Genomic DNA, 218034 nt, shown 5'->3' on the forward strand with positions numbered 1-218034 from the left:
ATAATATATTTAGAGAAAAATATTGCATTATTATTGCACTAAATATTATTTCATCTAATTCAGAGGGAATCTCACTTAGTACTATGTGTTTCAGAACATTTCATCTATATTATACAGTAAGAGTAAATATTCAGTTAGCAATCCTAATAATTATATATATTTTATAATTATACCTAATTAAGAGAAAAAATTCTTATTAATATGATATTTTCATATTGTATTTTTATATATATATTTTTCTTATTATTGAGAATAAATCTCACTAAGCACTATGGATTTCACAACATCTCATCCGTATGATGCAGAACGAATAAATATTCAGCAATGTAATTAAATCCATATAATAATATATATGTATGGTAATAAATCTTTAATTTAATTACATGTCCCATTGTTGCAGTTGTCTCTAAACATCTACATTGTAATTCTCAATTATATTTCAGATCACCATGAAATAAAATTGAAAATTAGACGAGCTTACCTGTAAGCGAAGTCTGATTATAATTTTATGAATGGTGATCTGAAATATAATTACCCACCCTCCCAAAATCAAAACCCATACTGCAACAATAAGAACAAGAGTCTCCTAGATATAGACAGCATGCATATTATCAAGGAGACTAAGTTGGAAATGATAGACTCTAAATTAAGTGAGGAATCCGGAGCTGTCACTGTCATACGCAGTGTCAGTGGTCTTTAAACTTTTTTTGTTTTTAAAGGCTAAACAATCGCGATGCCGACGAGTGGGAAGAAGGATACTACATTGTAATTCTCAATTATATTTCAGATCACCATTCATAAAATTATAATCAGACTTCGCTTACAGGTAAGCTCGTCTAATTTTCAATTATTCCTGGTTATCAAACGAAACACGATTCCGGACACGCGGGCCTGTGCGGAACCGGTCGCGTGGACGCCGGCCGGAATCGGACGCGTTCCGGACCGTTATCCGAGACCGTTTCCGGACAACACTATCGTTGGTATGCTTCATTCGGACGCACCGCGCAATTTAAAAAATGGTAATGCTAAGTTTTAAAAACGCGTTGAGTACGTTCCATTTAAATATTATTATCATAAAATGTTCAACTTATTAAAAATGTGCATTGATAACATATATATTAACTTTTTTTTTAATTATACGTTTATACTTTATTTAAATAGAATAGTCATATAGTCAAATTTCAACGGCAAAAAAACCCGAAAACCATTTTACCCAAAAACGTCCACAATAAAGTTTCAGTTCGAAAAAATGCATCCACACGTAATTCACTGGAAGAAAACAGTACTAAGTACCAACAACCGATATGTAAACTAAACTTACTACATTCTAGTGCACAATACTAACAGTGTGTGTTAAAGTGACCACCTGTGGAAGGGCTTACAACAACTTTTATACGTATATTTATCATATTACAACCTTTGTTTTACAAATCACAATTAGGTACATTACAATTTACTCGTACCACCAAAACCATTCTACACAGATTTACATGGGTATGTTTATTTAATTTATTAATGTTACCGCACCGCACTGCACTTTCTGCTTATTAATGCGGATTGCGGGTTTTGCATTATGCTGAGTGCTTGTGCGGCATATTATATGTAAAATATTAAAAATAAATTACGGTACACAGGATTTCTAACCACTTTACTGTATCTCGTCCTCTTCAAAATGTACTTTACATAATTTTATTTTGTTGTAATCAGTGATATAATAACTTGTAGCATTATTTGTAGTATGATTATTATTTTATTCTGAGCTTAATAAATCTGAAGATCTACCGTTGCCGCTATTTAATTGTTTATGTTTATTTTTTATACGAAAACAAAGTACATAGTTATATACTACTTCGAAAAAATCGTTCATAGAAATGAAACATAAATAAGTTAAAAAAAGTTTTTTTTTTACTTATTTAATAATTTAATATTCACTTTCTCTTATAGTTACTTAACGGATCAAAATTATAATCATCTAATTAGCAAACGAAGATAATTTGAGAATTTAATGATGTGATAAATTTCTACACGTGTTTGATGATAGCATATATAGGTAATATGTTATTTTAAGAATCTTATTATATTTAAACAGTGACTAACACATTCTACTTATTCATATTTTGTTTTATACAGGAAGAATATATCGAAGTTAGCGATATAGACGTATTGGCGAAGCATGTTTGCAGATGACGGATACGAACTCAACTTATGGGCTCATAAATATTCATGCTTATGATATTATAAGTACGTATCCTTACAGTATTTTATAAAATATCAGCACCATTTCCCCATAGAATGTAGGAAATATTAAACAGAGTAACGGCCATTTCCAGTTTTCGAGATTAGATTAGTTACTTTAGAGTGCAACTGAAGGGTTCGTACACAAAACTGCGATGCGACGTCGCATCGCAAAAATCTGCGAGCTCCCTCGACGCATCGCAAGAACTTGCGAATTGATTCGCATCGCACAGTGGTTGTTGTTGTTGGTCACCCTGAGAGACGCTACGCCGCACGATATCGCATCGCAGCAATTCGCATCGCAATTTTCTGCGTTGCGAATTCGCATCGCGTCGCATCGCAGTTTTGTATTCGAGCCCGAAAGGCAACAATTAATAAAAAGCCTTGTACCACTCGCACTCGCCGTTCAAATACCAATTTGAATATAAAATGTATTTTTATAAAACACAACTCCATGCGAGTTCGACTCGCACTTTGCCAGTTTACAATTTACCTCTTCACGCTAGCATTCATTACAATTTTCGTAAACAGCTCATAAATTTAATGGGAGGAAAAATATTTCAATATTCTAGACGCAAATTTTTCACACAAACTTTTTTTCGTTTTTCCCCACTTCATAATAATTTACGCACCTCACTTATTACGCTAACTCGAGCTACATTACTATACACTCTATTAAATTACGAACAAGAGGGCGATGGTGAATTTTCCGCTAAACATTTTATGGTCGTTCAGCGTTTCCGCTTTCTTTCAAGTTCATAACTAATGCACATAAATTACGAGCTCGAAGGGTACTTAGCGGTATATGGCGTGCCGTATGCAGCGCATGTGTAGCGTTATTAGGAAGAGTGAAAATTGCAATAAGGGCTGCCCTCGAGTAGGCACCACGTAAGGCTCCGTAATGTGATGAGGCTCTCATCTTCAACTTTTCAACGCTATTGCGTTACAAGACCATATAATCAACTTGTTTACATTTTATAGGTCGTTTGTTTTATTACATTACTGAGGATTCTACGCTACGTTGTTCCAATAGGTATTGGGGGAAATAAGGTTCGAATTAACGGTCAAACTGTATTGCATGTTCTCAAAAGCAAGATATCCTACAAAAGTTACCGACATACATCCAATAAAATCTTATTCCTTCTTCCTTACCTTCACTAAGTTGGCATTTTGAATACTGCCATACAATGCCACCGATACTTACCGTACTAGCTAGTTAACTTATTTTGATACTACAGAATGATGGTCAGACCAGTTGCTCCCAACTTACAAGCCTTGAAACGGACAGGCCGAGAAACATTTTATTTTATAATATATAATAATTAATTTGTATATTTTATTTTGGTACAATTTCTCTAAAAATTTGCATATAAATATGGAATATAAATGTCGAAGAGCAACATCTCCCTACCTTTAAAAAATGTCATACGAAAATTGATTATTGATACCAGTATTAGCCAACGATTTCATAATCTAAAGTTTGTATTGGCGTAAATTAGTTAGCGTAGTGTTCCCAAAGTGCTTTTTCCGATTAAAAGTTAGAATTCCAGTTTTAGCCGTATAAGTGTAAGTGAATAAGTTTGCATGTTTAAAAAAGCGTACCGTTCGTAGTTCCGTACTCCAGTTTTCAGCTGAGCAGTAATTTATAAAGCCCGGAATTCGCTGCTGGAGTGTTATTAATTAGCTTCGATGGAGCCGACGGTAAGAGCTTTCGATGTAGATACGGCACGGCAAAAAGTTGTACGAACGAAACAAAATTCAAACTGCTTTCTATATACGCAAGGTTTTGTTTCGTTACTTTTTTTATGCATATTCGATTGTGGATGCTTTTGTTTTAATCTTCGGTGATTTATGTTTCGGTGTATAATTATTTGGTTTGGTTTTAGTGTGTCGGTAATAATGTTAGCGATTAGGATATTTGTTTGGAATTGTAAAACCGGGGACTATTATACCAAAATAAAAATATAAATTTGTGAATCATGTGAAATCGTGTGTCTTAAAGGTGTACACCGAACCCGGTGTCCATTACAGTTTAGATAATTATGTTGATCAATTCACAAAGCAGATCAGTTAAAAAATAATCGCTTTTTTAAATAAAAACAGATTAAAATATCATAGAAAAATATGTGCTGATTTATTCTAGAGTAGGTATCACTTTGCCTACCATATTTATATACTTAATCTCAAAATATCTTGTGACTATTCATGTTTGTACCATAAACTATAAGCGCTTCACTCGAACAACATTGTGTAATGCGATCCTCAAACCTTCGCTGAGTAGAAGGCGAACCGCAACCGGAACCTACAGTAATCTAGATCACCGGAAGGGCCTCCAGAGGTTGTCTTGCGCAATTTAGTAACATGAGTGTTAACCATTATGTTATATTTCCTAAGTAGTGTAACACTATCCTATTCTTTTCATATGAACATTAAAAAACTATTTTAAGTCTAACATCATTCATGTATTGCCTCTCATGGACAAAAAAAAAGGACAAAAAGATTCATCAACATCTATATTACAAGTGTAATCTGACCTGATTGAACCCTAAACTCTGTGTAGCAATCTGATTTTACCACGTAGTAGTAGTGCACAATGTAGACTGCAAACTACTTGGCTATAGATTTGGTATAATAACATCGGAACAAAATTTATTTTAAGCTCATCATCAAAAACCTAAATCCATCCATACATTCCGACTAAAAAAAGGAAAACGAATCTAAAACCATCTAGTACGCGACCATTCACCTATCTAGAAGAGTACTCGAAAAAAATATCTGAATCAACTTGTTTAGTTATTACTACTAAAACTATTTTACACAACCGCAGTCCGGTATTTTAACAAAAAATATACGTAAACCATATTCCCCTTAGTCCAATAGATACTTGAAAAGATACGCTCTAATTTGAACCTCAAGCATCGATATGTGCAATCGAAGTTTTTACCGCCAGGTAATACACTTTATTACTACTTTTCGACTAGCTTGTACACCCGGCTCTGCCTCCGTGCAAAGGGTTGTTAATTCCAGCACCTAGCTCGTATTAAACTTATGCAAGTTTAACTTGGAATGGTTATTGTACGATTTAGTATAGTAAAAATAATAATTAATCCGCATTAAATTGTACAAATATTGTACATTTATACAAACAAAAACTTAATCTTCATTTATTTATTATAGACTCTAGCTTAGTTTTTTTTTGTAACTTTGCCCAGTTTAAATGAATCTAACAGTTTCAATTCAGCTCATACAGACAAAAAAACAGGCAGTCTTACTAACAAGCACATTAATTTAGAAAATAGCGGTTATCCTGAAACAAACAGACGCCTCAATTTGATTTATATGTACAGATAGAGAAGGATCGAAGCGCCCGCTCCCACTAATTGCCACTTGAGATAACAACACGTGCCGGATTGCAGGATGCGGATCATTCGTTATTATTTTATCCTGTTACATTCGTTTTCACGTCGAGCGGGCTTTGTTTGAAATAATTGGTTGATTCTGTTTTGTACAATTTTGAATTATGTCCTCTGAATGGAGGAGTTTTATGAGCTTCGGCTAGAATGAGATTTTTACGCTTGATATTCGTGTTTTGTTTTTTATTTGTTGTTTAGTTAATTTTAATGAGATAGAAATAGCGAACGAACATTCCACTTGGTATTAATTTGCTGCTGAAACAATGGTACCTAAATCTGTCGATACATACTCTATAATGTTGATACATTTCATAAGGATCTAATCATAAAATTTCATATACGATACATTGTACAATGTATGCCTAACTTAACTCAGTACGTACGAGTATATGAAACACATTTACTCAAAGACTTTTATTCAATATTCTCACAATTCGACGACCGAATAAAGCGGAAATTGGCATTTTCAGCTTTTAAATTACAGCCCGCATATCGCTCGCACGTCTTGCCGACAGTTACCGAATTTTCCGATTCAGCGGGCGAACTTGGAGCAAATTCTCTGACGGACCACTTTTTATTATGTGAAAGGTTGTAGGATGCTCGAATTTACATAATTATTTCACAGGTGGCGACTTAAATCTTTGAGAGCTGAAGGGGTTAGGTAAATCGATAGTAGGTATAGTGTGAGGGTCCTACAATTTGGGATTTAGCTACCTGCCTTTTTCGCTCTGCTTTTATGAGTCGCCGGGGACAGATAGCGGATGCATTGTTAACGAGATTAGGCCCCAGTTTTATACTGTCCTAAAATTAACCTCGACTTCAGATAGAACAGTAAATTTTTTGTGCAAACAAAATGTGAACCAGAAAGTTTAGTTTTATTTGTTTTATGTACGAGTACCTATCTTACCTTGTGTGATATTGCATCCTGTACCTATTAGGTGTATCTTTAATATCTTTCAACCGTTATATTTAAAATCATGTATTAAATGTATATAATACGAACAGATGTTAACTAATAATAAGGTCACATTCAAAATCAATTTCCTGAACATTCATCACAACTTATTAGGTATAAGTCACCTAAAAGAAAAAGTAGTAGTATATAGTAGAGTCAAAAGAAATGAAAGTGATGTTCAATTAAGGCTCAAACATATAATTCAATTATCCAATAAAAATATTGTATTCCAACGAACACAGGACCCGAGTTTAGCTATTATTGACCTGCTTTGCCTCCCGTGCAATTTAAAATTCATACGCGCTTCAGTTCGACCTCGTTCCGACAGTTTGAAGGGTGCTTCACAGAGTTTTGTGTGGCAAAAGGCAAGAGTCGAGTACAGGACCCTCCAGCCACTAATCGTCAGTCCTGGCACGTGTCACAACCGATATGAATGACAACAATGTTTTATAGTTTTCTATTTGAGTACCACTGGACGATGGGTTGTTTGACACATTTGTCGCAAGTTGAAAGAATTTGAATGGTAGTTATTCGATGTTGACTCTTGACACGTGTTTTAAACTTTTTATACTAATGCATAAAAATAAAACATACACAATAAGCTGGTAGAGTAATACTTAAGAACTTTATCGAGAATATCGATATGTACGTTACTTTATTTATTTATTTTATAAGTTTTTGTACACAGAGATAGCAATTTTATGATTAAAAGGTATGGTTGGTATGATAAAAGCGTCGTTATATTTAACATGTATTAACTCTAGGTTTAGAAAAAAGACATCCAATATAGTGACTATCACGTCAGCTATATAAATATAAACCCTTTTACTTAATAATAATAAATAGAGATACTACCACGCTGGGAGCATGCTACCAAGTTGCGCAAAAGCAAAAAGGTAATCTAGTCTAAAGGAAATCCCCTTTTTTGTATATTTATATTGTCATTGAATATAAGAACTATAAACATATATATTTACACGCATTCGTCATCGCATGCTAATGATGGCAGTCATGTCCACACATCGATCTTATTATGCAGTGCAATTACATGGATAATGCCGGTCATTGTACGCTAATCACATCGTCTACACATGTCATTACGCTAGTTGTATGTACATAATATCTATGTAGTGCAGCGCTTATTAAACTGGCTTGTTTCCGTTACTCTACCTCGAATGTGACTTACTTTTATCGACTATGGTTTTATTTTTATGCAAAAGGTAGAGGTAAATGAAATCCGTATTATATTACAAATGAATTAGAGAAATGTTATAAAATGAAAAACCCATTTGTTGTCCAATGAAGCCTAAGTATGTGACTTACAATTCAGACGAATCCACATCCAATCCAATGACGACAAGCGGTGGCGGAGCGGTCACCATACCGGTCTGATGCGCAGACAGTCCCGGGTTCGATCCCCGGCCAGACAGATTTCTGAATGATGAATTTAGGTTTCTGTTTCTGGGCTTGGTTGTTTGTGTATTTGTCTCTGTGTGTTTTCATAGCACACAGAGACAAATACACAAGTGTGACTGTGAATGTAGAAAGCGTCTTTTTTATGTCACCGCGTGTAAAAATCGATCAAGCCGTTTGAGCTGCAAGGCATACTAAAGAATGAACATACATACGCTCGATAAACACTACACTTTGCAATTGGGTATAAACAAATTCTGTTTAATGCCTGTTTTCTCGGAACCGATTTTGAGGAAACACATGAAATTATTATATTTCATGAAAATCCCCTCTTTATGATTATACCCTATTTACATTAATATGAATATAATTTAACATTAGTCTTTGCAAAATTTACATCTAAGAGTATGAAATGTGGAACATGTTATTAATTCATCACACAAGCAAAATACGAAATTGCCTGTTTTAATACGTCATAGCTACAGCTGTTACATAAAAATATTTATCTTTTATATCAGAAATGTTTTAAATATCACTAATCCATAACATTGATTGACATACGTATGGTGTTTCTTTCGAAGCTTCTTGTCCATAGCAAAACACCTCCCGAAGCGGTGGTAGTTTGTTGATGTTAAAAAAAATCTTTATGAATTAATTTTGAATAAATAAAATTTGAATTTCATTTATAACAATATCAACTAAAAGGCGCTCAAACAACAAACAAAAGCTATCAACAACCAAAATGATTTTAAATGCATCGTGCGAATAAACTCTACATATTTATAAAGTCTAAGTAAAGTTTTTAAGTGCCTACACTATAATACGGTCTGAAAGCGATGTTTTGGAATCATTCGGATGATTGAATTAATGAGACGAGCAGACGGGTGGACTGGCACGCATGATCAGCTTAAAGGACCTTTAGTACCTTTTAGGACCTACTTACTTCAGTTAACATGAGACAATAGAAAATTGACAACAGAAAATTGAAAACTGATTAGAAATTTTGACTTTTTAAACACGCTATAGTGACAAAATTGAAAACAAAATCTATACTTGACTATTACACAAATTGCGAATTTAAGAAGATAGTATTTAACGACGAAAATTGAGAAAAAAAGGATATTTGAGATATACTTAGTACTAAAACCTGCTGGTCTGCTAAACAATAAGTTAATGAGTTAATAACAGCCATAAAACAAATACGCATAAATTAATGAGTTAGCAGCCTTAAGCCATGTACGTGCGAACGAAGGTTAAAACGAGCTTTGTTTAAAAATTATTCGGGCAATGTACAAGCAAATAAATCCGTTGTTGAGTAATAATGATGAAGCTCGTTAGCATTATTGCGTTAAGCGCATTATTTCGAACAGCTTCGCAATTCGCGCCCAATCAAATAATGGAATATTACGATTGGTGCGGGCCGCGGGCTGTATTCAGGTCATGAAACTCCTTATTATTGTACGCATTTACGTATTTATAATTAACCTTTATGATGTGTTAAGAGTTGTGTTACTATATTGTAATTAGAACCCATTGAACCGCTGTACCTGTTTCTCTGTAATAACAAAGCATTATTCTGGTTTGTGTAAGTGAAAGATACTTATACGCGGCGGTACAAATTAGTAGCCAGAGGTAGGAATATACGGCCGACGTCAGGTAGGTCTATTTTTTTATTTCTTTGTATGGCATCATCTAAGCTACATTTAAAATTTTAAACCATTTTAACGGCGCCTTCAATGAAGTCGGTTTAAAAAGGAAGAGAACTTTAAATAATTGTTTTTTCTGAATAAATAACAATCCTTTCACTTTTACATCAAATTTATACCGAATTAATAACTGTAGAACTATTTTCTAACATTCTTTGTCAACGACGTAGACACTATCGCTTTACAAGAAACTTCCCACGTGTACCTAATTGAACGTCCCAAAATAATTATCCCTTTACATTTTTGATACCTGAAATTGATATATTAACTGTATTCTAGGCTCGAACAAATCTTTATATCCTTTCTGAATATTTTACCATGAATTTTACTATTAATCTACAGCAGTATCGTTTGAGGGCCGCCAATATCGACAGTGTTAACGAAATATATTGCCAGCTGACGGAAACGAACTGAAGTTATGGGCTCATAAATATTCATACTCGTACTTACAATATTTAATCCTCAGCCATTTTTATTTTATACGCGGCTTAATAAATGCGTATATCATTTTGTATCTCTATACGAATATTGCAAAAATAAGTACGTAAATATGTGAGGAAAATATTGTTTACAGTAACTTACAGATTTATATTCATGGTTCGTACTGAAAAATATAACCCGTTATCCATCTAAAAAATAATTGATACACTATAGTGAATACACACAATACTGCCTTAACGCCACACTACCACATCCAACAATTCCAACATTGGTGAAACTGAAAACTTTGCCAGCTTGCAGGAAAGTGGCACTGATTTGATAAATAATTGGTCTACGTGTCAGAAAAAAAACTATTTGGTAATAAATATTGCTATACCTCCAAGGCCTAAATTGTTAAGTCGTAAACATTAATTGCACATTAAAAAATTACGTTTTTTTTTTCATTATTTCATTTATTGCATTAACTTCATACTTACCGTTCATTTCACATTTAGTATAGAAGGGAGTAACATAATTACTACAGTAATATCAAAAATGTTCCAACAACCGTATATTTCCGTAAAATAAACGTCAGCAGAATGAATTTGCAGCGCTCAGTTACTTTATAGCCGAGAATTAAAATTCATACACTGTGACGCTCTGAATTTGGAAATAGAGCCTTCCTTCACGGGTGGGCGCGCGCACTAAGCTGATATACTAGCCAAAGAGAATTGGGGGAATGAATACCTTTCCACGTTTTTTCACTTGATTTTTTTTTTTGCATTATTCATACGTCGAAGTCACATTTTTGTCGATGTTCAGTGTTTATCAGTAGTTTGGACTCTTACAAAGATTTCTAATTCGCTTAATTTCTAACTAATATTTCCACTTATTACAATATTTCCATGAATTTCGAAAAAAACTATCTTCATTATGAAAACTTTTACTATTTAGTACTACGTACCCGCTTTGTGCTAGTATTATTTCAGGATATAGAGAGTAAATCAATTAATTACTAAAAATACAGTACCTAAGTGTGCATTATAGATACCTACGGCAAAGTCGATAAACTCCAACTCCAAATTTGATACTTTCAAGTATTTATCACTTTGGTTCCATCAAACTAGATGCAGCCGTTTTCGAACTAAACTGATTTAGCTGTCACATTAATAAACTTAGCTAAATCGTATAATAGATCCTCATAGACATTTCCATTACATGAAAACCGATCAATTACCAATGCGGTAAGTAAACATAAGATAATTTATCATCGCTTCGAACACGTCAGTTACAATAATGTTCATTAGTATGACGCTGTTCCAGACAACCTCTAATTAAAGTTAAATTCGTGTTACATCGAATCTAGTTCTATAATTTTCATCTTAAAAAGTCTCAAAGTTAAAAAAAAACTCAACTCAAGTCTACCAGTTGCCAGTTGGTTCGAACCCTCTACTGTTCGACACCGCGGCACCAATGCCACACCTATTTCTGCCTAGTAATAGCAGTTTTAAGCGCTGCTGTGTTCCGGTTTCAAGGATGTGGTAACGGAAACATACTTTTCCGAGGCATTCTTATACTTTGACGACCCGCGTGGTGGAGCGGCCACCATACCGGTCTGACGCGCAAAGGGTCCCGGGTTCGATCCCCAGCCAGACAGATATGTAAATGATGAATTTAGATTTATGTTTCTTGGTCTGGGTGTTTGTGTATTTGTCTATGTGTGTGTCCATGGCACCCACGACACAGGGAATCCTAGTGTGGGGCTGTGAGTGTAGAAAGCGTTTAAAGCGTTTATTATTCCACATTAATACTCAGGGGTAACGGCGAATATGTCTGAGCCGATCTCTTGTAGGAAGCTAATCTTATTTGAGGTTCATTACGGGTGTATATGGGTGGCAGTAGGCACTTACCATCAGGTGGACTGCATTCTCGTCTGCTACTCCTAAGTCTGTATGGTAACTACTGCGTCTCTATGGCATAATGTAGCATGCCCGGTATCTACATTTCCTGTTAACGCCAGTCAAATTTACATAGGCATACGATAAATCAGATTATAATACGTAGAATACATAGATATAATAGAGTAGCTTATACTATAAACATTATAGTATCCGCATGCGTTGAGCCGCGGTTGTGTGGCCTCGTGGTCGTATGTGTGTTAGTATGGGGTAACCGCAGAATTGATTTTGGTCTGCTCTATTAATTGCATGCCTGCTTCTAATTTTCCATCCAATATCAAAATAAATTGTACTTTAATTGCTCAATGATAAAGTCAACATTGTGTTTATCTTTAAAAGTAGACACAATCACCGCACCTATTTTTGCCTCACAACAATAGTGTGTAGTTCAGTTCTTGTTTAAGTTTTTAGTTAAGGTTTCGAAGGTGATAGATATGTTTGTGGTTCGACTCCGGCGGCACCACCGCCACACCTATTTCTGTCTAATAACAGCTGTGTGTTCCGTTTTGAAGGGTGTGGTAAGGGAGGCATACTTTTCCGAGGCGTTCCAGCTTAGTCCTCAGAGGTAGCGGCGCATCTGTGGCCGATTTCAGATAGGAATATATAATTCTATCTGGGGTTGATTACAGATGTTCATGGGCGGCAGTAGCCACTTGCCATCAGGTGGACTGCGTGCTCGTCTGCTACTCCTATATTATAAAAAAAGAGAGAGACTTACAAAAGACACAGATAACGTATCTGTGACCGACATGAGTTACTGCTCTAATCATACCTGGGATCGATTAAAGATGTCCAAAAGGGGAAGTTACCACTTACCTACCATCAGACCTGTATGCTCATTTGCTATTTCTGTAAAACAAATACATTACAAGTACATTATACATACAACACATATATACAATACATTACAAGTATCTTATCCTATTTTTCTATAAGTTCGACCATTCATGTTTCTTCAATTTGTCCATTCACGCGCTTTACTTACAAGTATAAGTACTTATAAGTCGTAAAATTCCTAGTCTTTCCTTTTCATTAACTTACCAATTTTAATTTCATCCCTCGTTAAGGTCAGGACGACGAGCCACGTAATTAGTATCCTAGCCAATATGATATGCGCTATAAAGCGCGAATCGAGTGTATTTTAATGAACTTTTTAATTATGTACGTTATAATAATGTAGGTCATTGTACAACATATTAATAATATATCCATATCCAACATGCTAATAATATATCCATTATCGTAAAGGAATATATTATGTAACTTTACACAGGGAAAAATACATTTAAATTACTGTAGTATATACTTGTAGGTACGGTGGTGTTTACGTCACATAGTATATGTATTAGAGAAGTGAGAATACCATTTCAGATATTATTGTGTAAGGTAATAATAATAGCGAATAGCTTCCGGTGACATCTATCATTGTTTCCGTTGCGTTACCTACCTATTCGTGCTATTTCGTGCACAGAATACCAGCGTTTGAGGTGACTAAGCTTACCTGAAACATTAAAGCTGAGTGGAGACCTTTTCGGTTAAAAAAAATATGATATTTTTTGTATGCAATTTTAGATTTGTGTTTATTGTATATTTTTGCCGAATAAATTATTTTCTTTCTTTCTTTCTTCACGTGGAAAATGAGTCACCCAACTGACTAACTTTATACAAAAGTCCAGTAAAGCTACATAATTAGGTTCTTGTTCTGGGTTTCGGTCCGGTTGTATTCGTCTGTGAATGTGTCTATGACCACGACAAAGGGTACCCTAGTATGAGGCTGTGAGTGTAGAAAGTAGGGAGCAGTTTTGCAGACTTGTACCTTTATACTTCGTGACACAGCATGTTCATTTGCAACTTATATAAAACAATAAGTGAAAGTACACTGTAAATTAACAATTAGCTTAATGTACCCATAAGGTACCAAGTAAATAAAATTACGCATTTTTTTACATAGAATCATAATAGTTAATTAATTTATTAATTAATAACTTAAGAAATAAAAGAACTTTAATATACTTTACCTTTTTACTTTTCATTTTTATCCGGTTTATTTTTATGGTCCAATAATTACCTTGATAATACTCATAAATCATACACGTAAAGCTTCATGTTATTATGTTATCAATGTCCAGCTGATAACAGAGTTTCACGCGCTTCCGGCGACACCTGGCGCTTCCGTTGCGCTATCTACGAGCGAATTTCCACAGATAATGTCCAGCCTACTCCGATAACCCAATAATGCGTGTTTTATTACATTGGCAATAAACAAAACCTGACGACCCACATGGCGAAGTGGACATCATACCGGTCTGACGCGCTGAGGGTTTTCCGGGTTCGATGTCAGACAGATATGAATGATAAAATAAGTTTCTGTACCCTTACCATAAATTTTTACGTTTTGAGAAATATGACTGTTTTGATATTTGTTTACGTATTTGCCCATACAAATTCCAATCAGCGCCCCTAGCGGATTTTACCAGAACTATAGTGTCAGTAACGTAACATTAAATGTCTAAATTGACAAAATGGCGTAGAAATCCTAGATTATTATAGACTAAATTATTCCATTATATCTGGTTTCCTTATTTCGTATTTTAGAACAGAAATAGCAAAAGATACTAATTTTTAACTTTACCAGTAAATACGGTAATGGTATTAATAAACTCCTATTTAATTTGCAACTGTAAATAGAGTTCCATAAAAAATAAATTTGTTATATGTGAGTATAGAATATAAAATATAAGAAGATATGCACTAACACTGTCGAGCACTGATACGAGTAAAAGCCAGGTCTGTGGTAAAAGCGGTTCGCGCTTCCGCCAACACCTGACGTTTCCGTTACGCTATCTACGAAACACTTTCCATGGATACTATTCTATGCGGTCCGATAACGACGTTATAAAAAATTATATTTTCATTTCATTATTTTGCCTTTATCATCATCCACCTATTACTGTCCCATGGCTGCGCACGGGTCTCCCCTTAGAATGAGAAGGATTAGGCGCATAGTCAACCGCTGACCAAGTGCGTATTGGTAAACTTCACATACCTTTGAGACTACTTTTCTTATAATTTCTCAGGCATTCAGGATTCCACACGATGTTTTCCTTTGCCGTTTAAGCAGGTGATAATTAATTTCTAATTTTGTCTTAGAGATAGATTTTTTTCTAGATAGAAATTATTACTCAATGATAACTTCCAACAAATACGGTATTTTTTGCGTTGAGTAGTAGTAGTTCGATAGTTTGATAGTATATGTTGTATGTATATATTTACCTTAATAAATATATCCATGAAATATGAGCGAAGGTGTGATACAGTATGCAGTAAATATGAACTGTCCGGTACGATACGAGAGTAACAGCGGTTCGCGCGCTTACGGCGGTATCCGGCGTTTCCGTTGCGCTATCTATGACCGCATTTCTGCGGAGTTCAGCCTCATCTGACAACACGATAATACATGCTTTTGGAAATTGTGCTGTTTTTTTCATTTAACAGAACGTTGAAGATATACTTATTTTATGATAATGAAGCAGCATATGAGCATAATGTCACATAGTAGATCGCTTACAAGTATAGAGTAGTAGTCTGCAAAAGTACTACCTACAGTTTCAGATTTAAAAAGACGCTTTCTAAACTCACAGCCTCCTACTAGCTTACCCTGTAGCGTGAGGGGGCATAAATAGATATATGTATGTGTAATCGCCACAAACACCCGAACCCAGGACAGAAATATAAATCAGATATCTGTCTGGTCGGGGATCGAACCCGGAACTCTTTGCGTAGACCGCTGTGATGACCGGTGCACCACGTGGGTCGTCTTAATCGACTTAGTCTTTCGTACAAAGCATACCTACCAAATTCTGCCAATATGCGTAATATATATACAATATACACGTCGCCATTCAAAATCATCCACAGAAGTGCAAATTATACTTCAATATACATAACGTTACATTATCTTCAATTTTTATCTGAGCTTACAGAACGTACTCATACTATACCTATAGGGTACACGATAGCCCTGTATAATACTGATAACAGCGGTTCCCACGCTTCCGGCCATACCTGTACCCTTACCATGAGTTTTCAAAACATCCCACAATTTTACGTTACGTTTACTCAATCCATTATTCTGTTCCGTTTGCTTTCCAAAAAAGAGAGACAAAACATAAAGCGCATTATTGTCAATTTAGACATTAAATTGACAAAATGGCGCTTTATTAATGTTACGTTACTGACACTATAGTTCTGATACAATCCGCTAGGGCGCTGATTGGAAATTCTATGGGCAATACGAAAACAAATACCAAATCAGTCATATTTGTCAAAACGTAAAAACTCATGGTAAGGGTACTGACGCTTCAATATTATCAAAGACTGCAATACAGGATAATCCGATAGCTCCACTGATAAGCGCTGTGTGCAGACTATAGACCATAGGATCTAATGTTAATACTTACGTTACTTAATGTGGAACTACTTTTTACGTGACGTCAGCGGGTAATGTTTTCCGAGCGTATATAAGTGTGTTTCATTATTTGCCACTACTTATAGCCCAAACAGCTTTTAAAATACGGGGTGTAGTTTCATACGGCTAAATTGTGTGACGCAAGCTACATAATCACCCTTTTCAGATTTTTTTAACGAGTCTGGTTTTTTGTTATTATAATAAGTTAGTTTACTTAATTTTGTTTTAGCGTTCACTAAAAATAAAATAACTGATTCAACGCCTTAAAACCCTTCCTTCCCTTTTTGAAAAATCTTTATGGGTAGTATGTCACGGCTTTATTTAAATTGTTCCGAATATGGCTTTTCTAAATATCATATAACTTCCTTGGCTTCTTTTACATTTAATATAACTTCGAGATATTTAACAAAAACTTCCTCAACTCTCAGTAACTAATACATAATTAATGGACTTACAACTGTCATTAACTAACTCCAATTTCGTCGCTATCATTTTCTCAAGGGCGTCACAGTTTGCCACAAGTTATTGATTGAGTTGCCTTCGACATTGAAAGTTACAACAACGAAACTTCTGAAACTGCGATTAATCGCATCGGACCCGTCACGTAGCCAATAAGAGTAAATAAGCAAAGAAGAGGTTTATACTAAGGGTTAATGCCTATATTGTTAAGGCTGCTTGCATTGGGATAAGTATCTATAAAATACATATGCGCTTACTACAATTCAAGTTTTATGTTTTAAATATTACACAAAACCAATTCTTTTTGGTACTTGCTAATTTTATCACCATAAATCTCTCATAACTAGCAGCTTCTGTAGCTGAAGATAGCTAGATTAAAAAAAAAACTATTTTCGCACTTAGAAGTTATAAAAGTCAACTTCCACCATGAGTGGACATAAATTGGTTGGGATCACAGATAACATAACGAAAATGTTTATATTTCCACAAGCCACGTTTCTACTAATTTATTCGATAATTTCTTAAAGCACTTTGAAAGCTTTATAAAATCTTAATTTATTATAAAATGTGTTTATAACAATTACCTGTTTATACTTGTCAAAACAATTTCGAAAAATCAGTTCTATCTACAAGTCAAGTATGAATTTCATTTTCTGCGGATATTTATTCAAGTGACGTAGGTGACGCAGAGCGAACTTGGTACGCGGTGCGAAAAACTTTGCCGAGAGACACGAATTCGCTTTTAAGGAGCCAACGATTCAGATGCTCCGTATGCCCTGAGTGTGAACTGAATAGAAAACTCCTCCTAAACTATTTACTTTAAAGCTTAAACAATATAAAGAGCGGTTTATCTCGAAACTGCACTTTACTGTGCAAACCCCGACTCTATACTGAAGCTGGAGTGGAGGAATTTTAGTTAACTTTATTTTATTTATCGCGATATATTTTCTCCTTGGACAAAGTAAAATTTATGAGAATTATATATAAAATATCTATAATTATTTGTTAGTAATTCAATTTACAGAGTGAGTAATAAAGTATTTTTAGTAATTAGGTAGGTATTTATCACTACGTCACGTCACTACTACGTTTGTAAACTAGTAAACCTTTTGAAAATAAGCATGTAGTAAAAAGAACAAATTGTAAGCAACTCACAATAATATATCATCATTTTTGGGTGCAAAAATAACTAACATCACTCATTTTAAGAATAGTCATAAACTAACTAAAAACTTATACCTATTTGAACTTTACCAGACGACTGTCGCAAAATAACTAATATTACGGCGTAGACTGTACAGACACTTTGTTATTTATTAGACAAAAAGGCAAAGGTCCTTTCCTGAGTAAGAGATATTACTTGTTTGCAAAGCAGACGTTTCTTAAGCAAGCTTTATTTCAGGCTTCCAGGCGTCTGCTTCGCAAAGATCGTGCTTTGTGACAAAGAACGCGAATTCTTTAACAAAAAATGTTGCTACGGTATGCTTACAATTTTAGCATTAAACGTTAAATAACGAAATATTTTCCCCTTAAAATCCTTCTATATGTAACTAAGTATTTTATAGAAAGCAAAATAGTTGTTAAGAACGTTATCATGTTAAACAACTATATAATTTTAAATAACTCCTTAACATTATAATATAATATAATAAAAATAAGAAGCAAGTTTACTTTTAAAAAAATAACATAAAATGTCAAGGAAACATATTACAATAAGTAAGTTTTTACGTAACGGCATTTTTCAAACAATTTCAAGTTTTAAAAATAAATCTTGCGATGCAAGATTTATTTTTAAATAATACTTTTTATAAGTAGTTCTATTATAAAATGAATCTAATTAAGGTTCAAGAAATTGTTTGGTGTACTATTATTTGGTGATTTTAAGGGTAATTCATGACTTACTTACATTTATTAAAAATTAATATACAATAGAGTACTTGGTCGCTGCTCAGGCTACGGAAATTTCCGACAGGGCTTTGGAGATTTCTAATGGCCTCTATTCAATCCGCAAGGAATCCCTGGGGAATGTATGAAAACATGGTGACCAAAATATAGTTATTGTAGCTTTTAGTACATACTCATCTGATGATAGAATTCTTAATATAGGGTTCGACAGCAGAAGATGGATTCATCACTATTGCCTTTATAGTTAACATGTGATTTGTTATGAACATAAGTTATGTTAAGGTAGATTTAATCAACTGTAAAATACCGTTGATGTGTCATTTCCATATAAAAAACAATTTGCATAAAAACTGTTATTACTGCAGTATGGGCTAAATGATATAGTAAAATAGACTGTACTAATTCTCTGATATGATATCTCTCGCAGGTGTGATAAACAATCTTCAAACCAAGAGAATAGTGTTATTTAAAACATAAAACTTTGTATACATACGCTACAGTGAATTGACAAAGTATTTCGGTAAATATTTACATTATAGGTGTTCTTTATAATTGTAAAAAAGTTACAGAAAGTATTCAAAAATTTGCATAAAACTTGTAGCTTTTTCAGAAAAATCCGGTCGCCCTAAGAGGTCCTAATGACCACTTTTCACTTTGTAGTTTGTGGTCCTGCGAGCATTACTTATCCTGGAAAAAGTAGGTCGAAGCATTGTTATGTCGTTAAAATAGGTTTTAAGTATTTTTGAAATCAGTAGGAACTTTGTATTTTTTTTACCTTATGTTTCACTGTACAGTTTTTCAATTTACAAAGGCACCCTTTACAAGTTCTGATCAAAAAGCGATGTAATAAAAATATAATATCAAGAAGAAATCATTACGATGTATTCGATGACAATTATGACAAGTAAATTCTTCTAAAAATGTAGTACATACATGCCACCCCATAGCTTTCAATATAAGCTGAGTTTTTTTTAGAAAACAAGTGTATTTTTTAGGAAAACAAGCAGACACGCAGACATACGACATACACAAATTCAAAAACACAATTTCTTTATTATCTGAATGTCAATTACCTTTAATTCACAGGTATGCAATGCAATTTCACTTATAGACACCTATATTACTCTAACTAAAGAATAAGTGATCAGAATAAAATATACGAAAAAGCGTTATTTATTATTGGTAGAGCGTGTAAAATTCTTTAAAAATAGCTACGGAAGTCCCCGGTCGCTATCGGAGGGCCCTAATGGCGTCTATTCACTCCGTCCTCTGAGTGTCACTCGGGGAAATGGCGCATTGTCCGCGTGAGGGTGAGGAACTGAGGACCAAATATACGGAACATGATATTTTGTAAATATGGCTACTGGGGTGATAATAGACCCTTAAATGTCACGTAGGATGTGAGATACCCGTAACAAGTCAAGAATTGTTATAATAAATTGAATGAAATGTACAGTAATAGGTACATAAATTGATAAAACGAAAGAGTAGTAATTTATTTGTCCTTAGACAACTCTATCTTGATTTATATTTTTGTTGTTACTAAATTGTTAAAGATAATAATATAATTTTATAGCACGTATTATTTTATAACTATAATTTAGATCTAGATTTAGACATGAGGTTTAATTTTATTAAATAATCGAAAATATATTCAAAATAATAAAGTGAACGTACTTTCCCACGCTTTTGTAATATAGGAAAAAATAATAATGTTGACGTAAAAGAGAAAATCATTTATAAATCTCTAATAAGAACATAAATCACCTTAGAGGTGTTTCAAAGTGAATCGACTCACAATTTCTTTGGCATACAATTTAGGTAACCTACATTTGCGAACCAAAATCCTTCAAATAGGCATATGCCGGCCTTTTCGCGCCCGTCTACTGAACTCCTCGAGGGAACATAAAAGAGTAAGCCCTTTTTACTACAAGTCAGAAGAGCCTTTGAAAATCCATTTCTGTGGTGTAATACCTGTTTATATTTTTCTGCGCGCTTTTTGAATGAAAATGAGCGAATAAAGCTTCAAGTAAAATATGAGTTTACACTCCATTGCTATATCATATGATATATTTCTTGTACTTTTAAACTTTGTAGCGATCTTTACTTATTTTTATTATTTTCTAGATTTTTTTAAATACATTTATTTTAGGATAAAATCCAATGTCACTCAGCAATAGCTCTATAAACACGACATGTAATACGAAAATTATTTTATACAAAATAATACTAAACGATTCACTTTCACATGAGCATAATTCTTAATAAAATATTTTTTGTTACAATACCCAGCAAAGACACAATCGTCTGTGAACGTTTGCAACACCAGAGAAGATGCTGATGGTTTTGATGGTTGGCTTTCAAGAGTTATTTTTGTAGGTCTTTTGAAGAATTTTGAATAAAGGCATAACGCTTCAGAATCCTCAATCATTTCACATCCAAACCCAAACCAGACCCACGTCTCATATTATTATTTTTTAAACTACATAGGAATAAACACGGTACAATAAATAGTCTTTTTGTGTTTCGTGAAAATAAATAAACGCATGTAACTAGGTACACGTGATACAAAATATTACATCGCATATAAATATCGACATTTAATCTCACTGGCACAAAAGTATTGTATAAAAAGAGAACAAAAGTTTCGCATCCGGAGTGCCGTCCAGTCAGAATTCAAATTAACCACTTCATGTCCCGGATGAAACATCGCTAAAACATTCATACGACCGCACGTCGGAACACTGGTACGATTTTGTCTTGTTTCAACGCAAGCTGATGATGTACACATTTTTAATGACGTGATGTATTGAAGGTGGTAGAACTCTTTGTGGTTCGACTCCGGCAGCACCACCGCCACACATGTTTCTGCCTCATAATAGCAGTGTTAAACGCTGCTTGTTCTGGTTTGAAGGTGGGGTAAGGGAGACATCATTTTCCAAGGCGTTCCAGCTTAGCCCTCTGGAGTAGCGCCGCCTCAGGCTAACCTCAGGTAGGATCCTTTCTGAGGTTGATTAAAAATGTCCACAAATGTCCATGGGCGGCATTAGCCTCTTACCATCAGGTGGACTGCATGCTCGTCTGCTATTCCTATATTATAAAAAAGCTTATTCCTGTTTATTCATTGTAGGTTAATGCCTAATTACCTAATACCTAATAAATATATTTAATACGGCTAATGCCGTATTAGATATATTAATATTTAAGTCGAGAATTGGCTGTTGAATGTGTGAACTTATTTACGATTATCCGTTTTAAACCTTTTCCCCTTAAAACCATTACAAAAAAATATATTCTTAACTTCATATCACTCATTCTTGAAGTAAAAAAAAAACAAGATTCTCTCATAAATAACGTAACATATGACGACATGTGGCGTTTGAATATTTGCATCCCGAATAGGATGCAATCCCGGATAGGATTAAAGTTCTGCGATTGAAGCCACTACACTTAAGAACTAACGAGAACTAAGTTGGAATGCCTTGTTTTAATCTCGTATTTTACGTAAATTTACTCTCAAAATTTTCGTAAAATTTACCAAAATTGTGGGTGTAAATTTCAGTACACAAAGTTAAATAACACTTTTATTACCCATCATGAAGTGGCTCGGAAGCTACAGAAAGTTATGTAGAGTCGCACGGCGCGCGGAACAAAGGTGGTCTTTGAACAAAACTGGTATTTTACAGCCGAAAGCCGTTTGCGAGTGAGACATTAGCACCTAGATATGTAACATTAAAAATACTGCTTCGCTTATTATTTATTATCTAACCTTTTTATAACAGAACTTTAACCAAAGCTGATGTTTTGATGTTAAGACGTGCCCACTCGTTGTGAACTATAAACAATTTCATCTAGAAAAGGAGTATCTGCTTTTACTTACCCTTTAAAATTACCTATATAATGCTTCGAACCTGCTGAGGATGCCACTTTAGTCCTATTGCTAGGTGTCGTCTACGGCAACTTCTTTTGAAAAAGTAAATTATCAATGAAAATAAGAGTATTCTTACAACACTCACATGATCAGGTTAAAAAATATACTAATTTTAACAGGAAACCACAACGGATTTTCTCTCAAAATTAAGATTTTGGCTGATCTTCTCATAGATAGTCGAACCGCCCAGTGCAGTTGTATACGTAACAATCAATTACTATTACTCCTCAAAATAACTTAAAACCTCAAATGGCCACAAAAGTAGAAAAAAGTAAAGTGCGAAAAATTCTGAGTATAATCCGAAATATACGGACGGATAAGCACCAAAAGTGAAGATGTGAATGCCAGTCCGTAAATATAAAAAGCCAAATAACACTTGGACTTACTTATCACGAAATGGCTCTCGGAAACGGCAGAAAGTTGGTTGCGAGGAGTCGCGAGGAACAAAGACCGCCTTTAGGTACGGCTGCTTTCAACGCCCGCCCTCGCGAAAACTCCCTTTAGAAATTATTAATGAACGAAATCATTAGCACTTCAGTTGAGCACAGAAACAAAAATATTTTTCGTTGGAAAATTTTCATCAATCTTTCGCATCGTTATCTAATTGAAAAAACTCCGGCGTCAAACGAAGTTAAAGAACCTTTTGATCATTATTATGAGTTTTTCAAGACGTTTTTCGAATACGAATTCCGTTTTTAGGTACATTGTTTAATCAAGCTTCGTATTTATCTTTAACTTCCTCTATTATTAAGTATTCAATTACTCGCATAACTAAACCTAAAAAATAAACGGCTACGGGAAATACGAACCACTTAAGATAAATTAGACATATTTAGCATACGGTAGGTACAAATTATTTGCAAAATCCTTTTGTTTTAAAGGAATATTGCCCAAACTATGACATCATGTTGTACGTTGCTAGTGGCTTTACCCACAATTTAAAAGTGGTGATAATGCAACGGTATAAGTCGTTTTGTCTTTATTTTCACAAGCAGCAACGCATAATTCACTTCAAATAGGAGTAGGACGTACTTGACCTAATTGGAATCGGTTAACACGTCCATAATGACCATTTACCATCACCTGGACTGCACGCTCGTTAACCCATTGCATAAAAAAGAATTGAATCGTTTGTTATCATCATTACAATTCTCAATTTTCGAAACGAAATAGCGTCAGTCATCATTTATTTTCAGTATCATTTAACACCGTGAATTGAGTTCACAGTCGAAGCGGACAGGATACAACATGATAAACTGAGCAAACATTGTCGATAAAAATAAACGTACGTCCGAATAAACTTGACCGATGTTATCTTGTGCGAAAGTTTACTTGAACACTATGAATATTTATATTTAGGGATATAACTGCGCGGTTTCAAACGCATTTCGTCTAGGATAGTTATTTTTCATTTAGAAACCTTACGTACGAGTATATACATGAAATCTTACGGCCCTATTCCGAATAAACAACTCGACAATATTGATAATGTACCTAAGTACCTATCTAAAAAATGTATTTTTAATAACTATTTCTATACATGAAATTTGTATGTTTTTTATACAAAATATACTTAAAGGAATACACAATTTTGTAGTACATGCATGTATTTTCATTGGATTTACCTGGATAGTAAACACGCGGTCAATTTATAGATATTTGCCTTGTTAGCTGTATGTGAATACTTTATACAAATAATATCACTCATAATTCGTAATATTTATCTTTCTGTACTGTAGGTAAAATATTTGAAGATGATAGAAAACAGTCTCAATTGCGGTTGCAACTTAATTGTTTGTAAAGTGACATTTGCATGTGAGTGCTATTTGAAGAGGTTTCCCTGGACGGGAAAACGAAGTGCTTATAAATACTTTAATATAACCTACATCTATATTTCGCAGGGTAAAAATATCAATTAAAGAAATTCACCAGCACACAGCAGCGCTTAACACGTCTAGAGAGAAATGGCGGTAGTGCTTTCGTTGTAGAGCCACAAATGGATGTATCACCATCCATGTTTATTAAAAATAATAATTATACGATATGAACCTAAATAATTTTGATGCAGTATACACCTAATATATATCATATTTTATTTGGTTCACCTACGTACACTAATTACAACTGCCTATAATTCCTATAGCTTCAACAGATAAACCCAACATTACTCATAACTTTCTTATTGACTTATACCGTGATATTGTACAAATTATATGAAAATCACTAATTGCTGGTACAACAGTGGTTTTTACATTATTATTATTCTTTAGTATTTTGGTTCAAAAAACAACAACATTGACATCACTACTTAATCACTGCCAATAAATAGATATGAATCTTGGTTTCATTCTGTTTACGTTAATTAGCAAGTCGGTCTGAAAAACCTATATATGTATAATACAAAGGCAAAATAACGTACAACTTCATTCAGTCGTGAAAATCTGTTCGTGCTAAGTAGCTTGATCATGGGTATCGAAGTGAGTTTCACAGTCAATATAAAAGTATCGACTATTTTACTGAATAAAATAACAACGTATATTAAATTTTTTGAGTGAAAAAAAATCTTTATTTTCTGTCTATATCCTAAATTGTAAACTTAGTGAATGTAAACATTTTTACAACACAAATGTTAAACATAAAATTTTTGAGCTATAATTATAAAATTAAATCTAATTTTCAGAATATATTTACCCTGGCTTGCGTCATAATATTGGTGGGGTATGAAAATGTTAATGCTACCGAAAACCAACATAATCCTAGTGAAACAAAGCCTACGCAGTTTAATCCATTGGAAGATCTAATATTGAATCAAAAGCATCATGACATTTTTGACAATAACTTAAACAAAGATCACGGACTCGCTCTTTCAAGAGTAAAAAGACAATATGGATATGGTTATGGATATCCATATGGCAGGGGTGAGTTAACCACGTTTTCTTCCAATTATATATAGTAAATAATTTTATGTTGAATTTTTTTCCTTAACTCAGGTAAATTATTTTATAATAGGTATAGAGATACGGCAAATGTACATCGGTCCACTTGATGATAAGTGATCACTATCGCCTATGAACATTTCCAATAAAGATCAGATATGATTGTATTTCTACTACTTAACTTTAAGTCGATTGAAGTTGCATTGCTACCTACTCCTGAAAGCTAAACTAGAACGCTTCATATCATCAGTGTACGACATCAGTGTATCTTGCTTACCGCACTCTTCAAAGCAGAACACAGCAACCCTTAACACAGCTGTCTTAAAGTAGACAAGTGTGGCGGTGTTTCCTTCGGAACCGAACCAACCTTTAAATGAAACTAATGCTACAAAAATGTATAATATGGCCTCATGGATACATTTGTACCTACTTAACTTGACGGAGTGTTAGATTGCATAATTATGTAACAATATTATTTTTGAAAAAAATAATACTTACATTACATTGTTAATTAATTTGATTTTGTTGTTCAGGTCGATACTATCCGCTACCCATATTCGTCGGTGGTGGTTTCGGATACTCGGCGTTCGGTCCACGAGGTTTTGGAGGACGTGGCTTCGGGGGGAGAGGTTTTGGAGGTCGGGGCTTAGGAGGAAGAGGATTCGGAGGGAGAGGAATCGGAGGAAGAGGCTTTGGAGGCCGCGGTGGCATTGGCGGAGGGCGTGGTGGGAGAGGGTAGTAGCGTTAATTTGTATAATTTACTTTTGTATTCCTTATACAATATAAATTTACAAAATAAAAAATTTATCCGAACTGCAAAAAAACGGACATTATAAATGTTGATCAAGCTAATTTCTATGAAATTATACTTCTTTGGATAGATTAAGTAAACTAGAGAGAAGAATGACTACAGAAGTATGAGAAACGACTGAGACTTAAATTTAAATAAAGTCGCGTAAACCATCTAACAACATAACAGGTAATTTCAATATTGATCATAAGTGTTACTTTATCGCTTAATCAAAGATAAAAATTATATTATAGGAGACTAGTTTTACCATAACGTTTATTTAACTATAATAATGTTTTACATTTAGGTACGTGTACTTACAATAGGTGCATAGTGAATCAGCACAGTGATTCACAAATATTTTTAGAATCGATATTGACCCTATCTGTTATAATTTAGCCTATCTTGCATGTATTTTTTATTTGTTCTTTTTATTTACGAGTTCCCATTACCTCCCGCTATATTTCGAAAGTAAAATAATAAATATTTATAAAATAATCACAACGAATTTAATTTAGATATATTATCCCGTGAGTACCTCGCAACTTAGTAATTTAATTAGTTGTTCAATCTATTAGTCTAGCCAGGCGCATCTAATGTAGCTTCTTGAATGTTATTTTGACTTGGAAGCCCAGTTATATGTATAGTCCTTTGAATTTAGTTCCAATATCAGCTTCCTAGATTAAAAAATCACCACAGCCACCAAAATCAACTCAACGTATTATACTGTCTATAATTATCGATGTAGCGTCAGTAGACGAAAATATTGTTTTCCCTGTAGTGCATGGACATGGCATGGACTAGTATAGAGTTATGGTATCCCCTGCCTGTCATAAGAGGCGACTACAGTTAACTTCCGGGGTTGCAGGCGGCAAGAGTAGGAGTTTGAAAACATTCCATTTTTGAGACGTAGGGTATGTTACAAAAACAATTACAAAAACAACCTATAGGTTGCCATAAACAGAATCATTTCAAAAAGGTTGTAAGATGTTATATTAAGATTATAATCGTGTGAATATTTAAGTGATTATACCCGCGTAAAATATTTCGGTGGATATTGGTACGCTATGTTAGGATTTTCATATTTAAAAAAAACATATTTTTAAAAAGCATTTTAACGCTTTATCCAACCAGGGCAAAATATATGAAAACTTGGCAACATTAATTATCGCCTCATGTCATGCAGACTTATTATTACGTCAGTGTCGTCAGTTGACATTATGTTTGTCATTTGTAACGTAAGTGTGTTTGGTACTTTGGGTTTAGTTGCACTCGATTGGTGTTGCTGTCGGCTCAAAGAATATAATAGTATAGTCGGCCTATACATATAACAGTCTATTATAATCTCGATGGAACATACAATACATACATACAGTCGCAAACTCGCAAGTACTATGTTCCTTGAATAGTTGTGTTTATCATCGTTATCGACAAATCGGAAAGAGCTAAGTTATCAGACAATACAATGCGGTCTCCATCAAATAAAGCAAGGTGTTCATGAAAGCAATAACTTTATAGTTTTCATAATAAAAGTGGCAGTAAATAAAATATTATGTTCTTAAAATGGTAAATTTAAATTATAAGTGCTCGCCATTGAGATAATTTTCGTAATAACCATAGAATTCCCATTAGCAACTTCAAAACTAGTTTTTGTTATAAATTAACATACATAACGTCTTCGGAAAATTATTGTGCAACGACATGTTAATGCCTAAATGTCGGATAAGTTCACGCTCGACTTGTTTCGGTTGACAAGGCTTCAGATATGGAAGGCGCTTACGACGAAATTATTTCCGATAATCCGTTCTACAGAGAACTTAAAAATGAATACACAAGTTTATTTCAACATTGTATATCGGAATCGTGGATAATTTGTGTGCCTCGCATTGGAAGTTTGACGACAAGAGTGTTCACTGTGGAAGACTTCTGCGCCCACGTCCTTGTGCCCAGCGATGAGCTTCCCGAGACACACTACAGTACCTTGACTGAGAAGCAAGTAACTGTCGTCAACAAAGTCATCACTCTCGAAGTCACAAAGGGCCTGCCCCTACAAAGTCACATATTGTTCGAAGAAACCTTCTACACTGAGGACTTTATTAAATACAAAGTATGGTGCATAGAGAGCCCACTCGAACCCACTGCTAATACAGGTGATAATATAGTTACAAAGGAATACCTTTTGTCAATTAATGATTGCATAGATTTACTGTGGACACAAGCAGCAGGCCGGCAAGTTCTAGACCAAATAGAATTGTGTGTACAAATATTTGTGAAGAAGCATCCAATTTTGCCTTTAGCTCTGGCCCCACTGAAAGATGCTGTCAGTGAACTCTACACACAGTGCCTTCAGGTCACCTTACAGAACCGAAGACTCAGAGAAAAATCCAAAGCCTCCAAACATATTTTAGAAAATATAAAAATAGCAGTGGAGTGTTACATGCAACATTTGTTATTTGATAACTTGTTTAAACCTATTTGTACAAGCTGTGCTTATGAGGATTCTCATCTTAATAAGAAGATTAGGAACATGTGCGACATTCAACTTAGAGACCTTGACATTAAAAAGGATTTGTATCATGCAGTGCCCAAAGCAAAGCAAGTTCTTTCCAAAATAGATACCTACAACACAGTTTTAGAAAAGGTTTTGTGTTTAAAACAGGCCTTAAATGCAATTAACAAAGTGGATAGCAGCAATAATGTTGTTTTTCTAACAGCTGATGACTTATTGCCAGTGTTTGTATTTCTACTCATTAAATCTGGTTTACCAAACTGGTACAGCCAGCTCACATACATGAAAGAGTTCCGGTTCAGTGGAGTTGGTAAGGGAGATGGAGACGAGAGTTCCTTCCTCATAACAACATTAGAAGCTGTTATAGAGCATATACAGTCTGGTGCCTTAACAGGACCACCAGATCCTGAAGCCTATTACTATGAAAGCAATTTAACTGAAGATAATTTAGAAACTGGTTCAAATCAAAGAAGGAGCAGCTTAACTGAATCAATGTCAACATCAGATACCGGCACTAGGGAAGAAACTCTTGAGTATGTGTTTGACTTAATCAAAGCAAATCATGTAGAACAAGTACAGGCAATATTAGAAAAAAATAGAAGGCACCTCGACCGCATACAACAGAATGAAAGAAGTGCTCTCAAATTCACATTGCATGATAATCTTGATGAAGACGATGATGATGATGACAGTGAAACTGAAATATATCAGAAGCTTTGTCACCCTTTATGTACCTGTAAGAAATGTTGCTGCAAAATATCTAAGAAACTCTTGAAAACTTCACCAACAGTCACTTCAAGGGATAGCCATGGTTTAACACCATTACATATGGCATGTATTCATGGTAAAGCTGCAGTTGTGGAAATACTTATTGATATTGGTGCAGAAATTGATGCTACAGATTTAAATGAGTGCACTTCATTACATTATGCTGCTGCCAGAGGTCACCAAAATGCCTTACTCCTGCTACTACATTCAGGTGCCAACATCAATAAACAGAACATTGAGAAAAATACTCCTATCCACCTGGCTGTCAACAATGGTCATTTAAGTTGTGTTAAGGCTCTCATATATTTTGCAGAACATGGCAGGAAAAAGATTAACCTTAATTGTGCCAATGAAAGTGGTAACACACCATTACATATGGCTTCTAAATGGGGCTATGAGGGCATCGCTAAGATATTAATTGAGAATGGTGCTGAGCCTTCATTGCAAAATCGTCACAACAAAACGGCATTTGACTATGCTCATAATTTAAAAATACTTCACGTCCTAAAGTCCTGTACACCAAGTTTATATGAGTATATACATATAACAAATACAGATGTGAAGACTTTGAACTGTAAACCTGATAATCCAGTTACTTTGAAATTACAAAAGATTACTATGAAAAGCAATGACCCCAACAATGCATCCAAGGTAGTTGAAAATTTGAAGAGAATTGAAAGAATACTGCAAGCAATATCTTATGGGGATGTGAAGCTTGCATGCTTTTATATGAATATTAAATATGAAAATTATAGCAATAGTAGCACTGAAAGTACAAATTCTTGTCATCCTCTCTGTGAATGTGCATCATGTATGAGAAAATGTGAAAATAATATGTTAGACTTTGATATAAACTTCTGTGATTTAAATGGTTTTACGGCATTACATTGTGCAGCTCGCTATGGACTTGATGAACTTTGTAATATTCTAATCTTAAACAATGCAAATGTAAATAGTACTAATAAAAAGGGACAGACTCCTTTGCACTTGGCATCTTTACATAACAAATCTCAGGTCATAAGTTTGTTACTAGACCATGGAGCTTTTATAAATGCAATGGATGTGGCAGGCAACACGCCACTCCATGATGCAAGTGAAATGGGAAATATTGGCGCATGTAAGACTTTGCTTAGTTACAACCCTGATATAACCTTGGTGAATGGCTCAGAAGAGTCTTCATTGGATGTCGCTAAGCAAAAAGTCCATTTAACCATTATAGATTTAATACAAAAGTATTCTAATACTCAATTGGCAACTTTGCAATGTAACAAAAAAATTAACACAATGTGATTAAGAATTCCTGTTCCATAATGACATTCCCAGAATCTTGTCTTAATAATAAGAAGCTTGAGTCACATTTTAAGGTTAATTTTATATACAATCTGGTTGTTTTTTGTTTGAAATATTGTACTACTTTTATATTCATACTGCCAATTAACAGATGTTCAACATATACTTTAAGGTATAAACTATAATATAATTTTATATTAGTATAAGAAAAAACACAGGAAACCATAATGAAACACAGTTATTAGTAACAAACCTTTTATTTATCATTCATTGGACAATTAATTTCAACTGGTTTCTGCTTATTCACAAGTTTTGTTTGTGCCATGCATACACAAAAGCAACTATCATAAGACTGATATTCATAATATTTTTTTTATTTTTATTTTGTATTTTACTTACTAGATAATCACAATCTTCACTATACCATGAAATATTTTGACAATAAATATAATATAAAAATGTGTACAATCTTTCATTCCTTTATTAGACCTTGATTTATTCACATATATTTTATAAGTACTAGTTATAATCTAATCTAAATAATATTTACAAGTACTGTGTTAGTTTTACTAAGTAGTATAACAATATAAAAATTTTGAGCATTTATATGCAATTTCATGTAATAATGATGTAATTAATGTATTTCAATAGAAAATAATATTTAATTTCTAAAACTTTCATACATGTATTTACAGTAAAATATCAATTTATGTGTACTTTTAAAATATTTACAAACTATCTGAAATTAGAACAAACCATGAACATAATATTAAAATTGGCTTTGCATAAATTCTTCGTTTCTTTAGCTAAAATACTTATTCGCAAATAGAGACATAGCCATACAATCCTCTTAGACATTATTATATACTATGGATATATAAAATGATATCTCAAAAATTATGAATCTATAAATATGACCGTTTAATATTTTAAAACATTTTAGAAGCATAATATGATACTACGACTTAGCACATTGCATATTGAATAAATACAAATAATTATTTTGCATAGTACAATAAGACAATCTTAATTCACTAACCAAAATAATTAGTATTAGATGTCGTAAATACTACTGATAAGTATAAAGAGTATCTTGATTTTTAGAAGTATAGATATAAACAATAAAAAAACTTCCAAAGTTGGTACTTAATTTTACTGATTAGTAAACACGATATGCAGGAGACATCCATAACCAATTCAAAATACTTATGATCTGATCTTGCATGCAGAAATATATGAGATCACGGTATTCTTGTATTTTTAAATAAAACACTGGCTTACTATACTCTAAAATATGTCATCTTCCTAATATAAATATTTATTCATATTTAAATTAAAATCACTACGGAAAGTAGCCTACAATTAGTCGTAATATGTCTTAAAGTTAAAAGTAATAATATGCCTGTGCATTTTTTAGATCTCTGTGATGATGTGTGATGTTATGAACAAAATCTTAGCCCTTCTATATATACATATATTTTATATAAAACGTCAGTTCTGTTTACTATCAAAAGTAGGTCAATGAGGCCAATGAATTTGTGCGTAATTATATACAACTGAGATAGATACATACTCAGGGCTGGATTTGGAGGATGGCAAGCGCGGCTACAGCCCCGGGGCTACCACAAGAGTGGGCCCACTACAGAGATAATAACATTCTAATTCCGACGGGTCAGAAACTTTCACTATTTTCAAACAGTATTTATTTAATTTTACTGATAATACTTGCACATGTTGTTAATTGCAGGAATTTTAAGACTGGAAAGATTTTTTTTTTCAGATATAAATTGGGGGCTTCCGCTCCTTTGTTGACCTAGGGCCTTGACACCTCCAAATCCGACCCTGTACATACACGTACATGTTTATTTAAACCTCAGTATTTGAATTTTCTTTTACAATATTCAAAACAAAAACAAAGTTTAACAAATTTAGAAATTGAAACAATCTAAAAATCACATTTAACTCCGAATACTGCTTGTAAATAGCAAATAACTTTTAACCAAAAATCGATTTAACAATATGTAAATATATAAATAATTTTACTTTATGTAAACAACAAACTAGTCCTTATTATTATGATTGCAACAAAAACGTACAGAAAGTATACTATAAGTACTTATAAAATGAAAAGTACTTTTCTCTAAGTCGCAATAACTGTATACATTAGCACCATTTTATTCCGGAATGTTACCATCTACACCTAGCAAACTACTATGACTACATACATAAACCATCAAAAATATTAAATGCACTCCAAATCGGACTCTAAGAAAATACGAGCCCATCGCCTTGGTCCCTCACGGTATTTGAAACAAACTCGATATTTAATTCGATATTAATATTCTACCTTCATCGGTGCTATAAGTATGACCAAAACGTAGTAATACAACTCTACGATAATACACTGTGTATAGAGACCGGCAAACTAAAAACAAAAAATATATAAAAACACAAAATCTCTTCTCATGGTATTAAATTAATAAAATAATAATTTACTTTACAATACAAAAATGTTATTGCTTCCATTAGATGATTTTTTTCAGCAAAATAAGAAGGAAACTGGATTATTTGATAATTTTATTAAATTTGTCACAAGCACACGAAATGTTCGTATAACTTGACAAAGTTATATGAAATTATCGTTCAAATTGAATTGATTGCCGGTCTTTATAAACATTATAATCCTATGCATATTTATGCAATAAAATCTCTGCTTTCTAATATTAGCCTAATATTTCACTAATCCACATTTTTCATTAATTACTTATTTTTTTATCTAATTGTTTAGTATATAAATTTAATACCCCTAGTCGCCACTAGAGATCCATGTCAAAATAAAAAAATACGTTTTACATACTTAAATAGAATTCATTTCTTAATCTATATTATTCCATAATAAATTAAACCACAACATAATTGGATGCAGTTTAAGAGCAAGTATACTTAATATAACTTTTAACCAATAACCTCAGAATACTAAGTCTGACTAGCAAATATTCTGGTGTTGTTTATTAAAAACACTGTTTATCTTATAGTTTTCATGAATTTATTATTTTGTGGACTACACTGGCACAATTTGGGGAAAGGAGAGTAACTTATGTAATGAAATTTTTGTAGAAGTTTAAAAACTACAAAACACAATATATGCATTGAGATAATATGAAAAAATTATCTGTTTTTTAAATAGACTTATCCCATTTTTTTCTTTTTTTTTAAACAGTTAATGTTTATCCCCACCACATACAGAAATAATATATTACATATTTACAAATACACTAAATATATCTCTCAAAGCAATTTCAATTCCTTCTTTAATGCTATCAATTATATGTGCCTTTATTTCTGTAGTACATTTGTTATATCACTTACCCGCTCTATTGACTTCACTCAAGACAGCATCCTTAACACTCCCTAATTGTGCTTATTACACTAATTTAAACCTAAAATGTTAGTCAGTTAAAAATCCCAACCACACTGGTTTTAGCACTTTCACTTACGACTGTGGAGGTAATCTCCATACAGGCATGTCTTCTTTTTTCTTTTCCTTCTTTTTATAAATATGCCTATCTCTAAGGTTGACGTCATTTTGTTTTCTATTTTCTAACCCATCCCTTCCGGCTTCGCTTCTCCAATTTTCATTCTCTATCCTCTTCCGAGGTGAACCTTCATTTTTGAAGAACTTATTTTTCTTATCATCTTCCTCATAATACACTTTACTTTTGAGGAATAGTTCATTTTTCTCCGGATCGCAATCTTCTAACGGTACCTCATCTTCATAGTTTTCATCGTCTAGTTCCACTACATCTTCTCTACTAAATGTAAATGTATGTGGATAGTATCCCTGCAGGACATCCTCTTGCCTGAACTGCTGCATCTGGAGCCAAACATGTGGTAGTAACAACGGAAAACGTCGGAGCCAGTAACCAACAAAACCATTAGGCAGTTTTCCAAGTTTCTCACGGACTTCCGGGTCCAACTCTCTGTAGTGATGTTTCTGTAAACATGAAAAATAATTAATTCCCTTAAAAAGTATAATCATTGGATTTCATACACAGGTCATATTAAAATAAAATGAACTTTTTGAATTAAATAAAATTATGTAAAAACAGGTGATGCATTACTGTATCGCATAGGTATTAAATTTAATTCCATGTTACTAGTATTCACAAATACCACAAATGAAAATCTGTTTATGCAGCTTTTTTAGGTAACTTATGAATCAATATCTTTAAAAAAATGTAGCGCTGCACCCGGCTCGCAGCTCTTCACGTGCAAGTGCTAATCCCGCACTAGCCCGCACATTGAGCCACGTACGTACGCACATTGCGCTTGTACCGCCCTGGCCCGTACCTTGCGCGCACGTGCATGCGTCAGTCCGCCTTAACAAGGTGCTAGCTTGTGTGCACGAGCACGGGATCTCCAATGGAACACAACCGGAGTCCTTATAACGCGATGCCCCTATCGGGCTCTGCCCTGGGGGGAGCAAAGTAATTTACGTTCTCACATCACCTGGTGATTACAGCTTGCTCGATGGTTTGAGCTCCCACTCTTACCGCCCGCAACCCCGGAAGCCCCCTTTTAGTGGCCTCTTACGACAGGCAGGGGATACCGTAGCACTATTCTGGCCCGGGACTACACGGACAATGAGGTGCCGCCCTAGCCCCACCTTGTTCCGGATGGCGCGCAGCAGATGCGCCAGGCGGTCGCCGCGGTAGGTGCGCCGCGCGCGCAGGTCGCCGGCCACGGCGCCGCACACGTGCGCGCGCCGGTGCCGCCCTAGCCCCACCTTGTTCCGGATGGCGCGCAGCAGATGCGCCAGGCGGTCGCCGCGGTAGGTGCGTCGCGCGCGCAGGTCGCCGGCCACGGCGCCGCACACGTGCGCGCGCCGGTGCCGCCCTAGCCCCACCTTGTTCCGGATGGCGCGCAGCAGATGCGCCAGGCGGTCGCCGCGGTAGGTGCGTCGCGCGCGCAGGTCGCCGGCCACGGCGCCGCACACGTGCGCGCGCCGGTGCCGCCCTAGCCCCACCTTGTTCCGGATGGCGCGCAGCAGATGCGCCAGGCGGTCGCCGCGGTAGGTGCGTCGCGCGCGCAGGTCGCCGGCCACGGCGCCGCACACGTGCGCGCGCCGGTGCCGCCCTAGCCCCACCTTGTTCCGGATGGCGCGCAGCAGATGCGCCAGGCGGTCGCCGCGGTAGGTGCGTCGCGCGCGCAGGTCGCCGGCCACGGCGCCGCACACGTGCGCGCGCCGGTGCCGCCCTAGCCCCACCTTGTTCCGGATGGCGCGCAGCAGGTGCGCCAGGCGGTCGCCGCGGTAGGTGCGTCGCGCGCGCAGGTCGCCGGCCACGGCGCCGCACACGTGCGCGCGCCGGTGCCGCCCTAGCCCCACCTTGTTCCGGATGGCGCGCAGCAGATGCGCCAGGCGGTCGCCGCGGTAGGTGCGTCGCGCGCGCAGGTCGCCGGCCACGGCGCCGCACACGTGCGCGCGCCGGTGCCGCCCTAGCCCCACCTTGTTCCGGATGGCGCGCAGCAGGTGCGCCAGGCGGTCGCCGCGGTAGGTGCGTCGCGCGCGCAGGTCGCCGGCCACGGCGCCGCACACGTGCGCGCGCCGGTGCCGCCCTAGCCCCACCTTGTTCCGGATGGCGCGCAGCAGATGCGCCAGGCGGTCGCCGCGGTAGGTGCGTCGCGCGCGCAGGTCGCCGGCCACGGCGCCGCACACGTGCGCGCGCCGGTGCCGCCCTAGCCCCACCTTGTTCCGGATGGCGCGCAGCAGGTGCGCCAGGCGGTCGCCGCGGTAGGTGCGTCGCGCGCGCAGGTCGCCGGCCACGGCGCCGCACACGTGCGCGCGCCGGTGCCGCCCTAGCCCCACCTTGTTCCGGATGGCGCGCAGCAGGTGCGCCAGGCGGTCGCCGCGGTAGGTGCGTCGCGCGCGCAGGTCGCCGGCCACGGCGCCGCACACGTGCGCGCGCCGGTGCCGCCCTAGCCCCACCTTGTTCCGGATGGCGCGCAGCAGATGCGCCAGGCGGTCGCCGCGGTAGGTGCGTCGCGCGCGCAGGTCGCCGGCCACGGCGCCGCACACGTGCGCGCGCCAGTCTCCGCGCACGACGCGCCGCCCGCCCGCCTCCAGCGCCTCCGCCGCGCCCGCCGAGCAACTCTCCACGTGGTCGCTCACGTCCTGCAAGATAGTAGTAAACATTTGTTAACAGAGTTAGTTATGCAACCGGCGATGCATTGGGGACTCCTCTGGTGTTGAAAATGTTCACAGGCGACGTGGACTACTTTCCATAAGATAGCACGTACGTTTTATAGTTAGGCCCAAATATACAAAAAAAAAAGAAAAAAAAATATGAACACTGACGTAAAAATCTTTACGTCAGTTCCTTTCTCCCTTGAAAGGAACTGACGTAAAGATTTTTTTTAGCGATAATCGTAAATCAACCACGATAGTAGCGAACTTGTCGCTGGTCATATACCGTTACCAGTACGATAAACGGTCATACACAACTTAGCGTGGACGACCTCACTGAGAGATTTACGATGTGAATAAGACGGTACTCTTCTCTGCAACCAGCGGACTCGTTGCAGACAACACAAAATGAATTACACCCACAATTGTGATGCCAATTAGTTTTAATTATTATTATATTAATTTGATTTAATTATTATTATAAACAGTTTAACGTGTGCTCTAAAACACGATAGCTTACCTGCAAAAAGTTAAGTATGCTCTGCCGTCCCCAAAACATCGGGTACTTGAGAACGGTCTCGCAGGGCGGGCGAGCGTTTGGCCGCGCGGATATCATAGCACGGATTAGTATCTTCGTTATTAACACTTCCTCTTCAGGTAACACTTTACTGAAATCATTGAAAAATATTAATAGTTCGGCATTTAATGCTTATGAACGTCGTACATCATTCCTAATTTACAAAAGAATTTTCAAAAAAAATACTAATGGTTTAAAAAATTAAACTGACTTTTTTAAAATTGACTGATGAATGGTGATGAAAAAACTTGATTTTGATGATATGCATCTGACTTTTTCATCACAATTTAGACTTACTCTAATTGATCTAAATTATAATCTCCAGTTAATATATTTGCTTGTCTCCTCAACACGTCGCCGAACGGATGGTGACCGCTCGACAGAACGTAGTAGAAAACGCATCCCAGCGAAAACATGTCCACTGATGTAGTCTGAAATATAAACGAAAATAATGATATTACACAAATGTGTATAACTGAAGTGCACATTTATTATTTTAATATAAGTATTATTTTCGAAACATATTGAGTTTGGAAAATAATAGTTATTGGTATTTTTACAAAATTGAAATACCTGATGAACCTCCTAGCCAAACGATTGAAGACTCGAAATACCTAGTAAAAGTATCTGTGCCCCTCTAACAAAAATACAGTAGCGTATTACTTATATTATGTAGATATTGCGTAGCATATTATAGCTTATTACTGAAGTTATAGGTCTGGCAATTGTGGAAACTAAAAAATGCTTCGAAAGTACTTGACCGCTATGAACAGGCTTAAATTATCCACTTCAACCCCTAAGTGTATCCCTATTTGTAACCGGAGGTAAATATTCTCTTTAATAGTACACATACCGTTCTCTCTCCATTAATCATCTCTGGCGCGATCCATCCGTCGGTGCCGGTGACGCCGGACCGCCTCGAGAAGCTCACTTTGCCGATATTCAACTTCTTGGACAGCCCGAAGTCGGATATCATCGCTCGCACCTCACCCGAACCGGTCGGCATTGATAGAAGCACGTTGTGTGGCTTTATGTCTCTGTGCACTGGAATATATGCATATAGGTTAAAAGAACACAATACAAATAGTCTCATAAGACTATCACCTAGAGTCGATTAGAAGAAAATACATTCTTTGAATAGTGAAATAAATAAATAATGGAAAATTCCACTCCCAAAGAATATTCATTAGAACTGGTATTATTAAAAAAGTACATAATACTGTTTATTGTAAATTAAATTAAGCTGAGTCTTATTACGGTTTGAATCTCGTCATCGTAAATCCATTACTGTTCCACTGTTAGGCACTGGTATCCTCTCAAGAGCGAAAGGGGCTTAGACCATAGTCACCATGCTGGCCAAGGGCGAATTGACTTCACTCATTTGAGAACTTTATTTTTTAATAACTCTTAGGTGCGTAGGTAGTGTTTCATTATCATTACTAATCAAGCGTGACTGTTACCAATTAAATCGAAAAATAATAATAATCATGCATTTATTTATCTAAATGCATGCGTGCACGCATGTGTACGCCTGCGTGTCTCTACACGTGCTTAACACACACATGGAGATACTCGCTATCAGGTTACAGATAATTTTACAATTGATAGGTTGTCCGCCCCGTTTTATATCACTAAATCGGAAATTACGAAGGCCGACATATTATCGTCTTAGTATTAATTAATCCATCAAAAATTACGATAGATATCAATCATAATAAATACGACAAAATAAAATGAACTGGGACAGATAAATGGAAGTAAAAAATCTAGAATATACGATGACGACGAAGAATGTACATGATTAATATTATTATACATACATACATACAATTACACATGTCCATTAAAATGTCAGACTTCAAAAAGTAGGTTCTGTACGCGGCCGCTATGTATGTACGTCTGCGATTTTCTCAAAAACTACTGGTTAAATTTGAATGTGATTCTACTTATTGAAAGCACAAGCACAAAGTTGTAATATTATTACATTGCAATTTTTAATAATATTCTTTAACAACATAAATACTTCAGGCACAAAAAAAAAACAAAGTATTTACAAGACACATACCAATATCCATAGAATGCAAGTGCGATAGGCCCATAGTCGCCTGCCTCAGCACTTCCACCGCATCGATACTACATTCGAAGGTCAGTTTCTTTTCCACGTAGTCCTGTAACGTAGCCGAGCATAACTCTAGGGCTATGTACCTGAAAATAATCATTCAATCCAAGTTACTCATTTATTACCAGAAAATGTATATTATATTTATTATTTATTATAATATAATTTTTTGTTGTTGTTTAAGTTCTTGAAATAAATAATGTATTTATATCTTGTATTAGTGGTTTACTTGATTTTTTCAAATATTATATAATATATTGACGTTGATATTTCTACTTAATAACTCTAAAACCGAACTAGCTGTAACTCTATAAATTTATCGTAACATACATAATATTCCTTGTATTCGATTTATTATTATAAGTCCGCTCTGAATATAGAAATGAGTCGTATCACAACAGCAAATTGTAGATATCAGCGGAACGAAGACAACGCGGGACCCCTTCCCCCTTAACTCGCCCGCTGCCCGCTCTCGCCCGCCGGTACATACTTGCGTTAGTGCGCCCTTATTGTTGCTACGGAGTATATGCTTGTATTTGTGTTCGACGCATTGGCTCTTTGACTACATCTGCGCGCAACAACTTTAGAGCGGACTAGAAGTTAGGCGCGGACTATAATATCTTAACATTTCGTACCTAAACTGCTTGTCCCGCTCGGTGCAGTAGTACCGCACAACGTGCGCATGCGCGTCCGACTCCCGCAGCAGCGCCACCTCGCGGTCCGCGAACGTGAAACACTCGGGCAGCAAGCGCTTCACCGCCACAGCGCGCTTGTCGAACATGCCCCTGGAAATGTGACATGTTATTGTAAAATATGTGTAATATTGTTATGTAAAATAAGTACCTGCAATTAGCAGTCTTAACTTATTTATTTCTCATTTTAATCATAGTATTCCGAATGTCAAGGTAGAACAAGCAAGGCAAATAAAGAGGAAATATTTGATTGTAATATATTAATATAAAAGAACAATTATTAATTTTTAAAACTACATCTAAATTTAGAAGCTGACTCGGCCTTATGGCCACAAATGCACAAAAAAACAATAGTCTAAAAAGAAATAAAACATAAAAAGAGAGATTTTTGAAATCATAGACCGACACTAACATACACATTGTAACATTTATAACGCAATACAAGTCGACGCCTTCAACGGTCACCCCGCCTCACCTATACACGAAGGTGCCTTCACATCCCTTCCCCAGTACTTGATCAGTGTGGAAGCTGATCCTGCCGATCTTCACCTCGCCGTCACCAATCTCCACCAGCTGGCCTGTCACCTCGCCGTTGGACGACGTTGAAGCATTCGAAGTTCTAGAACCGCCTTGCGAGAGCTGCTGGAATTCTCTAGCCTGGAAATTTTAAAAACTTTTTAGTTCTCATAAATAGTCCATAGTTTTCCCAAGTAATAGTATTTTTAAATCTCATAATAGCACGTGAATTTTTACAGGCTTGATATGAACGACGCCGATTTCGCTGAGGTTTGTAAATAATAATAAAATAAATAAATTCCCTTACATGACAGCAAAAGTGCTATAAATAGTAATGTATAGAATAACATTGCATAAATAATACATAAATAACATGGAGCGCTGCTCGGGAATTAAGATAAGCAGAAAATGCCGCAAACATAAAATTAATTATCCGTGACACGGCGATTACGTCGACGTTGTACAACTAAATCGAAAAAAAACGATTTAGATTTAGTACAACGTCGACTATTAAAATCGTAAAATTTATTATTACGATTAATACCATAAAGTCAATATAACCCTATCTTCGGCCGTTATTACCTAATATTTAATTTATCTAATTGTTTGCCCACCAAAGATCTAAAATTGTCAATTTCTGCCTACAAGACATTGGAAATTTTCGATATATGATACACTAGCTGACCCGGCAAACTTTGTACCGCTACAAAATCTATTTATCAAATATCATATAAAATATAGCCTATGTTACTCGATGGATAATGTAGCTTTCGTATGGTGAAAGAATTTTTAAAATCGGTCCAGTAGTTTTTGAGCCTATTCATTACAATCAAACAAACAAACAAAGATTTCCTCTTTATAATATTAGTATAGATAAAACGCACGGATTCATATTGCCAGAAAACTGCAAAAATATCGATAAAAGATACTAATTTCAGTAATGTTTCCCCTGATGCTTCAACAAAGAAAAACGATCATCATTCTAAGTATAGATAACGTTTTTTTTTATATAATATAAGAGTAGAAGACGAGCATGCAGTCCACCTGATGGTAAGTGGCTACATGATGGTAAGTGCCGCCCATGGACTTCTGTAATCAACCTCACATAGGATTGGATATTCCTACCTGAGGTAGGCCACAGATGCGCCGCTACCCCTGAGGACTAAACTGGAACGCCTCGAAAAAGTCTGTCTCAACGTATATCAAAACAAACATATATCAAAAATAATGTTTGTTGTTATTATTTTGATTACATTACATGGCGAACTGAACCAAAATATAATTAAATAATACGAGTATGTGTCATAGTTGCTAGAAAAAACTGAACATAATTCAATTCCGGACGATAAGATTAAATCAATTTATTAGGGAAATCAGTAGTAAAATATTTCCGTTTCCCATGTTCGTACTTCTTTTGTATTGTAGAAGTCAATTTTGAAAATAGCTCAACGCATAGGCAGTAGTTTATAGACAAACTAGAGAAAATTATAGGAGGTACAACCCCTAAACCCCTAAACCCCTCTCACTCACACAGGAGACGAGCTCACAGTAACACGAAAATAATAGGAGCATGAATCGATTAAATGTATAATAATTTAATTTAATTTATTAGCACATATTTAATTGAAATTTCACTTTATTTTAAACATTCGTTGTTGCACATTTTTTGCGATATTAACCGTATAGAAATATATTGAAACCGTGAATAATACGTAATCGTAAAATACACACCCGTCCATGCATAATCGAAAATAACGTGTATTCTCTAATGAAAATACCGGCTATCAAATAAACAGAAATGTGTGTGTATGGTATAGAAAATCTTTAAATTCTACAATTTTTGGAAACGAAAATATTCTATAACTATAAATTTATATCTTGCCAGTACATACAACACTTTAGAATATAAGTATCGGACTTTTCCTCTTTGCAAATTAATTCAATAAAATGTAATGTTACAATTAATGTTATCTGTTCAAAACAATAATATTGAAGTGGCAGTTGCAAGTTCATATTGTACGACACTAAAAGATAAAAATCAGTTTATAACTTACTTGATTGATCAATTTGCTTAATTCGACACTTCAATTTAAGTTACGTTAATAAGAATAATAACTATAACATATATCACTCGGATGTGTATTGCACTATCACACAAGAGAGACCACGAGCATACTTCACCTATATTCTCTAATACAGATTCGGGGAAAAGGGGTATAGAATCAGTAGGTATAGTTTACCAAAGAGGTACCGCCCTCACACCTATTGCTAGCGTTAAACAGCGTTCTTACCGAATAACTTGAGTCGACCGGTATAATCCTTAGGAATAGGAATAGCCAACCCGAATATTTTTCAGAAGCTACTCGTACTAAAGCCTACAATGTTAAACGATAATGCTAACCACCTTGACGAAATATTATATTAAATAAATCTAAATACTATGATTCAGTTTCAAAAAAGGCTAACGAGTGTGATAAAATTTTGAAATATGAAGGTTTTTTATGATCAACTGACTCAAATATAAAGATATCAACCCGGAAAGATTCATTATACTAAGTCTAACGAATATTAGTAAGATTGTTAGACGGATGTTCCCAGGCGTATATACGCAAAAAAGATACAATCACACTTAAAAAGGAATTCAATTGAAACGTTGGCAAATGCTTTGGTACGAAACGCGTGGAATTCGACGGATGATGTTATTTACAACTACAGGTGCAATTCTACGCATACGTTGTACAAACAATCAATAATGTAACTGCTATCAATTTGCAAATATTTTTCGCGTCACCTCCGTACCTAGGTGTGTACGCGCGTAGATAGCTACAGATAATGGGCAAAGATTTTTAATTAACATGACAGAGATCTGAAGTATACCAGCAAAAAGTAACTGCTTCTTCAACAGTATAAAAATAGACATACATACGATATAATATAATCAGTCTTAAGAGAAGGGACGCCAGTGATTGGGTTCAAAAGCTTCTTATTCTATTTTACAATTGTTTTTATAGGACTAGATTAAAAACGTAACTGTCAGTGAAACAAACTGTGTTGTTTTCGATTTAGATTTCAGATTTACCACCTATTCAGCAATAACAACTGACACTAACAATTTAATATGTAGTGAGAATTGCAACATCAGTGGTTTGGTTTTAAATCATATTAATACAAAAGAAACTTACCTGATATCGTAGATACCAAAACAGGGTAACAACTAGTCCCATTAGAACAATAAGCAGCACTTTAAGCGCTTTATTCTCCTGCTGGTGCAACCACACGTACGCTTGCTTGTACCAGAGATCAGGCCTGAAGTGGAACTCCTCATACGACAGCTCCGTTTGTACCGAAACAGAGATCAACATGGATCTCAAATTCGTTTCGTTTTCCACGTCGTTCTCTGTTTGCGAATGCTCTTGGCCGTTTATCAGTTTGATCCCATTATCATGTGTGGATGGTACATTTAAGAAACTAGATTTTGGTAGCTTCGGCATCCAGGCGGTGGTGAGTTCTGGCACTTTGTAATGCCCTAAGAGTAGATACGGCGGCGATACATGTAGATTTATATCGCTGAGTTTGTAATGAATGTTCTTGAAAGGCTCATAATTCGGTTTTTCAGTGTTCGGTTTCTCTTTTTTCTCAGTCGCCGGGCCCTCTAAGAGCAAAGACTGGCTATGTCCCGTCGATATTGTGACTGTATTTTTATCTACTAGCGACGATAAGGCGTATAAGCCGTGATTGTGCTCTCCAATGTATAATGTAGGACTGAAATACATTAAAACACTTTGTTGATTTTGGATAAGACAAAAGAAGGTTAATGTAACTATATTAAAAGCCTTTAGCTACAAAAAATAAAAAATATTCAAAATCGACAGGCACTGTTACTTAACAAAAATAATAAGAAAATGCCGAAGCACCCGTTTTATGGTTAATCATATAATAATATGGTTAACATAATATAAACTTATCGAAAAATATTTATTACGTTTCGTCCTGTCATCATTCATCGATATATAATCAAAATTAAATCGCAAACTATATTTACACACAACCAATCAATCACAAATATTTGTAATCGGAACTGAAAATTCGATTTACTTATCGCTTCTGATTATCTGAACTATTTAGGTACTTACTACAATTCTATATTAGAATTCTTGATCCCCTGTCCATTTCTGAGTGTCGACGCATCTTCCATGATATGATCTAATGTGTCGTCTCCAATTGAGTTGAAAGGAACGGATATAAGTCCGTCTCTGTCTAACAAGTATGCTGCTACCACTGGAGTCTCGAAGTTGTGAGACCACACTAGGTCACCAGTCTTTCTGTCGAATGACATGATACGTCCATTCGATGTTGATGTGAAATGAATTGTACCTGATAAAAAAGGGAATGAAATAAGTAACATGTATTGTGTTTATTATAAGGATACACGATCGCATAGTCTCGCTAACTAATCTACAAAGTTTAGCGACATCGCACGGTCAATGTTAGGAAGGGGGGGGGGGGAGGTGTATGTTGCGCCTGGCAAAAATCATGCGCTTCTATGCTTCAGAAGGCACGTTAAGTTATCAACTATTATAATTGAAAGCAGGGAGTCAACGCCGCCGGGGGTCATATACGCAATCTGGAATCAATCCATATGACTTGGCCACTAGCATTTCATTCTAAGAATCCGCATTAGACTAGTGTGAAGTGTCCTCCAGGACGGTCCCCACTGTAAGAGACATAAAAAGGGTTCCAACGAAACTGAATTATAGCACACATAAACACATTCACGCTTCACATCACCACCAACCTGTACCATAATGTTAATTTTCCCTATAGACAGATATTGTTCGAGATTCGCAACACCGAGATGGGTTCCAGATAACAGTTACACGGTCAACGTACTTTACAAGTTCATTTCACATTATGTAAGCGAGTATCATAACGCCGACATTGAACAAATAGTTATGACTCAGTACAAAACGTGTTAGCGACTTTTTTCGTCACTCGTGAGTCGTGATGGCTTCGTAAGTACATAGTAATTACATACCGTGTCTATACTGTTTGAACACTATATGAAAATTAAAGTGTATGTTATTTACAATTAATTGCTATTTTTTTTTTATATTTTTCGCTAAATATAGTACATACGCAATTTTTTAACTTTCCTTGAAAATAACTGCACTACTGTGAGGAGGAATGGATGTTTTGTTTATCTTAGCAAATATTTAAGGGTATTGGCCAGAAATCGAACCTTAAACCCCGAAGCTACCACAGTGACAGCCTGGTAGCACAGCGTCATCGCTTATCGGTCGTCAAGGGCAAAATATTTTTAATTAATACGATAAGACAGTTGATTAGCATTTAGGCAATACATGTTTATAATATTATCTGTAGGCCGAAATAAGACTAGGTTATCTTTAGTGCTCTAATCAATATTTCCCCAGTACCCGTATTTTTTACACAAACCTGATTATAAATAATCTCTGTCGCTTACAAACACGTATTACTTGCGAGATGTCATCAATATGGTATGGATTTAAAGGAAAACTCAATTTCGTATGAATCTGCTTGAAAAGCGTTTTAGGAGTTTTTATATGTTATAGCCTTATAGCAAACTTTACACGCCCGCAGAGTGACATCTTTACACGGCCGCTAATAAAACAGTGTGTCTCCTGAGGACTCCTCTCCAATTTTTAGATTAAATTGCTATGCTCGTATACCCTTGTAAGGAGACCTAGAATATACTTTATCTCTCTGTTGCAATGTCAAAGAAAGGTAACGGTGATAACGATAATAGATAATATTTCTATTCAAAAAAGATCCTAGAAGATTACCCACAAAGACTTATTCTTAACATCGAAATGCTGGGTGAATAACTTATTGAACTTCACTCACCATAATCATTAAGCATCTCCTTGGCCATCGCATGGGAGGTGTAATCGAAAAACGTGACATTCCATTTGTGGTTCTCATTCTTAGAATCGTGCATCAGAATATTGTATTCTGTTCGCGCCACGTAGATACCTCTCTTCTTGTCCGGCATGCAAGTGTTTGACTCTTCACTCTTGAATATTTTGGACTTGTCGAAACCTTTTGACAAAAGCCATAACATAATAAAAACATAATCATACAAATTGTATAAAAAAAAGTTTTCAAATGTATGTGAACTCTACCAATACGCACTTGGCCGCCGCGGTGGACTATGGACTAATCCTTCTCATTGTGATAGAAGACCAATGCCTAGCAGTGGGACAGTAATGGTTTAATGATGACATTGAATCATACAAATTAGTCTAAAGATTAGGAACATGTATCTAAGTCTACCAATTTGCATATGGTCAGCGCGCTGGACTCTGGCCTAAATCCCTCTCACTCAGAGAGTAATATATTGGCAACGATGATTACAGAATTACTTTTCATACTTACAGTTTTAAAAAATGTAAAATATTAAAACAACAAAATGCAAAAAATAAAGAATTCTGTCAACATTGTAAAAGGTGTTCTCATGCAAAAAGCTTTGATTCATGAAAGCAATGACGTCTCTCACGTTGCACAGAACAAAGTGACTTTTAACCTAATTCCGAAAAGAAAAGCCCATTGCTCCTCTTTCACGATACGCTTTTAAAACGGATTCAACACAAAGCTAATAGGTACATAATGTATAATACATAAATAATTGTAGGTTTCTACTTCGGATAGTGATATTTAGATACAAATTTAATACACAAAAGGCCAATATTTTATGATAATAAGTATTTATAAGAATAGTCTGCGCGGTTCATGTCTGGATGTATCTGCGCAAACAAATTGCATCAAAATGTTGAAATACACACATTGTATAGAAGAATGTTATTTTGTCTGCTACGGCCTGTGTCCTTAAGTTGTAGGCAATGTATTTCAGACCAGCTTAAATGGTTTCTGTATTAATGTTATCGACTATCTTATATCTATACATATAAAAGCGAAAAGTATACTCACATTCAAAACGTATTAATCAAGGTTTATCCGAAACTACTGAAGCTACAATCATGAAATTTGAAATATAGCTTCATTTTATAATGTAGATGCGCACTAATAACGGATTTTTTGATATTCCACCGTTAAGGGGGTTAAATGGGGGTTGAAAGTTTGTATGGAATTCCTCCAGTTTTGATGTAAACTCTATGAAAATCGGTATTTGGGTTATCGATTAAAAATAATTAAATACCTATTTCACCATTTTTGGAAAATCAACTCTTAAGTTGGTAAAATAAGGGTTGACAGCTTATTTTTAAATTTGCCAATTTGAAAGCCAGAACTATGAAAGTTAGTCATTGACTTTCTGATTAGATATAGTGGAACTTTAATTATATTGTTTATGGAAAATCAACCCTTATGTGGGTTACCCAAAATATGTTATTTAGTATTTATTTTTATTTGAAAAAGAACGAATTGACCGAGGTAGGGGAGCCAAGTCCTGAATTCCCGCTTAACAACTCAGGGAGGAGGGAGTTGCTGAAAAACAGCGCTCCATGGGATCGTAATCCTGTGGTAGCAATAGCTGTGACACTTCCTTTTGCCTAGATTAATTGCCAATTATTATTATTTCTTTGTTTTTATCTCTTTTGTGTATTTTTATTATGTTATATTTAAAGAAAAAACATGTTTAATTTTAAGTTTCGATTATGTTGTTGTAATTTTTAAGGCAATAAAATGTTTTATTGTTATTATTTTTGGTATATATTTCTTTTCTCTGGGTTTACCAGGGTATATGAAATAACACGGGCACAGCCAAGTGTTAATTCAAAATGATAGTGTTGGTTTCATGTAAGGTGTTATTATCAGTATCTAATTGGAGGAATTTTCGAACTATCCTGCATGTATTTAATATTGCAGCTTTCTGTAGTGTAAGGTATGTGAATTTCAGGAGATCTAACGTTTTAAGGCTATGGAATAATTGCTTTGGTATAACGCCGGTGGTGGAGACAACTATAGGAACTATTGTTACAGAATTCATCTTCCATATTTTCTTCATTTCTTCCTGTAATTCTGTGAAATTCCGGTCTTTTCAGCGATTGTTGGTTGTAAATTGTTTGTATTAGGTGCTTGTAGGAATTGACAGATGTTATATGTAAGTTATTATTCGCACAACAAGCCATTTTGTTTAATGAGAGATATAATATAAAAATATATTCTAAAAGATTAAATCTTACTCATACAACTTTAATACAACACAATCACAAGAACAATTACGATTACAAATAGAGTCTGGTTGATTATACTATGAAATATATGTAGGTATATGTAAAAAAAACTCAATCTATTTAAATAAGATTTTATTGTTTCTTTCCGTCAGTGTTCATCAAAATGTAGATCGCGACCCCCTGGTTAGATCTGGACCACATAATTCGCGTAGTATCCGTAAAAAAAATAAACAATAAAAAGTAAAATGATAAAAACACTGCTTTCCAGCAAACATTTTGCTATGTGAACATGCTATGAAATCATTTAGGATACATATTAGATATTGCAAATTTAATAGAACATTCTTATGTACCATCTGATATTGGAAAAGCTACAGTGATTTTTTATGGTTTTGTTGTTACTAAGATGCCACCATCAGGACTTGCATTTGAACAAACACCAATTCCTATATTACAAGCCTGAACAGTAAAGGAATAATTTGTAGATGCCTGCAATCCTGTAAGAGTGACTCGTCTTTTTGACACATCTCTAAATGAAATGACATAATTTTCTTTAAATTTCTTATCATAGTTATATATTACATATTTCCCGATAATACCATTACTTTTAAGTGGAGGATCCCACGAAATTACTAATGAATCACTTTTTATATCAGACACAAGAATATTGACGGGGCTAGTTGGAGTGTCTTCTAATGTGGCAAATACAGCAGTGCCATCTTCAATATCTTTTTTACCGTAAACAGTATTGACGGATAAACTAACTTGATACGTTGTAAATGGTTGCAAATTTTCTATGACAACATCCATTTTTTTGGGGTCTGATATGTACATATGCATATTTTCAACAGATTCATCGCAGTAGCCACTCGTGTGTTCTCTTGGACAATAAGTTATGTCGTATCCAGTAATTATACCATTTTGAAGAGCACAGTCCATCTGAAATTTTAGGCGAACGGATGTTTTCCCCGGTGGATCATAATGTAAGCTAGCAGGAATTCTATACATCGCAAATCCATCTTTTGAGATATCGCATGTAGTCCAAACCATACCAGTAGAACTTGTACCTTTATTGGCAGATATTGCAAATTGATATGGATATTCTTTAGGTAGCTCAATCATATAATTATTCTTTTTAGCATCCAGTACAGTGAAATCCATGCGACCAGAACATATACGTGAGACAGTGCGGTGGCACCAAAATAGTGTGTAATTATCTACATTTTCAACACCATCCCAGAATAACTGGTAAGTGCCATTTTCATAAGCAAGATTACTAAACGAAGTAAGTCTTAGGGGATCTCTTTTCTGTTTCGATGGGATGTACATATGGCTACTGGTAAGAGAAGATCCTTTTGTATTCCATGACGAAACGTAAATATCTAACGCTTTTAAAGAAATATCTGTGATGACAACATAGCCTTGACTCTTTTGCTTATTAGGACTTACAATCGGAAATGTTTTATCTCCTTGGATGTAGAGTACTTTGTATGTAAAATTGGCTCCTGCTTCTTCGTATTTTTCAATTTGTTTCCAATATATGTATATAGTTCTCATTCCTTTCCACACGGCTTGTTCAAAAGCTCCCGCGATCATCTCAGGAGGGCTATTTGGTCGTTCACTAGCAGTATAAAACACTACGTAACTGAAATCTGACCAAAATTCACGTTTTACAGACTTTTTTGTCTTAATATATATTCTCGCTTCATATTGCATGTACGCATACGGCAAATTGCTTAACTGAAATGTATATTCTCTCTTGTTCTTAGAAGGCAACAATGAAGAATCTACTCGGTGGAAATGTGTAACATTATCAATTCCAGCTATTTGGTACTCGATTATATGTTCAACTCCACATGAGAGTAAATCAAACATATTGCTAGAAATTTTCCACTTTAGAGTTACGCTGTGTGGTTCAATGTTAACGACCTTCAAATTTGCCGGTGGATCGGGTTTTACAATGGAGTAGTGGTCTACTGTGAAATTCTGATTATTGCATCCTATAGCATTACAAATCTTCATTAAGAAGTAATAGGTCTCCTCCATCTGTCTATATCCGGGCGAACTGAGGGTATCCCACGTACAATAACTTGTTCCGATACTCGTAGACTTTGCTATACAGTACAAATGCACAATGTTATTACGTAGCAAAAATGTTAGTGTATAGTTGTTAAAGTGGTATGAGGGTGGGTCGGTCCATGAACAATTTAGTAGGTCAAGATTCTTCGATATACAGCTGAAGTCTGTTACGTCAGCAGGAGGAGAATCTACGAGCACACGTGTTAAACATTTTTTTGATGTCTTCTTGTTTCGACAATAATACACTCTAAGTTGTTTTTCAGGATTTGTAATATACAACCTTCTGGTCGTTTCGTTGATCTTCTCCGACTGCAAACTTACACCCAATGACCCGAATTCAATGTCGTCGGAGGAGTAACCATCCGCTGTACAAAACATCTCTAGCGGGTCCCCGTGCCGGACGACAATGTCACCCTTAGGATGAATTGTCAGCGTCACATTTACACCGTAGCAACTCGAAAGTACGCCAGGCACCGCAACCCAGCACTGTATCAGTAAACACCAGCCCCATGATCGAAGCAGCCGCCCCATCTTCGAATCACTGCACTTCGATCGTTTACAACACGAATCGCGATCGTTTTCCATCACCGATGAAATATCACTAAGCGTCTATGATTTACCACATTATTAATAAAGACACAGTAGGCAATCATCGTATTCGTTATCTGAGTTCCCGGAAGGCAGAGGTCAGAAAAAAAAAAGTTTGGAAAATCCAAAAGTGCACGACTCATAATGCTCATTTAATTATGAAATATAAAAAAAAAGAAAAAAAAAACTTAAGTCGTTCAAAATTAATTGCCGAAAAAACAGCTGTAGTAGGAAGAAGGTACTGCACAAGCGCCCCTGGTGGAATAAATGTACATAATATCTATAGATATACAGTCTTGTAGTTTTCGTTTTTTATTAATTGCAATTAAACGACACTGAATTAATTAATCATTCGCATTCAGTGACCTACAATCGTCGATTAGAATTAAAAAAAAAAAAATTAACTCAAATGATGGATTTTTTCACAAGTTACAGTGTTTTCAGGTTTCACACATGACGGACAGGAAAATTTTTTGACCTATTTTGGTGTTTTTTTCCAATTCTATTGCAGTAAATCAATTTTTAAAAAGTATGGAATTAATCTCCATTAAATTATCTCGACAATAGTATGCAAAATATCTTGATTCCGTGAACTATCAAGGCTATAATAATAAAAATAGCCGCCAAAATGAAGCGAAAAAAATTTTTCGATCGTAAAGCACTCTCTGATGCTTCGCATCATGAGTCGTGCAACACTTTGTTATCGGGTAAACTTCGTCACTTTTGAAGAATAAAGATCTATTTAGGGTAAACGTAGTAGTAATTGACATTGAAATTAGAGTTGTAAGTTTGTATGAAAATCCCCCAGTTCTGATCTAGTCTCTATGAAAATCTGTATTTAGCTTTTTGGTACAAAATAATTGAACACCTATGTCATCGTTTTTGGAAAATCAACCGTTAAGTTGGCAAAATAGGGGTTGACAGCTTATTTTAAATTTGACAATTTGAAAGCCAGCACTACGAAAGTTAGTCATTGCCTTACTGATTAGATATAGTGGAACTTGAGTTCTACGGTTTTTGGAAAATCAACCCTTATAAGGGTTAAATAAAGGTTGTAAGTTTGTATGAAAGTCCCCCCAGTTTTGATGTAAACTGTATGAAAACCGCTATTTGGGTTTTCGATAGAAAATAATTAAACACCTATTTCATCATTTTTGGAAAATCATCCCTTAAGGTCGTTAAATGGGGGTTGGAATTTTATTTCAAACTCCGTTAATTCGGAAGCAAGGACTATAAAAATTTGCATTTGGCTTTCCTTTTGGAAATAATAGAACTTTTTAACACCATTTATGGAAAATCTACCCTTAAGAGGGTAAATAGGGGTTGAAAGTTTGTTGGGAAGTCCGCAGATTTTGAAACAAAGTCTATGAAAATTGGTATTCAGCTTTCTGATTGTAAATAATAGAACACCTATTTCACAGTTTTTGGAAAATCAACCCTTAAGGTTGTTTAATAGGGGATGGAATTTTATTTTAAAAACCGTTTATTTGAAAGCAAGGACTGTAAAAAATGTAATTGATTGGGAATGATAGAACTTTTTAAACACCATTTATGGAAAATCTACCCTTAAGAGGGTATAATAGGGGTAGAAACTTCGTTTAAAAGTCCGCAGATTTTGAAGCAAAGTCTATGAAAATTGGTACTTTGCTTTCGGGCTGTAAATAATATATCACTATAATATCATTCCATTTTCACACAGAAAATCGACCCTTGACAACCCTCAAAGGTTTAACCACTTTTGAGGTTAAATAGGTGTTGCAACTTTATTTTATAATCCGTTAATTTTGAAGCAACCACTATGAAAAAATGATCATTGGACTTAATGAAGCACCTGAGTCACTGTTTTTTAGGTCAACCCTTAAGACGGCTATAAAAGGGTGTATGCATTATGCCTTTCTGTTTACACATCTGTTTCAGCATTTTTAGCAACTCAACAATCAACCCCATTAGGGTGCTATAAGTAAAGAAAGTTTCTTTAAAAACCGTTATTGAAGTTACCCCAGCCAGAGATCCTGGAAAGAACCACTGTATGTAAGGTCCCATATAACATGGACGGTTCCTATGGAATAGTGTAAATAATAATTATTGTAGCCTACATGTAATTTATATTTTAAAGAAAGTTTCATTACAGTCCACTAATTAGAGTTTTAGTGTATGTTTCTGAATAAAGCTTGACCAATTTAGGTACACAGTGAAAAAAAAAACGCTTTTATTAATTAAATATTAATGCTACTTTATCGTTAAAAATGTTGAAGGTACAAATTTACAATTACAATGATTTGTATGTCATATCATATTTTTTACGCGGGCGAAGCCGCAGGTTCTGCTAGTTATTACTATTTCTTACCAAACTAACATACAACTTACCAGAGATATGTTCCCTCGTTCCCGTTAAGGGATCTAACATGAACCAGGTGTCACTCTTCTTGCCAGTGTACAGTATACCGTCTGTTGACCTGCAAGGTGCGTTGGCCACCAGCTCCGGTATAGTGAAGGGTAGCTTTTTCAGCATTTCCTTGTCACCCCTCGGCCCATACATGTAGAGAGAGCCATGACGCGGGTCCGGCAGGAATTGGGGCATCAAGTTCGCATGCTGGTTGGGAACTTTTACGACCGGTTCTAAAATTAATGAAAAAATAAAAATATCGTTAGGAATTACAATATAGGATAGATTTTGGTGCTGTCGTTTTCTATTGACGAAGTACCAAAGTAGATGTTCATTTTCCATACGAAAAATTGTGTTTACCCACAGTATGCGGGAATAAATTCAATCTTCTGAAGTTCAGAAGACTGTACTTAGATTTTCTTCTCTATCTCTATACTTACTACACCTAGTAATTAACTACTTTCTATAACAATTACCATAAAATAATTATAGCTCATGACAAAGGGTCGATTGCTCTTAAATATTAAAGTGAATCGGACGTCCAGTACTCTATTACTGCATTTAAATACGACCTTGCAACTCGCCATTGAGGGTCGAAGTTAATACTACGGTGGCATTTTATACAATAACGCGCATATTTAATATTGAATACACGATATTGAACAGCTATTAAATATTGATAATCGTGTATATCAACGCTATACATATAATCCTGTTATTATAGCCGCGTATGTTAGAGGTCCAAGTTTCATATCCGAGACGCACCTTATATTTCCTTGTGACTTGTACTAAGAATTTCTGAGTGAATTCATGGCCTTAAAGATGATTTAAAAACCATTATCTGACCTGATAAAAGCGATAAGCTTTAATTAATATTATTGAATGTGACTTTTACTCTCTTATATTATTCGTTCATGTTTTTCCTCATATTAATCTTCTGACATTGTTAGTCTCTTTGTAAAAAATGGCCTAAAAGGATTCTAGATATACAGAAAATATAAGTTTGTTTGTTTCAATGTACCTATAATTTAATAAATTACTTAGTGAAGCACATAGTGGCTAAAAGATAATGCCATACCTAAGGGCTCCCACAAACTACAGACATAGTCGACCGAGATCAGACCAAATCATTGTAATGTGCGCGCTTACATACTTCCTCATACTGAGTAGGTAAAGGTCCCCAAAAAGTATCTCCCGATTAAAATACTGTCGTTTGCGTGGGCTCTAAAATACCGTCCTACCTATGGCCCACAACTCCTATAGACAGAAACAAATGTGCCGTTGGTACTGGCAGTTGAACCATACTATACTATGGTATATATAAATAAACTAATACCTTCAATTCAACACTGAAATTTAAATTAATTTAATAAGAGAAAGATTAAAGTAAGCCTACGGTTATGAATAATATTAATAAATGACGTAATACGTCACTTTAAACAAGTGTGACCTATTTGTCATGGAAATTAGGGGAAATTAGCCTCAAATTACAATAAAAGAATTCATGTAATACCAAGCTACTGTATTAAAAGTATTGTAATCTACATTGATCATCTCACAAATTTCTTAACAAAATTGATCCCACAAGCTTTACTCTTTACTTACTTTCATTTATTGACTATTCACATGACATAAATTAATGTGTTATGAAGACATGATCCCACAAGCTTTACTCTTTACTTACTTTCATGTATTGACTATTTACATGACATAAATTAATGTGTTATGAAGACATTTTCTTTTATACATTATGCATGTTGACTTTGTGAGCAGATGTGTTATTACATGAATACAATGTCATACTATAATTACACAAAACCCCTTTTATTAAAGTATTTAAAAGTATTTTTTGCAATCGTCTCATTTTTAATGCATGACTAAATAATTAAATTCAACGAATATGTACCATGCCAAATGGAGATACAACGCCGGTATGTGATAATCGAATGAAACACCCATTAGAACCCGATAACAAACACATGGCCCAACCTGGCGATGGGAGAATGTGCGTAATGCGTATGCCAGATAAATGTAATAATTAGCATTTAATCAATTTGTTTATATTCAGAGAACTGATAATACGTGAAGGCGTTACGCAAGTTTTGTATGAAAATCGGTGACGCCCTCATCCACATGGCTAGGCACGTGTCTCTCCCATTGGCTGGCGTAAGCCTAAAGCATAGGTACTCCGCCGTGTTACTAGAGGTGGGCAGAGGGTTTAAACCCAATGGGTGGATACGGGTTTAAACCGGGTATTTTGGGTGAAATAGGGTTTAAACCCAAATAAACACCCAAACAGCGGGTGTAAACTATTGTCATTCATATTTTTATTTTCTTCGTGTAATATCATTTTTAAAATAATATTGTAAACAATTCACTAAATATGCGCTCTAAAAGCACATATTTCATTTAACTACGCTGTTATAGTCATGTTATAGTCCATTCGGATGTGTTACATTTGGGTTGCAATTTTCGAAGACCCGATTTTATTTTATAGATGTGAATGATTAGTGTAAAGGGCTTAGTGTACAGTTAAATTCTAATTTGTGGAGTCCCAACTGTTGTCCCTCGGCCGCCATCTTGAAAAAAGGGGCACTAAGCGTTTTTACGCTCTACCAGGCAAACTATTCGTCGAACAGAAATTTAGTAAGAACAATTATGGTTTCAAATTGATTTATCTATAATTTTAGTTCTATAACTTTTTGTCGTTTAACCAAAAATAACAAAGATAATAACAATAATAGATTAAACTTGGGGAAGACTTTTTTTAACTTTTTTCTAATTAATTTACAGAAAATGACATTGAAACATTTTGATAGAGGAGTTTTTATAGTCCGGTCAATTTAGACATAAAAATAGTAATCAAATAACATAAAGCTAAATTTCCGTAGATACCTTGGCTTTCCCATCACAAGTAGAGTTCTAAAAGTCCTCATCGATGTGTGTGTCGGCACTTATTCGGGGTCAAACGTCAAAATTTTCGGCTTTCTGGATTTTTCTCGAAAACGGTAAATTTTATCGAAAAGTACCTTGGACCAAAGTTGTAGCACTTAAAATTTTCTATAAAATAATGTTTATATTTTTTTTCTTAAAGCTATAATTATTAAGATATTACGTAAGAATTACATTTTACATTATATGCCCATATTCCCACACCACCTGTGCAATAGTATACGAGAGGTATATTTATTTGTTTTAGTTGTGCGATATTTGTTTCGTCAAACAAATAATAATTAAAAATGTAATAAAAATAGATGAACCCCTAAAAATGTTATATTTAAAAATGTAAAAACATTAGAAATACAGTAAAAACCTATAGTATATCTATTAAATAAACATTTGAACTATTTTAAAAGCTTTGTGTAGATTTTATTAACTCATTTTATAAACACCCAGATAAATACCCAGTGGGAGGAAATAAACGGGTATTTATTGGGTTTAAACCCTGCACAGGGTTTAAACCGGGTTCTTTGCCCATCTCTACGTGTTACTCATACAAAGTACATGCTGCATACTAGCAGTATACAACTGTATGTAGGTTAATCATGAAAATCAAAAGCATACTATACCGATTTTATGAAAAAAATAATATTTTTTTACGTCATTTATATTCATTTAAAATTACAACATAACTCGAATTATTTTTTTCATATACGCAATTTTTATTCATTTACGTCAAGTCCTTGATGGTGTTGCAATATTTTTTACTATCTTTTTTATGCTTTGATTGGTTGGTTTGGTTTAGTAATATATTATTTGTATAAATACACAACATATGAGCATATAATGAAGGTTTTTAAGCATATTAAACAAAAAGACGAGTGTGAGATTAGGCAATGTGATATTGATTTTAAAAATGCACAAATGCCTTTGAGCAACTATTATTTGTAAAAGTGTTAAAATAAAATACATAAATATTCAGCCAGCATGCCCTATTTGCACTTGATATATGTCCTGTACTAACCCATATGGATATAATTGATATGGGTATTATCTGCTCTGTGAAAGTTTAAAATGTAACTGTACCTAGAAAGTTCAAAATATAACTGTACCTAAATGCTACAGTTTTTTGTTCGAAAATTTACCAATCTTTGTAATTTTAAAACACGTTTGTATATTTCCTAGATTGGGGTAGAGTGCAACTTGAGATATTTATTTGTGATGATTTTGTATTGAATAGAAGGTCAAGTACTAAACCAAGTATTACCTTTTACAAGATATTTTCTATATTTAATGGGAAAGTATAAGCCTATATTTATTTGCAATTTAAAATAAAATTATATATGCCTATGTGGTTTTAATGTAGTTTTGGACCAAAGGTAAATTTCTGGCCGAAGCCAATGGATCAGCTATTGTCACATGTTTTGGCCAAACTAAACTATCCACCTGATTTCTGATACTACTATAAAGCAATAAAACATCATGATAACCTAATGTACCACAATACCCACTTTATCAAATACATAATTTATTGAAACTATGTTTATTTACCAATAAATAAACTGTAAGAATTAAACCATTACAGCATAACACTTGAACATACAAGTCATAGTAATTAGATATTTTTCATTAGAACATAAATTAATTACATTCAAACAAATTGGCTGAATTATAAGAGATTAATAATGCATCTTGCCATTCTATATAAGAATGATATTTTGTCCAAAATTTTATCCAAAATATTCTTAAAGTTTAAAAATCCTAACAAAATATTGTTTCACTAAAATTTAACTAACCAAGTAGTGCGAAAATTATTTCTTCTTATTTACTTCATTTTTGATGTGAAACATCTATAGCCGCACGTAAAACCGATTTCTGGTGTGGCGACGCATGCCGTGCCGTCGCCACGCTATACGATTGTATATATATACAGTCTATATGCAGTAGTGTGTACGGTGTGGCGACTCGTCGCCATGCGCAAAAATCGTAATATTTTATTTTATCATTATGACATATTTAGTTCCTATGACAATATGTTCTTTCCTGCATATTACTTTTACAAAATAATGTTGATGTTTCACATCTGCCAGGCGTCCCGTGACGGCTCACATTGTTTTTTAATAATGACCCTTATTTTATTATTAAAACATGATGGTTAATTTTTAGTAACTATGATGAATTGTAAATTAATATGCACGCGAAAATTACAGACAGAAAAATCAATTATTTTCAATAATATTGCACAGATAGTAGAGTGAATACTTTTTATTACAAAGATAGCACTTAGCTACATAGGTCAAGGTAAACATTCAGATTGATATTGTTCATGCAACTTGTAAAGCAATGAGATAAATTTTACTAATCAAGATAATTAATTTTATTCACTGAAATTTTCCATTGACTTTTGATAGAGAATTTTAATTAGATTTCATGTTTAATCAGATGTTCTCAATCTTTGGGCTTAAATGGTCTCTGTAAAAAATTTTGTCCTGCCATAGACATGTTTGACTAGTTTTGGTTAGATGCAGAACAAGGAAACATATTTGCAAGGATGAATAAAATATAATTCAAAACTTCACAGATCATTCTTAGTCCAATTGCACTTAGACCATCAGATATAAAATTATGTCTTAAAACTTTTAATTCTTTAATATTACACAAAAAGTGTTTTTTTTCTGAATTAGTTATATAGGTGATGGTCAATGGCATAACTATGCCATAGGAGACCCATTGCATATTCATTGCATGGGGTCCTACAACTTTTTGAAAGGAAAACTTTTTTTGCTGATTTATGTGTATGTGAGCTCACATGGGAAAAAATGTATTTCTTTTCTCTTTTAAGGTCACACCCTCTCAGGCCAGGGGCCCCATCACGTCAGGAAACCATGGCATCTTGCCAGTCCTGTCACCCTATAGTTACACCACTTGTGATGGTAGATTACATCAGATACTTTGCATCTGTCTTAATTTTGTGTAAATAAATAATGAGTTACTTCATGAATCATGATTGCATCAGAAACCTGTGTTTGTTATGATTTTGATTTAAGTTTATTTATTTTAAGACTAAGATGCATATTTTTGTCTTACACTTGATACGTAAATAATAGAACGTACTAGAATGAGGTAGTATTTGGACATTCTCCACTAGGTGAGGTATCAGTAAACTTAAGCTACAACTTGTGAATTACTATTACTAAACAATGACTAAAATGACTAAAGATTACCGTCTTTCAGCTTCCAGATAACGTTTCCTGAAAGCGGTTCGACGGCGACCATGCCGCCACCCAACGTCGTAAACAACAGAGGCCGATCGTCTAAGGCTCTCGACAACTCCGTATTTTCCTACAAAAACAAAACATTTAGTCATTCATTTCACCTTGCACTTCACGTTTTAGCCGACTGGAGATCACATTATCCTCACCTTTCTATCTTTATCTACAACGGATCCAAAACCATAAGAACCAAACAAAAATAGCACTAGCAACATAAACTTCATTTTAATTCCCTTTTAGTGCCCACTGAACATTAACCACATTATTCCCATTTAATAATGCGAACGGAGAACCTATTTATCAATACACGCCACAATGGATTTACAGAACAACTTGTCGGTGAGTGAAATCATGAAATGCGACAATATCTCAATAACGCGAAAGACAATAGTAAATGGAATGGGCCGAATGTCAAATGTCAATGTTATTTGTAAAACACAGATAATGTAGCAATCAAACAATCTTACGTTTAAAAACCCATGTTATGCAGAATCATTGTCAAGTTGATTTAAAAATGGATTGCATAATAAAAACGTTAGTTAATTTTTAAATATCAGTGTAATATTAAATACACTAAAGTGCGAAAACAATTATTACTGTATGTTTTAAATAATTCATGCACCTTGCATGAGTTAGTATTTATAAAATTATATACTCATGGGAAAACAGCACTTATTTTCTATATATTAATCTCAGAGATTCGCTTAAAAATATATCTATTATAGACAAAATTTGTAAAATATTGTTTTTCTATGCAAAACTTACAATATTATTTTTGCTCGCAAGAACATAAAAATATTAAACTGAAAACGATTTGACAGTGACATAACACAAGACGGCAAATGAAATATGTCAGACTCAGATGTCGTGTCGTGAGTTTTGATTTGCTCCGTGCCTATTAAATATCGAGAAAATAATAAATAAGACATTAGCAGTGAACTGTGTAGTTTTAAACCTTGAAGAACATAGTGATACAAATATTGGTCCGGTAATGTAGTATTAACACACAAGTTATGGAGGTGTCCGGTACAGGTAAAGAATGATAGTTTATTATTTTGTTAACTAAATAATTTCGACATAAATTTTATGAATTACTCACCGGGCAGCTTGAATAATAATATTCTATTTTGTGTGTACGGTTGGGGTTTCCCCGTTTTTATCAGCGTTCATTTCGAAGACGTATATTTGTTACTTTGACAACAAAGACTCAACATACGCGACGTAGCGAAATTGGTCTTTGTGAGTTAATTCATATCACGAATGATTATATTTAACTCTCCCAGCTCTATTTTTACTAAATTGATACATATGACGCAAAGCAAAATATGTATTTTCCTTATTGGAATCTAATTATCCTTATGAACGATCAAAATTTAAGTATATTTGGAGCTGTGTAACGAAAACATGATTATATACATTACAAGTCTGTGTTGATAACAATGAATTTTATTACAGGGAAGTCGCCAAACACTTCCCTGTCATTTAGATACAATGCAAATAATGAAGAACTGGAGGAGCTCTTCCAAGCTTGTGAAGATGACCCACCCACTCCCCAATGTGAGCCACCGCCTGTTAGAAGTGAAAGCGCCAGTCCCAAGAGAACAGACAAGACATCCTCCATTCTTGACAAATACTTCAAGTCAATAAGGACTGAGAAACCAGAAAAGTCTATAGATAAACCTGAAGATGTTAAAGCAGAGACTAAAGAAGAAACAAAGACTGCACCTCCTCCCAAAGAGGTGACATCGTCTCCCATGAAAGAGTACTTAAACCGCTTGGGCAAGAGAAATACATCTGAGGGAACACCAGAGCCAAAAGAGCCAAAGGAAGCGAATGAAACATGGAAAATATTCTCTGATTTCAAATTCAAAATTGCTCAGGCAGTTGAGGATATGAAGACTCGCTCAGTTGAAGGTAAATTGATTATCTTTATATTATCATTTTGAAATTCTTAAGATCCCTATTTCAGTTTTTATGAAAAATGTACTTTTAATAAGTGTATGAAGATACATACATTTAAAAAACTCAAAATTATGATTTGCTTAACCTTTTGTTTTACAATGATAACATTCAAAACGTGTTTTAATTAATATGATTGATTTATTCATATTAGTATTTATGTGTTTGAGATATATTATTATAATACCACTTGTATAAAAAGGATTTTAATTTTAAACATTAAAAGTTGAGTGACTGGTTTCACATAATTGTACCTTATAAATATCAATATATAACATTTTATAACTTGTTTTCTTACATGTATATTAGAAACAAGAGAAAAGTCAATACCAAGAGAAAATTCAACTTCGGACTCTGAAGAAAGTTCAGCCATCAAAGATGATCAACAAAGTGTAGGAGATACTGATAATCAGGTAATGACATCATTACAATTCATTATTTTATTACTAATTGCTCTATTTAGATACCTATAAGCTATAAAAAAACCTATAATTAGTTAATAATTAATAATCTTTTAATCTAAAAGCACTTAAATTTACATTAACTAGTGGTTTAAGATAAGTAATGAATGATTACTTGTTTACATAGTAAATATTCTCACATAAAAATACAATCATGTATTGTTTTTGTACTCATCGGTCTATCCAATTTTTGTCTACTAACAATTTAAATTGGACAATTCTACTAAGCAGCAATTGTCAAATTTTAAACAAAATGATGTAGAGTGAATAAGAGATAAAAAGATGAAGAAATAAAGCATGTAGCTAAAATAAATGGAAGGATTCATAATTAATAAGAGATATCAGTCTCTTAATACAATTTATCTAAGTTTAAATGCATTTTGTCTTAAGTAATATTTGAAATCTTCAATTGGGTAATATTAGAAACTACTGAAATTACAGTGAAATATTTAATGACAGTAGAAAATTTTTATGAAGTTATAATGTTCACTTTCGAGTAATAAATCATAAAATTTGACAAATGAAAGATATATGCACGCCATACAATTTGCAACCCTTGATACGAGTAATATAAAAATACATAACGATGATATAAATATTCAGTTTGAGGTCCCTCTATTTTTATTAAGTAGAAACTATTTTAGTATTCTTTAAATATCTCTTACATAAAAAGCAGTAGATCTTTAGACATAAAAAGTGTTATGTTAAACAAACAACATTGAAACAGCCAAATGTCCTTGGTCAGTAGTGAATGGCTATTAGGTGCTAGTAAATATTAATATAGCTTAGTTATGTAGATGTGCGTCCAAGTAGGCTGGTATTTCTCCATTCGTAGTTTAAAACTTTTTGTAACTAATGGCATTTTTTTGTAAATGAATTGATTTATTGTATAATTATGTTAATTGCCATTAAAACTTAAGTGAATGAGTATAACTATATTAATGGCACTTTTTTGTGTCACACGAAAAGATTTTTAACAGTTTGATATTAACTTAAATGACCTATTTCTTTACATTAATTTTGCTAGTCAAACTTTAAAACGTAACTAACATAATTGCTCAAAAGTACTATAATCATAAAATTCCATAAAGTAACTCATGGATTAAGTAGGTATAATATTAAACCCACTTTTATTGTAAAAGTAAATCAGCGACTTTATAATATTTTTAATCGTGAGGTATAAATTCAGCTGTATATGGTACTCTATCACAAATTATAAAAAAAAGAAATATAAAAGATCTGTAAATATCCGAGATTTTCCTCCACCCTTAATCTGAAACATGCGTGTATCTCCTTTTAATTTGGTATTAATGAAAAACCTTAACACAGAAACTTAAGCTGTAATGAGTCCATAAATGCGGAAGATGTACAAACAATTACATGTATAAATTGATGTACAAATGTATTCAAAGTCCGTGTCGGATGTCGGTAAAAAACATTGTTATGTACACGCAGGTATCGTCGCTAAATAGTAGCATACAGAACTTATCAGAAATGACTCAGCCCCTGACTGCCAAGGCCACTGAGCGTGAATCTAGTCTTCCAGCTTATCAGAAAAACCACTCGGACTCGAGTAACGACACGCATAAAAATTTAGGTAAGTTTTTGTTTTTCATTTATTTGGGTCTATAACATAGTTTGAACTAGACAATAGTATTTATAGAGCTGTATATGAATGATATGCAGGAAAGTCATTAGAATTTAAGGATAATTTAAACAGCTTTGTTATCAGGCTTTGGTACTCGTTATACTTCGATATTCTAGGATGTAGACTGTTATATATTATTTTAATTATGTAGACATAGATGACATGCCAAACAATGTTAATGTATACCTAACTTAGAAAATCATAGTATGTAAATTAGATACTTATAGTTATTTCCCAATTTTATGAAATATGAACATTGTTTTAGATCACAGTGACTCCTTAGAGGTGACCAAAGACTGCCTAAATGATAATAGTTTGATGGAAGTAGAGTCGGGCGTCGAAGCTTTAGAAGACACGATCGATGCTTTCGGGGACATGACGCCGATCAACACAGACACAAACAAAAAACCCGTAGACCCTACCTTCCCCCAGCCTATTCCAACTAACCTTCCCACCAATTTCGGGTTACCCCCAAGCAGAAACAATTTCCACACACCTGAAAAAGACAAAAAAGAAAAAACGTATTTCCTCAATTTCTTCATGTATTTCCTAACGTTTCTCCTAGTTGTAAATTACCTTCTGTTCCCTAATAGTAATGTGTGGAATGGGTTCCTCTTGGGGCTTTGGTTCTTCTGCTTTGCGGGCAACCTGAAGCAGTGGTTGTTGGATAATTACTTCAGCGAGTGGGAGCCGAGGAAAGGATTTTTCCAGCTGAAAAAAAGCAGCACGATGCCTATGACGTATACGATTCCGTCTGTGAAGGAACACAGGCCTATGAAAAAATACGAGGTATGTTCATTGAAATTGTTGATAACGATATGACCTTGCTTTAGGTGCCGTAATTTTTATACCAAGGTTTAGGGAAATCACTGAACTAAAAAGAGAAAGTATTGTCGCGTTAAAATAAGAGTAAACAAAAACAACGAGCCTTTATCTATTTCAATGTTTCGCATCTATATTTTTTTGGTTTCACGTTCTATTAATAATTATTAATACTGCGACATTTTCTTTAACATTCGATCTTACACGAGAGATGAGTGAATTTTGCTTCTCACAAAACTTGTTTTATCAACCATTTCATACTTTAATAAACTTAATGGTACATCTATTATCATTTATCAGTAATGGTAACCCATTTTTTCAGGGCTGGATCAACCATTACAGATTCCCCGACTATGATCCCAATACGTATCATATAAACAAAACCACGACTGCATTTATGAAACTCGAAGGTGAGTCTTTGTTCCACATCCTTATAGTGCACAATGCTTTATTAATTAAAGAACATTAACACAATTAGGACTTATATGTATTATGTATACTGCACAATAATGTTTATTTTTATAATATAGGAGTAGCACGCGAACATGCAGTCCACCTGATGGTAAGTGGAAACTGCCGCCCATAGACATCTGTAATCAACCCCAGATAGGATTACATATTCCTACCTAAGGTCGGAAACAGGTGCGCCGCTACCCGAAATGCCGAAATACAGAAATAGGTGTGGCGGTGGTGCCGCCACACCTATTTCTGTCTAATAACAGCAGCATGCATTTTCTTACATAAAAGTAACAAACATAATATTATCTGATCATGTCAATCGGGTTAATATTTAGCAATAAAATAAATCAGTAAGAGGAATAAAAATAATGACTACTCTCATAAAGTCACACTGGCATCCTGGATACATGAAAATTAATATGTAAATAGTCACAGAAAAGATATCAATTTAAAATGTCTGTCAATACCAAGCCAATGCTCTAATAAAGGCTTGCTTGATGGCCATTAACGAAACCGGTCGTCATTCATATCGATACAATTTGTTAATGTCACTTAGTCTTTTAATATATCTATGAACTATTAAACATCAATGACGATCTAGCTTTTTTATAATTGTTGATAATTTGATTATAATATTTTGTTACTTTGATATTGCCTATGAGTATGATGAATGTTTCGTATCTTCATTTGCCACATGTTGTATTTAAAAAAAACTTCTAATATAATACACAACCAGAAACATGCTATTGTGTGTAGCCTAATTTTTGGCACGCATCAATACAATGCTAATTAATCTTTTATTCGATAATGTTAGTACTGTACGAATTTTATTACAACAGGATGCAACTTAAGGATATCATACACGAGAACGAAGGTAGCCAAAAGGGCTCTGTGGGACGAGAAAATTGAGAAGGTGGCGTTCTATCAGCACCGATTGTACAACCTCAGCGGGGCGCGGGTCATCCTGCTGCCTAAGGGACTTGTGAGGAGACGGTATGTCGTACAAACTTATTTATCAGATAAACTAACGTGACCGCGCGTGCACACACACACACACACACACACACACACACACACACACACACACACACACACACACACACCCAAGCACGTGTACACATACACAAAGAGATATTTTTCGATGTTCATCTGTAATTTATATACTTTTTTCAGCTTATGACAAAGGTAGCCTATATTTATTTATTCATTTACAAGGACTCATTCTGTGCCTAGATGAAAACCCGGTACATAAATGTTTTCATCAATTTCAAAGATTAGCCCATATGTTTTACTAAGATAGAAATAATGTAATCAATAATGTTTAAGAAATTGTAGTTATTTTGATACAGACAGACACTTGAGTATTATCTACTCTGGCTTGTTATTTATTGTCTTGAATATTATGACTATTATTGTTGATTTGTGTTAACTATTACTTAACCATGTAATTGATAACAACTTACAACGCAACAGCATGAAATGGCGCAGTCAATAAATCTTTTCATACTATAGCTACCCTTATCTTAAACTCATTATTGGAGGTTTCTCTAACTCAGAAACACCATATATAGATAATAAAAGCTAAACAAACAGACATACAATTGTTTACGCTCCGACCAGGTCGAGATACAGGTCAATGAGTCTAGACACATAATTGAGCCTACACGAGCGCTAAAATTAACGTGTCCGTTATAGGTATCCAATACACAACTAGAGCTCCGTAATTGATGCCCAACTGTGACATGATGTACCACAGTGACGTAAATGAGGGAAGCTAAAATTAAGCGAAACACCAACAGTAATTGTACAATATATCCGTTAAAGTAAAGTCCAAAATGTCCACTGCAATATCATAAACCCGATTTTACTTATTTTTATAACCCTCCTCTTAGAATGAATATATTATAAGAATATAGTATGTAATTTATCGTATAGCCCAAGGACATTTGGACAAACATTACATATCTTTAAAAAGTAGAATTCTGAACTTGCCCCTCGTTATTTTTCATCCCCGCTAATACAAGTGATACCTAATCATATTCTAATACGCACATCGAATACTCAAAATAATCATAATCGTACGCCTCCGAATCTGAATCTATATCTACAGCCGCTTATGCTTATACTGTAGCATGTGTTATTTTAATAATATGACACAATAACAACCTAATATGCATATCAATGGTAGGTACCTACAACTTGAACATCAGGTGACAAATAGGTGCGCCGTCTCTTTGTGTTAAGAACCAACCACAACATATCGACGTTCTCAATCCATATATTAAATAATTTTACATACATAAATAGATCATCATAAAACGATTTTTCAAGTACTTATCTCGCGCATAAGCCGAAGAGTATTTTTTATCTTTTTGTTATCCTTCAGACAATCTCAATTATGATTTGCGTGATAATAAAAAGGCAAGATATCTATCTGACAGATATCAAGACTTAATTTTGCCAAAGATAGACACTTCATAATTTCTTTATACTTTCTACTAAACTAGTGTACGACCTAGTCTATGCACTGAGATTACAGAATTTAATTGGTTAATTCCTATACTTAACGATACAGAATTATAGAGTGAGGGTGGAAAACACAGATTAGTGGTGGAAACATAGATTAGTAAAGATTACTCACTCCTAACAATAAAATGTACCCAGTTTTGAGAATTGAAATAGTTGCGTAAAAAAGTTTTGCCACGTCTCCGTGCCAAAATGTCCCTAAAATATTTGAAATAATCATTTATTTATCATGTAAATTACGCAGTATTAGTTATTTATTCGTAAATTTTCTCTAAAAATGTTTTTATTTGTCAAGAATGAATTCGAAGTTTGTGGCTTCATTCAATTTCAAGGCGGCGAAGTATCTTTTCTAATCTATGGCCCACCCATAAACAGTCACCCTCTTTTCTAACTCAATAAAATTTCCAGCACAATTATTCGGTTAATTTGCTGCTAAACTCCACGTAAAATAAGCGTAGGGTAAATGTCGATAGGGGTGTAATGTAATAACCGCCCATTTAATGGTACTCGACACGAATGACGTCGTGTTTCATAAATAACATCGATATGGTCGACATTTTAATTGGACGTTAAGAATTTGGTGATTTACGTCCTTGCAGGGCATAGATTAGTAAAGATTACTCACTCCTAACAAGAAAATGTACCCAGTTTTGAGAATTGAAATAGTTGCGTAAAAAGTTTTGCCACGTCTCCGTGCTAAAATGTCCCTAAAATATTTGATATAATTATTTATTTATTACGTAAATTATGTAATTATTACGTAAATTATTTATTTATTCGTAAATTTGCTCTAAAAATGTTTTTATTTGTCAAGAATTCAAAAAAAGAACTTACTAAAATAAGCTATTTGTGGCTTCATTCAATCTTAAGGCGGCGAAGTATCTTTACTAATTGTACAATCAAACAAACTTACCAAGTGTAGTTCGATTGAAATTATGCTCCTAGTTGTCTCGTCCGAAGATGATCATAGAATACTGACTGTTAGTTAGCTCCCTAGCACTTACTAACGCCACATAAGTTTAAATAATCTTTCTGAAAATAAAAATTCTGCATAATCTGTACCTCGTTGTCTGTCACGCGCTGTCATTACGTCGAGCTGTCATTCAGTTTAAAGTTGTAAATATATTTTAGTATAGGAGTAGCATACAAGTATGCCGTCCACCGGATGTCAAGTGGCTACTACCGCCCGTGGACATCTGTTACTACACTTAATTGATTCTACAACTTTCGGGAGCAGGTGTAATACCTGCAGGGGAGGGTGGGACTGATCATCTTCGGACGAGACAACTAGGAGCATAATTTCAATCGAACTACACTTGGTAAGTTTGTTTGATTGTACAATTATGCCCTAGTTGTCTCGTCCTCGATGATCATAGAATACTGACTGTTAGATGTTCAAAGACCTGTTGTAGAATCAATACGGACAAACATCACACAGCTATGAAATAAATACGCCACGCAGGTGCTGACCTGTGTGGTGGAACGGTCGCTGTACCGGTCGGAAACGCAGTGTTCAATTAGGAAACATCCTGAAAATCAAATAATAAATTCTGTTTCAACTCCGCGCTTCCATTAATTCTTCCCTGTGTGTGTTTATGACTTCTTTACTTAAAAAAGAACCAATTATAATAAGAGAATGTAGCATAATTCAGCATCTTATACATTCAATACAAAAATAAGCACAGTACTTATAAAATAAATATTTTTCGACTTGGCGGTGGCACTGCCGTGGCCCCAGAAGTCTTATCTATTACATAAGTACAGTGAAACTTGGTTAAGTGGGACCTGGATAAGTGAGAAACCTCCATAACTGGAACTCATGCTGAGGTCCCAACACTTTGGCACTGAATTACCTCTGTTAGTGGGACGAGGTAAACCTCTATATCTGGGATTTGTTCTTTCGATTTATCATCATAGTTACCTCTATAACTGAGACAGCGAGTAAATTTTATATGCATAAACCTCTGTAACTGAGATAACATTGTTTGTTTACTCATTCTTATTCTACCCACAAATTCCACACGTAATTCCAAGTACGTAAGTACAAATTTTGAGCTTCAATTACCTTCAGTTTTAGTTTCGCTTTACTATCATAAAGATGTTTATTTGAAAAATGTCAAAACAAAAGCTACAATCGTTATCATTACGTGAAAAACTGAAGTTAATATCCGTTTATGAAAGTGTAAATCTCTGTAAATGAGACAGATATTTATTTATACCTGTATATATGAGACACTGGGTAAGTGGAATACCTCTATAAGTGAAACGACATTGCAGGTCCCTTGATGTCTCACTTAACCAGGTTTCACTGTATATATAATAAATGATAATATGTAACAACACTTATTGCATAACTTTTGATTGCATAGATGAGGCAATCTATAGCACAGTGTACTAAATGATACCACCAAAACGGTTCAAATGGACCAAATGTGGTTCCTTATGAAACATAAATAAAATATTTAAAATATTACTAGATGAATTTTTTTTTTTTTTTACAGAGTCCAAACTTCTCAAGTTTCATAATTTTATGTATAGTTATCATTTATATTAACTTGATTGGTAATAGTGGAGGCTAAAGTATGTAATATTTTGTGTCGAACTAAAATAAATATAGTAATCATTTATATTTTCTCTGCATTTCAAATGTTTATTGCTGCAGTAAGAAGGCTATCCACATATAGGTACTATTAAAATAATAATAATAATACTGTAAAGTATCACTTGTTAACATTTGTTCCCAATTTTGAATACAAAAACGTCTATCAGGAATGCTCCCTGATACCATTTTTCTTTTTTTTTTTTTTTTATATTAATGTAATGTTCCACATATATATACTTGTATTACACGTATGTGAATTTCTCATTTGTTCTCAAGACGGAGTTATTTGAACGCACGCGGGATATCGGTGCGCTGGATCCTTTAGCGATTTGACACTGTGGGATTCAGCACAATTACCCATGGCGTTTTACAAATATAAATTTATATATTTATTTATTATGTACTACCTCTATATATATAATATGTATGTATATATTTATGTACATATATTTGCATAAATTGTAATTATAATTAAATATAATTTGTAACTGTCGAATTAATATAAACATTGTATATATTAATTAAGTGATATATATAATAATAATATATATAACGAAAAAATCACTGTGAACTCATCTTATGCTCAGCTGTATGAATAAATATGTAATTATTTTGAGGGATATAATTGGTTAAGACTCCAATAATATTTTAATCAAGGTAAACAAAGGTTGGATATCTGATAGGTTACCCTGAATTCCAGTTTCTTTATTCTTTTTGATTTTGTCCTATAAAAATATGGAGACATAGAAGATAATATTCCAATGTTGTAAATATTATTGTGTATACTTTTGAAACTAAATATTTTATTTCATTCCCATTCTGTATGACCTAAGTAGTTCCTTGATATAAAATTTATGAATGAATTTATATAATTCAAAAATGCCTTGCTTTTTTCACCAAATTTACTTAATATAATCCTTAAGATTATGCAAGTGTAGGTGCTGTATACTAATAAAGCATTTTATCCACTAATTGCTGTGGCATATTATTAAAGTCATCTTAACAAAGGATTTCAAAAAGAAAGTAAATTTATTTAATTTATTGATATATATATAATACAATATATATTTAAGATAGCAATTATATGGACTGAATTTCAAGGAACTTACGTTTCCTTTAAATGAATAATTTTATTTATTTTTGTTGACACATAATTGTCAAGTATGAAATACCAGGCTATGATATTTATATTCATAAAGGTACATAACAAGTGTATATATGCTATACAAAGTCAGCCAATAATAATAAATAAGCAATAAACTCTTATAAAAAACTGAACATTTTTTTATATCAACAAACAAAATTTATATCAAATGATGTTCTTATTACTTACTTACTAGGCAACATGTCACTCCTTCAATAACACTAGGTTTATTACTTGGCAAAAATAGCCTTAGGTAACAGTTTTGTATACAAAATATATTATCACATAGTACAATATTATGTAAGTCTATGCTAATTAAAATTATTTATTGAGCAGGTGGCCTATGTTAAAATTTGTTATGTTCAAATATTGAAATAAAATTAGTTTCTTTCTTATATTTAATATGCGTATGCATTGTATTACCATGTTGCTGTTAAGCTAAGGAAACAAATTGTAAAGGAATAGAATGGTTGACTTGTGTTTTTTCCTTAAATATTGTTACTTGTACATTGTTACCGAATGAATGTTATCTATTATTTCCATTTCTCATTTTAGAGGGAAAATATATTCATTCATAGGTCAGCATAATTAAGATGGTAATCATGCCATCAATGGTATGAATCAAATTTGATATTTATACATACCAGTCTTGTACAGTTGAGTACGGTTAAGCATTGAGTAACTCCGGAATGGATGCCTGTCTTCCTTCCTGTGTTGAGTTGCAGGTTGGTTCAATCTCTTTCTTGCCATCGTCTGGACACTTGTATAGAGAGGTCCCCACTAGTTTAAAGAACTGGGTTAATTTTAGTTTTTGGTATTTGCTGTACAATTATTAAGTCTTCATGTTTGATGTAAGTCATCATAATATTAAAAAGTCGTCTGCTTCTCTAATAGGAGAAAAACACCTCTGAAACATAAATTTTTTAGAGATATAGGAAACCATATTTTATCTGTGGTCATGGTTACCTAAGGTACAGTATAGGTACTGTATAAGATACAGTATAAGTACTTTGCAGCAACATTATATCTGTGATGATATAATGTAAGATTTTGTTACCGTTGTGAACAACTGCAATGGATTACACCCCGGGATAATACCCACTTGTTTGTTAATCAATAATGAATGAGTCTCGTTTCATTATGGATTCAATAACCCACCATCATCACAGAATTGAGCTTTGGAAACTATATCTATTTTTTTTTTTTTTTTTTTAAATGTTAGTGTTTCCCCAAATACTCTAAGTTATTCACCAAACATTCGGTCACAATTCTTCTATCCCAATTTCTATCCCACTACTGGGTACAGGTCTCTCCTCAGACTGAGAGAGTTCTTGCATAGTCCATGATAAAATAAATCCTATGTGCCTTATTCACAATCTGATTAGCAATATTTTTGTCAATAATTAAATTGCTTCATGAATAAGTTTAATTTTAGATGGGCTATAAATTTCATGTCGTTTCCAAGTATTTCAGGTATAAATAAATATTTGTTATGATAATGTTAATACTTTATCATTATAAATTGTTCACTTGAAATTAATGTTATAAGTAAGTTATCAGGGCTTTTCATTAGCCTAATCAGTAACCGTTCTTCATTTATTGTTGGTAAGATTAATCTCCCCTGCAATTCTTATAGAAACATGCTTCAAGTGCTCATACCAGCTGGATCTTGGAAAGACACATAGTGGTCCTATATGGAATATTAACCACTGTTTACAATGAACAGTTATTAACTGTCATTTATTACATTGCTCTTTAGAACTAAACAATATCACAATAGTTGCAATAAATGTATGACCATGATATTCCTTGCGAATATCCATGGCAGCTTAAGCAAGTTTGACCATGATATTCCTTCTGAATATATGGCAGCTTAAGAAATGATCAGAGAAAAAACAAAGATCAGATAGGTCGGCTTTTGAGTTTTCAAATGTTTTGACACCGCCTCACCCCACAGGTGGGCCTGAGTGTCTATCAAATGGTATATAAAGCCCATTCATTTGTTTTGAAATATTTCAATGCCGCCTTACCCATCTGCTGGGCATAAGTGTCCATTATCTGGGACTTGGTACATCTCTGAGCTCCGAGATGTACCGACACGGTCACACGGTCACACAATGAAGGTGAGCCTAAGTATCCATCAGATATGTTTCAAACCCTTTTTATGAAATCTTTTGACGTTGCCTTAACGTCCATCTGATGATTTTTAAAGGACCGTCTTTGAGTTTTGAGATGTTTCAACACCGCCTCATCCCGCAGATGGGCCTGAGTGTCCATAACAAAACACAGAATTGGCGGGAACATAATAAAGAAAATAAACTTACCAATACATTCCAGAACGAACTTGTCGTTGTCGAACTCGCACAAACATTGCCCGTATATCCGCTCCGTCCGTATATCCATTGAAAATTCTTCTTGTTTGGTCTCCAATCGTCATTTTTTAACATAACACTATATACATTATACATAAAATAACATATTTTATATATTATTGCGGTGACAAACATGTGGCGTCGTTAAGCGACATAGAAAACGAATGACAGCTCGACGTTATGACAGCGCGTGACAGACAACGAGGTACAGATTATGCAGAATTTTTATTTTCAGAAAGATTATTTAAACTTATGTGGCGTTAGTAAGTGCTAGGGAGCTAACTAACAGTCAGTATTCTATGATCATCGAGGACGAGACAACTAGGGCATAATCTATGTTGCAGGGTTACTAAATTTTAAAGTAAGTTCCCTAAGTATTATCGGAGTAAGCGGTTGCCTATACATGTTCACAACCCATAGAATACATTTATCCTTATAGAATCCATTACGGAAACGATTTATCGTATATTCAAGAATCCATAGAATCCATCCATCCTTATGAAATTATATAGAAATGGATTTAATTTTAATTAAATTTTAGGGGTATATGAGACAAATATTTATACATTTAAACTAAAAAGTATCTTGGGTATTTATTACAATGTAATATGATGTAAACATTTGTTTTTAGTGTAGATAATAAATAAATATAGAATTCGGCGGGACAGCCATATGTTGGACCCGATAATGGCGCCCAATTAGAGTGTAACGTATCGCTTACTTGTATTGTAAGCCTATATGATAATTCTTAATGATTTTTTTAGGTAGGTACTTACCTATTATAGCTAGTTTATCATGTTCGAATATTAGTACAAAACAAACAATTAGTAAAGTTAATAGTGATTACGAAAATAAATATTTAACAATTGAAAAATTCATGAAACCATTGACTTATCTTTTTCTTAAACAACAAACAAGAACAAAATTGAATTAGTCAAATAAATATTTAAAAGTCGATTACAAAATATTTATAAAAGAGTAATTTTCACGCACGCGACATTGTCGCACAACGATTAAAGGGCAATATTTAATAAAATACAGTACCAAAGGTGGTATATTATTTAAATTGATAACCTCTTGCTCCTACCTACGAGATACTCCGAGATTTACACCTTATAAGCAGGAGGCGTTTTGTGAGCACAAATTGAGCATGTATCGTTAATATCTAAATTGAATTCTCTGAACGTCTAAGAAATCATAGAATCAAATAGAAACTAATAGAGGCGTCATATGTGCTCTATTATTATTACAATCTTCATTCACATTTTAGTAACCGCGAACCTGTATATTATTCGACATTGAAAATATTTTTCTTTTTAATATACCTTAATAATCATCTTGAAGACTTAGTTGATGTTTCGATATGAGGTACGAAAAAATAGACATTCTCATTGCCCATGCAACTTCAATGCGTTCAGGTCGTCAAGAGGTGTCGCAAGCAGTGTTTCTTGGAAGCGTACTATAAAAGCTTGCTAGTTTCGTAATTCGTCCGCTCTTTGTTAGCGACATAGTGAGAGCCGGAGTAGAACAAGCGAAGGTCGATGACCGGTTTAAGCAACTTGAATGATTATAAAGATATTTAAGATAACGATGAAATTGTTTTTATGAGACATATTTTTCGAATGTGTAATCGTTATTTACTTTTTTACATCATTTATATTATGCTCGATAATATAATAAGCAGATGGTTAGTCAAAGAGAGTGACCTTGTCTAGCATTTTTGCTATATTCTTCGTTTGATTGGTTTGGTTCGTCCCAATCTCAACAGATCGTTCGTTTTATTGAACTGGTTCAAAGAAGATGTGTTTGTTTCTTAATAGATCAGCGAAGGAACATGTTAAAGCTCTTTTTTTATGGAAAATTCATAAATTATGGTTTTATTGATATTTTAAGCAAAATAAATGTCTTAGGACGATTGATTGACTTTCCCTATATTCAAAAAACACTAGAATATTTTCATCTATTCACGAAGAAGAGTTCTATTCTTCTTTGCGTATAGTACTACTACTATAGTAGATACTAATACCCACTATACCCAAACGCAGAATATGTAAAATTTTCAATTAATGTATCTGCCAGGCTGGGAGTCGAAGTCGAACCTAATGCGCGTCAAACTCGTAACATTGTTATGGTTTGTCTTAATAATGTTAACCAAGCCATTGTTTTTGTATGTACCTACGGACGATTGTTCACGCCGAAACGGTGTAACGAATGTTGCCTATTTAATTTCAAAAAAAATTTTCGATCGTAAAGCACTCTCTGATGCTTCGCATCATGAGTCGTGCAATAAGAAAGAACATTTTTTCTTTGATAAGTCATTATTAAATTTTGTTTCAAAATCTAAATTGATTTGTTATTATTTTTAACCGACTTCAAAAACGAGGTGGTTATCAATTCGGCCGGTATCTTTTTTTTTTATGTATGTACAATTGTACACGAATTACTCCGCCGTTAGTGGACCGATTTTAATAAATCTTTTTTTATTAGAAATATGTACTAAACCAACATTTATTTCAATTATTTTTTACTTTGTAGTGACATAGAAATCGGTTGTATTTTTTTGTTAATTTTTTTTTATGGATAATTTTACTATTTTATGATTTTTAATTTTTACGTCGTTTTATTTGCGTCGTTTATCAACAAACTACTCGTATATGATACCATTTAATGCACATACCTACTTACTAATAGGTGTGGCACTCAGCAATGCTCTAACTTCACAGAGTTGCTTTATCATATCACTTGTATTTACATTCAAAGATAAAATACACCCTAGCTACCATAGCTTATGCCTAAGTAATATAGCCAACTTAAAACTAAACGTGTAAAAGTAATACTGCATGCAGTGGTATTTAATATGGAGAGTAGAAATTATTGGGCGCAATTTAGGGACGTGTAAGACATTTTTTTTAATTCAAACCAAGTATTTAACGGATAAAACGAAATTACTTACAAAGCTTTAATTTTTTATGAATTGTCAAAAACATTTTGTTTTATTTTGGACTTCTACTAAGAATGTAAAAAAATACATTTGTGTTCACAAGGGTTGTGCTCGGTCGGGAAACGATTATGTATAGAATGTGATAGTCCAAGTCAATACGGGAATAGAGAACGCAAGTGTCACTTCTACTTGTAGCCCTACTCATTAGTTTATGTCATACAAACTTGTGCCACGTCTATGTGACAATATCTATTTTAGTTATATGGCTGTAAGCTATCAGATTCCATTAGTTCCCGCCTCACCAAGCTTAAACAAATTGCAATGTTCAACAGAGTGCGAACCAGTTTAAGCTCCTACGTAATACGGAGTAATATGAATATTTATAACTTGTAGCTTGAATTTCTGAATAAATTATATCGTTTTAGAACCAACAGAGCGTTGGACGATAACAATGATAACATGCCTGTATTTAGACACATTTTCAAATTAATATTAGACGTTTGAATTTTTGCCTCATTCATGTTGGAACGATAATAATGTGTTATACGTTGTAGGTACACGTACGCTTGAAGGTATTTAGGTAGATATAAAATTGGAAGATTAAACATGTTTAATTTTATTGGAAAAAATATGTACATGATTATGTACATTAGGAAGTAAAGTATTAACATCATAGGTAAATGTCACGTGTCAAGGAAATTTTAGTTTTAAATTACAATGTTTAAGTTATTAAATGTTCGTATACTGTATTATTTTTAACCGACTTAAAAAAAGGAGGAGGTTTCTCAATTCGGCCGTATATATGTTTTTTATCGCACTGAAGCAAGAATACAGTATTTTTTTCTGAAATATTAATTATAACATTATTAAATCTTAATTTGCGCAGACAATGGAGCAAGAAGTACCCGATTTGTGTCATACTAAGCGAGAAGGAAAAGATACAAGTGTTGGAGAAGGAAAATTTAGCAGCAGCAGAAAAGAAGACATCGGAGTCGCTGGATAAGAAGAGTAAAGAGCAACAACACGAAGTGGAGAGCGCAGAGACTAACACCAGTCCGGAGAAGAAGCGGAAATTCGTTTGGAGAAGACGGGAAAAGAGGTAAGTTACTGCAATATTTTGTTTACTCATTTTTATTTAAAATATGAAACTTATAATTTATGGTAATATATTTTCTTTATTTTTTTGTAGCACCCAATTTTTTTTTAGTAGTTAGAAAATAGTAGGTTTATTAAAATAATGCGTTAATATTTATTTACAAATTACATTAACTTTTTTTCAATGTGTTTTATGAAAACTAATTTTATTTTGAAAGAAAATACAGAGTACATATATAAATAACTTCCCCCTTTAACAAAGTCGGTCGAAATAGAAATCCTATTTCAAACTGAATGATGATAAAAGTAATAAATAAGTATGAAAAAAAAACATAAACATAAAACTACGAACAAACAAACAATACTTGTATCAATGAGTACTTATAATATTATATTGCACGTCACAATAATATTTATGTTATTATAAATCTTTATAAGAAAACGCTAACATTAATGATACAATATGCAATAAACATGAGAAATAAATGTCTCCGTAGGAATAGCCCGGCGAAAAAATGTCTAAGGAGAAATTAAAAAGTCCAAAATGTATTTCAAAAATGTTGCCTGCAATACGAAGGCCAAAGTTCTTTAAGTGTAAGCATTTGCCTTAGTCTTATCCTAGCACGTATTTTATTTACACAATGCATATTATATCTTGCAGCATATCACACAGTGATGGCGAAACAGGTAGAGAAGGACTTCGGCACAGAATAGTCAGGAAAATGCATAGAGGTAAGACATTTGGTCTTTTTTATGTCATCAAAAACAACGTGCCTTAAATATTGCAATAAGGTATGAATTATTGGGTACCATTAATATTATTACTTACCGTGACTATACATATAATACAGAATAACAGTAGTTAGATATAGTCCGCGTAAAACTGCTAGTCTGCTCTGAATATAGAAATGAATCGCGTCGCCATAGCAAATTGTAAGACTACACCTGCTCGGAACAACTTCAGAGCGAACTAACAGCTTGGCGCGGACTATACCCGTCTCTTGATAAAAAATAAACAGAAGCGTGATTTATTTAAATTTATAAAGTGTACAATAACGACGAAAAAATATAATTAATTTCAATTAAATTTATACAAAGCTTAAGACATAAGAATGTGGAAAAGAAACCGATATCAATTCGCCAACAATTGCCGACAATTATTCTATCAAGTATGGTTTCTTGTTACGCTGTCCCGACGACCTTGGCGAATGTTAATGTCACTGATAACGCTGCCAAGTTCAGGCGAGCAGGTTTTTTATATTAATTGGACACTTATGGATACATTTTAATACTATTAGTATTAGTATTTAATGACATGCAAAAACAATCTTGATAATAAAAATAATTAGGAAGTTAGAAAGTCCTTATATGTTTTAAATTATCTAAATTTAACTAAACATTATATATCTCTTTTTCAGTTCTTTTCCTGTACTAATGTTTTTATATTGTTATCTCAATATTATAATATGCTTTTAATCCTACTCAAGTGTCTCTCCCAAAGCTTGTTTCGAATATACTAATAGCTAAGTAATCCATTCATATGATAATTAAATAAAATTAGATATCGTTTTCTCACGAATATATAATGTAATGATCAACATAATATATCGTTCCCTGATCACATTTAGCAATGGTATACTTATCTATAACGACCAAGTTTATTTCCCACTACGTACAATGTCAAACCTTGGCCAGTGTTATTTTTTTATAATATAGGGGTAGCAGATGAGCATGCAGTCCACCTGATGGTAATTGACTACTGCCGCTCATGGACATCTGTAGTCAACCCCAGATAGGATTTGGTATTCCTACCTGATATCGACCACAGGTGTTACCTAAGAACTAAACTGGAATGCCTCGGAAAAGTATGTCTCTTACCACACCCTTCAAACCTGAACACAGCAGCGTTTAACTTTGCTGTTATGAGGCAAATTACGTTAACGACAGCCGGAGGACTCAAAAAAAACCAAAGTTACTTTAAACTAATTTATTAAACTAATTAAATTACAATTTAAGATTATAGTGGTCGATGTGAGATCCAGCTATATAATGACAAATAATTCTAATTATAATTCAAATGAAAATTATTAAATGCTGATGTCGCGTCAGCTACATCTAAATTGAGGGCGCGCGTGGAGTTAACACGCGCTGCAGCGTCGGCGGTCTTCATCTAGGTCGCGCATGTAACACCTCCACCCCCAGAGCAGCAACTATTTGAGTACCTTGACCGAAAATGTTGCTGGTACGGCCTCCTGGGTTCTGGATCCTTCAGGAGTAGCATAGGTGTGAGCCTCGTCCTTTTTGGGTTCTGGTTTCTTTTCAGAGGTAGCGGTAGTGCGGTTCACATAGCGGCGAATTATTATAACTGCGGTGACTGCGAGTACCCCAAATATAATAGTGTAGAAGGGTAGCGTCGTATGGTATAGTGAAGAATTTGTGTTGTCCAAGGTGAGTGGCTTCTGAAGAAATATCCTGTCTTCTAATTTATGTAGACTTTTCAGGTTGACGGAGTTAAGAGTTATTTGGTTCATATTACTATCGTCTACGGAAATGTGATGATTGGGGATCTCCGTAATTTTCAGTGGCTGTCCTTTTACTTCATCGTTGATGTTAATGATTGTGATAGATTCTGTACGCAGGGAACATTCATATGGAATAGTGGCGAGATAACTTCCAGAAAGAGATAAGTATTCTTCACGGCCACACTTTAAATCCACTTTCGTAGGTTGTGGGAAGAAAAGAGTGTAGTGTTGTCCGTCCAACTGCTCCATGGCCTCCTTGGTGACTGTAATTTTTGTAGGACTGCAGGATTTATCTATCAGCTGGTGCGTAATGATGCTCTGGATACAATCAGTGTGCTCTCTTAAGGGATGGTTAATATTTTCTTCACAGAGAAGGTGGTGACCGAACTTCGGGCATTCAGCCTCCATGTACATGAATGCTTTTCCATCGGTTGCCATGAAAGGATACGGAGGTAAAAAGGTTTGTAAGAACTTGTTAGGAACGATGGAAAGGCGAAATAATTCGTAAGTGTCCGGGGATATAATCGGAAATTTAAATATTAATACTAATCGTTTATCAACGAAATAACTACCAGGTTTAATGACGTTATAATACTCTCTTAAATCAGCATCTAATATCTCATTACTACTATAAATTTTCCTAAGTTTAGTTAACATATGTTCTAAGTTATCTATACTTATCATACTATGATGAGTGCTCGATGCACGAATAAATGCTAAAATATTTTCTAGTTTAATTATTTCTAAATATAAATCCTCAGCGTTTTCACTGATAATAGCTAAGAGTTGTGCAAATTTGGCATACTTAACTTCGTAAATGTAATTTTTATCTAAAAGTAATTTAAATGTTTCATTTAACTTCTGTTGGTTCTCCACTAAGATGTCAATCAATTGTGAATGTTGAACCATCCAGGCTTTATTAAGGCTAACATGATTATTGAACTCAGATAACAATCTTTGCTCGTTATTCTCTAATATTTCTATTGCGCTGTTATATTTTTCGGCATCCGAATGATCCAAGTTACCAGTTACACTCTTAATTAATGATCCTAATCCATCGAAAATACCTCTTTTTGTGCGGTTAGGTTCTAAGCTTTTTAGTTGGGATCTTATCTTTATAAGTTTGGAGGTCAAATAGTCAATTTGAAGTTCATATATGGGTAGGGTGTTGTTGTCTAATTCAGTCTTAAAATAGTTCAATTGGTTGTCAATAGAGTTAAGTTGGTTTTCCAAGTCTGAGAGCTGTATATACTGTACAAAAGAATGGTAATGGGTAATAATTTTAGTTTGTCCAAGGTTAAAGGGTAGTAGTCCAGGTCCATTGTCAAGTGGTTCCAGTCTTATCTCGAGCGCCATCGTCAGGTGAGCTAACAGTACCAGTCGAAACCTGTAACAATTTTATTTGGGTTTCTTAGGCGCACGTTTAAGGCGGGATTTAGCGATGGGTCCTTTCTTTTTTGAGGTATATATGTGAATAGGGAGGTCGGCAAGGACGGTATCCTGTGTATATCGTGGTGCTAGTTTCTGTCTATTAGCTAATGGGTTTTTAATAAATACTTGTTGGTCAGGTGAGTATTCTATTTCGGGTTCGCGGTTCTTATTTCGGTTATTCATTAATTGGTTACGGTCAGCTGTGGTAGACTCGTTTATCAAGTCGTATACAGTCTTCATTTGTTCACGATGAGTTAAGATATACTGTTGCATTAAGTGCTCGGTAATGTCAATGTCCAGTGGGTCTCTAGGGTCAAAATGTCCTCTTATTATGTCGTGGGGTCTGCATTTAGTAAAGCTGTGTACTGAACTATTATATGCTAATATCGCATAAGGCATCTGATTAATTGTCGGTTCGTCCTTTTGTCTAAGTCGTAATATACGTAAATGCTCTAATAACGTCGAATGAAATCGTTCTATGATTCCATTATCATTAGGTGAATTAGGCAATGTTCGGTGGTGGTTAATTTTGTGAAGTCTTATAAATTCGGCGAAAAGTTGATTTGTGAATTCGGTTCCATTGTCGGTCACTATAGTCAGGGGTAGTCCGTGATGTGTACAGTAGGTCAATAATCCTTGTAAGATACTGAGGGCTGTACCGTCACGTAAATGATAGGCTTGTCCGTATTTTGAAAAGGAATCTACGAAGGTCAAATATTTCTCATTCTGTGCAGTGAATAAATCCATATGTACTATCTCAAAGGGTCTAGTTGCGGGTGGTACGATATTAAATTGTGGTTTGATAGGGTTTCTGTCATATTTAGTCTGTCCGCATATTGTACATTCGTTTATGTATTTGGTTATTTCTTCCTTCATTTTAGGCCAGTAATAACGACGGGAGAGGGACAAATAGCATTCATTAATGCCTCGATGGTTAGTCTTTCCCTCGTGATAGTGTTTTATTATCTCCTGTTGTCTTAGATATTCCTTTACGTCTTCTAGCTCAGTTTTAGCTAAAACTAAGTTCATAGACGAGTTTCTAAAGTTCCTCTGAAGGATTGGAATAACAGAATACATCCCTAGTGGTGGTGTGATTTTAAGGGCGGTCTTTATTTTGGGGTTAACGTATTCTTTAATTGCATTGACAACGTCTTGTTCTAAAGTCGACTCGGAGATTTGGATGTGGGTTCGTGTGTGCGTGTCAAAAGGTTTTGTAACTGTTGTCCGTCGTTTAATGTCACCTACGATTGTCAAGCAAATTTGTCTGTGGAATTTATTTAAGGGTTCGTCTGTGATGGGGATCTCTAAAATAGGGTCTTCATTGGATGTGTGTATGGTGGCTGTTGAAGATCCAGGGGGTTCAGGTCTCGTGGATAGATCGATTCCACATTCTCTAAGGAGGGATTCTATTTCCTCGTTATTAATCTGAACTCGGGATAGGGCGTCTGCGTTGGTGTTACATTTTCCTTTTTTGTAAATGATAGTGTAGTCGTATTCGCTCAGTTTAAGTCGCCATCGTGTCAGTCTAGAGTTCGGTTCTTTCAGGTTCATTATCCATTGGAGGGGTTTGTGGTCAGTCAAAATTTTAAATTTTCGTCCAAACAAATAGGGTCTGAAATACTTAGTCGCCCATACTATGGCTAAAAGTTCTTTCTCGATAGTGCTGTAGTTCATTTCACTATCGTTTAAGGTTCTAGAAGCATAGCAGATGGGTTTGTCTGAACCTATAGTACCTTGTGAAAGTACGGCTCCTATCGCTACGTTAGAAGCGTCTGTCGTTAAGATAAAGTCCTTTGTAAAGTCGGGATATTGGAGAATGGGGTCGTTAGTCAGTAAAGTCTTACATCTCTCAAAACAGTTAATGTATTCTGAGTCTAAAGTTATTTTATTTGATTTTTTTAAGCATTTAGTCATTGGTTTTGTCAGTCGTGCAAAGTCCGGTATAAATTTCCTATAATAGCCTAAAAGTCCTAAAAATTGTTTTATTTCTTTACTTGTCTTAGGTATTGGGTAATTTTGAATGGACTTAATTTTATCAGGGTTCGGTTTGATGCCTTCTCTAGTAATTACATGTCCAAGATAGGCTGTTTCTAATTTTAGAAATTCAGATTTATCCATCTGAATCTTAAAATTAGATTCTCGAAGTCTACTGAAAACCTTCTCGAGATTCAACATGTGTTCTTGTAGAGAAGTACTGAAAACTATGATGTCATCTAAATAAACCAAACATATTTCATTTTGAAGTCCTCTGAGTACATTGTCCATGACTCGTTGGAACGTCGATGGAGAATTTTTAAGTCCCATGGGCATGCGTAAGAACTCAAAGTGCCCATGTTCGACATTGAACGCGGTCTTAGGGATGTCGTCGGGGTTCATTTCGACCTGATAAAAACCTGAGGCTAAGTCCAAAGTTGTAAAATATTGACACCTACCAAGTTTGTCTAAGACGTCTGAAATATTAGGGATGGGGTATTTATCGTCAATAGTCTTGTCGTTAAGTTTTCGAAAGTCGACTACCAGTCTCCACTTTTGTTTGCCGGAAGCGTCCGCTTTCTTGGGTACTACCCAAATAGGCGAGCTCCAAGCAGAGTCCGAAGGTCGTATTATGCCTTGTTGTAACATTTTTTCTATCTGGTCTCTAACTTCTTGTCGGTGTACGAAAGGGTAGCGATAACTTTTGGTATATACTGGGATTTCGTCATGGGTCCTAATATTGTGTTTGATTTTGTTGGTAAATGTCAGGGGTTCTCCTTCTATATAAAATACGTCGGCATACTGTGCACACAAGGTCTTTAAGTTAGCTTGTTCTTCGGGGTTTAGGTGGTCAGTTCGAAGTCGGGCTAGTACGTCATTAACGCGACTTGGGTCTTGTTCCTTAAGGGTACACTCTGCGTTACAGAGTTCAATAGTCATTGGTCGGTCAAAGGTAAGTAATACGTCATTGTTTGTCGGGTTTCGGATCTCCACTATACCAGTATCGTCTGTCACTGTCGTAATGCATTCGTGTATAACACAATTGCATAAAAACTGTTCAGGGATGTATACGTCGCCATTAGGGTGATGAATAGGGATGGTCACTAGGCGAGAGGAGTTGGCCGGAATAATTTCTTCTGACTTAGGTTTTCTACACTGATAACGTAATAACGGTATACTTGCAAATTCAGTTAACAAAAGGTTATGTTTTAAATCTATTTTACAATTTTCTAACAAATCTAAGCCAATTAATCCGTCGAAATAGTTATGAAATTTATATATGAATAATTTAATATTTTTCTGGCTATTGAATTCCGGAAAACTAGGTATAGTAATTGAATGTTCATGCGTACTTGTCACACGCGAATTAGTGACTTCAAAAGGATCAAAGTTTCTTTGTATGTGTGAGAAAAAAGTATTTACGGCTTCAGGGCTTATAAAGGACTGGTTTGCACCGGTATCTACAAGGAATTTAAGAGGTGGATTGTGGAACTGAATATATGGTAATTCTTTTTTTGATTGCAAATTAAGTTCTATTCTGGTGTGGTTTCGCAGTGGTCCTTGGGAAAATCCTTCTCGGGTTTTCTGTTAGAGGGTTGCGGCGGTTCTTTAGAGTGCATGGGACGTGAGCCCTGACTCTCACAGTACTGAGGGTAATTTTCGTAGTGGTAGTCTGGTACAGTGTGGTAGTCATAATAATTATTATAGTCAGGTTCTGTATAGTCGGTCTGATAGTTATAATAATAGTCATAATAATCATAATTATAGTCATCGTAGTCATAACTCTCATTAAAGTTCATTTCTCTTGTCTTAAAGTAGTTAGATGGAGGGGGATTGCCAAATCTTTGCCAATCGTGACCAGAGATTCGCGGGGGTAACGGCTTAGGTGTAAAATGACTAACTCCGCTCATAGGTTTTGGTCCTGTAGCCTGAGGGGCGTTCCTGGGAGGAAGTCTAAATCCACTATTATTATAGTTTGGAGGGGGAGCTCTGAACATTTGCTGCGTACGAGTGGGCTGCATAAACATACGCTGCGGGGGTTGGTTAGATTGAGGAGGGGGACGCCAATGCTGGGGTGCATTAACAGGCGTGGGGGCAGGCCTCTGCCAGCTTGGTCCGGGAGAATTTAAATTAGGCACAGAATAATTGTTAAAATACGGTACTTTTGGTGTTGGTTGTGGTGTGATAGGTGGACGCCGGTCCGAGGAAGAGCTATTGCGATTCTGAAGATACATCACGTTAAGTTCCTCTTGGACAAATTCCAGAGCCTTCTCTATAGTTTCGGGTCTCATACACCGTATACGGGACCCGAGAGGTTCTTTCAAACCTCTGACATACGCCTGCTTGGTTAATTTACGATAAAGGTTTCGCTTGGCCTCAATGGTTGTAGCCACAGACTCATGCAAAGAAACGTATGTCATAATTGTACTAAAAAGGGTCTGGCATCTGTCATAAAACTCTTGAGGGGTGTCGTTACCTTGAGTCGCTAGAGATAGATCATTGTAGAGGGCAGTTTCATCCCTCTGGTCGGCAAAGTTATTAATTAAGGCCTCTCTAATACCTAGCCAACTATCGGGAATGCCGTTGGAATTAATTGTACGAGCTGCGGCGCCCGTAATTTTATTTAAGATGCCATTTATTAAACATAAATTCGTCAACTCGTAGCCTGGATCATTTTTAATATATTGTAGTACTAATTGGTCACAAAATCTTATAAATCGTGTGAGAATATTAGGATTGCCGTCAAAATCTGGGACTGAGCGTAAAGCCTTAAAAATCGTATCTGGGTCCATATTTAAATTAATTATCGTACTATCTAAATATAAGCTAGAACAATTTAAATCTACGCTACAGTTTAATGAATCTGAATTATTAGAATCCGAATCTAATGTATCCAAATTTCTATTATAATCTAAAGCACTATTTCTATGAATCTGTCTTGAAGAGACAGATTCTTCCCCGAGTTTTCTTAGATGGAAAATGGTGGGAAGGGATAGACAACACGAAAAGAAAATGCAATTCAAAGCACTTACATGTGTCTTCTCTGGTCTTTTTCGGCGCTGATTTCTGAGTGCGGCCTCGGCTGAACGTACGATGTTCGGGATACCTCGACGAAACACTTGATAGTGTACGCAGCTGGTCCTCTTCTGTCCGATTTCTTGGTCTTCTAGAGCCTAACCACTGCTTCGAAGTATCCTACCGACTGCGCCAATTACGTTAACGACAGCCGGAGGACTCAAAAAAAACCAAAGTTACTTTAAACTAATTTATTAAACTAATTAAATTACAATTTAAGATTATAGTGGTCGATGTGAGATCCAGCTATATAATGACAAATAATTCTAATTATAATTCAAATGAAAATTATTAAATGCTGATGTCGCGTCAGCTACATCTAAATTGAGGGCGCGCGTGGAGTTAACACGCGCTGCAGCGTCGGCGGTCTTCATCTAGGTCGCGCATGTAACAGGCAGAAATAGGTGTGGCGGTGGTGCCACTAGAGAACAACCACAAAGGGTTCTCCAAAACATTAATCTCACAGATAAGAAAACAGACAGCGTGTCAACGGGCACGGAGCCCGACGGACAGGGCCAAGCGGATAAGAACACGCAGCCGGACGACTCGCCGGTGCACGAATCGGAGATGGAACTGGCCAAGTCGCTCATGAACTCCAAGGATGATGACGAGGAGTTCGATGATAGTGAGCTGTCCAGGATAAAGGAGTTCTTGGAGGAAGCGGTAAGTATGGTTTGATTTTCCTTTAGATAGATGCAAATACATTTATTGCTGATATGCTACTTGAAGAAGCGGTGAGTTTGGTTACTTTTTCCTAAGATATACATAGACGCAAGTACATAGATTACTCATTTGTTACTTGTATTTCTGATGACTTCGATGAGTTTAATTTCAACTACTTGCTCCAGGTTTTATATCATCAATCAATGAATTTTAATAATTTCTTGTTAATGTGTAAAAATATTATGAGGATAATAGCAACCTTAAGGATAATGTTAACGTGATAAGTTTGATAAAAATAACAAAAACTACCACTACTTTTCCCATTATTCTGCTTACTAGCATGTAGTCAAATTATGGTTATTTTGTTCTGTTAAGGAAATGGAAACGGGCGCCGACGGCACAGTGGAGGGGGAGTGGAGTGTGCACGTGAAGCAATCAAAGGACAAGCATTCGTTGCTATATCTGTTTGCGCGAACCGGCAGAGACAAACACGAGTGGTATGAAAGTCTTTTCCCTTTTCCGAGGGCCCAATCTATTCCATCCACTAGAAAAGATAGGCCTTCTTATACGAAACCAGAGATACAATAATACACTATCGAAGTATTCTTCGATAGTATAATATTGTTGTATGTACTACAAGTTATTGGGTATGTGACTGGAGCAATAAACTGCTAATTGTTACTGTCCTTAAAAATATATATTTCCCATTTGAAATTTGTTGCTTTGCACCCCTAAGAATAAATCAGAACACATTAGCGCTACTCTATATAAATTAAGTAAGAATGAGGAACACAGATTTAGGATAAAATTCTGATTTAATATATGACAGATTTAATATAAAATTAAAATAAAATGCAACAAAAACAAAGAACTAAATTATTTGGACATTATTTAAGAACTAACCGTAGTAACTCACTAGGTGATTGACAAGAACTACCGTTTATATGCTCTACATAAATCGTTCTTTACTACTTTGATAGTTTGATTGGGCAATTTATCTGTTAAGGTTCCTTCAGTAGGTCATCTCACTGTAATGTCTATTGTTCGCCAATTTATTTATAAGATTTGTCTAATACGAGTACGTTGCAAACACAATTTGTTTAAAAAATTTGTATAGTTATGTTACTATTAAATTTTTTCGCGATCACTTCTTGATACAAAAATACTAAACAGTAATCACAATGAGAATCCGTTTATCAGAGTGAATGAGTGAATGAATAATGATATTTGTTCAATATTTAGTGTTTTGTGTGCTACCGTGACAGTTACTACGTAGGTGACGTTAAGAATGTAGTAGATCTATATTTATTTGGCTGGAACAGTGTTTAGGGACGAGTTACCACGACTGGGAAAGCCGTGAAGTGCACAACCACAGTACTTCTATATTGATTAGTAGAGAAAAGAACTGTACAAAATAAATATATTTCATTTCATTTCACTTGTTTTTAAATTGCTCAAAAGGTCTGACAATTTTTTAAAACTGCTATTCAATGAGAACCGGGCCCGATGTCTTAATTTGACTTACAAAATACAGAAGTGCACTTAAAATTTGTGTTCTAAGAGTCACCCACTTAACTCCCTACAAAATCCGATGTTACATAACTTTATATCTCAGTTACGAACAAAAGTTGGTCTAAACTTATTATTATTAATAATTCCAGGTTCCGTCGCCTATCCACGGCGATATCGGAAGCATCTCCACCATCCGCTGACTCATCGGCCGCTGAGGAGAAATCTGGTAGTGAGACACAGGAGAGCAAAGACGGCATTGAAATGGCGGTATACAAAGTCACTGATAAGGACACCGTAGCGTTTGCTAAAGTGCGTTTATAAGCTATTTTTTGCAAGTAGATAGTAGATATAGATTTTATTCGTAATAGCGTGGTGCAGTGGTCAATTTTAAGCCACAAAGGGTAACAAAAACCCAGCAGAAGGGTAACAAAAAGGCACAAATGTATTTAAGATCATTTAAAAAATGATGAATTTTCAATCTGTCCCCTGTACAAAGGCCCACTTTTATTGTGTGTACACAATGAAATTGCTTTTACGCGAATTTCCTTCCATTTCAAAACATTGTGGGACAATTGTTTGTTTATTACCATTTTAATGATTTTGTCCTTACAGATTGTTGCACTGATTTTTGTAGTTCTGTGTGGTAGTGTAGATGGCGCTAGTATAATGGCACTAAGCAGCACTAAGCAAATTCCATCTTTTTCGAGCTCAGAACATATTATGGCACATAGCAGTTCTTCTAGCATCAGAAACAACAATTGACCTTCCCAGTATCGTTATGCTGCAACGACTATAAGATCCTCCTTATTAGCGAGTCTATCTATCAACTCTATTATAATTCAGATAGCCTTTGATATTAATGATTGGCAAATGAAAACGTTTCAGAGCAAGAACTCAGATTCGGTGTCGGAAGGCGTCACGATAACGACGGGCACGTGTCCGGTGCCGCCCCTCCCCACGAGCTCGCCCAACTTCGACATATACGAGAAGACCTTCTGGCCGTATCTCATCAAAATTATACAGGTATACACTCTTAAATGCTTTAATTTTATCACTATCTTGACGTACATTTATATTAATAAATTAATTATAATTAAAGTGTAAAATTGCGAGGTCACTGGAGTTAAATAAGGCAATATATATTTCTCTATTGAAATATGGTTAAGTATTACAGAAATTTTAAGCACGTGTTGCTATAGCTAGCTCATTATATTATAGAAAGAGAAATAGAACCTTACAAAGCATTGTTTTTGATTTATTTAATGAATTAATCCGCCCTAAAACAGGATATTAAAGAACACATATTATGTACTACCTACGCGCGAGCCAATATCCCAATTTAAAAAAATGTAAATCAGATTATACCAGTATGTTTATTCTTAGAACTTGGAACTTGGTTTCATATATACCACATCATATATTCACATAGCAATACGAATCTAGACGCACGAAACGATACTGAAACAAACAGCGGACGCGAGCGTGATGTGCCAGCTGGAGCCCTCGCCGCCGGACCGCGCCAAGACCAAGAAGAAGAAGAAGGATGTTCGTGTACTTCTGTATTATTCTGTGTTGTTCTGCATTACTCTGTAGCGTTCTGTATTACTCTGTACTGTTGTGTATCGTTTGAATTCGTTCGTTTCGTTTTATGACGTATTAAGGTGGCGGTTCACGTGGCGTAAGTGTGCTTTATTTGCGTACGTCGGTATACGTTGGCTTTTACCAATTTAAATTATATTGTAAAATATCAATATCCGGTGTCCATCTACCTGAACTTAGATTTTAGTCACACATGGAAAGAAAACATGAATATTTTAAAAATAAGCATCGTCCACAATAGGTCGAATAAAGCTTAAAAATGCGTGTCAAACGTTAACGCCTTTAAAAGTTGTCGTAGTTACAATTTTGATTGATTACATACAAAGGAAACGACGACGTAGAAAATAATATTCCACGTCAAATCTTTATCCGCCTCGATTTTATTAAATAGTATCGAACTTGATCGAATAGACTTTAGATATTTTAGAAAATAGAGACAACTTAAATCATGTTCCTTAATTTATTTAGTAATGAATAAAATTCATAAACAACATTAAGACGATCGTTTTGTTTTATGATTCATACTCATAGACTTATAACAATATGTAGTGGTCATTTAGCAGTTTAGATTCATTCATCAATACGTATTGTTCAAGATAAGCATAGTTGAGAGGTTGTTTACATGATATAAATAGTAATTGAAATGGAGAGCTGAAATTAGCAAAAACGGTATCGGTAATAAACATGACAAAATATACTGCACAAAAATGTTTAAAATATTCAACAATCTTGTTGAAAAGAGAGAACTAGAGAACAGAACGCGTATTTTAGTGCTGCGCTTCCCGTTAGAGATAGAACAAATTATTGACGCCGCGCTCTAGCGTCGAGTTGTTTTGTACTGAGTTCCTAATAAGCGGCCACACAGAGCGCGTACGCGTACGGCTGTCGCGGCGGTAGGCGTTCTTATCCCTATAGCTTCCGTGGTGTAACGGTTAGCGCACTCGGCTTCAAAAAGCCGGGAGACGGTGGTTCGAATCCACCCGGGAGCATTCGCTGGTGGTGAAACTTTTTTTGTCCCTGTAGTTCCGGGACCAGAATAGGGCTACGGTATCCCCTGCCTGTCGTAAGAGGCGACTAAAAGAGGCTTTCGGGGTTACGGGCGGCAAGAGTGGGAGCTCGAACCGCGCGGCTAGCGACCCCGGGAAGGACGGCGGTATGTGTGGTCGCATTCCGTCGTATACCCCAGACGGTGTGGTGACACAAACTCACCTGGGCGGAGCCCGACAGGGCAGTGCGCTGAGAGGACTCCGGTCGCGTTCCTTTGGAGATCCCGGAGTCCTCTACGCAGCGCCGAGAACGGCCACCGGGGGGGGTTTTAGTGCGGTAAAAGTCCCACATAACCCCGTGCCGCTCCCACGGCACCGGGTACCTTTTGAAAAACAGGCGTTCTTATCCCCGGGCATTGTTTTTATTTACAATTTTGCTAATTGCGTATTAGCGTCATTACACGGGAAATATTACGCGAGTGCGTACGAGTACGCGCGCACGCGTATACGCGCAGTGTAAACGCTTACTACTAATTCAGTACAATGCAACTCAGCAGCGTCAGGATTTACTTCTAGCGCTAGCGCGTCGCTAGAATAAGCGTTTTGTGTTGCAAAGCTTTAAGTATCCTACCTGCGGTTGACCACAGATGTGTTACTACCTGACGACTGAGTTGGAACAGCGCTTATCAGTGACTTTTCAAAGTGTCTCTACTTGTTTACACCCGACTCTGGAGGGTAAAGGTTTTTATAATTTGCGTGTTCGTTTGTATTATTCACATATTTATATATTGTGGTTGAATGTTTCCAGTCTCAGGGGTCTCCGGGCGAGTGCGAGTGCCGCGCGCTGCCCGCGGAGGTGGCCTGGGTGAACACGCTGCTGGCGCGGCTCATGTTCGACGTCATGCGCGACCCGCACATCGTGGCGCGCGTGCAGAACCGCATCCAGCGGAAACTGAACACGCTCAAGGTACGTGGCGACACACTCCGCTTCTGTTATTTGGGTGGTCACCGTAGATAAGTATAGATATCTCACCGCCTTGTAATTGAAGGAAGCCGTTTAATGGCTGTCATGGTGTAATTACACCGAAAAATGCCGACATGCGCAGTTAAGACAAATTCGAAGAAAAAGTGCGGAAAAATATCATTTCATTTGTAAATGATCTAAAAACTATTTTTTTTAACATATTTTTCAAACACGAAAATAGATGTCAGTGACAATTTCAATTGTCAAACATTACTTAAACATTACTTATTTACATTTTCTTGTTAGAAGTGATCTTCACTAATCTATGTTGGTCCATGCAAGTTTAAATTTCACCGTTAAGCAGATATGCTCAAACGGAGTAGCCATCCGAAGTCCACCGCATACGGTGGACTTCATCAAAGTTTGCTCCAAAGCGGATTAAAGAATATTGGGGTAAGGGCCAACACGTGTCGAATATTTTTAAACAAACCACCTCCCCCTTCTCTTATGACTTCCGGTAACGTTTATCGACTGCCGTCCAATTATAACAACATAGGCACTCATTTTCAACTCCTAACTGCGCCCAATATTTGACTGTCAATTGGTTACAATCTATACAAGAATTACCTTATGTTTAACATTTGATACAAATCTTTAACAATAGCACTACGATATGTAGTTATAATGTGCCAAATTTATAGCTGACTTATAATAAACTGACTGAACATTATAACTTTTTGAAATAAACATGAGCAATGTAAGTATTTCTTACCTTTATGAATCATTTGTGGCACACTGGATTCCTTGCTCTGGTTTCACTAAACACCTTCTTAGTCAGTCCACTACATTCTAAAAAGTTCCACTTCTAAAACCCAGAAAAAAATATATTTAAATGTATCTGTATGTATACGGATGCTTATGTGCACTCACGACACTTAAAAACAATCAATTGGTATGTATATTTTACTTTTTTTCCTTTTTTCGTAAATTATAATTTCACTGCATAGATTCACATGATAACTCACAGCTATTAGTACTTTAAGTAGACTGAACATCTTCAGCTTTAGTACAATAAAAATGCAGAATATTTAGGGTCCGCTAGTATAACTGGTTTCAACCCCAATCCCGTAAATATCTTGTTCATAACACTCACCTTTAACTTGATGCAAAAATACGTTAAAACATATTATTATCCAAGTTCACTTAACTTCACTATGATAGAATATATTATGCAATAATATTTTTACTATTTATTATAAAAAATGTTAGCTTATTGATCTATACTATACATACATAACTTCGCTTTCGTAACTTTTCTTACTGAAATCTAAAAAAATTAAAACCTTATTTTTTATTACATTCAAGTATCATTCAGTAAAATTTATTACTCTTACTTTACTCGACAAGTAGTAGTTACAAGTGTTACAACGAAGTACTTAGCGAAAATAGTTTCATATTCTCTCAAGAGATGGCGCTACATGTCTTCTGAATCGCGGTAACGATTGTACGACGTAGGAACTATAAGACGGAGGGGTAAAGTTGTTGGAGTTAACTTTGCGCAGAGGCAATATCGTAACCAATGAGGTTAATCCGAGGTGCGATTATTGCTAGTTGAAAACTTTACCAATACCCCGCCTTGTGGTCGTGAAATACCGACCGCTATGGCAATTTTTGTAAGGCCGTAAAGGCCAAATAAATATTTTATCAACTCACCGTCTTGGAATTTGGACTATTATTATTATGGTCTTAACTCAAAATTATATAAAAGTAAACATAATACTACGTATACGGTATGAAAAATTAGTAATGGTGATAATACTCGTAGGTTAAATAACTGGACATTATCACTTTGGGAAATCAACATGAGCAATGTGAATATTTCTTACCTTGAAGAATCATCAGCTGGAGTACACTGCATTTCTTCCTCTCTTTTCATTAGACACCTCCATAGTCAGTCCGATCCATCATCCACTACATTCTAAAGAGTTCCACTTCTAAAATCCAGATTTTTTTATTTATCTGTATGTATACGGATGCTTACGTGCACTCACGACACTTAAAAAAAAACAGTTGCAATTTATTATATTTTCTACTTTTTCGTAAATTATAATTTCACTACATGAATTCACACGACAACTCACAATTCCTAGTACTTTAAGTATACTGAATACTGGAGTTTTATTACAATAAAATGCAGAATATTTAGGGTCCGCTAGTATAACTGGTTTCAACGCCAATTCCGTAAATATCTTGTTCATAACACACACCTCTAACTTGATGCAAAAATACGTTAAAACGAATCCAAGTTCCCTTGACTAAGATAAAATGTACTACACAATATTATTTTTACTATTTATTATAAATATTAGCTTGTTGGTATACAGGGTGAATTTTTGAAACGGGCCTTCAGGGCCAAATCCGAAACTATAAGGATTAGCCAAAAATGCTGAAAGGAGTTACGAGGCCGATTTTGATAAAAAAACTAAAATTGCATCATTACTTTTTTAAAATAACTTATTCCCTAGCCGGGAATCGAACGAGTTCATGTTGAGAAAAAATACACCCTCTATATTATTCCACTATCTAATAGTGTCGCTTACAAGGATCAAATTCTGGGAAGTAATGTTATGTGACAAATTAAAGGAAAGGGAACATTTTGAAGAAAATACGTGTTTTTTCATACATTGGCATACTAATCCTTAAGGATACATTACAAATTATTTATGTATAATTCTTTAGAAACATACATAAGTCATACCATTGAAGAATTTGTTGGTTAATCAACTAATTATTCGATGTTATGACTATGACATACGGCTTAGTATGAGAAAGTAATAGTTTGGCAAATAAATTACCGCCGTTTTTAGGATTTATTTTTTAATGAAAATAGATAACTGATTAAATAGTAAATTCGTATTGTTTGTTGTTTACAACTTCGTATAACGTTAAATATGATTTTCTATATCTCTTTTTTTAGTAATCACTCGGATTTGACTCTAAAAAGTAATTCTCGCAAATTGTCAACTTTACATCTGTATTAAACGAAACTCCGCCCATAGCTAAATCTATTTTAATGGTCGTAAAAATAACTTTAACTAAGTCGAACATAAAAATATAAATCATTGGGAAACAAAACGACCGTTTCGAATGATTAGAAACATTGAGCCAAAAAAAATGTTAATACACAAAATGTTTAAATTGATGAATGGCGGGAACTTAACTGCCAAATTAATATGAAAAAATATGTATTTTCATAAAATTGAGGCTTTTCCTATAGTTTGTCATTTATCATTACTTTCCAGATTTTGATCCTTATAAGCAACACTATCAGATAGTGGAATAATATGGAGGGTATATTTTTTTTTCAAAATGAACTCGTTCGATTCCCGGCTAGGGAAAAAGTTATTTTAAAAAAGTAATGATGCAGTTTTAGTTTTTATCAAAATCGGCCTTGTAACTCCTTTCAGCATTTTTCGCTAATCCTTATAGTTTCGGATTTGGCCCTGAAGGCCCGTTTGAAAAATTCACCCTGTATACATATATTAACGGAAATGTGTGTAATCTGTTACTGTATACAATTCCTAGGAAGTGTATGTAATTCCTTAAATCTCCCGCAAAAGTTGTGAGAAATAAATTATATTAGACATTTTCTAGGAATTCTATACATTTTCTAAATAGCAATTGGACATAATTATAAAACATTTAAGATATCAATATTATCAATGGGTCAATCATATAGAATTTCATACATGAAATTCTTTACGATTGACCCATACTTTAGGATTTATTTTAATGAATATTAAGTTAGATAAGAACAAAAGAAAATATAAAACTAAGTGAGCAGGGCGCGGCAGCGTCCTATGAGCGAGTGGGTCCGATTCACGTTAATTTGGATCTAAACTATATGATTCATAGTCTAATAAACAATATATGATTCATATATATGATATAATATATGATTCATAGTCTAATCAAGATGATTGTCTCAACGAGTGCCTTAAGTAATAAATAATATAATTCAAATTTTAACAACATGTTTCGTGACTCCTAAATAGCTTCGGAATCGTATACATTTCCTTGATTTCCGTAATACATATGTAAAGAAAAAGTTTATTTTAATTCTCATTCGTAACTTTTTTCGCCTTACTGAAATCTAAAAAGAAATTTAAAAGCCCAATAATTTTTATTACATTCAACATATTTTTTTATAAAAATAGCAGAAATACTTTACTCTACTAATAGTAGTTACAACAAAGTACTTAGCGAAAATAGTTTCACATTCTCTCAAGAGATGGCGCTACATGGCTTCTGAATCGCGGTAACGATTGTACGACGTAGGAACTATAAGACGGAGGGGTAAAGTTGTTGGAGTTAACTTTGCGCAGAGGCAATATCGTAACCAATGAGGTTAATCCGAGGTGCGATTATTGCTAGTTGAAAACTTTACCAATACCCCGCCTTGTGGTCGTGAAATACCGACCGCTATGGCAATTTTTGTAAGGCCGTAAAGGCCAAATAAATATTTTATCAACTCACTGACTCATGTATGACATAGGTAAAATAAATAAAATGAAGGTTTCCAACCTTTATTGTATTTTACTAGAATAAAATGCAAATTATTGTAGTATTCTAGCAAACCCTTTCATTGGATATCCATATCTTGGGATGAATAAAAAATAATCCGCCATTTAGGATAATACTACTACGGTACTAAGCTAATTATGTATTGTTATCTAATTTTTTAAAGGCAGTGATAGCCTAGTGGTTAAGAAACTCTACCTCTCGATCGAGGGGTCCGAGGTTCAAATCTCAGGCAGGCACCTCTGATTTTTTAAAGTTATGTGCGTATTAGAAATTATTTATCATTTGCTAAACGGTGAAGGAAAACCTACCTACATACCTCAGAGATTTATAAAAAAAAATCTCAAAAATATGTGAAGTCTACCAATACGTACTTGGCCAGCGCGGTAGACTATGGCCTAATCCTTCTCATTATGAGAGGAGACCTGTGCCCAGCAGTGGGACAGTAATGGGTTGATGACGATCTAAATTAAATTGTAAGATTTGACCATCAAGAACGTATACAGGACCATAGCAAATGGAATGAAGCTTGCAATACACAATATGTCCACAGTTGCCGTCGTTCATGTCGCCGCTGGTGATCCGCGCGCTGTCGCTGAGCGGCGCGTGCCCGGCGGCGGCGCGCGTGGCGTCCTCGTGGGACGAGCGCGGCGTGTGGCTCGACCTCGACCTGCGCTACGACGGCGGCGCCAGCATCGACATCCTCACGCAGATCAACCTCATGAAGCTCAAGGAGAAGAGTTAGTTGCCTTCTTAAACAATTTTATCTACACTAATATTATAAAAAAGAAAACTTTGTTTGTTTGTTCGGTTGTAATGAATAGGCTCAAAAACTACTGGACCAATTTTAAAAATTCTTTCGCCATTCGAAAGCTACATTATCCACGAGTAACAAATATAATATATTTCATATAAAATACATTTTGAGGCGGTACAAAGTTTGCCGGGTCAACTAGTGTTTTATACAGCGGTTTTCTTGAAGCGTGAAGAGTTAGCTTACAGCTGTATTTTTATGTTCCTGTGCGTTTATTGACGACCCACGTGGAGAAGCGTTCACCATACCGGTCTGACGCGTAGAAGGTCCCGGGTTCGATCCCTGGTATGACGGATATCTAAATGATGAATTTAGATTTCTGTTTTTGGGTCTGGGTAATTGTGTATGTACCTATGTATGTGTCCAACGACACAGGGAATCCTAGTGTGGGGATAGCCCCGCTCACAGGAGTGTAGAAAGCGTTGTTTTTTTATGATGCTAAAAGAAGGATCAAAAACCAGATCGACTTTTTTTACCGCCCTGCTTTTGACCATTAATATGGTCACGATTATATTTAGGACTTACATTTCCTATATTTTCTTATTTCAGATCTAACCCTAGAAGACCAATTATTGGCCACAAACGAAACCCTAATGGAAGAGGACTCGGAAATCGAAACCGGCATGTCTGATAAACAACTGAGAGTATGTTATTCTATTTTATTTTATGATTATTGTGGATTTTCCAAAAAATATGTGTTGAATGGAGCTGGAGTAGGGGCCTTTTGTAAAGTGTATTTTTATTGAAGAGTTAATAAACTACTAGAATTTAATTCTAACAGCCCCCGAAAACTTACTTTTTATGTAATTTATCATTTTTTGTTTCTCACGGAAGCGTTAGCCGTCACTTTGTTTGACTTATCACGTCATTACATTAGGGAACATTGTATTATCATATAAACATAGCACTTCAAAAATTTTGCTTACTACCGAAGTTACGGCGCGTCAACATCATAACGTTCAAATATCGATATTTCTCGTTTGCTTTTTACATAAAAAGCACGTTAAATGTTTTCAAGCATGTTACGTCATAACTTACTTTAATATCCACAGAGACGCAAGCCGGCGATATTCGACTCTGACGTGGAGGACTCCGCGGAGTCGAGCAGCGACGACGAGAGCCCGCCCGTGCAGCCCGTCGACAGCAACGAGAACGTGCCGCTCTCGGAGTCGCCGTGAGTACACTGTGATACTGAATCCCACTGCTGGACACGAGCCTTGCTCAAAATTGGGAGGGACTTAAAAGATACCGTAACTAGCTTAGCATGTATTCACTAGAAAAAAAAACATTGTACGGTTTTAAATCCGCTTATAAGACCTCCAAGTCTATTGGTATGCTATGATAATGGGGACTGTCGGTTTATAAAAGTGCTTTTCGGAGAAAATAAACCACGTTTTAATAAGGTTTAAATAAAAGTGATATATTTCTCAAAAAACTCGAACTTTATATAAAGTAATCAACTTTATATTTTTTGTTACAGATCGGTTGTGAATGAGAGCAGTTCGTCAAAAAAGAAATTTCTTCGAATGGTTGATAAAATCGCCACTAATAAGTACTTCCAACAGGTAAGTATTTTATGTTTAAAATTCTTAAGAGAAGACTCTTAAGAGTGATAAGGGTGACGCCCCTCCCCCTTCCCCCAGTATAGGCAAAGAACGAACAAATATTTAAAAAAGGATAAAATTTTATAATTCACTGAATACTTCTCCGAGATTAGCCAACCTCTTTTATCTCCGATTATCCCCCTACGTCTTAACCCTTCCACTTTCCTTCCCCCCTTTACAAAGCTGTATATACGTCCATGTACTAAACTATTGATAATTTATGAAACTACGAATGTATTACACGTATATGTGTGTGGCAGGTGACCGACTACAAGTACATAAAGCGCGCGATGGAGGGGCTGTCCAACACGGACATCAAGCTGCAGCTGGAGGTGCACGGGCTGGAGGGCCGCCTCGCCGTCAACCTGCCGCCGCCGCCGCACGACCGCGTCTGGATCGGGTAATTCCCAGATTAATATAAAAAATATATAATGACGTAACGCTTCATTATATTCACTATATTCATTATATCACGCTTCGTTACGTCATTATATTCGCTTGAACTTTATACTCGTATGTAATGCTGAGACGTGACGTCTCCAACGGACACCATGATACCAGCGAACGTTTTAATTGGTAGAAAATAATGCTATTGTTTGTGTTAAAACTTGATTTATAGACTTATTTAAACAGTAGAGGTATATCTTTTGAAGGTGTTAGAACCCTCCATATAGTAGTCACTTACCATGAAATGCTAATCTGTTACACCTATATTATTTCAAAAAAGATATACTTACATTATAGAAGAATAGCTGACCCGGCAAACGTTGTATTGCCATATAAAGAATAAAAATGTTAAGGGTGAATAACCCTTATCACTTAGGGTATGAAAAATAGATAGTAGCCGATTCTCAGACCTACCGAATATGCATATAACTTTTTTTTTTTTGAAAATGGGTAAAGCCGTTTCAGAGGAGTACGCTAACTAACATTGTGACATGAGAGTTTTATGTACAGTAATACCTTGGACTTACACGATTGGTGTGTGATAACCGCTTAAGTCGAATTCGCGTAAGTCGGGGTGGCGTAAGTCGGGGTATTACGGTATAAGATTTCATATTATACATCAGCCCTTATATCCATTCTCTCGGCAGTTTCCGCACGAACCCGCAGCTGGTGCTGAAGGCGCGGCCGGCGGTGGGCGCGCGCACGCTGAAGTTCGCGCACATCTCCAACTGGATCGAGCAGAAGCTCACGCGCGAGTTCGAGAAGGTGCTCGTGCTGCCCAACATGGAGGACATCAGCGTCGACTTCATGACGCCCACGCCCGTCAACTTCGAGTGAGGTCGGTGCCAATGTTTGTTGTGTTGGCATAGGGCTGGTCTGGACTGCCACGCGAAAACCTTTAGGGAGACGTATTTAACTAATCTAAATAAGAAAAATAAAATATGAAATCGGTGTCATTAGTTGTCAAAATAAGGTCGCAACATTTAAAACGAAAAGACGCTATGTATAAATAATAAGTCGGAACGAAAAAAAAATCATCAAGATTTTCAAAGGTATTTGTTTAGAAAAATTATATGTGACTTCTACGTGATTAGAAAAGTCTTTCTTTCTAGGATAAAACCAAATCTCGCTAGGGACGCTCATGGCCCTAGCCATCACGTTGTTTGTTATTGTAAATTTCGAAATTATTTATAATCATAACGGTATTTACTCCAGTGGGCATCAAGATTGATTCTAGCTTAAATTTTGTGTTCACGTACACATGTATACATTCCGCAACATCATAACTTTAAAATCGAATACCCAAAATAATATTCTTAATTTGATATTGTTTTCACTTACAGGTTGACAAAAATGCATCAAATAAACGTTAGTGCAATGAGCTTCGCATTTATTCGTAAACCGGAACTGTGAGTACCTACTAGAATAGTAGATTGTCAAAATTATACGTATGTCTGGGACATGACATTCTCTTTCAGTATATTATTATTGTCACAGGGTGGCAGTTAAATTCGTCTTATTTAAAAAATATATAAATCAAAATAAAAAAAATATTTCTAATGTTACTTACAATGTTTATGTCTTTATTAAAATGTAATATGGCAATTTATGGTATCTCATGTTGTATTTTATGGATTTACAATTTTTAAAATATATTCCCGTAAATTAATGATGTTTTACGAATCGTGAACTACTTAATGGATGACATAATTATTGTACCGATTTTATATCGATAGAAAAGTTATGCATCATTAAGTTTATTAGATATGTCTTAGATTCACGTATAAATAATTTTTATTTCCAATTTTCCTGTTCAACTATGAACAATTAAACCGGCAGTATATATTTTTTTTTACTTTGAGAAAATCTGTAAATATTTATAGAGTTCTTATCAAAAAGATATACTATTTGAAGTATTTGATGTATATTTAAGAAATTGAAAATTCTAATGTTGAAATTATTCTTATGTACTCTAGACAAACTAATTATCTTAAAATATATTATTTGTGAAATTGTAATGAATTGTATTAACGTATTATTATATGTCTATCTAAAAGTATTTTTGTTACTCATAGAATGTATTTATTATTTGTATTCATAGGGATAACAAATGTTAGACTTTATAGGCGTGTTTAGAAAATATGTTGTTTTGTTTTGTTTATGTAGCAGGCATGTGCTATATTATTTAATTGTTTTTACTTTTGTATTTAATTGGACATGTAGAAACGTCGTCACGGTTTTTGAGCTCACATCAAAAATAACACATATTTGACATTAACACTGATATTTGAGATATTGTTGATATATGTTATGCAGATGATGATTTTATGCGTTTGTGTAAGCGTTTAGTTAATAATATAATTCAATGAAAGGAAATAAAGGGTTAGTAAACAAGAAATTTTATAATATTTGCTTTAACGATGAAAGAAAAACTCGGAAGGAAACTTATGTGAATAGGTGAAATATTTAATATATCACCAATTCATATTCATCACTGTTATATGAAATATTAAATATATCACCAACTCACTCATAGCCGGGCAAAGTGAAATATGTTGATAAATATATTAGAGAGTTACAGTGAAACCTGGTTAAGTGAGACATCAAGGGACCTGCAATGTCGTTTCACTTATAGAGGTATTCCACTTACCCAGTGTCTCAGATATACAGGTATAAATAAATATCTGTCTCATTTACAGAGGTTTCATTACAGAGGATTACTTGGAATTACGTGTGGAATTTGTGGGTAGAATAAGAATGAGTAAACAAACAATGTTATCTCAGTTACAGAGGTTTATGCATATAAAATTTACTTGCTGTCTCAGTTATAGAGGTAACTATGATGATAAATCGAAAGAACAAATCCTAGATATAGAGGTTTACCTCGTCCCACTAACAGAGGTAATTCAGTGCCAAAGTGTTGGGACCTCAGCATGAGTTCCAGTTATGGAGGTTTCTCACTTATCCAGGTCCCACTTAACCAAGTTTCACTGTAATAGATATTATACGCAAGATTACAATATATTAAAATATTGTAAGTAGGTACACTAATAGAGTACTATTGGAACTATTGCAGTTTATGTGACAGACAAATACTCGCTCAAAAGCCGTGACGGCTTCGGACTCTATTCAAACGTCTTCTATCATCGAAACATTAGTCCCACATCTTAAATAATCTCTCTTTGAAATCAAAGCCTAAGTTGAGTTTATAATTTTATTGCTACTAGTCATCACAATCGAAACCACAAAGTTAGGACTGCAGCAACTATTCAAACTTGTTTCATATTATTATATCCAATCTTCCAGTTAGTTATAAAATTGATATTTGACAATAAATTCACCCTACCCTGTTCGTACCTTATATAAAAATACACAAAATTATAAAATAAGAAATATAAATATGAAAAAAAAATACATTATTATTACATAGTATATCCGAGGGCCGGTTGTAGTGAAACAGATGAATGTGTTATAGAATTTTAATGTTGTTAATGTTGTAAAATAATAAGCGTTACTTCAATCACAATAAATTAATCATTATTCACTTGCACGGAACAGATATGAGTTGAATGATATTTATGTACGAGTTATATAATGCGTCGGGATGCAGCAGCCAGGATACAGAAAGACCGAAATGACTTATTATATAACATTTAATTTAAACCGAATATTACATGGTTTAATTAAATCTAAACTAAATTATAACTACCTAACCTAAAATGGTGACTTGCTGGGGCAATGTTAGCACCCAGAGTGATTCCCACGTTCGGGACTATGAGGTGGCAACGTAGGTGCGTAGTCAGCGTTCCCACGGCGCGGCGGCGGTGAGGAATCGGATTTCTTCCTGATAAATTTAGTTAAGGTGAATGCCTATTGTTGGTTAAGGCCAATACATAACATACGCATTAAACTTGTCTACTTAGTATTATTATGTACACTGTTGTTACGCTTCCTTTAAACCAGAACACAGCAACGCTACAGGGATGTTATCAGACGGAAGACATTCTTATATATATCTTTGTGTGTTTGAATTTGGTGGCATTTTTTTATTTATTGTATTATTGTATGTACGATTGTATGTCTTCAGTTGTACATGGAAAAAACACAAATAAATTCTCCTTTATACCTGTTCCGTGTTTCAAACCATGATGGTATTTCATAGTAGTAAACATAATAGACAATAGTGGAATAGATAGCATTTTCCTCAAGGTTGCCATAATTTGACTTCCCCTGAAAATATTTAACTTTAAGGTTATATAAAATAGACTGAAATGGCAACCGTTTATACAGTTTTTAATCTGATTGCTTCATAGATACAATGTCTATAGATTTATCTTTACGAGTAAGGCGCTGCTGTAATCAAGTAACAATGAAACTTTTGCTTTTGTGTGCTATTGTAGGTTTCTTGAAGGTTTCTCTCTCTAAATATGATCTACATATGAAGGTATACGATCTACATACAGCGGAGTACAGATGTATTCAGAAATGTCTTATAACATAATTAAAACTACTGAACTAAACATATGCGCGCGCGATGTCGCGACATTTCTATACAAGTAGTTTAGATGCATTGCTTGTAATGACAACATCAATTAATAAATTATTGTTTATAGTACAATGGTATAAATAAGTATTACAACCAATTTCTAAGTTCTTAATTACGGAAAAAATATCAACTACTAATATACATAAAAATATACAATTTGGTTACTGTGACTAAAAAATAAGTGCTTCTCAAGCTCGCGTGCATATTGATCTTCAATTATTATAATTATGTTACAAGACAAGTAGTATCAGCGAGCTCTATATCAGTTACGTAGTCTATGCTCTGTCGATGTGGTCGGAAACTATAAATAGTTGCTTATATTTCTATTAAAATAGTTTTAAAATCTGGCATTCGTTTACATGAATACGTTTATTTCTTTTACTAACGTTTCATTATTCTCTTCGAGCTTTCTATCTCTGTCGCACAACTTATTTTTTTGTCGTTTAAACTGTTATTGCTAACACGTTACATTTTGTCTTCTCTTTTATCAATTAAAGATATGTCACTGTTATTAGGTCATCATATAAAATTCTTTCTCTATTATTTTTGGATTTTCTATCTAACATAGATTTATTCATTTTTGTGTTCGTATTTTTTATCAAAATGTAAGAATATGAATTCGTATTTTTTTGTACTAGATAAAATTTAAAGGCTGAAAGTTACTTGCTCATAAAATTCGTATCTATACGTATGTGTGGCGGACGCTAGCTTAGCACGCGTTAAAATTCTGTACCAATATAATGTACTATGATTAATATTAAATGCGGGTCCCTTTAGCCACATAACAAATTGTTAAAGGTTTGAAATCAGTAGTTGTTTGGCAACTTCAAGTCGTTAATATACTGCCCCCTATGATGGGTACTACAGCCAGTGTGAATAGGGTGTTTGTTGTGTGGCTTAAAACCCTTGGCTAAGAGTATCGTATCATAGAGCTACTTTCAACTTCACTTAGCGAGAAACAAACGCCAAATGACACGAACGAAGGTTTTATAAACATTTTCTTATTACTAAATGTTTTCTGCTCGAAAATTAAATGTATGTTGTAATGTATTTTGGATTGATCTTGTATTTCTTACTACACTAAGTTTTGACATTTACTATTGTTGCTAAAATGCCAATTAGAAACCCACTTTGTAAAAATGTTAACATATCACAATAATTGAATTATGTACCTGTTTAAATTGTCTCTATTTTGGTATGTATTGTATATAGTCAACAGGAACGATTTCTTGCGTTATATAAATTTATATTGGCAGTGCACCTCGTATATCATGATTTGTTACAAATCATTGTTGTAAAATTTACATTACCTTACATAAGTTATCAGAATATTACGGAATTTAATGTCTCACAGTTTTATTTATTACACCTAATATTTAATACTATCATTTTTTTCAATTTACTAATGCGGCTTCCATCTAATTGGGATTATAATAATATATCATAGTCAATAAGTTCCTAAGTAAATACCTTATGAGTTGTTATTGCATGTCATTGAAATAACTTTTCAATGATATTTGAGATTCATTCAGTTACCTCATTAATTTTATTTTGCCTTTGTAGTATTAAATACAATTAGTCTCCCTTCCTCTTCAAGAATAGAAAATTATAACAATCAACCTCTTACGGGCTTATTATATAGTTTGACGTAGGCATTTATATATTGTGCAGCAGTAAACAAAAGAATATCATCATATTTCATTGAAAAGGAACTACAAATTTCTGTCTATTTTAATTAAGATACTAATTAATTGGATCTGATTGCGACTGATGAAGATATTCCATATAAATTTCTCTAAGTATATGCTTCATCGTACCAACGAATCACGTATAGTTTGCGCCAAACTGCTAGTCCGCTATGAAGTTACAGCAAGCAGGTGTAATCATACAATTTTCTATGGTACAGACTATACCTACGTAATTTCATTATAACTATGATCAAATTGCATACTGACCAAACTGCGAAATATAAAAAATCAGTTTTGTGAAAGTATTGTGTTATTCAGATTCAATATTATGTTATAATGTATCCCACAATATGCATAAATATAAATAAATCATATGGGGGATATACGATTATAATTATAATAATGATCATAAATTCCGATCTATTTTCCTATTTTAACCTGTAAATATAACGCATTATATTTTTCTATATATGAACTATAATTTATGTACTTTTATATGGAAAGGAGTATTTTGTGTTGTTTTATTTAAAACTGTGATTCCAGCAATTGATGTTTTCAGAACCAAAAACAAGTTAACTGTCTATGTATATAGTGTATCAAATTATAAGAAGTGTTTATGTGATATTATATATAGTTAAGAGTTAAACCGTGCCGAGTAGTTTTTCTATGTGGTATCAGTTGTGATTTTTTCAATAAACGGATTGCTATATTTTTTATGACTTTTATTTAAAGTCCTCGCCATCAATCGATTATGTCAATCGATTATACTGCTGTTAAGATCTAAATTGTATTAATATTGAAGCAAAATGCCAAAATGACTATAGAGTATAATAAATGTTATAAAACATGTATAAAATATAGAGCGTTCAAGACAGTCTTTCTTTTAATGTCAATCCATCGACGTAACTATAGCTTTGTTAAGAAAACTCAGAGCATATACACACAAAATCAAATAATTGGCATAGCATGGGTTCGCACTACCCGCGGTATGGGTCTCCAAAAAAAGCTTCTGTTTGAAGATTTATTTCACGCCTATTTATAATCAGGAGTCAACCTTCTTCCTATATACGCCCATGTGTCAACACGATATGAGTATCTAAAAAATGATACGAATATTAATGATCTATTACGTAACATTGTTATAAATCTCCATTAGTCAAAAAGTTCTCACGAAGATACGATAATAAAAACATTTATTTTAATAATATACATTAGTAAATCAATAATTACCCATGCATATTTATTATTTTTTTGTCGGGTAACAAGTTTTGATTGCGACCTTGGAACAAGGAGATAGAAGACAATAAAAAATACAAGTATGTTTAACTATTTTATTCAACAGCTCTTATTGTACATATTATTATACATTATATTCTCTTTAAAACTATACATGCTTAGTGTTACCATAACTCTGTAATATTTACAATAGGCACTTTTATCGTTCTGTATTCTATATCACATATCGCAAACTATATTTAATATTCTGTACACAATATATTAATGATTACTCTATTAGGTATACGATAGTAAACGTAGGATTTACTATATTAAAAATAATGAAGCTATGTTACAATAAAAATGTTTTATAAAATTCATTTTAAATACATTTTATAATTGGAAGCACTAAGATATTTAAGGATGGCTTATACATTATCGTGATTCCTATATTTAGCTTATTATTGCTTTTGTCTTTTATTGAATTGAATGATTTTTTCATCTATAAGTCATATTTATTTAAATAAATGAGCCTTATCTGTTTTTAACTGTAAATATATCAATATGAAAATTATTTTACATATTTTATATATATTTTCCTTTTTTGAGTGTGAATAACTTTTAAAAACGCTGCAATAGTAAATAGTTTAAAAAGCAACGAAAGACTTTATCTGTAATGCTATGCTACATTTTAAATTAAAACTGTATTAGGAAAGATGTTATTTTAAACTATAAAATAAAAAGTACATAGGTACTGCATATGGCTTTAAAATTACCGCGCTTAAAATAATATGTACAGAGTTGAGATCAACAATACTCTAATAATAAAGATCTGACAGATTTGGCACTCTGGACCACATTTGACTATAGACTAAATTACTATTTGCGGTAGTAACATACTCGATATAACTTTGATTATATTAAAATTATACATTTGTACAATATTGCAACTATACAAGCTTTTATGGCAAGCGATACTATATGTTATAAAGAAGACACATTCTTCTAGAGATAATCTTGAATACTTTAACATCACAGTCACTTATATCTATATAATATTTAATATGAAGACGCGTTACGCCTGGTACAAACAGCTATAATTATATTGTGTCGATTTTCATATTTTAGAAATAGCAAACATCGTAGTTAAACATCTTGTTAAGTGGTTAGTTAATCACATATTTATTTGTACCCATCTCAAAAATAATACGGTTTGTATCAAAAGTCCCTCAAAAAATATGTGTGATTTCATGTAGCAACGTTTGCTATTTCCATTATATAAAAAAAAAAAACATCAAGCACAGCTTGTGTGGGCTAATTGCATTTGGAAATAAATGTGCTTTGAATAGCACTATACTTTTTCTCCAAGTGTAGAAATTAATGAAACAAGTAGTTTTCCTACAAGATTCACTGCTATGTCAAAATTCCATTTTTATTTGAATCTTAGTCCCAGCGAGACTATAAAGGCTGATCCATAAACAGCTTAGAGTTCCCAGCTGAAGACATAGAATGATGCTCTCAGCTGTCAACGGAGTTATATTTCCTTTATATCCTAAAGCCTGCTCCATATTTTTGCGAGAACGCGAGAAAAGCACAAGAAACGAGAATGTGGAGCCGATACGAATCGGGATTTTCTCGCGTTTTCGCGAGAAAATAACATCGGGTGACAGCAACATGAAATTTGCTGTTAGGTATTCAGCACGTTCCGTTCGTGTGAGGATTCCAGCAAGCAGTACCAGTACCAGGTGTCGGACACCTTCAGCGTAAGGTCAGTGTTGTGGCTTGCAGCGCACAGTACCAGTACGGTCAGGTCGGACACCTTAGTTTAAGGTCAAGTGTTGCAGCGTACAACACGCAGTACCAGTGCGGACAGGTGTCGGCACCTCAGCTTCAGTCAGTGTTGCAGTGTACAACACGCAGTACCAGTGCGGACAGGTGTCGGACACGTGAGCTTCAGTCAGTGTTGCAGCGTGCAGTGCGCGGTGCCGTCGGCGGTGCGGCGCAGCGCGAGGTCGCGCCAGAGCTCGGCGCGCGGCGCGCAGAGCAGCGCGAGGCGGCCGAGGCGGCGGCGCGCCATCACGAGGAACTCGCCCGCGCCGGCCGCCGCGCCGCACGCCGCCGGCACCTGCACGTGCGCCAGCAGCCCGCGACCCGCGCGCACTGCCTCTATACTGTTGTCCGTGTCGTACCTGCTGACAAATGGAAATTTTATATATTGTTACGAATAAGTATAGTCCGCGTAAAACTGCTAGTCCGCTCTGAATATACAAATGGATCGCGTCGCCATAGCAAATAGTATGACTACACCTGCTCGCAACAACTTCAGAGCAGACTAGCAGTTTGGCGCGAACTATACCTATTTACTTATTTTAGACGATTTGAAGAAAATTAATATTTAATTAATTTAGCATGGTGTTTAAAATCAACACGTTACCAAAAATCTTTAGTCCCTATTTTACCCCCCTCAGTGACGAAATAATATGATATGAAATAAAAAATATTCAGCAACTTAGAGGTTTTAAAACGAGCCCACTGTCCTAAATTCATGTTTCTAGATTCAATAGTCTGCAATGATCAATCAGTAAAGATAACACTTATAATATTATTCCATTTAACCTACCTGTAGTATTCATCGTCAACGTCGTCAAGAGAATCTTCAGTATGCTCATTGTCAGTGCCAGTGGCCCGGATGAGTTTAGTAAGTCGCAGAGTCAGTTGTGTGGTGTCCAAATCTTCTCGCTGCTCGCTGCCTATAAATACACCGCGAGATACTGGAACAAAGAAAAATATTTGTTAAACCCTGGATGATGAAATATGTAGGGATTGAATGTATCAGGACCTCATCACTTTCGTCGATCAATAAGAAAAAAACCTACATCCATACCTGGTCTATTAACAAAATGATTAAATATTTCATTAGCCATGTCAATTTGATATTTGTTCATTTCAACGATGACTATGCAAAGTCGTTACAATTTTTTCCCATCATTGATTTGAACTCAATTTGATAAATGTTGTTATCTAGAAACCCAAACGTAGCCGTTAGACAATTATACCTACAACACATGTTATTAATATATTCAGCTTGTAATAACTTACATCATGCGATCTTAGAATAGGCGCTAACAAAAAATTGATCATGAACATTGTGCTCTGAATAAGTGCCTACGTCGATACCAAAAAACATTAATCAAAATTCATCAAACTCTACGGTGCAGATCTATTGGTTGGGCTTTGACAAAAACGCCTTAGCAATGTTCTACGTTGTATTGTCTTTAGCTATAGTAAAGTTATTACTGTACTGTATTTACTAGAACTAATATTATAGTGTGCAGATACTGCTGATGTGTGTGTACACTTAGGTATTTCCAATATTCCTTAAGTAGTTACCATAACTATTATTAGAAGTAATTTTTATAAACATGTCCGCCGTATCAAAAATAAGTTTAGAATTTTAAATTACCGTTTACGAATTCGTTTTATGTTACAATATAAGTATGTATTTAAATTTATAAATTAACTTTGGAAAAATAAATCGCAATTTTTTGCTGCGCGGCAACATATTAATATTTATAGATATTTTTTATTAACTTACAATTTTACCAACTTCGAAATAGGAGGAAATAAGTACTATGTTCGACTGTGTTTTTTTTTACAAAGTTCATCGTAATATATTCAAGACATCACAATTCTCATCTTACATACATTCGGTCGTGAGTAAGCGCAAATACTCGGGCGTTTTTATGTCACGCTTTTGTTTGCAGGAGATAAGTGAAAAGTAGACGTGGTTCGGCAAACGGTCATCAACCCGCCCGCCGCCCATAATTATAGTGGCTTTTAACTAACCACTACAATTTTGACAACGAATAGTCCCAAAAATTATCAAAGTTTGAATCCATAATTAACAATAAAAATTCTTTAGGTTTGAACCCATAAATATCATTAAAGTTATCATTATCAGAATCGCATAAAAATTAAACGCTTAATTGTTATAGACGGAGTTTTTAAATAAAAACGACTAGTTTCAAAATCTTAGTCCCAAAACGCTTTAAAGTTTAGACCATAAATATCATAGTAGCTATAATTAACGTCATTAGAGTGATCATTAGCAGAATCACACGTTTAAACGCCAAATTAATGCTCAAAATGTCTACGATATTATGTCGTTAATTTTTTAGGTGAAATTACTACTTTAGTCGTAGGTATTAAGCCAAAACCACATTTATCGGACCTAAAAATGTAAACAAAAAATAGAATGAAAAATGCCGCTCCATCCACCGAAAGTTAAGCTTCTTATCCTCTCAGTTGGCCCTCATTTAGGGGAGCGGTTGAAATATATCAATAATTATTATGTAGCATGACACACAGAAATTTCAATACGTGCTACGGGCTAATAACGCCGGCCGCCCACCGCCGCGTCGGGCGGACAGTGACATAACTACATTACTATTTATCAAACGAGTAAAAAAATCCTCGTTTACTCCCCGCAGAGTCGCGTGCCTCCTTACTAGTTTATCCTGTATGCTATCTTCGCTATTATGGAGCTAAATTGAATCTAACTACCCATCCTGCATATGTAGCGTCTTCCGTAAATCAGGACCGGTATGAATTGCATTTTAATCTTCATCCGTTCTTAGAAGTTAATGCGCGCTTACTTAGCGGTGCGGCGTAAAAGGCCCGCGTCGCTATAATATCAGATGATGTTTTTGCCTTTCTCGCCTCGCCTTTTTTTATCGCGAATTTCGCAAGTAAAAACATAAATACGCGGATGTAACGATCCCTGACAAATATTTTGAGATTAAATTTAAAGTTACAGCGTAATATTACATTTTCGTGTAATAAGGTAAAAATTTAATTTGAGGCGCAAGGAATCTCCATTATGGAGACAAATTACCCTGCGGTCGGCGTCGGCACGGAGTTTATTAACGTTTGAGGGCGCAACCGCTTGTTTTCTGCTTACTCATTACAACTGCAATTTCTCCCGTGATATTCCTGATGCGAATGTGTAAATAGAAGGGATTTTATTTTTCTCGTTGCAACAAGGAAAGCAGTTACACACAAGGATGTAATTTATCTCTTGTACATACTAAGTAGTCCGGAATTACAAAAACATGAAGTATATTATTATGCCAATGAAAGAACGTATCCAACTATCTACCCCAAATTTTAAAAGCAAAATTTTACTAACTCACACCAAATTCACTACTTAGTTAACCCTAATTAGTGTTAAACTCACCGAGATCACTTGTGCAGAATGCTAGTTCTAACTCCGAATCTGAACAAGGTCTGCAGTCTGCCGTGGCGGGATCGTGGTGTCTTCTATCCAAAGGTCTAGCTTCGTATCTGAAGGTGGCCACCCTCCTCTTCGGACCTTCTTCGGGCTCAGCTTCCACGTACAGCGCAGCTCGACCGTGTCGACTGCGAAAGCACCTCAGTTCCCGAGGGTCCCCATCATCGGGAGCGTACAGCGGCACCAGTCTCCGCGCACCTTCTACGAAGATGCGGGCTGGGAAGCGCTCCGGGGCTTCTGCAGAAATAGTACATTACAATACGAGGACGAAAAATTTTTTTCTGACAAGTGTGAGTTTGCAGGCCGAGCCGCAGGCGAGGACTGCAATCACACGAGTCAGAAAAACATTTTTCGTCCGCGTGTTGTATAAAATTTTATATTACGGGGTCGGAAATGGGAGTTTTGCGCACGCGAAGCGTGCGTAAAACGTCAATTTACGCACGCCGTGATATAAAAATAATTATTTTTGTATTTCTTTCTTCATAAACCTGTACAAGCATTCATAGGTGTACTGTACTGTCAACAATTCATACTATATCGTGTTTAAGTTAGTGAATTAATCGAGTCTAGCCTTAGCTTTAACTATACATATCACTATGATTCTACATATATTAACATTTGGTAATATGTATCATTTATAAAATATCAAATAACATTCAAAGATCGTAACAGGCTTTGTTATACTGCCCATTGTTTAAAATTCAAAAACATTTCATTCCAAGACAAAGCTATTATAGCCAGACTAAATGTATGACATTTAATGTACGTATTTAAATTCTTCAACGATTCTTATAGAATGCCATAAAGGATAATCATCCTAATGTTTGTTATAAAAATAATAAAATAAAGTGGAAAGCTGTAGGCGTCATAACGGAATACTAAACGTCTTCTCAGAACGCAACGGTTTATCAACTAGGACAACACTTAAATGATCTGAGCTGGACGAAAACAACATAAAATCTAAGATAGGGATATAGAGCTTTCATGTTTCCTGCAATTGAAATAGGAAATAGGGCGGCAGTCTAGCTAATGTTAAGTGCCATCAATAAATTATATATATAGGTACCTAATACCAATAGGTAAGTAAGAATACGTCGCGTTTTCCTTATCACATCCTTCATCTTTAGTATACTACTTTGAACGTTTGAGACCAAGCATGGACAAGACTGTTATCATATTTTAATTAGGTAGGTATAGTCCGCGTCAAACTGCTAGTCCGCTCTAAATATAGCAATGAATTGTGTAGCAAATTGTAGACTACAATTGCTCGCAACACCTTCAAAGCGGACTAGCAGTTTGGCGCGGAATATACGTGACTATGGAAAAATACTCTAGACTGCAGTGGCTACTGAACATCAATGGAACCTAGTTTGCTACATCCATCTTAATGTAAAGCAAGAATAGGCGCAGCAGTGGCATCACCGCTAAGTCCCAACCTTTAACCTTCCATTGTTAATACGCTTTTATTTTTCTATAATATAACAGTAGCAAACGAGCATGCAGTCCACCTGATGGTAAATGGCTACTGCCGCCCATCTGTAATCAACCCCAGATAGGATTAGATATTCCTACCTGGTCGGCCACAGATGCGCCGCTACTCCTGGACTAAGCTGGAACGCCTCGGAAAAGTATATGAAGTATGTATGTAAAAGTAGTATCTTGCAAGTTACCTGTATCATTAACCGCTAGCGTGTGGAAGAGGTCGGGCGGGTCGGGGCGGCGGACGACGCGCACGCACACGCGGAAGTCCCGCTCGTCGGCCGGCAGCGGCGGGCGGAACAGCAGCCGCAGCGCGCCGCGCGGGTACAGCCACGACACGCCGCCCTCCCGGCACCGCAGGTACACCGGCGTCACGCCGCGCTCCGCGCTCGATGTTAGACCACTGCGGCAAATTTAATTTAATGTTAATGGTAATATTTATTAATATTATTCTTAAGCCAAGACTTGTATTAAGATTATTTGTCTAAAGTTTCGTATACACGTATTGCCCTATCAAACTTTTGCAGATACCTTGCACCGAAACTATGATGAGATACGCTTTAAGATCCTAATAGTTAAAGTTGAAAACTATTTTATACGATAGTTAGTAGATAAGTTGAATCATTACGTCGCAAAGATTAATCCTTTAAGCGATATTATCACATTTAGTGATTTTTTGGGTCTTTATGTACAAGTCTTTATTGTCATGTCACCACAACACATGGAATTAAGACTATGAAAGGTTGAATCATTACGTGGCAATCTTTAATCCTTTAAGCGATACTATCACATTTAGTGATTTTTCGGGTGTTTGCGTACAAGTCTTTATTGTCATGGCACCAAAACACATGGAATTAAGACTATGAAATTAGAAAGCGTAATGTGATTAAATACGAGACGATGGTTCCGCTATCACATTGTGTTAAGATTTAAAATGCCATATATTTGAATAGTAGTCACTTATTGGAACCGAGAATGAGCCCAAAAACGGTTAACACGACATGTTTAGTGTATTGGCACTGCCACCAACATATTCAGACGTTTCTGGCACCATCGGCTCACATATCTTAAGATAATGCATAATGTTAGGATAATAGGAAACGTGCTGCAATTACATTAAGAAAACATATGTGTACTATAGACACATATGTACACACTGTAAGTTTAAATAGATTGTAAAAAAATACATTAATATGTCATCTCAGTACGATAAAACCCACATAATTTAAGCTTTACACATGGTACCTTGTGCGCGTACACTTCAACTCGCCTCTGGCACCGAGATGAAATCGTACAGCTTTACGTTTAACGAACTTCCTTCTCGAAAGGAGCGGAGTGTAACCGAAAATAATAATGGCCATAAATTTTTAAGATCCCGACTCCCTCATTACTGTGTTCGAAAGTCGTTTTAATCATATTTAGGTACAGTGATTTGGGCGTCACCGGCTACCGGAGTCATTCATTTATAAGGGAGATCATTATGTATTCAGCACACGCTACGATACGAGGTGGGCTGTCGCAGTTAATTTTCTTCTATAAACTTTTTTTGCCTATAAAAGCATATACAACTTTTTGTTAAAAACCCATAAAATGGATTCGTGTCGTATTGTCAACAGAAATCGAACGGAAAAGGACATTCGAATGCTTATTAAACCTTGCTTGCGTAATAAATATGCGTAAGTACGTGCGTATATTTACATGTGTAGTGTTTATGCCTATATTTAACGAGAAATCTAGATGCTGTTGGGCCGAGCGGGGTGCGGGGGAAGAGGGAGATTACGGCACGCGATCGAGGTGTCATTCCGGCCGGTATCTCGAAGTGCTCCCATAAACAAGCCGCGAGCGGACAATTGTATCTTGCATCTACGGCACGTGAGCTGCGATTCTGGAGTAGCGCCCACGCCCAACCCACTCGCAGACGTACACCATAACGCTAAAATATATGACCGATGCCCGCTATAAAACGATGCCTCGAGATTTAACATGCCCTGATGCGACACAAATAAAAACAAAACAGCGCCTTTATGTAAAACGTATTGTATGTGTGGCCGAGACGCCTTTCTTTTATTAAGCTCATGTTGGGGCGCGTTGTGCTCCTGCCTCGTCCCAATTTATATTGCAGTGAGCGGTTTTACTATCCTGCCCGACGCTCAACGGATATTATAAAATGTTCTCAATGCAAATTGCAATGTCTTAGCAGGGTGATATTCATGTTTCTGCGGAGCTTTCCGAACGTTCTAAGACTACGTCCACTCTATCATGTCAAGTAATGACACAAAAACTGTTAATGGTACTGGTTACATCCTACGTGATGTCCATCAATATTATTAATTCCATAAAAAGAGAATTTTCATACCGTCTCATAATTGCGCGCCGCATCATCAATCATGGCAGTCCTAAACTTTTTCTGAGCGAAAGCTATTTATAAAAGTTTGACAAGTCATATCCTTAATACTTTCGCGTCATCGAGGCCTTCCTTAATCCGGCCTAATGGGCTGAATGTTGAAATATGTGTACCAAAATTATGGGTCGGTGTGACAAGTGTGGTGCGGTCTCACGTGGCCCGTCGCGACACATACACAACCCCCGCCCCTGCCACAGGGGTGAACAACCTATCGTCATACTACCAGCCTTATAGTAGAACGTCGAGATTACAGGGTAGGCGACCCGAGATTATGCGGTTAAGCAAAACCTGCCCCTGCTCCTTTAATAAGATGTTTCCATAGTTCCTTGCATACCACAATTAACCACAATAAAATCGAACCTTATTTCTTCTTTCTCTTATTTTTTCGTACGTAATAGGTACGAATAAATGAAATTGAAATGTGTAACATTCGTGTAATTAAAATATTGTGCATATTAACTCGTTTTTTGTAAATTATTACGCAACGGTTCCTTAAATTTAAATCAAGCGATTGAGCATGGGCCTAAATTACGTTAGAGATTGAAAGCTAGTTAACTTTTTCGTTCCAGCAGCCCTGGCCGGCGCGCCGCGTTATCGGCGCGCGCTAAACAAACATGCACAAAAACAATACCAACATAAAAACCGCATAAGCTTTTTGTCCCCAAACAGAGAAAAAATCCTACAGGGGTGATGTTCCGCGTATCGATGCGTCTTTTCTCCGCTCAAAAATATTTCGCTTCTAAATTCCTAATCGCTAAACTCGTATTACCTAATGACAGCCTAATGTCTCGTTTCTCGCTAATTAGCGATAAGTTTTTTGTGCGATTATTTAAATTGGTACCTGAGAACTCTTATGTAATCATGACTTAACTTTTAGTATGTACCTAATAATTCATAGAATTTATCTCTTAGTAATGTTTATTAACAGTAATTTATTTGAATTTATGTATTTCGGAGAAATAACTAATGGCTAATGGGAATGCACTATGCAGTATACGTATTATGTACTGAAAACGACTTCTTTCGGAGATCTGCCATCGTCGTCAATGGATCGGTCATTGCCTTAAGCGTGTACTTTCGCTACTGTGTACTAACGAATAAAAAGATTTAGTTCATCAAATTGGATTTTTTTTTACCTATTGGGCTCCGTCAAGTTAAAGAACGTGATAACGTCTGAAATAAACTCAAATACATAGGTACGCCTAATGTTATACAACATGAATAGGTATTGTTGCTATAAAGCAAAAAATCGGAACATAGACGTTTACCAAGAACATGTAAGGTTATCCTAGAAACAATAACTTAGGATATAAAATATACATATACAAGAACATTCAAAGAACCATACAGCGAAAGTAACACGACACACGAATACCCGAGAGAGAATTAACATTGTGACATGTCGTTAAGCACACAAAGAAAAAATCCGATTCAAATTTAACGCAATCTCCGGCCATTACAAGCGAATGACGCGGCGCCGATACCGCACTAAAAGCTTCTGATGTTGGCGCTTTAATGTCCGGACATCTTTTTATACCCGCTATACTCGCTAGAAACAATTCCGACTTTATCGTCCGTAGTCAACAAACAACAGATAAAGATACGCTTGGTCATCTTCGTACGCTTATGCTTATTTCTTTTATTGATTTAACGTTTTTAACACATGGATATTTAGATATCGATCACCGGACGATAATGCAACTTTGATTTACTTATAATGATGTCAAAAAATAACTCTTAATAAATGGAGGAAAAAGGACTCGAGATGTACCTTTCAACAATATTATTTGAGCAGGACTCCAGTCTTACTCCGAGGTTGTGAGGGACTAGGCCTTGTTCAATGAATAAGAGTAAGAATTTTACCTCACACAATTTGTATTCAAAGCACTTGCTGGGATTAGTTTTTATCTCGACTAATATAATTGTTACGCTGCGCTATATTATTATAATTACCTACACAATAAACTTTTAGCATACCTTTGTCAAAACAACAATTCAACGACAAAACGAACTTTAACATTATATATTAAAAATATATGTTGAAATCCGACCAGTTATGTTAATGTGGGTTTATGAGTGATATGTGGCTGTAGACACAACGATCTTTTGTTCGATACGACAACGAAATTGGCTATTTTTAATGGAGGTAGGACCGGTAAGATGAGGACTTACAAGCGGCACAATATGAATATGTAAATATTTTCAAGAACAACTTAAATTTCTAAAAAAATCACACTTAATGATAGGAATGACAAATTAATGCATGTACATTAATTTATCATTCCTTTATCCAATACGAAATACGGTTTAGAACGAATCTACCTAAATACAACGTATTAACTGTATGTCATCGAGGAGAAATAGTATATCCTAATGCTGTATTATTAAGTAAAAGACACGATTATTATACTGTCATCAAGATTAGGTACTCGTAATATCAAAAATATCAGTCTGAGATCTATGATTACAGTTTGATAAAATTCTCTTAGAGGAAAAAATATATAACAGTTACAAATATTACAAATTCCATACAAACTTTTAGAATTTAGAAACGATGCATGTAACTAGAAAGTTCGTTAGTGCATGACAACGTCCCATAAAGCGTTATCGCAGTCACAACAGTCGCGCCATAATAAAATAAACGTGTATCTCTTCTACGAAGTCTTATTTATTCTCGCCCAAACCTGGCGAGATAACAATGACGCGTACGTTCAACCTTCATCTAGTGTAGGGTTGACAATACTATTAGACTCATCCAGTTTCAACACCAACATGCATTAGTTAGAAGCATTATAGGTACCTTGTGCGAAATTGCGAATTGCCCAACCCTGGCTATCAATTGCAATCGAGTCTATGTCTGGTGAATGTAAAACGTATACCTCTAAATAAGATAGCGATCTTCCTTATTTGATTTATGCATCTGCATAATAAACGCATCAAACGTTTGCGACGTTTTTTATTTGACACCCGATAGAACCTATAATCTTCTAACATCATGTTTTGTTTGGATTCGGACTACACAGAAAGCCCAATTAAATTACAATACGAATGTTGCTATATAATATCAAAACCGAGTTCAATTGCGACATTCTACATCTCACAGTACAATAGTTTGTAAAACTTTCTACATTTATCGTTGTCAATGACTAGAAATAGCTACAAAGTCGTGATTTCCCTACAATCAGACATCACAAAGGCTGTTCCTATTCCGTCAGCCCTGCGGTTGACACGCGAGCCGCGCCCGCCTGCCCACGCGCCGGTAGCATTACCATACTCGATACTATCGCCTTCAGTACTCGCTTTAGCAGTACAGTGAAATGCCTCGGTTATGTTGTTCTTTTGACCTTGTGATGCATCAGTCGCAAATGTCAGGACAACAATGTTTTGCGAGAACCCGTCAACAGTACATAAGGAAGCGATTTTTTAAGATAAAAGCTCGCAAGCTCGCGTACACGATCCTGCACCTAGTGACCGAAGCCAGACAGGCCGCCGTTCCTAGGATTAATAGAATATGTTTAAAAATAAGGATTTATGTCACACTAGCATAGTAAGAAATGACAAATCTTTTGAAATTACAAATGTAAACGTATAATAAACATTGTCGTGGTGTAATATTTTAATATAGGCCCTTAATAAAATTATTCAGGAGATGAGGATTTTTTCACAATACGGATGTGATATAATACTTAGTATCTACATGTTGTATCCGTAACGGTTTAATAACTACTCAAGTAGGCCACAAAATTTATTATAGGCAAGTTGTTCAACAGGAAAGGGAAACAATATTTCATATAATTTAGATAGCTCGTAACGTTTACAACAATACACAGCGGTACGGTCCAGAGCCGTTACGATTTTAAGTCGCTTGTCGCCGCCGCACACACTCAAGCGGCCACAGCGGGTAAGATTTATAAGCTTTCAAGCTCACCCACACAGCTTTTAGCTCCACTCACGCGCACAAAAGCCTCTCGTTTTTTGTTTCTAGGTCAGCGCCTCAGCGCCGACCAGCGTAAGATCGCTAGAACAGCGGTCCGAGCTAAACAGTTCCGCGATCTAGTTTGTTCAGCTGGGCTTGGTCACTCCGCAAATAGTACCTAAGAGCAACGAAGCTGCCATTATTTATAAAACAACTCCTTGGAATTCAAACACGGTCTGATAGACTAAACCTAGCTATGTTATCACAATATAGTGGCAATTATTTATTGCCTACATCACGCTACTTAAAGTTGACAACGTAATTATAATTAGAAGAATCCTGTAATGAAGAGGTCCAATCTAAAATACATGTTAAGGATATGTAATATAGGATACACAAGTGCCCAATTTATTGTAAGTGTCAAAGCGTGTATGCAGGATTTCCGTGAAACAATGGACCGTGTTATAGGTATGGTGGTACGTCTGAGAGGCATTCGGACAATGGCTGGGGCGGACGCCCCGCGCTGCGGGCGAAGTCTCCGCGCACGTGCGTGCCCATTGTATTCATATGCTATAAACCTACACACAATAGGGCTCCAGACGGACAACTATTGATTCTAAACGCATCTCGGGCATTAATATTTGATACAGGCTATCGAGTTACAAATTCTGGATAAAAGGGGTAGAGTCGTTTTTGGCGTAATGTGACCTAAATGAAGGGCAATGGTAGTCGGCTAAATAGAAGCTAACAAATTTGTCTCTCAGTGAAATCTGTTGAATATTCGAACATTACGAATGATAATTTTTGCACGTGATTGGGTTATCTAACAAAAATAAGCGAGAGAAAACTGTTTAAAAAACTTCAGTGGTAAGTAAACTACATGTCAACCGGTCGCAACCCACTTAATATGGTTTATTCATTACTCTTGACTAATTTCCCTTTGACTAACACCTTTAACTAGAAATAATGTTTTCGTTCTGATGAAAATCTCAAATCTACACTATTACACCCGTTTCTTCTTTTGAACTACTATGTTTATTTAATTGAGATTTACGTGGATAACACTCCTATTTTTATACTAACACTACCTGTCGGATACCATATTCACATTTTGTTTCTGTTTTAATTCATTGTTCATTTATATGCATAAATAACAAATGGTATACGCAATAGCTATTGTTGAGGTCACAGACATATATCTAAATACCTGTGGTTGGGGTTAACTCAGAATATACTCGGAAAGTATTACACAAGCGATTCGTGTAAGATGAAAGTGGCGGCGCGTGACCACGAACAGCGTAATGAGTCCCGTTGTCCCTGTCGTTGCATAATTGATTTGCGGGTGGAGCCTAATGGTTTTTGTATGTACAAAACGAGCTTGAGCAGGTCACTCATGGACTAATCAATCCCAGTTGGAACAGAACTTTCTACGAGAAACCTTTTATTCACTGTCTTTGCTGGTCCTAAGGAATAAATGAAACATTTCAGCTTACTATACATTACAACTCTCAATTTTCTTGAAACCATATCACGTATTATTTAATTAAGCTAAAGATAACAAGAGCATAGAACATTTAATTTTATTTAAAAAATCGTTATATGCATTTTTTTCTGTGCAAACTGTCTTTTTTCGATTTAAAATATTATTGTTTAGGAGATAACGGTACGGAAGGTATATTTGAGTTCCTGAATAAGTTTTAATGGAAGGAAATGAATGGAAACCTTGCATAGAAAATGCATAAAACACATACCTTGAAATAAATAAGTGGTTTGTACGAAACAAGCCACCTGGCATTCTATAATAATTTGTATTGACCGCAATCGACTCTATAAAGTGTAAACTTTAGTATATAATAATTTCCAACTACAAGGTTATACGTTTGAATTGAGACTATTGCGAGCTGCAATACACAGCTTCCTTAATCTTATACGTTGGATTGTTCGTTACGAGATGTTGATAGGCACGTAGCGTAGAGCAATAGATAAACATAGTACTCTTTAGGGATGTACCAAATTGACTTTATCCTTCACTTGTGTTATGATTATAGTACTGAAATCTTCTAAAACTATGGTTGTGATACCGTAAGTTCTACTACATATTTTTAAACCCATTAAATTATTAAAGTAATTATTTAGTTATTTGACTTCTTGCTGGTACTTTATTTAAATAGACTGTATCCTCCAGGTCAATTTTATTCAAATGTATTTAATTTATTTGTTTTTAAGACAGTCCCAAATGTCCCAGTACGATAATCGACGATTTTTAAACGACGGTAATTAATACACTTCATGCATGCCTCAATCAACCCTTCAAACTTAATACATATCAAGGTAGGCTTTTATATGTACCATTCTAAAATTGTACTGATAATACTTTCGCTTGTAAAGAACGGTCATTCGAAAATTATATCAAAGATCATAAGTAGTCATTTTTCCTATCGAGTTATTTGTAAAATTGATAATCCGACACATCCCTAGGGTCCCGGTGGTGATTCGTCCTGATTGTATAATGGAGCACACTCGTGCGGTGCGCGTGGGCGCCCCTCTGTCACCGTCTTAGATATACGTAATGTATCTGCAACTCACAAATCATCTCATCGATATACAGAAAATGTGGACACGATTGCACTTTATACTTACGATCATACGAGTACTAATGTGTTGTTGATGTTGCAAAAACTTGCTCGAAGGTTTTTCACTTGCAGTTTTAATAAAAAATAAAAACAAATTACTATTAAACATTTTGTAGATTAAATAACTTTTTGTGGTTCGACTTTAGTAACATCATCGCCACGTTAATCGCAATAATATTTCCAGTTTATGGATTTGTATCGAAAGTAATGAGAAAAAGGTACTTATGTAAAATTTTCTTCTGTATACTTTATTCTAAAAGTTTTTATAAATCCACCCAGCTTCAACAACTTATCACGTCACTCAGTTATTTCCACTTGTTTAGCTCCTAATATGCAAACTCAACTCATCAACTCATTCCATAGAACCACTTATGAACTACAGCTCCATAATTAGTAGTTCAAGTGATGCCCTTACAACAATTAAACTGGGAAGTATTTTAATCTACTTCTACTTCATCTCTAACCTTTGCCAGACGTATGAAATCATCTCTTAAAATCAGGTCCCGAGGACAGCCATCTGGCTAAATTGGCAAACACGCATTCTCATCTTCCTAATATGTGAGTCAGTTATTAAGGGATAAGAAACACATTCTGAATAGTCTAGTAGAAACAATTTTGAATTCATACTGTTGGTAATAAAAGATATGGTGCTTTCATATTAGCTGCTATATTGTTTAGGAACTTACAAATATCCGTAGAGTACAGTGACTCTACCTTAAAATGATACGTGTGGTCAGATTGGAACGGCAGAAGAAAAAATCTTTCAGGACTTAACAATTGCGACTCAACGATGAAACAGCGAGTTGGCTAAAGGCTACATAAGAAAAGGTTTGAAACTTCCATTTATACAGTAAAGAGACGACCGACTCATTCCGTAGGACGTGACTAAGCCACTCATTAGACCATAACATTCCTTAATTGGTGCCTCGAGTGACTCCTGACGTGTAATGACAATGTACAGCTATGAGACGTGATACTTGAAAACACCTGGTAATGCAGTACGTCATATAAATATTCCTATTATATTTTTCATATATAAAGAATCTTTTAATTACCTGAACACAATCGTTGTATGATCAGATGGATGCTAATTAGTGGTCACAATAATATTATAATGTTGATGAATTCAACGCAAAATAAAGTTTATTAAAGTAAATTTGACCAAACATTTAAAAAAAAAATCCTTTAAAACTATGAAGTAAATCCTTAATAAAACATAGTTATAAAATGCAACACAAAAAACCAAATTTATTACACAGCACACTAACAAAAGTCAGAGCTGAAACATAATATGTGCACTTAAAGCTTAGGCATCAGTCACGACAAAAACTAATGTTTTTGTAATAAATAACGAGGTTGAATGGGTGAATTCGGGCGAGTGCGCATGTGCGGCCGACGTCACTGGCGCCGGCGCAGCACATGTACGAGCTGTGGTGTAAATAATCCTTGGGAATGAACCTTGGAACTGGGCTGACCTAGACCATGTGAAAAAACGACGCTACACTGTGGGATTTCACTTTGCTAATTACTTTAATTTATTTTCTCAATTTGTTCTCCAGTTAAACTTGAATTTAGGATTCTCATACTGCCAATGTTTGTCTACTACTTGGTCTACTGCTATAAAAACAAATTAAAGACACAGCGCCAGTTACCGAGGCAACGATGCGCACATGTTTGTATACTAGCATTGACGAATGATGTAATCTTCAAACAGGACCAACCGACCTAGACCATGTGAAAAAACTGCTGACATTATAGGGTATAGGGAGTTAAATACACAATCTATTATTCATTTAAGGGAAACTTTTTACTACAGTTTAAATGGATCTACTTTCTTAATAGTAAGTTAAATAGGGGTTTTATAAAGCAATGACACTGTAACAGCTAAGTAATATATGTAAATAAGGCTGCAGTAACGTGGGCTTTATGTAGAGACCTTAAAATTTTGCATTAAAAACCACCTGATCATAAAAAAAGCTTTTTTGGGGTTGTGATTAACAATGAAAATATAAAAACATATTTTGCATTCCTTAACTCTGACAATTTAGCACACTTTATTTCTTTTAATAAACGTCGAATATTTCGAATTCACCGAGAAATATGTAAAAATAAAAGGCATCACAAAGGTGACTCGTACTCCACTCACGTATAATTTTACAGGTATGTAATTAGGGTGTCCGGCGACGACATGGCACATGCTTTGATGATTACCTAGTCCTTTTACAAGAATTTAAAGTTTTTTTTTCATAAAAAATATACGCGGCTACCGCGTTTATTATTGCTCCAAATTACTCCGTTATATAAGTATTTTCATAAAATGTAAGTATACTCAAGTAAATTTAAACAGCAATTTAGCAGCTAAAATATTTGTAGAAGGTACAGAAAAGTTAATATCTCCAAAGAGAATTTTTATCAAAACCAAATAAAATAAACTTCGAGTAAACATTTTTAGACATGCAAATAAATAAAAGAAAGAACGCGGGAATCGCATGGGAAAATGGAATGATAAGGAATAATTTGATAGGAGGTATCGTCAGGCGATCACATGCTTTCACGCCAATCCAGCCGTGGGAATGATTACCGATGATCCAATAATTCGCTATTTCAGAATTGTAAATCTTTGATAACATCTTTCCAGTATGCTTTATATTTATGAGACGTATATTTTGAAATATGTTTATAAAAACTCACAAAAATATCTTAAAAATTTGGCATAGCTTGACACAAATAGGTTAATCCTGTATCTTCAGATGTCTGATAAGAGCAGTTCACACGATGTATCAGTACGTACTTGTATTTACAATCATCTGTATCAACATGTCACTATTGTCAAATCCATCTTTGTATATTTAGTAAAATACAGGTGTGTTTGTTTAATCAAACATGCGTGTGTGATCTAAAATAAACATTTTTTTATCTAGACAGTTCTTGACATTTACGCTTTCGTCTATCTTAAAGTATTGATTATAATGATTATCCTGCATACATAACAAAAATAGTTCCAATATTGTCAGCAACCAAACAAACCAAATATAAATAAAACGAAGTGTTTAATGAATCTCCTTGTAATAACTGTATTAAGACAAAATTGTATACGATATAAGTGTATGAAAATATTGTTTACCTTGCACCAAGCAACTTTCAATATGTGCTATAAATATTTAAAATCTATCAACGCCAGCGACCGGTGCCATTGAAAGCTAAATATGGAATTTTAAATTTCGATGTGATAAAATAGGTTAAAGTATAGCGTCTTAAACATTTAGTTGAATAAGAATATTATCTTCAACTGTATGAAGTAATAGTTACAAACACGAGTAGCTTTAATCTTTCCTAAGTCGTAAATAAGTAAGTAAGTATGAGATCAAAACCTATTAAATCAATAATTCCATATTTATTTATGAGAAATACTTTAATTGTTAATTAATATGCGCAATTCTTATGATCGTACGAGGCTGTAAAAAATAACTGTTTTATGTCTGGGAAAGATTTTTGCTATCTTCAGATTAAATTTGATTGGGCTCATCCTAAGATTTTATCGAGATAATCCGATATGCTTTCCTGTGATTCTAGAGAACTGTATCATGTCCGTAGCCGTCAACGTATGTAGTGCAAAAATTCGGATATATTTGTATAAAGCAGTGTATGATAAGCATGTGGTGAATGTCAATATATTAGGCCATAACCCGCATCGGTGGTTCTCACGCGGGATCGCATGCGGAATACGCAAAGCGCCGCGTGAGAAAGAGCCGTGCGGTTTGCGACGGGAATACTAAAGCCGTCACTTACATTTTCATTGCCCTATATATTTCGACACTTTCTACTACTCATTGCGTTCGTTTAATTATATGCGTTTGTCATGGTGGTGTAATGTAACTTACCTATATTCTAATGACAAATATACACTAAGCGTTCCTTCGCAAATACGTGTATTACCTAATTTATTTGTAACCACATTCCTTTGATTGAGGAACTGCTATAGTGGACGTGTCGGTACATTTCTGATATATAATAATGGAAAATTCAGAAACTCCAACTCAGTAGCAATATACGTACTTATATGCCACAGACCACTTTCCGTAAATTTGTCGTACAGAACAGATACCGTTGCCCAGCATTATAATAGGGCATGCTTTCTTATCACCACTGTGTTCGAGCAATTTCTCAACACATGAAATTAATGACTTATCTGATACCAGTATTTTTCAAATTAGCACTTCAAAGCCAACGCCATACCGTTACCCATTGATTGGAGAATTCTAGTTTGTTCCACATAATCTTATAACTAATTTATGATAAATAAACTTGTTTTATTAATACTTGCATTATTAATTTTCATTTTTCTCTGCAATAATATTTAAAATACATTTAAATTAAATATTGCGTTAGTTTCTTTCAAAAGACATCAACGAACTTCAATTTGGAAAAATATAATTTTGAAATTTAAAATGTCAATATGTATATGTAATGTAAAAAAGTGTAAATTTATAAATGCCCAATATGTATTAGTTTTAACAATTTAGTTCATATGTACTTTTTCGTTTCAACACACCAAAAAACTTATTTCAAAGAACGGCACGCTCCAACGTGTTAAGCTTTAAGAAAGAACTTATCTGATTTACGGTGTCTTTTTCTGTGCAACCATTCCGTTTATCGTTTTATCGCGTTATCGCTGTCGGCAATCCAAACTAGTACCCATTTGGTCTCGGCTTGTGCCTGGCTGCGCTACTCGGAAACAAATCGTAGACCACGACTTATTAAATTTGTAACTGTATTTGATAATAGCTGCTGGCACAGAACTCTAATAAGAAATAATATTTAATTTAAAAAATGAAAAGCTTAAAGCAGTTATTGAAGCAATTGAGACTATTTTGTTAATGAAAATGTTTTATGGCCGATCAAAACGGCCAACCAGATTACTACAGTTGAGATATTCATAATATTACATTAGGTACACAATTTAAATATACATGTACGGAATAAAATATGAGTGATGTGTGATGTATAATGTACCTTTCATTGCAGGTACAAACATGGATTCAGATATAACATGATCTTATTTCATAAGCTACCGTAACTTGTACACAGAGTCACTTCTTAAATGTAGTTTAAATTTAAATCAAGAATATAACAGTAATCCGTAGTAAGTAAAGCGTAGTACTTAACTAGTTGAAGCGTTGTGTAGTTAAATAAATTTCAAACTGTCGTTGTGTTCTACGAATAGTTCGACAGGCGACAATAATTCACTGGACTTATCGTGTAGCGAAACAAAAAGGTACTTGTGAAAGTTGTTAGGTATTTGTAGGATATTTCGAACACGATTTAACAGGAGATTCTTACTCAGAAGCCTTTAGTGTAAAAAGATAACAGATTCTAAAATAACTCCGTAGCCTTATGTGTTTGCAAAATCTGTAACGCAACTGGAAACTTACTTCCGTAATTTATAACATTATGTTGAAGCTAACCACACTTAGAATTTTAATTTTAAAAATGTAATTATTCAACTCTACCTATATCACTCTTATCTATCAATTTTGTTACAAGCAATGTTTCAGCATTTTTCACCGTTTAAGAAAGTTTTAAGAGATCCTGTCCTGCCTACGGGTCTAGTAGGCGACATTAGTTAGTTGTGGTCAATCGGAGCCAATAAATCGCTCTAATCTGGCGTAAGCTGGGCACGGGCGACAAAGGCGAGGAATGCGCGACCGCCGGGAGGGCCGGTTACCGGGCTTCATTAGGTACTAACATACCTTGAGGCGTTTTTTACCTTGACAAAAACGATGACCATTATGTAAAAAGTGAGGTTGAGTTGTAATGAAATTTTGACTCGTGCTTCGTAGCAACGGCTATGTGTCAAGAAAAAACTAATAAATTGGAAATTATTATCGGGCAACTTGTATTAACTTTAAAATTATACCATTTTTTCTTTAAAATAAGCTGCCGTTTTTAATTTTGACGGAAGAACCTAGTTTAAATGTGCGTTGAGTTAGTTTAAATGATTTGGCATTTCAGTGGTTTAAAAGATTTGCCTACACAGATAGATCGAGCAACAAATGTAATAAAATGCTTTTTATACGTTGTGGTATTATGAAATACTCAACGTGAAATAATAAATAGATACTTTAAATCTGTTTATTCGGCTCTGTTCTTAATCATTTATCTTTACGAATGAAGTAGATATTGTGACCATTACGAGACTAGCTAATTCAGAGCGCAGCTGCAGCTGAATGCAATGTAGGTACTATATTTAAGTGGTGTTGTATTAACCGAATGAAGGCGGTTACAAAGGCCTCGGCATGTACGCGAATCGGCTCTAAAGCAACAATGCTAGTCCGCGTAGCCGGCGGCTGATAAACCCGCTCTAGCTATACCACTGGCCCTCTATATTTTCCGCATTGAGATTGCGTGCCGCGTGCCCGGCGGCTGCGAACAATTTATAGCTCAGTGAAACCAAGCGGGTACATGCTCGTTATTATTTAACGGTGGACCCCAGCCCTGGACACTCCGCCTCTGGCTATTGCCAGTGCAATCCTGCTAAACATATATGCCTTACTTTATGCCCGAACCGCCAACTTCGACCAGCCGTTAATGCTTTATCCAACAAAATTGCAAGTCTCAAAATAGAACGGATTACTGCAATTAACCTACTAGCCAAAGGAAGAAATCTGGTCAATTATGTATTCACGTAAATAGCAAATGCAGAACGGAGCATTTAAATCCCTGTTAATGGAAAGGACTTAACGTCTTGCCAAATTCGTTATTTAAATGCCCGTGCATTACTGTATTTGGTAGCGACGTGCCGGCGGTTTTTTCTCGCGGCCGATTTGAATAATATTATAGCGGTGTCCAGTGTCGAATGCAATGCCTTACAGAGCACGTGCGTCGATAACTCGATATCGAATAACGACGGCGCGATGCAATGACGAATACCGCGCTTACTAAACGAACCAGCTCCATTAAGGCATAACGCCCGACACTCCTTCCTTATAGAGCGGCGTCTCGCCGTAGGTGCGAGAGAGAAGCTGCCGCCAGGATAGGTACCTACCAGACTCCTTCAATTGCCCGGCCTTGTGGCACGCGCCAACTCGCGTATTTCGCATTTGATTTACAGACCCTATTAAATCTACTTCTACAGCACTACGCCCACGGTGAGTCGGCAGCTCGGCACCGGTACCTATATTGTCTACTGGCAATATATAATATATGTAGGTAGAGCCAACGAAATTAGAAAGCATCGATTCTATTCAGAATAAAATAATTGATATCATTAAGACAATGTTCTATAACATTGTTCATTATATATGTACGTATAAATTTAGGATAATTTATACCAAGTTCGCAGCTGACAATGTAAGCTGTATATTGTATAATGAACTTTTTAAATATGTATGCACTTGCGGATATTTCTGAGATTGTTGCCCAAAATTATTTTATAATACTATAAAAGTTTGGAAAATCCAAAAGTGCACGACTCATAATGCTCATTTAATTATGAAATATATAAAAAAAAAAAAAAACTTAAGTCGTTCAAAATTAATTGACGAAAAAACAGCTGTAGTAGGAAGAAGGTACTGCACAAGCGCCCCTGGTGGAATAAATGTACATAATATCTATAGATATACAGTCTTGTAGTTTTCGTTTTTTATTAATTGCAATTAAACGACACTGAATTAATTAATCATTCGCATTCAGTGACCTACAATCGTCGATTAGAATTAAAAAAAAAAATTAACTCAAATGATGGCTTTTTTCACAAGTTACAGTGTTTTCAGGTTTCACACATGACGGACAGGAAAATTTTTTGACCTATTTTGGTGTTGTTTTCCAATTCTATTGCAGTAAATCAATTTTTAAAAAGTATGGAATTAATCTCCATTAAATTATCTCGACAATAGTATGCAAAATATCTTGATTCCGTGAACCATCAAGGCTATAATAATAAAAATAGCCGCCAAAATGAAGCGAAAAAAATTTTTCGATTGTAAAGCACTCTCTGATGCTTCGCATCATGAGTCGTGCAATAATAGTGTATAACTTGCAAACAAAATTAATTGTCTAATTATATCTACATAAACACTTAGTTTAGACTTCTAAATTTTATGCTAATGATCCATTATGACAATTGTGAATGAGAAAAAAACGTTCGAACCGTTTCCATTTGAATTTAAATGTATTATAATGAATAGGTAGAGAAGATGGCGGCATGTCGCGGAACCAAAGTCAAAACAATTTATATATAGCATGACACATATGATGACAGCATAAAAATAATTGGTTTAGGCACGTATGCGAAAATGTGACTAAGAAATTAAACAATACATTATACCTTAACATATTTTTTCTAATAACATTCGCATTAAAATATGGAGAGCCATTCAGGACCCAATTAGTGACGCGAATGCCGAAGACCTTAAATCAGCCAAAATGACAACTGACCAGCCACAAAAGGTCAACGCAAAAGTGACCAAAATATTCCGAGGCCTTTTATTGCAAATTTAACAATATCTCATTAAGGCCGGACTTGAAGGACACTATTTCATCAGTGCCACGCATAATAAATGCACAAAACTCGTATACCATTCAAAAAGAAGCAATTTTTCCTTTAAGAAATAATACGTAAAAAATGTGTCCGGTTCTTCAGAACACAATTCCGTGTTACTTGAAACGTTATTTGAAACGTGTTTTCGGATCACCGTCGCCGTAGTCGCTCTTATTATTTAATAGATTTAGTATAAAAAGAATAATACACTCCATTCGTCGAGAACGAGACATCTTTATTCTGGCAGCCATTAAGTATTTTAAATTAATTTAAAGAAATATATGCGAATTCAAGATTAAACAACATTTATAATATGAGTCGTAAATCAGCTTTTATAGCTCTAAATTAAAGCGGATACAAGCGATTTTTTTAATAATGGTCAGAACTTGGATCAAATACATCTTCACAAGCAATATGCCGCCGTGCATATTCTGCAAACAGTATCGTATTTCACAGAGCATGGAAACCAATTGAAATAATGAAAGAGCAGGCAATATATTACCAATGAGTAGATACTTATTTAATAAAAGTGATTTTTGTAAATTCTAATTATTATATTAAACTTATTCAATCAGCTAGTTAGAATAATTATTCAAGAGGTGGTTTAAAAAGGAAATCATATTCACAATAGAACACTAAACGACCACATTCTATCGCACCTATTAAGATAAGTAACAGCTGTATTTATATATAGGATAATTTACATACACGGATATAGACTGAGACAATAGATCGTACAACATTCAAATTATACGCACACACCAAAACTGCTATAAAATAAAACCATTTTGGCACCTAAATTAAATTCCAATTTTCAAAACAAACAGGACTATCACGAAATAAATTCATTTTTGCCTGGAGAAGCAAAATAACTGTTCATCATTAAAGATCTACAAAACTGGATCTCCAACTACATTAAAAAAATGATGGAATTATGAACACTTATGATCTCTTCGCTGAATCATAACTTATTGTTTAGTGGCACGTACGTGGACTTGTTTAGAAACCACTAAACCTCGACACAATGGTAGACCGCAAACAGGCTTTTGTCCCAGGGAGAAAATAAAATGTCGAGAGCCGAGCCCACCTCGCGGGTCCTATTTAAACATTATTGTTTATTTTTCTTTCAAGTATCATTTTTAATATTAAATAAGTACGTTGGCAAAACATTTCGCTGTTATGAATGTTTGTCACGACATTTGGAAATATTTTATCTCCCGTCGTTATGTAAAGCGACACGAGATATGCATCTTTACAATATTTAGATTCAAGATTGGTATCAATAATTTTTGACATAAATTTATCGAGTCACGGAAATGTAAAATAGATTATATTTTACATTATTTTACACAGTATGTTATGAATCTTTCATGTTAAGAGCATATTTTATAATAAGCCGCTGATAACCGGATCTAATAACGGAAGCACTATGTACACCAATACACAAACATGTAGGCACTCTCAAAACATTTCGAAGTGACATGACACCTAACAATTCAGCGGTGTAAGAGGACTTCTAGCTACCTGGTATGTTTAGTTTTCGTGAACGTGTCAAGCTTATACTGCAGTCAGCAGTGGCCAGTGCCCATGTTTACATAACTCGTTAGCCGGCGAGCGGCACAGCGGCGTCGAGACCGCCTACGCGTTAAGCCCTGCTATCGGATTCGTCAGCTAAATTTCAACCGTAAACATTCATAATGTATCTCGCACCTCCTCAAGTTCACGTGCACGTGTCCTGCGCATCGAGCAATCACAATATTGGTTTTTGATTCCAGCTTTATACATATTCAACGTTGACGGGCCTACATAAATCCGAGTCAGCCTTAAAGTGTCTCATCAATCATAAAGGAGATCCGAGGTGTGGTATGCCGTCGAACGCGACTTTTTTCGTCGCGTCGCCGTTCAGCAGGCGTCTGAATCCGTGACCAAACGAAACGTACGAGTAATGCAATTTTGATTAACTCCGGCGTCGAACGCCTGTTTGCAATCAACTTCGATAATAATGGAGACATTATTTTATGACGTGCATGGCGTTTCAATGTCTTAACAATGCGGCGGTTACCTACCTGTGCGTCTCGTGTAATACTCTTTTTATGCTGTATTGTCTTACGTGTAATAATGCAATTCAGATACACTGAGTACCTAATAATATAAATGTGAAACGAAATAAGAAAGTGCTTAAGTATCTGCATTCGCAATACAAACAGAACAAGACATCAGCTAGATGTTACATGTTGCATCATTAGCTAGATGAGACTGATCGTCCATCAATCATGATCATACTAATAGACGGTTATTGGATTACCGTGAATAGAAAAGGGGTGAGATTATGAAACGATCGAGTTCATTAATTAAGTAAACAGCGCGGATTGGTTCCCATAGGCGCAGACAAAAAATATTGTCGTCCTCGATAGCTAATAGTGTTTTCGTAACACGCAAAACACTCGTAACGCTGACTTTCACTCGGTGTACTCGAACAATGGTGTAGCGGCGATACCTATTCAGGAGATCGAGTCACGCAGCCGAACGACTTGTGATTGTGGCGACGATTGATTGATGACTTGCATAAGGTCACTTCACCGCACGTGTACCTTTTATACTTTTTGCTTTAAGAGACATGAATTAATGGAAGATAAAACATATTTACGGAGCTGAAACAGAAGGCCTCTTAATTAATATGTAGCATCCTACTCAATGCTCCATTCATACAACATTATCACCAAGTTGTCAGTTGTTGTAGGTGTATTGAATCGTTAATGATGCCAATATCATATTTCAACTATAAATTACAGCAAAATCGATTATTGTTTAATATTTGACTTCCATTGAGGTAGTTTCGATAAATGATTCGGCTACATGTTAATAACAGCAACTTAAAACCTGTTAAGAACTTGAATCATTGACAGGCGCCGAAAGGACTACTGGTTTGAGAAACTCTGTTCGGCGTCTTAAAATACATAGTCTTTCACATAATAAACTGACGATATGTAAAGGCGAGGCGCAAACTTAGGGGTAGGCACACACGAGGCGTGAACGCTAAATCGCGCTCAAATACAGAGGTGTGAAAAGCCTGACCGATCGTTCCTAATTGTGGACTAAGCCGCTTAGCGAACCAGTAATATAAATCCGAGGAACTTGCGCTTTGAAACGTGTTTGAATTGCAGGATGAGGGTGTTATGCTTTGAGGCGGTACCTTTGAGACGGTTCGTCGATGTGTCTGTCTGTGTCTGTTATACTTGGGTATTTATAAATCCGCACATACATCAGAATGTTTAACCAAGCTTTTAAAATTAATTGTTTTAACACTTCCGTCATCATTTATTGGATTTTATATTTTTGTATCTCATAAGTGATAATAATAGACTTTTTAAAATATAAATACAATTATACGATATGAATATCCGTACTTTCTATTAAACATTATCACCTGAGCTAGTAATAAGATATTTATTTATACCAACGATATAATAGAAGGTTTACTTTCTGCGTAAAGTACTAACACAGTATCATAAATATCAGCTAACTGCAGTGGTTACTCCACTTCTGTTGCAGTACATACTAATTTAATATGTTCACTGCCTACATTTGCAAACCTGCGTTCTAATTTATGGTTATTATGAACGTTTAATGTCGTAACTTAAGGGTGACTTTACAGACGTTTAAAAAGTGAAACTATATAACGTAAAATCATATAGTATATTCTAAAAGAAATATAAATTCTATCATCATTAATATTTTTTCTGTCATAACTGTTCATTAAGTAAGCCGATTAGAATATAAAAGTACAGTTATACTTGTTACTAAATGTATCTTTTCATTAAATTATCCGACTGATAATAATATATTTTGTCTAATTATAATTAATATATTTAAATTATCGCTACAACACTAAATAAGAGTTTACCAAGGGTGACTTTTAGCCCGCCTATTTTAATTGCATTTCTAAAAATGTCCTATTAAACTTAACGCATTCAAATATAACAACAAAAACTTGTAAAAAGAACTAACGAAAAACATTATAAGAAAATAACTTATAATCAATGTAAGTATTGCGAGGACACATGCATAATGTTCTTCAGCTAGATTAATAGTGTCAAAAGTGATTGCGTTTTGCTGCAGGGGTATCGAATGTCGATTCGCATGTTGCTGTATAGAGTTACACCTACGTGCAGGAGTCTGGCGTAGTCGAGCGGAATTAAGCAATTTAGCTCGAAAACCAATTATTCAGCTCGTAAAGGAAGTCTAGTCGCGTGGTCGGAGGAAAGAGATAAAGTTGCGATAAAGTCTATGAATCAATATTAGCGACCAATTTGTATGACACAGGTTATTACAAAAAGCAAAGGATATGACTAATGGAGGTTAAATATTTTCGAAAATTAAATATTGTAATGATATGTGAATAGATATTATCTTATGTTTAGTAAAGTCTCTATTAGTGTTAGCTTACGTTAGCAAGCGTTGAAGATTCTAGTAGAAAATTGTTATATAACAAACCCACATACTCCTTAATCAATATTTATCTAGTCAGTAGTTGCATCACCACCTACGTCTGTCTACTTGTAGATGGATGTTAACTGCAAGTCGCAGATTGCAAGATAAGGCCGATTACTTACGTTCAGGACATTTTGCGACTGTCACCGATGTAGAAGTAACCTGAGGTAAGACACCTTATTAAGCGCATTGCAGCCAATTTAGCCTTTATCGGGTAAAATCTTTAAAGCTCGAGCTTAGCTACGGGCGGCTATTGTTGTGTCGCCTTAGTTATGGACCTCTTGTCATGAGTATACCAAACGAGTTATAGTAATATGAGACTCCAAACGCACTTTTATAGCAGTCTTTGTTCGGGTTAATTATATCCTCGAGCTTTGTCCACCGCTTTATAATATATCGTAAATGTTTTGTATATACAGTAAAATAAGATAGGATGAAATAAATACCACTAACACATTAAGTTTCTTTAATACTTTATCGATTCAACTTCTTATACAGTGCACTTTTACCAACCTTAATGAAGATGTAAAGTAACTAATGTTTATATAATGATACGTGATAAGTGTAAGTAAAATAAGTGATTACAATTAAGCCACCTGTCATTTATCTTAATTCGAGATACATGATCGAAAGCAGTCCTTTTATCGGGACCGAAAAGAATACCGATAAAATAAAACCAATCACATGTTACGCGTAGGCATTTTGAAAGGGGCCGCGGCGCGCACACAGTTTTTGTGAGTCAAAATCCACTGCTCCTTAGCATTTCATCTCCTTTCCTGATCCTTAGCAAAGTATAGATAAGGAACGAATCACCGAAGAAATCATTGCATGCTTATTTTTTAGCAGTCGAGATTGCGAAGGGCTATAAATGGCGCAGCGAAGCCTCGGGCGGTTGCCATTTGCAATCGGTTATGGAACGACCGCGAACCTCTTTTTACATTATAATCGGTCGTCCCCGCTCACTCCTTTTTTACGATGTGCTCAGATAGCCGACGATGGTAAACGCCAGTGGATGCAAAGGGCTTATACGTTTTCCGCGGGTCGAAAAATACGCGCCAAATGAGGACAAACGCCTTAAATGCTCATGATATGCATCGTACCTATATATTGTAGGAAAGATGCAGTGCGTACAGTGGTACAGCAATGCAACTATAGTGGAAGTACTTCCAATGTTTGTTCAATGAAGTCTGATGAGCAATCGGTTTCAGCTTACTCGGAGAATATGATGGATGAATGCGACGTACAAGACCGGACAGACGCCCATCGCATGCACGGGGTCGGGTTACAGCGAGGCCCGTGCCGCCTCATTAGCCATGCAACGTCATATTTTAATAATCACTCGCAAATGGATTAAATTACCCATCTACCTGATTTTTTTAGTGTGCAAGCGTCGAATCGTCCGACGCCTCAAAAAAATTGATGATTACATTATATGAATGCAAGCAACCAGAAGCTTTTAGGCAGTAAATCTCCATCAAGATATAAATTTAGTAGGCGATCAAATTAACTTTTACTCAAGTTTAATTAATAAAGAGTTTAATAAAATTATACAATATTGAGTTAACATAATTCCTAGAAATCAATAAGGCGCCAACATCGTATATTCTCAGCATGGTTCCGGAAGGGCCACGGTTTGAGCATAAAATACAAATATATGATTTGAATCCATCGAAAACGCCAGCAGAAGAAATATTATAATTTAATGCGTGCTGGGTGGATTGAGTCGCATTAAAATGCAGCTCGTGCGGCGACGGCCCGCGCCCGCGCATCCTCTAATAACGCTTCGAAACCCCCGCATGCATTATTCAAAGGTGATCATCCCAATTTCTAACATTTTTGGCGAAACGACTAACTCTTGTTTTTTAATCCAAGCTTTCGTCTCTTTGTTGCGGTCGACAACTACGTCGCAAATACTTTTTATTTTATTTATTTGTAGAATAAAAAGCGTTACACAAAAACCACAGATTTAATATGGATACGATTTTTACGGAATAGTTTTATTAAAATTAGTTTGAAATAATGGCATGTAGGCCTACAAGTTGAAGAATAGATTACTTGTTGTACTGCGTATGTTACATCATAAATTAAGATCACTTATCACTTAACAATACACTTGATGATAAAAATAATCCTAACCTATCTTGTATACTAATAGTATTAAGATTTTTCTAATTCTACTTGTTACGATATCGAAGCTGTGCGTTTTGAGCTTGTACTCTCTAGCCTGTAGCATGTTAACAGATCCAAAACCGACAGTAATTATACGACGTCACTTTTTCACGTTCCAAGCCTACATTTAGCTAGACAGTTAACAAATGTCCGAGAACGGTAGTTAAGTAATAAATAAAAGAGTTGATTCGGACCTTTATTTGACGGTCCGATTCAACAGATGGGACGATAGGTAAGTATTAATTACGTCGGAATTGCGCCGCTTACATTCAGTTTATCGTAGCATTGTAATTAGCGCCGATAGTAGCGTCGCCACGTTTGTAGCTTTTATCGGGACAATTTGATTTTCATTCACATAGCACTATATCGTAGGTTACGAAAACAATAAATGTTTATGGTATGCCTATATTTTCTCTATCAATTAGTCACTTCTCACTCTCCTCTTCATTTTGACACCATGTTGTTTCTTATGAGCTTTTAACGTAACGGTCATCTTAAGATTGAGTAGTAAATTCTTCATTAATACACAATTTTATTACTGTGCTGTTGTTAAGAAGCCTTTCTTCTATAATGTATATATAAAGCATATAGAGGAATGTGAATTGCTTAATATACCACATAGTAAATAAAAACAAATCTGATAGCGTCTTTCCTTTGCTCAAATACTTGGAAACACTAGCCATCACGTACGCTCGTCGTCTCCGGGAACGAATTGAAAAAATAAACAACTTCACACAAAGAACGCCTTCATCTGACCTGCTACACAATGCCGACATTGCCGACCTACATTCGCCGTTAATTAGACTGTTTTGTTCATAGAAACGATACTCTGAAGAAACAACAATTTGTTCCGTCGAGCATCAAACGCTCCATTCATGGGTACCATTTAGGACACTTAGACCTTTTGAGATTTGGTACAATTTCTGAATGAAATTATTCTGAATCATGAAATTCTATGGAATTCTTATGCTTTATAGGTCCTACATTCTTTTTTACTTTTTACATTTACAAATAAATTCCAGAAAAACATTTTTAAATATTTCAACTGCTTTGTATACAGTAGATCTCATGTTTTATGTCGTTCTAGTTCTGTTCTAAACAAATCAAGTCTTTAGACAGGATACAAAATGGAAAATCTAGAATACATAGTGAAAGTCGCCGAACACTTCAATCCGTGTCTTACTCGGCCCAAGACAAGGCCTTAAAGGTTTGTTATCGTTTTAAACATCTAAACCGTACAGCCAGTGTTATCTGCGCGTGCGCAAGTCGCCGTTAGTTACGTAGTAGATATTAATTCAAATAAAGCACGACTGAGCTCTTGTTGTAACGTTGTTTACGAACTAGGTCATAATCATTACTATTAATCAACGAAAAAACTTAGACTTTGTTTGGGTTTGTACTCGCTATAAAACGAATTTTATGAACGGCTAAGCGATGATCCCATGAAAATGGACATATGGTACAAGCATTAGATTACCCTTGAGTGACGAACAGACACGTTATCTTCGTGATTGAACTTGAGAGCACATAATAAAATATCTGTCCGTATGGCTTAGCCGAAAGATGATAGCAGTGTAATGGTTTCAGCCCCTCGAGTGTCATGGGAACTATGGTTAAGATTTAATAATGAACGTGACGCAATTTATTTCTTTTTATGTAATGGAAAGAACAAAAGTGTTTGCTGTTCCTCACCTTCTTGAGATCTCGCTATGTCCTAACCCGAATACAGCAGTTTTACGTTTCAAAATCGGAAATAAGTATTAAATTTGTAATGGAAAATTTCCATGCAATTCTAGTTATACCTAAACTAAGATTTCCTGCCTCGTACCTTTAACTTTACAGAGTAATATACGTAAACCAACAGCCAAATCTGAAACAGATGTCTAAATTCCCCTTTACTTATAGGTTTACATCTAATCGCTAATAATTTATGGCAATAATAATAACAAACCCATAGAATTTATAACTAATCGCATTCTTGAACTTGACTTTAACAAGAGCGTAGGTACAGAGACTCATGATGAAACATACAATGAATATTATAGACAATTTGCATTGAATTGCATACTATCTGAGTAGTGGGCAGTGCGTATAGTCGAGTATCTGCATGAATTATACGATGGCACGGCGGCTTCAACGAGCTCAATAGACAGCCGAGGCAACGTCTCGAACGGAACACGTGTCGTTGATTGCCCCCAATTGGCGAGCGAATAAAAACAATCGTCGCTTAAAAATAACCGTGATTTCATCCAGCAACATGTGATGTATGTTTTCTCTTAGTGGAACCGAGCGCGGTGTTCCCACAGGATCGGAACATGTGAAATGTCGCAGCGCCGCGGTCGCATGAAGCGCCGAATCTACTTTGAATCGCTAATGACGGTAATGAAAGTTTGACATGCGAATCCTGTGGGACTATGTGGGAACTGGGAAGACTGTGTAATGTGTTAAATAATATTAGATGAGTTATGATAGATATTATTTCATAGATCATCGAATGAATTCTCTGCGTTAGATTAGAATATTGCCGATTGGGAATACAATTTTTCTGCTTTCTAGAAAAGAAAAAAGAGGAAAAGGAACCTCGTCCCGGAACCGAAATCATTGACGTCATTACGCCCTATTAAATTCGGATGGCACCAATGCACCATATGGGCAGCGTGTGACTACTTGGCCGAAAGCAACTCGCCATCTGATGTTTTATCACAAGCACGACACGGTATCAACATCCGTGTTAGGAACGCTGTGGTTACAAAAAATAGGTCACATACAGGAAGTAAAACCGCAAAAATATCATTGTGGCTTGGAATGCAAAATTTTCGTTATCTGACTGTTCATATATTCATGCTTGTTCATGATTCTCAAAATAAAAAAAAGGGTTAAAAACTTGTACTACCGAACAGCTTTTCTTATATACAAAATTCAAGCGATTTAAGAATCACTTCCTTTTTGATGTCAGTTAAAAAAAGAAGAATAGCATCATAAGAATAGTTTTTATAAGCGTTTGTTATACAACACCAGATAGGCATGTTTTGGATTTAGCTAGACTAAACAATAACACTATAGAAAAGTTACTAAGACTGAGATCATAAAAAAGGTTCTAAGAAAATATAAACTATGATTATTTATAATTTCCCTGCAGCTAGGTGTTAATCGCTCAGCTTCCGCTCTTAATCTCGAAGAATCTTATAAATACAGGGTACAATTAATTGCACATACCCACACGCACTTCATCATTCGTGTTACTAACTGTTTTTGTAATCTGATGGCGATATCATTTTATTACAGCGTTATCCATTACTCATAATAGCAATCCCACAATTTAGACGATTCAATATCTCATTAAAGTCTTTGTGCAATAAGATTAACTACTCATTCATTACTGTTAATAATGGAACAACGGACAATAAAAGTTTAAGTATACGATTAAATAAATATTAAGAAATAAGCCCCAATGTCAACCTGACACACAGACCTACAATATATATAAATACTATTTGCGATCCATTGTCATGCTAAGGTTTGCAAATGAAGCAAAAACCCAAGATAACAATTACAAAAATCACGGAGCACACAAAGAGTGACTTAAGTGGCACGAGGCAAAGATTAGTGAAAAAACTCTTTTAACATTCTTCATTATACAATGAAGCTTGTCACAATTTATCTATTATTATCTACTATGAAGGGACGCCTATTGTTGGAAGAAAAAATAATTGGCGCCAATTGCATTAAAGGTGCTGAAAATTCACTTCTGCATACAATATGGGTAATGAATGCAGAAGTATATTGGAGTATACGAATATCATTATAGTAGGTTATTCTTATTAACGTGATGGTTATATTATATTGGTTCTGCATATAGATACATGCACAGATAACTGTTTTATGAGGAAGATACCTATTCACATTATTGTCAGAATAGTCTTCACATAGTTCAATTACTTCTGAATAAAATCGAAAAGGCACCATCATGCTGACTCAAAATGGGCTGGCGTTTCTGCATATTTTTTTATATTCTGCCCTTCTGAACAGATTGTCAATTTACTTTTTATTTTCCATTTTACTTTTTTGTTCCGCTTAGTGCTCAGTCATTACGCACATCCGTCGCATCATGCAGCCAATGCCTGTGCATGGGACAATTTAATTAGACGATTAATGTCCTAAATTGACGTCACAAAATCTGAACAAATAAACATTCTTGTCAATTTGTATGAGAAATATGAATTGGCTTCATTGTTGATGGGTCAACTTAGTTATAATATGGCATGAATCATTGGCAATACAATTTGAAGCATTTATTTTCGACTTCTACTTGGATTTATGTACTGATTTAAATAATATAGGTACTACACAGGTGCAGAGTAGGCAGTGTAACTCGCCGACAATATAGATTAGGGAACTTATCAATCAGGCGAGCGCGTATCGTGCGAACGCGTTATAATAGGAGGATATTATAATAAACAGATCCCGGTCCCCTCGCGTTCTCTCCCTCCCTAATAAATATTAATGTATGAACTGAACTTGAAGCTCCACAATGCCCGTCCACGATGCTGGTACATTGACACTCAATTTGCTTTTTTGCAGCCGCGCTGATATCTTCTTCGCGCGCAATCTTTGTTCTCACTTTCTTGTCCTTTCTTTGCGATTAACTTTACTTTATGAGTACAAAGACGAAAAAATGTATTGCATTTGTCTGCGCAAAATCCGAAGCGTATGTTGTTTCGCGTTGAATAGTGTGTAATAAAATTGCCAATTACAATACGATATCAATAATTATGTATATGTATCTACATACATAGATGTTTGGATGAATTTTAGTCAACAAGAACTTACAATTGAGTTAGCCCATCTAACTTATAATATTAGAGGTGATCTTGAAAATTTGAAAGTAGGAACTGAGCCAATTTATTTATTTTTACCATGATTTTTACTATAAGAAAGCTACATTATTCCAAGTCGACATAGACGTAGGCGAATTATAGTTTCTTCCAAATTATTACATATGACGAATACATAAATGTGTATTACGGGATGACGGATAAAAATCTGTGTAAATAATTTTAACGTTTCTACGTAACAACCGTTTCGAGAGTTTAAGACTCTATTGATACTCTATCGTTGAGTTGGTATTAGGTATATATTTTGAAATAGGTACATCCAATTCATATTTATGTACCTATGTTCAGTAGATATATTTAGGAAACCATTTAATAATAAATAATGTTTTATGTTCTATGAACTATACAACTGTTGGGCACATTTATCTCCGAAATCGATACTACGAACCTTTTATTGAATTGAAACAATTAGCTGGTTCGGAAACACTACCCCTAGCGGCGGCCGGAAGGGTCACGTGCAAACAGCGGGGTTGCGTGAACGCTTTTCCCATGCTTTCCCACGCCACCCCAGTCAGCAGTGGATGGGAAACCTCACTTGTTGATTCGGCCTGCAATCGCCCCTCGTTATCAATGCTTCCGGCGCGTGCATTAGCAATAACAATTATTGTCTTTTAATGCCACGATGTGATGATGGGAGAATGGCTTAATGACTATGCTGGCTTAGAATTGTAATTTCCAAGTAATAGATACTAAGACGATGCCGTATTGATGACATGGGTCGACTGTGTGTCATACTTGCGAAGACCATTACGTTGTCGACGTTATTTACCAGTAATATTATAAGTTTACAAAGTTAAATATAAAATTAATATTGCAAATTACTTTGGGCTGTAAAATTGTAAACCAATTAATTTGATGAAGGCTATTAATAAACCTGACAAAATTCACAAGTTGGGTAGTGAAACCTTGTAACTTAATAAAACAGCGTTAATCGTTTTGCCAATTACTCAATTACGCTTCGATATAAGTAACGTATAAGTTATTATAGCAACTTTTCATACTTTCAATAACAGGATTAAACTTATGTTTTTAATAATGTATTGCTAAAGGTAATAAATATTCGGGATTTATTTAAGCGGGCGATTAAAGCTCAGCATCCGATTGTCACGAGAATCGATATTATAATTTTGTCCTCGATACATACCAATAGCGGTATTGTTAAGTCGATGGTGGACAATGGCTCGCAAGAAAATGTTGACCTCGGGCTTTCATATTTATTACAGATGACACTAAATATGAATTTTGACCATATACCTAACTGTACATGCATTCATAACAATGCAACATAAATGTTTATTAATGGAAAGAAACATATTGTGTTCTTGTTTCAGTGTTTGTATCTATGTTGTGCTTAAAATTGTACTATTCCGAGGTTCTCAATACTTAGTATTTTATGATTTAATAATCTTAAAGTTCTCTACTTCGATTTAAGTATCATCTTTCAAGATTTTACGGAAAAGCAGTTTAACGCAGTTTATTAACGCTTTAAAAAAGAGGTCTCTTTAAAGTTTTATTCGCATATCTTTAAAATACTTTCATATCTGATCATCATTGAGGTCCCTCAGCGAATAAATAATTTACATTAATTTGACGACAATAATTTTGCACACGCAACTTTGTTAGGGTTGCCATATTTCCAGTTTATTACCAGTTGAAAATCTTTGGCCGTGGGTAACGATTTGTCCGATTTTCTTCATTGGCCAAACACCTGATGATGGTGATGTCAGCTCGCGACCCCATAATTGATTAGTAAGTAGTAAGTTATAAAGACTGGAAGAACCTTAATTACCTAAGTATTGTACGACTATTTGTAGTTCTTAGACAAGTATGTCGCTAACATTTTGAACATTATGTATCTTTTTAGTTCTAAAAGACAGATTGAATAAATATAATCCCGAATCTTTTCTATTTTTTGAGTTTGGCAACCTTAAACGCAGCAGACGCCAGAAATTGCCGACTGAATCTCTGATACGGATTTTGCCTCAGGCCAGGATCGTATGGAGAATTGGAATGTTGTAGAATTGCAAATATGAATGTTTTACGGACTTTGAATGCGTATAATTTGAATAATAACGTTAATTTCATACATAATATGTATATCAAAACTATACTTTTAACTTGTAATATGAGATGTTAAGGACTACTTTTGCATTAAAATTGTATTATTATAAGCAAATTACAATTACTTTAAAGAGAAATTATTAACGTAAGATTTTTACAGAACCGAAACCTAAAAGAACGTATTACGTGAAAGCATTGCCCATTTTATCCATTAACTAGCTTGTGACAGGTTTACTGATCATTTTGGTTTTTAAGTATAGAGTTTAGATGGTTAAAATTGTGCTAAAACAAATAGATACTTATTGGGACCCGACGGCAAAAATCATACCAATGAAATAGGCATATCATACCTACTCATTTAAATTCTCAGTTATTATGTTACAATTGCTTGGATGATTACATATAGGTAGAACAGATGTCCACAAAATAATAACAAGGCAGATAGTCATTTGTCAGCCATAACCTTTGGAATGTTGGAATGAGCCATTATACCAGTAATTATAATGGAAAACCACACGGACAGAGATCAAGTTAATAACGTAGGTTAGACTGCCCGTAATACCTAGTATCTGCGAGACAGGCGCGCTGCAATGGAATAAGACCGCAGATTCTAATTCGCATCAGAAACTATTGGTAAGAATTTGTTATTGCGTGGTATGTGTATTTTTACTATTAAAACTGATAACCAGCAGTGATAGCCTAATGGTTTAGAAACTCGGCCTCTCGAACGAGGGGTCTGAGGTTTAAATCCTAGGCACGCACCTCTGATTTATCAAAGTTATGTGCGTATTACATATTAGAGATTAATTATCACTTGCTTAAAACGGTGAAGGAAAACCTGCATACCTGAAAGATTTATATAAAAAATCACAAAGGTATGTGAAGTCTACCAATACGCACATGGCCAGCGCGGTGGACTATAGTCTTATCCTTCTCATTCTGAGAGGAGACCCGTACCCAGCAGTGGGACAATAATGGGTTGATGACGAACCAGCAGAATTTGTACAATTAGCATACACTAGTAGATACTACAAATGTTCATAATTTGTAAGGGATACTACTACTACCGTCACCAGCCACCAAGACACTAAATTACCACCAGAACTTAAAAGGTAACCACATACTTGCCTATTATATAATTTTATATATTTATCTATCTTATACTAAATAATTACTAAAACAGGATAAGTAAACTACCTACTTTATATTTTTCTGAAAATATATTTATTTATAGTAACATGTAAAAAATAATGCTGAAGATTAAGTCAGTAATAAGTAATAACTATTTTTAACAATTGATTAAAAAGAAATTGTACCTGCCAGTCCAGTCACACTGATCGCCGATGGTTCCCGCCTCCGCAGCACAAATAAAGCCCAAAATTGTCCAAAACATAAACTCCAAACTCATCTTGGAGATTAATAATATAACAAATTTAAATTTTATACTATACAATCCCTCACATCACAATATACAAACAGTTTATTTCAATTCCATCCTTCAGATTGTAAAATATTGTTCGGTCACAAAAATAAACAATCGCGTTTAAAACTATTACGAAGTCGCGCGACAACCTCTCACTAGTACGAAAATCATACTAACTTAAATTCTAAATTGGAGAGTCGACTCAAGACAGAGATAGCGAAGCTGTGTAGTACTACTGTTTACTCGAATATCGCTAATGAGTAAAAGAGACAGAAAATTTGTATTATCACATCGCACATGCGTCGGCGTCATACAATAAGATTCATCGTGTAGATAGAATTGACGTAAAATGAAAACGAACTTTATTTCGAATGACATAAAGTTCTTGATGCTACTATTAAGAATATCGAAACTTCAACATAAGCTTTTCGAAATGGCGGGAAAAGATTAGACTTACTTTTTCCTATTTTCTCATTTATTTAAACTCAAGTAGTTAGTTCGGGGGGGAAATTGCGCGTTGTGTAAGTATTTTGTTTAATTTTTTATCTTGCTATATGAGCGAGTAATTAATTAATGTATTTACTTGATGATTAACTACGAAATGCTTACTTCTGAAAATCTATAATGATATGGATACGGAGTCGTCAGGCCCAAAGGTTTTTACCACCTATACATTTCCATAAAAAAAGCAATCCCTATTCTCTTCTAAATATCTCTAATTTAATACACATTAAAATTTAGAAAATATAATCAACGTGTACCTACGTACGTGCGGCAATATTTACTCAACATAAACTAATATAAAGACATTAGCAATCTAGTCATGCCCTTTACTCAAAGATAAACTAAATCAATAAAGTGTTTATTCGTCAATAGATAGCCGCTTTGTCACCATTCATTCTGTGCTTGCTTAAGGCCTGATTCGCCTTATCTCTGCAAATAAGGTCTTCACGGAATAAGTATTTGTTTTATTTGGATCTTTTATCCACTTTTCAAGTAACTATTTAAGGGTTCACCATATAAGTACATACTTGTTTCCGGATAACTGAATATTCAGTATTCTCGTATTATTAAATTATTGAAGATACTCCGCTTAAATAAATCTTCCTATTCCTATATAGGTTACCATACTCTTTGGTGAACTTCGGTGGTGGTTTCTTAGTTTCGATCTAAAGCTTTCTGGATCTGGTTCAATTTTCCATTAAGTCATTAAATAATGGCTTGTTATAATAATCCATTATTTTCTACAGATCCATAAATCATTGACGTAACGGGTTAGCAAGGCGTGGATCGCGACTTTCAATTTCAGCTTCGAAATTCGGGCTTTGAATCAAAAAAATCGATTATTAATCTATGATTTGTACAATAATCGAATTATTTTAAGGTAATTAGGTCCTTTTCTTGTTCCATGTAATGTACAGTTTGGCGTGTAAATTCTCCGATGCCCATATATTAGGAAAAAGATTCAGTGGAAAATAAATAATAGTTAAAAAAAACTAAAAAATACGCTTTTATAAAAAATTCCACCAAAAAATGAAAAATAAATAATAGTTTAAAAAAACTAAAAAAATACACTTTTTATAGAAAATCCAACTAAAAAATAGAAAATATTTTTTTTTAAATTTGAAACAAGAATAGTGTAAATAAGATAAAAATATTTTTTATTGTAAAAAAAGCGTGGGGTGCTTTTTAAGATATTATCAAAATGATAATCCTTCTACTCAATATTTATCAATAAAATATTTATAACTATTGACACCATGCACCCTCCATCTTGTCCGTCAGGTCCTCTATCTTGGATAAAAGTAATCACGGAAAAAGGATGATAGAGCATCTTTTAAAAACAGGCGCTGATGGCAATACTCAAGAGAAAAACGGTCAACTGCTTTACATCTAGCCATTTCAAAAGGACGTCGTCCAATCATCGATTTAATATTACAGCATGATGATGTTAATATCAAAAATAATTCTAGAATTTCTTCTCTTTGTGTTGCTGCTGCCTGCAGAGATTTTAAAACTGTTAGTAGTTTAATTAATTTTACAGCTCGAGTTAATAATATAAGTTGTGACTATGACGATGAGCTGAAATCATATATGCCTTTACATTTGGCAGCAAGAAATGGGAACAATGAAATAGTGGAAATCTTGTTAACGGAAGGTGCTGATGTTGAAGTGCTGAATGAATAAGGATGATGAGACACCGCTTCATGATGCTATTAACAACGGACGCGTCGAAGTTGAGGTCAGGTCAGGTCAGGTCAGGTCAGGTTAGGTCAGGTCAGGTCAGGTCAAGTCAGGACAGGTCAGGTCAGGTCAGGTCAGGTCAGGTCAGGTCGCGTGATCGGCGCGCCTGGTAGATTCCTTTATTGGTCTTAACGCAGACCTTCCGGGTCTCAGGAAAACAAAAATCGCTGATCCTGATTGTCCTAGTAAGGATAACGGGTCAGAATGTTTAAAATATTGAATTGTCATCGGTCCTTAATAAGTATGCCAAATTTCAAGTTAATCCGACGTTTTGAAGGGGGTTAAAATCATGTTCAAAGATTCCGTTACATACTAACATACATACGTCTGAAGCTAATAAAAGCGTATTAAAAATAAGATAATGAAGGAAGAAAGTGATGCTTATAAATTAAAAACATTTAAATATGGCAAGTGTTACTACTTACTACTCACTCTGTGCGTTTATGTCAATGCCATTAATGTCAGTTCATGTCAAAATAATGTCACTTGTCACTTTTGTAACCTCTTAAACCTCTATGTAAAAATAAAAAATATTAATCAAAATGTTAAAAATTTGTCAACGGAGCATATATATTCCGAACAAGTCCTTAATTTCTTGCATTTTATTGAAAGATGTGGCCTCAAGTTTTAAGTTCGCACGAGTTTGTCAAAATAATTTGGCAAGGCATTTTGCAAGTAAAATAACAGAGGACTCAAAGTTGGAATGCATTTACTATGGTCCTCTTACACCTCAAATAAGAGCTGTAAAGGTGTTTTCTCTCTGTTCGAGCCTGGCTGGATTGGTAGCACAGCCAATAATTATACGAGAGGCATCTACTATTGGAAGTACACCGTTACTTATAGCAATGTGCTCTGTAGTCGGCTTCTTCACATTTATCACACCGATTCTGTTGCATTTAATAACCAAGAAGTATGTGACTGAAGTGCACTATGATCCAAGAACATCGACATATACAACTACTACAATCAGCTTCTTCCTCGTTCCAAAGAAGGTAAGCCGTTGTGCTTATACTGGTATATATAATATCAACATACATACATGTTTTACATAATACATTACATTTTCAATACTATGTAATATTACAAAGGTAAAGGTTTTTTTAATGTAAAATGTAGATTTGTAGTTTGTAACTAAATTCATTTTAAATTTATTTAAAATAATACTTGAAAGTTCTCATAATTTTCCCATGTGAGCACATTCAAATGTTAATTTCATAGGACTCTTTAATTCCTGTTCCAGTTGGACTTCAAAGTTGAGGATGTTACAGTATCAGATTTACCAGGGATGTTCACAACAATGTTTGCAAAAGGCAAGCCCTTATTTCTCGAAGCAAGGCATTTTAAGGATCCGTTGCATTATGCCAAGATAATGGGGTACGATAAACCCATGGATTTCAAGCTTGGTAATGTGGAGAATGAGCAGCAGAACCACAAGTAGTTAGTAAGTAGTAGATTGTTACCTACATATTTATTGTTAACTAGTGAAATATAATATTTACAAACCATTAGATCTTTTCTTGTAACCTAACTAATTGACTAAAGGATTGTAGATACTTATTGAGGTTGGTCAAAAATGTGTTACGTCTAGAGGAAACTTATTTACTGGTAGAATAGCCTTTTCTATGCACTATGACTAAATCCTAACACTTGAATGCATTACAACTATAAGGTAGAATTTAATGCCTGGGTCACAAAAGCACAGAATGGGAATATAAAAAATACATGTGTAAATATGGATTCTTAGCAATCCACTTTACCAGTAGTCACTATGCTTTGAACAAAGCTACAAAATGTATCACAGATCTATCTATTTTTTTCTATATAATTAATATTCAAGATTAGATGGCTTTTATTTATTTATTTATTTATTTCCATTTAATTCAGACATAGTCCATATTTTCTTAGTATTTACATTATACTTAAACACCTATGTTAGTAGAATTTATCATAATTACGAAGAAACAAATAATAATAATAATAAATACCAAAGAGAACAATACAACTAAAATTATTTTCTATGCGACATTCCCACGGAAATCACATGCACCATATTCCAGTGGCTCATTATTGGGCTGTTTATTTTATGACTAATGGCGAGGCTGTTGGTGCTGGCAGTCACACGTGGCATCAGGGATGCGGTCCTCTTGCATATGATTGTATAGTAATCGTCTACACGAATAATTATTAATAAATAATTAATGTTAAATAAATAGTTGCCACTGCAATCTGGTATTCTGGATGCAAGTTGAATATTGATGGGTAATAAATAAATAAAGTGCTTGGAGTATAACAAACAACTTGTATGGTAAAATATGTTTTATTAATATATAATTTCACATTTAGCTTATGTTGTTAATGACAATGCAATTTAAAATCACAGAAGTATATTAATAGTTTGCTTAACAATATGGACACTAAAATAGAATGTAATTGAATCTTTCAGGTTCATAGATTATTACATTTAACAATATTATGTTTTACGCATTAAATGGCTTTTTATAATTAAAAGGATGAGGAAGGAAGAAGGATAAAATAAAACCTGACTAGACTACTAGTCGCCAGTTTTTTACTGTGTGGACATGTAAAACGATATAATAATGTTAGGGAGCAAGTATTACAGACATGCAGACAATTACTATATCTCACAGCTAAAGTAAATGTGATATTATTATAAAAAAAAATATAAGTCATAATTATATTCCTTCCACAAATGTCCATGTTGCACATTTTTTAAAACTTCATTCAAGTTTAAAATTGTTTAAATGCATTTGGAATGTTTCAATATAAACAGTCTATGTGTATATTTAATATTTTACATTTCTTGATTATTATTTAATGCTCATTTTATAATATTAGTTTCTTCAATTATTTTTACTACAAAATTTATATTGTCATTTATTTTGACTGGATTTTAATTTTCTTTGAACTGAGAAAAGCCTATTTTTTCCATAAAATATAATATATTGTCATTAAACTAATCAATAACAGAGTCAAACAAACCTTTTAGTTATTTGTAAGAATAGTTAAAATACTTAGTCATAATTTAACACAATATTTCTATCATCTTACTACACATTCTGATTTGTAAATAATCAAAACGCGCGGCTGCGCTGGACAAATTTCCGAAAGCAGCCTATGTGTATTGATATTTACACTGCAACAACATTCCTTCAACCACATGAAATGAAATAGTTGATTGTGGAGATCTTTGGTGATACAAAATATACAGGGGAACAAGAATTACATATTTAATATTAAAAAATATATATACAATCATATTATTAAAAACAAAGTAATATAAATATTTAACAAAAAAAATTAACATTGTGATAAAGTTGACTTTAATGGTATCGAATTGACAGGTTGTCTGATATTAATTGGACTATTACCACCCTCTAAAGCATATCATTGGATCAGAGGGAATCATATCATCCGTTGTTGATACTAGACTGATTGACTCCTAAGGTACAAAGTGGGATATGAATTTTTACTATATGATACTAATTTGGTTGAAAGAATAACACCCTGTTCGTTCCAAATGCTTAAAATTCCAAACCTCCATACAAATCTTCTCATAATTACCTATTTAATAATAATTTCATTTTACATATTAATACTAGAAATCAACTATCATAGTCAATATGGTTGCCTTACACTAATGGAACATACTTACATTTCCTTCGCAAAATATATATACAAATTCATTTAATCTTATCTATACAGTTTACATTATTACAGTTCCTGTTGAAATATTTGTGAATCTCTGCAGAACCAGCTGTCATCCCATATATTTCGACAGAGTAATACCTACCTTAACAAAGAATAACAAATATATAATAATAAAACTGGAATTAATATAGAAACTGGAATCTCATTCCTGATAACAACATCAACGAAACATCACTCACCTATCTATTTGTATCAGTTCCAAATAAATGTTTAAAAAGATGCATAAAGCTACCTTTTTAATATTATAAACCTACTTAAACCAATTTTATTCGTCGTAACGTAATGGAATACTTTAATATTACGGTAATATTAATGTTGTTAAATATTATTAGTAGGTATAAAATTATAATTAACTCAATTCAGTACCTATTCAGGACGGTCGCACTCCTTAGTCAATGCAATAATAAGACCATAAATCAGAAACTTTAAAGAAACATTTTCAAATTAAAATAATAGTTTAAAACTTTTTGCATACAGCAATGCTCAAGTTGATCAATAAGGATAAAAAAAAATATTTTTTTTATTATCAAAATTAACTAAGATGCTTAATATAATCTTACTGAAATTTCGCATTTAGTGACAATATTTTTAATAGTAAACAAGGTGTAACAACAGTGCTGTTGTCAAGCAACCGACTACTTTGTGACAACCTTTTCTTAGGCCCGCTCCACATTCTCGCGAGAACACGAGAAAAATTCGATTCGTATCGGCTCCACATTCCCGTTTTTCCTGTTCTCACGAGAACGTGTAGCGGGCTTTAGGTTATATTTCCGTGAATTTATCCCAACACCTGCATCAAGATCGACCGTACCGTGGTTGTCCAGCAGCGAGTGCGACGTGAACCCATTTCCCTACCGTTGCGGCGCGCTCAGTCGTAGTGCAGCGCGTTGTCGGCGAGCGCGTGCGTGGCGGGCGAGGTCTTGTCGTCGAGCGGGTCGAGCGCGGCGGCGCGCGCGCGGCCCCGCGCCGCCCACTCCACGCGGCAGAAGGCGGCCGTGCCGAGCGACGCCAGCGCCGCCAGCACGCCCAGCTGCACCGACAGCAGCGCGCGCGACGAGTAGAAGAAGCACGCCGCCGCCGCCAGCGACTGGAGAAACAAAAATTGTTTACGTTTTTGCACATTCTACGTTTAAATAACGTAACGAGCTTATTTTCGTTACGTTATTTCAACGTCGAATGTGTCACTTGAATTAATTGTTAACATTGGATCGCACTTAAAAGCACGCATAATTGGCACGATGACAAATTTTGAACACCCCTTCTATAATGTACGTACATGTCTACTGATTTCAAAAATCATCGTCCTTATCAAAGTACGATGATGTAAAGTCGTAAGATGATTCGTACAATGATCATTCCGAAACAAGTACGTATAGTAAACTGGTATAGATCATATTATTAACCTGGGTAATAAAAAAGATCTAATGCAAAATAAAAAAAAGTCTTCTGGGTAGACAAACATTTTTGAATCGTTTACTTTCCACTTTAAAAAACTCAATTTGATATCAAACAACTCACCTGCGTGAATTTGAACAAAGCGAACGCCGAAGTGCTGTTGTCCGAGTAGTTTCCACCGAGAATGGAGTATATCTGGGTGTTAAAGCAAGCGTCGCCAAAGCCGAGCAGGAAACTGCAGAACATGGCCAGGTAGGGGGATGGTGTAATGTAGGATACATCCATTGTGTCTCCGAAGGGCGCTACGTTGGGCAAGTTGATGAAGATGAGGAAGAAGCTCGTCATGTGGATCAGGTAGCCCATGATCACGATCGGGTCGCGGCCCCAGCGGGTAGTCTTGTTCCCCAGGATACCGAAGAGGGCGCCACCTGTAATGTAAATGAAAACATTTATAGTGATAATTTTCTATGGTTTAACTTTAAGTTAATTAATTTTAATGTCATAAAAAATGTCTATCTATGGTTGTTTTGTGCTTAAACATGAAGCATAATAATTATTAAGTCATATTTATGTATTTTACTGTACACCTTTATACGAAAAAAAAGCGCAAAATAGAGTTTTAAACCGACAATGTGACACTTTTCTTCTAGCAGTAATCTTCATAGTAACTACTTACCTATCTTCAGATATCTATCTGCAACACTGCATAGTGTGAGGCGACCTTATGATAGATATATGACCTTATGATATATAAAAGATGTATTCAATGACATCAAAGGAAAGTTTTTATGAATGGATGAAATCACTATTTATCGACAAATAATGTACATACATACTTATATTTGCACAATAAATTACACAGATAACGGCAGTTCAATCAAATAGATATCTTTTGAAACAATCAGGTTATTTCTCAAATCGAGTGCCGATAAGGGGTTGTTATAACATTTTATCAAGCACTTAAACATAGCCGCTCATGCGACTATAACAGCCTTGTAGTAAACAATTAAAAGGTCATTAGACAGATCTATGACGTGCGTACTGGACGTAAATTATGGGCCTTTGTATAGTTCCAGCATGTAAGCACTTCACTGAAGTAATATTAAATCACTTGTACATATATCACGCGCTGTGTATAGTTTTTACGTTACTTTAAACCTAGCTAGTACCAAACCTTTACCAAAGTTTTGACATAAAAACTAATAGAAAGCTTATAATGGTAACTAGTGTAGATACCATTATAACTATAAAAAAACATAACGTAGTAGGTGCATGGTTTTTAACCCGCGCTATACGAACACAGTACGAGTAGAGTACTCACTACAAACCTTTCTCAGGAGACCTGCATGCTACCATATGCGCATACCGAAACCTAAGCATAAACATAGTGGATTATGCTTCAGGAAACCTCCAATTGCTGGGATAGGATTTGCCCAGAAATACGACACAAAAACTATCCATTATAGACATACTACAGTTGATCGCAGTATCCTTACCCAAGACTTCTCCCATGCCGATGAAGACACCCGACAAGCCAACCAGCTGTTTAACGTTCTCGCCCATGCCCAGCGTGAACCCGATGCTGGGACTGTACACGCCGCTGAAGAACGACAACTCCACTCCTGGTGGAAATAAATAATAAAATTATATTTATAAACAGTAGTCTAATTTTATCGAAGACATATTTCTGACGTAATTAATTTCTCTAGTCGTTGTGCTTGACATGATGCTCGTGTTATTTGAAATTATAAAAAGATAAATAAACATCGATACGATATAAAATTTAAGCAATTATAAGTATTACAAGACACCTACTATACCAAAATTGTGTACAACTTTGACTTTTTCAAAATAAACGAAACTTAAACGAAGTCTAAACATGAAACATTAGCCGATATTGTATTTTCCTTTTAAGTAATTGACCATACTTCTTCTCATTGATTGCATGAATCCGGAAACAAAATGAGTCAGAAATAGATGTTTATTATTCTAATAATGTTTCGCCAACATAGTTATAAGGAAGTCGGAATACAGCATGCTCTATTGCTACTATAGAACGATATAATTACGTTACAAATTACACTTGACAGCATAATCGTTCGTTGCGAAGTGAGTGTTTTGTAAAAGGAAACCGTGTTGCTATAATTAATAAGAGATTAGACCGAAATGCTCTTTTTGCCTTTTGTGTCGTATGAAGTTGCAAAATATGGCAACTTATACAAGATATAATGATGTATACGTAGATGTAATGTAATTAATAAGACTTAATCGATGTTTGTTAGTATTAGAATAAAAAATATACCATAAAGGTCAGGTATAAAAGTTGAAGTAGTTTTATAACTTATTTTTGCTTTGACGGCTATGATATACATACATCGCATTTAGCGTTGACGTAGGATTCATTTTTTGTATAATCATAATTTATTAAGGCGGTCATTTAAGCTTTAAGCTTATTACTAATACATTGTTATGTGTATTTTAAAATAATAAAGTACAAAACGTATTTAAAGATAAGTTATTGTGAAGATGCACCGAACATGATATATTTTTCCATTGCCAAAGTATACATTAAATACATCCTTACCAGTGTAGATGAAAGTGACGCTTAATAACAACATGTCTCGGGTACAGAATAGCCTCAAGGCGCCCTTAAACGCCTCCATGGGACCTTCCGGTTCGTGGATGACCATTTCGCTCTGAAAACCAATAAAGTACATATTTAGCACTCAATCCGACCTCGATGCGAGCAACTATCTACATTTTTCCATAAAGCAATAAAACTTAACGACTCGCCCTTGTCAAGATCGTTCTTTAAAACAATTCATTATTTTATGCGATACAAAATATATGAAACATAAGAAGTTACGCATAAAAGAAGTTAAATATAATGTCAAGTTTAAAAGGACATTTTATAGCACATATTAAAACCTTGCACTTTTATCCAAGGGTTGTAGAGGGTCACTTTATACGAGGTCGTCGACATAATGCTTTTGCACTTTTGCCTAAACAATGGTAATAAATTCAAAACCCATTTTGGAACCGGTTGGTTTATTGTATCTCTTTAGTCATAAAATCGAATGATATCTCGGTGGGACTCCGATGTTGCAAAAAATTAAATGCCATCCTAATTTTATATTCGATACAAAATAAATAAGTACCTACCTACCAATTTTCACACTCGAAAATTGTGAACACATTTATCAGATCTTTCAATAATAAACGTAATAATGCAGGAGAGTCACTCCTATTTCTAACGTCTATGTGCCACTGCAATGCTGCAACTCATATTATCGAACAATGTGTTTTTTTGGTAAAGTACTAAATAAACTGAAATAAAGCTATATTTTGTACTGCAGGTGCTTGTGTTCTTTTTTGCTCTCACATTATTAGCAAAAATTCATTTAAGTACCTATAATAATTAATGTTGTCATAATACTCACAATGAAATTAAAAAAATATCTAATGAATCTGGACATCTCAATAGTAGCTTAAATGAAAAAACGACAAATCCAAAACTTAGAACCATTAAAATTAGGGCCACACATATTAGAACTATTATTCTTAATAGTGAATCGACCTGTTTAAAATGTCTGCACATAAGTAGTAAGATTTTTACATATTTTAGGATATTCCGATCCGCGCTCTTAATTTGCATTTGATCACTTGAATATATTTATACTTTAGTAGCAAAATTCATAATATTATACCTAGCCTTTTTGTACGATCCCAACCGTCGATTTGACATTTAAATCGTTTGGCTATTTATCTTTTATTAATGAACTTAATAAAAACAGCATCCTTATAATACCTAATAACATTGTATTGGTGATAAAAACTCTTCATAGTTCGACTGTGGAAATACCACCTCCTCATTTATTCCTGTTCTATAACAGTAGCGTCACACACACGCACACACACATAACCACGCGCGCACACGTACGCTCACACGCACACACGCATCGTCAGGTAAATGTGGAGAACAAGAAAAGTGTTACCTTAACATCGTCGATAACGGGCGCCCGCCTCATCGGGCGCAGCAGCAGCAGGAACACGATGCCGACCGCGCACACGGCGGTCAGCGCGCCGAACACCACGTTGCGCGTCTCCAGGTCTATGTGCGTCTTCCCTTGGAACTTGATAAACACGAACAGATTGCCGAAGAATAAGCTGAAACAAACGTTCGGATAACTATCAATCAAATGCTCTTCTTCTGTAGAGAATGAATAGTATGATTTAATTGGCTTATGAAGTGACATAATTTCAACAATTACACTCTGCGATATTACTTTCAGTTGAAACATTATAATCAATAACTGTCCAAAAATGCTGACGAATTATCATGCATCATCTTTATTTTGGAAGTTAAAAATCCGAGATACATTGAAAACGAACTTCCTTTACTTCGAATACATTCGCATATTAAACCTCTACCACACCTAATTAAGTGACTAATGACTATGCGGAAGATTATTCAATCCACTATTCGTCTACTCATCATAAAGCTGTCTAATGACTAATCGATTTTTTTAACAACATCGAAAATCTACATCCAATTAACTAGTTAAAGCTATCGAAGAGGGTTTCCTTGCTACATCATACACAACACCAATTTCGCGATGCCAGTTAAGGTATAAAAAGTGTTACAATGTCAACCATCGGTTATTTAATAACGTTGCGTCATTATAAATAACCGGATCTTAGTGAATCTTGCACAAGATGAGTTTCTTTCGATTATTTTTGGATGCATTGAGAAATGCACCAGGCACCTACTTATTATAGTCTTATTTTGGAAATTCGAACTCTGGACGTAATTGTTCCACTTTAACCTTTAAATCCATCAACAAAGTAAACTTTTGCATGTTGTAATAAAGTCAGTTATAAAAATATTGTTTTCCCAACCATTCAAATGTTAACTTTGATCCTGATTTACATTTTTTTTATTAAGAAATAATTCAAACTTAAATAGCCTTAACAAAAAAATACTTACATATATTACAAATTGCATTTCTTTTTTTCTACTTAGGTACTACCTATATCTAAGTACTTGAAGTTTGGATATAGTTTCAACCTCGATGTAGAGAGCTACAGGTAGTTGACCTGACTCATCTATATCTACTCAATAATAGCCTGTACAACCTTGTGTACTTAACATTTTGTTTAAAAGTACTTAACATCAAGGGAGAATCCTTATTTTATTTTCTTGTCCTTTTTACCTTTGGTCATCAACCTTTTGAGGTCTATTGGCAAACGACCTCCTACAGTAAGTATCACTTCAACTAGACTAATTGTTATGTTGAGCGATTTTCGACGGTCTTTTTCGGATCACACGACTGCTAAGGTCGTCCTTATCGCCACTTCTAACGATAGTAAGATTTTAATAAGTGGATGATATGGTGCTACTCGTAAGAATAATATAGTACCTGCATTGCAGCATGGCCCAGAAGACGCCAGAGTTTCTCGATATAGTCTCGGCGTCGCTGTTGAGCGTGAGGTAGTTGCCCTGGCCCGTCCAGATGGCGGCCGCGCCCGCGCCGATCATAACGCTGGCCACGTACAGCAGCCATGTGCGCGGGAACAGGAACGTTATTATGAAGAACCTGGAACAAATCACAAATTATAATGTTGTTGTTGTTGGCAATCAAATGATAATACCGGCCGAATACAAGGCGGACTAGCGTGTTAATTTAAAAGAAGTATGTTTACTTTCAATCGGTTTGGGATCCTTAGCGCGATACCAACTCACATTTGCTTTTATTATTTGTTGTTAGATTTTCGCATTTTGCGCCCAAAAAACGCAACAAATTTGACGCTTGCATGTGTTAAGTCTCACTTTTTATGAAGCAAAAAGTGAAAATGACAAAAATAAACAAACACCTTTTATGAAGGTCCCTTTAATGTTTTGGTATCTGATTATTTTTTACATATATTTTGTTACGTTAGTAGAATTTATTCTGTAAAAATTACAACGCCTATTAAAAACGGTAATATAAAGATATAGCAAAACCTACGACGAATGGACGGCGTTCCAAAATAGCGTTCTTTCTGTATGAAGCCCCAAATTAATACTAAGGTACACATATAAATAAATAAAACGATTGGACGTGCTATACCTCCTAATGTTACTGCATACGTGACGCCGGAGCCCATTTAAATATTATTTTTAAAGTATACAAGTTAATCAATGACCTGTCTTTGTTAATACATAATTGTCTATCAAATCCGGAAATTATTGAAATGAAAAATTTCACCTTGATATCAAATATTTGAAACAAAAAATATCGAAGCGTAACGAACACATGCCGCCTGCATTGTCACACGTCCGACAAATCGTGACGGCCTTCAGTGTATGGCATTTGATTCTCTGTTTATTCCCTTTCACCCTATTAAATCAGATTTTGGTGTTTAAAACTTCCACGACGCAACACCAATACACGTGACTATAAAAACATGCCGAGAATTCTATTTTTCACAGTCACGCATGCGTTACATATTATGTCAAGTGTACCTCGATTCTTGATTTAATCTAAATCTCGTGAAACTATGCACTTAATAATACTCATTTTAATTACAATTTAAGTAACTGTGGCAAGACGGCTTCGTTAGAATATTATTTAATTACATATTTTGGTGACTTGAGTGAAGACGTTACGCATTCCACAACTTCCACAGAGTTCAAGTTCACAAACGCGCAATTAAGTCCGACCTTGTACCTAAAATGGACAGATTGAAGATAAAAAGCAATAATACTTAAGCTGATTACTACTGTCCCAAATAATGAAGATAAGATGTAAATACTAACATGAGGCAGCAAATAAATGTTGCCAATGAAAAGTGGGAACCCATATCTGACTCCGGCATTATGTAGATCGATCGATATGCAACATCACACACACATCTTATCATACACACATCTTTAAATCGAACCTTGGACAGAATGCCATCATGCTGTAGACTCATGAGTAATTTCTGTTATTGTACAATTCAAACAAGGAACACAAATATTTTTACCCATTTCGTCTATTAGAAGATGTCACATTATCAACAAAGCAGATATCCGCATTAATAGCAAAAAATATATAAACAGTAATTATATCTCTGGGGGCGTATCGTATACTTTGTGACAAAAGTATTTTTAATATAGTGAAGTAGTGAAATGTGCACGTTATAAAATGGGTGTGACAAAACTGGTCAGCCTTGAGTGCGATCGAATATCGAAGACAACAAACTAGATCGGCTGACGTAGGAATTTAATGCTTTTAATCACAGATCTACTTTTAATCATAGCTCTAAATTAATTGACAGAATCATTTTAAATGATATTATTTAGACACGCGATATACTAAACTATTATGGTGTAGAACACGTTTCGGTTGTTCGTTGAAAATAATTAATTGCTAATACGATGAATATGTTCCTACATACAAATTGCATGGTAATTCTTGCAGATTTTTTGGCAAATAACGTCATCGTTGAAACTAAAAACTTCTTGTAACCTGTTTGAATATATTTAATGTCTTAGAACAATATAGATAACTAAACACAGTAGTAGGCAAATATAAAATTAAGCAATATCAATAAATCATCCTAGTTTATTACTCTTTCCAACTCATATGTATCATCATGTAAATTGGCTTTATGTCTAACAAAGATAAATGCAATACAAAGGAATTGTTATTTTCCTATTAAATATTTACTCATTCCTTTGCTTACGCAATGAGAAAATATATTTCTTAAAAAAATATATGTGGTAAGTAATCGTTTGGTTTCTTTTAGGAAATCAATTAAATCCGTATCACATTATTCTTACAAACAAAATTCATCAATGGGATCCTTCGATCAACAATTCGAAGATGGGAACACTACCGTCATGAGGCTAGAACTAATCGCCAGTACCTTGGTAGAGTATGAGACTTTAAAGTAAAAAAAAATATTTATTATTTATCTTATGTTCTTATGTATGATTGAAACCTTAAACCAGAATAATAACCGAGTTTTAAAGAAAACAACTAAAAATATAATGTATTACAAGTATAACTAAAATATCTTGTAAATGTTAATAATTGGGATTAGCTATTTTCAATTTGAATTATTTTTTCCTATTAGGTACTTTCCTATTATAATGATCATGATTTTAAATATTTTTCCTTATAGTTAAAGGAAAATATGACTTAGGTAAGTTTTACAAGGTATTTACGCCTTAAATTCTCAATAAGTATTTTTTTAGTCACAAATGATACCACGTGAATCCTGAATCTTGGCAAGGTTTCTATGGAATATGTAAAAATATAGATACAGATAAATACAGATTTTATTAAAAGATACGCAATATCAAGTACTTAACATCATTTCGGGACATTTTAGAAAAACACAACTATTTATTGAATAAACGGTCATATTTTTAATACGCTTTTTTTGTTCTAGGGATAAGTTGTTGTAAATATGGTTATTAATTTCAATTCAGTCGGAGACGCTTATAAGTCATCCTTAATTAATTGATGAGAATGTCTGAACAAATTGAAATCGCGTTCTATGCTATGAACTCTGAAAAACAAACTGACATGGTTTTCATGTTCGTAGCACGTTTCACTCCCTTGATGACATTTGACGACAATATTTCCGCAGTGTTATCTTCTACGTTGATATTTATTGTAGAATCGCAATTAAACACCCGCTTAGAAAAGTGAAACTTTCTTACCTATTTCCAGTAGTTTGCAGTTATTTTGTGACAGAATCGATGTGTAACAATATTATCTGATTAGCATGCACACAGTGACTTCAAAATAACGGCCCCCGTATTGTCAGTACTGTCTGCGGGCTTTTAATTTTTAACCAACGGACACGCTTAAAACTAGGAATGCATAACATAACACATTTTGGGAATAATTTACAATCGAAAAACTTAAACTGTTAAAAAAATATCAAATATCATGAAAACAAAACGGCAGCATTTTCAAAAAAGGATCTCTTATTTAATTTGATACTCAGACTAAAAAAGTAAAATAGAAAATAATCTGTTAGGCAATGTTTAAAAAAGTAAAATAAAGAAGAATGTGAAGGTCAATTGACTTGCATTAGAGTTGCCTAATTTCTCTTGCTACGCGCAATCAACTTGCTAACCTTTTAATAGCGATTACTAACAACTGACTCCAGTTGCAAGTAATTCATTTAATATAATCCTCCAGACATCCTCCACGACATAATTCTCCAGATCAGACTAATAGAAATACGTTTGATAAAAGATATTTAAACCCCTCGCCTGTATAAAATTAGACAAAAGCCGTGTTTCCTACAATATAGAGCAGGTATATCGATGGTTTACAATTTAAATTCTTGGTTCTTTCGATACACGTTTTGGATTTTTAGCGTTGTAAATTAACATCTATGAATATTAAAATATTTTAATGTCACTATGTAGTGGCGAATATTGCGAACTGTGCGCTGATATTATTAACTAACCTAACATTATAATCTGACATCATGTTTACAAACGCTTCTCTAACATTTACCTACTGCTAGTACTGCTACTACACTGAGTCAATACAACGCCTAAAACTACACATTCGACGGATTATTGTACTCTCCGCACTATGATTAGTACGGATAATCATGCGAGGTACGGTGAAATTACTGTTAGCCGTAGTGTTGTTCAGATACTGCATTTACATTTTCATACTTTCTACGAGTATGTTTTACAATTAAGGAACATTTCTCCGTGTATGTCGATGCATAAAGATATGTTCTTTTGTCAATAACTTTGATTTAATGGTTTTTGTGATAGTTTCTCTTTTGTAAAATTTTATTTTATCTTCGTCCTTGTTTATCTTACTTTTAAAATATGTAATTTCCTTAAAAATGTTTGTAAATATCTTAAACAAAATACGGAAAATTTCAAATATTTAGAGACGAAATAATAAGATATGTATAAAAAATGTATATATTATTGCCCTCTTTATCTCCTAAATTAATTGACCCTATCTGCTAAATCATCTGCTTAATTTAATAAAAAACCTTAATCTTAATTTTACTCTCTTTTTCTATCTTTCTCTCAGGGTTATCCTCTATACATTTACATATATCTATCTAAATATAACCACATGTATTTTAATATGTATGAGCAGGTCACATAAACTGGATTCAAAATATGTAGCGATATAAATTCTTAGGACATAAAACTTACAAAAAATATAGAAATTAAAGTTTTGAGCGAGGACAAAGCATTTCTATGACGATTACATAAACTATGTTCTTTGTCAATAGTTCCGTTTGAAGACATTTTTATGTAAAATACATTTATTTAGCGTCAACGTCTCTTTAAGAATGTGCATGTTCTCTTGTATGCTGCTCATTCGCCGTCCGCCGCTCATTTCATATTTATTGCTATCGTGAAATTTATGTTGTTTGCAACTTTTCCAACAATTCTTTATAATATAAATTCTACAGAAACGTTTTGTGAAATCGGAAATTTCATACCCATTTCTCTAGAAGTGCGTTGCAATTTGATTGCATAAACAATGTAAGCAGATAAACTTTCTATTGTGTTTTGCTATAAATCAAATGTGAACATTTCTAAAGCACAGCAATAATGGCGATAAGACTATATGTATTGCAAAACTCTACAATAATTCATAGAAAATTGTATCGCTTGTGTAATAGATCTGTTAATTTAATACACACAAAAAGTTTTACAATACGATTAGGGAGTAAGTTATGTAGAACGTTGCAACTTTTGAAACCAGAATACACCAGTGCAGTATTGCTACTGTAATGCAAGAATTAAGTGTAACGGTGGCAAATACACCGTCAGAAACCACTAACCGAGGGCTTTCAGCTGTGCAAGATTACAGATCTGTTACATTATCACAAATCTCATATTGTAACAAGTATTACAAAATAGTTGTTAATAGTGTTACGAACGTAGGGCGAATGAGAGTGAAAGTGTGCCTTTCCTTCGTCTCGATAACCTCTGCGTTGAGGTTAACTGTTACAAGTGTCACAACAACATTGCTACTAATCACCGTTGAAATAGCTCCACTTATTGTTTTCCTTGTAAATTACCTTAGAATTGTCTATGAACGGCCAGCTGCTGTTAGTTGCTAGCTGCTTCTGAACTCAACCATACGCCTGTATCAAATAATTCCTGAGTCAAGAAGCTATCCAAGGTGCGAACATGAAGATCCGAGTTAAATTGCTTAGAATGAAAAGGCATGTACTTCGGCGTTAGTATGATTTAGTCTTTGTAACTATTTATTAGAAATTAATTATTGTCTCTGAATAGACTATAAAATAGTGCGATTAGTCTATATGCATAAGTCTGTTCAATTTTCAAAATTGCTCAAAGTGCATTTAGCAAAGTTTGCAGTCTGCATTAGCTAACCGATCTACATCATCTTACTGAAACAGATCATGATCAAGATGACCTTATCACAGTAATTGTTTCGCTCTTTGGGCGTGGCTAAATCCTTGACCTCTAGGATCCCCTTCGTAAGCGGAATCTCGGGGGCTCGACCGCTTCAAGGAATTTGAACTTTGAAAGCTGCTGTGCGAGGATAAAACCATGTCACTTTAAGTAAAGTACTTGCGGTAAAGATATATTTAGTCCTGTTTTTGTTTTAAGATAATTTTATTAACCAATTTTAATACGGGAGGACGTGGTACGTTTTTATCTTGTTGTTTTTATTTTATTTTAAGTTTCTCTTAAGGCTCTTTTAGAATGATATAACACAAAGCAGCTTAATACTGAGATTAACATGCAAAAAAAATTATTTGAGCTCATGGTTAGATAAAACGAAGCTAACAATGAAAAAGAGAAAAGTTCCACCCAAAAGAATCGCACATATAATCAGTGTAAAACATGAAATGGGTAAAGTGGTATAAATTAGCACGATTACAGCACAACATCGGTTACACCTGCGCCGTGCGGTTGGGCAACGAGTAAAAGGCACGACTTAGCGGCCACTGGCCACCGGAATTATTAGATTTAGATAAGCATTCATTACAGTGAACCTAGTTTTAGTAACCGTTGATTAAAACGCTGTACTAATTTATAAGTTTTGTTTAAAGCTTTAGAAAAAACCATCTCTCAAGGTGTATGGCGTGGAGTTTCTTGCGCCGCTTCTTTTCCATAGTGAAACACCTTCCGAAGCGGTGGTAGTTTGTTGACTTTCAAAAAGTATTGTATATGAATATATTTTGAATAAAGTAGATTTGATTTGGTTTGTAAAAGTAAACACAATAAGTTTTAGGGGGTCTTCACGAATTTGTATTTGAATTATACAAATAAATAATTAACTACTTAAATAAATAATTAATTAGTCTACTGACCTATCGACGAGATAAATAAAATAAATACCTCATAGACATGTTTATGAATTTTAAATGTGAAAGATGATGTCATACTAAGCATAAAACAGATAATTTATTTAATCGTGTGAATTCACGAGGAAAACGAATACATGTTCATTCCTAATCAGTTTTAATCGGAATTTTTGTTCCACTAACTCTCAATAATTGACATATCGATACCTAAATTCGCAAATCAGCCAACTCCACTTTTTTCAAAATGTTTTTTTTATTTATTTGATTTCGTTCGACGCCATTTAGTATTAAAATAAATAAAAAAAAAACATTTTGAAAAAAGTGAAATTAGCTGATTTGCGAATTAAGGTATCGATATCTATAATTTTGAAATGAAATCTGCCTGGTACAAAAGCACCTGCTATAGGAGTACGTGGTACCTACTAATAAATATTCCACGTCCGAACACACCTCCCTTGCGACAAAACAATAATAGCGACATGTGGCTACGTCGCCGAGTTTATTGCCGTCCGATCCGGTTCGCCGCATCCGCGTTCCATTTACTTTTATACGTTCATTTTTTACATCTAGACTACTTTGAGCCCCCGGTATATTGCTCAAATGAACTGCGCTTACCAGCCGACCTCTGAGTATAAAGTATAGAACAAGCATACGCGAGTGCGAACGCCAGGCGTAAGTGAGAACACCTTTAGAGATTACTATTCACGGAATAAAACTGTTCGCTCATAAAAAATCAAGTTCAAGTATCGTGAGTGGTTTCATTGTTTTAATAGTGACTATTTTAATTTTGGAGAAATTTACAAAAAAAAACTAGGTACAGTTTACAGTAGTATACTCCATTTTACAATTAAGCTACTATTAAACGGCTACATCTGCTTACGATTTGCACCAAGGTTTTGAAGTCATATACGCACTCTATGCTAATTAGTACTCTGCTCAGCCGACCTATGGGAGTCAGTGACCCACTGTTAATGATACGAAAATAAGGCAGGCGACTCTACCTGTTATTGCAGTGTAACAGACGTTTAATGTGAAACACTACGATTTCATATAAATATAGTACTTACTACTAAGTTTAGCGAATAGGACAATATAAACATATATTGTCCTATTCGCTAAACTTAGTAGTAAGTACCTACTACCCGTGATATTTCGATGTGATAGTATATATGATTTGTAAAAAAAAATTAATTTAGAATAAAAAATATAGTGAAAGCACGTTGGCAATGATAGTCAACAGATAGATATGTAATACTAATTACGATACGATAGACAGAAATAGGTTTGGCGGTGGTGCTGCTGGTCGATTTAACCTTATATACATATCTGTAATTAACTCCAAATAAAATTGAAATCTGATCGACGGCCAACCTCAAATGCGTTGCTACCCTTAAGCCTTGAGGTGTAAGTTAGAATGCTTTAATCTAACGTTCTAACCGGAATGCTACAGCGCTAGCCAACTCCTGTCAAGCTATGATACAAGTGCGGTCATATTACTTACACAATCGAAATGCATATGACCTTAAAAGTAACAATTGTGAACCGTTACTCACAGGTATGTGAAGGCGCCAATCAGCATAGCTCCCCGGGGTCCCGTGAGGGTGATGACAGAGGGCGCCATCCAGTTGCAGATGGCCAGCGTGGCGTATATGATAGCCAGCGACGTGTACCCGTCGCCGGTGAACTCCGCGTCATCCTGGGTTATACTGTCGAGGATTGTTTTCTGAAGACAAAGAAAAATCAAATTAATTGGCATAGAAACAAATGGTACCTGTTTACGAGTACATGAGAGGTGAGAAAACTAGGATCAGCCTACATTGTTATTGTTGAGGTAGAGGTAGGCAGCTAGGTTAATTAGATTAGGTAGATAGATAATAGAAATATTAGAATTTGAAATGTTGGCGTGAACATAGCAAAGTATAGACATGACAAAAATATTTAATTCAATTGTTAGATGAAAATGGTTGTGTATAACATTAAGTTTAATCAAATAAATAATAAACGTATGGACATAGATACATTGGTGGTAGGTTATAAAACGTGTTACAATTAATAGTTATAAATAAAGTGCATGACATACGCCTTCGAACAAATACTTTTAATCTTTCCAAAACACAGATTGTTAATTATTTTGTCGCGCATATTTTTATGTGCTTCCGACTAATTTAAATGTACAAGTGATTTTATTTCATTCATTATAAAACTGTATGTATTCAATTCAAAATTAAAATAAATTCAAATTATTTCTTAAATTGTAGTTATTCTATAGCCAATAGCATTTTTTGTTACGTCTTTTTTTGATTGGAACAGTTGGAAGGTAGGAAGCGGCCATCGGGGTCAAATCATTATTTCATCTTTTACAAAAACCTTTATCTGAAACCAAACAAGGCAGTCAGCTCAATTCAATTTATGGTTGGGATTTACGTAATGTCATGTCACACCAATAAAAATCCTTTAAACCTTGTTACCACCAACAGCGTCGTTTATATCGCTTTTTATTACGATGCCACCCTTGTGAGTTTTGTGCAAAGTAATAACTCGATTTTATATTCGCCTCAAATTATTAAAAATATTTCAAAATGTAGCTTACAAATACGCCAACAATACATATTCCCCATTCATGACTCAGTGCTAGTTAGAATACGTAGAAATCTGGTCTGAAGAATGATAACAATTAAACAATTAAATTATCTTTCATCTTGGACTTCAGCATATCGAAATATCTATATCTGACTCTAGGTAGAGCTCCGCTATTTAAAATTAACGCGAAGAAGTAAGTAAATATTTTGCGAATTGATTACCAATACCGTGCCTAAATTGCAGTGATCATTTATAAGTGATATAAGAACGCTATACAATAAACCGTACAAAATTTTGTAATCTGTCAATGTAGGATGCATTCCGAAATCGTTATCTGTGAAAACCCAAGAACTCCATTTTTAAATCAAGGTAACATTAAATATTGTCTTAAGCCCCGATAACGGTGTTGCAATATTGTCAAATTATCGGCATTGTTTCGAAATCACATCCATAAGTTAAAACTGCGATAAGCATTTTGGTATTTATATAGTAACTAAGTCATTTTACCATATACGGATTATTTTATGCAAGCATATTTTGTATTAGCATTTAAATCAGTTTTCATGTCGAAATACCGCTACGATTCTGACAGGATATACTCGTATTGGTCGGTAAAACATAAAATTTAGAGACTTAAATGCAAAAAAAACCGTATTTATATCACCTATTATACTTTCTTGCAGTATGTCAACGAACTTATGATCTTGTTTTTTTGTTACGTTGTTTGTGTTTCATACCGTCTAATACTTATCGAACTGTGGTGGAATTTTCGCGTGGGTTGAGTCGCGAGAAATCCGGAAGCTTGTTGCATTTGTAGAATGTCGAATAAACATATGCCTACCTAGTGCTTACTATTTAAATTATTATTAGAAGCAAGTTGCATTCAGTCGATCTAACATATAGATTATGTAGGTATTGGCAAAATACGTAAACCTTGCGCTCGTAGCAATCCTTCATCATACTCCACTCTCCTATATAAAACACAGTTCATATTAAGTCACTGTAGTCTACAGTTAAACACACGTCTATGTATAAAAATAATAAAAAAAACGAAAATTTCATAAGAATGTCTTCGTAGATTTGGTTACAACAAACCAATTCAATACGTAATACTTATTCGTTCTAATAGCATCATTAACAATGCTGCTATCCTTTGCGAATCGGTGTGCCACATCGAAGCCTTCGCACCTGTCGCCTACAAACATTTAAGCATAATGTAACTCATCCTCTTACGCTTCAAAACGAATCGATTGAAAGTTCAAGGCTACTTCGGTACGGTACACAAATTCGTGGCAATGTAGGTTCGCCAAAAGTTTGCGAAATCCCCAACTCGCCACCGCCTGCAGTGTTGCTTTCATTATTCAAGTCATTTACACAACACTTGTAAGTAGGGGAGACTTAGTTAGCAACTTTTCAGTTTTACTTAGACTTTTTAATAATATACGGCAATACAGCCCAGTATTGCCGTATATTCAATATGAAACTAACGTCTCAATAAAATTCATATTATGCATATAAATCTTGATTTTCATTATTATGATTATTGTAGCATTGCTGGACATGACTTTACTTTCAGAATGAGTAGAGTTTCGGTCATTGTTTTCCAACTTCCCATTATTTTTAAGAATGTTGTGAATTTTTGATACTTATATAACTTCGAAAAATCAGAGTAAATTGTTTATTAGTCCGGTCCGCATGCGTGAGGAGTTATACAACTATCACTTATTATTTTTCGCTTAAAATTTTCCTGAAGTTAATATCTGAAACTAAACTAAATTTAAATACCTATCCTATTAAATCGATCATACAGTACAAATGGATAGCGTATCAAATGATTAGCCATATTTACCAATAAGGAGTTAACTTGCGTTATTAGCGCAAACCTGTTAGTTACATAACTAGACATAATGTCCATTGCCGACGACACCATTAACTACCGAACCAGTTCTACCTAACATTTATAGGTACGTACTGGCATTTGACTGGTCAACTTAAAGTCAGACCTTAGGTCTAACTTAAAGTCAGGCTTAGAATTTTTAAATCATGTTCACTTAGGACGATTTTCCTTGTATTGGCTTTTTTAATATCAAGTTATACTAGATTCTTGCAATAAATATTTACTGATACACGAGTTAGATATTGCAAGACGTGGCCACAATTTCAATATGTCAGTTAACGTAAAAGGTTATTACCTAACTAAAACATAACACTATAGGTACATTTGTACTATACATATGGATTAAATTCAATATAAGTTTTATAGGAGTATAACCATGTGTAACATTAACCATACATACTATATTTCATATATATTTTTACTCTTTACTGTATACATTGAAACACAAAAACTATAAGGGAACAAAGAACTGAAAAGTCAAGCTCCCTGTATGCCAATGACCGTTCTTATTAGTGATCGAAGCAATGCCCCGATTAAGGTATAATTTTAAGGTACAGGCATCTTTTTCATTAAGTACGAGCGTTCTCAATCAGTGATGCAGGTTCAAGCGCAAGTAGAGTGTAGAGCCGCAAATTTAATTTTTCAATTTTCTAATTTCAGTTCATTACTGTTATGTGACTATTCGGTTAATACTTTAGCCGAATAGTAACAGGACTACCTACATATTGTAGGATTGATCTTAAAAGTCGATATTCTCCGCACAAAAAATCAAAGAACCCCGAGATAGTTGAGAGGAAATAATATAAACGTCTACCGATAACACAATCTACTTGACATGTTATTGAAAATTACGCCCTTGAATATTGGAATATCTCGCCAATAAATCGGCTTGACCTAAATTGAACACAACAGATCCTTGAGTTTATCGACTTTAGACAACAAACGAGCGATATGTAGCGAGCGTTCTGTGTTTTACCAGATCCTTTGACATGGATCGTATAAATTGTTTATTGCATAATGCCATGATGCAATTATCGGACCGAGCCCTGCCCCTATACGATTATGCAACAATGCAATGCGAGTGACGTACGAAATGAACTCCGCCGGTTCATCCCGACAGCTGTTATCTACGAATGCCACCGTTTTTATCTGTGTTTTAAGTGTTTGATTTGTTTAAATACAAAGAAAAACACTTGTCTCGTGACCTTGCGACACAACAGATTTTTTATACGAATCTTATGTCATCGACTTAAACCCACTTTGTTGTTACACTTTCATACCTACTTATCGCAAACATTGCAATTAGAACAAAATTACAAAGAAATTAATGAAGATAACACATTATATTACGAGTAAACAAGTTTTTTATCTTACAATTTGTTCATCATAATTGCGAATGTCTGTTAAATAAAAAAGAATAAACAATACAATATCATACTAACGTACACTTTCATAATATATCTATAGACTATAGATACATCTTGAAATTACAATCGCATTTTCAGGTTAAAGTAGAGCATGACTGGAAGTGCAAAAACTGAAATATACATTATTATAGGTTCCCCATCGGAAATTTCCCTCTAGGGGCTAAGATCTTTCATGTATCGGTAGTAGGTCCAGCCCTACATAAATTGTATTGTACCAGTTGATCTAGCGAACGTTGTGAAAAAAAGTAGTCACATAGGTTTAATTTAAAAGTGTGTGATGTATGTGGTGTATTTCTTACTTATAGGATTAGCGTTTAATTGAAAATTAGACGAGCTTACCTGTAAGCGAAGTCTGATTATAATTTTATGAATGGTGATCTGAAATATAATTGAGAATTACAATGTAGTATCCTTCTTCCCACTCGTCGGCATCGCGATTGTTTAGCCTTTAAAAACAAAAAAAAGTTTAAAGACCACTGACACTGCGTATGACAGTGACAGCTCCGGATTCCTCACTTAATTTAGAGTCTATCATTTCCAACTTAGTCTCCTTGATAATATGCATGCTGTCTATATCTAGGAGACTCTTTTGTTCTTATTGTTGCAGTATGGGTTTTGATTTTGGGAGGGTGGGTAATTATATTTCAGATCACCATTCATAAAATTATAATCAGACTTCGCTTACAGGTAAGCTCGTCTAATTTTCAATTTTATTTCATGGTGATCTGAAATATAATTGAGAATTACAATGTAGATGTTTAGAGACAACTGCAACAATGGGACATGTAATTAAATTAAAGATTTATTACCATACATATATATTATAATATGGATTTAATTACATTGCTAAATATTTATTCGTTCTGCATCATATGGATGAGATGTTGTGAAATCCATAGTGCTTAGTGAGATTTATTCTCAATAATAAGAAAAATATATATATAAAAATACAATATGAAAATATGATATTAATAAGAAATTTTTTCCTCTTAATTAGGTATAATTATAAAATATACATAATTATTAGGATTGCTAACTGAATATTTACTCTTACTGTATAATATGGATGAAATGTTCTGAAACACATAGTACTAAGTGAGATTCCCTCTGAATTAGATGAAATAATATTCAGTGCAATAATAATGCAATATTTTTCTCTAAATATATTATTACTAAAATTGGCCAATAATAATAATAATAATAGTAATATTGTAATTTAGTCAGTATTAATAATTATTCAATTCAAGCTTTTGCACCTTGCAAAAAATAAATACATACAAGGTCGAAAATATGTTTTCTACCCTCCATAGTATGTCATAATTATATGTAGAATGAATTAATTGGTCAATTTTATTGACACAAATAATACTAATTCCTTTGCTATATAGCAATATATGTATAAATATGTTTCATATGTTATGTGCATTATATAATAACGTACTTTTATATAATACTATACTTAAATGTACCAGTAGGTACATTGTATGTATTCCAATATTATTAAAATAGGAAGCCATCCCATGTTGAATATTAAGGAATTAATACCATTATTTATTGACAAATTATGATTGGGTATTTGATTTGATCTTGGGATGATATATGCCCCATGTGAGATAAATTTATATTTTATGTTTATACCCGGTATAATATTGGGTGTTATACCTACTTTGTTTCTTTATATTAGTGTGCATGTTCAGGAGGGACATGATCATTCTTAGATCAATGAAACATTTTAGTTTTATATGACTTCCTGTTTTTGTAGGTATATATCAGATTTGCAAAAGTTACTTATACTTTTTGCTGTACCATGCTTATGCATGCCCTCTGTAAAGTTACATATCTATATGGTTGGTTGGAAAGCTTATGATGTGTTTCCTTTTGAAATCCAATCTGACTTTCCATCTAACATCTTTTCCTAAAAATGTGTGTAACTATCAGTTGTGTGTATGTAAAAGTTGATATCAGTTTTCATAGCAGTATTTATGTATATGATTATTTCAAACCCCATTCATGACTAGACCAGAAAAGCTTATCTTGACTCAAAAGTATTTATGCTGAGCATTCCCAGGATTAATTCAGTTTTAATAAGTCAAATATTTTATAACTTCCATGGGGTTCTGGCTTACTTAGCCTGTAATGATTGCTAACACAACTGGTTCTAGTTACAGCTCTGACAGTGATAAATTATAAAGTTATTACCCACATTTTTCTCCATCTTAATTCTTTAAGAAAAGGAAAGTAGATAAATCTTCTATATATAATAATTATAATAATAATTTATATATATAATATAGTTTTCTTTGTTCCAGGCCAGATGTCTGCCATGTGTGTCCTATATAGTAACGTTCATCACACATACCCCTAAGGAATTCCTATTAATTCTAGGGATGCTAGATTTACATTTGAAAATTGATTGGACATGCAGCTTACTTTCTTTGTTTTATGTTTTATAAGAGCATCTAGGTATACACACTAGGCATAAAAGACCCAAAGAAGATATCATATTAATGGCTGGCCATTCACATGATATAATAATATTGTTATTACTTTTATATCATTAATGTGTCACATATTACCATGGTGGACATTATTAAATTTCATTATGAATGATAACAATTTCAGTTTTAGTGTAACTAACATAGACATTATGAAGACTTAAGTGCAATAGCAATTCTCATATTATGCTTGTCTTTATTCCAAGATTAATGGACTGCTGTGTTATTTGTTGACCTGATGACTGGTGTATAAATGTATGATGCATGTTTCTATATAAACCCGGAGTTGCTAAAGGAAATGTTTAAGCAACCATATAAATAATATATTATTATTTGATTGCTTTTTGTAATGTTGGGAGTACCAGGCTTCTGTTGTAGAACATTACATAGGTACTACCAATCTTTAGTCAATTTTTTTATGATGATCAACCTCATATTTTAAGCAGTTATGTACAGTAAAAGTGAAAAATATGTGCAGATATTTAATAATTAACCGTATGTTTGTGGACTAAACTTCCCAACCTTTAATTATTACTGTATTTATTCCTATTGAGTCACTGAAAGATAAGTGTAACGAAATCCAAAATGTTAATTTTGTATAAATTCTCACATTTGTACATAAAGTTCACTCTTGACATTCACATATTTGCATTTATGTCACATATGCCACATAAATAAGTAATACTAAACAAGGTTTTTGAATTATTTACAAGTATGGGCATTTATTGTTTAGCACATTTGTATTGTTATAGTATTGCAGGTATTGTTATAGTACCTGGCCTTAGAATAAATCATAAAGGTATTTGTGTCCAGAGACAACTCCAGACTTCTGGATTGATTTTATCACTGTAAACCAGTGTATTAAATAGATAATTTAACAACTTCAATTCAAGTTACATCTATATATAATAGAGTTATATATATTATGTAAGCTCAATGACTTTAAGTAGGTACTCTGTCCCAGTAGTTAAGTGGTGCATTATAGTTCTGATTGTACTCCTTGATACAAATCTCCTTAGAGTTATACCTTAATAATACGAGTATTTCCTGAAATCCACAATATCTTGAAATACACCTAATCTGGATGTTAGGATATTCATATATACCTAGCCCAAAAGATATCAAGTCAAACAGCTTTATATAGCTGGTAACTGATTAACTTTTATTATACATAATTTGTATATATGTGAGTAAGATGTACTACAATATAACCTATGTAATATTGTTTACTTTGAGCCATGTATAGGTACTTGTTATTTGCTTATAAAACAGCTGAAATTGAGTAGGAACTATAGAGTATCCATAACAAATCAATGAACTCTGCTCAATTGTGTTGAGGTATTAACACAGAATGCTACTATCAAAGCTAGGACTTCAGACGCTGGATCCAATATATGGGATACTTATAGTATTCTTTCTTCATGTGACTAAAAATATATTGGACAGATATGTGTAAGTATCAATAAGCCGGAGTCTTGTTTGCTTAATCATTGTCCTCCTGAGGTGGTTCTTTTGAGAGAACATGCCTTCTGTTCTATATCAGGTTAACATGAAACAGTTGTCATGTATATACACCAGTGTGTATGTGATGTGTGATCTATTACCATTTGAGATCGAGCATTGGATTAACTAGTATACAAAAATAATTTTGTCATCAATGTTGTAAGATTTTTATCTTGACGCCATATATTAAATTTTAATATCATATAACACAATTGATTTGTGTGGAACAACCAATCTCAACCAATTTCAAATTGGCAACGGGGTGCTGCATAAAACATTTATGTCACAAATGTCTATTTTAGACATTGTTTTCTGATAAGATAGCTAGTCTTCTATCATTTGTAATGCAGCTAAGTGAGTTTCAATGTCTTCAGTATGATTCCGTTACATGAGCTCATGAGCATCATGCTGTGCAGTGAATCCTGATAAGATTCTTATATGCACGGGGTTATATTTGTTTTGGGTTAGCGCACCAGCAATGTGATGATTCCTATTTTCTGTTCTCCACCATGTATTACATATATTTTTATCGTGTGTATTGTGGTGGAGCATAAATGACCTATTATGACCTTTATAGGTAGCACTAGTTAAAGTGTTATTCTGAGAAGAGCATCAAAATGTACCAGGTTGATTTCCTCAGTTCTCATTGGAATATGTCATTCATCCAGTTGCTTCACACATACCTCCCAATTTTAGAGAACTCTGATGATATTATTGTATTCACTCGTTGTCCCAGTATGTTGACATAATATTTTCCATTTCTGTTAGGACACTGTTTTGTCATATAGTTACAAATATGTTTTGCTATTTGCAATAACTCCATGAATGATTCCTGAAATTATAGCTGGTTCTGAAAATTATTTTGTCAGAGTTGGTATAACAGGGTTGGCATAACCTTGTGTTGTAGCAGCTCTAGCTTGGTGCTTATAAATCATTCATGCTTTATACTGTGTATTGTTAGTGCAATAGCTAGTGATGGAAGCATTCAAGCCATTTGCCACATATAAATGTTAGCGCAGGTATCTCGTACTCAATGGCGAATGAGTGAAACGTTTAGTGTCAACAAAGTAACACTTGGAGTATCTCGTACTCGACGGTTCTGATGCTTTGTATATTCGACCACTTGCCACATAGAAATGTTAGCGCGAGTATCTCGTACTCAATGGCGAATGAGTGAAACGTTTAGTGTCAACAAAATAACACTTGGAGTATCTCGTACTCGACGGTTCTGATGCTTTGTATATTCGACCACTTGCCACATAGAAATGTTAGCGCGAGTATCTCGTACTCAATGGCCAATGAGTGAACCGTTTAGTGTCAACAAAGTAAAACTAGGAGTATCTCGTACTCGACGGTTGTGACTCTTTGAATATTCGAACATTTGTCACATATACATGTTAGGGCCAGCATCTCGTGCTTAATGGTGAACATGGGAACCATTTAGTGTCGACAAAGCGACGCCACGAGTAACTCGTACTCGGGTAGGTGGTACTCGTGGCTCGGGTGCATTTTATATCTGGACCATTAATTGCTAAATTATATGCATAAAAATGCAAGCATCTTGCGGTTAATGGCGAATATGAGCACCGTTTGGTGTCTGTAACGTGCAAGAGCGAGATTGGCGTGCGTGAATAGTTTTGAAGTTGTAGATACGAGAAAGTTTTTCAAACAATATAGTTTCTCTCTAAGCATATGTTAGTTATTTAGGCATTTTTATAGTTGTGCACACATGACTGTAATAAATGAATACATTATTTTCTTACATACCTGGTAAGTAATTTGTACATAACCTCTGAACCGGTGATCCAACCCGAAGAATTGCTTCGTAAATTCCTGCTACTGCGACTACAACTACGCAGACGTGATTCTTCATTCCTAGTTTCCATTTTCTTCATTTTTTCACTAGCTTTGCTTCACTATACACGTTTAACAAAACTTTGAAAAAATAGTATCACGATGCCTTGGAAGCGCGAAAAAGAAGTGAGGAATCCGGAGCTGTCACTGTCATACGCAGTGTCAGTGGTCTTTAAACTTTTTTTTGTTTTTAAAGGCTAAACAATCGCGATGCCGACGAGTGGGAAGAAGGATACTACATTGTAATTCTCAATTATATTTCAGATCACCATGAAATAAAATAAGAGTCTTAATAAGAGTCATTGTCCCTAAATTATAATCAAATTAATGTCATTATCGTCAACATATGTAAAACTTCATTAAAACGCCTTTGCGTTAGACAAATTTCCTAACGCAGCATATGTGTACCCGAAACGTTTTAGCGTGATTTTTCCTTATCACCACTCCGTTATTATTCCACTTTAAATTATGAGATTTGGTATATATTCATAACCATATCAGAGTCGAATGGTATCAATTAATAATAATTTATTAGTCAACAGTAATTAATAATTATTCCTTTACACATGTAATACTAGCAATCTAGCATGTAGTCATACTAGAAATTTGTTTACCTTGACACTTATATGATATAAATACATTTTAATAAAGCGATTACCTAATAATTAGGCATGCAAATGTTCGCACACTGTATGATATATTTCTAGTATACGCATGATTTATTTATCTAAACTGGTAATTCTGAACGCCTGGTTTGCCTGATTGCATTAATTAAGAATAAGTTCATTATTTTACATAAAATCAAGCACATTAATAAATAAGAAAGGAGCAGGCAGTCAAGTGCCCCTTATTAATACTCAATCTATTGTTAATAATAATTAATCTTTAGTAAGAAAAACAATGCCTAGGTGGATTAAAACTTCTAATTGCAATCGTAAAAACGCGTTTTACACATACAATATGTTTTAAACAATAAATACAAAACGTTCATACATAACTAGAAAAACATATTAATGGAAAAGTCTCTTGTCACTCGGTTGCCTTTATTTATCGCAAAATTGATATACCCGTATTACAAGGAATCTAGGATTTTATACCAATTTTACATTTTATAGAAACATTTGAAGAACGAATGCATTACAAAACTTTCGTGTTGCCTTTGTAACTGGCCTTATAATCGGATATTGCTTAAGAAATTTTGAAAATAACATCAGCTGAATCATCACACGGTAAACGTAAAGAAACGTATGATGAAAACGGTTAATCCAAAGTCAATATGTAACAATCTTTGTTACGTAACAATGTAAAGCTTTTAAGCTGTATTTTTTTAAGGAAAAGCAGGCCAATGTACAAACAAAGGTATACCGATATAAAACGTAAGCAAATATGGGCATCGGTGACATTTTAAACGTCTTCTAACCTTCACATTTTCTTGTTCGAAATCAATTGCCATACTGGGCAGAGCTTAATGAAGGAAAATTTATCGTGCATGCAAATAATCTAGTGGACTGCCTTCGGTTTCTAAAAAGCTATTTAAGGCATTTATCTACTGACCCAGCTGCATATATGATTAGCATATTATGTGTGACTAGTTGACGCCCCGGGTTTCAGATGAGTTTATAATTGAGCTTATATGTTAGATATTTTTTGGGTATCACGGGTGTCGCCATAACAAAAACAGGCACATAACATGAATCTTTGTTACATAGACTAATGCGCTCTGAAATGAAATTATATAATATCACAGCGGACATCGCGAATCGCGAACTATGATCTCAAATTCTCAATTTTTGTTATGCAACAACAAACGGACAGACGTGTCGATAAACTCTACTCTATAACATGCGTTCGCGCCGGTATAAACAACAATACGGACTTATTGCTTGACCCATTTATCAAATAAATAAGATTTAAAGCTATCTGTAAAAATAAATGGAATATTTTATGACAAAGACATGTTATATGCGTTTCTACTTATAGGTACATGTAAATAACTTTCGCTACACTACACTAGAAGCGTAGCAAGTCTACGAAGTACACTTCGAGCTTAGGAGTCTCCGGGGAGAACTAAAGGGCTGTGTATTTTGCTTGCAAAAGTATTCATAACTAGCTGACCCGGCAAACTTGTACTGCCTCAGAATCTATTTATGAAATATGTTTCATATTTACTCACCTTTTAACCCTTCCCTGGACTTCCACAAATTATTCCAAACTAAAATTAGCCAAATCGGTCCAGCCGTTCTCGAGTTTTAGCTAGACTAACGAACAGCAATTGATTTATATATATGATATTGATATATGTATATATATAGATTTGTGCAAGCATAATAGCGTTGAAATCGTTAATGAACAAATTAAAAAAAAAAAAACAAGTACTAACGTGAGTTATCTGTATTTAAATTTTAAAAAGTATACGAGTATATTCAAATCACTATTACGAACGTGATTGCATATTTTTAGGGTACCTAATCCTAATTTCGCCACGTAAGGGTTTTTAAGATTACAAGCTTTGATACATACGAGTATGTATTAATAAACTACCTATAGCTAGGTTTTGGATCGGATATCGTGTACATGTAAGTACATTTTTATTTAATGCATTTTAGATACATAACATCTGCGTGTTACACAAGTACAGAAACCTACGCTCTAGAAATGTTTAAATCGTCTCTACAAAGTTTTATGGCCTAACTAAAAGATCGTTGCAGCTCTGCAAATCATATTGAGCAAATGTGATTGATGGATTCATCTGAGCGAAACGCATTTGCAATAAGGAACAAGTTCCATCTTTGCATAATCTGAACGTACATTTACTTACTTATGTATCTTAGGGGGCATTGACATCAACGAGTGCATGTTATTATTGACGATACCTTAATTTTAAAATTTTACCAATAGAAGGTACTGTATGTTAATTTAAACGGTTCATTACACTTTCGAATGTTTTAAAGTAAATTGTTGGGAGGCATGTTTTTATGTTTAGTTCGTTGCAACCTTGTTAAGTCCCACTGCTCTTTTAGGTCGCACGGGTGCGAGCCATCAAACTTCTGGTCCAATTAATGGCTCTAATGCCTGCCTAGGCGAATACACAAACACCCACTCTCGGAAATCATTTTTTTTTTAATTCATCGTGAAAAATCTGGGATTAAAAATATAAATAGTGTGGACTATCTATCGGATTTAAACCAAAACAGAGCAGTGCTTAACACTGTTTTTTTATGCTGAAATCGGTGTGTTGGTGGTGCCTCAATAATCTAACCACAAAGTGTTTTACCTTAATATCATAACATTATTTATATTTAATGACAAAAATCGGGACCGACGACTTTACGTGCCCTACGAAGGAGGAAAGTGCACATGCACTTTCCTCCTTTGTAGGGCACGTAAAGTAAAGGAGGAAGTGCACTTGCAATCACCCATTCATCTTCCGACCGCGCCCATTACCTACTCCTTATAGGTATATTACAATCTAAACAAGTTTACTGCAGGTTTATGTATTCTTTTTTATAAAAAAATTATTACAATTTATTTTTCTAACATACAGCTTTAATCAAAGTTGTTAGTTGTCCCTTGCTACTGATAAATGTAAACTAAACCCACTGATAAATATGAACTTCCTGTGGTAGGTACAGACAATTATGTAGCAATAAATAATTTTATAGAATATATATTTTTTATTATCCAGTTTTCGGTTTATAGGGTAGAATTTTGTAATCAATTTTATCTATTCCTTAATTAGTTATTTGGAATTTATGAATAAAATTATGATTTAAATTAATAAATAAATAAACATATCTCATAAATCGAATGATAAATACAGAAAAATTAAAAAAGATCTTTAAAAATTTTCACACTGTAATTCAAGAAAAAGATTTTTTGCAGTATACTATGTTTTTGTAAGGCACTAAAAAATGAAAAAATAATTTAAATACAAAATCTAGAAAAATAAGATGCAGAATAGTTTTAATGAGTAGTTAGACGACAAGACGACTGCCAATTCAGTTAAAATCATTTAACAGTTAACATTGCTACAATTTTTAGATGAACTTTCTTGATTCATCTATATTTAAAAAAAAAAATACGAAAGTTCTAAAATGACATACTCTATCAACAATAAAATATAATCTATTTAAATTGAGAATAACTCAGATTATATTCTAGTATTCACAAATAACAAAAGTGAAAAATTATCAATACAAATATAGATAGTTGTTATAACAAAAATACATTTCTGTTCAGCAAGATTACTACACAACACAATTCTTGTGAATAATATTCGCACTGCCAATAAATATGTAACACTAAACATGAATGAAAGAATTAAATCAGTATACCAGTAGAGGTAAACAACTACTTTTCATTGTCTAAATTAAAATATGCATCAATAAAAACGATTACGGACTGTAATAACTAAATATCACATTACAATATAAAATATTATATTGCTATATGTTTTTACCTTTAAAAAAACATATTGCTTGGAATTAAAATTATAAAAAAATAAAGCATTTGTTTTATTTTTAAAAGATGTTTTTTTAAGACTCTTTGTATACTTTGCAATTATTATTTGTATATGTTGTAAAAGTCTATTTGATACCCTCAAAAATAAAAATATATTGCACACATTTTCTTTTTTTTGTCAATTAATTTACATTAATCTTGTGTTATTAATAGAAAAAATATGCATAAAAAAATAATGTCAGGGAATTAATTTTCAGTGAGGACTGGAACAACTTGTTAATTGAAGGCTGAGTGTGAAAGTATGCAATGTTTGGTCTGTTATTGCAATAATAGTTTGTTTTTCATAGATGCCCAAAATTGAATAATATTCAACGATTTGAAAATTGTAAAGTATTAATAAATAACAGTAGTTGATTATTATAATTATAAATAATAGAAAAAAATAACTTACCTCAATATTTCCCATCGTTTGAAACGCAGTAAACACAAACATAAACCCGAAACCGAGTAAAATAACATTTAAAAATTTACGCTCCATGATTACTGATTTTTAAAACCCAAAAACTTTATCTAAACAATTAAAATATTATTTTTTTTCGATGCAATGCGGCAATACAGTGCTGTATTATTTTCTTTACGCAATCTTTAGAAACTACTGACAAACACCACTTCGGATGGCGTTCGCTTTTGTAATGTTATTAATATATTCCGATTCCATTCTCCGAATGCTCAAACTCCCTCCACAACTACGATCGACGTGAAATTCTCAACAGTCGTAATATTGTATACTTAATTGGACACGTATCAAGATATCAATCACAGCGATGATGTAAATTGTAAATAAATAAATAAACGTCACCGTGACAGTCCCACCTGACAACTTGAGGTTGTCAGCTGGTTGACAGTGATAGCTATGTTAAAGATTTTAATTTTATCGACACCAAAATTACAATGCTGGGCATAGACAAAAGTATTCTCTGAATTATTATTTATTTTTAATGAAAACATAAAATAAAACTCATTTTCATCAATACTCTAGCAATACAATAGCTACTCATAAAATTTTAACCTTTGTTTTCTTTTTTATATAATTCAATTTGATAGTTGAAAATTTGTCTATAACTTGTCACAAAGTTTTGCAAGACGCAAATGCAGACTCTACCACATTTTATTCTTTTATGGATCCAATTTATCCAAGGATTTACAAAAATATTGCAGAAAATAAATAATATTAGGCTGAATACAATTGACCATCAGTGAATTAATATTAAAAAAATATCCCCTCCAATTAACTTTACTCTCTGCTCTATGGTATCGTTAAGTGTACGTTTTTTTACGTCTGTGGATTTTATTTTTCTGATTCATTGCGATTTTTTATTGCTGCATACTCTGCAGAGCATGAATTAAAAATATTTAGAAATATATAAGCTTTTTGTAAGAATTCCAGTGTATTATGGAAATGTAGTGCCTTATTAGAAAGTTATTAAAGGATGTTTAGCCGTGTTTGGTGAGTCGTTCTGTGAGGATGATCTCACTGACGCGCTGACATTAGTTAAGAGTTACGTTCTTTTCGGCGAGTTCTTGATAGTTTTATTATTGTTGACCAAGTCCAATGACCTTGTAGTGTGTAATAAGCCGTCGGACAGATCATTCGAAGATGAAGAAACAGTTCTACAGGGTGAAGCAACTAGCCGACCAAACGTTTTCGAGGTACCTTATTATCTACTATCAGATAAGATCCTGACACCTTTGTTAATGTTATATCCGCAACTTGATCATTTTGATAATTTTGAGAACTCCCGTCGAATAAAAAATAATCTGTTTTAAATTGTCGAATTTTGTTTGTTTTTATTATGTTCCAATAATAATAAAAATGCTTTAATTTAAAACAGATAATATATATAACGGTGGATTATCTTAAATCTATTCGTATTTTACTAGGTCAGGCAAAGCAGAAGCATTAACAGATGAGTTACAAACAGCAGACAAGAAAGTGGAGCATCTCCGGAATGCCTTGCAGTTGATCAGCAAGAGACTGGCCACGGGGGCTGGAAGCACCCAGGGCCAGGATCCCGCTGCTAGGGAGAAGAGACTCAAGAAGCTCCCTGAGTATCTATTAGGACTGTCAATGTGTGAAGCCAGCAACTTTGATGATGAAGATAGCATTTTAAAATACATTCTACATGAATGTGGTTAGTAATTTTTTAACATACTTTCTCATTTAAAATTTAAAGTATTCTAGCATTAAATTCTCTTAAAATATTTTTTTATAAACAGACCCTCTGAAAATATTTGGAGTTGTTATATCTTAAAATACCAAGTATAGGACACTGAACACATAAGGCACAAAATCAAATATAGATACATACAATAATAATATGTATACAGTATGTTCACCTCATGATTTGTTTACAGGAAAGACTGAAAAGTTCCTTGCAAATGAAATTGCGGAACATGAACTGAAAGTAGAACAATTGGTGTGCGCGCCACTCACGGCCATTAGTGAACAGGACCTGCCAGCCATTATGAAAACTAAGAAGCAACTCAGTAGACTGATTAGTGAAAAGGAATCTGCACTCAGCAGATATAATGTGAGTACTTTTTATCTGCAGTTTTATTGTTTGTTATTGTTGCATATAATTCCTGTGGTTTATAAGGAATCCTATCAAGTGTAATAGGCTCTGTATAAACTACAATTTGCAAGAGAAAATCTGTTTTTGCTCGATATTAGATGACTGATTGTTTTATATAACATATTACTTACTACATGATAAATTCTTATTGGTCATGAATTCAAAAACATAGGAATCCACTGTAAATTATTCTCCTGTGTGTAAACTGTGGTGAAAGATATATGAGGTTAAATTGACATGTCCAGAATCTATTCTAAATCGTTAAAAATGTTTAAATTTACTATATATATTTTGGAAAATGGCTTGTTATGTTAATATAACTAAGTTGTTATTGTTTCTGTCAATTTTTTTTCAAAATTTTCTTTATATAACGATAAAAATATAAGTTGTCACTTGTCACAATTATAATATCCCTTTATCAATATTACTGCAAAAATTATAAATTATTTTCATTTCACCTATGTTTGCCTTACTTTAACTTCACAAGTTGCTTTCATAAAGGTTCAATTGAATCAGTCTTATGACTTTAATCTCCATAAACAATGTACATTTTACCAAAACAAAATATTACTTAGTTATCTCTGACCAGTATTATCTTTCCGACAATGGACAGAAGTGATTCCCTATCAATCTGATAATACTATGATATAAATAACATAAGATTGAAGATAACTCATACAAAATATTTCACTAAGTAAAAATTTCACTTTTGTGCATTAAAGATGTTTTCCTTATGTCAATATTAATAATTACAGCTGTCTGTTACTTAATTTGATTGCAAACTATATTATAAGAAATCATAAGAAAATAATTCTTATTCATGAAGCTAATGACCATTTCCATATTCATAGCTGATAACAGGATTCCCTATCTAGTTGATCCCGTGGAATCAATCATATATATAAATTCCCCTTGGGTGTGAAATCATACTAGGATGTGATCCTACAAATGTAAAACTAATATAAAGCCATTATATTATGCAGGCTTTCAATATAATTATGTAAATATCTCAAACAGGCTAAGCAACATTAGGTCATCATTAGTAGGCTTAGTAGCACATCTGTATGAATGTTTTATAATTATAGGCATGTTAGTTAAGCAGGCAGACCACATTGTTATTGTTACATAACAGTTGGTAATCTTCATTAGCTGTGGAAGGATTAAAATCTGCAAATATTGTCCATTTATTCATCATGTCTCTGTGTTTCCATAATTCACTTTATTTGTTTATTCAATCCCACATATCATGTCTTGGCTCAAAGCCAAAGAATAAAGCTTGTTATGTGTGGAAACAATATTTACATAATTCAACTATGAAATGGTCAATAGAAAATAAGGACATCTGCTATTGAAATGGACAGTATTTCTTAAACTTTAACCTCTAATTACTGTGGTTCTGTGGAAAACAAACAAGGACTTCTAATTAAATTAGACACCTAATTAGTATGAATGTATCTGTTTACATAGTTAAGTAATTGGTATTATAATAATATCGTCAGTACACATTAGTGGATGTGATTTTAATGGATTCTACCACTAATTAAACATGAAACCATCTACACATTATATTTTTTTCCATGTAAATAAGTATTGCATATTCTTATAAAAAATGTATATTTAAATTATTCCTTAGGATTATACCAAAAACTAGATATAATATAAATAGAATACATTGCATAACTCGATTGATATTTTTCTCATATTCTTCTGAAGTTATAATAAACTAGCTGCCCCGGCAAACGTTAGGGTTCAAAATGTTAGGGTTAAACAACCCTTATCACTTACGGGTTTGGAAAATAGATAGAATATTTGAAACTGCGATGGTAGCGAAGTCTGTCGAATCCAATGTGAAACATTCCAAAATCAACAACTACTTAGGAATTAAAAATTAATTAAAAAATCCTTTTCTCACGGACTAAATTGTGAATCTAAACCATTCTCAAGTCCCCTTAAACACACACAACAAATTTCATCAAAATCAGTCCAGTCGTTTAGGAGGAGTTCAGTGACATACACACGCACATAAGAAATATATATAAAGATGACTTGATAATGTATCCTTGCAGCATTATTTAGAACGTCAAAAAGAGGAGAATCCGACGAAGTTGATAGCGGCCAAAGAGGAGCTAGAGGAAGCGGGGATCAAGGTTGAGGCGATGCGCGACGTGCTCGCGGCGGACATGTTCGCGCTGGTGGCGAAGGAGGCGCAGCTGGCGCACACGCTGCTGCAGTACGTGAAGCTGCAGCGCGCCTACCACGAGTCCGCGCTGCACTCGCTGCAAGACACCGTGCCCGAACTGGAGAGGTTCATAAGTGAGTAGTTGTAGCCTATTGTTATTTGTCGTCCTTTCGAAATTAGAAGAGTTTAGGCCTTGGTCTAACTTGCAGACCAAGTGCATAATAATATTGTTTGAACACGCCATCTTTAGGAGTTGCAGCTATCGCGGTTTCTCATAGAAAAGCATCTTGTACTGCGAAATTTGTAAAATTGTCTGGGGTTTGAATCCTCAAACCCTAGGCCGAAGTTCATACCCCAGGAAGGACAGCGGTTTGTGTGGTCGCATATCGCTTTATTCACCAGGGGATGTGAGAGGAGCGTAAATTGCTCCCCACAGGGCAGAGCCCGATAGAAGGGCATCGCCGGAGGACTCCGTTTATGTTCCGTTGGAGATCCCAAAGTTCTCCACCAAACGCTGTAGACGGCCACCGGGGGGGTTTTAGTGCGGTAAAAATCCCACATAACCCGGCGTCACTCCCATGGTGTCGGGTACCTTTTGAAGGTACCCTCGTCAAAAAAGGCCGAAGTTCATAATAATAAATTTACAAGACTTGTAAGTTATTTATTAGGATTTATGTTGAAAAGACCATAAATAGACTAGTAATGGAAAGCAATCAATATATATGGTACGTTATAGAGCTTTCGTAGGTGACATAGCACTGTATTCGCTACTGAAGTTGCTTTTCCCAGCACTGCCCAAGTTAGAGGAGTTTAGAAGTGGCTTATCTTTTTCTTAAGTATAAATAAGGAGTTGTTGAATGTGGCGCTTAAAAGTAAATAGCGACAGAGAGTATTTTATTGACAGTGTCACCTCTTGCTATATCAACTATAAGACTGATATAGTGTACGTTCATTTGTAGTTTTTATATTTTATTTTTAGCAACGGATGAAGTATTTTTTATCAAAAATGATAAAAAATATATGTAAGTTCGACCTTAGCTACTAAATAACTGGTTTTATCATAATTGTATGGAAATGACTACGAAAACGCGATTTTATAAATTATATTAATAAATGTTAATATGCTAACAATGCAAGGCGCTCGAGTGATTCAAAGACTATCGGAATTTGGATGTCTACCAAACAGCATGCGAGAATAAAAGAAAGTCTCTCATAAGTATGTATGGAAACACCAGCCCTAATTAGTATTAAACGGTTATTCACAGTGCTGTATACGATGCTTAGAAAGGCGTAAACCGAACCTAGTGTACACCAAATGATGTTACGTTATTATAGCATAACAGACGAACGTAATGTATTCTTGAAAAAAATATAAACAATCATTACGCCATGACTCATTGTATCGTATATAGTAATTGTTACAACTCGACTACAATAGCATCGCTCTTATCCCGTGATTGTTGTAGAAGGCGGCGAATTAATAAGTTATTTACATTAATTAATAAATTAATTATTATTAATTGCATTATGCATTACTGTCCCACTGTTGGTCACACGGACCACCTATCAAAATGAGAACGATTAGACTACTGTAGCGCGTTCCCCAAGTGGGGATTGGTAGACTTCACATACCTTTAAGAACTTTTTTAAAGCTCAAGTGAAATAGCTAAATTCAAATTGGTTCCGATATAGTTGTTTGCAGCGAGATGCAGACGTTATCAATTAGTTGTTCAACAATTCGTAGACATGTCTCACTCAATTATCATCGTTACACACTAATAGGCGGCCTCAATTAACTAGAGCTGTTGCTTGCCTAGCCATTTTGTTATTGTAAGATAAACTTTGTTATGAAAGTGTATTAGTTACTACAAATAAAGAAAATTAATAAAAGATCCTTCATATAAAAACACAATAATCCCAGAGGTTTATTTGAAAAAGACAAATAAAAATTAAAAATACACAAGATATGGATAATATTTGATAAAACATCTTTATCGATTTGACAAAACAAAAAGTTTTTATTACCGGTTATGTTTTTTGGTTTATTTATAGAATAATTGACTAAATTAAATGAAACCTAGTGACTCTATACACTTCCAGGATTAACAATTGCTTCAGTTTAGATAGGATTACTCATGTATAAGTGATACGAATGATTTCGTAGTCGCGTAGGTGTGATCTAATTTTGGCCTAGGTACATCTTAACAACGTTTGATAAAATAATAATAGGAAGAAGTAAGCACAGTATGATACGCCCAGACTGCATTTTAATTTTACATTTTAGTGTATTAAACTCTTGTTCTAATTAAGAATGCCTTGCCTTATTAAAAATTCAAAGGATGAACTGACGCAAAAGAAGCAATAACTGTGATGTTACTCCTTCGTCGAAGGGTATGGTTAAAGTTTCACAGGGTTAAGGTTTTTGGTTATACTTAATTGAGTAGGGAAACTTAGTCCTTGATTTCTAGCATGAAGCAGCACTGCATTTCGGTAAAAAGTGATAGATACTAGGCGACATACGTATGAGGTAATCATCTCGATTCTCAGGAGTGGCAAAATATATAATCTATTTCAGATAGAACCCGTATTCTATATGAGGTTGGATAAAAATGGGCCATGGGCCAACTTCCATCAGTTGTAATGAATTCTCATTTGCTTTTACAAAGTTAGAACGAGTATCTAATAGTTAATGGTTATGTGTTGTGTTTTCCAGACGATAGTTCAGTGAAGCCAGTGTTCGGGTACCCGCTGGAGGAGCACCTGCGCGTGACGGGCCGCACCATCGCGTTCCCGGTGGAGCTGTGCGTGTGCACGCTGCACGAGCTCGCGCTCAACGAGGAGGGACTCTTCAGGATCGCTGGCGGTGAGACTACTTCGTTATACGCATTGGGGGATAGGCATGTTAATTAGCTGTGGATGCTGAAGCAGTATATAAAAATTTATATTGGTAATTTTTTAACAATCCTGCTTTAACTGTATACATTATATTTGTTAGAACTAAGAATAAAATGTGTTGTTTGTACAACTTTTGTAACTATATGTATATTTACTGTATGCCAAAAAAATAAAATGACAATCTTTAGAAGTGGTGTATGGGTTTTAGGTCGCTGGTTTCTAGTCCGGAATTTAGAATCCTTGTGCGCTAGTGTCAATAAATGTGAACAATAAACAAACAAAACAAACAAACAAATGATGTAAACAATATATAAATACCGATGAGTGGTGATGTGCTACTATTGGCGTCCTTGATGCATACACACTCACTCGCGACTCCCGAATAGGTCCTCAGGTCCTCCGTAATAAACTAGAATATATCTCGTCCCATGACGAATTCCTAATTGTGAGACAGTTACAAGATTTTGTATGTGAGTAATGACAGAAACGTCAACATTTCTAATTTAGAATTTCCTTTTTAACACGCTTTTATTAGCTTGGGTTGTACGTTTGTATGTATGTATGTATGTACGTAACAGTAACGGAACCTTTGAGCCCGATTTCGATCCACATTGAACGTTCAGTTTAATTCAAAATTTGGAAGAATTATCAAAAACCGATGACAATACACGATTTTAATAATTTTGTACCATTGTCCTTATCAATATCCTCAGGATTAACGATTTTCGAGGCGAGAGAAAGCACCTTATGGAGCGTTCAGGCAAAGTTACTAGATTGATTTTTAGCTTTGGAAAATAATAATGTTATTTCCATATAACTCAAATGTACTGAAACATATCTATAATGCCATCTTGTAGAACGATTTTTAGGATTCCGTACTCAAAGGATAAAACGAAACCCTCCGCTGTTTGTTCGTGAGTTACAGGGCTTTATCTCTTAAACCGTAATAGATAGACACTTGATTTTTTTTACAGACGATGCATAATGATGGTCGCTATAACAACAAATACTAAAAAATAATAAAATAAATATAGTTCAAAAAACTAAAAAACACGCTTTTATGATAAAATCAACTCAAAAGTAGAAAATAATTTTCTATCTAGGAATCAATTAATTTACTGTTAAATTGTATAATTTTGGAAAAAGTGTGGGGTGCTTTTCGAAAATTGATAAGTGGAGCACTCCACGCTTTTTTTACAATTATACAATTACTGTTCCTTAATTGATTCCTAGATTGATAATTATTTTCTGCTTTTTAGTTGATTTTATCATAAAAGCGTGTTTTTTAGTTTTTTGAACTATATTTATTATAATCAGTATTTCAACCAGTTCGAAATACTGAACAAGTAGGTAGTACCCAATTAAGTTATAGAACACTTAAATAAATATCTAATCATAGTTGAAAATAATTATTTTTCAATAACTTGCAGTGCGAGAACACCTATGTTAGTTAATATGTATTAATTAAAAAACGTTATAATTACAGGTACTTCAAAAGTGCGAAGGATGAAGCTGTCGTTAGACGCGGGCCTGTTCACGGTGCCGCTGCCGCCGGACTACCGCGACATGCACGTGGTGGCGTCGGTGCTGAAGTCGTACCTGCGCGAGCTGCCCGAGCCGCTGCTCACGTACCGCCTGTACGAGCACTTCCTGCTCGCCTCGCGACACCCCACCGAGCAGGCGCGCCTCAACGCTCTCTGGGAAGCCATCCACTTGCTGCCCGACGCTAACTTCCAAAATCTTAGGTATCTTATCAAATTTTTGTCCGCCTTGACGCAAAATCAAGGCACGAACAAGATGACCCCCTCGAACTTGGCCATCGTCGTCGCCCCCAACCTGCTGTGGGCCGCCGACGAGAGCACCTTCGATATGAACATCACGACCGCGGTCAACTGTGTCGTTGAGCTGCTCATCAAGCATGCGGACTGGTTCTTTAAGGATGAATTGAACTTTTTCATTTCCTTCACCAAGGAGGACCTGCTGCCTAATCAAAATGCGGCCCCGTGTGGCACGGTTCGATGCGATGCCGTGTACGGTTTTACGTCTAACTTCGTTCAAGGCTATCCCCAGACGGTTGCACTCACCCAAGAACAATCGAACGGCGAGTACAATAGTATGAGCAAGTCGATGTTCGACTACAATCATCAAAATTCACTTAAAGCTACCGCCGATGGGGCAGGCCGCCACTCTAGGAGCAACAGTCACGACACTAGTTTAATATTACTCGAAAACGATATGAAAAAAGCTCAATCGAATAGTTCCCTCTCAGATCAATCTAGTCCCCCGCACGGTAGTCCAAAACCTATAATGAGGCGGAAAAATAAGCCCCTAGCACCCGTCCCTCCCAACTTCACACCCGATAAGAATAAGAAACTAGAGGTACAACCACCGGTGATCGAACAGCCTGCGACGGAAGAGGCCGTCGTTGCCAAGGTGGACGGCGAGAAGCCGGCCAAGCCGCCCCGGCCGGTGATATCCGAGACGGGCAAAGTCATCACCGGCGTCCAAACTATCAATAGATCGACGTACCGACAGAGCAAGGCGCTAAAAGAGGAGGCGGCCAGGAGCGGGAGCCGAGAGAACCTGGCGGACACGCGGCGGCAGAGCCTAGAATTCGAGAAGGACAAGTTCGAGAGCCTCAAGGGGACCGACAGGGAAACGACCCTCATCGTGAAAAACGTAACCGCGCAGAGCGGCGTCGTCGGGCGCATGAAGGTGGGCGGCGACGCGGGCTCCGGCCCCGCCTCGCTGGGCGCCGAGCGCGCGCGCGCCAAGCCGGGCGCGCAGCCGCCGCCGCGCCCCGTGGCCGCGCCGCGCACGCTCGTGCCCGCGCCGCCCGACGACGCCGCCGACGTGCAGCTGCGCAACAAGCCCGCCGTGCCCGAGCGGCCCGCCACGCTGCGCCCGCAGAGCTTCCGCGCGCCGCGCTCCTCGCTCGCGGACGCCGCCGACCTCGCGCCCACCGTGCTCGAGCGCACGCACATCTACACCGTCGACAAGCACCAGCCGACCGTCATCCGCGTGGGCGGCGCCGACGCGGAGGAGGGCCCGCGCGCCGCCGTGCAGCGCACGCACAGCTCGGGCGGCAAGGACGCCGAGCTGGAGGAGCCCAAGGGGCTGTCGAGCGCCAGCCGCCAGCTGTCGCAGTCGGACGGCAGCATCACGGAGGGCGGCGCGTCGCCGCGGCCGCAGCCGGCGCGGCCGCCGCGGCCGCTGGTGCCCGCGCCGCCGCCGCCCGTGGCGCCGCCCGCCACCGCCGCCGCCGCCGCGCCGCTGCACGAGAGCACCGATCTCTAGTCCGACCCGCCTGCTAGTATTACTGTTATGCTTACGAGGTGATTTCGTGCCGTCAGTGCGGGGGCGCCGCGAGCGGCCGGACGTACTCGTCCGCCGCGCCCGACGATTCGTAGGATACTCGGACGTCGAGTCCTTTTAGGGTCTGCAGCTTGGAGGCGATAGTGAGCCGTTAGTTTTCTTTGCGAGTGAAATATTTATTTTTGTACAGATGTAATCGCTTTAGACGTCGCGGTCCGTCCTCCTCTTGAATCGCCGAGACCGACACGATCGAATTGACTTTTTGTGTAACGGTTGCGATCATCTATTAACACATTCCATTTTAATTATGAATTTCACTAAATCATATCGGAGATAGGCATTTTATTAATATTAGTATGAATACATGACAGGAGTGTTAGAGTGATTTCGTGCTAGGACGGCCCGCGATCTATTTCGTAACAGAGTATTTTTGTATTCATTAACAATCGAAACAAGGTATCATGTTCATCCATAACGCGCATTGATCGATAACAATTTATAAAATATAATATTGGTCAGCTGAATCATTATTCCATGTAAACATATCACTTGCGTCAATTTAGCTTGTTATGCGTACGATGACGAGTATGCTTTATACTTTTTGTACATTGTAATGTTGCAAACGAGTATTGTGATATTAGGAGATTCGATAACTGAAGCCCGGCCGAGGGCGGGCGGGTGCACAAACGTTACGCGTTGTATGACGAATAGCCATATTTTTATGATATTTACGACTTGATAGTGCATCAGTTGTATAAGTTCTATTGGTCACGATGTTTCAGTGAATATTATTAATTTAGGCTTAACTATGTTATGTAGTATTTACGATGTTTTATGTGATATGCATTTTATTATATATACTGCAAGTATACAAGCTTCTGTTGTAAGTAATAATAACTATATTCCAAAATTAATTTACTCTTTTATTTATGACTATTAAAATTCATTTGTACACATTTTCATTGAAGATCTAATGTGTTACGTCTGCCATTTCACAATATAGTAATTCCGTTTGCCGACTCTAAGCAGGGACATCAGATTTGGCAATATATGTGCAGACTCTGTTACAACTTCATCGATTTTTTTAACTCTCTGGTGATTAATATAGAACCCGCCAGCTTGAATAATTCTGATGGCATCTCCTAAAATGATAAAATTCATCAGCACAAAATATAATATTTCACCAGTTTGCAATTCACCACATTGCAATTAACATATTGAGTAAGTATTAATTTAAATTATGGACTTACTCTCTGTGGGGAAACATTTTGCCAGCAATCCGAGATTTAACACAGTGATTCCAGGGGATAAAAGTAAATTAACGATTGGGGCGCCCTCGAAGACTTGTTCTAAATCAGTTGAACTAAGTGAAACAAGGGACTTCACATCTTTACTATAAATGGCGTCGGTTGTATCTCGCGCTTTCACAAGGCCCTCCTCTGAAAGAATTGTGTTTTATTTAAATATGAATTTGTAAACATCAATTGAATATCTTCTATATTATAAACAATTACTTTTACTTACATTTCAAAGGTTTCTCAATTGCTCTTAAATTTTAGTAATTATTAGTAAAGTTCTAGATTATGATTAAAAAATTAAAAAACAAACATCTTTACCTCCATGAACCAAAGTCGTCAATTGTTCTGCTAAGCACATCTGCGGATACCTCTGTTCTGGATGTTCTTTGTGTTTGAACATTATATCCTTTATTTCCCCTAAACTATAGAAAGTAAATAACTTTAATAATCTCTCCACGTCAGAGTCTTTGGTCCTTATAAAATACTGGTACAGGCTATAAGGACTAGTTTTACATGGATCCAGCCATAGCGCATTTCCTGCAGATTTGCCAAACTTGTCACCCTCCTCGGTTGTTACTAATGGCAATGTTAGTCCTGTAATAAAGATAAATGTTATAATATTGACGAGTTTATTAAAAAAGTGGGTATTTTAAAATTAATTAAAAACTTCAAAGCTATGTATGTCATTTACATATAAATAAATATTAAGACCAAAATTAGCAAGGTACACACCATATACATTTTTCTTAACTGTCCTACTGATTAACTCATGTCCTGCAGTAATATTACCCATTTGATCACTTCCACCAATCTGAAATAATATGCTTATTATTTGTTCAATTCATTATAAGATTGTGAACACATACTTTTTTATGACACTATTCCATTTCTTTGGTATGAGACAAATTTAGACCCATTTTCCAATAACATATTAAGGTGAATAATTATTTTAAATAAGTTGATAAAAAATTGATAATACAATGATCTTAATCATTATTGGACCCTAGCAATTTACCTGAAATCTGCAATCATATTCCTTTAATAAATGCAGCCAATCATATGATTGGAATATTTGGTAAGCAAACTCCGTGAAACTCATGCCAACCTCAGAATTGATTCTATTTTGCACACTCTGTTTCAACAACATTGTGCCCATTCGAAAATTACGACCTATTTCACTAACAAACTGTATTGAATCTATATCTCTATACCATGTTTCGTTGTTCACTATCCTGTAAAATAAGAAGGTTGTACAAAATTCTGCATAAATATTAGACAGAGTTTGTTTACAACATTTGTATAGCCAAGTAAATAGAAGGACAAAGTCAAGATTACTTAACAACACTATGATAGTCGAGACTGAGCCCAGAACTTAGGTCCATCTAAACTAGATTGTAGTTGATAATGTTATCAATTTAATATTTACTAACTTACTTTATTGGCTTCAATAACTCTTTATCTTCAGACCAAATGTACTTCTTATGGTTCTCAAATACTGTTTCTAGGTTCTTTCTCAGGCAGTCAATATTATCCCTGATGATGTCACTGCCTAATGCTACACGGTCAGTACTCCTGCCACTTGGGTCTCCAATGTACCCTGTTGCTCCTCCGAGCTGAAAGCAAATTGTTGAAAATTGATATTGAAGTTGACATAAAATAATTAAATTTTAGCTACTTGATTTTGTCTCATAAATTTCATTCAAGATTATGTACAATACATATATAGGACTATAATATTACCAATGCAATAACATTGTGGCCTCCTCTCTGCCAGTGTATGAGATTAATAATAACGAGAAGGTTTCCAACATGCAAACTATTTGCAGTTGGATCAAAGCCTGCATACACACATTGTGGGGATTTGTTTAATAGATCCAATATTTCTGTCCTGCAAAATTAAACAGAAACACTTTAAAATTACTAGTTAGTATAGTAAGAGCACTAAAAAAATTTAATGCTTACATACAGTTACAACATATTATGTACAATATAGTTGCTGCAGATTTCAACATACATGGTACAAGCAAGCTATTACAACTTGGCTGATGCAAAAGCAACATATCTGTGATGGGTGATAGGTACTTGATCTGTCACTTGTGATTAACCATGTTCATATTATTATGATGATTATTGCATAGGACCAGGATTCGTTAGACATACTAGTCTGTTTTATGGGATGTTACGTAGATAACAGCCCAAAGTATGCCATTAAGCTGCCAGTATGTTTAAATTAATTTTAAACTTACGCTGAAGTATTTGGGAACATGTCCTGATACATTCCTCTCTCGTTCAACTTTAGTATGTTCCTACTGTACGGCCGTGTGTACATCTTGCAACTACTCCAGTTAAGCTTCGAGACTCGCCTAAATATTCTTAAAACCGTCATCTTTGAGAATTATTTGATTCGTAGTGTTATCATGCACTTTTGTTTAAGAATATTAGGATACGTTCTTTATAACCTCTGAAACATAACAAACACCCCAAGAAAATGTGTTGTGTCCTTGTGGTTGCATGTTAATATAAAATAAAATAATTATTCGTAATCCGTTATAAGTACTGAGACATTCAACGCATTATTTGATTATTTACGATATTTTATAACCGCAATATTTTCACTGACATGACAGTTGACATACGGCAGCAGCTGATGTTGACTGTCAGTGCTTTCTAGTTTCCCGTTAGTCTATGCTAGTCTTTGTCAAACTTTGTTTTCCTTGAGCCGCGTCCATACGCTTGCCAAACTTTTGTGTATGTATCTGTAAGTTTACAAGTATTTGTAGCCCAGCCAAAAGTTTGTAGAGGTTAGTTTACAGCAAGTACTAAGTCTGTGGACACGGAACCCTATTATCTTTTACACAGGTGTGTCGAAACCTTGAAAGAATACGATTAATTAACAAGGCTCCATTGTCTGTACATCTGTCTGTTACAAGCTGTATGTCACCCTCAGAGAATACAATCGCGTGCAGCGGAATCGACTCACCCATACAAAATAGACAAAAAGTGTATTTATATTTCAAAAATTGTAAAAAGTATATAAATGTATTTTTTATTAAAGCCTTTGAATTTTAAATTAACACATTTATTATTTTAATCCAATCACCACTTCTAAAAATATCGTAGTATGAACGTAAGTGCGTAAAATTTACTCCTTGCAGTACCAACAAGTTGCGCTATGCAACCCCCTATATAACCCCTCGTAAGCAACTTACCCTTATCAGTCGCTTATCAGAAGTTGACCTGAAAATATTTCCGCAAAATACGATTACCAATTCGCCGCCACTATGGGTACAAGAGCAGAAGAAGTCGCCAAAATTGTCCTTTTGATACAACAGGGTTTTAGCCAGCGAGAAGTCGCTCGTCGACTAAATCTGAGCCAATCTGCTGTATCCAGGGTATACAGAAGGTTCCAAGAGACAAATTCTTACTCTAGGAGGCCAAATAACAGTCGTCGGCGGCATACTTCTGAGAGAGACGACCGTTTTATCGTCTCTACAAGTCTCAGAAATCGCCATCTCACCGGTGTTGCTGTACAGCAGCGGCTGAGAGGTTCGAGGTGTCGCTGTCAGTGAATGGACAGTTAGAAGACGGCTAAAAGATGCCAACCTGACTCCAAAACAGCCTGCTCACCGACAAGCTCGTCTTGCATTTGCTCGCGAACACATCGGTTGGATGGCTGAACAATGGCGATCGGTCCTGTTCACTGACGAGTGTAGAGTGTGTCTGCATGGCATCGACAGGAGAGCTCGAGTCTACCAGCGTCCAGGCGAGCGATTTTCGCAATGTTGTTTCGCGGAAACAGTGTCCTATGGCGGTGGTTCGTGTATGATGTGGGCGGGCATCTCAGTGGAAGGAAAAACAGCTCTTATTTTCATCCCTGGTGGAGGCCGAGGAGGCGGTCTGGCTGCAAACCGATATGTGAAAGACGTTCTCCTTGATCACGTCTTTCCTTATGAAGGCTTCATAGGAGATGGCTTCCTTCTTATGCACGATAATGCACGCTGCCATACAGCACGAATCACTCGTCAGTTTCTGGACGAAGTTGGTATTGAGACCATGAACTGGCCGCCACTCAGCGCTGATCTCAATCCTATGGAACACATATGGGACGAGCTGAAACGCAGGGTCCGGACCAAAAATCCAGCGCCTGCAGACATTGTCGAGCTAAAGACGGCGCTCGAAGAGGAGTGGGAAGCTCTCCCTCAAGATCTGGTAGTAAAGGTTATCAGGTCGATGAGGAACCGTCTTAGAGCTGTTATTAAGGACAGGGGGGGCAACACTAGTTATTGATTTAATAAATGCTTTCATAACATTTTGTTTTCATTTAATTTTAATCATCCTTTGTTTTTTTTCACTAATTCAATTTTTATCACATTGTGATTTGAATTAGATTAAATTAAAAAATATTGCGTAGATTTTTGAGATTATGGTATCATTTTATCTTTAAAAATATAATACACCATTTGTCCATTTTGTAGAGGTGAGTCGATTCGGATGCACGCGAGTGTAGTGATTACTCTAAGATCTCCCTTATAATAAATAAACACTTGAAATATTTAGAGAGCATCTCCTACAAAGTATTTCAATTTAGCAATAGAAGTAGCATCTAATGTACTTGTGACCAATTTTTATTATTTCGGTTATTGATCATTACCTTGAAAAATAAATAACTAATTTATATCAACATATCACTGCATTCACGTTTGCTAATTCTATTGCTAGTGAAATAAGATAGAAAAGAGCTTCATATGACATAACAATTTTTAGTAAGATACAAAATAATAATCAAAATAATGCGACAAGTTTATTTATTGAATTAATGTACATAATAACAAAACAATACACATTTTAGGCTTTACATCTATTCTACGCTAGTTTATATTTATTCCTAAATTGTACAGTACACCATATTACTTGTTACCAATAATAAGCTTTGGACAATTCATAATAGAGTTATCATTCGTTTTGGATATTACATAAGTAATTATATTTTTAATCACAGTAGAAAAGGTCACTGAATTGGAACTGTGTAACAATTTAATAAGTATTATAACGAAATGCAAATTATTATTGCAAGAAAAGCATAAAACGGAATAAGCGGTAATTGTAACTTAAATGCTTAATGCGACTAATCAAACAATAATAATTGTAAAGTGACTGCTGAATTCTTATTTAAGGTGCTATTAATATGAAACTATGACATAACAGTATGTAAATATTAAAGCGCTTAATTTAGATAAACACTCCACAAAATTATCTAAGGATTTTGTAAGAAGGGCATCACAACATAAATAGATTTAGTTTAACCAGATCAAGATGTCATGTGTGCAAATATATTTTGAAATAACTGTGAAATTTGCAACTGAAGAGATATAAAACTAAGGGACATTAAATATGTTTACATAATATAATATACTACCACAGAAAGAAGGCTACAAGATGTGAACATGTTATACAGTTACACCTAATATATTATATGATGTAAGCCACATATAAACACAAGTGTAAAATTAAATTATAAGTAATACTTTTATAAGTGAATTGTTATACTATAAAAATACATTTTTATAATACATAATATTAATCATATCTTACAAGGTGGTACGTCACACAATAGGCAATAAAGAGGGGCAAAAGTGGAATATTGGAGGCTAGTCTTCGAGTGTGACATTTTTGAACAAATAGGACATGGATTCTTTATTGTGGATACGACGGATTGCTTCACTGAGCAGGACTGATATGTCGATAGTTTTGATTTTGTTGCACTGCATCTTCTGAAGCTCGTGTGGGACAGTGTTAGTGACAACCACCTCGTCAATGGGAGAGTTCTCGATGAGGCGTGGCGCGTCGGACGACAGCAGCCCGTGTGTCGCCAACACGTATATTTTGTACGCGCCGCACTCTTTGAGAACCTCAGCCGCAGCGACGAATGATTGTACATCGTCGATCATGTCGTCCTAAAATAAGAAAATATTTATACTCAAAATATGTTACAAAAATGTTTAAAAGTACACTCGCTTTTAATAAATAAAAACATCACTGGATTTTAGCTAGGTAATACCCATAATATGCTGGAGAAAAATAAGTAAGTAATTAGGGTAGTTGGATTTTAATCATTGATTAAAAATGTGACTTGCGAAATTTTACTCACGTAACTTAAAATCGACATAAGAGTAGATCTAAATATCCACTTACCACCATAATTGCTATTCTGCCACCGACGTCTCCAACCACATTGATGGGAGGCTTTTCCTTGGCCGGGTGCACGGGCACGCCCACCGACACGTCCATTGTGCGTGACCTGTCAACACTACACATGCCGTGTTACAATCAGATATTTAAACACTGGAATGAAATCAAACAAACTTATGCAATAATTAATAACAACATAAAACATTGGTTAGATTGAGGGCCAAAATTTTTCATTATAAATTACTTTGTAGTAGAACTCCACAGTTTACCAGTTCATATTTAAAAAAAGAAAGGAAAATATGGACACACTGACATTATAATTGACATAATTTGAATAAAATCTTGCCAATTAGCAAGTAAGAAAGAAGCCAAAAGAAACTTTTTTGCAATTTATATTCATACCATATCTCTTTTAAGATTCTGAGCCTGGATGAGTGTGTATTTTTGTTATATGTCCATGGCACCTACAATACAGAATATCCCGATAGAAACCTTTGGGTGTATAATGTTTAAATTACCTTGGAATACATGGTGGCGAGTAGCGGCCATCTACTTCATCGCTCTCAGCCTCCTTTTGTTCCCCATGGATGACGGCAATTGCGAGTCGCAAACGTTCGGCGTACGAGGTCGCCTTCTTGGCTGAGCCGGGGTTACGAGCCACTATCACTGAGTTACGGTAGTCAGGGATCTGTAATTTTGAAAAATTGTTATAGTCTAATATACATTTTCTTTACTAAAAGCTTGTTGAGTCATTAACCATATGCAGGCAAGAACCATAACCAGAACTTAAATTAAGTAATTAATATTCCTTTATTTGTTTCACATTAAGGTATGGTATCAAACAATAAAAATTAATGATTTTGCATGCAGTAATACACAAGATCACATCAATAGACAAATCCACAGAATAATGATCTTCTTAACAATAAATACAGTAGACTGGTTACAAATGACTTACACTCTCTTGAATATACTGCAATAAGAACGGAGATGCTCTTAGATTATCCACTGGACATTCATAGAACCCCTGTATTTCCTTCTGGTGCAAATCCATTGTGATGATGTGAGTGAGGCCAGATTTGCACATCATTTTTGCAAGCAGCTTTGTGACAATGCACCCTCGCTTCCTCATCTTGCACTGCTTGCTGTATGGTAGGTATGGAATCACCCCGACAATGGAACGTGCTGATGATGTTTTGCATGCATAAGCCATAATCAATAACTCCATTATGTTGTTGTTAACATCCCTGAAAGTATGCCCATTATGAATGATTTTGCGATAGTTTGGTAATTCATTTTGTTATTTAAGAACTACAGGAAAATGATAAGCATTTCTTAATTAACAAGTTCATTATGATAAAACTGATAACCCAATTTAGGTATTACTACATAGGTTGTTACTATTATTTGCCTCCAAATCCAAAGTATAAGTATTATATTAAATCTGTTTTTGATTAAATAATATATATCACATTATGATCTGGCCTGTAGATATACTGATAGGTTTATGAGTACAATTCAAAAATGATTTATATGCACACAATAATGTAATGAAATTTGTTTTTATGCCCACAAACATCCTTTTACACATTCAATCTACAATTACCAGTTTTATTAGTATTAGTTTTATAACGGGAAATGAATTGTAATCATAGAGATTTGAGAATAAAGTGTGTAAACAGAGACACAAACAAAATTCATAGATAATGTTTTTAGAAATTCTGAATGGATTGCCTAAGTGACTATGAATAAATATGGTAATTTATATTAAGATTAGTAAATATGTTTTTTTTATTTTTTTGTGTTTATTAGAAAACCTTGTTTACTATTTGAATGTTGTTAATTCACCTTGACACTAAACACTGACTAATCAGTTACGAGCAAACAGGCAACAACATTATATTAACAATGTTTGCACTATCAGTTTAAACAATGTCTTGTTATGTTTTAACAGAAACAGGAGTGGTCTGAATGAATTCTCAGAATTATGTCGGATAACTTCTATATTACTTTGTTTTGAATAAAATTTTAAAATACTATGTATTACCAGAATAAAGTGAAATAGAGAAAATAGAGCTAACTCGTATTAGGTCACGTATATTTATGAGTGCTGAATTTGTAGGACTTGACATATATGAAATATATTTTGATAAATATAAAAATAACATACTTTGTGCCAGTTTGTACTATGTATATGTTCTTGCCGCGAATAGAGTCTGCAATTTCCACCATAGTCTCCCGGTTGGTCTTGTGGTACACTGAGCATCCGCCTTTCCGCACACCCAGCCGACTGCAAATCAAATTATCGCCTTGTTACACACGCTAGTAAGGTTAAACATTATTAATATAACCTACATGACATTGATAAGTTTTTTACTAATAAAAAGTTGTTTACTTTGCTATCAAATCGGCCAGCTCCGGGTGTGAATTCCCACTTATAATTACGATGTCTGACGTGGAATTGCTCTCCATATTGCACTTCCGAGAGCGGTTTGTGTACCCTACCAGCCTGAAAATGAACACACGATTATTTTTAGCTAAAGTCCTCAAAGCAATGTCGAGTAAACATAGCACACGGATAAGGGCCGACGCGTTGGATCAACAAGAAAAACAATAAACCTGGTTTTGTTGAGTAACATAATAACCTGATGGCTGTCTTGTACTACGGCCGATTACAAATATTATAGGATATCAATTCGGTAGGAATTGTTAGGAACAATACAATACATAAAAGCTGAAAGAAAATTAATATTTATTACATTGATAACAGTTGCACGATACTCAAAATCAAGAAAATCGATAAATTAAAATGAGTCGAAAATGTTGAAATGAGTGAATGAAGTGGTATCAACCAAAAACAACAACTAATATTTTTAATTTCATGAAGTTTAACGTGACTCGACACCTTGATTTTGGGGAATCTTTTTAAAAATTTAAAATGTGATGAGACACATTTAGACCGTTAAATTTGTATACATTCGGAAAGTGTTACATTATTAGCGAATTGAAAACTACAGAATTAATTTTCAGAATCAAATTTCACGGCTTTTCCAAATCGAAGTCGGCAGTTCTTTACGCTAGTTGATAACTGGCTTTATAGTAGTTATGTAAAGAGATATATTATCTTTGGATCTTTATATCTCTCTGTAATAAAAAGATACTGTCACTGTCAAAACTTGACATGAAAGTTGAAAAATGAAATGACAAATTGATAATGTCAAATCAAATGTCAAAATAATGTGTTCGAGGCGAGGTTTAAGCACGTGTGTTTTGTGTTTTGAAAAGTGGCTAATAAATTAAGCAATGGGTCTTACAAAGCAGTATTTACGTTACGTACCCAGTGGAACGTTTAATATTATAGCCAGCCCTGATTGTAATAGTACTCATGTGTCACTGAAAGGTATTAGTGGAAGGTACATTGCTGTTGGTGCTTGTGAACATGTTATTATTTGGGACATGAGACTTGGAGAGAAGGTAAGAAACTCCTACTGATTTGATTCCAAAAGGTTTTTTTTACTTTTTATTTCATAATGTAATTCAGATTTCGTGAGGACTAATTTATTGGCCAATTTCCGATTGCAGAATTACTGTTTTTGTTTATATTCTTTTACAAATACGCTACGTGTAGGCCAAAATGGTTTCCGTTAGGTACCAGTCAGCATCTATTAAGAAATCCAGTAAATGTTACTGTACTGAAAGTGACAAAACTTAAAAATCCTCAGGCGCAAGTGATTCCCGGAGAGAACACAATAGTATCTCAAATAGCGGCGAGTCCGACCGGCAACCACATAGCCGTGGGCTACGTGGACGGCAACATCAACGTGTTTGAGCTCACCAACAATGAGGTGGTGTGTGTGTTCGCTGGACACAAGTCTGCGGTCACCTGCCTGCAGTATGATGAACAGGGTCATCGGATTGTCTCGGGTTCGAGGGTAAGTGTTTTATTGTAGTGTATTGTTTAGTAATACTTATAAAGTTAATGGACCTAGTGTTCATTGTTATCAACACATAATTTTATATCAAACAATGACAAAGAGATACTTATGTTTTGAGTCAAGTGTAGCAAAATATTTATTTATCTAAGCTGTCCAAATATTTATGAAACATCTTGTGATGTTTTACTTTTATGAAATTGTCATTTATATGGTGTTTTTAAGTTAAAGTTATGAATTTTGCTATGTATTTAAAATACTATACTTATGATTTGTATAAGTACACAAGAGCAAATTCATTTGAATTTATTTGTTTTCAGGATACAGAGGTGATACTATGGGACGTTGTAGCAGAGAAAGGTATAGCCCGCTTCAGTGGTCATAAGGGTGCTATTACTAGTGTGCTATTCATAAATAGCAGGAACTGTATAGTTAGTTCATCTAAGGACACATTTGTAAAATTCTGGGATATTGAGACTAAGCACTGTTTCAAAACTCTGGGTGGTCATCAAATGGAGGTAACTATTATTTCAGTATTTTGTTACAACAGTTATTATGTTAATTACATAATCATTTCTTTTATTTATGTAGGAAACCAAGAAATCTATAATGTAGTTTTTCTAACTTAAAAATAATAGATAAATCAGCAAAAAATTCCACTACCATCAACAACTATTACTAAATAATTTATTTTAAACAACAATTATATGGAGGGATGGTTTTTTTTATACTTCAATTTGATTATATGTTATACTATTAATGAATAGATAAGTTTTAGGGTTCCATATTTAATATTTTCACTACTTCAAGGTATGGTCAGCGGTACTGATGAAAGAAGAAAGATACTTAGTGACAGGCAGCATGGACCAGGAGTTGCGAGTGTGGAAACTGAACTGGACTGATAAGATTAAAGAGGAGGAGAAACTCGCACATCAATTAGAAATTGTGAAATTAGAAGACAATGATGAAGTTGAAGATAGCTCTGTAAGTGTTAGTGTAATTATATAAGCATGTGCATTTGTGTTAACAACTCATGTGGCACAGAGGTGTGTCTGACTGACTAAAATTAAAAAAATGAGAGAGGTTTTCATGACTACAGTAGTTTACCAATACAAGGTAATATAAAACCAGAAAAAGTTTCGGTTTAAATTTTCGGACTTTGTAGATATTGCTGCTCTACAAGAATATTAACACAACTCAAAAAAGGTAATTTTCCAAAATTTTTAATAGATGAAGTTAAAATAAGGGAAAATACAGGTATGACTTTAGGCATATGTAACCACAGTACAGTTAGATCTTAAAATAGGAAATATTTTGGATTAAATTGTATCTTTAACAGAAAAATGAATTTTAAAATGTGCTATTATTCTTTCAAAGCAGCAATATGTCATTCGGACCTGCAAAATCCCACACAATGCAACTTACGATGCCTAGTTATAAACATGCTGATTTTTTAATTGTAGGTGTTGCAATGTCCTCAACTGGGTACCTTAGTTCGTGGCGGTAAGGGCCGCGTGGTGGGCCTGTCAGCTGACCCCGGCCAGAGCATACTCGCTTGTTACGGGACAGATTCACTGCTCGAACTGTTCTACTTCTGTTCTGATGAAGACGCTAAAGCGAGGATGTCTAAACGGATAAAGAAGCAACGGAAGAAATTAACGTGAGTAATAAGAAGTCTAAGATCAATATGATTGTTTGTCTTTATGTTTTCGATACAGGAAACCAGATAACATACTCATTATTTTTTCTCCGATTTTTATTTTCCCCAATTTATATCATTTGCTAATCCAAATCTAATAGCATAAATGAGTTATGTATTGCGTCGGGATGCAGCAGCCAGGATACAGAAAGACCGAATTACTTATATACAGGGTGTCCCGTAAGTACCACGACAAACTTGGGGAGAACATAGGTGAGGGTCTGACCTCTCTGGAAAAAAAAATACCTTAGTAAAAGTGTCACCGTTTTTGCACTATCAATTGTTTTAGATTTTTTGAGAAATTCAGCCCTCTTCATCTTCTTTCGTTAACTGAGTGTACAAATTTGGTGTTGCAGTGTTTATTTTTTCTGTTAAATACTATCAGATAGTTGGTCTATCATATTGAAATCTAAATTGGTTAAAAGATGTAAAGGAACCATGAAAAAAATAGGGATATTTTTAGATTTTAATTTTTTTACTATTTTTCCCTCAACTTTGACTCGTCGCGGTGAAAAAATAATGTACTGGACTATAAGTGTACATTGCGCAAAAAAATATATCCAGTTAATAGAAATTTCAAAAAGGTACCACACTTACTATTTAAAGTTGAAGAAAAAAAGTTAAGACCGTTTTTGCATGAAAGGGACTAAAACCAACTAAAACGTAATGATCGAGTTTTTATTTAAATTACGGTTTCTACCGACTCACTACGTGTCAGGCAGTACTAAATCACATTATTACCTAGTTATACACTTAAAAATATCATTCTTAATTTGTAAAAAAACAATTAAGTAACTAATTAGCAAACAAAGTAATACAATTTATTAAGTCAATTTTTACCTACTTTGAAGTGTCGTTTCGAAGTGAAACTTCGTACGTGTATGTAATTTGAATGAAAATACCATAATTTGACATCTTGGAACAGATCTGATGATAAAGCCAGGATATGGATGGTAGATCTCTTACCAATTTAGCCCAAATTCAAGGGAAATGAACCATGCACCTGCTGGCGCCATCTTCAGATCTGTTCCAAGATGCCAAATTATGGTATTGTCATTCAAATTAAATACACGTACGAAGTTTCACTTCGAAATGACAGTTCAAAATGGTAAAACTTGACTTAATAAATTGTGTTACTTTGTTTGCTAGTTAGTTACTTAATTGTTTTTTTACAAATGAAGAATGATATTTTTAAGTGTATAACTAGGTAATAATGTGATTCAGTACTGCCTGACACGTAGTGAGTCGGTAGAAACCGTAATTTAAATAAAAACTCGATCATTACGTTTTAGTTGGTTTTAGTCCCTTTCATGCAAAAACGGTCTTAACTTTTTTTCTTCAACTTTAAGTAGTAAGTGTGGTACCTTTTTGAAATCTCTATTAACTGGATATATTTTTTTGCGCAATGTACACTTATAGTCCAGTACATTTTTTTTTCACCGCGACGAGTCAAAGTTGAGGGAAAAATAGTAAAAAAATTAAAATCTAAAAATATCCCTATTTTTTTCATGGTTCCTTTACATCTTTTAACCAATTTACATTTCAATATGATAGACCAACTATCTGATAGTATTTAACAGAAAAAATAAACACTGCATCACCAAATTTGTACACGCAGTTAACGAAAGAAGATGAAGAGGGCTGAATTTCTCAAAAAATCTAAAACAATTGATAGTGCAAAAACGGTGACACTTTTACTAAGGTAATTTTTTTTCCCAGAGAGGTCAGACCCTCACCTATGTTCTCCCCAAGTTTGTCGTGGTACTTACGGGACACCCTGTATATATTTAATCAAAACCGAATATTACAAGTTTTGGATTAAATCTAACCTAAATTATAACTAACTATCCTAAATGATTTATGGGCCATGTTAGCGCCCAGATTTAATTCCCACGTTCGGGACTATACGATGGAAACGGAGCGGTGGTGCAAAGTCAGCGTTCTCACGGCACGGCGGCGGTGTGGGATCGGATGTCTTCTTCATAATTTTGTATAAGGCGAATTCCTAACTATGGTGATTAAGGCCAATATATAACAAATGCGTAAATATTTTTCCTTGGATTATCTCACACACCTATTTAGCAAAACAAACCTCTTTTAAAATATCCCAGTACCTGTGTGGCGAAAAATGTCTTTGACCGTAATTTTCCGTATTTATTTTAACACCAGTTTAAAATTCAATATATTAACCATTATTAAATCCGCAAGCTATACAGATAACACGAGTTTATAAATAAATATATTATTTAAAGAAAACTTAAAGAGAGCGGCGAAGCGGAGCCCGAAGCGACCGAAGTAGCGGAGCTACTCACCCTGTCTGACGAAGTGCGCCGCCTGTCCTCAGTCAAGCTCACCACTAAGATAAAGTCTACAACACTGCTACTGGGTACCACGGGGGAATTGCGTGTGGGCGTTACGCTGGCTAACAACACCGTGGAGCTGCACAGTTTGAAGATTGCCGATGGAAGTGAAGGTATACCGGAATTATCTAAAATTATACTTACCTTAGTACTTACAGAGCTTACTTTAGTAATAATTATCCCTTTCATGATGATAGATGAACTTTTCAATATTATGTAGCAAAGACAAACATGTCATAGTAATTCATTTTAAATACTGCAGTATTTTTAATTTGTTTCAGTTCAATGCCTCAAGCAAATAACTCAACCAGGTCATCAGAAGGAACCCCGATGTGTTGCGATCAGTTCTGACAATTTGGCCATACTGTCTGCTTCTGCGGATTCTATAAAGATGTGGAATAGGTTAGTTACTATGCATTTTTAGAGTGAAACTTTAGAAAAATGCATGGATTTGATATTGGCGTCATAAGTATTATCTACTCGTATTTCAATAAATATTCACAATGATCATAATTAGTTAAGCGATTTCGTGGATTAACGTGTAGACTGTTTAAGACTGTTTACTTGCCACAATTATGTAAAGATTCAGTCGCGACTCAGGTGGTGCGACTCTATCGTTAAGATTCCTATGTAACTCGTACGGGAGGAGACGCGCGGGCGATCTAGACGGACAACGTCATCGGCGCAGGCGGTGTGTTGGCGGTGCGAGCCGGAACACACACGCTTACGATCTCCGTCGGTCATGGACGATTTCAATTTAAATTGTTTGACCGGGATAACTTACTGTAATTAGACGGCAATTAAACCAGCCTATGATTTATACAGTCCACTTTTAAGTCCCAGGACCCTAACAGTATCGATAGACGTGTGCGGTACATGATACAAAACCTAAAATCGTTATACAGTAGCGCGATTGACAAAACCGTTTGTTTTCTACAAAAGTCGCAGCGTACACTCTCCACGATTTATTATCTGATATACAGGAGTAGCCAGAGCTGCCTGCGCACGGTGTCGATGTGCGGCGGGCGGCCGACGGGCGCGGTGTTCGCGCCGGGCGACCGGCACGCGCTGGTGGGCGCGGCGGACGGCTCGCTGCTGCTGCTCGACGTCGCCGCCGCGGCGCTGCTCGAGCGGGTGCCCGCGCACACCACCAACTGTGCTGCTGTGGGGCTCACGCCGGACCTCGTGAGACATTGCTTCTACTTAGAGATTAGTGTGTGCGTGCGTGTGTGTGTGTGTAACTGTATGTATGTGTGTATGTGCCATGCATGCTTGTGTGTCAGGACCATCGCCAACTGCGCCGCTGTGGAGCTCACGCCGGACCTCGTGAGACATTGCTTTTAATAACAACAGATTAGTAACTTGTATAAGTATTTTCACATTCTTATACAAGTAATACTAGTCCTACGTATGTAAGTAATACTAGACTTCTTACATATAATTTGTATATCATAATTTTATTTATTTATTTATCGTTACATCTATCATTACAGGTATTCTTAACATAAAGCGATAGAGTAGCCTAATTATAGCGTTACATATAAGATATTAAATATACTGACACTTTTGTGAATTCACTCCAGTGACAACAAAAGACGTCACTTCTATTGTGGACCTCATTAAGAATTCGAACAGCTCTTATATCTCCTAATATAATAGGCATAAAACTTTACAGAAATTATTATATCTGTAGCCACAACTGATGCTGATTGTATTCAATAAACAATATTTTTTTGAGGATTAATGTATGGAATAATAATGTTTCCACATTTAATTTCTTAATATACGTTTATCGCAACTAAAATTTATATTAATACGTTCTTAATGTTTGTAGCGCGGCTGTTACACTGGAGGTGGAGACAAAACTGTGAAACTTTGGCAGTTTGAACTCATACCTGACCCAACAGGAGCGTCTAAAGCAAAGGTAAAATTAAATATAATATGAAATGCACTACTACTAATAATTATTATACAAAAATGTGCAATATACAATATTTAAATTATAAAAATAGTTTCTCCTCTCATATTCATATTCTATTTCTCAAAATCGTCCAGGTGTTGTCATTACTTCACACAAGAACACTGGAGCTGGAAGAGGCGGTGACGGCAGTCAGGATCAGTCAGAACAACAAGTTTATAGCTGTAGCACTTCTAGATTTTACTGTGAAAATATTCTTTGTTGATACATTTAAGGTAAGAGCCCAATTATATTTAATTTGTTTTTATAATCTAATAATATCTCGTAATTCCCATGACATCCAAAATTTCACCTTGACAATTTCATACAAATATAGTAATTATTGCAATTTATAATATTTTTGTAAATGCCATAGTATTTATTTACTAGGCACGTATAGTATATAGTATATAGTGTATATAAGTATATAGTGGATTTCCATTTTGTTTTAGTTTGAGGGTAGTTATAAAAAGTTGTTTTTCGGAGATTTTTTACGATATTTAAGATAAACTGTTACGTGCTACGTTTACAGTTCTATCTATCACTGTACGGCCACAAGCAACCGGTACTCTGTTTGGACATCAGCTACGACGCGACGCTCATCGCGACCGGCTCCGCAGACCGCAACGTTAAGATCTGGGGAATGGACTTCGGTGACTGTCACAAGTCGATCTTCGCGCACAACGACTCTGTCACCGCGCTGCAGTTCGTACCCAACACGCACTACTTCTTCACCGGGTCTAAGGACGGCAAAGTAAAGCAGTGGGACGCTGATACGTACGATAACATCATTACTTTGAATGTAAGTATGGTCATATGATTTTATTTCTGTGTGCCTTTACAAAATATTACAAATATTTATGTTGATTTAACTAATTTTATTATTTGTATAATATCTGAATTAATAATATAGTTTGTCTGAATGATAAATATTTTCTTAGAACGAAAGCATTTGTTATTTTCGCGATTACACACTTTGTCCTTGATTTCAATATTGTTGATTTAAATAGGTCTTTCACACTTTAAACATAAGTTTTCAATACTACCATATTTAAAAGATACTCGACGTTTAAACTAGATTAGTTTACTAGAACGCAAGATAACGCTGATCTCATTGTAATTAGTGCTACACATTTGATACCGTTCATTTAAATGATGTTTCAGGTAAACCGAGACAGTGTAAAATATTGATATTTGAAAAACAAAGTAGTGTAATATACTTATCGTGTGTGGCAGGGTCACGTGGGCGGGTGCTGGGGCGTGTCGGTGGGTGCGGGCGGGCTGCACGCGGCGTCGTGCGGCGCGGACGGCGCGCTGCGGCTCATCGCGCGCTCCGACGAGCCGCTCGTGCTCGGCGACCAGGACGACAGCGAGGAGGGACTCGCCACTGATGAACAGCGGGTGAGTTGCAGTTACGATTTAATTAGCATTACCGAGTCGGATACTGTTATTTTTTTACTATTAAGATTAACTAACATCAAAGGTTCTCGAAACAGTGAACGTGGTTTACGTCATAAAAAAATAATTCATACTCTAAATTAGATAAAGTTAAGTTCTTTATAAATTAAGAACCCTCTGTGGTGCGACTCCGGCGGCACCACCGGCACACCTATTTCTGCCTAACATCAGCTGCGTAAGGCGCTGCTGTATTCCGTTTTGAAGGGTGTGGTAAGGGAAACATACTTTTCCGAGGCGTTCCAGCTTAGTCCTCAGGGATAGCGGCGTATTAATGACCCACCTCAGGAAGGAAAGTAATCTTATCCTGGGTTAATTACATATATCCATGAACAATAGTAGCCACTTAGCATTCGGTGGACTGCATGCTCGTTTGTTACTCCTATATTATACATAACAAACACACTGTTCCCGAAAAACATGAACATACTTTTAGTCGTATAATAATAACCAATAATCTAGGTCAGCTAAAATTTTTAGTAAAATAATAAAATAAAACTATAAACTAATTAATTTAAATGAATTTCAGGCACCTGTTCCGGGTCTACCGGGTCTGACGATGCCTACGAAAAAGACTATAGGTGCTGAAAAAGCGGTAAGTAATATTATTTTTATTATTCCTTGGATACTTAATTCAATCTATCAATGTGTATTTTTTGTAGTTGAAGAACGACAAGAACGTCTGCAACTCTTCTTATTTTTATTTTAATTTTTCATTATTCTTCTTCATTTCTACTTTAAGCAGCACCGCACCTACTTGATTTTCTTTCGATTTTTTTTTAGATATTTCGCCATCGCTAAGTTGTGAAAAATATACGAATTTAATTAAAATACACCATATTTTCAGGCGGATTCGATAATGGAGTGCCTGTCAGTAGGCGCGGAGTTCGCGCGCGAGGCGGCGGCGGCGCGCGGTGAGGCGGTGGCGCCGCCGCTGCTCATGGCGGCGTTCGGATGCAACACGCCTGAGGATTTCCTGCTAGAGACTCTGCGCAGGATACGCTCCAGGTTTTGATTAGCTTACTTGGAAATTTTGTTAACTATGCTTTTTGGCAGAAGTTTTATAATTATCTAATAAGTGTATTAGCCTAAACAAAAAGAATTTGCATTATATCTATTATCATGTAACTATTAGTGACTCACGAATATGATGTGTAATAGAGTGCGAATGGCTAGACTTCATACACCACTAAGAATATTATGGAGAAATCTTAGTAATTTGTAATTTCCTAACGCTTCGTTTATTTTTTTATGCTGCACTTTCTTCTGTTGCATGCTGTTCCTGCACTGTTAAAGTAGTTTAGAAATCGTTTCTAATATGTCCTTTCTAATAGGACAGTTATGGGTTGACGACGAATAAATAACAAATATTGAGGTGCGTTTTTTAGAATCTATTCTTGAATCACAAATGTGAGTGGCAACATTTTGTTTAATTCAAAGTGTTCGCATCAGAGTACGCATTGTATAGTTCGCGCTATACTTCTCTATACATCTGCGTTTTCAAATGCAGCGGCTTTGAGTGCGCGCTTGGAGTGTGAGTCGATTCGATTGCCCGCGAGTGTAGTAGTTTGGCGCGAACTCTAACATAGTTAATAAATGAAATGGTCCTGACCTCCAGCGACCTGGAGGAGGCGTTGCTGCTGTTGCCGTTCGGCGCGGCGTGCGAGCTGGTGCGGCTGCTGCCGGCGCTGCTGGAGCGCGGCGCGGGCGCGGAGCTGGCGGCGCGCGCGGCCGCCTTCCTGCTGCGCGCGCACCACGCGCCGCTCGTCGCCAACCGAGCGCTGCTCAAGCACCTCATACAGATACAGGCGAAGGCGACGCTCCGGCTCAACGAGCTCAGGGTGCGTTTCATTTATTATTTGCTTCATGTACGGTCCGTCCGGGTTGTATGAGCACCTCATACAGATACAGGCGAAGGCGACGCTCCGGCTCGACGAGCTCAGGGTGCGTTCACTTTACTATTTGCTTCACGTGCACGTTTCGTCCGGGTTGTATGTCAAGCAGCACTAAATACTACCTATGACATTAAGTGCAATGACAAAGTAGTTAACAAGGTCAATGTTTTCTATGATAGGTAAGATAAAACAAGTCGGGAAGTACATTAATGATATCCATGCAGGATATGTTGTACAGCGGTTTTCTAGGACGTTAATTAATCGAACAAATTTATTTATTTTTATGAAATGAATAAAATTGTAGTACAATATCCTTTACTTACATAGTACTTCACTACTATCCTTATACTAGTCCCATTCATGTATAAGATTTCGCAAATTATGATTTTGAATATATCAGACCCTATATACTATCGGATGCTGTATACAGCTATTTTTTCTTTATATAATATAGGAGTAGCACACGAACATGCAACCTGATGGTAAGTGGCTATTTCCCCCATGGACATCTGTAATCAACTCCAGATAGGATTAGATATTCCTATACCTGAGGTCGGCCTCGGATTCGCCGCTACCCCTAAGGACTAAGCTGGAATACCTCGGAAAAGTATGTCTCCCTTACCACCCCGTTACATATGGGTAGAAAGGGTTCTACCACCTTCTAATGACCTTCTTCAACTAATGTTATAAAGTAATTCGTTCCCCAGGACATGGTGGGGTACAACGCGCACGCGCTGCAGTGGGCGCGGCGCGAGGCGGCGGCGGCGGGCGCCGAGCAGACCTTCGCAGCGGCCGGCGACGCGCGCCGACAGCGGGACAGGCGGCGCCGCGCCAAGCTCGCCCTCAAGCGACCCATCGTTACTGTTACTTAAAATTATATGTACAATAAAATATGATTAAGTTGACTTTTTTTTTTTAAATCCCCATACCTGACTCGCACCTTGATCCCCGGCTGAATGCGTCCCATTATTGACGTTTTAAGTTTGAATGTATGGAAATTCATCCTTGTATATTTAGGAGCTAGACCTACAGAAAATCAATTATTATTATTATTAGATATGTATTTAGAATTGCGAATCAATTCAGATTAATAAAAAAAAAATGTTAAGCAGGTACAAGCAGCTGCCCCCTCCGCCTTAGAAATGCAAACCACTACTCCAGAGGTTCCCAAAGTGTGCGCCGCGGCGCCCTGGTGCGCCGTAGAAAGTAAAGAGGGGCGCCGTGTGTCAATCCTCTAATTATTGGGCACCACAAATATTGGCGTTTTGGTTCGCATTGATTTGACTGAATAAATATCGTATTTAATTTTTGTTTTTTTCTCAAGTCTTTCTTGTTGTTTTCCGTTTAAAGTCTTTTATAATAACATATTGTAAAATTTTATATTGTGGTATTTCAATTTTCGTTTCGATCAACCTAACGTAACTAGTATTATTGTAGGTACTATTTCTTTCGTCGGTCTTCTTCAAATAATTAGCTAGGACAGGGCGCCGTTAAAAAATATTAAACTTGTAACTGCGCCGCGGGTTACAAAAGATTGGGAACACCTGCACTACTCCATTCATCCTCCCCAGAGTCATCAATATCACTTACACTTAACATAAACACTGCTGAATATACCAAATAGATAGTTAAATGTAACAAGAAGGTCGACGAAATATAAAATAAAAACACCAAACACGTAGCTGCTATAATTTATTTGTAAAAAAATATTCTACTCGCTACATAGCCAATATATCAGTTAAAATTTTAATAATTTAAGTATCCATCCCTGCGTAAGTCACATTATTTATCATCTATACAACAATAATTAATGTTTCACAATGAGTATTGCGGCGACACGATCTCACCAAACTATCTCGATCGGATAATTTATGCTGAAACTTATAAATATGTTATGTAGATACATAATTTGACGACAACAATCAATAAATTCAATGGTCCATTAAGCTTATTGGAAAGTAGTTTTATAACTATGTGAATATATTTGATAACTGAGAACTTTTCCAACTAATAATTACAATATTTTTGTATACAGCACTAACCTCTACATCAGATCAATTTGTTGATTTATTATTTTTACATTGAGATTACATTCTGATCGTTACGCGTCTCCAAAGCGGTCAATAATACAAGTTTTCAATACCTTCATAATGGTGACAAAATAATTCCCAATATTTTCTGTTTTTTTGGTTAGGTGCCGAGGTCAAATTTTAAACATGTTCTAATTAAAGGTTCGTTAAGAAAACAATACTCAAAAACAATATTTGAGCTCGAAAATGCTTACTAATAAAATTATATATGCATTGAGAATTGTTTAATTGCATTTTTACAAATATTAAGTACGTTATTAATTTGAGTATTTACATGTTAGATTTTTGCAAAATGGATAAGATTTGCAATATTAACCGTTTCAAAGACACTAACTCAATACTATGAAGATCGAACTCACAATTTCTAGGCAAGACGTGAACATAAACAAAATATAATCCTTTACACGTTTATTACTATTAGTTCTAGGAATCGCTAGCAATTGTGAGCTCAGTCGTACGTACAGCACGTGTATAATCTTAATTGACAATATTCACAATATAATATTACGGATTATTCTGCTTATTCGTGCATACAATGCTCATTTCTACTTATCACAATATTATTGCTTTTCGGAAAACACACACCTACATTCTCAAACACATATCA

The 218034-nt window shown here is 35.1% G+C and overlaps 12 protein-coding genes, 2 long non-coding RNA genes and 2 other non-coding genes across 21 annotated transcripts; 10 read left to right on the top strand and 6 right to left on the bottom strand.

Annotated features, from left to right (window-relative positions):
* The first annotated feature begins 9467 nt into the window (after positions 1-9467).
* Positions 9468-27055, top strand: LOC140744030 (uncharacterized). Of its 2 annotated transcripts, none has more exons than XR_012102521.1 (3): positions 9468-9672; positions 25544-25781; positions 26333-27055. XR_012102521.1 is itself a non-coding variant. In XM_073075469.1 (3 exons), the coding sequence occupies exons 1-3, from the start codon at positions 25329-25331 to the stop codon at positions 26536-26538; spliced, it is 456 nt and encodes a 151-aa protein (XP_072931570.1). In that variant the 5' UTR covers positions 24983-25328; the 3' UTR covers positions 26539-27055. The 2 variants fall into 2 exon arrangements, 1 of the variants encoding a protein (XP_072931570.1); XM_073075469.1 differs by lacking the exon at positions 9468-9672 and adding an exon at positions 24983-25340.
* Positions 27056-27812: 757 nt separating this feature from the next.
* Positions 27813-31220, top strand: Varp (putative VPS9-ankyrin repeat-containing protein). Its single transcript, XM_073075992.1, has one exon. It carries the CDS (start codon positions 28355-28357, stop codon positions 31154-31156), a length of 2802 nt encoding a protein of 933 aa, XP_072932093.1. The 5' UTR covers positions 27813-28354; the 3' UTR covers positions 31157-31220.
* A 3178-nt stretch (positions 31221-34398) lies between these two features.
* On the bottom strand, positions 34399-61084 carry Ire1 (serine/threonine-protein kinase/endoribonuclease Ire1). Its single transcript, XM_073075991.1, has 14 exons — positions 60830-61084; positions 60633-60750; positions 54450-54701; positions 47128-47322; positions 45378-45618; positions 44427-45006; positions 41204-41385; positions 40672-40821; positions 39983-40122; positions 38771-38961; positions 38215-38348; positions 37861-38008; positions 36423-37328; positions 34399-35150 (listed from the first exon to the last, which is right to left on the bottom strand). The coding sequence occupies exons 1-14, from the start codon at positions 60902-60904 to the stop codon at positions 34650-34652; spliced, it is 3813 nt and encodes a 1270-aa protein (XP_072932092.1). The 5' UTR covers positions 60905-61084; the 3' UTR covers positions 34399-34649.
* LOC140744414 (cytokine receptor-like) lies at positions 49614-52194 on the bottom strand. Its single transcript, XM_073075993.1, has one exon. The coding sequence runs from the start codon at positions 52077-52079 to the stop codon at positions 49800-49802; it is 2280 nt and encodes a 759-aa protein (XP_072932094.1). The 5' UTR covers positions 52080-52194; the 3' UTR covers positions 49614-49799.
* A 446-nt stretch (positions 61085-61530) lies between the features above and the next one.
* Positions 61531-102713, top strand: LOC140744415 (testis-expressed protein 2). 2 transcript variants are annotated; one of them, XM_073075994.1, is made up of 22 exons: positions 61531-61712; positions 62136-62594; positions 62949-63052; positions 64556-64697; positions 65014-65537; positions 65893-65980; positions 66869-67022; positions 78501-78713; positions 79371-79441; positions 88178-88374; positions 88750-88871; positions 90036-90195; positions 90772-90909; positions 91330-91431; positions 93280-93438; positions 98570-98756; positions 99380-99474; positions 99883-100004; positions 100311-100395; positions 100695-100834; positions 101529-101719; positions 102225-102713. In XM_073075994.1, exons 1-21 carry the CDS (start codon positions 61694-61696, stop codon positions 101716-101718), a joined length of 3471 nt encoding a protein of 1156 aa, XP_072932095.1. In that variant the 5' UTR covers positions 61531-61693; the 3' UTR covers position 101719; positions 102225-102713. The 2 variants fall into 2 exon arrangements, with proteins under 2 accessions (XP_072932095.1, XP_072932096.1); XM_073075995.1 differs by lacking the exon at positions 91330-91431.
* Positions 94986-95124, top strand: LOC140744601 (U4 spliceosomal RNA). The gene has a single exon (XR_012102562.1). It is a non-coding gene; the product is annotated as a U4 spliceosomal RNA (small nuclear RNA).
* LOC140744602 (U4 spliceosomal RNA) lies at positions 97809-97947 on the top strand. Its single transcript, XR_012102563.1, has one exon. It is a non-coding gene; the product is annotated as a U4 spliceosomal RNA (small nuclear RNA).
* Positions 102714-108432: 5719 nt separating the features above from the next.
* Positions 108433-147816, bottom strand: LOC140744416 (meteorin). 2 transcript variants are annotated; one of them, XM_073075996.1, is made up of 6 exons: positions 147524-147816; positions 115291-115502; positions 113567-113857; positions 110951-111101; positions 110292-110522; positions 108433-110165 (listed from the first exon to the last, which is right to left on the bottom strand). In XM_073075996.1, exons 1-6 carry the CDS (start codon positions 147613-147615, stop codon positions 110162-110164), a joined length of 981 nt encoding a protein of 326 aa, XP_072932097.1. In that variant the 5' UTR covers positions 147616-147816; the 3' UTR covers positions 108433-110161. The 2 variants fall into 2 exon arrangements, with proteins under 2 accessions (XP_072932097.1, XP_072932098.1); XM_073075997.1 differs by having other exon boundaries at positions 108433-110519.
* Positions 147817-150329: 2513 nt separating this feature from the next.
* LOC140744418 (transmembrane protein 70 homolog, mitochondrial) lies at positions 150330-151379 on the top strand. The gene is made up of 2 exons (XM_073075998.1): positions 150330-150866; positions 151115-151379. The coding sequence occupies exons 1-2, from the start codon at positions 150417-150419 to the stop codon at positions 151310-151312; spliced, it is 648 nt and encodes a 215-aa protein (XP_072932099.1). The 5' UTR covers positions 150330-150416; the 3' UTR covers positions 151313-151379.
* A 1176-nt stretch (positions 151380-152555) lies between these two features.
* Positions 152556-184399, bottom strand: LOC140744419 (UNC93-like protein MFSD11). The gene is made up of 8 exons (XM_073075999.1): positions 183982-184399; positions 168867-169036; positions 160419-160595; positions 158994-159165; positions 157583-157694; positions 156495-156620; positions 155122-155426; positions 152556-154690 (listed from the first exon to the last, which is right to left on the bottom strand). The coding sequence occupies exons 1-8, from the start codon at positions 184066-184068 to the stop codon at positions 154472-154474; spliced, it is 1368 nt and encodes a 455-aa protein (XP_072932100.1). The 5' UTR covers positions 184069-184399; the 3' UTR covers positions 152556-154471.
* LOC140744417 (uncharacterized) lies at positions 173625-176390 on the top strand. The gene is made up of 2 exons (XR_012102545.1): positions 173625-173904; positions 175527-176390. It is a non-coding gene; the product is annotated as an uncharacterized LOC140744417 (long non-coding RNA).
* A 421-nt stretch (positions 184400-184820) lies between the features above and the next one.
* LOC140744421 (rho GTPase-activating protein 17) lies at positions 184821-195466 on the top strand. The gene is made up of 6 exons (XM_073076001.1): positions 184821-185240; positions 185472-185722; positions 185946-186121; positions 188230-188476; positions 191056-191205; positions 192724-195466. Exons 1-6 carry the CDS (start codon positions 185188-185190, stop codon positions 194532-194534), a joined length of 2688 nt encoding a protein of 895 aa, XP_072932102.1. The 5' UTR covers positions 184821-185187; the 3' UTR covers positions 194535-195466.
* Positions 195455-198499, bottom strand: TyrRS-m (Tyrosine--tRNA ligase, mitochondrial). Its single transcript, XM_073076002.1, has 8 exons — positions 198097-198499; positions 197591-197738; positions 197285-197463; positions 196866-197082; positions 196583-196661; positions 196169-196444; positions 195803-195991; positions 195455-195694 (listed from the first exon to the last, which is right to left on the bottom strand). Exons 1-8 carry the CDS (start codon positions 198234-198236, stop codon positions 195531-195533), a joined length of 1392 nt encoding a protein of 463 aa, XP_072932103.1. The 5' UTR covers positions 198237-198499; the 3' UTR covers positions 195455-195530.
* A 41-nt stretch (positions 198500-198540) lies between these two features.
* LOC140744424 (uncharacterized) lies at positions 198541-200159 on the top strand. Its single transcript, XR_012102546.1, has 2 exons — positions 198541-198709; positions 199183-200159. It is a non-coding gene; the product is annotated as an uncharacterized LOC140744424 (long non-coding RNA).
* Positions 200160-200638: 479 nt separating this feature from the next.
* On the bottom strand, positions 200639-204957 carry LOC140744423 (phosphoribosyl pyrophosphate synthase-associated protein 2). 3 transcript variants are annotated; one of them, XM_073076004.1, is made up of 7 exons: positions 204799-204957; positions 204435-204548; positions 204210-204329; positions 202998-203286; positions 202558-202727; positions 202043-202157; positions 200639-201804 (listed from the first exon to the last, which is right to left on the bottom strand). In XM_073076004.1, coding segments are annotated over exons 1-7 (1116 nt in total). In that variant the 5' UTR covers positions 204801-204957; the 3' UTR covers positions 200639-201498. The 3 variants fall into 3 exon arrangements, with proteins under 3 accessions (XP_072932105.1, XP_072932106.1, XP_072932104.1); XM_073076005.1 differs by having other exon boundaries at positions 204685-204892; XM_073076003.1 differs by having other exon boundaries at positions 204659-204892.
* A 297-nt stretch (positions 204958-205254) lies between these two features.
* Positions 205255-216242, top strand: LOC140744427 (WD repeat-containing protein 3). Its single transcript, XM_073076006.1, has 16 exons — positions 205255-205513; positions 205762-205971; positions 206292-206489; positions 206782-206955; positions 207435-207631; positions 209923-210143; positions 210312-210432; positions 211014-211215; positions 211865-211954; positions 212086-212223; positions 212520-212789; positions 213224-213388; positions 213972-214037; positions 214290-214444; positions 215055-215283; positions 216045-216242. The coding sequence occupies exons 1-16, from the start codon at positions 205343-205345 to the stop codon at positions 216207-216209; spliced, it is 2772 nt and encodes a 923-aa protein (XP_072932107.1). The 5' UTR covers positions 205255-205342; the 3' UTR covers positions 216210-216242.
* The last annotated feature ends 1792 nt before the right edge of the window (positions 216243-218034 follow it).

This window comes from Epargyreus clarus, unplaced genomic scaffold, assembly GCF_041222505.1.
Source record: "Epargyreus clarus isolate Ecla_fem2 unplaced genomic scaffold, WU_Ecla_fem_2.2 ptg000008l, whole genome shotgun sequence".
NCBI classification, from domain to species: domain Eukaryota; kingdom Metazoa; phylum Arthropoda; class Insecta; order Lepidoptera; family Hesperiidae; genus Epargyreus; species Epargyreus clarus.

Excerpts from the sequence above, each read along its gene's own strand:
- LOC140744414 (XM_073075993.1), bottom strand. The coding sequence starts at position 52,079 with ATGGAAAACGATCGCGATTCGTGTTGTAAACGATCGAAGTGCAGTGAT.
- LOC140744421 (XM_073076001.1), top strand. The coding sequence starts at position 185,188 with ATGAAGAAACAGTTCTACAGGGTGAAGCAACTAGCCGACCAAACGTTT. Across the intron at positions 185,723-185,945 it reads ATACATTCTACATGAATGTG|GAAAGACTGAAAAGTTCCTT; the intron begins GTTAGTAATTTT and ends ATTTGTTTACAG. Across the intron at positions 186,122-188,229 it reads CTGCACTCAGCAGATATAAT|CATTATTTAGAACGTCAAAA; the intron begins GTGAGTACTTTT and ends GTATCCTTGCAG.
- Varp (XM_073075992.1), top strand. The coding sequence starts at position 28,355 with ATGGAAGGCGCTTACGACGAAATTATTTCCGATAATCCGTTCTACAGA.
- Ire1 (XM_073075991.1), bottom strand. The coding sequence starts at position 60,904 with ATGAAGTTTATGTTGCTAGTGCTATTTTTGTTTGGTTCTTATGGTTTT. Across the intron at positions 47,323-54,449 it reads AACGAGGGAACATATCTCTG|GTTTCGACAAGTCCAAAATA; the intron begins GTAAGTTGTATG and ends TTTTGTCAAAAG. Across the intron at positions 38,962-39,982 it reads CTTGCATTCTATGGATATTG|TGCACAGAGACATAAAGCCA; the intron begins GTATGTGTCTTG and ends CATATATTCCAG.
- LOC140744030 (XM_073075469.1), top strand. Across the intron at positions 25,782-26,332 it reads TGGATATCCATATGGCAGGG|GTCGATACTATCCGCTACCC; the intron begins GTGAGTTAACCA and ends TTTGTTGTTCAG.
- LOC140744415 (XM_073075994.1), top strand. Across the intron at positions 65,538-65,892 it reads GGCCTATGAAAAAATACGAG|GGCTGGATCAACCATTACAG; the intron begins GTATGTTCATTG and ends CCATTTTTTCAG. Across the intron at positions 67,023-78,500 it reads AAGGGACTTGTGAGGAGACG|ACAATGGAGCAAGAAGTACC; the intron begins GTATGTCGTACA and ends TAATTTGCGCAG.
- TyrRS-m (XM_073076002.1), bottom strand. The coding sequence starts at position 198,236 with ATGACGGTTTTAAGAATATTTAGGCGAGTCTCGAAGCTTAACTGGAGT. Across the intron at positions 196,662-196,865 it reads AATATGATTGCAGATTTCAG|ATTGGTGGAAGTGATCAAAT; the intron begins GTAAATTGCTAG and ends ATATTATTTCAG. Across the intron at positions 196,445-196,582 it reads AGTTAAGAAAAATGTATATG|GACTAACATTGCCATTAGTA; the intron begins GTGTGTACCTTG and ends TCTTTATTACAG.
- LOC140744423 (XM_073076003.1), bottom strand. The coding sequence starts at position 204,678 with ATGTTACTCAACAAAACCAG. Across the intron at positions 203,287-204,209 it reads ATAGTACAAACTGGCACAAA|GGATGTTAACAACAACATAA; the intron begins GTATGTTATTTT and ends GCATACTTTCAG. Across the intron at positions 201,805-202,042 it reads GCAGAATAGCAATTATGGTG|GACGACATGATCGACGATGT; the intron begins GTAAGTGGATAT and ends TTCTTATTTTAG.
- LOC140744419 (XM_073075999.1), bottom strand. The coding sequence starts at position 184,068 with ATGGAGCGTAAATTTTTAAATGTTATTTTACTCGGTTTCGGGTTTATG. Across the intron at positions 159,166-160,418 it reads TGGGCCATGCTGCAATGCAG|CTTATTCTTCGGCAATCTGT; the intron begins GTACTATATTAT and ends CGTTTGTTTCAG. Across the intron at positions 156,621-157,582 it reads CGTCACTTTCATCTACACTG|GAGTGGAGTTGTCGTTCTTC; the intron begins GTAAGGATGTAT and ends TATTTCCACCAG.
- LOC140744416 (XM_073075996.1), bottom strand. The coding sequence starts at position 147,615 with ATGAGTTTGGAGTTTATGTTTTGGACAATTTTGGGCTTTATTTGTGCT. Across the intron at positions 111,102-113,566 it reads ATTCTGCACAAGTGATCTCG|TATCTCGCGGTGTATTTATA; the intron begins GTGAGTTTAACA and ends TCTTTGTTCCAG. Across the intron at positions 110,523-110,950 it reads GTTGACGATGAATACTACAG|CAGGTACGACACGGACAACA; the intron begins GTAGGTTAAATG and ends TCCATTTGTCAG.
- LOC140744427 (XM_073076006.1), top strand. The coding sequence starts at position 205,343 with ATGGGTCTTACAAAGCAGTATTTACGTTACGTACCCAGTGGAACGTTT. Across the intron at positions 206,490-206,781 it reads TGGGTGGTCATCAAATGGAG|GTATGGTCAGCGGTACTGAT; the intron begins GTAACTATTATT and ends CACTACTTCAAG. Across the intron at positions 212,790-213,223 it reads ATAACATCATTACTTTGAAT|GGTCACGTGGGCGGGTGCTG; the intron begins GTAAGTATGGTC and ends CGTGTGTGGCAG.
- LOC140744418 (XM_073075998.1), top strand. The coding sequence starts at position 150,417 with ATGTTAAAAATTTGTCAACGGAGCATATATATTCCGAACAAGTCCTTA. Across the intron at positions 150,867-151,114 it reads TCTTCCTCGTTCCAAAGAAG|TTGGACTTCAAAGTTGAGGA; the intron begins GTAAGCCGTTGT and ends TTCCTGTTCCAG.